Source organism: Calliopsis andreniformis, chromosome 3, assembly GCF_051401765.1.
Source record: "Calliopsis andreniformis isolate RMS-2024a chromosome 3, iyCalAndr_principal, whole genome shotgun sequence".
Classification (NCBI taxonomy): domain Eukaryota; kingdom Metazoa; phylum Arthropoda; class Insecta; order Hymenoptera; family Andrenidae; genus Calliopsis; species Calliopsis andreniformis.
This window is the reverse complement of record NC_135064.1, coordinates 2,577,973-2,866,330: the sequence shown is the minus strand read 5'-3', so window position 1 is coordinate 2,866,330 and position 288,358 is coordinate 2,577,973. Positions and strand designations below refer to the sequence as shown.

Genomic DNA, 288,358 nt, shown 5'->3' with positions numbered 1-288,358 from the left:
AAATATGTAATTATAGATTGCATGAATGCATGTGAGGTTTTAAATTATAATGTGCATAAGCAACGCCAATCTACTGGTTGAGGAATGTAGAGAGAAAAGAAATACGCATGTAGATATGCACACATGTGATTTTTAATGAACCGAGCGCACCTCGTGAGAAAAATCACGACTTGTCGTCAAGGTGGTACAATAATACATCGTAAGCTTTTGGTAGCTGGCCCAGCCTAGGCCGCACTCGAGAGCTTGGGGCTGCGACAGTTTCTGTCGTACAGTCGCGAAGAGCGTGTTGGGATAGTCCGTAAGACTAGCACTCTCGATTCTAACCGCGAGTGTATTTTTTAGTTTTCATTGATTCGCTGTAATATTATTAAGAATTTACTGGAGAATTGTTGAGAAGCTTACTTCAAAAATTTACAATTTAAAAAGTTAAAACCAGTAGAATTGGTGAGTTATTCATTACTACTACTATTATTATTTCCATTATTATTATTATTTTATAAAATTTATATATTATAATTTATTTCATTGTATATAACAATCATGCTCTGTAACAAGGCAAAGAGGTCGTTACCAATCGCGAATGTGTTAGATATGAACTGGGATTTAAAAAAATCCATTGTGTACTAAGGAATGAAATTAGTAATTAAGAGAAGGAATCGAGGCTTGAGGAAAGATACTAGTATCTGTAGAAAACAATTCACAACAAAGGATAGTAGTTGAAAGTAATTGTTCTAGTTTTAGTTTTTTTCCCCTTTTTATTCTTTTTCTGCTTCTCCCTCCATCTAATGCTTATTTCATTAGACCTATCCCTATTAAAGATTAGAAACTAAGGTACAGGGTGATACGAAAGCAAGAAAGAGGAAACAGTAAGTGTTAGAGGCAGAAGTCTATATCTATAACTGTGATTTTATGAAAAAAGATTCATCCCTTGCAGAAACGCAGATGACAACGTCCTTTGAATGCACGTATATCTTTCTGAAATAACAAAATGATATGTAATCGAAGATCGATGGTCCATTGAAATCAGGAAAGCGAAAAGTCCAAGATTTATTTCACGAAAAATAATTACTACACCACTACCGTTTCATTTCACGCTTCAGTCAGGGTAAGTAGTTACTAATCATTATTATTAAACATTGGAATGAAAAGCAATTTGCAATATTTTAACCTTACAATAATTTTTTTGTCTAATCAGACTTTGTTTTCTATATAAAGTTTAATCATTTGTCAAACATTAATGTTAACAATGCATGTTTTGTTATAGTTACCTTGTTGAGAAATATTTGCATTTGCACTGGGCCACTAAGGAAAATAATACTGACAATTTATATGTTATACAATTTAAAATTATTGTATGTATAGTTTTATTTATGTTTATATATAAATTTAAGTTGATAACTTATACAAGTTATATCTCCAAAATTATTAAATTGCCATCTATAAAAATTTGTATAGAATCACCTTACACTGTTAAAATCAATAAGAGACAAATGTTTCTTTTGTAAAAATATAAATAGTTCTTGAATAACTGTTTGGTATATATTATAATATATATTAAAAAAATTCAAAAACGATACAAATCGAATTTTTTAATGTACCTTATAATCCTTAATGTCTAATGAATGCACTTCCTTGAAAAGGTTCCTTAAACTTAAGAAACTAGATACCCAGCTTAGCGTTAAAAATTCAAACATTTGCAATGCCTTAAGGATAATCACGTTTCACATCAATGCAAAAGGAAGGAATTCGTCACAGTCTAAAATTAGTCTACAGTAAGTAAGTTTCAAGGAAAAGCAATGAAATGCTTTCAGGCGAACCATAAACTGAAAGGACATACATCTCTAGAAACCAGCAAAATAAACCAACTTCTTCATAGAAAGAATCCACAAATTCAAAAAGCTGTTACTATACATCTGCATACACAAATTCACTTCTACGTCAGATTGTATAACCTACGCCACTAAAGAAGGCATATATTTTGAAAGATGACAGAAGAAGGAGATGAGTCCTTTATCCGACGACCATTATTCAAAAATCCTTGCAGAGAGCGACTAGCATGATACACATTTCAAGTTTAAGAACCATCGAAAAGTAAAAGGTTCTCGTGTGGGTGCGTGTGGGATTCGATGCGGAACGGAAGCAGCACGATGCAAACGCTGACCGGGGCCGGTTAGCCAGCAGCACGGTCCGGGGGTGAGATAGGGAGGAAAACGCCGGCACGCAGGTAGTGGGGGTGGTGGATGCGCCGTGTATTAAACCGGGCGAGCGTTGCCGCGCAGCGTGGGAGTTAGTTCTGGTGAGGGCGCCAGCCAGCTCACTCGCTAAAGTAACTCACCGTCCCAACCCTTCGATCCTCCAATCCCTCGACCTTCGGCCAACAAAGCAACATCCACGGCCGCAACCTCCTTTCACTGACGCCCGTAGCCGCCGTCTTTCGCGACTTCCTCGTTTGCCACTGTGCTAAAGGATCGTTTGGCTTGTAACCTCTCAACTCTTACCCTTGGTCCGCCTCGTGTCAACCGGAACAGCCAGCCGTTCTCAAGTTAGCATGCAAGAGTACGTGGTCGTCGACAGGGAATGCAGCTCGGCATAAGTGCTCGGCGACGTTCGACGACGATGAAAACCCTCAAACAGAGACGCTGAACAAGCTTGATAGCCAGCACCCTTGTTTCGATACGACAGACGGTCATCAGCCGGATGACGAACTGATCAGCGGCACGAGCAACATGCTAACCGAATGTTCGCACCATTTTGTGTTCGTGTGATCAGGAACACAACCAAAGCTCGCCTACTGGTTCTTAGGTGATGAACGAACTGAGTGGAGGAGACACGTGAAGATTCAGAACGAAGTACCAGAGAACAGATACACCGGTCACATCGACGATCGCCTTGCGTTGTTATCTCGCGTCAGGTTGAGAGGTCTATCCGAGAGACTTTTTGAAGATTCGACGAGCGGAAGAGTAGCATGTGTGTCCCAGGACAGGGTGTTTGAGCGGCAGAGAAGGTTAACTATTGTCGTGTCGCATGAGAAAGGTTCCACAGTGGGAGAGAGGAGGAGAAGGGCGAAGATTTCGCAGCACGCAGACCACAGAAGCAAGTATTTTGCACACACGTATTCTCCCGTGCACACGTAATGTTCCACAATTGCACCTCTTTGTGATAATTTTTCTCTCTCTTTTTCTCTCTCTTTCCCTCTCTCTGTCTCTCTGTCTCTCTTTCTCTCTTTCTCTCTCTATATATACATATACATATACATATATATAGAGAGAGAGAGATATATTATGTATACACACATGCATACTTTTTGTCCTCACGCGCCGCCTGTGTGTGTTGTGTCACACTCTGCCTCTCTTTCTCTGTACTATCGATGTGCACTGTCTTCTCGTTCGCCTGTTCGATTTGACGATGACTCGCACACCTTCACCGACGGCCGACTCTGTCGTCCATCGGCTAATTAACTTGTCCCCTCCCCTGCGGGAGCACAGTTTTGCACATTTTTCGGGCACCTGTTGATCTCTCGTCCTACATAGCCACTTTTCCGTACTCCAAAGTCGTTCTGGAAGTTCGTTGTCACCGTTGCACGCCGTGTCACCGCACGTAGTATGCCTAGCAGACACCACACCAGCTTCGTGTCGACCGGCGGTCAGCCTGAACGGCACTGAAATCTAGAAAGCAGGGCAACTCAGCAAGTAGCAGGTTCTTTAGACGCACGATCCATTGGAACCAACAGGTACCAGACGGAATTTTTGAACCTGGAACATCAAGATCTGGTGTAACTTAAGAATAAACCTCCCTCGAGGACGCAATGGGAACCGACGGATGTCAGAATAGAACCGTGATCGCTTGCAGTGGAAGTGATCGTCATGCCAGATGAGAAGAAAAGGAAAAGGGGTAAGCGACCAAGAGGTCCAGGAGAAAGACGGTCTAATCACGAGTACGTAGCCATGATCGATCGATCCAGTTTCATTGTTGCCCACACTGTCGAGCACCTTAAAAGCATCCACGATGCACCAGCACCGCTCTGACCACATACCTCAAAACACACGCCTATGCGCGGATCCGAGAATACGCATTATTCTTTACTAACGGCCTGATTTCAGGGCGCAGAAATCGTCGAGCTTCTATCACTAAAGAGAACGTAGTCAGACGAGGTCGAAATGCAAGGCTAGCAAGAACTTCAGAGAGAGACAGCTACAACCGTCTAATCGACGTATGTATTTTCTTTAGTCAAAGAGGAGAAAAGTTGCACTGCTGGTGACAAGAAAATAGAATGACAAAGTAGCTGAGCGCGTTCCGAGGAACGTTTCCTGTATGACGGAAGCCCGCACGGTATCGATTGATTGTCGGTCATCGCTCATCGTCCGCGCTTTCTTCCCTTAGTCGTGCCCCCAACGAACTCGTTACCCACTCTTGTTCCTAACCCTCGCCCAGCTCTAACGAAAAGTCGGCCTAAACCCAAGAGTCGTGCCTTTCGACTGGCAGCGAAGCTCGCGTTGGACGCGTAAGATTAGTGAGAGAGTGGAAAGGGAACCCCAAGAAAGGAAAAGGTTCTAGGAGACGAGCTCCAGTCAGTCGATGAACAGTCGTCCAAGATTAAACGAACAGGGACTAATCTAACTGCATACATGATGGCGGTGTGCATGTTTTGGCTCCTGACGTATGTAGGACAGGGCCTGGACTTAGCCGTTGGGAATCGGCCAGTGATCATAATGCAAGGAGCGCAGGAGCAGGACTACCGACACGGCAACACCATTCGAAAAAAGAGCGAGTTGAGCTCGGTAGGCAATAACCTGTTGCACTTCAGGATATATCCTCCCGAGGCCTCTCAGCGGGATGATCTCTCGAACTGGCTGCTGCTCAATGACGAACCGCCGATCTCCTCGTGGACTCCAGCCGGCATATTGATCGATGATATGATCAGGGAGCCCAGGGAGCTGGAGACAGTTTTCTTCGCCTTGTCACCGACCATGCTGAATCTACTTTATTCGGAGTACGCAACGTCTGCTCAGTCCACTGATCAGTTCCCCCACGAGGATCAGCCGAGTCACATCGGCCAGCGAAGTGGCAAGAAACTCAGGATAGACTGCAGACACTCGAAAAGGAACACCCTCAGTTTGCCCATCAAGGTTTGCGATGATCAAGCTGGGAGGAAGGCTCTACACAAAGAAACTAGACAATCGAACTATGACGATCTTTTCGAGCAGAAACTGAACTCTGCTGCGCATCTGAAGACTGATCTTACGCGAAACGAGAAGCCGCGAGAGTATCAGACCCATCCCGGCTACATGCCGAGGCCGATCCCGTTAGAGGCAGGCAAGCTTCCTGCAAAGAGGAACCACATGCCCATCGGACGACGCTCTGTTGTCCTCCCCGGAGAGTCTGCTCCTCATCAAGCACAACCACCATCGTCCCATGGGGCAGGTATCAGCGTCGCTTCTCAACTTATGCTCAGAACCACCAGGGGAAGCATACAGTATGATGTCCCACAAATCGGTAAGTGAAACTTGAATATTGTTATTTAGGAATAGTTAATCAGGCGATTCAGATCGAGTGAAAGTGAGAACTGACACGATCGAGTTTAAGAAGTTATAGTATTAGGTTATGTTGCAAGTTTACACATTTCACTGCAACGGGATAAGATTGAGTGTGGGATTTGAAATTAGGGGGAATGAAGTCTGTTTGAGGTAAATTGAAATTTGTAATACAATCACGCGAAAAAAGCAAGTTATCTATGAATTTAGAATTGTAGAACTGTGGCTGTAATAGATTGGTGCTGAATGTTTATGTACTATTTGTTTAACTAAGATGTTGCAGTTTAAAGGATCGTAGTCTTTTTAAGAATTTATTTTAAATTTGGGATGACTTAATTTGGAATAAAAGATTTCAGTGGCAGTAGTTGATTGCATAAGAATATTGAACATTTTACTAAAAATAAAAATTGACATAAACAACAGTAGATTGATTCTGACTATTTGAATACTACCTGTGTTATTGAAATTTTTCAGTATAAAGAATTGTAATTTTTATAATAATCAAGAAGAAATTGAAAATGTTGCGTTTCTGTGCTATAGTTACATAGTTCACTAGCAAATTCTTATCAAGGATACAGTTTTGAAATAGACTCTTCGACTAATAGATCAGTGTGATCGTATTAAGGATATAAGTGGCAGTACGTGAAAAATAAAAATCTTTCGCTATAAATAGTTTGAAGATATAGTGAATATAATAATGGGAATATAACGAGGGTATACAATACATAAGGGCTTCGGACTTTTCATTGTAAATTAGGATCAATAAAACATCTGAAACTGATTTGAGAATGATGATCTTGGGACGTGACTAAAATAACTGTGATTCGCAAATAGATTTTCAATTGAACTAATTATAAGTTTATTTAGTCTCTTATGAAATTGCGGAAAAGTGTAAAGAATTTAAAAAGCTTGCATAATAATAGTGTTTAATCCTTAAAGACTAATGTCCAGATTCTTTAATATAGAGTCTGTCAAATTCTGACAGCGAGAGAGAGCAGGTATAACATTATTTGTTATATTAAAGAAATGAGATATAACAAGTTTGCAAATTTTTGTTAAACAATATTAATATATATCGGTATTTTCATATTTTCAAATAATACAATTAATGTAACAAATCTTAATATTATCTCGAATATTTTTTACCTTCATTTTAAATAAAATTTAATTCGGTTTGCTGCCTTATAATTCATTTAACTAACACTTGCTGATTAATTATAACTATAATTTTTATGTAACGAACATAAATAACGTCTACAACATGTATTTTTTACCTTACACTTAAATCAAATTCACCCAGGTTTGCTTTAATATAATCTGTTTAGCTAATATTTGCTGATTAATTTCAGTTATAATTTTTGCAATAATTGGAAACCTAAAATATTAGGTGTCAATATTGTGTCTATTAAGAAGCCAATAAAAAGGAATATACATAGATTCAATCTCCTAGAGCAATGATAAATATCCAATTAAATTAAATGGATTCCTCAAAAGGTTGTAGTGTACGTTAAGGGTTATATTAAGGGTTCTTGTGATGCATACTAAAGTTTTTAGGAAATAACATAACGGTTACGTAGGGAATAATAAATGCAAAATGTAGCACAAGTGCTTGATGAATTGCGTCAATTGAACATATTACAGTAGTCCTTGAAAAGTAATATATTCCACAAAACAAAAATATTTATACTTATTTGAAATATAAAATGTTAAGCATCCGTCAAGTGCTTTAGCATTACAAAACTTTTATGACATTCAAAAAGTGAGGTGAATTACTTTGGCTTGTGAATGGTTCATGTATGCAGAGTATCTGATAACTAGAGGAACCAGCTGGCAGAAGCCAATTCTGTATATAAAAATAAATTGAAGGAAACAATAAAGTTCTTTAGTTTGAAATCCTGTTTTCGATAAAATCAAGATTAAAAATTTAGACATACGTTCTCATTTCACTGTAGACTGTCGCTACTCATGTTTGTAAACAATTTTAGTGTTTCTTTACTTACATTAAATAGGCAGAATGATAAAATAATCCGAGGAAATTATTTTCCAGGAATTTATTTAATTTACAAATTCTTGAAAGTGATTTCTTATTAAATGTTTACAAATGTATTATAAGGTGTTAGTTTTTAGACTCAATTTTACCAGAACGTTACAACTGTACAACATCCATCAAAACAATCGAAACGATTCAAGACACTCAAGAAGAAAGATAGTCTACAGTGAAATTCATTGAATTGAAATTTGATTATATTTATATACATATTATATACCCGATAACTGCTCAAACACGATTTATTCGAAAACGAAGTTTTGAATGAAAAAAATTTCTTTTACATTATTTTTACATGTAGAATCACCTCCTGCTCGTTGGTAGCATTTGTTATCAGTTATCTTGTATTGATAAAATAACAATCTTAAAGGGCGGGGTATATTCTCGTCGTATCAATAAACATTAGAATTCTAAAATATAGAGTGATTCTACAACGTGTTCCGCAACAGGTGTCTGAAGTTTTAAGAATTCTAAGTTATTACTTGTTGAGAAAATATCTAGAATACATGTGAAATGTGTCTGACTTGAGAACCCATTTTAGTGACATCGCTACGTCTGATCTGGCTAATGTATACCGACAGTAGAATAAGTTCCAAGTCAATCACAATTTTCGCGTATTTTAGATGTACTTTTCACAATTAATAACTAAAAAACGAATTTTTGAACATAATTTCATCATTTTTCATTTTCGCCTTATTTAGCATATAAAATCGCCCCTCGAATCCTTGGCAGCTATATTGCAAAAACAAACTTTTCTTTCGTCGTTCATTCAACAATATCTCTCAAAACTAATTTCGAAGCTCCCATTACCTGTTCGACGAACACGCTGTTGCGATTATTGTTGCTGTACATCGTTCGTGACTGTCGCGATCCTTGCTTTCTCGTTGCTAGCTCCTTTCCCCTTGAACTGTTTACCTCGATCCTATACGTATACTCGATGCTGAAGGCAAGTCAGGGTAGTTCGTTCGAATTTTCAAAGTTTGCGTTGTGTTTGTTGAACCTTGACAGCTTAATAAATTTTCCATCCTAAGTTTGATTGCATATCCTCGCCGGCGGCGAGCAAGTTGTAAATATATAGCCGATCGAATTGATGTAATGGAACGAGGAAGCATCTGGCCCGACGTCAAATCGCTTTTTACACGATAGAAGACTGGCCTGTTTGAGTAACCCTCGAATTCGATAGGGGAGAATAATTGAATGGACGCATTCATCGCAAACCTGAAACGGGGAAGTTTTCACTTTCGCGAGGAATAAGGTCATAAAATGTGTAGAATGTCAGGAAAATGGAAGATAATTTTGACTAAAATTTACTTCATTAAGTGCCAATTCTTGGAGGACCAATTTCCGGATGCGTTAGTCTGAAAATATCCTCAAATGTTAGGCTTTCGAATACATGTAGCAGATGTTTGTTAAAAAGGTTTAATCTCATTAAATCTTCAACGAGAGGTCCACATCATTAAAATAAGGAACAATCGTTTCTATCTACTTAATAAGAAATTTCATGCAGATTAATACATATTGTATTATGCCATTTAGCATAGTAAATGTTTGAAATGAATATTGGTCATTTTATCTTGCAATTTATCTTATCTGTTCTCAAAGATTGTTATTTCAATCTTTTCTGTTATTTATTAACAATAGTTTTCTATTCATTATCCTTTATCCATTATTCTATTCATTTAATCCTTTTTCTATGTAATCTGATACATTGTATATTACACTTTTTAAATAGTGCCATAAATAAAAATTCAAGGAACCTAAATTTAATGAATGAATGTAATAGTGCAACAGATAAGTTAGATCGATAAATGTTCCATAAAAGTCAGAAGCAAATGATTTTTAGCCATAACTTTAATAATGAATTTTCTTAGTATAACTTCCAAATTATGTAAAGAGATGATCATTTAGTGTTGTGCCGTTAGCAGATGTTCAGAGTGCATTATTCCGCAAAAATGTTATTCTTCGTATACTCGTATTTTCATTAGCATATCTTATTCACGCAAAATTTAACCTGTAAATATTTTTATTTGAATTTTATTTGGAAATTATATAAGATGATTTAGACAAATGCTTTCATTATATGTTTCTTAACACGGTGCGTGTCAAGAGAAATTTCTATAAGTTTATCTCGGATCTGAAGAATTTTTTAAGCCTAGCTTGCTTTTACTTGTTGAATGACATGGCCCCGCGGCGAACATTGGAGTCGTTCATATACGAACAATATTGCACGTAATGTATTAATGTACGGAGTATTTCAGCAATTAATAACCAAGCATTGATTGCACTTTACTCCTCCTAAGGATGACAAAATGATCGTACAAACCTAGATCCAGAGTGTCTATATCAAAATATATTTAAGAAATTTTACGCGTGTGCATATGTTTTCATCTATGCTTGTGGAATGCCATATTGTGAACTATCTATAATGCTACCAAAATCATAAGTAAGATACTATGCATAAATAGTGTATGAACTTTGCTTCCATAAGGTGTATACTCGCTTTTGGCTTTCACTTGTATAAATCTTTTCAATTTACGATAAAATCCTTACTCAAAGAAATTGCTGTTCCTTCTGCAACAATACATACAATATGCAATACTATATATTGATATAAAATGTTGAGACACTGAGACACTTTGTATATTCGGAAAAAGTTACAAATATCTACTGCATAACAACACTTCGCCCTTAAGAGTTTAATGAATACAAGTCACAACAAAATTTTCCTCATTAAAAAATAACGTAAACTTTTCTTCCAATTCATAATAGAAATAATACAAATTACAATAATTGCTATAGAAGTACTCCGTTTGTAAAGAAGTATAAATTACAGTCTCGATTTCAAATTTAATTAACACGAAGAGAAAGAGACAAAGACATAGGGGAAATAAATGTGAAAGAGGGAAAAAAGAGAGTGCGATTATTTAATTGGCAGTACTTCATTTGCCGCGCAGTTGATCAAGCGTTATCTAAGCGGAACTCGATAGACCGATTCTCGCTAACCACCCTGGCCTCTGTAAAAGGTCACGGTAGGAAAATTAATTCTGCACGACCCCGAAACGACGTTCCACGTTCCGCGTTCTTTTTTTCCGTGGAAAAAGTACAGGTGGGTGATGCAACGTTGAAACAGAAGCCGCGATTAAATTGTCGCTTCGCCGTAATCCGTCCAGGCATCGGCCCATGGAGGTGTGCCATCACGATAAAAGCCATTAAACGAGACGGAGATGACTGGGCATCGCGATCCCCGAAGATCGATAGCCGCTAACGTGCGAAAAGGAAAGTTTTCCTAGCTTTACCCTTTTGTTCGAATTGAAATGAGTGGAAACCACGTTTGCTAATTTACTTCAGCTGGAACTCGATTCATTTAGTTCTATTCGTTTGTTTTTTCTCCTTGTAGAAAATTACGTGAACATTTTAATAATTTTTTAATATTTTATACCATTATTTAAATTTAAATGAATATATTTATGGTGATATTTGAAATAAGATTTGAAAATTAAACGACAGCAGAAACGTCATAATGTTACAAAGGGTAACAATATTCCCTGCTGGCTGCCACAATTAAGTAGGAAATCCTCTCAAATAAATTAATCGTACAAATGTGATAAATTACCTATAAAATAATATTGATGATGTTGTTTATTGTCATTGTAATACAAAGTGTGAATAAAAATGTGTGATACTTTAACAGGGTGGGTTATAAACATTAAAGTAAGGAAGAAATTTCATATAGATTTTGTTCTGCATTGGTATGTTAACCCACAAAACGATATTTTTTACTAAAATAATCTACTTTAACAATGTTTTAGCATAATTAATAATATTATTTATTAAAATAATTGTTTAAATATAAAAACAGTAGTTTACAAATAAAATATAGCCTAATTTATTTAAAAAACGATAGTTAATTAATTATTGAATTATCATTAGAATAGATCTGAAAAGAATAGTATACGTATACATGTGTATATTATTAATATCTTCTTATTTGAATTTTTTATTAATACAGAGAATAATATTGAAGAATAAAGAATTTTAGGTTGCACTCAAAATTACACATAGAACACTAATGGAAAATTACAATTATTGAATAAGATAATTTGAAAAAATAATTTGAGCCTTCAAAAATTTCAATAATTTTTATTTATGTATTTATTAATAAAAATATCATTACTTATACTATTTTTAATAATACTTTATTTTTAATTCAAAATTCGATTTTTTATGGGTTAGCGCACCAATGTGGTACTGGGTATGGACCCATATATGGATAAGACCTACATCGCATTTGCAAAAAATTCGAATTAAGGACTTAATTGAGATGCTACCTCAGAATGCGTGCAAAATAACAAAAATGTATATTCTTTTAATGTAGATTTTTGACACAAAAATAATGAAAAGTTCATATGCATATGAAGTTAGGCGTGCTTAGTTCTTAAGTTAAACGTTATTTTATATTTCGTACTTGCTTGTATGCAAGTATCTCTTCTAAGGGTGTGGTAGTATTGTGTATATCTAAAACAGCAATGCGTTATTAGACATGTCTGTTCCTGAACTTTTTTCCTTATTTTGATGTTTACGATCTATCGTATGAAAGTGTCTTTCATTTTTAACATTAAATACAGAGGTGCCAGGTTGTACCTCCATTTGTTAGGTCTAACAATTAACGTGAAACTGCTTGTGAGATCATGAGCAATTCTTTTCTAAGGAATGTGCAGAATAGAAAAATTTCAAAATTGAATATTCCAGAATGTGAAGATTTGAAAATTCAATAATGAGGACATTCGAAAATTTTGTGTTTTCAAAATTTGAATTGAAAAATTATCTAAAGTCTATTATCTAAACTCTTATCTATTTAAACTCTCTGTATTACCTACATTTTTTAAGTTATTTAGTTTGCTTCATGCAAATTGGTTAACGAATTTTCACACTTTTAGTAAAACTGTATTATACAGTACTTATTTGCTATAAAGTTGAAAGTGATTCAGTATACACTATAACTTTAGAAAGTTAGAGAAGGAGGAAGAAAAAAGATTAGTTTAACGAATTCATTACTAATAATTAATATCGAGTGCGTGACAAATGAATACTGTATCGATACAGTAAATTGTAAACATTTACATACAAGTACTCCAAAAATTGTACTATTTTGAATAATGTATAAGCTTCAGTAACGTTACAAACAATGTGAAATACATATAATTCTGGTAAACGAACATACGCAGATACATTTTACATAAATTCAATAAAATTTATGAAATGTAATTTTATAAATATTCAATTCGGAATATTTTAAACGATACAATAGTTTCGGCAGTGGTACAGATATTGTTTATAACTCACTTACAAGAAAACTAATAAACATAGATTACAAAATCATTAAACACAGTCTAGAATTTTCTACATTTGCTATTTCTTCATTTCTACATTTACTAGACGCTTGAATGTTTATCCACATAAAATATGCAAAAAGCGTATGAAATTTATGCACCTGAAAGATGCAAATATTCACGAAAAACATGAGTATATGTATGGAGAATCTGTGTAATTTGTGAGTGATTTGTTCAACATAGACTTATCACATACAACGTTATCTGAATTCATACAAGAGAATATATTATTAATTCCATTATCAGAGTTAATTCTGCAATTAGAGATTGTTATTTATATGTTAATTTTATTTTAATTAAGAATTTATTTATGGTGAAGCAACGTAATTTACATTACAGTCAAATATAAGTAACTTTTTCATACTTGTAACACTCAATATACAACGTTTACCAATTAATATTAATTTATGTACTTTAAAGGTTTGTTCTACATCACTGGATATAATGAGTGCACATTTATCTTTTCTCCAATAGTGTTGTGGTATATAAATTGACTGTTCTATATTTTCATCACTTAATATACTCACGATTTTAACGAAGCGTTGAATAGGGTGTTTATTGCTGTATGAAAAAAGTAAAAATTGAAATAACTCTCAGAGGAATGTGATAGCACAACTTCTTAATATTTATTAGATATTAATTATGTAAATATAATTTATTGAAAGACTGCTTATTACTAAATATTATAGCTATAAAGATTTTTCAAGATTTTCAACGCTTTAGTATATTTTATTTATATTCTTCGTAAACGATCCAATTTCTACCAAGGTGAGGTTCATCAATACCATAATTGTCTCGAGATGTGAAACTAATAAATAGATTGCGGATCTTTATGTTTTTATGAAAAAATCACGTATGCAAAAGAGTATAAAACGATTATGAAAAGATACACACACTTATCAAAAGTAAAGCTCACATTTTAATACTTGGAGGATAAAATAAATATCTACTGAGTTCCATTATTTTAATATTCTTTTTGAAAATTTGAATTTGCATAAAAATCTGTAGTCGAGTAATGATGATTAACGTGATTATTATTATCGATAAGTAATATTCACACCTGTTACGCATATTATTGCACACTCGTATACTGTTACGTGTATTATCGCGCGATAACAATATGTCAAACGTGCTGGTTTGTGATTGATGTCCTATTTCGTTACTCATTCACCACATATTTCTGGGAAATAAGCTGTAGAAACAATATGAAAGCTTAAGATAACTTTCTTCACAAAGAGGATCTCGTTTCAGAGAATGTTACTACTAAAAGTCCACTAGTCAGTTGATAAGGCAAGGTGTCTGACTCGGTACATGGCATTGTCACTTAATCGCAATTAACTCTCGAACGACAGTACAGTTATACTCGTAGAAATACTATGCTAACGAAAATAAAAATTATATTATTATAGAACTTGTGTTATCTAAGTTGAAGTGTTTATGTATATTTTAGAATTATAGGGAAATTAAAACATTAAACAAAATTTTTCTAATGGGAACTCTGCTATGGTTGTATGCATTTAATGGTAATATAGAATCAAATAGAAGTCTCTATGACGTACAGAGAGCGTTACTGAGGATTTAAGAAACTCTAGTTTATTATACGGTTAAGAAAAAGCCATTCAACCTTTCATTTAAATATTACTTCTTTCATCAAAAAACGTATATTTGAGTTCAAATAGTTCTAATGTCAGTACTCAACTGTTACAAGTTCAAATATTCAGCTGCACAATTTTTTATTGCTTTGAAATTCTGCAAAAATGAAAAGAATTCCACATTTTAAGAAACATATACAAGGTATTCCACGACAGATGTCAGAAACCTTAAGGGGGGATTCTACATGCTAAAGTAAAATTGAAATAAAGATAAGCAAAATTACGTTTGGAGCTTGTTGTCCGAGTTATTTATACATGCGCATGGGTAGTTTTCACAATATGCCACTACTGGTGACGGGCAAATTTTCGGAATCTTATGAAAAAGATATGCTTTAGAAAACATGTCACAACTTTCTTACCTGTTAGTATTTGTACTATTAATTTGGGAAACAGACGTAGATTAGCGGTTCTGAACATTTTGTGTTATAAAAGTAAATAATTCAAGGGACAAAAGAAACGTTTATTCAACTTTTTTTGAAACGTAAACAAACATATGAAAAATATATATATATATAAAACATATAAAATAGCTCAAAATATTTATGAAAAATATGCTAAGAAATGAACTCAATACTCCTCTTTTGAATAATATCAATAGAAGCATTCGCCTAGATGAAGAGCAATTTCGCATTGTTTGCACATATAAAAAGTTTCTCTACGTATTTTATAAGATAGGCAAATCTTGCACCCTTTCCGAAGTGCGGAAAATGCGATGCACTTGTAAGCGCGCACGTGTGCGCGCCCCGTCATATAAATGGAGGAACAAAAGCGCGCATCGGCGTTTATTTGTTAATACTTGAGAAGAAGCCTAAAATACACGTTAAATGTGATTTGGCACTTATTTTACTGATTTCTCAGTTTGTGACCTGGTTAATGCATATCGGCAATAGAACGAGTTTCAAGTCAGACACATTTCACGCGTATTGGAATGTTTTTTCAATAATTAATAACTCTAAAACGAAGTCTTAAATGCAAGTTTGACATTCTTGATTTTTGTCCTATTTTGTCATGTACTTGCACTGCTTAATATTTCTAACAGCTTAATCATTGAACACTCTAGAGATTTTTACAAAATCTCTAACGTCAATTAGTTATTCATTTTGATGCTGGGCAGCTTGATTTCACCCAGGAAAAAGTCTGGTTGCTAATTACTTAGGCCTGAAGCGTGTAATATGTGTATCCCGAGACTTAAGTGAAGTGGTCGCTTGCAAAAATGTTTCTGGGATGTGGGAGAATTCTTTCCCATTTCATAGAAGATGTAAAGGCACAAATAGTCACGGCACCAAGGATAACAAAAAAGTTAATCAAAGGAAAGGTTTTCTATTGCACATTTTGATTCTAGCTACACAAGAAGTTGCAAGGAACTGCATTCCTGACGAATGCAATTACTTGCAAAGAGTCCATCACTAAGTAATTCGTAATCATTCTATAACAATCAACTGTACCCATCCTCACATTTCTATAGAAAGTATAAGTTTCGTAAGCACGTGTTATATATCTACTGCTCAAAAAAAATTATGGTAGAAAGAAATATGATATTTCACAAATCATTGTATAATCATGATTTTTCTTTTACATTAAAACTTGAAACCTTGCTTTAAGGTACCTTATCTGGATGTCAAGTTTAGTGCATCCTTACCATTGTAATCCCTTAAATCTAATGCCATGTTTGTCATATTGAAAATTCTAAAGCTTGTTGAACTATACGGACTTGTTAAAATTTTTTCGGGGACGCCGTTTACAACAACGTAAAACTTGAGCTTTCTCCTTTAATTTAACAGAAAAAGCAAATTGCTATGATTATTTTTACGATATTACAGCATTTTAAAGTAACCCTTGCATTTTTGTCATATACCTTCGACATTGGCAATACCCTAAACGCACCACGGGAAGTTTGTTGGTCCGATTTTGCATATGTCTCTCTCTATAGGAGAGAAGGATGTAGATGTAGAATTTTTTATTTTAAGCTGTAATTTAAAAGAAGTCATAATTGTACGATGATTTTTCGCGGAGTTATCATTATTTAAAGGTGGCCAATTTTTACCGAAAATTGTTTCTGTGCCATAATTTTTTTGAGCTGTGTATTTGCTTCTATAGAAATTTCCAATCCTTACCTAGGCGTAGAATAGACACACACAAGAATGTTGTCTGCACACCTATATGACGTTAAAGTTAAACGTACAGACAAAACATAATTTAATGCTGAAAGAAAGAAAAGTTTCAATACCTAAAATTTCAAAGAAATATTTAAACGAGACTCATTTAAAATAGGTTAACTTCGTAATAATGTTACACCTCCATGGTTGTTTTAACTTCCTTGTTTTTATGGTTATTTTTAATCAAGAAAAAGTTAAAGTTACTCCTAACTCGTCAAACTCCAGTTTAATGTACAGAGCTCGCGTGAGCTGAACTCGTCACTGTAACTCTAGAAGTTAAATATACAACTTGGATTATGTGTCTGCTCAGTGCTGGTTATTTCTACTTAGTTGTAACAAACTTTTTGAATGTCGCATCTGATTATTACTACTAATTGGAAATGATTATTTCCAATAACTCCAATGCTAAAAGACATTATTGTACCACAGAATAAAAAAAATGCCAATGTAAAGACGACTTAAGAAAAAATATACATATACCGAAATTAAACTGCACTTTTTTTATTAAAGGACAGAATAATGTGCCTTTTTGCATGAACTCAACGTGATCCAAATAAGGCATGTGCAAGTTCAAACTCGAACAAATTTTGGAAATAAAATAAAAATAAAGGCCGTGCTCTTCTTTCAATTTGAATCATATTTTTTTTTAATACTCATCAAAGAGAACAGTATGTTTCATGGAAATTTAATAACTATTTTTTAAAATCGCTACTTTATAAAATGCTGCATTCTTTCAAATCATATCGATTTTTGGTTCTGCTGTGTTTTTAAAATTCGTTTTACCTTTAACTACATTTTCTGTCGACAACGAGTTTACCATTAGTTATTAATATATTTAAATAAAAATATGAGAAAATTTAGTTAACAAATGTATTAATAGAAAAAAACTCTTTTGATCTATATCTTACTAACTAATAGTAACTAATAACTAATAGTAACTAATAGTAACTAATAGTATTTGCAGACATAAAGCGAAAATTATGAACTTACAACTTCTTATGTTCTAATTTTTTAAGAAGAAAATTTGTTTAACTGAGTTCCCTTCTGTTAAAAGGAGGAAATCTATCTTGTACACTTCAGTTTTAGGTATAAAATCAAATTTCTTAGAAGTATAGTATGTCTTTTCATAGAAACTATGTCACAGTCATTGGTACAAAAAGGAAAAGTATCTAATTGGAAAACACAGGATGAAATTTTCTGGTTCTGGTCATCGCTTTCAAAAAAAAATAGCTTTGACTATTAACTGAGGAAACATATGCATGTACTATAATATAATTTTAGAATATTAGGAGGTACACGCTGTGAAATGTTTCCTCAAAATGAAATCCGATACAGTAGACTTCTGATTACCTGGTCTCGTTGTAACCGGTATCCGCATTAACAGGCCATTTTTTGGCATGAAAATAATTGATTAACAACAAAATTATTAACATGTTCCGCGATCTTCTACTTTCGTTCGAATAATAACTTTGTCAACTTGATCATTATTTTAATACATGATTCTTTTTTTATTAATCCTATTTTCTATAATACTAAATTTTGAGGTGTTGAATTCCATATTATCTTTCGCAGAACATAAATTTCCTGCATTATGAAAAAGCTTATATTACCATGTGATAGATCCTACATGATAATATAAGAAAATGAAAGTGTAGATTCAAATTTTTTAATATCATGCTCTTTTTTCAAAAAAAATTGATGAATTTTAATCGAGGCATTTAGGCATTTTAGAATTAACAGGAAAAGGGGAATGCTTCTACTTAGGTTACTGTAGAGACAGTTAGTAATCAGACCGAGAATGGTCCCCTTTCCCCGTATGCCCTCCAAATATCCAAAACAATACTTTCGTACGGTTGTACACCATCATAATTTAAATTGAATTTTCTCGAAAACGAAGCACGATATCAAAACAATTTATTTATATTTTTGAATTACTTTTTCATGTAGAATCACTGACTTATTGCTTATACTACCAATTTTAAGACATCCTGTACATACGTGTTCTTTTCATTAATAATCTGTAAATGATACCTAGTATATATTATCGGATTAACCGGCCAACTGTTTACCCGGCCAGAGGTCCTATCCCATAGGTAGTCGGTTAAGTGGGAATTTAATTGTATCCAATGTTATTTTAATTGTATCATATGTTATGTTATACGTTTGACTGATTTCTCAATGTATAAGTCCGACCTTTCCACTTGAAGCATAAGTTTTCTAGTATATGCTTAAGAATTTGAATTTGATGGCTGTTTCTTATGTACCATTTCTAGCTATGATCAAGAAGGTCTGCCTATTACTGTCTATTTCTACTTATCACATTTCGCACACGAGCCAAGGACTGATAATACGTATTATAATAGGACCTAAAATAATAGCTTAAGACCAAATCGAAACTATCATATCCTTTTGGTGCCACATTTTTGAAATTTCATTACCTTATCATTAAATTATATGGCAACGAGAAAAGGGTCATAAGTAAAAAGTTTTCAGTTTTCATCTGAATACATGGTTTATTTGTTAACCCATAGATTAACCAACATTAGACTGCAGATGTTTATACAAATTCACATCTTTGCGAACACAGAATCTAGTGATTTGTTTCGACCTTCGTATATCATAAAATGTATTTTATTTAACTTCCGATAGTTTCTACATCTTTACACATTATATGAATTTTGTACTCCTTTGCATATTGAATTGAATTAACGATCTCTTTTAATTTTAAACAAAGATTTTCGAGTAAATACTAACTAATGTAAATTAGAAATATTCTTTCCGTTCTTTTGAAGAATTTCACATTATCAACTTATGACAGTTTTAAGTGTAAAATGATAGTTTCAGTGTTACTCTCAGTTCTAAAATACACATTTAATCCTTTGTGGTCGAAAATCATTATAATGGCAACACTTTGACATATATTTCCAAACATGTGCCATCCGCAAAGAGTTAAGTTTTATCAGAAACTCTATTATATTTCACATTTTACCAAGTTTGCAATTTTAGCATTCAGTCAAACAATGCCATATGCTCCAATTCAAATGTATTGCTACAATGGTAGGATATCTAATCTATGATTCATTCTACGCATTTCCTTGATGCTTGTATTCAACTAAATTATTGGCTAAACATAAGTAACGCGATAATGTTCGATTGTAAAACATTTTCTGGTCGAGTGATTAAAGCCTTTTAATGTTTTGACGTTTAGGAGAATAGTATGGTTTTACACTTCCTCTCTCCAGTTTCGCTACTCTAAACACAACCGCAATTCGAGTGTTATTCCGTAAAGGGCTGAGAGACCCTATCACTACTAATGAAAACCAGTGAAAGTGGGCTTTTCATGTGCGTAAATGTGGCACTACTGATACTTGACTCGTTCTCGGGTCTGGAAACTGACGTGAACAAGCTTTAAAGCTGACTCTTCATAACATGATCAAACGTCGTTGCTAGCATATGTACACATGACCGTGTCACACGTACAGATGTCATACTCCTATTCAAAGCCAATGTTACAATCGATTAGTATTCACCGTCTGTGTGTTTCTTCTGAATACGACAAAGGAAAGCAACATTGTTTCTGCTCTTATTGTGGTCGTATGACACTGCAATTACGCCTTTGTCGTTTCCTATTTCTAGTTATTCGAAATTTCAATATGCAAAAAGTACAAAATCTACATAATATGCAAAAATGGACAACATGTAGAAACTTAAATATATTTTATAATATTTAAAAGATAAAACAAATCTTTAGATTCCACTTCTCTAACTGTGCTTACGAAAATAGCAATTTGCATAAAAATCCGTAGTCTAATAATAATATAATGTCATAGAATTGCTGTCATTCCACTATCATAAATGATTAATAATAAGTAAATATAGAATATTCAGTTCTTGAGTTTATTACTGTGTATGAGTAAATCACTGACAGTGCACACAAGTATTAAAAATGAGGCGGTACAAATGCTGTCACTCCATCATACCAATTGGGGGTTAACTTTCTATATTATCGCCTGCTGTGTTTCTCATCCTCTTTCCCTTTTCTAGATCTTGAATTTCTGCCCTATTTTTCGTCTAGACTTGACTTGATCTTACGGTTAACACAGGCCTGGTCATCGTCAGGCACATTTGGCAACCAACCCTTTGTAGACCTGACACTAATCTTCTTTACTTGTACTTTCCTTGTACCTTTTTTTATTCCTTTGCTTTCCTGTTTATTTCCAATCTTAGATTATCTTTCTCATTTACTGCATTGTATTCTACTTTTTTTTCTACGTATACATATAGCAAAAAAGAGAGAGTTCGTGACGAAAACTCTTAGACCTAAACTATGCAACGTGTCGCAGTGTCACGTGTCTGCATTTACATCGTGGTTATTACTCATTACTGTCATTGTTTTAATAAATTAAGTGTGGAGATAAGCACAGGTGTTTCTTATAAACAGACGTTCATCATCCTATTAGTATCGATGTTACTTTGTTGTTATCCACTTTTGAGTTAGAGTACTCTCTCCTTTATTTCCACATGTAACAAGTTGTAGCAGCTTTAGATTAAAATATAACTGAAAATATTTACTCTATTAGAAAACAAATATTTTCAATATAATAGTACTACACTTTATTCTATGTGAAATTAGGGAGGAGGCATTGTGTCAACACACGATGCATATTTATAACAATGTCGTTTCAATACAGGCTCGCGGCTTAAAATTAGAAGTTTAGAATATGTAAGAAACTTCAATTTATCTGCTTATAAGCTAGAAGGAGGTAAAATCGAAAAATAGTTACAAGGAAACATGAATGTATCATGGAGCTTGTATCGAGACAACGCTGTACACCTGGGTCCACTTTGATTCTAGACATCGTAAGGCAAAGGTTGAATATTGGTCGTATTATATGGATATTCTCCATTCTAATATACTTGAATGTAGCATGTTCGTACCTAATGCAGTAGTTTCTTATTACAGATATATCTACATGTATCTATAGCTGTAAAGCAAAACGACTTTTGTCATATTTTCAAAAAAATTTGAGTTAGGTCTTCATTAAGATCTAAAATATAGAATTAATATCTTCAGAAAGAAAAAAGTCAAGCTACTTGAATACAAGTGACTTGATGTCAAGTTTGTGTTCGCACAAGATAAGTTACTTGAATTCATGTGGTTTGAATTTAAAAGTAACTTGAATCGATGCTGTCATACAAAAGTAAAAAAAAATGACGTCGGAAAAGGTACTGCGTGCTAGTTATTTACGTATTTTTCAAACAAAATGTATACTTCTGACAGATTCCTTGTTCATTCACATGTTTGTCGATTTGTTTGAAATTTGTCCTGTATGGTACAGTACGTGTGAGTCAATACGTATTTCAAGGCAAGGAAAAGTTGTAAGGAAGTCAACTTTACTTAAAGCTTGAAAAGGTATTTAAAGTCAAGTAAAATAACACGTCAAGTAAAATATCACATTGGTCACTTTGCCTCAAATCATTTGCATTCAAGCCGCCTGAATTCAAGTAACTTAACTAATCTGATCAAGGCTTTAAGGTCATATGGCCTTACAATCACAGAGATAAGTCATTAAAGTCACTACCTTTCTCGTTTCTTATAATGATCTTTTTACTTTCTTTCATTTTCATTGAGACGACAAAAATGAAAGTGTACTTGTGGATGAATTGGATCCCCAGTAGCTCTCATCGATTTCGATAATTTTTAAATGTATTAGAGAAACCAACATTTTGAACAACTTTTTTTTATACATGTGATGGGCGGTCGTCCATAGTTTCCGAGATATTAACAAAAAGCTTTCGGTACTATTACGCAGAATTCTGCCCATTCGTCTGAATTCGTAAAATGATCACAGGCACAATCGACACTTTGGCCACTTAATGGATTTAATTACACCAACCAATGATATGAAATTCTATCCATCTAAGTGCTTGGTCAATACTGGGTGGTGTTAATATCTCTTGCAATTCCGATGCTTCAAGCGAAGCTTAAATTAGGGATATTGAGACAATTAATTTCTATCACTGTAATTTCGGTTTCCAAAGGAGTCCTTTAGATTCCATGTATTCTACATTACCCAGTGTGAACAACACATCTAAGAAAATGTAAAAAATTTCAAAAACTACGGTCGATCGTCAATTACGTGTACAGGAAAAAATTGGTTAAAATCTTGATTTCTACAAGATATTTAAAAATCACTGAAATCGGTAAAGGTCCAGCTCATTAACTGGTTGGACCAAGTTGACCCAAGTGAATAATCAATACGTACATAATTTTGAATTGTCCAGTGAATTGTTCTTCAACTACAATTAAAAGCTTATAATGTCAATATAGGATAGAATCGTTATCGATAAATAGCTTATGAGACGTCAGATGCATGTTTCTATGTAAAATCGATTGTCTTGTTGATGCTTAACTTGTTTTCGACTTATCGGAGATGGGAAAACTACCTAGATTATATGCAATTATAGAAATTCACATTTCCATGTTTTTAGAAATCTATACTTTTAGAAACACGACAAAACAAATAAGTAGAATCTAAATAGGAATTTGTTACAGTTTCTAAGTATTACAACAAGGATACTACTTTGAATATGTTCTAACTTTAATATGCATTCTTTCCACACTTTTTTTGCACATTTAAATTGCATAAACAATAATATAAATGTATTATAAATGCATAACTACTGATAGTCCCTTAATAAAAAACCAAGAGAATAGACGAAAGGAATTTAAGAAATGTTGAAAATAACTTAAAACTTAAATCGAGAAAATGTTGCATTATCATAGATACCATCATGCCACACATATGTATATTACAAAAGTGACACAATTTCAAAAGGTATGTTTTTGAGAGGAAGCAAAAAACTATTTATAAGTTTATGAGAAAATTATTTATTAAATACAAGATATTGATATAAACAGTAATTTTACTTAATGAAAGTTATCTTACTTGAATAACTAGTATAATAAAAAATATTAGTATAATTAGTAACTTTTTATACATTTCAAGTTGTCGTAAATGCATAAAAATTCGCAGTCTGCTCATAACTTACACCAAGACGCGAGCACATCGTGATAAAATATTATATCATCATTGGATATACAGTACCTATTACCTCGGAAATTAACCGAAGTTCGGAACCGTACCTGACCAACAATAAAGGATGGTAGATATAGAAAATCTCGAGTATGTTTTTCCTTCTTTGAGTGCAAGTGAGATACAGATTCTTTAAATGGAATAGTGAAGTACTATTCCATAGTAGTTTGTTAAAATAAACATCTTTAGCTCTGGGACAATGAGCCTTAGGTATACTTGCTTATCTGTCGTGAGTACGCAACTCCACAATGCACACTCATTTCCAAGAACTGGTGAGGATAACAGCGGTTAATTTCGATGGCAAAATTCTGGACAATTTCCAAGGCATTACTGAACCATGTCATGAGCACATAACGAACTTACATAGCTTCTACCATGTCTCGTGCATATGCAATATTCTCGAGAAAGTACACAATATTATTGAAATGACACAACAGACCCCCTCAAACTGTTTATCTCCTTCAGAAGCTGTAATGCCTGAAATAATCATTACAAAAACAGTAAATGCTTTCATTGCAGCGCTTTAACCAGCACCCCAGCTGTACCAACATCGACATTTTAGCGCGAGCCTTATCACGGAATGAACGAGGCGTAATGGAGCAGCAGTAATTTAAATAAAAAGTCGGAGTCTCTACTCGACCTAGAAAGTATCAACGTCATCCTTAAAGCCTAATGAATTCCCCTCGCTGACACTCTTTCTCACCTTTCGTTCTCGTTTCTCCCTATTCCAGTTCCTTTGCAGACAAGAGGATTAACAGATTCAATAGTGAATTAATCAGACAGCTGAAAAAGGAGCAGGAAATCGTGAAATAAAGAGCCAAATAAAACTTCACCAACGATGATACTGTTGTCAATTCCTTTCGTTTTAACGCACGCGCGCGTGCTCACATGCACACACGCCACGCACCACATATGCACGCACGCGCGCAGGGTGTGGCGTACTGTTGCGGTGCGTAGACACTCAGGGGCTGTCGGAAATAGCCGACATCATTATTAGCATTGTTGAAGGAACGTTGTCCGGAATTTCCACGGAGAAACATTGAAAACATCGACTAAACAGGGGAAGACGCTCCCTTCCCTTTTTGTTCGACCATTGTCTCACCGTCCAACAAAAGCTTCATTACGAATCGATCGACCGACGGGAATTAATGCAAATCTCATACATGTGCGTTCCATTAGCATACTGATGAAAGCTCGCCCTTTCGCGGAGAGGCATCCACGGGGTTCGAAAATTTTTGAAAGATAGATTGGGTGAAGGGGGATGGAGATTAGCCAGGCAAAAAAGTGATAGAATTAGAATGGTAGTAGGCGGATATGGGAAAATTGTGTCAGAAAGATGCCAAAACAGAGTGTAGCTGAAATAGTATTATCATTTTATTTTGGTGAAAACAGTATCAAAATAAAATAACACCCAAATAGAAAATACTAACTATAGAAATAAGAGATAATGAGTAAGGGGTGTCTAACCAACTGTGAATATTAAAATTGATGAATGATGAATTCGATATGCATTGAAACTGACGGGTATTGAATTTGATAAGAATGAAAACAGAGGTTACTACATGCTAAAATAAGATTTCGATGTGTATCAAGATATACAATTTTAAAATGGACAGCAACTGAAATTGTCAGATGCTCGAATTTTAACACAAAGTGAAATGCTGAATGACTACACAATAACATAGCAGGAACTAAAATTTACAACTGCTGAGGACAATGAATACCGAGTTCGATGCATGCTGCAGTCGAAAATTATAAGAATTGTAAACGAAATCAACAATAACCAAAGTTGACAGTTATACAATTTTTACATGTAATAAAAGAAAAAAAATGTTAAATTTGTTATATAATTTGAAATTTATAACTATTAATGTAACGATAATTGAAATTCATAGCTACGGTTCGGATGATAGTACAAAGCATCTTAATAACGTCATAAAGGCATCCGTGTGTAACATTCAAGACATCCTAACGACGTCGGTAATAACCTCCGAATGTCGTCGACAGGTCATGTGAACATCTGTTGTTACAAAACGTGCCATCCTGAAAACGTCTTCAGAACGTCATACAGATATCTTAAGGACAACTTAAAGACGTTTGTTCTAAACATTCAGGACATTAGAAATACCGGTAGTGTCCCAGACAGCACGTAGACATTTTATGTACGTTTTGAGATTGTTTGAGACGGACATTTGTACATATGATGAATGTATAGGTAAATTTATAAAATAAATCTTTTACTAAAAAAAATTATTAACTTTATAACGGAAAATATCTTTATTGAAAAATCATTATAACATTATTTATAATTTATTTATTTATAATATTATTCACACAAAAAAAACACACACCATGCATGCAATCCACTTTAAACTCAACTATGGAAACAATATATGTGCGCAGTTATATTTTATTTCATGCAGTTGTTATAATTATAATAATAATCGCCACACACTATACTATATATGGAAAATAAATTAATCTTATCGTAAAGATTTTTCCTAACAAAAAATGAGAAACGTCCAAAACACAATGAAGAAAAGAAAGTCTTCTAATTTCCGAAGTATATAGGGGGCGCGCCACAGTGGGGCAAACGTAGAAAAAAATCCAAAATCGAAGGTCCGTGCTTCGAGTTTATTTTTATTGTGATCAATTCTTAAGAACCTAAGAAATAATTACCCACACTTTTGACTTCCCAAAATTTTTTTTAACGCGGGAATTATGAATTTTTCTTGATGTAAAATTATTTCAATTTCTTAAAAATATTATTTCCAACTTATTACAGTAAATTTGCGTAATTATTGTTTTACATCCTTAATGTACCTATATTAACGTCTGACATTACAACAATAACTATTCAGTAAACCCCTCCAATAACCCATAGTATAGCATTCAAAATTATTAAATTGAAATAGATTTGCAGAAACGGCGTTACGCCGCTTTAAGCTGAAAGTTGTTGATCTAGGAGTAGAATGCATCCGAGAATATAATCCTAAAATTTCATTTGCCTATACTTGCCTATTGGGCAGTTATAGTCATTTATGTGAAATAGATATAACAGATTAAAGCAAAGGGCCTAGCCGAATAAGGAGGTCAAAAGTGCCCTCGAACCAAATTCGATTTGGGATGGGCCATTCGATAGCTTATCATAAAAAACTAGTTTGTGCCAATTTTCAACCCTCTATCTCAACCTGGGGGGTAGTAATGGGGTTCAATAGAAAATCACGTTTTTTGGAAATTATTCGTACTCTATTGAATAAAAAATTCGACAAAACATCAGAGATATTTCAGACACCAAGATACATGTTGTAGAATTTTTTGAGATTTTTAAATCGATAATTGAAGCTGTGAAAAATAAAAAACGCAAAAAAATGCCAAAAAACGCGGATTTCGCATTGACGCAATCTCATAACTACAATCCTATTTTTACAGTAAATACATATTATTGTTACTACCATAGTCAAAAAAATCAAAGACCGATATTTTCGTCGTTTCTATCGCGTCAGAGTAACATATACGTAGAATTTTCGTACATTCTTTAAAAGACAAGGGTTTTGTTCAATGTTCAAAGCTTTTACACGCAGGAAAATAACATAACAATTACAGAAAGTAAATAAACTCGTCCGATGAGAACTGCCGAGCTCGGTATGTTTCGAAGTGTTGATACTATGTTTGCAATAGCGTCAGCGGTGCAGCGACAAAGCGTTTACCTGTTCTATTGCGACAATCTGGACTTAATCCAGAACGGTGATAATATTCCAATCATTTATCATTGGCGTCGCAACAGGGCCGACAAAAGAATTGCGTTCTCCCCCAACGGCTTTGTAAAAACCCTTGAAACAAAAAAACATAGTTTTTTGTTGTCTATGTTCTTATGTTTTGACATAAATTCGGTATTAATTCTTTCCCGAAATTTATTTAGGATCAGTCACTGTTCACAGTCGTTCATATTTAGTTCAAGTTTATTTATTTGCAATGAATATGTGTATAAGTTTAAGTCATAGCGATTTGTGTGATTTTTTGATAAATATCGGCCCCAGTAATTATGTTTCTTTTGCTGAAGTTATCAATGAGAAATTCCTCCATATTTCTGAGGATATTGTAGATTTGTTTTCAACTGAATTACATAAAAGGTTTTTGCCTAATTTTATGAAAAAGTGGAAAACGGTCAATCGGGACAAAACGGTTTTTAGAAAAAAATACTGCGACTGGATTGAAAAGGAATTCACATTTTCATATTTCGAAAAAGAAAAAGAAACTTCTCAGCGTTCGTGTGGACGAGGAAGACCCAGCAAAGAATTCGAAGATTGTGGAAGCAGGAGCAAAAAACAGAAAATCAGTGATCTGCAAGGAATGTTTTCCCAAAATTTGATTAACGCTGCAGCTACCTCATCAAAAACAGGTCAGGAGTTTTCTCCTTTCAGCGATGATTTTGCATTGTCAATTTTTATTCAAGCAAAGCTTAGTAAATACCAATATGAGGTCATTCGAAATGCATTAAAAAATGCAGGATGCAACTTATTTCCAAGCTATAAGCGTATTACTGCTACGAAGAAAAATTGCTATCCAAAAAATATTAAAATAAGTGACACTTCTGCAGAGGTCCCGCTACAGGATTTGTTAGACCATACAGCGGAGAGAATTCTTATGACCAAAAATGATGAGTTGGACAAAATAATCGGTCAAGAACTTATATTGACATCGAAGTGGGGCTTTGACGGAGCTTCCGGTCAAAGTCAATATTCCCAGCGCTATTCGACAGAAGACGAAGACGCATCCGATTCCAACTTATTTATGACCTCTATCGTACCATTAAAACTAACAACCAATGATCATCCAAACAACTTAATTTGGGAAAATCCACGGCCCTCATCTACACGTTACTGCAGAGCGTTACGTTTTCGGTTTGAGAAAGAAACCATTGAATTGGATCGTTCAGAAATGGAAAGTGTGGAAAAGGAATATAAAAACTTGAAAAACACAAATTTGCTTTTTGGTGATAGAACAATATTAGTAAAGCATGTACTTATTTTCACCATGTTAGATGGGAAAGTAGCACAAGCAGTAACAGGAACTGCCTCTGCAAGTAACTGCTTTATTTGCAATGCCCGTCCTTCCGAAATGAATAATTTACAAAAGGTTAAGAGCAAGCAATCAAGTGAAAAATCTCTGAAACTTGGATTATCGCCTCTTCATTGTAGAATAAAATGCATGGAGTATATACTTCATATTGCTTACAATTTGAGTTTTCAAAATTGGAGAACGTCAAAAGATACGCTTCCACTGAAAGAGGCTGAAAAAAAACGAATTCAAGAAGAGTTCTTTCGTAAAATGGGGATCCGTGTAGATTTTGTACGGCAAGGATATGGCTCATCGAACACAGGAAATACTTCTAGGAGATTTTTCGCCGACACATCTTTGACATCGGAAATAACACAAATTAATGAAGATTTAATTCGAAAATTTTCCGTAATTTTAGAAGTTATTAACTGTCATCATGCAATTGATCCGGATAAATTTGGTTTGTATGCGCAAGAGACTGCTGAGTTAGCTGTTCAGCTGTATCCATGGTATTATATGCCCTCTACTGTGCACAAATTATTAATTCATGGTGCCGAAGTGATACAAACAGCAGCTCTTCCGATCGGACAGCTTTCTGAAGAAGCGCAAGAAAACAGAAATAAAGATTATAAAACATTTAGATTACACCATGCTAGAAAAATTTCTCGTTTAACAACGAATGAAGATGTATTTCATCGAATATTGGAATCATCCGACCCGTATATATCTCATTTGCGACCAGAAATGAAAAAAAAACATATCCAAGTTAGTGCGGAAGCCTTAAAATTGTTAATTTAAGTAATTATTATTTTTAATCATTTTTTAATTAATTACTTTATATATTAATTATTTATAATAAAATTATCCGTTTTCTAAAAAGTTTAGTGAAATTTAATTGAAAATACTTCAATATCCGAAGGGTCAAATTTTCGATTTTTTTTTGTAAAATATTCAAAGAAGGTTTTAGAAAACATTACACAAAAAAAATTGAAAAAATTTCACTCTAAGGTTAAGTTATTACAACATGTACTTTGACTGACAACTTCCGTAACTTTTTTCTTGGCTCCCTATTGACCGAACGACTTGAAATTTAGCAAATATTTTCTGGTATAAGAGCAGTGATATACCTGAAAATTTCAAGTCGATATAATCATTATTTGCAGAGATATTGATTTTTTTCCACTTTTTTGCCATTTTGCCCCACTGTGCGCGCCAGTCGGGATTTGAACTTGGGTCCTTTGAGGAATGATAGCCAGCCACCACGGCTATCATTTATTATTATTATTACTATTAAGCACGGATCTACTTGACACGAATTTATTTTGCTTATCGTGTATTACTCGATTCTTTAATAATATAACATTTTCAGTAAATACAATATTTTATAACCTATAATATACTAAACTAACATATTTTCGCGTTCGCGTTAATGTATCGCACGCGCAGTGTTGTATAGATATATTAATACATACATAATTATCCATCTTTAAAACTAACCTACAAAATGGATGTTTTCGAGCATCCGAAATTTAAGTCTTGCAAACATTTGACATTCCATACAAAGATGTATGGTGTTGTCTAGAATTCTACAAATGTCCTACTCACACCTTCCGTACGTTCTACGTTACAAAGTAGAAGGTCTTTAAGACGTCTTCAGTACGTCATACAGATATTTTAAAGACATCTTAACACATTGGATCCAAGGTCGACACGTGTACCCAGATAGCATACGACGTCGTGAAGACGTCTTTTTTATGTTCATTTTATGCCTGAACGTCTTACGACATAATTTAGACGTCTAAAAAACAACCAAGAGCATACATCTTAAAGACTTGCAAAGTTTACGTCTATAAAACGTCTTAAAGACACACTACATGGACGTTCTAAAGATTTACGCTTTTGGACGTCCTAAAAAACATCTAATTTTTATTTGAACGTCTTATGTACGTAATTTGGACGTCCTTGAAATGTATTATAAATGTTTCTTAAGACGTCCTAAAGACATACTGATTTGTAACATCGGACGTCTCAGAGACGTTTTTTGGACATTTTTAGGACTTTACTGGATGTTTTTAAGACGTTGGGTACTTGTGACAAATACGCAAATAGCACAGAGACATTTTAAAAACGTCTTAAAAACATCCAGTAAAGTCCTAAAAATGTTCAAAAGACGTCTCTGAGACGTCCGATGTTATAAATCAGTATGTCTTTAGGACGTCTTAAGAAACATTTATAAAACATTTCAAGGACGTCCAAATTACGTACATAAGACGTTCAGATAAAAATTAGATGTTTTTTAGGACGTCCAAAAGTGTAAGTCTTTAAGACGTCCATGTAGTGTGTCTTTAAGACGTTTTATAGACGTAAACTTTGCAAGTCTTTAAGATGTATGCTCTTGGATGTTTTTAAGACGTCTAAATTATGTCGTAAGACGTTCAGGCATAAAATGAACATAAAAAGAACGTCTTCACGACGTCGTATGCTATCTGGGTACATGATGTATGATACGCCGTATAGATGTCTGAAAAACTTAATGACGAAAATTGCAGATGTTGTTAAAACACCCATCTGGTACATCTTTTAGATGTCTTAAGAATGTAAATTTAAGACACCTTTAAGACGTCCATCTTAGGATACATCTTATAAACGTTAATTTCGGACGTTTTTTAAAACATCCATGCAGTATGTCTTATGGTACGTTTCATGAACGATAATTTCAAACGTTTTTAAAACATCCACGCGGTATATCATATGGTACGTCTTAAGGACGTAAATTTCGGACATCTTTAAAACATTCATGTATTGTGTCGTTAAGATGTCGCATGAATGTAAATTTCTGCAGTCTGTAAGACGTATGTTGTCAGATGTTTTTAAGACATCTAAATTATGTCACAGGACATTCAGACATAAAATGGACATAAAATGGATGTATTGAAGACATCGAAGTGTCTTATCTGAGATTTAGTAGATTTTAGTAGGTTCATTAAATGACTATATTCATTGTCAAATATGGAGAGTATATACTGTAAATTATGCTTCACAAATCGATAAAATCGAAACATTGACTAGGACCTTGAATATGGTTCCGATGGCTTTGAATTTCATATGATGCGACTTTAAACTAACACCTTAAAGAGAATTTCACGTAGAGAGACGTTAGTGATCCTTCGGAGTTGTGTCGATTTTGCATAAAAATAGTAGCGATCAATAGCGCGAACAATGTAATAGCAAAATTATACGATACGTGACAGAAATAATACTAAACTGGGAAAAATGTAGTAGGGGAGACCAGGGACAAACGTAAAAATGGGTTTTTGATTCTGCAACTTCTGTTTTATACAATTTTTAAAAAGGTCGAACGGAACAGTAAACCTACATTATTAAACAACGTAAGCAAACAAAAAAGCTAGTAATATATTACATCAATTTTTTTAAATAAACCTTTTTTTAAAGTATGTCATTTATTACTTTTGTTCATATCCCTACGGACGAAAGTAACATGCGATAATTTAAACTAGAGACGATGGTAACATCCTATTCAAGTTTAAAAATTAAATCATGTAATAAAAAAATACTCCTAAAAGGTATTTCTACTTATTTTGAAGGTAAAAATAAATATACAATTCAACATAAACTTAACGTAATTAGACTTTTAAGAAGCCAGGGCCCAATCTCTTTTTCTTTTACGAATGTGGGACGTTCTGTAAATAGTAATTCCGTATTTAAAGATCATATTTAAGAATTTAATAACTCCACTTTTGTCCAATTTCTGTTTTTCATTTATGTCGTATTATAGTCAAAAGGGAATGCTTTTATTGTATAGCAAAGTTGAAAAGCTGAAAATTTTGACAAGTTCGAAAATATGAATAACTGTTTTCATAATGGTTATATACGGAAATAACTTAACAAGCCTATGTGAAACAGAAGAATAATTTGACAAGTTAACAAAAAATTCACAGTTTTTACGTATCTAGTAATTATATTTAACAACGTTAACTACACTGCATCACTCGTTTTTGTTATTTTGTAGTGTTCTGTTTCAAACTTCAAAATCACTACAATTTCCTAAATTTATGTTTCCTAAATTTTATTAAAATACCATATCCGTTAAAACAAAGAGTATAGAAAAAAGTCGCAAGTTATCTCTACTAGCAGTATTTTTCATGAACGTGTTCTACATACTAATCTAACTTATAATCAAAACAATTGTTATACCTACTTATAAGGTCAATATCTAATGAATACAATACAAAAAAAGTCAAAGGATTTTATGAAGCCAGAACAAAAGGATACGTAATTGAAATAGACCCTATAAATTTATTTTACTGTCTGATTTTTTCGAAACCAAATTTCATACCTATCAAACTTTATAATTGACGAGTTTTGTAGTTATTGAACTCTATATTTAGATCAATATCGGGAAGTTCCGAATTCAATACCTACATAATGAAGCAATCAGTTCTTGAATTCTGCTATTATCAAATTCTGCTACTTCTCGATTTCTCAATTACCAACTTTTAAAATTAACATATCTGATAGTTATTGAGTTCCATACTCATAAAATTGATGCATATTGAAATAAAATTCTGAATTAAATTTCATAGTCATCTATTTCTAGATCTACCAATATTTAATTTCACATCTAAATTCCACAAATATTGGATTAAAAAATTCCACCGAGTTCCATTCCATTTCGAATTTCACCCTTAAAGCCGAAGCGTACTAGTACGACGCGCAGAGCAGAGCAACCATAACCAGAGCAACGAAAAATATTATAGCATTGTTTTTATATGAACCAACGTGCACTTACGCGGAACGTAGCGCTGAGCAACGAAGCAAACGTTGACAAATTCTCGAGAAGGTATTTTAATCGCTTCTGTAAGAGTTGCTGCGCTGCGTATCGCATAAGTGCACGTTGGTAACAGAAGCGTTGCGACCGCAAACGCAGTTTTGACAACCGTTCGGCTATCTTTGTACACACAAAGAAGCCCAAAGATTTGATAAACGAATGGTTACATTATATATAAGTAAATACAGTATAGATCAAGGAATACGCATATCATACTGTGGTCGCATACGATCGCAGACGATCGCTACTCTGCGCTGCGTGTCGCGTAGTGTGCTTCGACCTTTCCCATTTTCATAACATCTGAATGTTATAGCTATGTAATTTCATAACTATTGATTCCTATATAAATACAGAAATATCAATCTGGTCAAGTTTCGAATTCGATGTACATTAAATCAATACATTTCATAACTTCTATACGAACTGAACTTTCTAGTTTCGAAGTTAATGGTTACCAATTTGAAATAAGTATTAAACTCGATACACAGGGCGTTTGATGACAGGCAAGAAAATAAAGCAAGGGATGAAATTGTAGTCGAGACTTTGCTTTCCAGTTATTAATGTTATAAAATTCGAAAATCGTATACTTAAAAAATCACGTAGGACCAATGAAGGATTATGTTATTAACGATAGTAGGAGAAGCTTGTCAAATTCCTATTACTGAAATATTTTTTATTCTAGACAGAAGACAAAATATTTCTAATATCTAAAAGGTAGTAGAAAATATGTTACTATTAATGTCTTTAAGATAATGTAACTACTCTTTTCCAAGATATAATACAAAATACATATTGAATAAATAGATTGTTATGCTTATAGCACCAATCCACTAGAAACGACCGGTTTCCTAAGTTGGGCCACTGGTTTTCTAAATTAGGCCACTGAACTGAAGTGTAAAAATGATAAAGTTTTGTTAAGAACAAGTTTAGAAAAAATATCACATAGATAATCAACATATTTAATTTGCCGCAAATCTATGTTTGATTCTTCAGATATTCTGAAGAATACACAGACAAGAGGTGTAGTTAACTCGCTACAAGTAGTGGTAACAGCAGTGATCAATTCGGCTAATAATGAAATACGTGTGCCGTTTGTGTGTTTGTCTGCGGAATCAATTAAACCCAACTAACATCTGAGCTCTCATATATGGTGTATATCCTACACAAGGTATCTAACAACAGGTGTCAGAGATTGTAAATATAGTCCAAGATTTAAAATAGAATTCAAAATCGAAATCGAAACCTAAAATTCGAATTGCGAAATTGCATTTAATGCTTCATTTCAGAGTTATTGTTTGTTGCAAAAACGTGTACAACTCGTGTGGAACTTGTCTAACTTGGAACTTATTCTACAGCCGGCGTGCATTAGTCAAGTCAGACACTGCGAAGCTAGTAGAATATGTCCGAAATCACACATATTTCACCTATATTTAAGACGTTTTCTCAACAGTTAATAACTCAAAAACGAAGTCTGAAATACAATTTCCTCTTATTTTAAAATGTTCATACATGCTAAAGCTCTTAAAATTTTTGACAGTTTTCGTCGAATACCATTTATGTACCTACTACTTTATAATGCTGTATTATACAAGGCGATCGTTGACAAGTGGCAGACATTCTCGGGTGTAATTCTACAAGTAAAAACAGAATGATAATCAAAAATGTCGAAATTCGATTTAAGGCTTTAGTTTTGAGTTATGAATAATTGTTAAAGGCACACCTAAAGTGCGTCTGAAGTATGTCTGACTTGGAAACTTATTCTACTTCTGGAGTGCATTAGCCGGCTTAGACGCAGCAATGTTATTAGAAATACGGTAGTAAAATAAATCTATTCAAACACATTTCACATGTAGTTTAAGCATTTTTTAAATAATTAATATCTCGGAAACGTAGCCTGAAACTCAATTTCATCCTTTTTCATTTTCTTTCTATTTTTACATGTAGATTCGTCCCTTAAAATTTCTGACACTTGTCATCAAACACTTTATATGTACTATTTTATAATACATTATAGCCATTATAGTATATTATAGTCTTTGACGTGCTAGTACGTCATCGGCAAAAACTGCTGGTTCGACTTTAACGCATATCAGTACGTCATCGGCGAAAATGACTAGTTTCACTTTGACGTCCCAGTACGTCACCCGTTGTGAATGGATTAAAGGGAACAATTGATGTAGCAAGTAGTAGTCGACATACCAGTAATTAAAGTATAACTGTAACAGAAGTACAATAATTTTCTGATACATAGATTTATTACCATTTATAATTTTAAACAGTAGGTATTTGATTACATTTTAGATAACGTATAGTGCCTAATACAGTAATTAAGTACTTGTGCAAATAGAAATCTTCTTTTCGGAAATGTTATATTTTCAATTAGTGACAGCTTTTTCACGAAGGCGCGAGTTGTGGGATGACCCAATACAATCGTCAAAAAGTATAGCCTCGAACAAAGTATGTTTCAAGCTTATACGATCCATCATTTCAGGTGCTCAATACTTTTTGACGGTTAAAGGAAGCCTCCGATCTAAATCTACAGAGGAATCATTTCTAGGCTATTTTTATAACAAAATAAATAATTTTCGACACCTTGTTGTATATTGCTGAGCATATTAAAAGTTGTATATTTTTTTGTTTTATCTAAATATTAAGAGCATCCGTACCGCGTACCATAGTAGTCTTCAAAAATTCTCTTTGAAGAATGGGATCTGGGAAGACCGAATGGGGTCCGGCATCTCGACTGTAAATCGGAATCCAAAAAATCCAATACATGTATTCTTAGAGCCTGGTCACGCAAGCATTAGTATAACGGACGTTACGATATCCTTCGTAAATTTTTCTTTAGTTTTCTAGTTGAAAGTAACAAAGACATACAAGACACAAAGACAATCGTTCATCAAATTTGATACCTGTCAACGCTTGGGTGACTGGGCTAAACTACATGAAGTTCACAATGCAGTGAATATACAAAAATGAAACAAAAATCTGACTTTATCATTTTCTGCCACCTTAAACTCAAATATCATATTTTTATCAATCTTTTTTACAATTCTGTGTCCCTTAAAAATTAGTAAATTTGAAAAAACTCAAAATATCGCAGATTCACTGTCTACAAAAAACTATATTCTTTAATTTAGAGAAAGATACATTTAAGTTGGTCTACTAGCTTTTGAGATATTTGTCCCACCAGTTCGAAAAATGATGTTTAAAGGAAAACATGTTTAAAGTTGAGTCACTGATATCAAACTTATGTGTCAGCTGCCACTTCAAAGCTTACAACTTTGATAATTTTTTAGAATTTTGAATTTTTCGTATAACTACGTATTCCCTAAACGTCAAAAGAAACAAAACTTTTTTACAAAATCGAATTTGTGAAAGCTTTAGACCGAAACCTCCCCTCAAACTATCAATTCTCTTTTTTAGAAAAAATGACTATATAATTTTTCCAAATTCTTTTTCAGAATGTCCGATCTCGGAAGACGGGATGGAGAGGTTTGCCTGTCCCACTGCGGATAGAATGGGTAGATACCACTGCATCGACGATCACGCCTTGTGTGACGGTTTCATAGACTGCCCTACAGGCGAGGACGAGGACAGGCAAGCCTGCATGTTTTACAAAACTGTAAGTCTCTAATCAATCACCTTATAACAAACCTCAGTGACGTACAAACAAGTCAATCAACACCCTATAATCTGATGCAATTTTTATGCAATCGTCTATGTATCATGTATGCATCGTGTGTTTGCTTGTACAGTAGTACCGCTAGCTGAAACGCGGCTTTGATTTCAAAGGCACATAAATATTTTCTCATCTCGTTTTGTCTGATTATAGACAGTTTATTTTTACTTAACTGCTCTTTTTACAAATAGCTCATCCATTTTTAACATCTAGCATCTGTATAATAGTTGTCAGTTTTCGTTTTTATTTATTATGGTTCATGAGTTTGCTTTAATGATTTTTCTAATAAGCAGAAGTTGAGAAATACTAATTTTATATTTGGGTAGCGTACAGATATGTTTCTAATAATATTCTTTTTGATAACGACCATTTCGTTTAATTAGATAATGATTTTTTATATAATTGCTGATTTATATTTGATCTAGGGAACATGTCAATTTAACGAATTTCACATTTCATGCTTAAAATTATAAAAATCACAAATATGGTGTAACATTTTATGTTGACTTAGATTAGTGCAATCTAATTCATTCTGCTTAACGACTCTCCAATTTCAAGGTTTTCTAAAGGACTTATATATATTTTTATAGAAATAGTAAATCTAGTATTAAACAGATAAAAAGCATTCCTCGATATAAAATTATTCTTGATATAATTGATTCCTTAGAGAACTCTCATTAATATTACTCAGTGTCGTAAGTAAACAACATCCTTAAGGTGGGTTTAATTCATTTAATGAAAAATCGTTGGTTCTCACATCTTCCACTTATTTTCACATTTCAATTTCAAACTTCTTGTTCAATTAGGAGATTTAATTTCTTTGTTTAACTACTCATCGATTACTAATACGTAGCGAATAACCCTTGCACTATAGCTTCTGTTTCTTTTGCATCATTAAACAACGGCACTTTTCTCACTATTATTAAAAATACAGTAATCAATAAGGTATCCTTTGTTACGCAATACACTTTTTATTCTTCTATCTTCCAGTATTGTTCCATTATTTCATCGTTTTACGCTACATTTTATAAGTGTTCGGACACTTGGTGGAACCTAATTAGAATGTTCACATCTTAACTTTAATACTGTAATGAAATGGCAAAACCTGGTATGTCATAATTTTCTAATTTTTCTGTACAGTGATTTTAAAGTTAGATAGACCGATAGATAAAGATATGTGTTACGAATTGTCACCTTGCTTTTTTCTTAAACTATGTGGTATATGTATAGGTATCATATTTTGCAACCTGATAAATCTAACCTAAATACACGTGTACAAATATATATCACAATTTTGAAAAAAAGTGACACAACAGGTTTTTCCATCAGTCTTCAGACTAAAGGTCTAACTCAGTGCATTACTATCAACGAATATTATTAATGTCTAGAAGTAATACGAGTTATACACACGCGAGGGTAGATATACGAAATACATATTTTATTTTCCGACCTGAGGAATTACTGAATAGATGTATCTAAATGAACAAATCAGGCAAACAACTTAAAGGAGTTTTATGTGAAATTTGCTGTATAAACATAAATGTTGTGGACTTTACTGAACTTCTGAATGTTTTACTAATCTTAAATTGAGGTAAGATCGGATAAGTAGAAATTTGGATAGTAGTATAAGACAGTCCGTATTCCTTTTGAAAGAAATAAGTTATGTAGCTGCGTTAAGGTATTAATAAATAAGTCTTAATAATATACAACTGTTAAAGGTAATAATATTATTACAATTTATTTCGTTTTACCATAATCAGATACATAAATTTTGCTTCAATACCTGCATAATTATTATTGGCCCAAAATCGCTATAACAAGCGACGAATTCAGAGTTCATCCTTAAAATGTCAACTGTATTCCATAATATTATTATATTATTATTCAATATTATACCAAAATATATTATTTATAATATTAAAATATTAGTGTCTCATACCACTGCCAATACGTTATTGTACTTTTTGTCATTTCACTCTTTCAAATACAATATAGCTTAAAATCTCACTGATATTTTGCAACTGCAATTATTATAGAATAAGATACCTCCTTTGTTTTTTTTTCAAAATCAAAAGGTAAATTGCAACAAATTTTACTTCAATATGCATATGCATAACTTACAAATATAAAAGTTTATAAAAAATGAGCAACAATAAATTACAGCTATTGTAGGAGGATATTATAACCTTCATAATACTTAATTTTCGATTATTGTTAAAGATACCAATGTCGTGTATAGATCAAAATCTTGATATCACATATTTCTACCCCATCTCATATTCCTACCTTTTCTACTAAAACTTTTATAAATGCTTCATTTGCCCCTATATCCGTCTCACTGGTTATAAATAATAGCGATGTGAACTATTTAAGGAAATCAAGTAGTTATTTCATTCCACATTTTTCCTTGAATGCCTTTTCAGACATTTTGTAAATAAGTCAACAGTTATCTTTTCGAGTGTTGATAGTTCTTTCATGTTTTACAATTCATTTTATTCTTTAGCATTTGGTTCGAAATAAAATCAACTGATTGTGATAAACATTGCTATAATTAATCATTATTATCCATTTGCTAAGAGGGTTTTGAACATACAACTCGTCTTACTTCCTTTAGGCGTCAATAATATTTATTGAAGACAGCGTTGGACAGTAATTAATGATTCTGTTATTACTTTCGTAATTAATTATTGAATTTAATCATGATAATTGTGATTATTAATTATTTTTTAATTTCCTAATTAAAATAAATCAGTAACCACAAATAATTCTTGTAGATAATCATGAATCAGTAATTTGTAATCACGAAATGGACGATTGATTTATATTATGTTATATATTAGAAGTAAACTATACCTATTTCTATATCAACATCATAGTTTTTGACAACTTTTATGTTCAGTTATGTATATTTGTTCAATTAATTATCCAATAAATACGTATTATTTAACATTTCAATTAATTAGTTACAGTTACAGATATCATAATTATTATTGTGTTACTGATTCAATCATGATTAAAAGATTAATTATTTCATGATTAGTGATTATTGAGGTAATTATATATTTCCATCACAACAGAGTCGATTACTTCTACTGTTCATAAATTATAATTACAGATTATTTAGTCATCAATAGTCAATGATTACAGTTTTGGTTACACGTAAATTATAATCCCTGATCATTAATACATTCGAGTCTAGTGACCCGTGTACTGAGTCACGGGATACCTATTCAAATGGCTGATGGCACAGCCATTTTCATTTTTGAACTGAAAAGACGTTTTGCCGGTTCCTGGGGACAGTCTTGGCAAAATACACAAGTCTGTTAAGCACATTACGTTTTGCCCAACTCTGATTAAAAATAATCCATTTAAAAGGAGTTTCATTAAGATAAAGATACGGGCATTTTAGTACGGTTCCATCAGGTGTTCAAATACATATGAATGGTAGTATACAGGTATTTGAAGGGATTATTCTACATGCTAAAATGAGACGTAAATGAAGGTAAACGAAATTGTATTTGGGTCTTTCTTTGTGAGTTATTAATTATTTTTCAAAAACACCTAAAATTAGTAGAATATGTCCCGAGTCAGACACATTTCACGCATATCGTAGGTATTATCTTAATAATTAATAACTCCAAAATATAGCTTGCAACGCAATTTCGTCTGTGTTTCTTTTAGTTTTATTTTAACATGTAGAGTCATTTCTTAAAATTTCTGACACCTGCCATTAAATACCCTATATAAGATATTCGAATAGAGCAGAGAAGAGTTTAAAACATGATTGTAGATTTAAAAATTAGATGAAAATGACAAATGATGAAATTGCATTTGAACCTTCGTTTGTTCATTATAAACGATTAAAGAAGCGCTCCCTTTAAAGAGTTGTGGTGAAATTCTACAGTGACAGGGATAGTTGGTATAACAGACACTGCACTCCTAAAACTTGATCCTTATGCCTCATTCAGATAGTGAAGTTACTTGCATTTAGATGGCTTAAATTCAAGTAACTTGAAATATTCTTTCAAGTTTCACAAATAAAATTAGAATTCTTTCAAATTTCTTTCACTTAAAATAGCACATCTTAAACAGTATAAATTTGTATAATGTGAACTTCAGAAAAGTTGGCACAAATACATGTTATCTGAAAAGTAATTTTTACCCTGCTTCAATGTTATTTTAGGTATCCACTGTTTTAAGTTCAAAAATAGAAGATATTAGAATAATTGTTGGAAGTATAAACTTTGTGTTAAAAAGTACTTTGCCGTATAATATCATTTTAATGAAAATGACAGTGATTCCAAACTGTTGCTTGATGGTGCATAATTAACAAACGAAGGCTCAACAATTTGATTATTTTTTATTTTCACTTCATTTTCATGTTCATTTTCATAGTCAACCCTTAAATAATTTCCAATTTGTAACAGAATAATATGGGTACTCCAATTTTCTGTATTTCCATTTGTTAATTTATTTTGACTTTCAGTGATATGGTACTAGTTTTGTAACATAATACAAAAGAGTTGCTGCGATTCTATTATTAAAGATAGTTTCTACTCATGTACAAACAGTGCCTAACATACAGGTTTTTACAAATTATTTGTAACAAATTTCAGTGATCTCTTCAGCAACTTCAATAACTTTGAAATATATCGTCAAAGTCAATATTCTGAACAATTTTTTCCTATAAATATAACTTTCGTTGGACTTTAGTTCTAGAAATATACACAAAAATATTTCCAATGTTATGTATCCTATTTTTAAGGTTTACAATAAGATTGAGATAGTTTTCAGGTTGGTTTGGGTAAATAAGTCTGGATCAGATACAAGTCAAGCCTGAATCAGGAGTGGGTCATGTTTATATTAGGCCTGGGTAGATCAGGATTAGGTCTATGTTACTTCTAGGTTAGGTCTGACTATTCGTGTACGCGAAAAAAGAAAGAGAAATCAGTATGAATCTGGTCTAGATCTCTTTCAAAAGGACCCCTCGTCCGGTTGGTTCAACCGCTTGTTCACGTTTCGACCTCTACAACGACTTCCGTGCTGTGACCACTCTGACAGGAATTTTTAATAAATGAATTAGGCATATCATTATAATTTTATATATTTCAGAGTGATTTTCAATCCTTAATACACAGTTCTCGACAGAATGTGGCTGTGGTTGTGAATGTACCTCAAATTAATTTATTAAATATTTCTGTCGGGCAGGTCGGAGCATGGTAGTCGCTGTAGAGACCGAAACGTGAACAAGTGGGTCGAACCAACCGGCCCGACGCCCGATGGGGCGTCCTCTTCAAAAAATCTAGCCCAGACTCACTTTGAGTGTCACCCCGTGAGCACAAACATCCAGACTTAGCCCAAATGTACCGGAAAATTATCGTAGTCTTGTATCAAATTTTAAAAATACGGCATGTAAAATCATTCTGGGTTCGATGGATCATTCCTCTCTAAAGTCGAATTATATCTGCAAATAATAGAACAAATGTAAAGGCTTATGTATTTGGTATAGTACATTTAATGAGCGTATAATAATAAAGCTCAATTTAACAAAAATTATAGTACTGTTTTAATAAACAAAAATATAAAAAATTGCAACATTGGCTCAACTAACCTATGAAGTATTTACACAATAATTAAAACAAAACAATATTTAAGTTTCCTTTTTTATCAAAAATGCATATCTATTATAATACTATGTATTTATATAATAATACCTATTATGATAGTATTTTATTTTCTTTTGTAACTCTATCTTTTTTCGAAGCAATAACTGTTACAATTTCCTAATTTCATGCAGCATTCGTGCAACTATTGTTTTTAAACATTTTACCTCGAATTAATATACCTTTGAGAATATCAAAATTGATTGTAATTCTGTTGATACTCATTTTCCCATTTTCGGTAATAGCTATTGCTGTTTTCAACTGTTTCTCTGTCCACTTGCCTCTATACTACGTTTACATTAGGCAACTTTTGATTAGATGACCGAGTTGATCAACTAAAAGTCGTTCAACTAAAAGACTATATTGAAATTAATCCAACATTTTATCGTTTAACAAGTATCTATGCTGCCAAACTAAAATAACCTCGCTTCATATGTATTCCCAGCTCCACTTCCAGTCTTGCGAAATTTCGTAATTTTATTTAACTCGCAGCGGTAAATTGTTCGCATTTGCTTGACCTTTTTCTTTAAATAATAATAATTACTCCTTTCAAGTACATTTTTTCTGTAATGTCTTTTAAGGCCGTATTCTTCAAATTACAATTTTGTAATTTTCCACAAACACTCGTGTCCTTGATATAATTCTATTAATTTATAAATGTTTCCAGTATTTAAATCGAGTTCGTTCTCCTTTTGACAATATTATAGTCTCCAGTCAACTGACGTTCAAGGGTTTACACACTTTACTCAATCAATTTCAGTTGAATCAGGTCGTTCAACCAAAAATAGTCGAATTGGCAACTTCTGGTTGAACAATTAAAAGTCGTTTCAACTTGATTGAAAATGTGGTCCACTTCAGGTTGAACAACTCGGTTGTACGACCAAAAGTTGCCTAATGTAAACGTAGCATACTAAGGTATCTTTCCCTGTGTGTTCAATTGACTTACTGGAAAAAATTAAAAGCTAGAAATTCTATGTAAAGAAATGTAAGAAACATTTTTGATATGGTGCTTTATTTTCGAACAAATTGTGTTTGAATTACAATCCGGTACATGCGCACGGAAGTATAGTTGTAGGTGCTTGAAAGTTACAGGCAGTAAAGGAAACGTTTATTCTCTAACCATTGACTTCTCCTACTTTAAGTTAGGGACATTTCCGTGTTGCTGTTTGCTCTTCATATTCCTAAAATCGTGCTTCGGTACTCTCGTCTATGGCTAAAATTCAAAGTTAATATTCTTCCTAATGCCATCTTTTCGCTTATCCAATTCGGAGACACATTCTACAATGGTCTAACTATCCCAATTTTAAGGGCTGGATGAACCTGTTTGAAGTTAGTTATACGTATAAGACAGTCCTTAACAATTTTTAAGTCAAGAATCATTGATAATGCTTTCATCTGAAGTAATACACGAGAAAGTTGACAATATACTTGTCCAATTTTACAATACTCAAAGGTGAAGTTGTAAGCTGGAAATTTTCACATGCAACTGAAATTAAAAAGATAAAATATTTATGTGTTCTGTAAATTTGATGCAATTAGATACACTCCTATTTATCAGTACACGTTATAAAAGTAAAGTAAGTAAAAAATTGTGAAAACTGGTAGATATGTTAAAAATTACGTACATAGTCCACCTCAACCACAAGATTCATCTTTCCTGGAATCACCCCAATATCAAAAACATTTTTGATTATATCTGAAATCAGGAAACTACTCGGAACATTCACTTTGAAAACATATTTCATGGCCATTGAAATCGGCGAAATGCACCTTATTTCCTATAATTACTTATTTTTCGTGTTAAACATATAAATTGGAATTAATATAAATAATCTGGCCCTTCTAAATGGTCCAACACCCCAAGAGTTTCGCATTATCACGCACCAACATAAAAAACCAACAGTATTCATTTCGCGTCGCACCACTTTCCCAAACGATTGCTTCTTCTCTACCATTTCTCCTCCCACGCCCTCCAAGAGACCGCGATTACCCAATCCCACCACCGCACGAAGTGGCTCAATTCACCAGGCCAGGTTCCGCGAGAGACCATAAATCTTTTAAAAAAGCCTGGGCGTCTTAATTTCTCCGATGGAAAGGGAAGTATGTATCTACCCTCGTACAAAAATAACTGAATGCAGACGCTGTACGACAAAGGAGGATATAGTGGGAGAAAAACAATTCTTGCTACGGTTTCTGCAAGAATCTCTCTCGCAGGCAAGCATCGAAGGGAGGGAGACGGGCGAGGGACGAGAGTGGATGAAAGAGAGATTAAAGTTGCTTGTGCGCCCCAAGGAGAAAGATGTAGCCGCCTCGTATTTCGAAGCGTGTGCGTGGAATGGTGCCTCGGGGAAGAGGTGGGAATGGAACGTTGTTTCGAGATGACAGAAAACGAGAAGAAAGAATCGACCAGAGGAAAATCGTAGCCCTCCTCCTGCCACCTCCTCGCGCGTTTACCATTCTTCACATTCGGGCGAAGAGTTGACCTTTCCTTCCTGCCCCAACCCCCTTTTGAAATCAATATTCGCTTCATTTCCTTCCGCCTTGCCTATCAGCCACTCGAACACGACCTTCCATGCAGATACTAGAATGATACGCCGCGCTTAAGCTACGTTCTCACATGTGGCTAAGGCTGCGTTCCAGTAAAATTTTTTAGTAAATTGAATTTACGATGTAAGGACAATTTTTTTAGACTATTTTAACTCTTATTATACCAAGTAAATTAGAACTTGAGTATAGACTTCTTAGGAATTGGAACATGTAGGGACATAAAAAGTTTTTAATATTTAGTAGCAAGGTTTTAATACTTAATACTTATCATAAAAATATTTATAAATTCGAAAGCTTGGAATATTTGAAAGTTCCAGTCTAAGAATATTGTAACTTATATTTCAAAATATTTGAAAATCAGATGATTTTGAACATCAGAATATTTGAACGTTAAAAACTTTGCACTTCTGATAATTTCAATTTTGAAAATCTAAAAAATAGAAATGTCATACCTTCTAATCATTCAAGCGGCAATATTTGAAAATTTGTAAAAGTTGATGTTTGTATTCTAAATGATAAAATATGAGAAGATATAGAAATTTGAAAATTATAACTATTTGAAAATTCATAGTTTGAAATATTCAAGAAATTAAAAATTACGAATTCAAGAATTTACAATTGTTTGTCTTGAAAAAATAATACTGGGTTCTTGGAGTTTTAAAGTAACTCCATCTTAGTATGCTAAAACCTCATTAATGTGACAGCATATGTTACTGACTACAAGGGTGATTATATTTAATAGACAAAATAAAAACTAGTACCGTATTTCAAAGAATGTTCAGAATGTTACGTTTTAATCTTTGTATTTATTATTCTTACATTGCACATATTTATGCATTAATGGAAAACAAACATACAAAGAAGTACAGAATATATATATTTAAGTTGTTAAAAAGTTTGCAAAATAACGGAAGTAGGATAACTAAAGTAATCTATTTAGATTTGGGTTTTATTTTTTCGTTATTAATATTGTTATTTATATATTTCTTTCTACATGACAATAGTATTGTAATTTCAAAGTGTATTTCCTCTATTGGAAACCTATTTCTTTTTACCTGGTTAGGTAGAAAATCTATATGACAAATTCTTTAACCTAGCATATAAGTTATTTAAACTTATTAAGAACAATTTAAGGCCATTTAAAATCCATGTTTGCTGAATTATAGTGTTATCTTCTGTAAAGTTATTTTAGTAATGACTCGACAGATACTCATGATAAGAATTCTGATATCATGTCGTGTTGGCTCGTCTCAGTGAACTTTCTTTTAACCCTTTGCGGACAGTGTACCTTCCAGGCGTATAAAATATCTCGCATTTTGGGATATTTAGCGGTTCAGGAAGAAGATATATAAAACATGCGTGTACCTTCTAAATATAGCTTTTATTATTTTTTATCTTAAATCATATTGCTACATATGCACAACTTTACCTCGAACAAAATAGGCTCAATCCATAGGTTATTATTATTACACGCACAATAAAACAGGTTCAATCCATAGCTTATTATTATTATACGCTCCCAGACAAAATATACAAATAGGACACCAAGTTACAATTTCAACTTCAATTTATCAATTGATACAATTAGATTTCACTATACAAAGTACCTATATACATTTAATATATATTTTTTAATATTTTGTTATTATAAGATGAAAATTTTGAACAAAATGAAGAAATCGTTTGATTTACTTCATTCTCCGATAAATGTGCTATCATTTGGTCTTATTAATTGCCTTTAATATTTATGTCTTTGTAGACTCAATTATATTAAATGTAAATATTTAATACACTAGAACATATCTATGAAAACAATCTAAATGGATGTTGTTAGAGTAAATTATATTTGCGTCATCTATTAAATTAAAATTGGTATGATGTGTTATCCTTCTGTCTAAGAGTTATTTTTTTGTTCTCTTTTTATCTGTATTTTAAAAATTGTTTGTTATATAAAACTTCTAAAATAACATTACACATTTTTCCTAATTTGTTGCTTACTGTGTTTCACTAGTTTTCTTAGAGTTACAAATTATAACACGATCTGACCAGCATTATCCACTCATTTTCTTAAATAAGCAAGTACTTTTTTACGTTCTTGCTATCAAACTTTGTACATTCGAGAAGATAGAATTAATTATTATAATTTAGGGATAGAATTTAGTATATACCAAGTAATTATATTAAATATTCGAAAATTGAATAATTTTAAATGGTACATATTTTTAGATAATCATGATGAAAGATCAGAATAGAACACCTTGTATACAGAAAAAAAAATAAAACAAAAATGATTACAAGACTCGTTATTATATGGGATAAATTAAAGATATTTGTTCGGATTGAGTCTCAAAAATTTATATTTTTCTCTCTCTATTTGCTGTTAATGTGTAAGTTCTAAATTAATATTTTGTTGAAAGAATTTTTAACAAATTTCAAATATTAATCAAATTACACAAACCTAAAGCCCAGTGTGTAGAGAGTAAAATAACCTGATGGCAGTGCTGAATGCATATTTACAAGATATATTAAAACTGGTAGTACAAGCGAAAAGATGGCATTTATGCATAAAAAAGTAACTTGCAAATATAGAATAAAATTTTTTCACATTATCCTTCGTTTTTAAACTACGTTTTAACGTTTAATTTTCAAGAAAATTAACTTTGAATTTTAATCAAAGACAAGACCACTGAAATGCGATTGTAAGTATATGGGAAATGAACGGAGACAGAATGTCCTTAACCTGAAGTAGAGAAGTTCTCTTTCATGCGTCTCTTTGACGTGTGTAACTTTCAAGCACCTAAAACTGTACTTCCGTATACGCTTGTAGCCGATTGTACGTCAAACTCACCTTTCTCGAACACAAAGCATGATATCAATAGCGTCTCTCATACGAGATAATTACATGGGTTCAAAAGTGAATTGCATCTGTGCCACTCGTGGTCTGAACTTTTTAATTTGATAAGTGTCGTATGTATTTCTTGTCGTCATTATCAGTGTCATTGAAATTTAGAATTATTTTACTTGTAATTAGGCCATTTTAACATACATATATCCGACCAGTATTTTTTACACAGCCATCACCTTTGGCGCTATTCTTTACTGCGCAAAACAAATGGCAAATATTTGTCATTTGATCGTAGGCGATTGGTGAAATGATAAATTTTCTTCATTTTGTGGGATATTATAATATTGTCATACAAAAGAAATAGTAATGTTAGTGATTTGTGTGCCCTGTCGGACCATTTGGGAGTGCAAAAAATGTCTCCTAATCTTAAATGTTGCCGAATGCTTCATAAATCATCATACGCAACTAAATTACTAATTTCCTTGTATCTAAACTTTTTTTCTGTACATACATAATCACTCTTCTAATAAAGAAATATACAGTCTAATAATGAACTCAATGCCAAATGAAGAAAAATTTATGAAGTTACTTTAATCAATCGAATGAATATTTTTATTACAAACATTTGTGCAAAATAAGTATCTTTTACTACTTCAATAGTACTTTTTTATTTTCCATTATTTTCGATTTATTTAAATGATTTCTGTGGAACACAAATTTATGGGTGCCTTACGTGATTTGTACGATTAATTCTACATCCTAAAATGTACGTTTTTATACTAGTAGGTACATACACACTAAACATTTCACTCTTTTATTTTATTGAAAATTCTTTTCAGTTAATTACTGAAAAATTAAACAGACTTGTTGATTAATACTCGTTAAACGATACCTGTGTCCGAAAACGATATCTGTAAAAATGACAAGGTGAAATTTATATTCTTGATATAAGCAGATTAGATTAAAGGACCATTTTCTTTTAAGAAAGTAAAATATAATAACATGCAAGTCCATAATATAGAATTGAGATTAGAAATTTCGAATGTGGATGTCTCGAATAATAGAAAAATGTCATTTGCTTCGTTATGTCTTATAATCGGATATATATACTGTACATGTTGCATAATGGCTAAAGATATCTTTTTAGATAAAGATATCTTTTAAAGCATTTTTGTACATAACTACGGCACATAATGTATGCATGTATATACAAGAGGGATGGTGGCTTAATCGCTACAACGTGTACGAGAAAACGGTTATTCTCTCTGTTTCAGACAAAAGCTCACCTCGACGTATTGGCAGATGCCATTTTACGATGGGCAAGAGGACGCTAATTCCTTTGTTGACGATGAACCTCTGACGTATGCATAAAATCATAAGTCTGACGAGTTTACTTCTTTATACATTCACCTATATATAATATAATATATATAATATAGTATATATAATATATAATATATACTATAATATAATATATCATATATAATATAATATAATATAATATATATAATATACTATATATTATATAATATATATATAAATATACATATAAATATAATTATAAATATATGATATATTCCCGTGTTTGTGTACGTGTACACACGCTATCGTGTACTCGTACACATACAGAGGGTTTTCGTTTTATTGCCAGCGAGCATTTTTCTTGCAAGCCTTCTTAATGTTTTGACAAATGAAAAATAAGAGGATTTCTTGATTTTCGCGAGAAATATGGCAATAGGAATCACAATACAAAACTTTTTGTTCAAAAATAAAAAAATAATTTTCAAAATAAAAAATAGATAAAATAATTGAAAACTTGGATTCTTTGCTAGCCCTGCTTAATCTAGTAAGACCTACCTTTGATATCTTTAAACGTGAGAGTTGTATTAGATTTTTTAACTTTCAAATTCAAACTTTTCATAAACTTCGGAAAATTCAAATTGGATGAAATCCTTTTAAATATACATATAAGAACGTTAAAATATTTTCAAATATGTAAAAGTTTCGAATAAAAACTTATTTATTGTTTCTCAATTAGAAGGCTTCAAATACCAACAATGACTTCATTTAGAAACCGAATTGATACTGCTACTTCACAATTCTCCCGTATCAAATTCAAATTATTTTAAACAACCAAATTCCTCGCTGACCGAAATATCCTCTAAAAGATGTCAGCTTGCAAGAAGAACATTGACTGATAAGAAGACGAATGCCCTGCTCATACTTCTCCCCGTTCTCCCGCATCATCTATTTTGCAAAAAATTTTCCCTTTTTTCCGCGTAACCGTAAACACACGTAGAAAAATGAGAAGAAACAAAAACAAAAGAAGATAGGAAAATTGAGAGATGTTCATGTTGAAATCAAACTCAGGGGAATGTTATGATGAATCTCTCGAGCAGCGCTCTCAGCCCTATAGTGGCCGATCCGTGCTCGACTTTCCATAATAATGCAGATTGATTCTGATGTGAACTTATCCAACACGTTCCGTGCTAGTAAATCATGTTACATAAAAAAGAAAACAATTATTTGGCATATAATTGCTATCTCTTACAACTTAATTAATTGTAAGTAAAGAATCAATTAAAGAGATGACGTGGATATAAATGTTCAAAATGGAGCGTGATAATGACAAATCAAGAAAAGGAAGAACATTCCTGCGATAGAATCTAAAAGGAAATACTGAGGTATGTGACTTACTTGAAGGAAAAATCAGATTTAGGATATACATATTTACGTAAGTTCTTCTGAAGATTCATATGTAAAAGATTCTTCTACATAGAGTGTCTTATTATAATTTTTCCGTGCCCTCAAAATTTCAAGAAGGCCTTTGTTTTGTAAATGGAAGTACATATTTCCTTCAGCTAAAGACAAAATCACGAACCTGTAGGTTTTCCAAGATCATGCAAGTGACTTAAGAATGTTCAAAGTCTTCTTTGGAAATATTTTAATAGGACACTGTGTATAAATATTCTCTTATAAAAAATATAATATATTTCGGAAATTTGACAATCAGTCAAACCTCTTTGGATTGAATCAAGTATTTGAAGAGTAGGTAATCTTACTGTATCCAAAACTTATCACCAAGACTAGACTCAGTGTAAGGAAAAAGAGTCAAAAATTCAGAATGTTAACCCACAGACTAAACTAAAATCCTCTTCCAAGGCTAACTATTTCAAGATACTAACTTCATAAGCCAAGATATTAAATTCTAAGAAAAAGGAAATTGAGAAAATATAAAATAATCAAGTAAAATATCATCCCGCCGATTATATGTCGAGGTGATTAAATAAGAAATAAGCCTTACAGAATTTTAATACTACTGAAGGTTTTCCTGGTGTAAACACCTTCAGCTAGCACGAAACGTTTTGGACGAGCTCCCCCCACGCAACAACCAGGTATCCTCATGTTAAAGTACAAATTAAGGGTATCCGAGGTTTAAAAAAAAAGAAGAAGGATGTTTAGGGGCAAATGTACTCACGTTCCGTGAGACCTTAACGACCTCAAAGAACAATCGAGCGATTCCCGCTATAAACTCACCTTCGACTACTTTATTTTCATACGACTCAAAAGAACGCGCTATTACAGACTTCGAAGACTGAGAAATCGAGACCCTGTCGTTTCCAAGCCGACCTGTGAGCCGAGCTGGCCCAGGCTACCTTCGGTCTATGGAGGACTCAAAGAGCTGTGAATGTCGGTTCAGCTTGGTTCCCGCGTCGATCTTTAGCTAATTGTACTCGAGCTTTATCCATAAGTGGATCCAGTTTTGGAAAGGTTACCAAGGCGATGGTGGAAGAAGTCTCTGAACTTTAGTGACCCAACAAACGAATGGATCGAACAATCCGAGACGCAACTGGGTTGAATATTCCCCTCTTGGTTACCGTTCCAAGGTTTTCCCTCCCTGCTGGATCGTTGCGTTCTTGATCCCTCGTCTTCTCCGTTTCTTTTTCTCTCTCCATCCCTACGTTTCTTTGTTAAAGTAAATATTAGCTTAGAGGTAAATGTTTGACAGTGTCTCTCAAGCGATACTTCCCTTTTCTGCAAATTGCTCGGAACGAAGTGGAAAGGTGAAGGGTATATGTGTGTAGGTGTACGTGTGTCTGTATCTGGATATCGCCTGTCTGAGTAAGCACTTGTTTATAGGTGAGGGCGTACGTGAGTATGTATACACTTGCCAAATGATTAGCGAAAAGAGGGTTTCTGTGGAATTATGTGGTCCCTTTTTCCTTGGACAGGTTTATGACTACGGGTTTTTGGAATGCTAATCTGGAGTGGACTTGAAATTGAGAAATTTGGACTTGAAGAACTACGAAATGAAATTTCGTAATTAAGAAGTTTTTATTACTTTAAGTAGAATTTTTATTCACAAGGATAGCATACACATTACATACATAGGTACATGTATAATGCTCTTTCGTTCTACCAGATGGCAAAAATTAATAGAAACTTTTTAATTTTTACAATAAGACTTTTTGTTGTTCTTTACCAAATTTTTAAATCTTAATTTTTGTCAGTTTCTGTTAGTATTTTGAAAATATTTGGAGTAACATTTTGTTGTGGGTTATAAATTTTTGTTAATTACATCTGGACTTATATTTCTCACAGTTTTCTTCACGCTCAAAAGCTCTGCTTCTATAATGAAAATTTATGGTAAACGGATCTATTAAAATTGTTGTAATTGACATTATTTTATATTACCTTACTTAGCTTGTTTCAAAAATAATCTTTACAGATTAGTTCCTTTAAGATTTATCAAGTATCACAATGTGCAACAGTAATTGTCGTTGAACTTTTTCTTTATTGTTTTATTATCAACTTCATTTTGTTTGAAACGTAAAGAAGTTAGTATTATTGTTAATATTATACAACAAAATATTCGGGTTGACCTCTAATTTCTACCTGCTTTTGCATCTATTAGCACATGCTCAAAAAATTACAAGATCTTATGATTAAACTATTCTAATATCAAATTACACAGATATATTAAGAAAATAAAATATTAATGAATATTATATCAGTTAATATAATATTATAAAATCTTTACAAGTATTCATAACGTAACGTGGCAAGTTTCCAAAGTATTGGCTTATTCACTCGATTACATAATGGAATTATTTTAAACAGTATAATTAAATAAATAATTGAAGTGACACCTATAATGACCTCCTGAATTGATATTTCACACGTACTGTTTGCACAGGTATCATACATAGGTGAAATAAATTAAATTTAAAGAAAACAATGTCCATTAATAAATGCGATCTGTATAGTTACGCTACGTGTTATGATACTTGTCAATTTAGTTTAGACGTATTAGAAATTACCTTTGAAGTTATCAAATAATTTATAATTATTAAGCAATGAATAACTTTAACTTCAATTATGTAAACACAAGTAGAAATTTGAGGCCGAACATACTAAATCCTCTCTGTGTTAAGAACACCACTTCAAGATCAACAGAAAACTCAAAATCAAAGAAACCCCAGATTAAACGATCGCCCAAGTTGCTATTACAAAAATTATTTTCTCTAGCAAGAAATTCAGCATTCGAAAAGTTCCAAACGAGAGAACCACTTTATTATAAGTTTCAAGCTGTGTCTTTACTGAATTAACAACGAGGAACTTCCTATTACTACATGTTCCTGAGGATATCCAATGAGTACCAACATGTGGAAATATTTGATCCACACTGAAACAACACAATCCAAGGAACATTTAGGTTTTGTTTCGATTTCATGACTATATTTGTTCTTAGCAACAAGTTGCCTGCGCACAAATGTAGCAATCAGTTTGTTCCAAGTTAAGGTTGATGACTGAAGAAACGTTATTCCTAGCAGCTGCAGCTTTATCGCTATCAGTGGTAAAAAAGAATATGAAACAGAAAATGTTTCTGGGTTTGGATTAGGTTCGATCAAGTCCTGAAGATCGTCAGAAATTTGGAGGCATACAACTTGAGAAGAAAAGTCTTAAGTATTTTGAAAATGTTAAACCATTATTTATAAACACGTATTTGACATGTAAACTGCTCAAAATATAAATATTTCTTTCTAGTCGCCAAATAATTTGAGAAAGCAAGAATTGATGGCACCGTATCTATTATACGAAAAGCTGACAGAAACTGTATTTACTTCCTTATCAGAAGAAACCCATAAACACATAATACGCATATCTTATGTATTCTTCAATTAATTTAATAATTAGGCAATTCTTGCACTTCCATGTTCCAAACACTTTAATAATGTGTTGAAAAAGCTGGCATTGACAGCTGCAATGGATTACAAGCCAGACAACAACACTCAAGGACTTCTGCTCCCGTTGGCATAATTTGACGGGTACTTTTTTTATGTACCACTCTAAGCGGACACAGGCAACAAACAGTATCTTCTGTCATTGGCAACAGAAGCATAAAGATTCATGGTAAAACATTCGGCAACTCTTTCGAAAATCTTGTAACATCAACAAAATGTTTCTGGCTATTACTTCAGTAAGGATGCAGCTGAAGCGGTACGCGCAGCCTTCAGACATTCTTGTCGGAATACTCGTTCACGTCGAAATAAACTGTAAAGTTTTATGATTAACGTTAAATAAAGCACTAAAATGTATATTGGAACTTTATCATTAGAATATTACAAAGCGTTTCGCGGCGAAGGAAAGGAAAGGATAAATCAACACGGAGACACCACGAGGCTCAACTACGCAATATACACACAAGAACACCACTTGTGTTCTTGAATACCACGCTTGTGTGTGTATGTATGTGTACATGTATGTGTGCGTATGTGTGCGTATGCGTGTATGCGTACGTGCGTGTGTGGGTGTGTGGGTGTGTGTGTGTGTGCGCGCGCATGCAAGAAGGAGAAGGACCTGCGAGGAACACGTCGAGAGCGAGAATAATCCCTGACCCCATCCCCTTTTTGTAAAGGTCAATTCAGTATTATGGAGCGTCCTAGATCGTGCGCGTTGTGAAATTTTCATTTTCGAGGGCGAGACCTGAGCGATCGGAAGGTCTTCAGAGGGTAACTTGCTAGAAGGCTCATCAGCTACTTCGTTTCTAGCAACTCAAGTGCCAGACCCGTTCGTAGACGCTTATCAGTTAATAGTTGGATGTAATTCCACGAAAGAGGAGCAGGATAGACTTCATTTAATCAAATCATCTGGAAACAGAATTGTAACGTTAGCCCTCCGCGACCCACTCAGTTATTCGCTGTTTCCTTCCACTTTTGATAGCTTGGGGATGGTCAACTTCGATGAAGTACTGATTTGCATCAACAAGTGGCACATTCCACGCGAGACGACTAGCTTTGAGTTACTTATAGCGCTAAATTCAATGTACAGTAGGGCATCCCGTACCTGAATTAATAGATATACATATTCGGATACAAAAATTTTTAATAACAGAATAATCAAATTTTATGGTAATAAACATTATTTATTTAAATAGAGATTAAGAAAATTTGAAATTTGATTATATATTTGCGATACCTAAATCTGTTTGATTGATCAAATTATTTAAACTTTTTAACGTACTGTTAAGAGCTCAAGAAATTCCTGAGCACTGAACAATAATTATGTACATTAAATTGAGTAGAGTTATAGCCCCATCTGAAGAATCTACCTGTTGAATGTAATTTTTAGTGTCGTTTATTTTTGCTAATTTTGTCTACGTTCTTGCGTTTAACTGTTAGACCTTACAGTGTTAGTTCCACATTGGATCATTATGATGAGAATTCATTTAGTCAAAGAGAAGAAAGCATATATTGTACGCAAACATTACATGTTTGTAACAAGAATAAGCATTAGAACACAGTCTGTTCTGGTAAGAGAATATTCGGATAATAAATTTGTTCGGACATGCAAAGCCCGAGTGTAATTCATAATTATTTTCCATGTAGTGAACCCATTGCTAACTACGCGATGTACTTATGAACAGGTTGACTTTCCTTAGTTTGCTTGATATATACACTGCTCTGGTCTCATATGTCTCGCGAGACGCATTAGAGACAATGCTCTCCAGGGAACTTCTCTTCGGACATGACCTGTCTATGACTCCTTAGTGAAATTCACAAGTTTTGGCCAATTAAGATCCTTGAGAGTAATTCTCACTGTGTCACTTGTATCCCCTCCTATCCGTCAGGAATCCTGCAACCTATAAAACTAGTGTTAAAGCAAGCTCAAAGGTTCGAGGCGATTTGTCCTCAACTGTTATTCGCAAAATGACCTTAAGCGGCCGAATCTTGCGAACTCCAATATAGTTTGTGTATTGTTACACACCTGCGACTCGTACAAATAAATTATAATATAAAGAAGACAAAACATCATGAAAATCTCTAGTGAACAATGCTACTGTCGTTAATAGTAGATTTAGACATTTAATGCAAAATGGATTAAAATTATTTTTTTAGCTATAATTGACTTGACTTTTGATTCTAATAATTCGATAATGTCATTAATATTATACTTTCCCCTTTTTGTATGGGATTTCTTCATTCTCTCTCGACATTGTTCGAGAGACTGAGTCACGGAGGGCTAAGTAAATTAAACATATCAGAATCTACATATTTTTCATCAGAACAAAATATTTTTAATAATCGCATTCAGAAACATTTCCTGTTGCTCAACGATTGTTGTGTCTGCGGGAGTTTCCACTCGACACGCATACGATAATTGTTGTTTCTCACTATGCGATGCTTGAGAATTATAATTACCGTGTTTTAATGCTTGGATCGACCACCGGCGCCGATCCCGTTCTACCTGTATCTTTAAAACAAAGAATTGCCTCGAAGAATTTGGAATTTCACGCGAGCGCAAAGAATCGAAAGCGATTTCCAAACGTTTTTTCGTTTTCCTTTTCGGTAAAATCGTAGTTGAAATTGTAACCGTGAACCGTATATTGCCAGTATCTGTCGAATTATATTTCGCTATTGAACAGCACGTTACTTTCGTTTCTCCTTCGGGCTATTCAATGAGAATACGTTCGCAGACAAATGAGTTTGTATATAGATAAGAATTACGTTCTATCAATGCAATGTGGTATTAAGCAAGATGTAACCGTTTATTGGAAGTAAAACACTTTTCTGAAAGAAAAGCAATGTTTTTCAATTTAATATTAACACACAGGTGGAGTGAATTACACTGGAGGATGTTTTGTCACGTAAGCACAAAATAAATGTCGTATGTGTATGTAATTTTGCATGTTGAACTTAAATATGCCATAAAAATGTTTATTATTATTCATAATTTGTTTCTGTTTTCTCTTGTAGTCTGCAAAATTAGGTAGTTAGTAATTGTTTTATGGTTACTTGTGTAATCAATAATTATAATCGAATCGATGAATTGAAGAACAGTTCAGGGTGAACAAAAGTTAAGTAACATGTTAATTCACAATTATTATTTTTAATGAACGAAATACATCAATAAATGAAATAAATTTGTCTTAAGCATTTAAAAGAAAATTAGTTTATCAATTTTTACATTTTTTCATAATTTCATTTCATCATTTTTCATAATACTCTAACAATGAGCTAATTCTTGGCTCACGTTAAAAAGATTTTGGATGTTGTACATGAAGTTACATAACTCCAATAAATATTAATATTTTTTAATAAAATTTTCAATGTATATTTATTGATATGTATATTAATAAATTACCAAAAATGAATAAACTCGCTTCTGTAATTTTTTCAGAATTAATTCTTAAAGTTTCTACTAATTTGGAGGGAGTCATAATTAAAGAAACCTCTTAAATTACGTAGAAAACATGTTAAGTTAATACATTCTGATTCTGGGGTCCAGATACGCAACATACACAAAGCTACATATTGAGATCAAATATCTCAAAATGTGGTTTTTGGACTTGTACGATTCTTCAACTCACTGATTCAATCATAAGTAATTTTTCAGAAAATAAATAAAATTTCGTTTCATAAAATTTCAGTAAGCATAATTCTCTGGAACCCTAAATTATTTTTGCAATGTGTAATTATAGATCAGTAATTTGTAGTCACGAAGTGAATGATTAATTTTTGTTTTACCCAAAGACAAAGCCTCGTCCAAACTAACAGGCAATTGCCATAGACAGTCCGCATACATTATCCAACAATATTGACATCATTGAGACACAAACATTGTTGAATATTTAAATTAAAGTTTCAGTTGCAATGTTAATACTTGTTTGTGCATAAACAATCTTCTAACGATCTGCAGATTGTTTGTGGACAATATATTGTGCGTAGGTCGTCTACAAACATGTTTTTGCAGACGATTGTTTAACCTAGATGATATTCAACTAATAGAATGTTTAAAATGAAAGTTAAGTACAAGTATATTAAAATTAACTAAAACCAAATTATAACTACTTTTATAGCAAAATCATAGTTTTTATTAGCTCTCATTATACAATTATATTATTTGTTTATTTAATTATTTAATAAATACGCATTATTTAACAAGCTGTCACAATATTATTATTATTATTATCATCTTCTTCATTATCATCATCATCATTTTCATTATTATCATCATTATTATTATCATCATCTCCATCATCATCATCATTATTATTATATTACTGACCTAATTATAATCAGAAGTGCAATCACTTCGTGATTACTGATTACTAGTTTTAAATAGTCATGTCGTTTAATTACAATAGATTCGATTACTTCTGTTATTCAAAAATCATGATTACCGATTACTTAGTAATTAGTGCCTAATCAGCAGCCAATGATTACTTACTTAATTTTACGATAGTCACAATTCTTAACAATTAATTAGCTTATGCTTTACTCACTTCTAGTACTATTTACAGGTTCTACTGCTGTTTAATTGTTTTTCATTTTCTTAAAATAGCTCTGACCTGTACTTGAAATAATACCTGTAAGTCAACGTGACCGAAGTCCTTTTTTGTTATTTTTCAGGACAGTCGAAAAACAAATTCAATTACCCATTCCTTAACATAGTATTTGAAGTAGTTGATATTTAGTAGTTGATATTTTTCCTATTATACTAATAAAATGAAAATAAAGCAGTAAGGTGCTGTAAAAAAACTTAATTTTGAAAAAGATGGACATAAGATATTTTGGTTCTCAGGTACAGAATTAATATTAAGATTCAGCATTTTGTTCAGAAATAGTAAGCTAGTTATTGTTGTTGTTATGTTTTTAAATATTTATCTAGGAAATTTTTCAAAAGTTCCACATAGCTTAAGATTTTATTAAAATAGTAAAATAATTCTGGTTAATAAAATAATGGACATATACAAGTTGAACAAAAACTAAAACGTTAACTATGAAAAGGACTGATATTTACATAAAAAGAAACTTTAGTAGTTATGCAGTATATTCAGAATTTTATATTTTAACTTGTGTTATACGTTGTCTTAAATCTCACCAACGCTGAAATTACATATACCAAACAGTAGTAAATTATTTAGAGTAAATAGCTAATCAAACAATAAAGTAAAAAATTAACTACAGTTCTAAATGTAACAGATAATACGAAGTTTAACGACATGAAAACACTAATGATAAAGTCATTAAATCAAATTAACTACGGTTTAAAATTTAAGAGATAATACGAAGTTCAGTGACATAAAAATATCAACCATAAAGGTACTGGTACGTAAATTCTAAACTATATTTACGGAGTAAAAGGTAAGATCGAGAATATTGTTTTTTATAACAATCATAATTGTTAATTAACATGTAAGAATTTATGGTTGAATCATTGTGCACCGAAGTTTCTTTCTCCCAAGAATTCTATCCTAATGATTTGTAATGATTGTAACGTTTAGTTTATGTGTATATTTCTTACGAATAGCGTGTTTGAAAACCACTGCTGAAAATTATGCATGCCTGTCTTATTTGACTCTTGAACAGTGTTCAAATAATTTTTTACTACAAATATAAGCCTATAAATTTCTATTGTACAAAATAGTGTTAATCTTAGTTTCATACAGGTAAGAATGCACAACTAAAATACTATTATTTAAAGTCAATGAATTTTATGTAAATTGAATTCTTAGTAAGAAAGTATGAAATATTAAAATTAAGTTTTGGATTAAATTGACTCGAACAATACAGAAGAATTAAACCTTTTAGCGCAAAATATTTTTGGTTTGGAAATTCTTTGAGGATGAAAAATTGTAAATAAAAATATCGAATACATAGGAGAGCAATCACAAACATTTAGTTTATATAGATTGAGCTTTATACACGCTGCAAAATATTGATGATCATGAATAAAAAGGATGAATCTGCACCTCTGTATCGATGGATATTTGTAAAAAACCGGCAAAATTGTTTATAACATTGAAAATTAATATCAATTTCTTTATTACGTAATTATACTCAGATCATTTAACAGAGAAATTATGTACGAAATACAGGCCACTAAAGTTTACAGTCTTTACAGATTTTTGCAACAATTGCCATCACGTTTGAATTTATATCTCCAAAACGATTAAAGATACAAAATTCAGCTTTTTGTCTATTAATTTTGAAGGATGTACACATCTAAATAAATTTTTTCTGTATTTCGAAAAAGATTTTTATCGATACAAAAAATAAAAATATTATTATATATACTATATACTATATATAATATATAATAGTAAAATTTGCAAAGACAAAAAGCTGTATAATCATTAAAAAACTAATAGTTTGTATATTTAGCTCGCAACAATTATTTACCTACTTAACTGGTTAATTTTGTACATTTTTCTTTATTTAGATTAATCCTAATTCATGCAGCTTAAAAAGAATTGTAAAACAAGAAGTTAACGAACAATGTAATTGTTATGTTGTTCGCTGACCTATTCTTATCTCGTTACAAATTCTCTTTCTATATACACAAAGATTTCTCTTGGAATTGAAACATCGTGTAAGGTTATGAATGTTTAATGAACTGTGAACCCTTTTGCCATTCATCCAGAACGAAAGTGAAATACAAGAATTAATTAGCTCTTGGTGAAAAAATAAACAGAGTAAAATTAAAGTTACGTTTACATTAAAAGCAGCAAAAATGAATTGCATCTCAGCAGCCTTTTCCCTTGCGCCAGCCACGAATGCATTCAACAGGTGATTAAAACATCTCTTCCCCCGTGAATCGAGCATAAATCGTAACTCTTAATATTTTCCCTGAAAACGAACGGCTGAGTGATGATGAATAACAGTTGCCTATGCTACTGTTGACGGCCAAGTTAACACGAAGGCATTGAGAAGTCTTAAAGATTGACTTATACTACTTATTCAGAATTGTTTTCAGATTTCAGAATTATGCATATGTTAACAATTTACACAAGCTACCCTTCTATAGCCCGCCTGTCCTATAACACAGTTTGTGTCTAACATGTGTTACGTACGGAAATACTTCTCGTTACTCTGCCAAACATTCCAGTTTCGCCTGTTAAAAGTAAACGCTCTAACAATTTCCTGATATGGAAATGAAAATGAACTCCAAGATTTTAGCCCTAACGGGTTCAACACAGTACTGTCACGTTGACAGTTAAGTTCATCAGAGGTGGTTGCTATTCAGTTAGATCAGGCTAAAATTTCCTTTCTAGTCTACAGTTTAACCTCATAGAATCCGCAAGTCGACAGGAATTGCATCTGGCAATTTCTACGTCTATTCTGTAAGTCCCAGCATCGTCAGTGCGTTAATACCGAGCATTAGAATCGTACAATTTACGCAACAACACTACATTATACACTTGTACGTAAAGACTGATTTTAGAATATACTAAAGTATTCATTGCAATTTAATTAGATTGTCTTCCTACACTTACCTTAAGCGATTCCATTCAAAGTTGACAGATCCCTCACTATACAGCTTAGCCGCTCAAGTTGTATCAATTAATGATTAACAAGTTACGAGGCTTACTAATATTTCCTGCGGCTAACTCAATTTATTTGATTCGTCTGCATCTTACAGCTACCTCTAATCCCAGATTCGTCTGTACATTATCCAACCTCCTTATACCACCCTGATTTTGCATCAGGTTTGTCTGTTTAAACTTGCCAACCTCCTCAACAGCACCTCAATTTATATTGAGTTCGTCTGTGAAACTGATCCTAGTGAGTTCCTGATTTCGTATCAGGTACGTTCACCAAATTCACACTCCTGCGGCTCACTAATCACAGGTCAGTTTCATCCGCCCGGACATCGATTCTCAGAGGCTCCCTGATTTTACATTAGGTTCGTCCTCGACTACAATAATTCGAACGGCTCACTGATCTCGCATCAGCTTTGTCCATTGTAGCAACACTCCGCGCTGTTCGCGTCTCATCTCGTTAACACATAGTTATGAAATTGGAAAAATAAAAATTTTTTAACAATTAAAAGTAATAACAAAGGAACTGATTACTGGATATTATTGAATATTAGTTATCATAACGTTATCATAAACGTACTTTTGATAAGTTTGAAAACAAAGTAATATTGGTGTGTACAATTTTTGGAATTTATTTCCGCATCTTGTGTGTACGTATGTACATATAGTTTAACAGCTATGTCATATGTGAACATACATACAGTAAATACACGTAGTATATTTCATAAGTTTTCTTCAAACATTTCTTGATAAGTAATTGAAATCCTGAAAATTCTTAGTGTAAAGAACTGTTTTCAACGTTAAGGTCTCCGTAATCGTTTAGAATAATAAAGAAGCATAAATTGTTCATTTAGATTTATATGTTTACTATGAGATTTAAGATAAGAAAAAGTATGTGAAAACGTACCGACTTAATAAAGTGGTACCGTCTTGAAGAACACATGTCCATTTTTTGACAGAAATTTGCAACTTCAACCCTTAAAAAAATACTTAAATAAAAAGTTATATATATATATGCATACATAGTCGTCGTGATTGTCAGGTGGATAAAATTTTTAATTAATTTACCTATTTGTTTTAACAAAATCAGGTCAACCAATTCTAAAAAATGATATTCAGCAAAATGTTTTCTGCTTCTTGCTTTTATTAAAATATAACTTTACATAAACATTGCTTTATACGCACAATGACTCCCATTAATATTCAGACATTAGTATAACTTGAACTCCTAAGTAATATGTACTATATTACACTATACACAACGTATAGATAGCAAAAATGGAAAAATTTGTTGATTTACTACGAACGGTTGTTTAAATTTTAGACGAAAAATTAAGAAAGAGCGAATTCTGATGGTACATGAACATTCGGACAGTTCGCAAACTGAAATCAGGGATGATATTTGATCCCGAAACCGAAATACATTTTGATTTTGGTATACCTTTTCAAATAGGCTCTATTTAATTTGGTCTTTCTTCATGATGCCGTTTTAAAAACCTTATTTACTGGTTTTACAAAGTGCTCACATTTGAAAAACCGAAATGCTTTTCGTTTTTTTAATTGGTCTTATAAAGGATAATCAAATTAAATTTCAGTTTTATAAATGTTCTCGAAATAGATATTATTTGGTCCTGAAACCGAAATTCTTTTCAGGTCCGCGAACTTATTTATTTTGATATCGAATTAAATAAAAGGTATGTAGTAATAAAATACAGTTCTTTACATACTGGGTGTAACATGTATACGTTTCAATATTCTAGGGGGTGGTAGGATACCTCAATTGGATCACAAAATGTCCTATAATTATAATATAATGTCTGATCTACTTTTGGTTTGTAGTAAGATTGTCTTAAAATTAGCACTATGTTCTGAAACAAAGAGTAGCTCGTGCATAACGCTGGAACAAACACATCGAAAGAGTACGTTCATCTAGAAAATTCGGTTGCTTGAGAAGGTTGTTTGTTTTGGAAGACCCTAAACACGTGTTAAAACTCTCACAGATACAAGTCCTTCAATGTGACGCCTATTCTAAGCGATCCTTCGAAAGCGAATATTATCCCTGATAATAATTTTGATCTCACATGGAAACCCAAAATACAGTTTGATATGCATAATGAGATCAGAAATAGAACCAAAAATTCATTTCCGTTCTAATTTAGTTACTTAATATCAAGAACCATATTTTACCCGTACCTTTTATTTAATTCGATGTCAAAATAAATAAGTTCCCGAACTAACAAAAAATTCAGTTTTGAAACCGAATACCATCCCTAATTGAAGTCATTTAACTAAAATAACGATATTTTTACAAAGACAGAATTTAATTGAATAGTATTCTCACGCATTAACACGTTTTAAATGGTTAGGCACGTTAGAAATTACTTTTTATAAATAATCAACGCTGTTTCTCATTCTTCTGTCAGACAATTTTTTTCATTTCTCTATGCTAAGCTTGATATGTAACTGAAGTAAAACATGATATCGGAAATTGTCTGACTGTCAAGTGTAAAGTATTGAAGATTAGGATTCAAGCGTACCTACGTATGAATTAGCAATGCGATAAAAGGCTTATAGTCGTAACACTCGAAATCCAAGAAAAATAAAAAAAATCTAGAACTTCAAAACTTTACCAAAACTTTCTCTAAAATTTCATTCCTGCAGGTCAGTAAACAATTTCTAATCCACAACACAATTCACCAAGGCATAATATTTTTCCCCCTTGAAGATCTTGAAACATTCAGTTCTAATATCCCAAATAAGTCTCCAAAGTACCCCTCGCCTGAGCAATGTACCAAATTTATCTTCAACTTCAGCTCACGGTGGCTATCTTAAAGGTAAACTGTCCACCCCCAAAGGACCTCTAAGAACTTCAACCCTCGAAAGTAAAGTGAAACTGGAATGTCCCTCCAAGGTTACCTCAAGAAGGAGGAAGCATCTACAAAGATTAAAATTAAAGTTTGGTACACTACTCGAGCTTTTCGTGAACTCCTCTGGAAGGAACAATCAGCAACCGCAGATCTATTTCATTTTCAAAGTAGCCTCAACACATTAGAAGAATGTTACCCAAACGACTGGAGGCGTATTTGCTATTATCGATTGTTTGTTTTCGTGTTACGAGTCACTCTGCTCGACGTGCTCGTAGACTCCACAACGACCACTGTTTGAGTCGCGTGAATTAGGGTGAAAAAAGGATAAAAAAGGGCGGAAGGGGGAGTATCGCGCGTTCAGATAGGACGATCGATTGCGTCTGCGCAGCGTGTCGAGTGATAACGATACCTAGGACGCGTATGATAAATTGGCGTCAGGAACGGTAGTGGGAGGTGAGAAGGAGCGTGTTAGAGAGTCTTGCAGCGAGTCTGACGCTTTCTACACGTTAAGGTTAAACATTCTAACCGTTTTGAGAAGCAATTACGTTGGACTTACATCGATCCGAGATTATATTGAAGGAAATAATTATCCCTAGTTTGTTCTGCTATAAGTGGTATAAGAGTAGTAATATTGCAGTTTCTGTAGAAAAATATGTCATAATTAATGGTTTAACAATAATATTTATAAATCATTGTCATTACACGTCTTTTTTGTTTTGTTCCTTTCTTAAATTTTATTTAAGAAATTACATTATAGATTTAGAGAAATTACATTTAGTTAAAGGTGATGATACGAACTAAGAAATTTTGTTACTAAAAGATACAGGTGGAACTCGAAATAACATTTTTCCTCCTTTTTTAAATTAAGACTTAATTTTTTTAATATCATATCATGTGTTTGCGCTGGTTATTATTATCAAAAAAGCTTGTTTTTTGGTATTTTTCTTATGCAATTACTGAAAATTAAGATCGAAACTAAAACAGTAAACATATTATTTAAGTTAGAGAATATCTACTGCCTATAATATCTCCTTTAACTATGAGTATCTTTTAATAAAACATTTAGAAAGATTTGATTTCATTATTATACACTTTTAAAATTTGGTTTTATTTCAGTTTCCATTCTTGATAAAAAAGTTCCTTGTCTCTTTTCATACTTATTTGATAATTCACTTTTTCTATTTCAGTAACAAAAAATCATTAATTCTTTTTTAGTGAACTTTTTTTCGCAATGAATTGGTAGATGAGAATAATGTGACTGTTTAGAACTTATTACAGAGTGAGGAATATTTTAGAAACGAAATAACTTCAAATTCGAGTATTTGCTTACTATTGTTGAGGTTCCTGTCTAGAACTGGTTTCATTTAAAATTTGGCATAAGGTTCTGCATATTCAGGACAGTTCAAAAGGATATGTTCTACTGAAATTTGAAAATTGCAAATATCACAAATTGCATAATCGCTTTCGGAAATTAAATAAGAATGAGTTAATTTTCAATGTTCCATTACAAGTTTGTTGATTACTGCTTCTTGTTTCTGGTCGAAACATGTAATGTATTTAATTGTATTTTTTTTCTTTCTCTACAGAATTGCATACAAATAGAAACATTTTACAACTGACATAATGCTTGATAAAACTGTTAATGCCTAAATACTTAGGCTGCGGCTACAGTGGATTACTTTTTCGTGCGAACTAGCATTCAAAGGAATTTGTCCGAACTGTTCATTGGACAAACGTAATTTTTGATATAACAGTGATTTTCCGTGTATACATATAGGTTATACGTTGATTCAATTAGTAGTTACGAATAGTTTGGCCAATAATACACTAGATCTGAAAGTGTACCGTATAAGTGTACAAATAGGTTTTTTGTTTAAATGTTATGTGTACGAGTATATCTGTGAACAGATGTCTTCTGATAAAAGAAACGCATGCAATGTAACTTAGACCTATATACTACTGGACACAGCACATATATATAGTGCATGTATACAAAATCCACGAGCTCGGCTAAAGAAAGATAACTGCCCAAGTGTGACGTCATACTGGGCAAAAGATAATCATTCAAAATGACTGACACATCAGACGCTGCTGAACACTACCGACCCTCGCAATCCACGTGAAGCTACGAGCAGCTTGTGTGAATCTAGTTTTGAAATAATTATTAATAATTGTGGTAAACTATTTTATTTTGTAATCAGTAATTATAAATAAATAGTTTTTCTCTAGACATCTATGGATTGTTCTTATTACTTCTTTAAAGAAAAATAAATTATAAGAAAATAATTTCAAATTGAACATTGTCAACATCTTAATTAAGTTTTAAATACATTTTGCGAAATTATAATTCTCAAAATATTCATATTTCATACTTAATCGATTCAATATGTTTTCTGAAAGTTCAACGTTTTCACATTCTCATTAATATCAAACAGTAAAACAGTTTAACACGTTCAGAACATCGGTCTGTCACTCTTTTGAAACTGCTGATATGTCATACTAGCATACATATATCTTGACCGTGTGTAACATCACATAGATAATTTTATCTTTACCTAAAGGAAATTATCTGAATCCGTGTCTATAAATACATATGTATACATGGTCTAAGCAGCGTATCCACTCACGTAAGAATTTATGGGAATCATTGTTCTGACGTGTTCGTCAGAACGCTAGTTCTAACGAAAACGCATCCACTATTACCGCAGATTTTGATATTTTACTTGCCACTTTTATATTAACAATATTGCAATAAACATTAGCGGTCTGTGAGACCGCTTTTTATAGGTTACTAAAACATTTGTTTTAATAGGTGTAGTAGTTAAGGGTTAAATCAAAATGTGAAATTACCAGGCGAGCTTAAACTTAGAACAAGTCAACTTTAACAACAAAACTTGCCTTTCCGAGATGAAATCGTACTCATGTCTATTTTTACTTTCAGCTATGTATAATTATATATAATTATTACAACCTGCTTTATTCTTGGCCACAAAACTTCCGTATAAAATCACGCGTCGTGACTAACCCAATATCTTCCAATTTTCTTTCTTAAGATCGTTATTACTACGAAGTGGGACGAACAGCAATCCCCCCATGCCGAGGAATTTTTCTCGGAGGTTCTGACATTTTCGCGATCCGGCTACGTAGACTTCTCGATAAGCCCTGGCGTGCCACAATTTTCCGCACAAAAGTTTGGTCGAGTTATCGCGAGGCACTTGAACGAACTTTCGACACACTACGATCTCCGGCCGTATGCTCCACCTTCGCGTGAAAAATTTCTAACCCTTAACACGGTAAGAGGAATTTAACGCTCGGGTCGTATTATTCATTGGAATTACGAGAGAATATTTTTCTTGGCCCATTTAACACGGTTTCTATCACGTATACGGGCCATTCAAAGCCAACTCGATCACTCAGATATCTTGATGTCAAGAATTTTTATGAAATTGAGATATATTGCAATCTATGTGCAATTAAGGAGGGTTAAATCATCATTTTGATTATTTTGAAACTATTTACGAAATACAAGCTCCCAAAAGTTACAGTTTTTGCTGATTTTTACGACAACTGCTTTCACGTTTGAATTTATATCTCCGAAATTATTAAAGATACAAAATTCAGCTTTCTGTCTATTAATATTGAAGAATGTACATATCTAATTAAATTTTCTTCGTATTTCAAAGAAGATTTTTATCTATACAAAAAAAATAAAAATATTCTTGTCTTGCAAATTTAAACCCCGGTTCAAGTGTCAAAAAATTGAAAAAAACTATGGTCATATTCCTTGTCTTTCCTCTTTCGATTCCAATTTCTTAGTTCGCAGATGCTCAGAAACTGTAATTTTGGCTCGCCGGCAAATGTCGCGATGTGCCTGGATTCAGGTAGGTGACAATTAAGTTACACTATTAAGTTTGTTGGAGTGCCCTAATTACAGTTTTTGAACATCTGCGAATTAAAAGATTGAAATCGAGGAGGGAAAGACCAGAAAATGCGAACATATTTTTTTCAAATCTTTTGTCACTTAAAAAAAGGGTTAAAATTTGCAAAACAAGAATATTCTTATTTTTTGTATTGATAAAAATCTTTTTCGAAATACGGAAAAAATTTATCTAGATATATACATTTTTTACGATTAATAGAAAAAAGCTGAATTTTGTATCTTTAATGTGTAGTTTCGAAGATATAAATTCAAACGTGAAGGCAATTGTCATAAAAGTCGGCAAAAATTGTAAACTTTTAGGGGTTTGTATTCCTTAAATAATTTCAAAATTGTCAAAATGATGACTTAATTGTGCATGGACTACAGTATATTTCCATATCATTAAAATTCCGGACATCGAAGTTAAAAGTGATCCAATTGGTATGGAATGGCCTGTACCGTTTTTGGTACACATTGAATTTTCTATACACGTTGAAAAATTATATTTTTTATGTTAAGAAGTTGAATACATTTATTTCAGTAAATTGAAAACAGGAAATCATAACAGTTTTATTAGTTCCGGTTCTTGAATCTAATGTTGAAATGAAATTGAGCCGAAGTTCAAGACGTAATAGCTACAGTCCTGGAAGTTTGAAGCTTCACAGAGTACATAAGTACCTTTGCTGCAGTGAAAGGAAGCACTTCTTTAAGAATTTATTCAAGAAAAATTATCCCATGAAGTGATTTGACATTTTTTAGTAATTAGGGAAAAGAACCCAAAATTCGTCATTATTTCTAATTTTGTCCTTCAGTCTATCTATGCAGTCTTATGTTAAATATAATTTTTATAAACTCACAGTATAAAAAAAAAGAATCCATCAATTTCACTCCAACTTACAGCAGTGTTTTTTTTATACTATAGTATAAAAAAAATAATAATGCTTGGTCATATCTGAAGTCATGTTTCAGTACCTAATGTAGATAACTCCATCATGTGTTTTTTGCTTAAATGTAACTTATAGTCTCTGTACGTTTTCATATTCTGAAGTGGCAATCTCGTTTTGCCATTTGTTAAATAGAATTGATAAGTACATTTAAAAGTACATTGAAAAGTGATTTTGTGCCTATACTTTGTCCTCTTATATTAGCCCTAACTTCCTTGTGTTCCATGTGGCACATAGCTTTCAAACAACGTAAGAGAAGAAAAATGGATTAGATATACTGGACGTTTCAAATGTTACACCTCAAATAAATAAATTTTTGGACGATATTTGCAGATATGTTTATCTTTTACTTTTTGTTCTATTTGTACTTAGATAATATCTAGTAAGATATATTTCCAAAAAATATAGTAATAAATGTGTTAGTTGGCACACAGATGAAACTGATATGAGATCAGTGAGTCGTTGGGATTATTGTAAACGAGAACAAACCTGATATTTAATCAGGGAATCTCTAAGGATAGATGTGCGTGCAGACAAAACTAACCTATGATCAGTTAGCCGCAGGAGAGTGAGTTTCATGAATACATCTGATGCGAAATCAGGGAGTCACTAGGATAAGTTTTACAAACAAATTCAAAATAAATTGAAGTGTTGTTCAGAAGGTTGGTAAGTTCAAATAGACGAATTATTAAAAATATTGAAATACTACGGTTTAGAACAGAACAAGGTTTTGAACAAATTCGAGAAGCATCAGGAACCATTGAAAGAATAACCAGATTAATGACAAAATGTCTAGAGACTTGTCCGGATCTATAAGGTGGTTATTTATTAAACAGTTGTAACGGTAATTAGATAACATAACATTCCTTATATCTCATAAACCAGGATAAACGGGGCATACGTCTATCTAAGCTTTTTTCATTATTTTTGGGTGTACAACCAACTCCTGAAGTAAATCTTGCAAAAATTTCACTGCTCGTGTAGTTTACGTACGGTACAGTGGTAGCAAAAGAATTCCCTCTTTGTCAAGAAACATAATACAATCAATAAAGGTCATATTTATATTACTACATTGTTGACCGATAACGAGTTAACTCGTGTTTTCATGTCCAAAAGATGTTGACCACTTACAAGTTAACTCGTGTTTGCACTTGCATTAACTATTTGAATTTTTGAAATGCTTCTGCGTAAAACTGCCGGTTAACAATGTGTTAAGAAAAGTTAATTATGCTGGTTAATACTTATTTCGACTATTAATTCAGATTTCCCACAAAAGAACAAATTCTAAACAAAAATTATTATTCTTTTATTTGTGCTTTTTTATTGTTTAAATAATTGATAAATCTTTAACTATTTGGGAGATTTAATTAATGGAGGTTAATTTTAATTTGAAAACGTTCTTTTTATATTCTACATTTTGCAAATTACAAAAAAGAATCGGAAAATAACCAAATTTTCAAGGACTTGTTTCATTCCCTGAGAGTTCGTATAGCCAAAAATTGACGTATTAATTCTGTCCCCGCCCACGTTTTCAGAATAAAAATGTTATGCTCTATACACTACAAAAGACTTATTGAAAACAAATACGAAAACTTATAAAGACATTATCGAAGAATATTCTAGCGAATGGTTAACTTAATACTTATAGTTTAACTATGAATATTAACAAAAGAGTCCAAAAGGACAGAAACATCTGGATGATGTAGCTATACGTGAACATTACTATACACATATAATTGCGTAACTTGTTATTTTCATGACGCCGTCACCTTTGTCCCTGCTCTCTCCTACATATCCTCTACATATCCAAAAAATCTCACATTTTTTTGAATTTCTGGGTTGAGGAACTTTGTAAACAGCTGGTATTGATGGCTTCCACAGTAATTTAGCTTACTACAGATAAAAGTAGTTAAAAGGCTCAGCAGTAAAGAAACTTATAATCAAATGGAAAGGGATCTTTAGTTCAAGAGCCTTGGAATCTAATGGACGAGTACGCGAATCCGAGGTAGCAAGTAGTGGCAAATGATGGGGATGAATTCGATAAAACCAATATAAAACTGATTTAGTACTCCTGCATATTTCTTACATATTTTCTATATATCTTGCATATATACTTAGATGTTTACAAATTAGCTTGAGTAATGGTCAAAACGTACTCAATATCGTCATTGTAGATTAACACGTTCACTGTCGATAGCACAACTGTTAAACTACGGCACACGGGTTCTTACCATATGTCAATGGTTCAATTGTCGACACAAAAGTATACATTGTTTTATATTATTGGCCTCTGGAAATAGTTTTCAAATTCTCATCTACAGTTAATGTGTTAAATAACTATGTCTTTGTTATGCCAACAAAGTTTAACCGTAACGAAGCATCCTGACATCAAAGATGAACAGCAATTTTTTGTGAACACAAGTTAGTACATCTGTGCATATTTTGTAAAATAGTTTATATAATGTACACATAATGTTAAATACAATGATTAAGCACAATTGTACGAATTCTCTAGTCCCTACCAGAACAAATGTGTATTTACCAAATTCATCCTGCATATATTTTGCATACATCTTTCGTATATATACATACTCTGCATATTCCCCGTATATCATAACTGCATAAACTTCCGCAATTTGCATATAACAATGAACCTCAGGGTCATATATAGGAAGAGTTTTTCTAGTACCGGACATTTAAGGTTTTTCTTAAATAAATTAAAGAAATAATATTTTATTCCTTAATCATTAAATGGCACCTATATAATATGCAATTTAGGTGTTGGGACATGCATTTTTAGGTTATCCACTTAGACCCACCCCAATCACGCGTGGATTCACATACGTTGAATTTGACGGACGATTGTAGGTGTGCCTTTGTCATTTCCAACTGAGACCCCAAGGAAAGACTTAAGTTGGATTTATACTATTTAAGAAAACATTGTTATATAACAAATTTGTTTCTAATTTTGTTAAATAATATATTTCTATAATTTACTAAACTGCGTCTACATTACAGGTATACGTTTCATGACATAGTAGAAAACAAAATTATAGTCTATTAACTTTGATGAAGTTTTTTTTTTATTTAATTTTACCCAAACCTCTAAGTAAGGTTTATACAGCTGTACATGATATGCTTATTTACTAGATACATTATTTACTGCCTTTTCTACATCACGTAGCTAGTATTACTATCTTAAAGAATACAGTTAATTAAATTTTAAGTTCACGTTTTTTGAAGTAATTGCAGATCAATTGTAATGTTTGAATGTCGAGAGTGGCGAGAAAGCCTTGATGATTTTATACATATATCCTATTTCTACTTCTGTCTCTAACAAGTTTTTAACATTGCTATAAATATAACAAGTTAACAGTCTTGTGTTACATACTGTAGATATAGCGTAACGGATCTGCAAACTTACATGAATTTTAAAACATTTGTAATTTTATAGTTTTATGTTATATAGTCTTTGATTCATTTTCTTAAATTTGAAATAAATATATAAAAAACGGGGATAAAGTTGAATTTTTATGAATAATTCGGTTTTTCAAAATTTTTTTGAAGCCATCTTATAGGTCTTGAAAAACAGTAAAACTTTTGTATGCAACATTTTTTTGTAGCGCTTATACTTTGTGAGCTGTAAGCACCGAAATGAAAAGGGCGACTTAGATTAAAGGGGTAGTTTCTCCCTTAGAGGTGCGTATGGGTAGCTACTTTGTACGGCAAAATTCTTAGGTAGGATCGTAAAGTAATTGTACAAAGTTTCATTAAAATCAGCGATTAACACTGACCGAACTTTCCTTGTAAGTTGGATACAATTTTCTTTGGAAGCGAGAATATGCAGACGAATCTGACGTGGAATCAGGGAGCCGCAGAAAATATTAGTAAGCCTCGTAACTTATTAATTATTAATTAATACAATTTGAGCAGCTAAGCTGTATTATGGGGGATCTGTCAACTTCGAGTGGGATCGCTTATGATAATTATAGGGTTGAAAGTAATCTAGTCAAATTGCAATGAATACTTTAGTATATTCTAAAATCAGTCTTTACGTACAAGTGTATAGTGTAGTGTTGTCGTGTAAAGTATATGATTCTAAATGTTCGATATTAACGCACTGACAATGCGGGAACTTAGAGAATGGTCGTAGAAATTGCCAGATAGAATTCATGTCGACTCGCGGATTCTATGAGGTTAAACTGTAGACTCGAAAGGAAACTTTAGCCCGACCTAACTGAATAACAACCACTTCTGACGAACTTGGCAGTCAACGTGACGGTACTGTTCTGAACCTGTTAGGGCTAAAATCTCGGGGTTTATGTGAGCCGAAAAGTAAGTAGAGATTCGTTTGAAATTTCCATATAAGAAAATTTTTCATTTTTTAACAAATTTTCAGAAAATTTTCTGTTGGTACAGCGTCGTAATTGCTACCCAGCTGCTTGGAGGTGGGTTCCCGCTAAGATAAATAGAAAAAATGAAAGTGCTAGGACGTTTTCTTTTAACAGGCAGAGACTCAAATATTTGGGAAAGTAACGGTAAATATTATCCGTACGTAACAGCCTATACATAAGTAGGAAAGAGAACGTTTAAGTAGGAAAGAGACTCTTATTCTGTACTGGGGCCGAGCACAGGATAATTAATATCATCAGAACCGAAACTTATTGACGATATTATTGATCGTTTATGATCTGTTGCGCCAGGTACTCCTCCTGTAATGTATGGTTGTGCCTGTGCATTTGGGTGACAGACATCCGGGATATTCAGCCCTAGTAGAAGAAAATCTTGAAAATAAAATGTTGAAAGTGATACTTATCTGGATCACATCACGAGATTTCAGTAACGGATGCACCGATTTTGATGAGACTAGGCTTAATCAAAAGATCGTACGAACATTATATGACGATGATACCATTGAATTTTAGATCTGAGTTTCGAATCCAGTAATGTACACGATTAAAGTTTGTCATGAATCGTAGATAAGAACGTTACTTGGGAATTCCCTTGATACGGTTCTCCTTGAAACGGTACATTCAATTCAATATTTAACGTACTACGTACTCCCTTTCGAATCGAAATCTAATCTCCATGAAGCATGTTCAATCTAAAAGCGAGAAAGTCTTCTTTTCCAACCGTAGATCGGTGTTTACCTCTACAGGGAAATTCTGAAAGAATTTTCAATAGAACGAGCGATAAATCTTTCAAGGCGTTTAAGCTTATACTGATTTGCATGTAGTTCAGAGGAAATAAGAATTTTTGGCAGACATGGCATCGACATGGATCGAGTTTGGAATATTTAAAGATCCTAAAAAATAAGAAGTTTATATTAATACTTTTCAGAAATAAATATTTGCATCACTTTATATATTTGTATGTTTTATTTTATAATAGATACTATTTTTTCATTTTGTTACGTGCAGAACAGAAAATTTTCGACCCTACTTTTATTTTTGGCCTTTACATCGACTGAGTTGTGTCTTGACGGTGCTTTGCATTTTGGACTTACCTAATTATGCATATCCTAGCCCTTTGACGTTCAAAATTCTAAATTAGAAGTATTGTTTTACTCGCTCTCTCCTTAGAATACCAAGCGTGTGTGTGTAGAGTGAGAGTGTATAAACATGTGTGTGTGTGTTCCTCTGAAGTCTCAAGAATATAAACTTTAACATTCTTGTTCAAGCAAAAAGTGTTGTACTTCAATTTTCGAAATTGTGAGTTCTCATGAGCCAGAACTAATGAATCCAAAACGCGTGCGATTTATATCTCCATCGCGAATCGTACATGCCAGTGCCAGTGATACTCGCTAACATCTGTCTGTAAGCCGAGTAAACGCAGGTCACCCGTTGTGAGCAGATTTCTTTTGTTTTGACATATACGCAATTTATGTATTTTTATTTTTTAACATTTCTCTTTTCTTTTGTTTGTAATCGCGTTGTTGCGATCGAGATAGTTGTTATTTTATGCTTTATAAATTCCAAAATTCTAATATTTCTTGTGATTATCAATTATATAAAGTTTTAAGTTATTTGTTTCTCGCTTAAAACAGAGTATTGGCAATTTAATTTAATAATATATTATTTTATTACTTTTCATATACGTGTTATTTATTTTTTTGTATGTATTGTCCAACCACAAATTAATTTAAAACGTTTCGTCCAATTGTTGATCTAATCTATATGAAAAGGCCCGTATGGAACTAGAATATCGACGATCCCAAATTCTACCACTTATCTTCCGATAAAGTTTTCTTTCATTTTTATTTTGTACTGTTACCCGTGTGCTAAGAACATACTTCCACCGCTGGGGCACATTATACACACCCGATACAGTGGCGAGGAGCTAACCCATCCACGTAAGTAACAATTTCTTCCTGTACTTCTATAATTCTTTATTTCTATCTTTTCTTTCGTGAAATATTAGAAATAAGCGTTTCGTGTAAAAAAGATACTGGAAATGTAAAATATAACGGCTATCAATAAGTTTAAAATAAATATTTTCATAGTTTTTAGCAACGATTTCTTAAAATATTTTTAATAGCAAATATATTCGCTAAAGTTGTTTTGTTCAATTCCAACGACATTAAATAATATTATTACTATCATTATTGTCACTTTCTCCAGCACTGTTATTACTTGAATAATATTGAAATACAGATTCCCTCACAGAGATTTACATGAAAACGCACTCTCCAATTTCAAACAGCTTTATCAAATAACGAGAAGGAAAATGCTACTACAGCCAAAAAGGTAGAAAGGACATTAATTGAAGCAACAAGTTACAAAAATATCCAAAGTTTACCAATGGCTGGTGAAATGTCAAACTTAAAAGTTAAATAAACGAACTAGACGCGAAAAATAAACAAATGTACAAAACAGTGAAGCAAAGTCAATTCACTAAAACAAATAAATACAATAGATGCATGATTTTACAAATTATCGATGTTGCTTATTTGTAGGAATGTTTACTTAATTTCAGAGGATTTTAGTGCACTGTATCGCGAATTTTTATTTTGAGTATTACACAGACTATAACTAACACTGTATGTTAAATTGGAGGTGGAGAACAAAAGTGGCCACCACGTTTTCTAGTCTTGATGTCAGTTAATTACTTCTTATGGGAGCATTTAAAAAACAAAGTCTATCGCGAAATACCAAAAGAATGAAACATTGTATCATTACAGTATATAGATAATGCTATAAATCAAGGAACACTTATTGATTGATTACGCACGTGTAGTAATCATAATGGACATTATTTTGAGCATCGTTTAAATTAATCCTTATGTTAATAACTGTGTATGTGGGTATCCGTTTTCCCATTTTCTTTAAAGAGCGATAATTTTAATTATTGACATGACGGTTAAAAATCATATCAAGAATAATCTCAGTAGTTATTTGTTTTTGAATCCATTCACCGTAACACTTTTTACTCAGCATTTAATATTCTTTTCAATTACAGAGTTCAATTCTACGCGGTACAACTAAAAAACTCTACCCTGATGTGCAGGTGACCTTCGATAAAGAAAGTTTATTTTCGTATGCCCCTTTTCATAATCTACAATTTTTGTTTAAAACATTTTTTCATATAAGAAACATTCGGGTGACAAGTCTTGGTGAATTACCTTATACATGTAACAGTTTCAGGCCTTTTGATAGGAGTAAAAAATTAATTTTTTTTTATTGCATTTTCCTGAAATGTAAGATTTGTAAAATGTATTTCTAAAATTTTACACCTACATTCAATGAAATGCTAAAGTTACAGAGATTTTAAGAAACTGATACAATGCTGGTAACGCTAAGTGTATGTTGCATTTGCATTCTTACAATTGAATATTCAAAATATGCAAATTTTTTTGTATTGTTTACCGATTTTTTTCTGGAAGAAGGGGGACCCCTTATTTCAGCAGGAATAGCAGATTAAAAGTAAATACTCTAAATAAATTGCTTGCAAAACTTTAAACGCGATTCTCTTAATACAGTGTTTTAAAAATTGACTTCCATGATATCTCAATAGTAGGTTAAATAAATCTCTTCCATGTATGCCATACATATGTATAAAGCAGATGCGTCTCTATGTCAATATTTGCAATAGTTTTTTTATTTCTTGTAGAAGTTGCCATTTTGTTAAAAAACTTTTCCTTGTTTCACTCTGGTTCAAAAAACTATATTTCTGATTTTTCTGTTTTAAATGAATACAACACTATGAATCATGGAAATCACATAACATGATACATGGCAGAAAATATGTAATAGCATAAGTGATAATAAAGGTAATTACATACAAATTACACTGTATCTTTTTGAAATATACTCAAACACGTTTGCAATGTATTAAGTTCCTTGGTCTATAATTACGTGATAATTTTTTATTCCAAAAATCGATTACAACTGATGCCATTAAAGAAGAATCTCCGATGGAGAGAAGAGAATAGAACACACCTTTAAGGGAAGGTTCCATGCTAGGCACCTACAAAATGGTCATTTTTAGGATTTTTTAAAACAAAATAAACTAAATAACAATCTGCAGTTTTCATTGTTTCATTGGGTAATATCTCTCGGACATGTAAAAAATTGTATAGTTTTTTATTTCAAATATCGAGTGTCCATGTCGCATACCATAGTATATAGTCCTTGAAAAATTATTTTTGAACAATGGGGCGTCTAGTATTTCGACCGTAAATCGGATCTTAAAAAATCAAATATATTCTGAAACTGTATCAGACAGTGAACCTATGAAAGTGAAAAAATAATTTTGTCTTATCATTTTCTAGCATCTTAAAATCAAGCATCATTTCTTACAAATTTTTAACAATCTACGTCCCTGAAGAGAAACTCAAAACATCACAGGCCACTAACAGCGAAAAGTATATTCTTTAATTTGAAGAAAGAATCATCTAAAATGATGAATTCCGTGTTAAGCTATTTGCCCCGCCATTTCAAACAATGATGTTTAAAGAAAACATGTTTAATCTTTTTACTGTGAACCGGCAACTCATCACTGCGTCCTAACATCGATAGATCGGCATCTCGATACAAACAGGATTAAGGTTAAGCCGTTAATATTAAACTCATGCACCAACTGTTACATGAAAGCTTATAACTTTGGTAATTTTGAGACTTTTGACATTTCCTCGTAACTGCATATTCTTCAAACATCAAAGATGTGAAAAATGTTTTAAAAATCTAGTTTTCGAAAGCTTTAAACCGTAACATCCTGTTCAAATAGTATAGTTTAGGCGATGCACCTTGTATAAAGCAATGCTGTATCCAAGTCTCAGTGAGGCAGCCTGAAGCAAGGCAATTTTATTCTTCTGATTTATTAGTGCCCACGATTTCTGCCCGTGGGCGTAGCCATCGCCCAGAACACTTTCGTTTCCGGTGCAGCCCTGCAAAACCAAATTACCGTTTCGCCGTGAATCGATACAGTCGCCAGATAAACCGGGTGGTTGGATCGCACGTTCGTGAACACGAGCTGCCTGGGAAAACCGTCGCGTATCGTTTTCCTATCTGACGCTTAATTACAGAGCTGCGAACTGTTATTTCGTTCGCCCAAAGTCGGCTGAATTAACGTTCGGCTGTCGGAGACAAAGAGGAAACCCCGAACAGTATTTTTAGATGGTGAACTGGTATATCGAGATTGAGGGTTGTTTGGGAAAATGTAATTTCGAATAATACAGTACAGAACAAAAACATGAGGCCACCCGATGTTTTATTACATTTTATGCTGTTTACTAATGTGAACTAATCCTATAACAATTTGATTCTTATCTATATTTAATAAGGTTGCTTTTGTATTAGAGTGTTCTCTTTTGTTATTGCGTATAAAGTGTTTAATAAACAGTTTTTGTACTTTTACTGAGGTGTAATTCCATACTTTTGGCCGACAGTGTATTTAAGTGATTCGCACCCTGGCTTGCTCCGAAAGTGACACAGCTTCCGAATATTGACTTTATCGGGAAATATAAATATAGTTCTTTTTGCCTTTATTTTGCTAAAAATGACAATTTGATCATTTTCTTAGTTTACATATACGTTGATGAACAATGTCCATCAACGTTGAAAAATGTAATATGTTATTTGCATACGTTATTGCATTATTTAATATGTTTTCTGAATTTACGGAAACTAAGAAATATGATTTTAAGAAGTGAAAGGCGTAAAATTTAGGAATATTTTAAAAATTGTTAAAGGCAAAAGGAATATTTGTTGCCAATATGTATGAAAAGTTTTATGTACTATTATATGAACAAAGGTTTACTTATTAAATGTCACCAGTTCACTAAAAGGTTACTAAATTAAATAATGTTAATTTTATTTTATGTATTTCTCATTTATACAAGATTCTAGGCCCAAACATATTCCTATTACTATATACAATACATTAATCTTAAAATTAACCTTATCATAATTACTATTATTACTATCATAATTACTATCACCTACCACTAATGCACGTAAATTAAGATTTTTCCCAATATCGTAAATCTCAACTAAAATAGAGTCTCGGTGATACAAGAACTCATGAAGGACATAAGTAATTTATAAAAGACGTCGATCTAAATTTGAATAAAAAGACAAAAAGGAATTTAATTGAGCGAAAAATACTAATTAGTCTATTAAATAATCATGATTTTCTTTTTTCTAAGGAACAACATATTCTAGAAAGAATGTAGCTGTAGTGCATTTATTTATTCAAGTCACCGTTGAATTTTACAAACAAATCAGACGTTACGAATTGTCCACTTAACTCACTATTGTCCTATGTTTAATCGTTTAAATTGTTTTGAAAGTCTTGATAGATTATTAAAGAACATTTACATAGATATAAAACATCCTTTAAAGCTTTCAAGACTGTCGATAGTCTCCACCTACGACAACCCATCATCGACGAGTTTTTCCCCATATAAAAATTCCTAGCTCTATGTTTCGACATTATCGGTGGGTCTAGCCAAAGTGAAATCTAGGATTTCGTCAGAGGTTAGAAATCGAACGTCGCTATCTTCGGAAAGTGCTGATCCATTCACACCCCTTTTGTAAGTTTTTCTTCTTCTTAATATAATAATGGCGACCATCAGCGTAATGGACACCCCTGTTAGAATTCCCACGGCTATGCCAATGATCCCAGATAAACTTAATTTTTCTTTCTCGGGATCGTGCCTCCTTACATTCGGATCTGCAAAAATATATTCTTCAATTCACTTATTGTCACTATCAATGTCATACAGAAGTATCCAAACCTTCCAATTCCTTCAGTATTTTTCAATTTAAAATTTCTAAAATCTCACAATTATTTTTTTCTTCTAAAAATCAATACGTGATACGAAAACATAAATTAATTTTTGCGTAAAATTGACAAATGATCAAGTGTAGTTTTTTACTTTACGAGTTCATATGGTAGGTAGATAAGCAAAGACATTTCAATCAAATTAAACAGATGTACTTTTCTTCAAGTATCATAGAAATATTATAATGTTGAATTTCTCAATAAATACATTTTCGGAGTAAACAACATAATAAATTTACATTATATAACATAAAATTGAAATACTTACAATACATTCTGAGCGTACCTATTCCTTGTTTCTTCAGTAAAATAATCTAGTTTTTGTTTCAAATATTTCAAACTTGTAAAAAACTAAATTACTAAGGAAAGTTTTAAACGCTACTAAATTAATTTGTTCTCAATGATCACCTTTATTAAGGTGAAATATATTTTTTCACAGCCAGATAGGCGTTTTAGAAATTTAGAACATTGTGCAACCTACTAAAGAACTTCAACAATCGAGCTTGAACATCAGTATAAGGAATTCATGTTACCAGGTTGTTCTTCAGTTTGGACGTGTCTCCTGGTGACAGTAGTTGGTTGCATAAATGGCGTCTCCTGTGTCTGAACAGTTCTCGTGGTCGCAATAGACGTGGTGGTGCGTCTGGTAGTTCTAAACTGTTTCTCGGTTCTCGGCCTCGTTACTTTCGTGATAGGTTTGAGAGTAGTCGTTGTCGACAGTTTCACTGTGACGGGATCGATGTCATCCTTAGAATTAATAGAAATTCCTCTGTCATAGAGTTCTGTAGGAAGAATTGTTCCCTCAACGGTTGTGTGATTTTTTGGCGGCGGTAATGAGGCTGTCCTGTCGTGATTCGTAATGGTTACTGTGGTGAAATTTTCTGTAACTGCTGTAAACGCTTCCTCGGTATAACCTGAAGATTTAAAAACAAGGGTAAATATAAATATTAACTATGTACCTGAGAACCAACCTGATCTAAGTTCTTTTTTGTTATTTTTCAGGAGACTTGTAAATCATTCATCTAATCCATCAGTAAATCCATCAGTAAACTATATTTTTTAGCATAGTATTCGAAGTAGTTTATACTATTAACTTTCTTTAATTTATAACGCAATTTAAGTAGGTACCTATTATAGCTCGCATATACATCATTGTGCATAGGTGTTACATTTTTGCACGCATATTAATTTTAATGAAATGCATGTATGAAACAGTTGACAGTTTCTGTTTTAAATTTACAATAGAGAAACGCGTATCAAGAAAACACTTGTGTCATACATAAATATCCCTATCATTACGCATAATACACTTCAAATATTCGAAACCGACGTATTGTTGTCAAAGCTTTTTCAAGTATTTTAAAAACTAATGAGATAACTACTTAGTTATATAAAAATTAATTTATGTAATATTTTTAACAGGATGAAAAAACATATATGTAATCTGAAAACCAAATAAAGACACTTTTAACATTATGGGTTCGGTTTAGAACGTTCCGAATCTGAAAATCACTTTTCTGTAAAATTTGGAAAGTGTGACTTATCAAGTTCTTCTCTCGTGATCTTTAATTGTAATTTTATTGGTTTTGATTTCTGTCCTACTTGATCTTTCAATATTATCTTTTAAATTTTGTAAGTGATAGGTCCTAATCCTAAAATGCTAAATCTAATCTAGGCTTAACCCAGGCCTAAGAGCTACAGTAAACCAAGTCTACTTTTTTCAAAATTAAGTTTCGTACAGCATCTTTTCATTTGATTAATATATATTATTAATATAACACATTTTTATTAATATATTATTAATATAACATATTTTTATTAATATATGTTATTAATATAACATGTTTTTCCTTTATTTTCAAACATATTCCAGAGGGGAAAAAATGATTTTATTTCAAAACGAAAAATTGCATTTTGTAGGCTTTAACCGGATAAAATAAAAGAAGCCCAGAAAACATAAACTGATATTATGTTTTCTAAATAAAGAATAATTAAAGACAAAAAATACTCACCAAGGATACAGTATTCAGCATAATCCGGACAACACATGGAGTGTTCAGCGCAATCGAGGGTGCAAAGACAAGCCTCTGATAGCGTGGGCGTCATTGCAGTTGTAAAATAATACGTTACGCTATTCTTACATCTACCTCGACAGCTTAGCTGCGCGTTCACTTGCTCGACTTGATCTAGAATAGAGAAAGGAACATTCGTTGAATAAAAGACCGATAAAATGAAAAACAAAAAAACACAATCTTGATTTTCTATGTTCAAATAATAATTAGGGATGAAGTGGTAATATGAATTATTTTTCTCGTTAACAAAAAATAAGGAATATTAAGTGTACTTGTTACACGAAGAATCATTAAAAGTGTTATCCTAGAAACCGCATCTGTTTATTAATCCTTAGACTATGTACGACATGAAACTGTTGAGAAAATAAAGCAATTTGCTCTAAGTCAGTATAAAATGTAAGTTTTATACATTAGACAATGTTTGTTTTTTCTTAATGTAGGAGAAAATGAACTTGAGAATGAAAATATACTTTATAAGTGAGAAAAAAAAATTCGTATCAAATTTATTACACTGTGAGCAAGGCACTCACTTAAACGAAAACAAAAAATTGTTTACAATTTTGTAAATATTAATTTTTCGATCCAAGTTTATTAGGAATTTTCTACTCCAGTTGACGAGTACCCTAAAAGTTATGAACCCTTTTTTTGTATATCTCGATTCTTTATACGATAGGTATGTTTCCTTTGTTTGGACAATTTATTTATAACTTTTTTTTCAATTTAAATTTGAATTAATATATTTTTATACTTTGTTTTAATGCAATTTTGTGTTAAGTTTATTTGATTAAAATGTGTTATTATGGAAATGTCGATTTCTATTTTCGATAAACTTAAAAAGAAATTTACAGGAATTTAATTAACTGAAATAGACTTATTCTTTTGAGACCCCATAATAATATTGCGCCTAGGGGCTCCAAAAGTATAAATGCGACTCTGATTATAATTAGTATTGTTATTTAAATAGATATCTAACACAATTTTATATTATCAAACATAATAATCTTATTTCATATTACTACTCCTTCCCCTACATAATTATCGTGCATCGTTTTTCAATTTTACAAACACGCTCGACGGAAGTGTTAAATTGAATGTATTTTGCTCATCAGGACAAAGATTGTAACGAGAAAGTTTAATTAAATGATTTTCTCGTTACATGGAACTTTCATCTCGAGCGCTGATTTCCATTGTTTTCAGCGTTTTAATTAAAAGATAAATGGAAAACGAACAAACAACGAATTAATGCGACCGCGACGTATTTAACCCCTCACGTGGACGATTCATCAAATTACCATCGTAGCCCTCGGTCACACCCTCGTTTTCAGTTTTGTTCTCGTTCTGACACTTGTCACCTTGTAAGATGGCTACGTCATCAATCGCTATGTCACTCACATATCCGCTACCTCTTACACCTTCGATTATAATCTGGAAGTAGAACAAAAAATTAACATTACGACTTTCCCTTTCTGGTAAATTTGCTAAATTTAATTTCGTGCAACTAGAATTTTACATTGGTTGATTTAACGTTTGAAACTAAAATCAAAATTTAAGTATACTGTCTAGGTACAAGCTTTCCATGGCGTTTCACAATATTACTTTAAATATAAATCATTTTTTAAAAACGGAATTTTAAAGTTGATATCGGAATAAGGGGCATAGGAACAAAATGGTATCTACACTATTAATTTACATATGATTTATGAAATGTCATTTCAAGAAATCTTAATGTTTTATTCTAGTAAATCTATTATATAAGATTACCATTCTTTGTTTTAGGGTAAGTTTTGCTAAAAAATGCAAACTATTGAATAGAACGTATAGCATTATGATACTACGAATTTTTTGATTGATTTAATGTAGTGTTGTTAAAATAAGCTTCGAGTCTTCAGTTTTGAGAGGTTAAGTTGCGGCTCAAGTCCTGAAAGCTAGAACCAAGAACCCTCAGGTTTCGAACTTTGAGCTGTAAAAGCTAAAATCGTCAACGCTTGAGCCTTGAAACTTAAAGACTCGTGTCGTCTAAATTGCTACATTTAAAAAAAAATTGAAAATAAAATTAATAAGGTATCCAAACCCCTACACTTTATCGCTTTTTTTTATAAAAAGAAAACAAATATTTGAAGACTTGCATTAGATCAAATGTCAACCATTTTAGCTATTATTAATGATTCGCGTACTACATTGTCACTTAGTACTAATTCGTTGGGGTGCAATACTTATAACATACTACATATGTGCTATTCATATGAACGAAGTTCTAAATCGTTTGTGCGAGGAAAGAAAAGAATATGTATATTGACATCATTGGCATATTCTTTCCCAATTTAAAAACGAATGTCTTTGAACATTTTGTCAGTTTAATGTTAATTTAAGTAGACTCTAAAAAACGACTATACTTAGCTAACCAACAACATAAACTTCTATATCATTAAATTCATGGTTATCCGTTTTAAAAAATAAATAAGAGCGTACTGAATGTTTGTTAGTTTCTTATAATTGAAATCATTAATATCATCAAATTGTTATCCATTTACTTTACTTTTAGTTTGACCTCATAAGCTTCAAGATCTGAGCCTTGAACCTTCAGGCTCTTAGTTTCGAAAGCTCGAGCTTCATACAATATTAATCTCAAAGATACAGTCGAGCTTTATACAACACTAATTTAATGTGCAGACTTAAACATAAAAAATTTGAATACCCGTTTAAGTTAGAAAACTATGTGTTTTTTTAAATTATACTATTATGATGTTTTGAAAATTTGTAAAACAAAGATCTCGGTGTTTTTATGGTTATAATATCTTAGACAAGAGACATTTTCTACCTAGTCTTATGTACATTTCAGACTCAACATTTTACGTACATTTCTATAAAAACTGAGCTACCGCCTCTGATCATCTATTTAAAACCACATATAAAAGTTGCGTTTAAGTGTCTAATTGCGACTCTTTATCGTAACTGATAAATTGTACTTGACTATGCAAATTATTATTGACTCGTAAATGATCACGTTTACATAGCAATTAATTTATTCCTGCTTTGAAACAGTCAGTACTTGGTAGTTATTATTTACCATAAAGGTAACTTTTAAATGCTATCTTTTCTTATCATTGCAATCATTCACACGATAATTTTCAAACAAATTACAATAGAGGTAAGTAAAAATATTACAAATTAACTTAAATAAATTCTGTTTCATTTGATATTTGAATATTTTATTCTGTGTATTAGGATTTCAGTTGTGAAAAAACTTAATTAATCAAAAAGTAATTTAGGAAATGAGAGGATATATTAAATGAGAAGGAAATTTATATTTCCGATCTTGTTAATAATCTATATCAATGTTAAATTGTAAGAAATGAATAACGAGAATCGCCAATTCTGTGAAAGGAAAATGCTTCATTAATGTAAACATTTTTAGTGACTCTAATTCGATAGCTAAAAATGGTGTTTTGTAATATTTAGAATCAATTGTGAAGTATAAAGAAACTTCAATAATTTTTTCATAAAAATTCTGTCATTTTGTGAAACTTTAATACTATTTTTAATATTTTTAAGAAAATATTGTTAACAAAAAAATTCTTCAAATAACAAAATTCAAATAACAAAATTATAGTACTGTTAAACAGTACTATAAAGCTAGATGATCTATGTATTTGAATCTACAGAAAATGTGACTAAATACTAAAAAATGTGACTAAATTAATTCATTATCATATTCAATCCCATCACCTGAAACCCTTTATCAGCTTTGGGAAGATTAAAAATACCATGTAACCATTGATTCCCTTGATTTCCCTCTTTCTTGAACATCAGTCGGGGTGTACTTTCTGTTTCTTGCTTGAAATACACGTTCAACGCCCCTATTGTGGCCCCGAACATATGGTACCTAGGATTATATAAACACAACTTAATTAAAAAACACATTAAGAATACTCAGAAATGGAAATATTAAAAAAAGGTGCAAAACTCGTAGAATTATGTAATATTATATAATATCAACTTTATGCAGGTATAATTGTGAATCATTAATCACTTTTTGCTAGAAACTACGGTTTTTTACCAATATGCAAAACAATACGCATGTAGATAACTACCTATCGTCGTTATCTTTAAATGAACTTCCACAAATCAATTCGTAATTGTGTAACCTATGATACTAATTAAAGCAGAAATTGTTTGAAAGAGTACACGTGTTGGCGCAGCAGATTATACTGAATATTTATTAGCCATTAGCGTCCCATTTGCAGAAATGTTTTTGCCATATTTGTTCGCGCAGAAATTGAAAGTAATAATCACAATTATTTTTTTAAAATAATAAAAAATTTTTTTAAACATCTTTTTTAAACGAAGTTTTGCAGGACTGTCAGACGATTAATGTGTAATAGAATTTATAGACTTCATTTTAAAGTAGAATGGAAATATGCAAGTGAACTTACCAAAATGAAAAGCAACCTGATTCTGTGTACGACGCATTATAGATAGGAGAAACGATTCGTGCTGTGTCGTTCACCAATCGACCAGATGCTTCGATATACAAATAAAATCCTGAAATAAGGATTAAATGATAGGATTGTTAGAATAAGAGGAAGTAAGTAGTAGCAAGAGGAAACTTATTATTTTTAAGAGGAACATAATTTGAGATTTAGATATATGTAGAGTAGATATAGAGATATAGATGAAGGTAAATTTCGTGGTTTTTAAATGAAATCATAGATATACATATTTTTCAAAACATCAATCGATACAAGTTGTTATTTTCTACAAACAAGGGTAAAAAACCTACTAATTACTCTTGCTGACCGAGTACTGTAATCCTCCTGTTATTTTCATATACAGTCTGTTTCGAAACAGGGACCACATTTTTGGGGAATTGACAATTCTAGATACAAAGCAATGAAAAAAGTTCGTATGCACATATGTATGTCCGGAAACATTTAGTTTTCTTATTGTTTACAGGATTTGAGCCGACGTTTTACGCAACACAAAGTAGCGTATAACTAAAGGACTATTTCCGAACATACATACGTTCATGTAACCTTTTTTGGTTGCTATGTATGCAGAACCTACCTTCCAAAATGTTCCCCATCTTTGGAAACACCCTGTGTAGTTCTGCTAAACTGAGAATTATATGTGAAATAAAAGGTGGAGCATATTAAAACGACTATTATTTTAGAAAAACAAAAAACATTGCGAAATGATACTGGTATACCAATCTACATGTATGATTCTTTGTGAAACACAATAGTATTTTCTTCTAAAAAATAATAGACAATAGTAATATTTTCGTTATCAATTGATTATACGTGGTGTCATACTTGTTTTGAATTTATTTACTACATTTATAATTCTTTATTTAAATTTTTATCTCTGGACCTGGTTAACGAATCCATCAATAACCAAGATTTTGATAACTAACACAATTTTCAAGACATGCTATTATTTTTGCAGTAAAAACTTTTTTACTTCATTTTAATAACAATTTATAAATTCCAAATGTTGTTCCATTGCTTGTACAACAGCCTTTGCACGTTCAACCATTAAATTTTCTCTTTGATTAAAAGCATCGACTTTAACTTCTTTTTATAAAATATGTTATAAATCCTAGTTTTGGAATAGGTAAAACTGTTAAAAATAATGTTATTTGTAATTGTTCTGTGCAATTAAAATTACAATTACAATTACAATAGTAATTGCATACCTGAGGCAATTACGATTGTCATTATTACTGTAATCATCCCGCAATTATATTTAGAAATTACAGTCATAATTGCGCGAATTAATTAGAATTGTAATCGTCAGTGTAATCGCAATTACATTTGGCATTTGCAATCGTAAGTGCAATCCATGGCAATTAACGATTACACAGTAATCTATAACTGAATTCGCAATTACATTGTAACTGCAATTAAACGTAGATGCAATTACTTTGTAATTGGGATTACTTCGTAATTGCAATTATTATAATTGATTACATAATCAACTACATTTTTAATCGATTACGCCGAACTCTGATCCACAATATCCTTGCACGTACAAAAACAGAAGACAATTTCAAAGGCTGATTCGACATATTCTACAATAAGACCAAAATAAAGACGAAATTGCTTTCCAGGTTTCGTTTCCAAGTTATTAACTGTTGAGAAAACACCTAAAATAAACTTGAAATGAAAGCTATTGACTTCGCTGTGACTGGCTAATGTACGTCAGTAGCAGAATAAGCACCCAGCCAAGCACATTTCACACGAATTTTAGATGTTTCTACAGCAGTTACTAGCTCTGAAACGATATCTGAAACGCAATTTCATTATTTTTGATTTTTGTTCTACTTTAACATATTTTCTTTTTTTATCTCCATGATACTTTACAATTTGTCTAGTAAGGACATTGGGTAAGTTGTAGCGGTTTGAATCAATAGCACATAGATGCTACCTCACTAGTAAGCATATGTACAGGGTGTAAAAAAAGTAATGGTCACGGCTTCTAGGGGTGAAAGTAGCCTTCTGGAGAAAAGAAGTTGTCGCAAAATTGTTAACCTTTTTTTGCATAAGTGTGTTTTATGTGTCGAGTAGAAAAAAAATTGTAAAGGAACCGTGGTCAGGAAACGTACCGTTTAGGCACGATAAAGTTATTAATATATACATAGGTATGAAAGTGTGCGGCACCTCTCACACAGATAACGGGTGTGTGCAATACAAGTTATGAATAGTTCCAGTTATTAATGCAGTATTATTAAAAAGAACGTAATTAATGATATATTTACTAATACATACTTACTTAAGAATTTTTTAAATTTCTGAAGCTCAAAATTACTTTTAAGAGTTATCTTATTGAGCAACTGTTATTAAACAACTGTTTTGCTTTTATGTTCTATTTTGTAATTTTCAGTGTAATTACAATCTTTAATTATTTTATGCTATTTTTTGAATTATTAACAATTGCAAACAAATAAATAATAATATACGTATATTATATGATATATCTAGTATATACATATGTATATACCATGGTGCATTAACGACGGTTTTAAGAATAATGATTCTAATGCTTCTGATTTAGCCATGTGACTTTAACATGGCTTTAACTTTAACTGCTATATCCCATAATTCAATACCGTATGTCCAGATTAGCTTGACGATTACTTTATAGATTAGTAATTTGTTGTCTCTACTAAGCTTCGAGTTCTTGCTGGTGAGCCAATACGTTTCTTTTCTGTTAATGCGAATTTAATTAAGTTTAGCTCATACGTGATGCTTCCACGTAAATCTTGAATCTAGGTGCATGCCCAGGTACTTAATTCCCTTAGTCTGGGGAATGGTTGCGTTGTTTAAAATGATAAGCGGGATAATTTCTTTGCTTAAAGCGAACGTAATGTGCTTGCATTTATCTAGATTAACTTTTATTTTCCATGTATTTAGCCATTCTTCAGTTTGGAATGAATGTTGCTGCAGCATAGAATGAGTTGTTTTAGAATCTTCATGAGTAATTAGGATGGCCGTATCATCAGCAAAAGTATATAGTATGGTTTTTTGCATGGTAGGAATATTTGCGGTATACATTTATACAATATAGGCCCTAGAACACTGCCTTCTGGTACTCCAGCTTCAATTTTGTAAATTTTTCAGCAAGTATTCTGAATCTTTACGAAGAATATTCTATCTTCACGGTATGATTTTAAGAATTAATAATAAGGTGCAGGAAACTGCATTTGGATTTTGAATAGAAGGCTCTCGTGTCATACTTTATCAAAATCTTCTTTGATGTCAAGAAAGAGAGCAGTGCAATATTTCTTTTGTTCTAGGGCTAGAGTAGTTTCTGTCGTCAATCTGTAGATTTGTTCGATGGTGACTTTCTTTCGAAAACCGGAGGGATCAGGTTTCTTTCATTAATTATTTTCTTGATTTTTTCTAATAATTTCGATATTGCATGATGGTGGCAAATGGAGATTTTTATTGGGTTTATGTAGCATCACTACTTGAGCATTTTCCAATTTACAGGAAAATGTTTGATCCTTAGGACGGCATTGAAGATAATAATAAGCAGCCTTCTTGCCTTAGATGGTAAATGTTTTAGGATTAAACCAATGATTAGGTCAACACTAAGAGCTTTGCTGTTAGTTCGAGTTTCAACAGTGAGTTTTTTAACTTCTTTTATCGTACATCTTGGAATGTCTTGAGCGATGACATCGGCTGAATTTTCCGAAAGTTCGTTTAAAATATCTGTAGCGATGCACATGTTGTTGGGCTTGAAATTATTTACTAGATGGTCACCAAAGGCAGTGACTTTCTTGTACTTTTTGCCTAGCTTGAGTCTGCTTTCTTTATTGCAAGTAAAGAAGCAATCGGTCTTTTCAGTTTTTTTAGTGGTTTTCCAGAGTGAATGATTAGTATTCTCGTCGGGCGTAAGGTTAGATAGATAACAGATAAATTCTTCGCTGTAGTAATTTCTGATGAGTTGCTTTACCTCCTTAATTTTCTTATATTGGTTTGTGTCCTTTGCTTCTGTCAAGTATACTTCAACATACATTTCAACTTTATCTTTTGTAAGATGTATTGATGATAAGAATAAGAATACCTTTTCGCTTCGACATATTCAGTAACTATCTTCTCTCCATTTTGAATTACGTTGGTAAGGTTTATTCCTGCTGTTTCAATCTGTTCTGGTGTCTTTAGGGTGATATTACAATTTATGTTTTTCTCTAAGTACTTTTTTATATTTATTCCAACTTGTACTATTATTGTACAAAAAAGGAGTTGTTTTATTAAATACTGGTTTGTGCAGGTAATAAGTCAGTATCGAAGAATGATCAGATTATAGATCGTAGTAAGATTGTATATCAAAATCAGTTTTGTGTAGACCTTTGTCTATCATGAAATCCAATAGATCGGGTGTTTTCTCCTGTGCTGACAGTTACTATATAGGTTCGCCAGTTTTTACTGTATCTAAGGATGATTTTCTTATTGCTTGTTCTAAGATTTGTCCGCATGGTGAGTTAGTTTGGAACTCCATAAATAGTGCTTAACATTATAGTCTCCACAAGCGATGAATTTATTCCCTAATGAGTTAAAGAAGTCTGTGTATTGTCGTATAGATATTTTATGTTTCGGAGGACAGTAAACCGCGGTTATGGTGATGTTGCCGTGTACATATTGTGTGGATAGCCATAGCAGTAAGTTGTACGTGAATGTCTGCGATTGAGTGGTGTACATTATGTTTTATATCTTGTTTGATAATAACAGCTGATTTGCCGCGTGCTCTACCAGATGAATGCTTGGTGTCACAAACATTGTACGAGGGAATTTTAATATAATTTTTATCAGTAAAGTATGTTTCTACGATGAACATTACATCGATTTTGTTATCGTGCAGAAAAGCTTTCAATCCCAGTATTCTCTGTTGTAACCCGTTTGTATTCCAGATTGTGATCTTTAGTGGCTCCATTTTTGCTTATTATTAAGCATGCGTGTAAGGAGTTCTATCATTTCGTTCATTTGCTATAATTGCTGGCTTAACAACATCGTTTGTTTGATGAACATGTTAGTTATTAGTTCAGTGTTTTTGATTGATGTTATTAATAAGTTTTTATTTCTTGATTTTCTCTTGTTGATTCAATTACTGGGTTAGTATTTCGTGTTGAGAGGAGTGTTTCTTCTTGTGTGTTTTGGGACGCAGCAACTTGGGTACAGATTTTGGTATTACTATCGTGTTGTTGCTTCGTGGAAGTCTTTCTGTTTTCGTTTACGGTAACAATTTGATGTTGACGCTTTGAATTTTCTGTAACTGCTTTCTATCCGAGTCTAGGAAACAGCTTTTGTTGTAATTCTTTTCTAACTATACAGCCCTTATAGTTAGTCGAATGGGCTCCCTAGCAATTAAAACATTTTACATTGTCTATTTTTCCTTCAAACAGACAGTTCGTAGTTAACTGCTTACCAGCACATTTAACACATGTGGGTGTTTTGTTACAATAGTTTCTGGTGTGTCCATAGGTTTGGCAGCGTAAGCATTGAAGAATGTCTCTTTTAGTTCTGGACAGTTCAAAAGAAACTATCATATTAAGCAATCTGTCTATTTTGTGTATTTCTTTATTATTTTCATCAGGTTCAAGTTATCTGTCTCACCTAATGGTTGAGCTCTTTCAAATAGTTGATTATTGAGTTGATGTTCGTTTTGGAATGTACACCTTTTAGTACTACCTTATAGCTTTTGTCTTTTTTTCAGTTGGTATGAGTAGAAGTTTGCATTTTTTTCTTTTACGGCTAGAACTATTTCAGTATAGATTTCAGTGGCGCTAACTTGAACTTTGACTTGACCACCTTTTAATTGTTTTAGTGTGAATTTCTTGTCTGTGATTTCGTTCAGTAGTTGGATATGGGGCTCAATAATTTGGGCTTCTATATAAATTGGTGGAGGTTTTGGTTTTGATTTACTACCGAATTCTACTACAGGGTTTTCTGGTAGACTTTCTGACAATTCATCAATGACTTCTAGTATGCTGCAGTATACTGAAAGGATTCTCGTTAATCATATTAGTTAACCATTTTATTTGGTCACCATCCAATATATCTGCAGTTAGTTGAATAGTTGGGTTTAATTTGCGTTTCATAGTTGCGACATGTTTTTCTTCGTTGTAGCTTCTTTCCAATCGCTGTCTGCCTGCATATTAATTTCCATTGGATTTGAGCAGCTTTGGTTAGTTTTAAATGCATATTTCCTGTTAGTGCTATTTGGGAATACTCTTGTTTCTCTGACTATAAACACACTCACACATGCAAATAACTCAAGAATCCGCTTGCCTCGCGTAAACATGTAGAATCATCCCTGAAAATTTCTGACATCCATTGTCGAATACTGCAGACTCCTATATAACGTGAGTTCCTACAACACGAATTCCTATAACGCGCCAAAAATATTGAGACTATTATTATTAGAACGCGATTCCTCGTACAACACGCTATAGTTATTCGTATCATATTCATATGATATTCGTATTCGTATGGTATGAGGAAATTTCTCATAATAACGTGAATTCGTACAACGCGTAATGTATTAATCGTGTTAAGGTCCATTTATGTAACCAACGAGCTGAGCACGAGCCAATCCGAACGATTACACCGATGAGATATGTATTGATAGTGTTTTATCATTCGTAATTATGTATTTATGATTTTTCGCTAGTATGTATGTATAATATTTGCTTGGCTTATGCTCGGTTTGTCGATTGCATAAATGAACCTTTATACGGGAGTCTATTGTACCTGAAAAACAAATTGGAACTTGTGACTTTGAATAATCATAGTTTCAAATTGAATGCATAAAATGTAACAACCCATAAGATATGACAAATTAACGTAAGGTGTTAAAATTACCTCAACCAATATTTTACCAAAGAAATATCATCCGAAGCGGAAGAGCACGAAATATAACAAAAATTCTTCATGTTTAATACATTCCATTGTCTTTCAAAAAATAAGTCATAGTATAAATAGAAACAGATTTTATGGAATATTTACATCTAATACCATAATGCATATGGAAGTATAATACAATTAAAGTAAGACATTCATTTGTCGTATTTTATGGTTAGTAATTAACCATAAAGTTAAAAAAAAAAGAAACCATAAAAAGTTCTTTTTTATATATTATGTATAACGTAAAGGCTCCAAAGTTCGTCCCCCAGTTTATCTATGGTATTAAATATTACAACTTGATGAGGATAGTGTAATTTTATATTATATATGATTCTTATAAGCTAGCAGTATAAACAAAGGGTCCATCAATTTCACTACGACACAGCAGTTTTTTGTTTCATACAGTATAATGCTTAGTCATATTTGAAATCATGTTTCAGTAACTAATATAGATAATTCCACCATTTTTTAGTTGTTTCCTTTTTGCTTAAATGCAGCTCATAATGTAATTTTCCTATTTCGAAGTAATAATTTCGTTTTGCCATTTGTTAAATAGAATTGATGATTATATTGGAAAGTGACTTTGTCCTTAATTTCGTTCCCTTTTATTGATCCTAATTTCCTTATGCTCCACGTGGCACACAGTTTTAAGACAAATGGATCAGACACACGGTACGTTTCAAATGTTACATCTTAAATAAATCAGTTTTTGTACGATTTTAGCACATAACTTTATCGTTTACTTCTTGTTTTATTTCTACTCAACAGGAACATTATGTTTACGGTTTTATCAATCAAACATTTTCTAAATATACAAAAGTTAGCCATAACATTTTGTCAATCTACTAACAATTTCTTTTTTGTTTTTATTATTGAAACTAAGGGAAACGAAATTAGGTATACTTTTTTCACTAAATGAAAAATACATATTTTCAGTTTTTAATTTTCTACCTATAAAGTTTTAAAAAAACATGATAACAAGGCTGCGTAACTAAGGCTTTAAGGTGATTATACAATTTTTTTCAGATTAAAATATAAATTTGATTTTGTTGACGAATCAGAAAACCGATGAGTGAAAATTTGGACCCTTTATCCTATAAATATTTTTTCATTTCATACATTAATTTCAGAGTTATGATCATTTAAAGTTAGAAATCTCTAATTCGGATTACTTACATCAATTTTTTATTAAAAAGTCTAATATCACACAGCACAGTGGGTAGCCTTCGTCCAGAAAACTAAGGCCATCAAATATTTCAAGGAAAACTTACTGTATCTGTTTCTGCGTGGGTCACAGAGAGATTTTCATTTTCATTAAACTTTTACTAAGAAACATGGTACGGTGAAACATATCGTAGAAAACTTTTTCTTACGTTCAGTTTTCCTTCAAATTGATTCTCTTTACTATTAGATAGTCCGTCATCATGAAATATTTCGAGGGAAATTTTTTATTATCTTCCCTCCTACATGAATCGTTAAAGTAGAGGGAAATTTTTTATTCAGATTAAATTTTTATTTAATATTCATCCGTAAATATACAAGATGTTCGACGACAAGTATCAGAAAGAACCCTACACTAAATAGAGGGAAAATTAAATCCCGCTTAAAAAAAGGTGATTTTATACGCTAAAATAAGACCAAAATGAGGATAAACTAAATTGTGTTTCAAATTTCATTTTCAAATTATTAACTATTGAGAAGAAACCTAAAATATGCTTAAAATATGTTTAACTCGAGACTTTTTTCTACTAACTTTGGTGTATACGAAATATCTTATTCTTAAGCAGAGTTTCAAATTCATGTAACTAAATTTTGTTAAAAAACCATATATTTAATCAAACTAATTCCTACATGACTTTATACACTCTTCCCAATAAGTCATTAATTTATTATTCCAAGTTCACAAAAATCTCGAGTACAAATTCGAAAAATTCTATAAAAGTTACTTGAAAGTTCCTTCGGTTCGATATAATTTATTTGTTAAAAAATTGATTATTTTTTATTTTCTTTGGCAAATTGTTTAACAAAAGAGATGTTACGAAATTTCATAGTTTAATTCATTAAATATGGTTGTTTTCGATTGTACTATCTTCAATCACCTATAAGTTCTACATATCACTAGACTTGTGCAAAACTCATTTATCAAATTTATTTATAAATATTCTTATTTGAACTAAGTGATGAAAAGGAATCAAATGCCTTACTATCATTTGAACTCTTTGAAGTATTGAAAATAACATTATTAGATATCGATAATATTACTATGCATAACTTTTTCACCTCTATCCTTGGTTAATTTTTATTAAAAAATCACCTGTCTTGAATTTTAAGCTACACATATCTTCACTGAAGCAACGAGAAATATCGTATCGCTTCTTGTTAGTATATATGCTAAAATGTTTCTAGTAAACACCAATTTAGAGTTGTATACTATAAAATCAATTTCGTTAAAAAATCATTAAAAATTAATATCACATTTCAAGACAAATTCGTCTGTAGAATACATAAATACAAAAATATTATTAGTGATAAAACAAATACCATCATTTCCTGGTCCCAATGTGTGATCGTGCGTGGGTCCCGTTCCTATATGGTAACTCGGTGTCTCAAAGTTGTGTCGCTGCCAATCGAAGTCATGCTGAGGATCCTGCTCCCACCAACAAAGATCCGGTTTCTCAAAATCGCATTGCGTTGGAGCTGCCGCACTCGTATCTGATTAAACATTTAACGTGCAGTAACAAACAACAACTTTTACAAATTCTACGTGAATTACTACCCTCGCAAAGCTCCTCATGTCTATTAATATTAGAAACCAAAAACGAGAAATGGGATTTTCATTTGAATCATGATCTTCTTTTCTGAATAGTTTATAAGATAAAATATTTAGCTAGAACGATCAAAAAGTTCAAGTGCTTCCGAGATTACCATACAATCGACAAACAAGTGATTTTCGACGTATCAATAGGTTGCATGTATAAAATAAAATTTGTTCACGTGAGTAAATTTTAATTAAAGCCTTAACTCGATTTTTTTTTAAAATGTAATACAGATCGTTTTGACTTACAGTCACAAAAATAACAATCTGCTTCGTTTACTCAATCTGACTAACGGTCTTCGTACTTTAAGAAGTCTCATTTTGTCATATACTAAAATAAATTTCTGCAAGTACTTAAGATAAAAATTATTTACAATTTATTAATGTTTTTCTTTAAAAGTAACATTTAATTGAAAAGATTTTTTACAAAAAAATAGGGAACATCATACTATAGTATCACCTCCCCCCCCCCCCCCCCCCCCCTCATTTGAATATCAATCGTTACTCAGCGCTCCTGAATCTCACGAAACCTTAATTCAATTCTGCTAACCATTGTTATTCATATTTCTATTTCTATTATAAACAGTATCACTCAGAATTTGGTATAACTTTAATGAATAACAGACACTTTCTTTATTTTAACAGTTTAATATTAATCCTTGGTATCATCAAAACTCACTCCCTTAGATTTCTATTTGTGGAGTCACATAAGGGGAATAATGTATTCTAGAAATAACTATATTCTCATGAATCAAAGAATGAAATCATGCAGATGCTAGACGTTTCAAGAAGAGAAATTAAATTTAAATATGTTATCATCAGGCCACGCTTTTGTAATACACCTAGCTAGACTATGTTTGCTATAACATAAACGGTATTTTCAGCAGTTTGTAAACCGAAATAAATAAATTAAATCGATGCGTTGAAGAACGGTACAAGTCCAAAATCAATCGTTTTCGAATAATCTCAGGACTATATCCGGATCCTAGAGCTAATGTGTATTAAGTCTTACAGAAAATAAGAAACTTAATATTTTCATACACTGTTGCTCTGTTATCCAAATAGGTATACAAAATACATACATCAAATACACGTTGAGATCAAATATCTCAAAATGTAAACTTGTACTTCAATTCACAGATTCAATTATTGAAATTTGCTGTTTATTATTCTTTAAAATTATACCAAATCTTTACTAACATTTTTTACAAACATAAATAGAAGCAGCGGTGACTAACCAAATTAGACATGCGAAAACGAAGCAATTTCGTTATGTGACACAATTTTATATCGTATTTCATCAGAAATCATCTGCTTTCCAGTTAAAGAGAAAATTCCCCTCGATGTTGTATTAAGAATATCGCGTCTCCCAAATTTTCTGAATTAAGGTCACGAGAAACGCGAGTATTACAATGACAAATCAAAAGGTTTGAAACTGCACAGTTACCTCCCTGGGGTGAATATAAATAACAAAAATCACCTCGACAATGGGGCGTTGTCCCATTCCACTGTCTTCCGTCGCAATAAATTTCAGCCGGGCCAATCAATGCGTAACCAAGCTCGCAAAAATACATTAATATGGCTCCATTATATTTAGGAGCCATCAGAGCGTGTTCAGGTACCACGGGAGTAGGGCATTCAGCATCTATCGGAAAAGCATTATAATTAAAACTGATATTAAAGGCATCGTTCGATATTTGAGAATCACGGATTGAAGTTTTGGAGATTTAACCCTTTCAAAGTAATATTGTGAGGACCGCTTTGTAATATATAGGGGAAAGTTGGCTAAAGCGGGATACATAAAGCTATAAATTAGAAACATGCCGCCTGCATGTATACTGCACATGGAGGTCTGTGCGTAAAGAAGTGTGTTGAAATTTTCTACGATGAATTTTTAATGATTTTTACTAATATTTTCTGAGATTAAGACAGACAAAAATAAAATTTATATCTCAATTAGTTTTTATTTACCTTTTTAAATCTATAGTATTTTTTTAATTTTTTACAGTTTGCTTGCTCAAAAGGCAAGATATCCTGATTTGTCCAACTGTTACCAATGTTACTGTTACATTATTTACATACAATAAAATAATACTATTTCTGTTTCATATCATATATCATATTATTTATATTTATATCAGATTAATCAAATTTTTATAAAGGACCTAATTAATTAATTAGTTCTGATTATATAGGCCTTCTCAAAGTAAGTAAAAAATTTCATGTCCCACAGACGATGGGACAAATATTTGCAATTTCTAGTAGTTAGAAATAAGAGAAAAAGTAAAAAGTTCAATAATTACGAGCACCTTTTATGTTTAAAGTACTAACCATATAATGCAACTTATTTACTTATTTAATTTTCCCTATTTTAATAATTATAATTTGCATTATATATCCTGTACTTTATGCACATTGTATTCCAAAATAAAAGTCAAGCCTTTCTACGTTCATTTTACAATAATTAATATCGATTTTTATAGATTTATTTGACTATTTAGCTTTGTCCTACCAATTGGACACAACGGAACGACTTGACTTTTTTTTACATAAACGCTCTTTTGCAAAATATAACTAATAAATAAATAAAACTATTATATGTGTTTATATGTGTAAGTACACATTGTATTATAACTATGTTTGCATAGAGAAAATAAATTTAATGTATTTATCTAACCTAGAACAAGCCATCAAATCCTAGAGCTTAGCTTCCGAAATATTCTAAAAAGCTTTGTTGGATGCATGGTTAATACTCATAATGAGTAGTATATGTAGGATATTAGATGCGCGATTAACATTAGGTGACGTGTGAGGATACGTTAGAAATGCTCGTTTCACGAACAAAATACACGAAATTAAACTACCCGTATTTGAATCCGTGTAATATTTAATATACGAGTACATGTGTATCGAAGTACACGGACTGTTCTACATGGATAATTGGATCCATATCTACGCAGGTACACTGAAATACACGGGTACACGAATCCTGAAGTACACGGGTACACGGATCCCAAAATAGACGGTTATATGGATCTGGGACTATGACACAGGTAGGTATACGTGAACCGAATCGAAATTTTAAATACATGGATACACGTATATCGCAATATTCATTACTTAATATGTATTAAGATTTTGATACTCCATTCTGTGTAATTATTAATGTATAACAAAATACTCGAAACTGGATTATTTGTTTAAAAAAAGAAGAAAACTGAATACAACTATTTTTGTTCGTCTGCGTGTAGAATGAATTATACTTGAAAATTTGTATTTCGGAAACTGTTTAGCGTGTTTATGTGCTTCAAGTTTTATTTTAATCGAGTACGATTGATCTTAAATAAATTTTCATGTGACTGGAAAGTTATTTTAACAACGTTAGAAATTAAGTGGAAATTATTATTTTTGAAATAGTACCGTATTTATTGAAATGTTTTCCATAAAAGAGTTAAAGATGGTTCATAAAGGATGACATGGAAAGGATCATGTTCAATGAGGGAGTCAAGGGTTGCAAAGAGGATAAAAAATATTTGTCTTAATAAAAAAAATAATACAAAAGGAATTACTTCTTTTTTTATAAGACAATAGCAGTTACTTTCTCAAGATACAATAAAAATTTCAGGACAATCAATCGATTATTTTCTTTTTAATCATTCCAAACGACAAAAAAAGATATGGCGACCGAAAAGGAGTACAGGCGAAATGTGTAATAGATTTTTACATAAGGAAATATTATAAATACCATATATTTTGTTTAATAAAATTTTAATAAAAACAGATTTTTTATGAAGATAAGAAAAATTTCTCACTTAGAATGCGTTGCACGGACTTACGAATAGGCTTATTTTATGGAAAAGATTATAAAATATATACGGTACACGTATACCTACCCGTGTACATGGTTCCGGTTCCGTATAACCGTGTATTTCGAGATTCGTGTACTTACATAAATTCGGATCGAAGTGTTCGTGTAGTATAGTTGACGGCGGGATATAGCGATTCGAATAAAACTTCAGGGTATGGGTCCTTTATACTTCTAACAATCGACGTTGCGGTGACAAACCGAGGACCTAGGTACGCACCAACGTATTTTAGTCTGAATCCTTCCAATTCGAAGGTCCAGAAGTTGTATAAGGAACGTTATCATCAGTACAGTATTGTCAATTAATTACGTAGTATCTAGTTATGTAAAAATTGCTAAAACCTATCATTTAACGTCTACTTTACTGACATGTCATACTTTCTTTCTGCGTTACGTTCTTTACTACTTGTAATATTTGATTAATTATTAATACTATACTGATGCTAATAAATTGTTGAATAATGTATCCTTTAGGAGTAAGACTTGTTTACCCCATTTGCTAACTGTGGAAAAAAGTAGGAAAAAATACATTGGTTCGTATCTGGGTCTTCAGTTAGCCACTGCAACATCAATTGTTAAAAGTGTGAAGGACCGATACCCTGCTGTTTTATTACAATCGCTATATCCCACTGTCGACTATACAGTCCGTGTATTTCGGTACACGTGTACCCGTGTACTAAACACTACACGAATCCGAAAACGGATATTTGAATTTCACGTGTACACGTGTATCTTGAATACACGTACAGAATCGGGATCTTTAGGATACGTTGGGTGCGTGGAATAAGAAAATGAAATTACAATGTCAGAAATTAATTATCTGGGTCTGAATCTCCCTTATTTAAACTTCACTTAAACCACCGAAATTACAAGAGGTATTAACACCATCCAATGTTAACCGCGTGCCCCACGCTGGCTAGTGACAGCGGTAATTGCGCGTTACTGTGATGTGTTTATATAAACAGGGCATAAATGGAGGTTGCATACTTGACGCATACGCTACCACAGATCCACATCTGTAGATAGACAGAATCCCAATGTAATAGTAGCAACAGTTTTTTGTGAATATCTCGGAATTTATTTTATAATATGTATAAAAAAAAGTTGTTCGAAATATTGTTCTTTATAACATATTTCTAGTCCATCAAAATCCATGACCACCCTTTTAAAAAGTTCACCATAATAAATATATGAATATTACAATAAGACTTGTTCTAGGTTCGCTTGTAATATATAATTATGAAAACTGTATATACAAATACTTACTCACAAATTATCCATATTCTTAAATTATTATTTTATTATATTATTATAACATTGAATATTTTAAATCAGAACATCATCATCTTTTGTCTTATTTTAAATTTTCATTCACTTACAGCCGAACATCCTGTGTATAAAATAACAATTTTAAGTTTTTCGTATGAATACCTAATAGTCTAGTTAATCCATTCTCTGACACACAGAATTTGAATACTATAATAGGACCTGGAGTCTGGCAGAGTCTAATTCAAACGTTGTAAATTGTTGTAAAAGTAAGACCACATATGTATCAGTGTCACAAATTTTTGTTAGGAAATATCTCGCAGTTAAGTAAAGAAGACAATTTCTCTTAGATAAATAATAAACGTATCATGTAGAGTCTGTGAAACTCCAAGTCAGTAGCTAACGAGCTTTGAATTTTTTTTAAACTACATTGTGAAAGGGTTAAAAATATGGAATTTCGATTTGCTTTACAATTATTGTTGTGGAAATCATCCTACTTTTTCCATAAATCATATATAAATACGTCTCTATGCATAATATGTGTTCATATAGTTAAATTACTGAAATTTTCACTATATCCATACCATAACGTACTCCACATGAATTTTGTCGTAAAATAATACACATTTATACTATTCTAACTGAATAGTTCCACTATACAGATATATGAAATTTTATTGTAATAGAGAAAAGAAAATTTCAAATATGTATTTCGAAAACTGTCAATTGCTTCATCTATATTTTTACATGGTTTGTATAAAGAAACTTTAATTTAAGTGCACAAAAAATGAGAAAACTCCACTTAAATTGCATGTCAAAGTAAAGGATTCGAAATTCCACCAAAAACTACAATGACCGCAATCCGTAGATATTTTAATTGACGTCCACTGTCACAGTGTTATCCAGTCTGATTAGAAGACAGTACTTACTGACACATACAGGCGTAGGTGTATCCCACTGGCCTCGAATACAAGTGGAATACTTGTTACCCACGAGCGTAAAACCCTCGTAACAACTGAATCTAATGATTCTTCCTCTAGCTCGACCTCGAACCCTCCCATTTGCTAGTCTTATCACGGGACACCTGCCTTTCAAATAATATATGCAAATTAAAATCAATCTTATTGTCATCTAGATATATTATTTGTGTATAATAAATACAGTTTTTACAATAGAAGTAAAGCACATCTTATATTGTCTAGAAGAGGAACGACTGTTAATGAAATATTTTATGTTAAACAAATAGATAAGACCAAGATAACTACAGATTCGTTCTTAAATTGTCAGTTTGGAAACAAAATTTGTACTTCGCAGCAAAGAAGAACTGAAAAAAATTCAATAAGTAAATCAAATCAATTAGATTACATAAATTATTATACAATTATAATCTGCTTTACTATTACATCTCTTATTAAATAAAATATTTTCTAAAGCTAGTAGGAGAAAAAATTTAATAAGAATCGATTATTATTAATCAAACTGCAATGAAAAAATAAACGTAATTTGAATGTCATGAACTGGTGAGAATAAGAATACTAAGAATAAAAATTAAAAAAAATGGGAATCGAATTTTTTAGCTATTACATCAATATTCGACAATACTCAGAATATTACGTTTTCATATTTATACTCCAATAAAGAAAGAATTTATTATTATTATATTTTATTCATCAAGGAGTTTCGATGCCATTTCTAGATGTCATTTCTGGATATATGATTCGATTACAAAAGTATTGGGATACCTGTAGCTATAATTTTCACTTGAGAGCTGTATATCGATTTTTAAGAAATATAAATTATAATATAACATACAGATGCAAAACACTAATATATTATGTACAATAGTACAATTATATAACTATCAAAAGAAAAGTAAAACAATATCAATTTTGATTATACAAAAATATTCGGATATTTGTTGTTAAAAACGTACTTTTTTTGCATCACTTTTGAAATACATATGCAATATCTATTATTTTACTACAAACAAAAAAATGAAAATGAAACTAGCTATAAGTCTCATTGGCTGTATACAGCCAATACAATAATATTGTATATAGATAATCTATTTATCTCTTATATTAAATAATCATTTTCATAAATAGTTTGTAGCTGGAGAAAATCAAAGATTTACCCATGTGGTAAATTTTAAAGTTTTTCAAATTTTTGTAAATAATTTTGTTTGTTACTTTGTCATCTTCCTTATTCTACTATTTATTAATAAGAGAGGAAATATAATTAGACTAACATTGCGTTTCAAATTCCTTGAGAATCTGAAGAAAACTCGCTTTTCCTTCTTGCATTAAAAATTTATTTTCCACATTCATTCCTTACTAAACTTTGACATTTAAAGAGTGACAATAAAAGAACCAAAATCTTTTCTTTACTTATAAAAAAGACTTTAACTCGAATGTTTATACTTCAAAAACTCCTCTAAGACTACAAGTTCATGTATTACACTTCATTTCGCTGTGAAAACATCTGAAAATTGAAATACAAACTTACTTCAATTCCAATTATTTGCCATATGTTGAAATGGATTGGTTTGTCTCTATAATTTGAATTTAGAAAGCACCAAACTTTGCAAATCAAAGTTTTCGTGTTTAAATCTAAATTTTATTATCATTATTTCTACTATTGCGCATACGTGATAGGTATTGAATGTACATGTACAGGGTGCTTTAAATAAAGCGATACAACTTGTTTTTTCAAACTGATAAAGATACTGACCTGCTCTTTTTTTTTTAAGTAAATGGTTTGATTGAACTAATCTGTGAGGGTGTAACAAATTTTTTTAGGTAACTGTTAGAAAGAAAAATGCTCTATATCTTTTTTTATATGAAAAATGATAATAATTTGTTTACAGAGTTATGGCAACAAAATGTTTCTTCAAACCTTTGAAAAATGTTTATGCCTGCTTTCTTATGTCTGCTAGACATAAGAAAGAAAATGTGTAGAAAGAAATAATGGTAGATGTTCCTAAAACAGGAGAAGGCATGAAAACAAATAAATTACATGCTGCTCATGTGCTGATTTCTCCATTGATCTTACCAAATGTTCGAAATAGTATTTATAAAAGACAATCTGTAAAAGACTTTAATGGTGTAGTTGGGTTGGCGGGGGGAATTTTTCACTTTTTGAAGAACTTTAAACTTTGAAAATTTTCAGAACTTATTTTATTCATATTAACTGAGTAATTTTTATTACTTAATTAGTAATTATTTTTTTAGCAATTTCATTAAAACATAATTAAAACTGAAATAAATAAAATATAAATATAACAATTAAATTAAAGGTTTATTCTTCAAAAATAAATATAGTGTTCTAATTTATTTTCCTATACGTCATTTTGACTTTTTGTAGTGTTTTTGGTGCGTATTGAGGAAGGCGACAAACTCAGGGACAAAACTTAGGGATTGACTATTTCATAGAATGACACTATTCTGATACTTTTTGTTTTCTTCATCTTCTTTCCGCTTCCTCAACGATTTTCTTTAAAAACAATTTTTTGCAATAACTCTGTAACTATGCAGAATAAAAGAACGATTTGAATGCTACTTAATTAAATAAAAGTTATCTAAATAATAAAAAATTGGTAAACCTGCAGATTAGTCACACCACTGCCGATTTCGCTGATCTTTAGATATATTATAGACAACGAGATTTTGAATAACTTTTTCTTATACATATAATAGGCGGTGGGCCTTAGTTTTAATGTTATAGCAAAAATCGAAATTGGTAACGATGTGAATAAGGTGACTCAATGAACAAGTCCAAAAAAAAAAGTTCCCAAACGATCCAATACCTTATAAGGACCCAGTGAATTTAAGTTGACCCAGTGGAAAAAGGTAATGCATGCTGTACTATTCTCGACACATAGAATGCAAGGTAATTTGATTTAGGTTACCTTTGCCCACTGGATCAGCTTAGACCCACTGGATCCTTATAGTGTATTGAGTCGCTTAGAGGAGTCTTTTTTTTTGGACTTGTCCAGTGGGTCAACTTATCCCACTAATAAGTAAAGATTTCGAAAACAATGGCTGAGTTCGATAGTTAAAACAAAATACTTCACTCCTTATAATATTAATTGTCGGGCCGAGCTATATTTGCAGAAACAGTAGAAAAGGGGCCGTCGCATTGCATAGTGACGCGTATGCTGTCACTGACACGTGCGTATAATCAGTATTCAATGTAGTAGTAGCAACAATTTTTTGCAAATATTTCGGAAACTAAGCCCAACCACCTATTACATGTACAGGAGAAAGTTGTGCAGAAGAATGAATTTAACAATATATCTAAAGATCATCGAAATCGGTGGTAATATGACTAATTTGCAGGTTCACCAAAAGAATTAATACCACTTTCCATTTAAAACTTCTATAGAACACCCTTTTTCCCACAACAATCGTCTCAAAAAGAATTGGTTATACCCTGAAGAATTAAACCTTCTGAACTATTTAACTAAAACAAAATTAAATCGACGTGCTCATTAGTTACTGAGAAAACAAGTTTGTGACGTATTATATTCTATAGACCATCATGTATTTACACCTTGCAGTGAAAAGCACTTATTACATTGCTACAAACTAGAATTACAATTTTCTTAAATAATAGCACATTGTACCCTAGATATCAATGACTTCAAGTTGTCATTTATTTTTTGTTCAACCCTTAATTATGGACACGTACAATTTTAGGGTACGAAGACTTCGACTAAAACTTATTAGTATGAAATATTTATCAAATTAATATGACGTTAATTATTATCTAAAACGTAGGACTGATATTATACTACCAAGTTTTATTATAAAGTTTTGCATATTTAAATGGGAATAACAATGAAAATCTACTGACCTATTTGTCTAATGATTATGTTTACGCATATTGTACGTCTGTGTGCAGATATACAATAAATGATTGTATCGATGACTATGAAAGTGGCCTAAGCCAAGATTCTAAGAAAACGAATTTTGTACTTATGTAGTATTATATTTATTGAGCTTTAAAAGTTGAATTTGTCCTTTTTTGAGTCACTACAATCCGAAAAATATCAACCCTACAAAACCTCTGTAAGTATAATTTTCAATTGTTGAACCCCTCCTACTCAAGAACTTGGTGATACTAAAACCTCCATAACCAACAGTTTATACCCTTTCCTTAAAATTCAAACTACCGAAGTGCGATTAGGATAAGAGTGTCAATTACCGTGTGCTGGCTAGTTATTATGTCCCCCTAAAAATATTAAACTGCAAATATTTATATCTTTTTACATAAAACCAAGTATTTTCAATTGAATAGTACTCCATTTTGTTACATGTGAAACTAAAAGGGGTGGCGATGGGGCACAGCACATAATCGTCAACACACAGTAATTGACATTCTTGCCCACAATAATCGATACAGATAAACCCATACTTACAGCTTATGCATCGATTCCTTTCCCGGAATTGTCAATGAAACATTACTTACTTTGCGTGGATAAGGAACATATGCTGCATTGCGCCAAGAAGACCAACAGAAGAAGAGGCGTCAAGGAAGATATCTTCATCCTGAGAATATTTGCGTGCCAAAGAAACTATACACTATGCACATAACTCATAAACCAAGTTTAGGGATTTTATATTCTTCCCTCACGAGTGTCTTCGTCGATTAAATTCCTACGATCACGTTACCAGAGACACTTTCAGAAAATGGGAGGATAACGGTACGACAACTATGAAACGTATAAGATCAAGGAAGAAACGTACAACAGAATGGCACAACAGACTGAATGAGGAATAAAAAGTCAAATCAACGGTCGGATCGTTCAGCATCTATGAATGGGACCGGGATGCGTGTTTTCGGGATTATTCCACTCCAAATGAAGGCGGGAACATCACTTCCGTCGACGCACTGCCGCGATAGCCTTCTATCTGCTTCCGGTCACCACTTTATCGTCGTCGAACATTGTCAGGCCTTGAAGAGAATTCCTACAAATTGCATTTTGCGGCGAAGATAAATGAATTCCAAGAGATATACCCCCGTCCAGGCGCCAGGATTCTTTTACCCTCTTCAACGTAAACGTTTCCTTTAACGTGATACCTTCTCAAGCCTTTTAATGTTTTCTCAAAGAAGGCTTGGAAAATGAAAATAAAAAGACTATAAGTGCCATTCCTAAAGAATTTTTTTCTATAAAATGAATGCTTAGGTACGTGAAGATCAATATCTATTAAAGATAAGGATAAATAAGGATAAAAGAATTATTACAATAAATCATATTCATAGTTTATTAGCATTTCCGGTAAACCATATTGGATGTACAAAATAGCTTGGTGATGAACAAAGGATAGTTTAAAATTATAATTTGTTTACGTATTGTTACATATGCAAGCATAGGAAACAAGAACACTTCGTAACTCGATTATACATTCATTATCTTACATAATTTTTGTTTATTTTTTTAGTGAATTTTAACGTTGCATCGACTGCACTTTGTCTAATGCTATTAGTACTGTAAAACAGTTTAGGATTCTAGAGGCTTAATTATTATAAATATTTTAACAGAACATTATAAATATGAATTAAAAGCCGGGGTCATCGATGACCATTAATAGTAGCGAACTTGTACTGCATGCAGTGTTCAAAGACTATTTTCAGTAAATTTATTTACATTTACTACAAGAAATTGTTACTAATTATTCACTCATTTAAACATTTTAAACTGAAGTTATCAACTATTAACTTTGTTCCAAATTGTTTTTTAATCGCAAATTTCAAGCGGTAGTGAGAAAACATTTTTGAGAATAAAATGAAATTCACGAAAAAAAAATTACTAGAATCTTACAAACTTAGTGGAAATGTTTCACATCAAAATGTTTAAAGGAAAGACTTTAAATGTTTTACAGGAAAGGCCTTAAAGTAATTTTTATTTCAAAGTAATTATCTAGAAACTGACTGTATGTATTAAATTTGATTACTTTAAAGAATTTTAAAAATGACAGAAAGTTCTTATCTCAAAGTGTGTTTCCAAGTAAATATTATTAAGAATATTTCCCTAAATTAGGAAAAGATTTATATTAAAAAATTAGAAGGTGCTTTATTTATATCATAAATTGTTAATTATGTTTAATAAAATTGTTTAATAAAAATGTTTACTTCATTACAAAATATAGTATGTACAAAAAATACAACATTGGAGTTCAAATACTTTCAGATTACGAAATAATTTATGTTACAATAGAATATCAAACAACAAATTTGTACGATGTTTCGCTAAATTTGATTTATGGAGATTTTTAATAATTAAAAAAGACCTATCGATTATTGTATAGCGACTTAATCGTGGTTAGGAATTTATTGTGATTTTCGTTCTTTTTGGAGCTTGCTGAGGCAGGTTCAACGAATCTCTTTTGAAAATTCGTTAATATGTCCAATTGCCTCATATTATTGGTTCTCTCGAATGATCCCACTTGTGATTGTGATGTTTTATCGAAAATAAAAGTTTGTTTTATTCGATTCATAGCCTCTTCTACAAAAGAAAAAGAAAAATTTCTAATTACTTATTTAATTTACGAATCTACAACATAAATCTGAAGCTGATTGATGACGCAGTCGACCAAGAAACTAAGCGGAAATATAAAAATTCCCGTGGTCCGATAAATTGAGACAAAATTAAAACGGTACGTATCACAGAATGAGAATAAAAAACATGAGCTTATCAGTCGAAAGTGTCGAAATTAGCACGACCCTGCTGTTTATAGAACAAAAGAATAAATGTACACACTTACGTTCGTTTTCATGAAGGGTGAAATTATCAAAACTATTTATATTCCTCATAAACAAGTGAAATGAATCCTCGATATCTGACAATCGAATAACAAAATCAGGATCACATATCGCCAGATGGGATAAAAATCTTATTCCATCTTTCAATATCTTCAACTGTCTTCTCTTCACAGTTGCCCAAGAATTCTGATCTGAAAACTTATCTCGATATATCTCGCGTATGCATTTAGTACTTGTTATCGCGCAAGACATAGAATGTTTGGGACAAATGCCCTCTAGATTACAAAAATCATTCTGTACTAGAGGAAAATAATCCAAATCGTAATCTTTGATGGCACTCAGATTTACATTGCTGCATTTAGAAAGTGTTTTGATTGTAAATCGCAGTAATTTCATGCAACAATTGCAAGACTCCAGTGTCTCCGACCTCAGTGGAATGATGTCTGTTTGTAATATATATTGCACAAACTGCAATAATGTATCTGTAATATCTATTGCGAGTATCATGTCGAAATGATGATTTTCCACCTGGGCCAAGAAAATTTGTAATGGGCAGGCGTCTGAAATTATTTAAAATGAAAAAATGTGTGTAGTGTCAAAAAGTAAAATTCTTTTCATAAATTGAAATTCTAAAGTACCTGGAGTGAAGTGTAGAGAACCTTTCCAATTGTTCACTGCCATCGACTCTACAAAAATAATAACAATTTTAAAAAAATATACTTAATATCTCTTGAAATTTGCAATTCAAAAACAACCAGATGTAAAATGTGTAAATTACATACGTGAATTAACACAAAGTTTTCGCAAGTGCGTTGGCGACTTAATAAAAATCATCATTACATTACTGAGCAGCACATAACTGTAAGGCAGAGGCCTTGAAAACACTACTTCCTTAAATATCTGATAAATATATTCCATTCTAAAATAAAACACATTAGATAAGTAAATTTTTTTAATTATTAAATAGTACAAAAAAATATTCACATACCCCTGTGAACAATATTCAACTTTTTTATGCACATTGCATATAACCATCATGATTGCGCATATGAGACCACTAAATTGATGAGATCTTCTCTAAAAATATTGAAATATAAATGTTAAAATTACTCAAATACATGAAAGTTTTCATACATCACTGTAAATAAATCAAAAAGTATAAAAATAAGTAAATAAATATTACAATTTTAGTAAAAAATAGTTATATCAATTATTCAATTTTTATTCTTTATACTTATTCATTATACTCATTCTCTTTAGCTACTTTAGAACATTACAAGAAAAGATTGATAAATGAAACTTACTGTCGATCCAACCAGAATGACGAATTGCAAGATCATCTTAAACATCTCAAAATCTTGATTCTTTTCAGACCATGTGTCATAGCGCACCATTTGACGCGAGTAATATTTATAAGATTCATCCTTTTCTGTGAGTAATCGCGTCTTCCCTGCAATATATTTACTGAGGTATGTCGATTCCAAAGTTACATATGATAACACGCCGAACGCTCTTCTAGCTTCGATACTACGTTCACATTCGTGCCATGCGTTGACATCGCAAACAGACTTTCCATTAAAGTCGAGATTTAAATATAAATTCGAAAAGTAAATGTCGTTCATATCTCGAATATCGTCATTTTTCATAGCTTGAAAAATTGTCTGAAGAACAATTATTACGTTCAGTAGTAACTCCCTTGTACTAGAAACTAACTAAAACATAATGATTAGTTCTATCATTAATTATATTTGGTTAGTAATATAAGTTGATCTGTAAAAAGTGAAATAGCTCACTTTGTTCATTATTGGTATAGAATTTTCTGACTCGAGCTCTAACCTCGTCTTTCGCTGAAGAGCAGCTATTTCCGGTAAAATAAATTCTACAGTTAGTCTCTTATCATCTATCATGGTTGTTACAGGTTTTACTAACTCTGGGTTTTCTGGAACACAAAATTTGTAATTTCAGCTCAATTTCTTTTAGAGACAATTCTTTTATAAACCACACTTAAGTATATTTTACCAAATATTCTAAACGTATCCTCTTCTTGCAAAATAGGTAGGTTTCGTCGACCTGTTTTTTCTGTTACTTGAATATCAATTATAGGTTTCTCTGGCTGTGGTATATCATATATTAAATTAGGAATATTTGCGAGAGGATAATCTGAAATTACCTTATTGATAAAAATATTTACCAATTTCACGACTAAATGTTCTTTAAATTAGAGGTCACTTACATGGTGTCCAAGTCTTAAGAAAGCAATTACTTTTATTATGGATATTTGTTTGAACGCTGGATTCTTTTACTTTTACTGATTTTACATTTGAAATCAGTAACCTGCATATTACAATTTTATAGCATATAAATATAACAATCTTATTTCTATAACAATTTTTGAAAAGTTTACCTATTCACTGGTGAACTGAGTCTACTTTTATTCATAGAAACATTTAAATTTGCAGTATGTGGTTCTTTTAGTTTAACATTTCCACTTTCCAACAGTTTACAACGTTCCATTAAATTTCCTACTTCAAAGGTCTAGAAAATGGAAGCAATCCAGTTATTACAACATACTATTATATGAAACCTGAAAAATGAATTACATTTGTTGAAAGTCACTAACTTGCAATTCAAGTTGCGTTTTCAGATGCTCTTTTTCTTTACATAAGGCATTAATTTCCGTTCTATGACGATTTGCCTGTTCTTCAATAAAACGTGTCTTTTCTAATCTCTCATTCTCTGCACGTAATTGAGTCTGCTGCAATTGATTACGAAGAAAAACTGCCTCACCTTCTTTAGTTATGAAATCATTCAACAACTTTTTATGTTCAAGTTTTAATTTCTCTAATTCCTTTATATATTCTGATTCTGAAATCATAAGATACAAAAGTTAATGACACACAAAAGGTATAATAAGAAACAAGAATTTTGCATAAAGAGTATCTCATGAAATTACCAGATGTAACAATATTGTCATCTAATTTGAACGTTGAATTATATACTTCTCTATTTATTAATCTGTCTTTAAATTCTTTGTAATCAATAGAAACTATAGTACTTATATCTCTTGAAGTCTCAACTTGCATGCTTTGAGTATTACATTGAGATGTATATATAGAAGATCCTTTTTTACGAACACTATTCACATTAGAAACAACTTTACTTGTAGATGGTATACTATTAAACCTTTGCACAGAAGATATTTTTTGTTCTACAATTGGTTGTGTCAAGATAGTGTCATCCTATGAAAAACGTAACTATGATTAATATGGTGAAGAAGACATTAAATTTATAGTACAGAACGATTCTCTCACCAGTGGAAATGTACTGCTCATTTGTCAAATCGATTAAATCCACAAAACAAAAATATTTATATTTATCTTAAATATAAAAAGTCAAACATCAATCAAGTACTTTGATATTAAAATTGAAAAAAATTCAAAAAGTGGAGCTAATCACTTTGACCTATGAATAGATCATGTGTAATTTGTCAAGAAACTCATTTTCACTTTACATGTACATGCGCACAACCATTTTCACAGAGACCAAATTAGTTACTTTTGTAGATGTGAAAAATCTCTCGACAGATCATATGTATGGACTTAGAATTATCACTCCAGTGCTTAGATCATGCTACTGAGTTTGAGTCTTCCTGGTCAGAGAATTACTTTGTATGTCTTTTATAATGGTAGCATGCAAAGATTTATATGTAGTAATAGAACCTGCAAACAAGCTTGAGATGCCACAAAATCCATTTCTTCTATATCCTCTTCTGCAAAATCATCGCCCCATATATCATCCAATTTTCCACGCTTTTTCTCTATTAATTCTCTCTTGTTTGCAGAAGAAACACCTTCCAAAGGTCCTTTCTTTGTATCGTACTTTGGTCGTTTGGCGGGTAGAGAATAATCATTTTCTCTGTTAGTTTCTACTCGTTTAAACATATTGGTTGATTTATATTTAACTGTACAACATAAACATTAAAATCACATTATTGCTTATGCAGTTTTATTAGGTATGTATACTCAGTTAAGTATTGTAATTATTTTTATTAATATGATTCAGAAAGCTTGTAACAATATTGAGTGCTCAACAGTAGAACTGTCATCATATGTAGCAAAGTTTATAAACATTTATACATGATTATCTCAAAACATCACTTCTTTTAGGATACAAATTCATTCTAACCCAAGGGTTTCTTTACAATCTCTTATTTTAGATTTAACAAGAAAACAATTGTGTTGCTGTTCATGTTACATATAAATTTACCATTTAGATTTGTCAATACAATTAACATGTAAAAAATTCATTTTCAATCAATTGCATTGACAGAAAAGTTCTTTCAAAACGTGATGAACTGAACTTGCTGTATGTTGAGCTTAGAATATGTAATGCCAACATATAGAATCTAGAAAATGTAATCTAGTGACTTAGTGTATCGCGTGAAGATAGCTTTAGTACGACGCTTGTTTGTTAATATCGATACTTAAATTTTAAATCAAATTTTTAATTTTTGATACTTATCTAAATAACACGAATATGAGTCTCGAGCTGAACACAAATAGATCCATGACACAAATTTCATCTAATGTAGCAAATCCAAAACTCCATTTTACTATACAGGCTACAATCCAAAATTCACCTAAAACTGCTAATATTGCTGAAGTCTATACACCATGTTATATGGTATTTAGCAGCTTTAACAGACTCAGCTAATTCTAGATTTCAGCCACAATAAGTTGAAGTTTCTATATATATATACGGTTTGATACCTTTATCACTTTTGATACCATACAGCTTTTATCTGAAACATTTTTTCTCATTTTTAATATTTACGGAAATAACCACCTGTATACATTTAAACCGGATATACTATATGTACCGTAAATAAGACGTCGTAGTATAAAGATTACAGTCATAAAATTTTAATCATAGATATATTCACGAAATATATTACTTTCAAGTTGAAGGTTCCTTCGTAAGAATTCACAACATTCGCGCTTTCCTCGTAAAATTCACGATTTCCAAACTTTCTTCGTATGTAGATAGGCCATGGATTTTTATGCATTTGTGGGAAATTTCGGATTGCAAAGAAATCTACAAAGTCTGGCATGTCAGAATTTGGTCCAAACTATGAATACAGACTGAGGTCAGATTGATATTAGGTTCTGGTGGAGTGTCAGAACCTCATGTGAATCTGATGTCCGCCTGATTCCCAATTACTTCGTCAAAGTCTGACGTCAGGCTGACCCCTGATTGTGGAACTATTTAGATGAAAGCAAAATCCACATCAGATTCTGCAACAGACCTTCGGGATCTGTTATCAATCTGATGTCAATCTGTCATTTAAAATTTCAAGTACTTCAAATTGTGTATGGACGCAATCAGAACCATGGACTTAAAGGACGGAGTATGCAATAAATTTTTTGGCGAGAAGGTACTTCTTTCAACGGTAAAATCTAAAATCTGTTGGCCACCTTTTGAAGGGCAACCAGAAGTGCACTCTGTATCTAAGTTTAAATATTAAACATAGATCTAAAGGATGAAACATTAAGTGGACTTTTAAATGAGGGGGTGAAGCCGACCTGTTACAGGGGGGAGTAACATCCGCCATATGCATGTGGGCAATACGCAATGTACACTACAGCCGAATTTAAGTACTAATATTAGTCACGTGATTTGAAATTTGAAATCGCTTGGTAGCGCGTTCCGCCATTATTGTATATTGGTCTCATAAAATGATATTGTAATATACACTGCTTTAGTCTGTCTTCTTTTAATATTATTCAATTATTGTTTTGGGGCACGTAATTGTAGTGTTAGAAATCAAGTATTTTACAATAGAAAAATAAGTGCTATCCCTATAAAAAACACAGTGCAGTATAATCCCAGTTAATTTAATACCTCTGTGCATTCAATATTAGTTTCTTCTCTTGTATTTTATGGAAAGTGGTATCTCTAAAGCTTGAATAATGAGAAATCAAATTTATGTATATCTAATTTTATTGGTTTTTCTATTACGCTTGGATTAAAAGGAGTAAACGTTCGAATTTTTAACTTCGTTTCATTTGGCCCTTGTGAATGTAGCCGTCAACACCTGTTATAACTATAAGTACGCTCACGAAGATACAAAAGACCCAACAAAGACGCGCACTATTCGTGTTCTACGAGAAGTCTCGTGGAATACGAAAAATAATAAATAGAAATAAGAAACAGAAATAATAAATCATCCTGTATTTATTAATTTTGAGTGTTCCTGAACAAAATAAGCTCTGAAAAGAGCTGATTTGTAATTTCTGTCGATCTTTAAGGATCTGCTGTAGTAGTTCTGAAAAGAGCTGATTTGTAATTTCTGTTGATCTTTAAAAATCTGTAGTAGTAGACGTGAAAAGTTTTGTGACCGTTACTGTTCCATGTTTGTAACATTTGGTAGCTTTTAGGGATACTGTATTTTTTGAAAACCTAATTAAAAGAAATAAAGGGTATGCAACAGGTAGTAATTCACTTTTCGAGTAAGCCACAGGTAAAAATAATCTGAATATGCAGATACCATTATTAATTGAATCTTCGTTAATAAAGAGTTTCTTCATACGATATATTATTTCGTTTTACAGTTACTGTTACTTTAAATTGTATATGTAGTAGATCGGTTGTTTTTTTTTCATATAAAACAAAATTCATGGATTATAAATAATTGAAATTCATATGCAGAGAATATAATTTAATGTTTAATATTATTTAATAAATTAAATATCATTTGTCGTTATACTTTGTCTGAAAAAATATAATTCCTACTGAGAAATCGAAAATTAATGCTTTTAATTCGGATGAAAAAAGAATTGTGTGGAAAGGACGACTGTGGATTATGTTTTTAATAAACAATCAATTTGGCGGTGGTTATCAAATAGTTTGTACCGGTATGGTTAGCATTATTGTGACCGAACAGGTTGCATCTTCATATTTAACTACAATGTTGGACTTCGAATACAAGCGCACCGCGCATACTATTTCGACGCTCCCCACTCTGCTGCTGGAGTCAGCCTTGAAACTACCGCGACACTGGAGCATCACTGCTCTACAGGGTGTAACAAAAATGTCGCAGTTCCTTAAAAGGGGTGATTCAGGGGGTGATTTGAAATAACTTTTTCCTTAGCGAAAATGTAAGATGAGGCTTCGTTAACGAGTTATTAATGAAAAACACTGGCCAATGAGAGCGCGAGTTTGCCGTCCGAGCGACTGCGGTAGCGTTGGGTACACGCTGGGCGCTACGGTTGTACTCCGAACAAGAAAGTCGGCATCCGTCGAAGGAAATAGCATTAATATGAAAATATTTGCATAACGTATAAACGAAAAAGCAATGCAACAAGAGAAATGATTTGTAGTTTGTAAATCTGTGTCACTGGGTCACTGTACCGATTCTGGTCATCGACCGTCGAAATGGTTTATGGTAGAGTAGAATTTTTCCAAAGAAGCTCCTTGTAGCCCCCACGTAGTTTAAGCACCTCAGACCTTCCTTGTTCGGACACTCCGAGATCATGTCTCCTTCGAAACCAAAGCAATAAAGCCATAAATTACCTAAACGCGTGCATATGTATAGATTCGTGGTATTAAAAGTACACTATTGCGCAGGCGCAGCGGACTGCATGAATTTGAAACATTTATTAGTTGCACGTTATTGAGTAACTGCGAATTGTGAGCATAATTTCCTGCGAGTTTTATTGTATCTTGTCATAGCCTTGTTATATTTTCATATTTTTACATATTTATATTTAGGATTTTTACATTTTGGAAATAACATAAGTAATGTTAAATTTAAAATGAAAGTACTACATTTGAGTGTTCAACAAAATTGTTATACAAATAGAAATTGGATAAGCAAATTGTTATAGAAATATAAGTTGTTGATAGGTCCGAAATTCCAATAAACATGTCCACGTGTATTGTTAAGAGCTATAAAAACTGCATGTTGACGAAGTTCAATGCGTAGGAAACTTTCGAAAAAGATGTATCGCCATTTCTGCTTTGTCAAAACCGCATGTTTCTCGTACCATAGGATACCGAATCGGTTGTCATGAATTTTATCTATTAAAGACTGTGTAATAAAAGATGTTACTGCTTAAATCTTAACGAACTTGCTTGAGCACGTTAGCTCCTTACCATTGGAGAGGTTATGAGGACAACACGCGCTTAATTGAAGCGCGTAAATCCCATAATTCAAAATATGGCTGACGAATGTTTACTCTCACCGGGAAGGCTCTATCTTTTAGATTGTGATCAGAACTATATCTGCTACATAATTTACTATATATTTACTATATATTTTTGTTGAGAAGAAAAAGAAGTATAATTCAAACATTCCGCCACTCTGCCATTCTGCCATGAAGATGGCGCAGGATGAGCACGGCGGAAGTAGCGTGTGCAGCGTGCGCGAATGAAGGAAGGTGCTGTACGGTCTCGAGCCCGAGTACCACGTTTTTGTGTATGAGTCAATGTAAAAGAATAAATTATATTCTTTCGTTCAGTAAGTGGTGTAAGTTTAATACAACAACAGGTTATGGGCCCAGTGTTGCATAAAAAAATCTGTTCAGCTACAGAAAATAAAAAGAACTGCGTAAATAACCTAAAATAATCATACGTGCACGTGTTAGCAAAAAAAAAAAAAAAAAAAAAATGGCAAAAGCAGCTTCGACAGAAGAATTGCAACAGGTGGAAAAGTTAACTAACAGCGAGAACTATCAAGTGTGGAAATTTCAGGTGAGCATATTGTTAAAAGCAAGTCAAAACTATGATATAACAATAAATGAGACAGATGTAGCGAACAGAAATGAACAATGGGCAACCAAAGATGCAATTGCGCAAAAGATATTAGTTATGACGGTGAATAAAGAGATTGTAATGCATCTAATGACCTGTACAACAGCACACGAGATGTGGGAAAAACTGAGTTCAATATATGAAAGTATAATTCAAACATTCCGCTACTCTGCCATTCTGCCATGAAGATGGCGCAGGATGAGCACGGCGGAAGTAGCGTGTGCAGCGTGCGCGAATGAAGGAAAGTGCTGTACGGTCTCGAGCCCGAATACCACGTTTTTGTGTATGAGTAATTGTAAAAGAATAAATTATATTCTTTCGTTCAGTAAGTGGTGTAAGTTTAATACAACAACAATTTTTATATCATTATGAACAAAATTCACTTAGTAACATCGATTTCAAGATTCTTGAATAAAAGGATTTTAAAAATCCCCTGAAAAAGTGTTTTAAAGTTAAAAGAATACGAAAGGAAGATACATTTTTATAGAAAAGCTAGAATAAAAATTTATAAACAAATATCTGTAACTAATAATGAAAATCATAATAAATTATGAATGAAACTTGTACTTTTTTAATATTCCTTTATTTTACTGTACAATATTATTGTATTTTGTTTTATGGGTCATATATATACAATTATATGATGGTTGCCTTTGAAAAAGATTCTATACGTTACATCAAGCTTTGTAATTTTTCATTTATGTACAATCTTCATAAAATGACAGTTATTAATAAATGATAATCAAATGAATATGATTCCTAACTTTTAATGAAAAGTCACACAAACTATTCAATTGAATATTCTGAATACAATGTAATATTTCTGACTTTATAAACATTATTTATTTAATTTTTTTATAGTATTATGCCTCTTGTTGGCAGATATATCATATGTTGATTAATTTTTAATCTTGCACAAATTAAATTTCGTAAAAGGAGGTACTATTACATGTTTGTTTCATTAATAATGTCACAATCTTAGAATTACTTTTCTTATAAATATCATGAAATTATACAGAAAGTTATATATTTTATATGGTTACTAATTTAAACTTTGTTTAACTAATTGTAAATAAATAAAATTCATTATTTAAAGTCATCTGTTATTGTTGGTGGGATATAATAATTACCAAAAACAGATAAATGAACTGATTAAAATTATATCTGACCTCAACATTATGAAGGACTCGTACAAAGTATAAAACAAACTAAAATGCAATGTTTTCCTGTTCAGTCTAGAATAATCACAATTATCCACGTCTAAAATAATATTTCTTGGTTTGCTTTTTTAAAAAAATATAATGGTGAAATATACAATAATCCATTTAGGAAAAATAATCGACGCACAATGCTTCATTTTTCTTAAACAAAAATTAAGTAAATCATTGTGCGTGTATTTCATTATGTACCTTCATTGGCAATATACAGTAACGTAATTATTCAACAATAAAATTTTCAATAGAAACACCGGAGTTTAGTAAAATGTTAATAAAAATAAATCAACAAAGTTTCTGCTTACCCTCCCTTATGTTAACACATTGTTTTTCTATCAAATTTTGGTGAATAAAACATTGAATATTACTCTGCATTCAACAATAAGCCATATAAATGGTTTATGTTCTATGAATTAAAGGAATAAAGTTTAAAGTAGATAGAAACTACTATAAACACTAAAATTAAAATAGAGTATTTTATGTTGCTCGTACAAAATGAGCTGGAGTACATTGTTGATAAATGAACAATGTATCGATAGAAATTTAAGTTGAAATTTTATATCGAGACACGGATTTTCGCGATTCGAGATGAAATATTTGGTATGAATACAATGAATACATACAATGGACACGTGTGAACACTTCATTAATAAAAGTGATCAAAAGCTAAACTAACATAAATGACGAATCTAATCATTCAATTTGATAGAAGTATTATTCACACGTATCTTACAAAGAAAGAGGGATAATACAAGAATCGAAGTTACGACGATAGAACGATTTCTATTTTATGGAACGCCTCATTAAGTGTTTGTAAAATGCTAGCGGTAAAATTGTAGTCTGACAAGCTACTATTTTAGAACATTAGTAGTATTATCGGTCTACTTCAATCACGAAGTACATTAAAACTTTGAAAAAGACAATCAGTACCACTATCTTGTAGATTAAAATCTGACTGTAATGCCTTGAATCATGTAGTAAATGATTTGAGTTTTTTGGTCCATTTTTTTTAGTGTATGCATGAGTATTTCTCGAAATGCGTTTCAGTGTTTCAATTTTAATTTAAACTATAGTACATCAGTTAGACTTTTAAAACTATACAAAAATTCTACACTGTAGACACCGCATTAATTATGCAGAGCTAGCTGTAGTTTTCATCTACACAGAAAATTCAAAGCTTCGTGTATTGTTTATAGCTTCCACTTATATGTGAATGCTAAGTTAAACGAACGTTTTTTACAACCTGTATTGTACGTTACATTTTGCTAGTCGAAATATAAATTATGTATTTCAAAAAACAGAATATAAAAGAATATAACATAATTGCGTTTTACAAATTTTAATATAAAAATGTTACGTTTTATTTATTTAATGATGCGAAAGTATTTCTCATATAACCAATGCTGTTGCAGCAAGAAAAAATATTTTAAACCGAAAAATGTATAATTTGATTTTAGAAGCGTTCAGCGTTTTACAGTATACAATTGGAGAAGTCTCTCAATCAAAGTGATAAATGAACATTAGGAAAGGTTCCAGTAAATACAAGTGTATAAATACTTAAAAGTGAAAGTAGTAACTTAATATATTTATCTTTATGTGCATATTAATTGCATAATCGCGAAGTAGTAGACTATAGAAATTGAAGAAAGCGTAACGTACAGCACACAGCGTAAAAAAACGCCCTTCTAATGGAACGCTAAAACTTAAAGTTATCATTACGTATACTCTAACTATCAAAAATAAAAACCCCAGATTATTATGTACAATTTTGTAAAAAAGGAGTATTACGCAACGATGTAGTATTTGTCCGCAGAAGTGTGAGTAAACAACGTATAGAAGCTAAAAATAAGAAAGACTAAACAATCATTCAATCATTACTTACATTCAATATAATGTATGAAATTACTCATAATTTAAGGTGAAGCATTCTCTGTAAGAAAAATATTATTTTTTCAAATTCCCTGATCAAATAATACAGTTGACAATAAAATATGTGAAAACAATATTTGTTTCACCTAAGACCTAAATAATTATTGCGATTACACGTTGTTTTTCACGCTTCTTATTTGTTTATTTATAACAAAGATTGTTAAAAAAAAGTAAATCTTTAGTGACAATGACGATATTAATAATACTAATAGTAATAACTAATAGGATCACATCTTTGGTACACGATTCGTCAGTTTCAACAAACTTTGCTTACTATTAATATCTACGGCAAGATGGGCAAAATTAAATATATCTTTGCTTTGGACTCTCGTTATCATTAATATTATAAGCTTTTCGAACAGGACAAGATCTATGTTTCCATTATCACTCATGTATCAACTTTTCGTCAAACAATTTGTCATCTAAAAACGACTATTTTACAGTTCCAGTAACAGTCTTCATTTGAATTATTAAATTCCTCTGAGTTTCTTAATAGTAGGTTTTAGAAAGTTCATTTCTTCAATATAACGCTTTTTTCCCTTTGTATCATTTAGAATTTGGTAAATTGTGCTGCTTCAAGGAAACATATCCTATGAACAGAAGACATCAAGAAGTTATTTTTAAATTGTTTAAATAAAAAATTATTCTGAACATTATGAATCACTTGTAAAGAATATATTCCATATAACTTGATATTTAAAAATATTAGTAATATTTAAACACATCTTACCTAAATAAGCAAAAGGTTTTTAGTAAACTAACATATACTTGATATTCCGTGAGTCAAACTCTTTTCAAGGACAATGTGAAACTCGCTCAATGGTTCAAGAATGTGTATGAGGAAATTTAATAATGTAGAATTTCTTAAGAATGAATTTTCTTCGTACATTTCTGCAGTGGAACGTGCTTCACTCATTGGTCGCAACATCGAATGAAGAAGCTGCTCCCTGAAACATAAATTAACAACTAGGTCAATAGAAATGCGGCTAACAAATGTTTAACATAAAATTACAAATTTACCTTGCTGCCAAGCAGACGAATAACTGAAACTTCCCATCTTTACCAAGCGTTTGACTGAACATGTTTATTTGATCAATAAGATGACAGTAACATCTTAAAGTTGCAAACCTTTTCAGATTATTTTCAGTTCGAGCTCTCCTATCCCTGTTTAATCTCTGTGAATATTCGTTCATTTGTTCCAATAAAGACATTTCAAAATTTTCTTTTACGCGTACTAGAAAAATTTTAAAATAGCATTACCATTTTGAATAGTATTATTATTCATATATTTTATTAATATAAGAATAATCTTTGAAGTAGAGATTTTATAATTATCAATAGTAACTTACACAGATAATCCCAAACGTAAAAGTTCTTTCCAAATATCCTCTGATTTTTGAATCCGAATAGAAATATTTGTTCTAACGATGGCACAAGACCACCTTCTCCGCAAAGTAAAGCTGTTAGAGAGCCGTCTTGGCATTCCCTTCTATAGTGAAATTTCACAATTGCGTTTACAGATTCACCTATGAAAAGCAATATAATTTTAATTACATTATAAATATTTTTCATCTTCAATTATCGAAACTTTACAGACTTATAACATACTGCATATAAGTTAAAAAGAAGTTTTGATAATTATTTAAAAATTAAAAATGGTTTGTTAATAGTTACCCAACATATGCTGCAGCTCAACCTGAGATAATATTGGACGTCTAGGTATACTAGGGGATCTACATCTTGGTGGTGTTGAACATGATTCAACCAGTTCTTCGCTATCGATACTACGAGGTACTAAAGCACCAACTAATAATCTTTCAGTGGATCCATCATCGATACCTCTACCAAGCCATCTTCCACAAGGAAATTTGAATGTATGTCCTGTAACTTCATTTCTCACCACAACATGTTCTACCATCCATTTGGGTGAAAGACCTGTATTATCGTGTCCTATGCGTAGTGTAGAGAGCACACCTAAATTGTTGTGCTATAATAAAAATATTTTTACAAATAAACAAATATCCATTCAAGCAAAAAGTAGGTTCCTACTTTTAACACGAATTGAATAATGACGTACAAGAAATACAAATTCTAGCGCTCCTTTGGGTATGGGAACTGGATTTGTTTCACATAAAGTACCAGAAATAGCGATCCAGCTATTCGCTGACGTAGTAGCTGCACTTGCTTTTCGACTAGGAAAGATGACGACCCTATACGGTAATTTCGTCGTCGGGTAATTATTAGTGAAGCAGAAATAATCAACTGCGTTCAGTGTCAAAAGATGATACAAGAACTGTTCCTTCTCTTCTTCGCAACGTAAAAATGCTGATCGCTTATACTGACTCCTAAAAAGTTACAAAGTTATTATCTTTCCGTCTCCTACTTTAATTTACAGTTGAATCGAAACATTTAAATAATTATAAAATTAGATAAAAGAAGGGAATATGCTTTAAATGAATTGATAGTATTGAATAATGTCTTTTAAATTACCTTAATAATGCGGTGTGTGACAACAATGTTTTTAAATGACGAGAAAGAAGTTTTTTTTCTAGTGCCAATCGAACCCAAGCTCTGGCATATCCAATATGCGTTTTAATATCAGTCATGGCTTGCACATTGCGAATATCAAAAATTAACGAGTCAGGTAAAGGCCTTAGATGTTCTGGTCCAATCTTTCTATCTCCAGGAGATTTATGTTTGTCTGTCCCTCGTGTGGGTGAAACATCAGTCTCCAATGCCAGGTTTGATAAATCTGTCATTGTTTGTCAAAAGAGACACAAATTAGAGTAGAATAGAATATTAGAAATAAAATAGTTTCCTAGTTTTCACACAGTACAAAAATATCTTTGGATATTCATGCAAATTGCAGTCATGCTTTAGACAAAGACAAAATAAATGCATTCCATATATGAAATATGTATTTTTTTCATAACATATTACAATTCCATGCTCATTATACACACTTTAAAATTGTTTCCGTTGACGCATATATGTATATATCTTACAAAAAAAAACAATATTAGAAACAAAATGTCAAACTTCGAATGTATTGTACAATATAGTATAAATAATATAAAATATTCTTCAAATAAAGAATATGGTCATGCAATTGAATTATGATTACCAAAGTAAAAAAGCAATTCAATTACAAAAATAATACTAAGACGAAAGTTAAATTAATATCAATCGTGGCAAGCCAATATTAAGGCTTACCATTAAAATTTTCCTTGATATAAGAAGCAATTTCAAAAATATTTCTGCTCTTTAAGGACGAAATTAAACGGTCTGGGAATCCAAACAACTTATTTGGCGATTTCTTATCTATTTGCGAAAAGAAAATGAAATACAAATAAAAAATAACTGAAAAAAATATGATTCAGTAATCAAAACGAAAATGCAACTTAACAAACGATTTTACATTAAACGTTATAGTATTATTTCGTAGTCTTCCTGAAAAGGATAATTAAACTTCCAGTTGTTGGTCAAGATGTTAATTCAACACAAATTATTATTTTTTTATAACAATTTTTTTCTGCTTTTTAATAGTTTTGTTAAGTTACATCATCGTTGCTTATAAACAATATTATTAAAAAATGTGGAATGGGAGAAAATATAATGAAAAGTGAAATGATAGTAATGATGAAATCAAATTGAAGAAATAAATTTTAACAAAAGAAAACATTTTTCACTGTATCACTCTCATACGAAATATTTTATAGAACGTATTTCATCAAAGAAAATAGTGCATTGAAATAACTATAATTTTGTTTTAAGATAGGGATTAAATATATCTGTTAATATACGATGTGCAGCTTCAGCAAAAAACATGTAAAGTGGTTAAATAATTTTTTATAAATAATAGATCACTTACAACTAATACAGTGCAGAGTATCTACGTATGAGAAACTAATCTCTACTTTTAACACTCTATCTTAAATAAAATAAGACACGTACAATCGAGTCGTTTCCGCAGCACACACCACGCTAGCGCTGCATTTCCAAACGTGGTAGAATTGAATGATTATCACGATGATGTCGAAAATGATATTAATGTGAAAAGCATGAAAATACAGAAATACATTTTAACTTACCAGGAGAGAGAAAATCGGAATCAATGGATTTAGTTGCGTCGTTACACTCTTCTAATTCTTGATACATGGTAAGATGAGACCAAAGAGCACTTTTCCCTTGCTTGTTTTGCAATCCATGACTCCAAACTCGTTCCAAAAGATCGCATAAACTGGCAACCAGCGTATTCTCTTCAACGTCTGATAACGATTCACCTCCATGACCTAACGCAACTGCTTCAGAACCCATTTTTTCAACTAACATCCTTTTTGTCTTTGACTTGCAATCCTTAACGAACGAAAATGAAAATTCAATATTCTTTGTTAAGTAACTTCCCCTTCACTCATTTTTTTATTTTACAATAATACCTTGAGCAATTTTTCAACGAAGGTCCAATTAGCTTGCGCTATTAACGCTGGACTCATGTCTGCAGATAGCTTAGTTTGAGGTCGAGGCGATTGAGTTTCTTGAGGTGCTGGTGGTTTTCCATTTGCCTCCATGGATTTCATTTTGTACTTCCACTGAGTTTGTCCTCTCCGACTGCTGTTGCAAATAAATGATCAAATCACACTCTGTTTTGAGGAAAATTAGTTATACACAATTAATTATTTATACATACATAAATAAACTTAATTCTACAAAAATAATTATAAATCAATACAGTTGAGAATACTTCATTAAACAAAATGCAATATATAAATTGTACATGTTAAATAAACTATTTTTTAAAATATAACAAAAATGTTTTTCGGTATTATTTGGATCTATTAATTTTTCAAGCAAATAGAAGAACCTTAATTCATTAGACTAAACTTAAGTTACATCTAAAATACTCTAAAAATACTAAACAAAAAGACAAATAAGTGCAAATAGACAAATTTTTACTCGTGATATTTTTATTACAATGCAAAATATCTGTACATGCATAGATATTGTACAACTTTAGAAATTCTTACCGAAGTATGCTACACGTAAAGCAGGAAATGAGACAATAAATGTTAATATAGTATCAATTTAATGTGTAAAAAATTAATTTTTGTATAATATAATATGTACTGTACTATATACCTTTGAGCTGGCTCCTTATTTAACGCCACGGTATCTAACAGAGGAAAACTTCGGAAATATGCTGCTCTGTGTGGAAGAATCTCAGTAGGTGGATTCGTTTCAAAGTCCACGTTTGTTAATCTTTGTTCCAACACCTTTTGTGAGTCTTCTACATTTGTACAAGGTTCGTAGCGCGTTGAACGCACAATAGCTTCACCGACCTTTTTTCTATAATAAACGAAAATGAACGATTGCATTATAAATAATGTAACAGAAATCGAAATAATGGATCTTCTGTCTTATTGCACTTACTTTAACAGAGAAATTCTTTGATCGAAAACACGTATATTAAAATCGAGTTCACTCCATGTTGACATAACTTTGCTGTCGACTAAAGAGGCAAACATTTGCGTTTCTAAAAATCTCGACAGAAATGGCAAATGTTGTGTGGGTTGATCAGATAAAAATGTAGCTTTATCAAAAACATGCATGCTATCCCTGTTACTCAACCACTCATCTTTCTCCTAAAATACACACAATATTTCTATGAATTTAATCTAATTATATTGCAGAAATTATATAATACAAATCTTGTACCTTACCTGACTTGGCTGTATAACAAAATGTTCATAACTAGAAAAGATCTGTACAAAACGATTCAGAAAAATCTCCCTAATGGCATTATTAAACATAAGCGTTTCTTGATACTCTTCTTGCGGTGCGAGTATTCGTTCCTTCATATTATTATCTTCTATTGAATCAATATCATCTACATTTACTCCTGTAACAAAATAATCAATGTATAAACATTTAAATTATTTTAAAATCTACTTATGTTACATACATTTTCGTATAATACTTATACTATATTAAATTTGTCTTACCTGTTCTTTTGACAATATCTACTATTCTCTGTAAATTATCAGACTGGGGAGTCGGTTCTGGTCGATCCCAATCAAGAATATCATGTAACGAATGTTTTCTACGAGGAAGGTGAAACCCAGAACCAGGAAGTGTCAAACTACTAGTCATGATGTCACCATTGTAATGATTTATGATCATGTTATCAGTCCTGTAAAATATTTCAATTTGAAATATTACTTTAGAATATTAAATGAGAAGAATTGATATAAAAAAGGACATAATTCAGGACAAGTAATTTCCAACTTACTTTCCCGTATGCGGTACTTTGTACTTATTTAGGAGAGCTTTAATTTCAGCAATAAATTGCATTTTATGAGGAAACACGGGTAACTCTTCTGGAAATTGGCTACTTTGTTTATCTATATCTACATAACAAAGATTCGCCTGAAAATTAAAACCAGAACATAAACATTTGATTCATCACCTTACAGTCCATTAATTACACTTCAACAGTATAATAATTACATTTCTTTGGAAACATAATACTGTTTTACCAAATTGATATTAGAAGGAATTATTTTAGAATATTTGCTTACAAATCCTAATTTTCTTAATAGGTTCCTCATGTATTTTTTACATAAAAAAATCAATCTCTATCTATCTCAATGATTCTATTTTAATTTACGTGTAATCATCTTTTAAATCTCAAATATCATTAAAACTTAAATTTGTCATTGTAAGAAAGTGAGAATGTGATGAATTTTCATCTTATTTTCATAATTCGCATACAAAAACTTATAACCAGATGCTACTATATTTGGTAAACTAACGTCAATTAGGAACATAAAATAACAATAATATAATTAAACGCCATAAAAATTCCAATATCATGAATAAATGCGAGTACTCACTTCACTAGCAATTTTCAGTACACCGCCTTCGTTCTGAGCATGTAAACCCATTATGAACGGAACCGGCGCGTCCAAGAAGTGATGTAAACTGGCGGGCAATATTGGAACATATACGTGTTGCCAGGAAAATGGAAACAAAAGAGCCGTTATACATTCGGATACCACCATCAATTTGTGGAAGTCCGAACTTCTAAGCAACACTTGGTTTTCTAGTAACACACACGTGAATAATTGAATCACACAATCAGCACCGAGCCATGTGAACATGTCCTTTAGAGGATAATCTAACATCGGTAGTTCCTGCGATGATGTCGGCTGATGTATGACCAGTTCCAATGGTGACTTAGCTGGCTCATCGTTGGGAACGAAGAACTTCAATGATTTCCCGGGTAATGGTACCGGTACGTTGTAAAGAAGATTGTACACGTAAGACTCTAAGCTAAGACCAGGTCCTGGATGTCTAGGAACACACCTGAAAAAAAGGAATTTGACATTTATTGCTTATTGCAAGAAGTATCATGATATATGTAAACTATTAAAGCATAAGAGGTGGAATCATTAGTGGAAATCTTATTAGGAAGAAATTCAAATGTAAAGTCAATTGTAAGTTCAGGATCAGTATCAAAGCATAAGATTTGAAATTACTATACGTAACTTACTATATACTATACTATTAACACATTGTTGACCGGTTACGAGTTAACTCGTGATGCGCTTTATTGATTAATTTATTAAATTTATTAAAGTTTATTTATATTGTTTTATTTCCACATCCAATTACGAAATAACAGCCGGTGACATAAGATAAATTTTCAGTAAAATTGCCGGTCAACAATGTATTAAAAAACAATGTTTCTGAAAATCACAACATTACTATAATTATTACTAACTTTGTGTTTCTTATACCTGCATTTATATTTCTAGTATTATTCGCGTCCCACGAGAAGTCCCCTGAAATGCATTGTCCCTAATGTTTTCCAGGGTACTTCTCGTGAGAAAACATGAATAGTAAATGGAGATGTCTTCAGAAACTATATTTAGTCAGAAATTAAAAGTAAAAAGAAATTTAAGGTAAATTTGAACACAAACACTAATTTTGTTTAATTTTAAGCTTAAATTTTAATCAAATTAAAAAGAAGAAATAGTACCATAAAGAAATATATGCAGCTACTGGGACATTATAATTCAGGTATCGGTACCTACATACATTCTTAGATTGCACACTTACTAGGATATTTAACAAACTCTTTTACACGGCAATTCGTGAATCGCGATTCACGTACGATGTATACCGACCATATACGTAATTCAATGAAAACATTCACACGACGATTTTCGTGAAAAACAGAATCGCGATACGAATGTTGTCTATCCTCGATCAGTTTACCCGCTAGCAGCAGTTTTCTTCAAAAATCGATACGAATGACGAAATAAAGGAAAAAATATTAGTGTAGATTTGAAAAAACTGGCAAAGTTCATTTTTTCAATATATGTGTGCGAAAAAATCAGATGTAGAAAGAATTAAATACATTACTGTTGTTCTTATTTATTATTTTACCTATATACCATATATTTTACCATAATAATATCTATTTCTTGACCCATAAAAATTCTATGTCAGAGCATGTCTATTACTTGAGAATGTTATAATTACTTGAACATGTTTATTAACTGTTAAAATTATGGCATATTTGTAGAGTAGGCAGAAATATAAATACGTACATACATACATTTTGATCGACTACTTCATATTTGTATCTCAATGTTATCAATAATCTCTCTCCTGGTGATATACTGGCACGCATACAATTTGTTACGTTCTTTATTATTGAATGTTATATGTTATTAAGATATTCTTCAAATAATGCACTAGGTATGCGGAAATAATTAAGGAATTTATTAAAATCTCTTTGAAGTTTTTCAAATAATACATGGAAAGTTCCCTTTTATTTTCTTATGCTATTAATCGGATGAATTCAATATTTTCTGTTCCCTTTCGTCAAGTTCAATTTTGTCCATTTTCTCAGAAAAGTCTCTGGTCAATAAAGCTGTGCATTATGAACAAGAGTCAACAAGTATATTACAAGCGAAAAACAAATCCACGATTCCTTTATCAGGAATTCCTTTACTACGAAATTATACATACAGGATATGTAATTTGAATCCAAGGTCACAACAGTTACAACCATATAAAATCAAAAGTACATGATCCCATTTAAAAAAATGTTTAACCCGGTGCGTTAATTCCCCCACATTGAGCGGTTAACTTACTGTCAGAAAATTGTTTTTATTTGTGGCTGGGTGGAGAGTTTGAGAAGAATCTTTTTGCTGAATATTTTCGTACAAAATATCTTTTTGCTGGAATTGTAGTTTAACTAAAGGAGCAATAGCATATAAAACTATGATATAATATTTTCTATAGTATCCCTTATTGCAAAAAGAAAAATCTATTGCATTAAAATTATTTATTCATAAAAATTTGTGACAAACACACACATGTTCAGGTAAACTTCTACATCGCATTGATCAAATCTTGTGCAACTCTAATGACATCAATGGCTCATATACAAAAAATAGCACAATAAATTTTATAAAATTCCCATCATCCAGTTCAGAGATATACAGCGAAATAGACGCCAGCAAAACACACGTGATTTGGTAAACCCCTCCATGACCAAATTTTTTGCAATTTTAATGGCATCAATGTTTCATATACAGAAACCACCATACCGAATTTAGTAAAATTCCGAGAACCTAGTTCAGAGATATACAGTCAAATATACGCCAACATACATACACACGCACGCACGCGTGATATTTTTAATATCGTAATTTGTAGACCATTCAAAACTAACTTTTGGTCGAAACATTTTTTTTTTAAGTTATCAGAAAAGCTTGGAAAATGCGCGATCATGTTGAAATCATGTAACTGTCTTCGTAATTTGCAATTGGGAAAATAAACAAAACCATAGACGTGAATCGCGATCTAGGAATCAGTATATGAAAGAATCGTCAGACGTGAATCGCATACATTATACATGAACCGCGATTTCTGAAACACCGTGTTAAAGAGGTCTAAGTGTCAGGATATTGGGACATTTACCTTAACAGAAATAAGGATAAAAGTATTGAATTTAGTTCATAAAAAAGTTTACAAAGTCAATTCTTGTGCAACTGAATAAGAAATTGATGACACTGATAATACATAATAGAATATTAACTTAAAACAAAAAAACCAAGTAACTTAAATTAGTACACTTTGAAAATTAAATAAGGTAGGTGACCCCAATTTCGTCATGCTAATGTTTAAAACATTGTGTAATATTTCTAAATACATAATATAGTAAAATTATTGAATGTTTAATAAAGTTAGGGTCTTATCTGACACCTACAATAAATTATTATCTATAAAAAGGATTTTTAATTATAATTTAGAAAATTATAATAATAAATTAGTAAAAAGCTGCAACTGGTGGAATTGCCATACTTAGGGTACGCAATTTTGTCATATCATAGCGAAAATGGTTGTCAAGTTGGTCGAAAGAATTGTCTGCCCTAGTACTAAATTTACATACAAGACTCGACAAGTCTTACTAAATAGAGAGCTTTTATACAAGCGTTAATTTGTGATTATAATTATGAATTAATGAATTTTTCATGGGTGGCGAATTTGAGAGCACTGGCGAAAATGATGCCACTTACCTTATTACAACATGCACTAAAATTATTGTAAATTATTTAAAATACAATTTACTATTTCATATATCACAACATCTTAATTAGTTATTTTAACTTTATTAAAAGTTCTAAGTCTTTTAGAACGTTAACTTTGCACTTGGAAGCTACTTTTACTGTATGTTATAAGGCAGTCTCGTTTTAAAACTAAATTAAAATACAGTAAAATTTTGAATATTCAAAGATCTTAAGACCTAAAATGTCAGAAAAGTGACTCCTTTTAACATGTAATAGAAAGTTTAACACAACTGACACTCTCCATTTATCTTAAGATAGGTAGAAGTTCTTCTGCAAGAAAACCTTCCTGGAGAAACTTCGATTTTCCCAAACTAAATGACGACGCGTCAACACGTCGTTGAGATGAGAATCTAGAATCTAGAACTTCACTTACTTGTAGAGATTAGTGAGGAACGTTCTCGCCGCATGAAGGTAAGGCTGCTGGCACAGCAAGGATATCGATTTAGTCACTAGCAACTTGTCTTTGGTAGAGTCGTAGTAGCGTAATGCTGCACCTGGTGAATGTGCTGATAGTTTGAAATGCCGAGGCAACGATCGCGTGTTGTGTCCATCTTGGCCTTTCCTTCCCCTGAAAATGTATTGTCTACTAAACTTTTAAACTCAAAAGACATTTTCTATGTACAGTTCTTCTACATGACTTAAAAGTATAATTGAATACAAGTACTGTAATCTTAACATTGCTACTTATCAAACTTCTATTTATATAGTATGATCTTCGTTAAATCGCTGAAACATTCTATAAGTAGATTCTTTCACCTGGCATCTCCTCCGAAATATTTGCATTAATAAATTAGAATAGAGCACCTCGCATAATGTCGCATATAGGGCATTATTTATAAAAAAAAGTTTGATTAGATCTATAGCTTGAGTTTAACTCACCCACCTTTTTCAGCATGTTAATACTAATTGCCAGTTAATTTTTAATTCTTTTACAGACTGATTAATTCTTAAAAGTACTTGATTTTCAAAGAAGTAGTATTCAGGATATTTTCAACAAATGGATCATGATGTTGTAGGCTTGTAGACTTCTTACTCTAAAATTCTCTCAGACTAAACATGGATTTCCTATTTCAATGGCATCAGTTATTGGTTTACTATTACTTATTGTTTGTAACAAGAACTAGAAAATTATTAGAAAATAGATGAAATTATATGATCACATTATTAAAATCTAGAGAAATTTTAAGATGATCCCGGGACAAACTTACTACATTTTATTTTCTGTTTATAAAGTTTTAAATAAAAATGAATGAAAATATAGTCATGTATAGTTTATATAATTACTTAGATAAATCTCTTTAACAAAATATAGCATTAAATTATAAAACCTTCATTTTGATATTATAATATGCTTTTTAAAAACGTTCAAAAACATTCATCTCGCCCTAAGGTTCGGGGTTAGCTGCACGAATGTATCCTTATTTATTTCGTATCTTCTTCTCCCTATTTCTATTCTTCTTTTTCGCTACTACACATAGTATATAACAAAGAATACGTGATATATGTTTCATAGAGCCATTTTAGACAATCTAGGTAAGAAATTTAATCTACTATACACCTGGTTAAATTACAATTTTTTAAACATTTAATAGAATAATCATTAAAATTTTCATAATTCTTGGTTGACATTTTCTTAGATTTTTCTCTATTAGTCTCAGCCTTACGATTAATTGGAATCATCTTAAAAAGGTAGAGTAGTCACTTGACTTTTCGAGATTGCCAGGTCGGTATCTGCTGTTACAGTGTTCGTTATAGAAATAGTATTATTATTCACAGGGTAATAAAGGCGTCTAATAAAGGTGTCTAATAAAGGCGAGATGGAGACACTCTATAATTCCGAGTTGGGAACGCGACTTAGAAAATTTCCTCCTCCACTATACATACTGTTGCATGAGCCACGTATACGTGAGCTCGGGGCATCGGAGAGCTGAGAAAAGTCGAGAGAGAAGGCAGATGTGACCCTAACTCTCTCGCTCTTGAAACGCTGAGATTCAACTGTTCAAGTTGCCGGCAAGCGGCAGAAGCCACGCACGATCTTTTCAATTACCCGAATATTTTCCTTTTTCGATTTGTTAAAAGGGGACAGTGGCAGACCTACTCTTCAAGAGGTGCAAGATCTCACAAATTTTAAGAGTCGCATTATAATAAATAAATTATGGGCAATATATATTGTTTTATTTTTATACAAAATTAAATACAAATAAAAATAAGCATATTTGGATAAAGTATTTGAAAAAACATCTGTTTCACACTTATCACAATAATAATGTAACTATATAATTCATACTCTAGGTGTTAAAATAAAATATTTTTATTATTGTACGAAGACCTCTGTCATTATTTTATACATATGAGCCGTTATTTGTGAAAGTGGTACAAGTCCACTTTTGGAAAAAAATAAGTTAATAGTAATTCTAGTAAGATATAGATATCCTCCTTTTATATTCATAATCATACATTCAATGGAGCATGATTTCTTGATAAAGTAATGAAAAGAAGTTTAGCTATAAAATGTTATCCAAAAAATGTTTTTTTTTTAAATGGAATAAGACTATTTCTAATAATCATAGTTAAAACAACTTTCTAATTGCAATTATTATTGATTATTACGACTTCAGTATGCACTGCCCTTTAGCAGATATTAGCTAGTGCCTTAAAAACAACATCATAAACAAGATAACGGTATTATTGCCATGATGATGAAGTGAGAAGTAATTTCACTGATTTTGTTTAGTTATTCTTTCGCAAATCCTACTGTTTGGTTTGTCTTTCTTATACTAATCGATTGCAGCATGAGTATTATTTAAATATAATTGTTATCAATGCAGATAATCAAAGTTTTAGATAAATAATATTTCATACAGTTATTACAATGAGTTCACGTACCTATCAAAAAGGCGATATCTTAATTTTGTCTGATAGTGATGTTGGTAAGTAAGAGTCATCAATTTTTTCGCGGAAATATTGGAGTTTTTTTTATTATGGAAATAAGACCCATGAATATTAGAAAAAGAAGACGAAAACTAAGAAGAGGATTAGAATTTTGGAATTAACAGATTCAACCACTGATGAAGACGACGTTACTAAATTTCCATCACATTATGAAAATAATGATCAGAAGACTAAGAAAGCCAAAAGAAATAGAGGCGAAAAATATTATACAAAAACTGAAAATATTACTCCTGCAAAGAAATTCGAAAATAAGGATTGCAAATGTGTGAAAGTGTGCAAGAATCGTATTACAGAGGAAGATCGGATATCCCTATTTAATTTTTTTGGGAAATGGAGGATTTTGAAAAACAAAATACATTCTTATTAATTCTTAATGAACTTGATTATTCGTGTATTTACATGTCTTCATTTTAATTATTATTTTTTACGTTAAAAAATCCATTTCAGTAAAGCCACTCTCTATAAAAATATAAACTTATATTTCCTCTTGTTTTTATTTCTTATAATATGTTATTATTGAAAGTGGTATAAGTACATTTCAAGCTAAAAACTCATTTATTCTCTTTAACAATTTTAATAATTATTATTGTATAATAAAATTTAACAGGTTTATAGTGTTAAAAACACCACCCGAATTGATTAACGTTTGCCAATATTTTTAAATTAATTCAAACGCAAACCCTTAAATATCTCGAAGTATGAAAAAATTAACTTGTACTACTTTCAAAAGTAACGACTTATATATACTGTTACGCGCCGAGCGGGTTGAGACGCCCGAGCGCGAACATTTATATGATTCTTGTTTCTAATGTACGTAAGAGAGGATGAGAAGGGTTTGAATTTAAAAGTAAATAAAACTTGAGATATTATTTCGAGTAGTTAAAGGGATCGGTGGTGCTACAGTCCCATACGGGTCCTTGATCAGCTGTATTTCAAATCCGAACAGGATAAAGGCCGAAAAAAATTAAAAATAAAGAATATAAAATACGTAAATTGTATTTATTGATGAATCTAATTAAAGATCGAATAATAAAATGTTTCAATAAGAACGTGTATAAAAATGAATATATATATATATATATATATAAAAATATGTGAATAGATAATATAAAAATATATATACGTATAAGAGTATAGGAACAGAAATATCTAAATTAGTACGTGCAAACGGACATTCATTCTCCCGTTTATAGTGGAACAATTCAGACCAGAGAAATTCCCACAGTCTTTAGACTATCTGAACTATTGCCACTCGTTCTAAAATGATTAATTTTAAAATTTCAAAACGAAAGAAGGAAACAATATTAATTTAAAAGACTCACCAGTAGAATTTCTTTTCCTTTTAAAAGAAAAAAAATAGAGAAATCTCCTCAAAAATAATTTTGACGTCTCACTTTGGATTTTTTTAGATACTGCTTAACCCTGTACGGAAGAAAGAATTAGACACTTATTCGCACATACACACACTATGAATTTAATTCTTAATTAATCAGCTATTTTATATGGAACAGATTGAAAATAATATATATATATATATGTATATATAAACCAAATTATAACAACAGAACAAACAAACAAATTTTGAATTCACACGAACTTCCTAAGTCCTTTTCTTCCTACTTAGTGATTTTAAGAATTAGAAGAAAACTCTATCTTTAGAAGATCGCGGACTTACGACACGCACCTCGCGATTGTACGTCGACAAGTGAAGCGGCATCACGCCTTCGGAAGGATCCAGGATCAATCATTCCGATTATGGAAGGGTTATGCCGCTGCTTCATTAGCTAATGAGAGCGTGCTTTTGGCCATACCGAGCCCGTGATTGGTCAAGTTCTAAGGTTAAAGAAGCTGAGTAATGTGTATGTGTGAACATTCCAATTCTCTCTTTCACATCATAAATTTTCTCACGCGACGCCCCACCCAACTCATGACAATCTTTTGTATATATCCGGTGTATCGCTTTACAATAACCAATTAGCCGAAAGAGTTTAAACATCATCCACAGAGATTCGAGGAAGCTGACCCTCAGTGGTCTAACGGGTGTTCTTTAAATTTAAATATTCATTTGACAAGGTTTCCCACAACGCTTATGCGTTGCCAAATTTTCAATAACCAAGACTAGTAAAAGTATGACCTTAACTAAGAGTGTCAAATTCCGAATCTCATTTATACATATTTGACGAATGAAAAATTATATTCAGAACGTGTCACCGCGTATACAATATGATCCCTAATTTCATACTACGCATTTGTAAGATTACGCTTTGGTGAGACTATACGCTGCGCAATAGGACCACGTTGATTTCAAGGAAGGAATGCGTTACGTTAACAAGTCGATCGCGCCGCCGAAAGGGATATTTAATTTCGTAAACTCAAAGGCCAAGATTACGCTCGATTAGGGAAGTTCCCACAATGCTTTGCATTATCGAGACGCAATTCAACCGAGTTATATATAAAAAAAGAAAAAGAAATTTAAATTTTTTATGTTCGGTACGTAACAATACCTTCTCGGCTGTAACATACATCCTGCTACAGTTCATGTATGGATCTGTTTCAATTGTTACTAAGAAATACGTATTAACACGAAATATTTCACAAAATGTCATCGTTTAATTTCTAGATTCATCCCTCAGAATTTTACACAACTCTCTGAGGATTACACCGAAGTCTCCTTTTAATTGTAAGTTGGAAAGTAAAAATATTTGGACAATTGAAAAGATCCCGCGTGGCTCGTGCCGTTGGCCTGCGATTTGAATAACGTTTGAGCTTCAAGAGCGAGAGAGTAAGCTTCACTTTACATTCGCCTTCTTTTTTGATTTCCCAAAGCTGTCCGACGTGGTCCAAACGCCGAGCTCACGTAGACGTAGGTGGTTCGTTAGTGTGTGTAATGGAGAAGAGAATTTTTAGTAAAGTACGTCGCCAATTTGGGTATCACAAATTCCGGCTCCACATCGGTAGCCTTTCTAATTAGGCATCTCCTGATTCGCACAAGCCCAACTAAATTTGTCATGTATTTTATTCTGTTTTATCGATATTCCAGCAAAAAGCAATACTGAGGCATGGGTTTCCGACCTAACACTTTTTGTCGCTATATGAGAAAATTTTGAGCTGGAAAAGGGTTCATTCGAAAGAATAAACTTCAATGCAGTGCAGTCATAATTTCGTTTAAAACATTCTGTAAATTACATAAAAATGCTTAAAGTCCGCGACTGTGAATAGTTAATTTTTGTTCTATTTTGTAACGTTCGTATTAATAAATATCAGCATAATTTCGTTAAATCATGTCTAGACCGTGCTGTATTGTATCTTTTGCTTTCGAATGTACCATTTTCCAGCTTAAAATCTTCTCATGTAATGACGGAAAGTGTCAGGACGTAAACCTCTGTTTTTCACTAATTTCGTCGGTAATTTCACTGCCCTGACATAGCCAGATCTAACCGCTTCAAATTCTGCTTGTTTGTTAAAAGTTAAATTGATAGTGCGCCTCTCTCTCAAATTAAGGAAAATATGCACCTGTAAAAAACAAAAACTAGTACAAAAAATCTTGTCAAAACGCCATAAAAACATGAGGAAGAAACTATTGCTAATACCTAAACCTGAAATAACAAAATTGAGGCCTATTCAATAAAACGCTCGGACACGTGTCGATTTATTTTTCACGTAGATACACTATATTCAATTTCATCGAAATCGGTTATTGACTCATGATGTATTATCCTTGTTAAAATTATTGTTTTGAGTGATGTCATTATTGCAGCAAATAAGCGACATGTGACTTTCAGATATATTGCACAAAATTTCTTCAAAATCTGAGAGGACTGTATCGTGGATTCTCTTTGTAAACTAACAATAAATAAAAATGTTTAGTCAGTATGGGTACAAACGCACGCGTTAAACTAATAACTAGTCTATTTTATAAAATTTCATTAAAGTTCAAGGACCTCATTATACAATCTCGTCAGCGAGTATTACCAGTCTACAACATTCTGAACCAGCTTTTAAAAACACCCTTGCACACATACAGCCTTTGATCCATCAACTGATTGTTTGATGTTCGTAATATCGCTTTAAATCAATTGTACCATCGGATAAAATAAACAGCACATAAAGAGGACTCACGTTGGTGGTGTACCGTTTTGGCCGCTGCTCAGTTCTGTGATATGCATCGCTTGCAAGGTTTGCATAGCCGCGCATATCTTGCGATTCCGACACTCCTCGTAGAAGACGAGACTGAACCCGTACGTTCTGTGCCCGTCCTCCTTGGTGAGCACGAACGAATGGAACGTTGGCTCCACCGAGTGTTTCTGCGTTCGAAATCTCAGTCCGCTCGGAAGGCAAAGCTGAAAGATTGAATACCTAATGAGAAACGCTCTACACACCTTTTCATACCTAGCCGGCTCTTTTTCGCCAGCAACTGGGACACGGTGTATACGCGGCTCCCCTATATCGTTTACAATAAAGACCTACAGTGTATCGTTGAATCCCTACTAGCAGTTTTTGGAACCTGGCATAAAAATGCAAATAGTTACAGTGAACCAGAAAAGTGTTCACACACCTACTTTTCGTATAATAACATTACATAGAATAGCAGAGACTATTTTATTTAGGGGACTAGATATGTATCTGTACCTAGGCCGCTCAAAAAGATCAATTTTTTAGGGACATTTCCTGAAAATTTTATTCAGAAACTCTCAATACTAACAAAGTTACAACCTTCGATAGCTGAGCGGTCAAACATCGTTCAGTTGGCTTTTTTATTTAAAAAACAGTTAAAACAAGAATTCAAGGAGGTTTTAACAACGCTGAAAGGTACTAGGAATGTGGACTAGGAACTGATGGTTTTACGTAAGTTTAAATAAATGTAGTATTTTCTCTATTTAATCTGTAACTAAAACTTTAAACACGCCCTCAAAATTGTTTTTTAAATCGATGCCAATAATATCTTTGACGCCACTAAACTGATTTTGAAGAAATTTTCCAGAATAATTGGCTATATAATCCTCCTTATTCTTTATCATAGAATTGTTTGTTTTATGAACCGTTTCGAACTTTATTTTTATATATTCAAAACAATTGAAGTTTATCCTCAAAACAATAGATTTACAATTTTTTCAAAAACTAAAATGTAAAAAATCGGTTACGATAAAGACTACTTTTATTCATCTAATTTAGAGGAGCATACATTTTTTCTCAGATAAACCTAGCGTAAGATATTTTGGAACCGCAAATCGTGTCTAGGAAAAGCTTGTCTAACATACGAATTAATAACAAACTACGAAGAGATATTTTTTAAAGTTTTTGTAGAAAATATACATAAAGTTAAGACTTTTCAAATACATGTAAAAATAATCTTTGTATGAAAAAGAATTCTTGAGAATGGCCCCCTTCTGCCCGCTTAGGTACATGTAGGATAGATGTCTCAATTACTGCCACGTTAAGCTCATCATGTCCCTATTATTATCAGTTAAAAAATCGTCGTGTCCGTATACCTGCCACCCAATAACTGTCAGTCCCACTGACTATGACCTGATGACTGACAGTCCCTACTATTGACAGAAACCCGATTATAAACAATCCCTATTAAACAACGAAAACAATTAATACATTTAAAAAACTTACGAGTATAAGAACTAGGTAATTATAAAATGCTACTTACAAGATAAAAAAATTATGAAATGAAACATTAAGTAAAGGCAGATAAAGGTTAGAATTGCACGTGGCAGTTATGCGTACACGACCATGCACGACACATATGTTGTACCAACTACTGATGGTAGTGATATGGATAATCGAAAAACTATCGTCCTCATTCTATCATCGCTAATTATTATAAGTTAAGAGATAAAAATCACTCTTTTCTTCGTTGTATTGTTTAAATCATTCTTACATATATTACGAATTCATTTTGTGAAATAGATATAAGATGAATAGTAAAATTACCGCCCTTTTTGCATTATGACTTTCCCCTTACTTTCTACTTAAGTCAGTCGTGTTTTTGATACTCAAACAACACATTCGCCTTCTAAAATTTCTTTTAAATGCAAACATAAATAGATATACAATATTTTTGTGTTGTTACTTCAAATTTTGCATTAAAATTTTGTTTAAGTGTAATTCTCTATATATTACTTCACTATTAAGTAAAGCAATTGAAGTGGCAGTTCTAGGGGCACTGACAAGTAATTGGGTCATCTACCCTATGTAACTTCGTAATAGGATATTTCAATTTAAGGTCCGCTACAGACGAGCGTTTTTATGCTGCCACGGCGATTTGCTGCAATGCTTTGTTGCAACAAGGACAATGCCCAATTTTCAATTGTGGAAAACAAGAAAAGACATACGAATGTGACAACTTACCACCGTGTTTGCGACAAGTTGGTTGTAGCGACTAATTTACGCAAAGCGCCGAAACAGAATCTGCGTTCTTTTGAAAACACGCAAACGTGTTGCCAAGTTGCCGCGTTCGTATCTTTCCTTGTTTTCCACGACTGAAAATTGGGAATTATGTTTGTTGCTCCAACGCGTTGCGGTAAATCGCCATAGCAGTAAAAAGACGCTCGTCTGTAGCGGGCTTGAAACACTCAGTATGGTATAATAAGACAATGATGGAAGACTATAAGGAGACTTCCCACAGTTCGTGATTCGGCGAGTTTGGCTCGGTGAGTGATTCGGCGAACCTGCCTCGGCAAGCCTGATTTAGATCGTGGAAAGTATGAATCTGAATCTGTGAACTGGTATCTTTCCCCAGCTAGTGTCGAATTTCGTATGGCTTGTAAATGTTGAATTTATACAAGCTTCCACGCGTCGAACCAAGAAGGCTTGTCAGGGCAGGTTCGCCGAATCACTTGTCGAGCCAGACTCGATGAATTACGCGCCGTGGGAAGCCTCCTTTAGGTTGTTTCATGTGAAGACCCCAGAAAGAACCTGATAAATAACATTATATAAATTTTATAGAAGAGCAATTATTATAACATAAAGTCCGAAACGTTCTACATCAATCCAATATAATGTAGGGACGGCGTTGGGCAAGACGGCCGTGCACGCCTATCCTTGTTTTTTAAGGAAAAAGTCGAGCACGATGACAAAAACCGACCATTACGTTGCGGATCGACGAGACGGAAAAAGGCGACGTTACGTTGTGAACCGTTAACCAAATAAATACGTTACCTGATTTATGAGTTTTCAATTCGTCCCGACTACAATAAATAAAACTATTTCTTTTTTAATTTTCAATATCGTTTTCTTTAAACTCTTTTAATTATCAAACGAAGACTTAAAAACAATTTTGTTTTCCTTGACATTAATTTTATGTCAACATCTAGAATGACTACTTAAGTTTTTCTTCACCTGTAACCGAACACGCTGTACATTTTATTAACCGTTTTATTATAACACAGCAGATTATGAACCAAAACCATTGACATGTAACAAGTACGTGCTATTTCTGTGTATGAGTTCAAACCTGCCCATAATGCAATGGAAACCATTCACAATATTAGCATGGTACTTGGAGCAGATGCAGTAAGAGAACACTTCGCCGTTGGTTTGAAATATTTAGGTCAGGAAATAGAGCTCTTAAAAATGAACTTTATGATTAACCAGAAAAAATTATTAGCAATAACGAATTAAAAGCAAAACTTTAATTGTGTCTGATACACGTCAGGGTGTAAGAGAAATTGCTCAGAAGTTGGATGTGCATTATGTAACAGTTTTCCTGCACCTATGCAGTTTAGAGGAAAAAAAGACTTAGATAAGTAAGTCCTGCATGATTTGATAGAAACCCAGAAACAATCTCGAATAAAGGTACGTAGTGCACAATATGGAGATTATATTTTCCCGATTTGTCACCCACAAACTACATTTTTTCCAAATACCAAGATAGCTTAGAAGCTATCCAAGTTAGAACTTGGAAAGCACAGTAACTTTGCAATGGAAGAGTATTAAAATCGATGAAAATTATGAAACATGTATTAAGTGAACTAAAACGATAATTTTTTCTATAAATTAATAAATTTTTTTTTATTCCATTTCATTTCAAATTTGTCTAAGTATTTCCGTATATCTTTATCATGCAAAAAGATAATTTCACTAGGCAAACTTGGGCAAAACGTAATCTAATTAATGACTGAAAATTATGATGAATATAAAATAATACTAATAATCAAGATTACTGATTACAAAATCGATTATTGAAAGCGACTTAACATGTGGGTTTTATTACTATAATATACTACAAGTACGTCGTAATCATTCAACTGATTGCAGATTCATGGTTAGTGATTACACATCACAAATGCTGTATAAGATTACTATATTATTCTTTGTGACGCTTACATGATAAATAATTATGATTACTATGATTACTTTTAGTAATGAATTATATTAATCACCAAAATGTAGTTGATTACTGCCCAAGTCTGTCACTAGATTTGACACTTATACGATTTCGTTATTACATTTTAGATAAACTATTTTACACATGAATATTAATTTAATTGCATCATAAACAGCAATAAAAAATAATACAATTTTGACAAGAACTTATAATTACAAGTTCTTCTATTAGAAATTTAAATTACATTTCATCAAAAGTAAGCAAGTACGCGCATACTTTGCCTGGCCAGCAATGAGTATACATAAGATATTTTTCTTTCAGGATGGAATGGTTTACATTCTACATTGTAGACATTACACACTGTATCAAAAATATTACGAGACGGGACGCGAGAGGCTGGTTAGGATAGACATATTTCCAAAGAATATAGTAGTTGAAGTGTTAATTTGTACAACCGTCGAAACTGATGCTAGATCAGTGAGTCGTTGGGATTATTGCAGATGAAGACGAACCTGATGCAAAATCAACTTGGTGCTACAAGTAGCTGTAGGATGCAGATGAATCTGATGTAAAATCAGGTACTTGCTAGATAAGTTAGCTTTCGTGGACAAACTCGAATAAATCAAGAAGTCACTAGGTTGGATACAGTTTTCTTTGGAAGTAAGGCCATGTGGACGAATCTGACGTGGAGTCAGAGAGCCGCAGGAAATGCTAGTAAGCCTCGTAACTTGTTAATTATTAATTGATACAATTTGAGCGACTAAGTTGTATCGTGAGAGATCTGTCAACTTCGAATAGGATCGCTTAAGGTAATTGTAGAATGGAAAACAATCTAATTAAATTGCAATGAATATTTTAGTATATTCTAAAATCAGTCTTTACATACAAATGTATAGTATAGTGTTGTCGCATAAAATGTATGATTCTAAATGTTCGATGTTAACACACTAGCGATGCGGGCATTTACGAAGTCATAGAAATTGCCAAATAGAATTTATGCCAAATCGCGGATTCTATGAAGTTAAACTGTAGACTCGAAAGGGAACTTCAACCCGATCTAACTGAATAGCAACGAACTCTGACGAACTGGGCTGTCAACGTGACGGTACTGTTCTGGACTCGTTAGGGCTAAAATCTCGGGGTTTATATAGGCCGAAAAATGAGTGGGGTTCGTTAGAAATTTCTTTACATGGAAATATCTCACGGTTGGTACAGCATCGTGGTTGCTACTCAGTTGCTTGGAGTTGCGTTCCCATTAAGATAAACGGAAAAAACGAAAGTGTTAGGGTGCTTTCTTTTAACAGGCAGAGACTCGAATATTTGGGAGTATAACGGAAAATATTCTTTATACGTAACAAGAAAATGAAAAGGGTTCGTACCATGCACACAGCGTGTTCGTCGAACGGATTCCATGGTACAGAGTCCGGATAGTGTCCTAGTACTTTGCTCTTGTATGCGCGGTCCAGAGGCGTGCATTGCAAGGAATCGCCTGAAAAAATATAATATTGGTTTTATTCAAGTTATCTTTACCTTATATCCACATATAAACAAATTGAGTTCAATTCGCCTTCTGTATTTATTTCAGAATTTGTTTTCACGGCACCATGTTAATATAAAGTATTATACAAATACGTAATGGTATCAGACAAATTTTAATAGTTAACCGATACTAATAGATAAATATTTTAGAAAGTTTAATTGATCACTACAAATTATTTTTATTTTCCTGTATTTTTGACGCAAAACTTATTGAGTACAGAATAGTACAGATACATCCAATTATAAAATACCTAGGTGATACACAGATAAACTATCATTAAAATCATTCACTTAAACTAACCACTTAGTTTAACTACTATTCTAATAGAAAATAAAATTAAATGCCCATAAATTACAAAAAAAAAAATGTATTTTCAGTCAAAGAAAAGCAAATTTAATTTACATGTAACAATAAATATTATCTAATAGTATTCTTAACCATACATTTGAATTTAAGCAGAAAAAGTAGACTGTCTCTTTAGTATTTAATATGCAGTAAGTCGACAAAATATTTGAACACCCGCAATTGAAGGTTTTTGGGCGTGAGACATGTTTTTTAGGAACTTATATCAAATATTTCCCCTTAGTAACTCTCCTCCGACTTAACTCCGACTAATATTGTAGCTAACTTCGCCAAAAAACCTTGGACCCCCTGACAAGTATTAGTATGCTCTCTTTAATGTTGGTGTTTTCAAGTTACCCGTGTTCATGTCACGGTTAACTGATCATCAATTATTTTAATTGATTAGCTGATCAGTTGATCAGCACAGTTCACATCGAAAGCCTTAAATAGCAGCAACACGGGTAATGATTAGTCAAATATACTATTTGAGGATTACATCTTGGCAGAGCCGAACGAAATTTATAGCTCGTTCCTGTTCTTCGCTGTACCGTGCCGAGGATGAAAGGTAAAAAGAATAGTATACCAGTCCCGTGAAATAGCCGCGGACAGTCCCGATGTGCGGTTCTTTTGCGGGACAACACTCAATAAAAAATGAAAACTGAGCGTTAAAATGTAAAAGCACTGAGTGTTTTAGACAAATATAGTATGTTTTAGTAAAACAATAATGTCTTCACTAGTATACTAATTACTATACGCCAATGAGTATTCAAATAATATTATTTTGATTCATTGCAGATGTTTTAATTATCACATCGTCCATGTGTAGGTAATATGAAATTTCAGTTACACGATTATGAATAGTAGTATTAACTTCTATTCAGTGTGGTATGTGTATTATAATAACAAATGACGCTAGAAAGAAATGCTACAGCGAACAAGTGTTATTATTAAAGCCAGGATGCTACATCGAATGCGGGGAAATATAAGCACTCGTTTTCCCGGCTCTTTCGCTCCAATTTTGTTGCCATGATAAAGAGTCAACTGACGATACAAATCTATTAACCCATTTAAAATTGATAACACATTATGTGTGTTATGATGTATCAGCGGTTCCTTATATCACAAATTTACTAAAGAGCCACTGGCACACATCTTATGTTATCATCTGGTTTGAACAAACAATGTCTACAGTATTTATTTTTCACTGTTTAAACTTTTTTTTTTTTAGTTTATTTCTCAATAGACATCAAAAAATTTTCCGGCTCCTAGGAATTGTTTTATGATGAAACCCACATCTTGAATGGATTAATAGCAGTCATGAATAGAGAATTAGAGATTTAGAACGTCAGTCATCCTCTTTTGCTACTATTTGTGGAACTAGCTATTAGTTTAATTAACTATTAACTAACTATTTATAGAACCAATTAATTCGTTGTAACATACTCTGCTGTATCTATGGACAATATTTTCTTTGTGTGTTAAAGTTCAGATTTACCAAACGTGCACTGAGCGAAAGTGTTGTAACTAACCTGCTGATTTTTATGTCACTTCACACGATTAAAGAAGTAGAACCACAGTAGAAATTTGCTTCACCTTTCACGTACTATAATTTGCAATTTACTTTTCATATTTTGCATATTTTTTAACATATGCAATAGATAAATGTATAAATGTAATATATAAATGTATAAATGCAATATATAAATATTTAATATATTTTTAATTTCTGATATACTATATCAGTACAATAAAAATTATCAACAAAGATTATTAGAAGAATAGAAGCATTACAAAGTGAATGAAAAGTAAATGAGAAAAAACTTCACATCCTGTGATGCAATCTCTAACAAATACAGTATGATATCCGAAGTGTGAATAAGCTATCAGAGTTATTCAAAGTTTTTTAAATTTAAACATTATTCCGGGTGGATACACATGGTCTGTCTGCTTGTATATTTGTGTCTACGTACATCGTGACAATTATAATTGCTAACGATGAGAAGTGATGCTTGTTAACGATAAGTGGAGACCGTGACCTTTTTGGCGAATGTGTACTTCCATAGACGTTTCCTGCAGAGATCTGTCTTTTGAATTCGTCTTCGTGTCTTATCTTAGAACTAAAACAACTGCAACATTCTAACCAATTCAGATTACCTTTAAGAATATATATAATTCTAGCAAAAAATTCAAAATTTAAGCATAAAGTGCTTGCTAATCAGTGAATTTCAAAAATATATTAACCCCCTCAGTATTTGAACACTCTCACTTTTGAATGTAAACTTATAGTGTATTGTTATCTTATATTATTAGATATAGACATATGTACAATGCCAAGAAAGTAAGTTAGAAAAAAATTACAGTAAATTTCTATATATGCTAATTTCTAATTAATGAGGATCAATTATTTGGGCTTGCATTTTAGAACATGGAAAATTATTAATTGCTTTGGTTTCGAATAAAATGATAAGAATAGAATAGACTAGAACATTATTTATTCTTATTTTCGACTAGATGTAATGAGGGAAATCCTATTTTTATGTTTACACAAAATAACGAATAAGTACAAACCAGTGCTTAAAGCTATCATTGCACAACATAGCACAAAACTTTTAAAATAGCTTGCACATACCCGAGATTTGAATTCTATTGAAAAATGACATTTTAGTGTGTCGAATTCTTTCTAATAATTACAATTTTCAAACCATAGATACAAGAACTGAAAGCAGTAATTATCATAATTGTCAAACCCTGGTTAATACATATAAATAATCCGAATATAATAAGTTTTAATCTGAGTTGGTACGTTCATGAAACACTATTGAAACATTTTCACACTTACACCTATCGTTTTTGTTAAATTATCATCACTATTTCCGTAAGATTGCTTTTCTAAGGCCGAATTTTTCTACAAAATAAAGTTATATACTAAAATTTGTTTGTGGGAACCTCATATCTTGCATCCGTTCAGTTTTGAAGAATTGGTATATTTTCGAAACGTACTGTAAATATTTACATGTATTTTAACTTTCAATAATTCCAATTGTCTGTGTTTGTTACAGAAAATATGGAGAAACATGTTTCACAGGTTTACATAAAAATTACCTATATAATTTCCTTTTACAATTATTATATGCTTTGTCTTTATGTCGGTTTAAGGTCAGTTAAAATTAAAGCTACGCAATGTCAAACCTATTTGCTTCCGATAAATTGTGCGCTATATTGTTTCATTATTTTTTACTTCTGGTAAAATAAAAACAAATCATCAATTAAGTTGAGAATTTTTTGTCTCTCGCACTATGCAAGCTCGCTGCTCTGCAAAGCTCTGTAGCAGCATGAATTTCAGCGCTACGTATATGTACGGGATTTTATTCTCAAAATCTAGAAACTTGAACAAGTATTTTAAGAATAAATAGAACGTACCATTAGGTTACTCCATGACCGTAATCACCACTGCGAAAACACCGAATTTGACTTAATTAGTATTTAGGAAATTTGGATCTTTTTTTTAGATAAAGTGTAATGAAAAGCGTGCTGCATTTAATCCTGAGCAATCACTTCAATTACTTGTTCCTGAATTCCCAATCTTAATTATGTAGAGTGTAAACAATATACGTGTTAATATTTTAAAGGGTGGTACGGGAGCTGAAATAGAACGCAAAATGTCCTATGACATTTATCATATATGACAACCTTATGTCCGATCTGCCTCCATTTTGCAATAACAATGCCTTAAAGTTAATATACCTATCGACAAAACTAACAAGGGAACATCCATAAGTGTAAATGTCGAATTTTGATGAAACTTGGCATGCTTGTAGATTAGCCAAAAATATTAGACACGTATGTTTTTTCTGCTACTATCCATGTTAAAAGGGTGAAAACCACCCATAAGATTGGGGAGGAAAATACATTTGGCTTAATATCTCGAAAACTATTGCGTCTAGCAAAATGGTGTATATGGGACGTTTACATACTTTTCAACGACGAATCAACCTATATAAACAGTTTTTGAAGATATCACTTTGTTTAAAAAATATATTAAAAAGTAGCATATTTTTGTTAATTTCCTTGACTAAATGTTGATTAATCTTTTTACAAATTTGTATAGGACTACTAGGAATCAAAACACGAAATACGGATCAAAAAGTTTTGAATGTTTACACTATAAACAAAATCGGATGATTTTGTAATTTTACAGATATATTGAAGAGCAACAATAGAGCCAAAAAGTTGTAATACATTTTGTTCTATCACTCGTGGTTAACCTTTTATGATGCTTTAAAAATCCGCCATACATATCTTACGAATAGCTAAGTTTTTTAAAGATTTATAAAAGTTAAACCGTCAGAGATACAGCAAAATGTATTAATACGTTTTTGTTCTATTCTTGCCCTTCACTGGATCTGCAAAATTACAGAATTCTATATTTGTTAAGTAAGCATATAGATATACTAACTTCTATAGAAGACATCTAGACCCTAGAACTAGAATGTATTAATTTCATTATTTTTCTATGTAACTTAATACGCTTTGGCTTTGGAGTCCAGATATCCATTTGTTTTTAGTAGAGTTGTATTTGTGTAAGGCAGACCATACGCAATGAAACATGTTATGATACTTGGAATCGTTTCGAACCTCTACTCTGTATCGTATCTAAGTCAATAGTCTTCACTCTCGAACCCATCAGTTGTTGCGATGTATAGATCGTAACATGTTTCATCCTTATAGTCATATTTCATCCATATAGCCTCCTTAACGTCGATTCTACAATATGTAGTCCTGAAATTAAAGACCTAGACCTGTATATGAAGTTTATTTAGACTTTTAATATTAATAAATAGCAAAAGAAAATTTCTTTCGCAGTTTAAAAGGATTAACCCCTTGATTTATAATAACGAGTCAGATTCCTGCACTTTTTACAGTATCTTCGCTGCTGACTACGCGATAACGCGTGATGAGAATGTTTTGCAAGTAACCGATCACGCACAATCGCATGAGGAGTCTATATTCGCTTAATGGGTGCTTTACGCTTGGCTGTTTAGGATAGATACCCATTTCAGATCGGCAATGAAGGTGATAAAACTACGAAAGAAAATCGTAGGTCAAGGAGTTAATATAACCTCATTTTCTGACTTCTAACGCAAGTCATTAACGCATTATTCAACCCCCAAAAAAGTGTACTTCGCACTCTGCCCTTCTGAAACCATTCTACCCTTCTGAAAGCACGAGAATCCTAAACCAGTTCCATTTACCTACAACATTGCAAGAATCTCCTTTTGCCACCGACGCGAAGAGTTCACAAAGTAACAAAAACTCAAGTCGGTCAAACGTCCCGAAAGAAAAACGGAGCAGCAGGAATATCCGAGGCCAGCGAGAGGGAAAAATTCCAAGTTTGAAAAGACGCCGTTCCAGCAGGCCCGCATGCATTCACAACAGTTTGCGCATTGTTCTCGGTGCAGGCTGGCCTAAGTGCATCTCGGAACCTACAGTTCCTAACGTAGAGGAGGTCTTCCGTTCCTTTCCTGGGAAAAATTAGAATCTCTATCCCTCTCTCCGCGGCAACGTCGGCAACTTGTTATTGAACGCAGTACACATACCGGAACAGCTCGACCTGAATGAGACTGTTGAAGTGTTGGCGAAGTTCCAGCTGCCTGGCGCACACTGAACACAAAAGCACCCTTGTGCTCGGGTTAATCGTTCATGATCGAACAGCCACCCAAGGAGAGACGGCGAATGTATACGATGTGAGCCCCTCGTCAGGCGGGAATTTGATTACAGCGGAAGCTTCATTATTCAAATACTGTGCAATCTGAACGATCTGATGCTGTTAGGAATAGATAAATCTTAAACTTTGATTATTATTGACGATATACAGGATGTTTAGCTGCAAGTGGGCAAAATTTTAAGGGGGATTCTACATATCAAATAAGATGAAAATGAAGAATAACGAAATTGTGTTTGAGGTTTCGTTTCTTAACTATAAGGGTTTAAAGAGAGCAGTGGCTATAGCAGTGGTTATAGTCATTGACCTAAGGCGATACTTGTCTCACTCAACTATGGTTGGATTACATATGGCTCTCGACCTAGACAGTGGTTATGATTATCATAACTACTCTCTATGGTCTGGATTAGGCTCTGTCACGAACCTCACACCTACATTGATGCTATTTGATTTGTCGAGTTTCAGACGGATTTTGCTAATACTTATTAAGTGCTTGTAAGTAACAAATGAAGGATAAATCGTAATTTCGATATTCTTGATTTTCATTTTATTTTGATATCTGGAATTACTCTTTGATTTCTTTTCCCACACAAGTCATCCGTTAAAAGTTGTTAAATATTTTACTAATCTCCATATATGATTTAAAATATGTTAGTGAATAAATATTATATGTATTCAATAGAATTCTAAATCCAACAGATGTTGCACAGATTCAAATCGTTTCTTCCGTGAGTCGACAAACAACAATGTACTATTAACATTGTCTTTTTATGGATGATTTTGAGGAGAACACGGATAATATAACAATTATAATCTTGAATTTAACACGCTAAAGGCCAAGAATGTGCTCGACTAAGAATTTCCAAAATGCAAAGCATTGTCGAGACACATCTCAGCCGACATAATGGTAAAAAATAAGAATAATTCCAAAAGTTTCTGTTCCGCACGTAACGGTAACAATTATGCAACTCGAAATTTTGTCAGTTTTAAATTATGTATTAGTCTAGAAAGAATGGCTTCTGCATTAAAAAGTTATATCGTTTCGTTTTCCGGAAAATCAGGATTTTTTAAATTATATTGCTACTATTATATAAAAAAATTCTACGAAAATCTGAATTTACATTAAATATCACATATTCGTTGAGTTATAGAAATTACACCTAATATTTAAGTTCTGCTATTTAGTAATTAGAAATGTCAAAAATAACCTTCCTTCCCTAAAATGATAATTTAAAAATACAAAATCTTCTTTCATAATTATATTCAGCATTAAATCGCCTTAAATTTTAAAAAAAATTGTTTAGTTAGAAGTTCAGTATTTTGACTACGTATTTATAACACGTGTCTACTCAAAGTAGCTAAATCCTACCATGTTCTCTACACGCGGGATTTCCCATAAAAACAAATTTTGAAATGCGTAGCAAAAAAATGTAACATTTTTTATACTACAATAAAAACTTTGTTAAGTACGTTCTCATTTGAAGCTGTAGGTGTTTAAATTAAAACGTTCCGCAAACTTTCTGCTTCTTACCTTAAATATTACCGAACAAACATTTACCTAAGATTATTCATTAACAAAATAAACTTCCCTTCGCTGTGCCTTATTTAATTATCATCGCTAAAAACAAACGCGAGAGATACTTCACTCTTACTCAAGTAAAATAGTATTAATGAAAGCTTTTTTTTACAGAAAAGAAAGGGAGGAATATCACGCCGAGAAATCATCCTCTTGTAAAATTTGAAGGAGTTAAGAAGAGAGGGAAGGAAAAAAATGGAAGTTGGAAAGTGTGAGTGCTCTGCAGTCCAAGTGACTTTTAGAGGTTGCTGGAGGTAGTCACCTAGATTTAAAGTGGTTCTCTTCTATTTCATGTCGCTTTTTTAATTTTTCAGCTCTCTTTAAACATCGTTACTTGCGATATGACTTTCCGCTTGACATTATTTTCCGGCTTAAATTAATCAAACGTGCCCCATTCTGGGCTGCGAGTTATTGAACAGATGCTCTTAACACCGTAATGTATTATATTCTTTTTCTACCTTCCATACATTTTATACAGGATGTTTCTAGACAGCACGGCATAATTTTAAGAGCTGATTCTACAGGGTGATCTACAGTTTAATTGGAAACCCTCTAATGAGTGTTAACAACACTTACAGTAGTAACAGCATTTACAGAAATTCTGTCAACACTCAATAGATTTCCACTTAAACTTATTGCTCTGTAGATATCAAAATAAAACGAAAATCAGGAATAACGATTGTGCGTTTGAGGCTTCGTTTGTTAGTTACAAGTGTCTAAAAATCTGGTGTAAATCACCAGAAATGAGCCTACACGGAGACCCTAAGCAGTGGTTGTCCACATGGTAGTGTAGGTTACTCACAGTTGAATAGCTGTTCTGTCCCCTAGCTTGCGTCAGGGCTACATTGCCGTGCGACAATCAATGCTCGAGACCTTCGCGCGAGCACATTTTTGGTGATTTTTAGACACTTATAACAAACAAACGAAGCCTCAAACGCGAAATTATTATTCTTAATTTTCGACTTACTTTGGTGTCTATAATCACCCCTTAAAGTTATGCTGTGCTGTTCATAAACACCCTGTGTAAGTAAAATTATAAAAAAAGCATAACAGTAGATAGTACTTAAATCATGATAGAGAAAATTATTTGACCATCTACGGATTACTGACTAGAGATTCAAATACAATGTTAAAATTAGAAGTATATACAATGTGTATCGATATAATTTCAGATTTATGTAACGTACATGAATATTTGATCTATAGGCCAAAAGTTTGGAATCACTTGTTAATTCTCATTAATATTACTTATAATACTGTATGGTAAAGTAATTTTTATTCAACGTTTTAGAAAATGATTCCCAACTTTTCACTGATAGTATAGGGGTCATTCCACGCGAAATCGGGCACGTTTCGGAGCAAGTTCTTGTAATTTGCTCAAATTTGAATATGTTGTAGTCTTTAACGATATTTAAACGTGCCCTAAAGGATTTTTCAAAATTTTGAAAATTGTCGATTTTACAGCTGTTTGAAGTTAAGTGCTACCTTTTTTTTAAAAAATTATAGCTATTGAACTAGTAAGCGGATGGAGATGAGCTTTACGGTGCTTATAGAGAAAACATTGAAATTTGTAAAAAAAATTATTTCATTTAAAAAAACTTGTTTTTTAATCATCTTTTTTGCAATTATTTTATTATTTTGAATGACCCATAGGTATATGAAAACACAAATAAAATAAATAAAGTAAAACATAAATAAAAATTTGTTCGTATGGCAATAACGTACGTTATTTGTAAAATATAAGTGTTACGTCCCAGTAAATTTCGATACGATTTGCAATATTCCATTGCAAACGTTGCTTTAAATCCGAGTGACCCTGTAACTTGGAATTTTTCAGAGTCAGCAGGTTATTCACCAGCAGGTGCCAAATATGTGTTGATGATTGACCAAGTATACATCTCGCGTTTATAGAATAGATAGAACACAAGACTAGATTGTGCCCTAGTTGGTACTTTACTTAAGGACAATCGTTTTCCAAATTAACCAAAATAATAGATGATAATTTCGCGATTATAGAACACGCGCTGTAAATATCGCAAATTCCAATCGAATCGTTTATAACCTGTTGTAACTTTTGCCTTTGGCGTTGTTTTATCCAGACTCAAGTATCGAATACTAAAGCCGTCGAGTGAACAGTTGTTAGTTAGTACCCCACACGACGTGAAAACTGTGGAACAAGAAGAAGAAACATCTTGTATGTCTCCTAACGCCCAGCCATTAGGGTCCTTCCTCCCTCGTTAGCTAGTAAAAGGTAACTAAGGTAACTAGTTAAGGTAACCAAACATTGTCAACTTTTGTAAACTACATTTTGTATCTCCGAAACGAGATATAATTGTAATAACATATCTACACTATCTTCGAAACGAAATATAATGAAATAAACTACCTGTACCCTTATACGCATGTATTTAAATGACGACCAGTCCAACTAATTCCTAATCACGAATACTCCGACGATCCCGAGGAAGGCAATAGTAGTCTAAATCTCATATAGTATACCGTTATTTATCCCTGCCAGCGTAGCCGACATGTAACAATAAATTCTTATCTTTCTTAAAAATGAGTTTTATAATTTAAAATAGCAGTCTTGCATACAATGGTATGCTTTTGTATCTACTTACATGGTATAATAATGTAAACGGTTTCAGTCTTTTCTAGATTTGTAATTAGAGTTTAAAATAAAATTCTTATTCATAATTCTCATTTCTATTTTACTCGCGTGTCCATTCACGTTACCTTACTAATTACAAAATATCGAAATGATAGCAGTTAGAATATTATGTAAGCACAGCAACTATAAAAGATAACAATTTCGCTTATTTTATATCAGTTAAATATACTGAAATAATAAAAAATATAAGTTGGGTTATTATATTCTGCAAATTATTTTGCATTAAGCATACAATAACCATAAAAATAAATATACATACATAGAACATTGTACAGATCTATCCAGGTATCTAAAACGGATTTTCGAAATAAATACGAGAAGATACAATTTATAAAAAAAGTTAATGAATTGATTGAAATATTAATTTAAAATTTTCCCTCTCTCGGAAAAATCAAGTTGAATCAAAATCGTAAAAACATGTTACTTCTTACTACAGATTATCACGAAAATTGCATCCTGAACTACGAAACATTACATTTTCCTAACTTTCACAATCCTGCAGTGAATTCTAACTTGTAACAATTTACGTTTTCTTAATTTAATACCACATCCCCTTTTGAAAATAAGTTCCCTGGTCTTCAGGATTTTTAAAAACATTGAATAAATGGAACCGTTAAAAACTGTACTAAAAGTAGCAAAAACTAGAAAATAAAGAGGTTGACAAACAACCCCGAAAATTTGTTGTAACCACGAAACGTGAAATCCTACCGAGAGGAACATGCGACATTTACATAATTCTTCCTGTCCAGACGACTTTTTCCAAGGTGGTGCGTCTTATCATGGCATCTTGCTCTCACCGACGAAATATTGCACCCTCGTCCGTATACTTTTGGCATTCTTCCCTTCCAAAATTACCGAGGGGGTTGCTGCACCGTCCATGACGATTATCACCGTAGATGCAACGTCGTAAAAACTTTTATTTCTTTTGGTTGGATCAGCTAAGCGACAGGTACGTGACGAGCGATTCGTTCCTTCTCTGCTTTTATTCATTCCTCTCCTACGGAAAATACCACGTTTTTTGTACATAACAGCGATTCGTGTCCTTCGTTTCACAAAAGGCTTTCAAGAATCAAACTTTGCAACTTCTTCATTGTATCTTGTGTCTCAATTTGTTTGGGTTCTTCATTGTATTTAGTGTTTCAATTTTTTATTGCTGATTTACATTAATGTATACTTAAATTAGAATTGTTAAAATTGAATTTTTCGTTAAAACGATAAATTAATACGAATTTTTCTTTCTTTCATTATGTGCCACATGAGATGCAAAGTCAATAGGTATTTCTATGAAAACTATCAAATACACTTCCTATAGTATTAAAATATTGATTTCATATTACCGTTTTCGTATACGAAATAATTATATATAATAATTAGAAACACATAATAAGGGCATACAACAAATTGTACACTGATAACACGAAAAGAAAGAAGACAATTACATTCATACAAATATATGTATATGTATAACGTGTAGGTATATGTATATTTATAGCAGGTTTGGTTACTATTAAAATTAAAATAATAGATTATCTTATTTTACTACATACTATTTGCATTATATTATGCTATTTTGCACTGTCACTGAATAATGGAGATAGAAGTGATATGTTGTTCTATTATAGGACAATTTGTATTCTATTTGAACTTTAAAATATTGCTACTTATATTGTTTACTTCCTGTGTAAAGGTTTCAACTAAAATATTTATGGAAAACTGAAGTGATGCCACAATTACTATGCATGAAAAACGTTCTGGCCAATAGCAATCTCAATGAGAGTTTCTCAATTTGTTATTATCGATTCTAAAAACGGTCTTCTGTCAGTCCTGTACGGTTTGAACTATTTTTCTGGTTAAAACAAACTATAACAGCAAATGTTTTAAAAATATAATTTGCTTCAATTTGCCAAATTTTTGTCTTCATTAACAAGTATCCTCGTTTTCACAACTACTAAATACAATCTAATGTTTAAGTGGGGTAAGTCATTAGTTTCCGTTGTATTTATCTCTAATTATGGTAATAATTTAGAACGCAAAATTTGAAATTTGAAACATGATAAAGTAGCACAGGTTGCACTATTCGAGGCAATCAGCCAGTCATATTTACCGCGTTCGAGTCGGCGACCCAACGGAAGATTAAGTTCGTTCCGTGACTCTAATTGCCACTATCAACTGCTCTAGGGGCTAATCTCCGCTTGGAAATTCAGTGAACGAAGAAACGACGATAATCCAATGGACTGTGCAATTTGGCAATCCTCGAAAACTGTTCTACAGTTTCAATTAATCTCCCAATTCCTTTTTCCTTGTTTTTGCTCAAAAGTGACTATATCAACGTGGAAAATTATTGTTATTGTCAATAATAACTCATAACCCGTAAAAATTTTAGAGAAAAGAAACGGGTGAAAATAAGTGAAGGAGTTTGTGTTGTAAAATTGTTTAAAAATATTTTAATTGCAAGGATCATTTTACAGCTAAATCCCAAAGTTAGAATGTATTACTTGTTTTCTATGTGATTTAACCTTAGGCCCCAGAACGACATTCTGAGCGATCCCATGCCGGTGACCTCACTAAATTTTGAACTTGAAGATCTATTTAGCATGCACTTCGAAGTTGTTTAAAAATTTTGCTTTCTTTTTTATAAACAGGAATCAGGCCGTGCAAGTATCTTTTTTTTTTAAGATGCCCAAAGAAGAATGGAAAAAGAATTTTTCTAAAGTAATAAATATTATTTCAAATATTAAGATTTTTAGGGATCGCTCGCAACCCCACATAGAAGGGTGTCGTACTAAGATTAATACACTTTGGCTCTGGAGACCAGACACACAATACTTTTTATTCTTTGTGTTTTTATTAGACGTAACCATTTATGTTTGGGAGAGTAACCTGTCATACAGTATAATTCTAATTCTGACAAGCGATTCGAAACTTTTGATCAACAGTATACATCAAGTAACATGCAATTTATTAATTTCTTTAGAATTTATATCAATAGATCAAAAGTTGACTAATTTTTGCTACATTTAAAGTCTCTTTCTTCACAGACCTTATAAGAAGTGAAATCAAGTGCTCGTAATCTATCAAAGTGGAAGAGAGGATGCTCTGACAGCGCTGAAGAGGTGTTACATTATTGCGCCATCGCTCAGATTGTCGTTAATAAAGTCTCACTCAGCTGGAGAAAGCACCTACACGCGCGTCCTATGTACGCTGTACATTATGTGCTTCTGTTGTCAATGAGCTTAAGTGACCGGAGAAAATTGTATGGCGATTTCTCAGTTAAACGACGGGTGCTGCCGGTGTCCTTAAACGCGCACGAAATGTAACAATGTTACTTAATTCTGTGTCAGATCTCTATTCATGAGGTACAGTGCCACATTGTTTTGAGCCCGTGAATCTTTCAACATTAGATAATTTTGAACGATTAAAATTCATTTTAATTTTTTTTTTTATGATATGTCTAATTAAATTAGAAAACTCGAAAACGAAAAATACAAAAATGAAATCATAGAGATTATGGTTATTCTGACTGTTACTTGAAAATTTAATTAATTTTTCCTGCGAAACATTCAGATAAAAATATCAAATAATATGTTATATTTGTAGATTTGCTTATGAAAATATATGTATAGCTACATTAACTGTATCTAAAAGAGGGTAGGAACATGACACTACTGATATCTGATATCTGTAACAATAATTAGACACTATGTATTATAATATGTATTATAAATCTTATAACTCCCTACAGCCATTGTTGTTTGTTGTTGTTCTTTTGTATAATGTATGTGTTTTATTTAAGCCACAATAGAAAAGTTTTGCGTGTACATATTACTTATACAAGTGAACTAATTCTATCGTAAATATAATTTCAAACTATCTATCAGTGAGAGTTTAAAATACATATATCTTGTTTTGAGGTAGGTATAATACAATGACAAAAATTAAAATAGCGAGTTGTTAGTAAGACGAAACAATAATATTTTAGTATAATAATATTATGAGAATGATATTACAAGATACACTTCATATTCTACAAATGAAATGTAGATTTAATGCACATTATAGCAATTGTCTACGAATAATAATTATGCAGATCCAGAAAGTGAAATGTATACCTACATACTTACTTATAATTTACTTTTCTAGAAAGTAATATTATCTCATATTACTAACCAAATTTCTACTTGCCCATTAATGTATTAATTTAGAAAAAGTAAAAAATTAAAAAGTCTTATGTTCATGCAACACACTTTATATAAAATTTTCTAAAGCTATTTAAGTGCTTTATTGCAGCTATTCTGAGATTGTCTAGGTTAAAAAATAAGATCAGTATTTCATATTCCTATACTCACAAATTTTCGAATTAGATTTTCTCAGACAAACTATTTTTATACAAAATTATATTCTATATTTTCAACTTATTTCTTGTATAACTAATTCGCTAACACACTTTACAATCTAATTTCAGTAAAAGCTCGTTATGTAGAATCAGATAGTATATAGGAATATAGAGTTAATGTTCTAAGAACTTAAATTTGTCTTCTCGGGAGCAAGTACGAATTAAAATGAAAGAATAGTTCTAAAAAAACGGAAATGTGCCACTAAGCTATATACAAAATATTATGCAACATTCTAGGCCAAAGTAAAATTATAAAATTTTACATAATCCTATTGAACGGAATTTGGAAAGTTCTATCGAATAATTACTTACTTTCGATCATTTCCGGAGAAAGTTGATTATACTCAAGATTGTGTCTGACGTAAATGTAAAAGTGACAACAATTTCACATAAAATTTGATTAAACTGAAGAAAAAAATAAGAGATAAAAGATAATTCCTAGCTGTAAAAAAGACTACAAATTACGTACAAAATATTTATAAGCAAGGAAGGAACGGTGAAGGGATTTCGCTCAAGTTTCTAGCACAATAGTCACGGATGAAGTCGTATAACTTAATCCACGTCGGGGAAAAAGTTTATTTGAAATAATGTTCTTGCTTTTACCTTCGAATTTAACCCCAATCTCCAAACAATTTCACAAAACACATTTTGAATTTTTTTTCCTGAGTAGGATGCGCATTTTGAAGTGTTTTCTTTTTCCAATCTATCTACATTCAACTAGACCATCCAACCTAAAAGATTTCACAAATTCTATAGAGGCCATCGTAGGAGACAAATATGAAATCAAATGCCAAGGTAAACTAAAGAAAATTCAATTACACGACATAAACACCTACCAAAACTTATTACAATTAGCCAAATACAACCTAATTGAATTTCATATATTCTCGCTTCCTGAAAAAACGCTACCATGAGGAAAAAAACCCTACCAGGAACTTCAAAGTAACGGTCTTCCACCAGTGAGCTGCATCAACGTTATGAAGAACTCGCAACATCAAAATCAACTATTTCGTATTTTTTTCACTCCGCGCATAACAACGCAACAAATACTCAAAATCAATCACCTATTCCAGACAAGAATATACAGGGAGAATTATAACTCCAGAAAAACATACATACAGTGTTATAGATGTCAAGCTTATGGACACCTAGCCAAAAACTCCAACAAATCTCCCAACTGCTTAAAATGCGCTTTAAACCACTTCACAAAAGACTGATTTGGTTAAAAACATCTGGCACGTCTGCTAATGTTTTAAGTGCAAAGGAAATCACCAATTAGCTGAAGAAAAAAGACAGACTAATAGAAGAACTACAGACCACTTCTAAAAATCCAAATCCAACGCTAACGCAAACCCACCAATTTCCTCACCTGCCTAAAAAAACAATCTATAAACAAAAACACATACACACCTACAACTCGAACACCATTCAACACATATGCTCAAACAACAGCACAAAAAACTATAAATTACAATCAAAGCAACACAATCAATCAATTGATAACATTGACACATGAAATCAAGAAACTAAATTCAATTTGTGATCTAAAACAAATTCTACCTTTAGCCAAAGAACTTAACAATAAACTCAAAAATACTAACTCAGTTCTAGAACAAACCATTATAATTGTAAAACTTCTAAGAAATCACAACAGCTAATTTAAATTAAACTAAAATAACCAAAATATATGTTTGGAACGCCACAAATATAAATAACAAGATGCATGAACTAACATTGGTTTTAGAAAAATAAAAATACAATGTTAGTAAAAAATAAAAAAATAAAAATAATCAAATAGAAGCAATATTAATATCTGAAACCTGGCTCAAAACAAATATTTGTAAAATTAAAAACTATCAAATCATAGGAAAAAACAGAACAAATCAAACCGGAGGAGGAGTTGCAATAGTCCTATACAAAAGCTTTAAATACGAACACATCCCATAATCCAACACAGGTTCAATAGAATCCATATTTATCAAACTTCACATCAAACCATCAATCACAATAGGAGTAATATACTGTCCACCCAAAACAACATCATCCACTGAACATCTAGACAAAGAAATCACAATATCTCATATGTATAATAGGCGGAGATTTCAACTTTCAACACACCCACTAGAACAGTAGAACCATCAACAGATTAGGCAAAACAATCTACAACCATATGGAAAACAACTACCATATTCTGCACAGTGACACTTACGCACCAGGCCCCAAAAAAAAATACCAACTGACATTGACTTCACCATCACCAACCTTTCGTCCTCAACAAACAGCAGAACAATCAACGAACTATCCTTAAATCACCTACTAGTACATAATCATCGAAATTTCAAACAACAATACTACGTTCACAAATTATACCATCAAAAACACAAATTGGAAGCAATATAAAGCATTCTGCTTAAAACACAGAATCAACAGCAAGATAATCTCAAAACTACAAATTAATCGAGAAATAAATGGACTAACAAAAACACTAAACTCAGCAGCACAAAAAACAACAACCACCACCACCAAAGCCTACATCAAAACAATAACCCCAGACATGGAGCTCATCAATCTCTGCAAATCTAGAAACAGATTCAGATGATGTTAGAATCGATGAAGGTGATCGTCGAATCGATAACGTCGATCCGGATTAGGGAAAAAGAAGGATTTAACTAAAGAAACGTACAAAAGCAATTCTCTTTGTCTGTCTTGAAAAGGACAGAGGTTTATTTAAAAATTGAAGACCCCAAAGGAGGCTGAAGGGGGTTTTTTATTCTGCGCCTCCCCTGGGGGATGCAGGTTCTCTCTAAGTAAGTCAGTGTCGTTGACGTCTAGTAAAACTAACAAAATTCATGTCACTAGAAATGAACAAAAAGAGAGTGGCAGCAGCAGCATCTATACACCTAAACAAAGCATTTGACTCACAAGGGAAGTTCGGTGAGTGTTAATCGCCGATTTTAATGAAACTTAGTACAATTATTCTATGGTTCTACCTAAGAATTTTGCCGTACAAAGTAGCTGCTCATACGCACCTTTAAGGGAGAAACTACCACTTTTATAGCTCACAAAGTATAAGCGCTATAAAAAAATGTTGCATACAAAAGTTTTATTGTTTTTCAAGACCTATAAGATGGCTTTAAAAAATTTTTGACAAAACGGAGGTAAAATTGAATTTTTATAAACAATTCGTTTTTTCCAAATTTTAAAGCCATCTTATAGGTTTTGAAAAACAGTAAAACTTTTGTATGCGACACTTTTTTCTAGCGCTTACATTTTGTGAGCTATAAGCACTGAAATGAAAAGGGCAACTTGGATTAAAGGGGTAGTTTCTCCCTTAAAAGTGCGTATGGGCAGTTACTTTGTACGGCAAAATTCTTATGCAGAACCATAGAATAATTGTACAAAGTTTCATTAAAATCGGCGATTAACCCTCACCGAACTTTCCTTGTCGGTCTAGCATAAAGGACTGATACTCAAAATGCACAAACTAAAATTTCCAACATACATAACAAAAATAATCAGAAACTACCTCACCAACAGAACATTTGTTGTCTCAATCGACCAACAAGACTCAAACAAACAGCATGTATCTGCAGGAGTTCCACAAGAATCAGTGCTAGGACCCACACTATTTAACATATATATCAACAATATACCTAACAACTAACAAATAAATCTCGCGTAATTTGCTGATGATACCACCACATATACATCGTCATCGAAGCTAGATCAAGTCTCAACGTATCTCACCATACGCCTACAAGAACTAGTAAAATTCTTCAAAGACCGGAAACTAACACTAAACACCACAAATATGTTTGTGGTTTTCACAAAATTGATAAAATAGTAATAACATACTGTACCATCAAAAGAATCAAACTACCCCCACCAATAATTGTATACAACCAACAGATCATATGGACAAAAGAAGCCAAATATCTAGGCATTTGGCTAAACTTCAGACTTATCTGGAACCATACAGTAAAGGACACGGTAAACAAGGCCTACGAAGCTCTACGAAACTTAAGAGCATTAATGGAACTAAATAGCCCACTTACATCAATCACCAAATTACTACTATACAAAACCTGCGCTTTACCCATATTAATGTATACCATACAGATCTGATCCACAGAAGCATCAACACATATTAAAACAATACAAAAAATACAAAATAAATTCCTTTCAAGAAGCTAAAAGAGGTACAATCTAAAGGTCGCTTCCCATTGCTGTAAGTTCGAGCTGCGAGCGCGTAACACCAGACATCATGAAACAAGATAACGGGTTTTTTGAAAGTTGTCTCCGCAAATGTACAAAGTAAAAATAAAAAATATTTCAGAAGCAAACCAAATAACTAAAAAAGCGGGTAATAGGTAAAACTACCAGGTACTGCAAAAACAAACCCATAGTTAAAGACCAGAAAAAAACCAAAAACGGGAGAACTATGGTCTCAGCGACCACGGTACTCTAACGTAGCAACCATATTCGGTACATGTTGGTTTTAAGGCCAGGGAGATAGATTGGTGCTAGCTAGTCGAGACTGAAGGAATCCGAGCCTATGAGGAAGTCAGTTCCTTCAGCATAGATTGAATAAAAGGAACCCGTACTCTAGCGGAATGGTACCTTTTTCGCCAGCCTGACGGTACCACAATCCCCTAAACCTTCGCGAGTGCGATTCATAGTCAAGTAAAATCTGCTTGTTACAGTAGTAAATTAAGAGTAAATTACTATAATCTTGTAACATCAAAATAAGCTGATTTCATCGTTTGTTTTTTCGTTTGCACTTTTTCTGTATTCATATATCTATGTATTTTGTACGTCTATGATCCATTTCTGTTCCAAAATTCACGCTTTGTTTATCATCTACAATTTAAGAGCGCAGTTGGCTACTTTAATTGACTTTTATGGAAACTTTAATATTTCACTACGTAATAAATTTAGGAGAACTGAGAAAGAATGTTTGTGTCATTTGTAACTACAGACAAGTTCTACTATTTAAACCCACTCTTGGCCAATGACACCTTTTATTGTAATTAAATCTGTACACAGGTACAAATTGTTTCTTAAGTATACATGAGAAAGGTAAGTATATATGAAAATTTCAATCTAAAATATTCATTCTTCTCAATTAAAGTGAAAGAAATGATTTCAATCGACACGTTTTTACGGAAAAAGGCAGAAATGTCATGTTTTAGTGTCCTATGTGCAGTAAATAAATTCAAAATAAGCTAAACGGCGTCTTTAATTACCTTGCAATTTTATTTAGATCCATTTAAAATTGCGTCCTGATCTAAATCTCTTGCATTTGTCGAAAAAATAAATATTTGATTTGGTACGGCCGTTATTGCTTGGAGTTACCTACAGATAAAGAAATCTGCTTTAGCGAGTATATGAGAAAGACGAATTTTCTCTTAAGGTTAGAAAGAGAGATCCCATCTACTGCACAATTTGGCAACGTTGCGGAAAATACACTTCTGGCATTGGTCCCTCTCAAAGTCAAGCGCTGGTCGCCTGGCACGTTCAGGGCTTAGTTTTAAGAAATTAGACAGTAGTTGTATTTCCCAACAACTAACAAATTTTATTATTCAAAATGCATAAAAATAATAAATTTTAAAATTAAAAGAATCTATGTATGTCGGTTTGCAGCTTCTTTATTCTAATACAATTTATTCGAGAAAAAATTCTTTACCTATATAAAAAAAATAATCAATAAGCCTAAGATCATACGAACAGGAGACATATTGCAAAATTTTCTATTTTAATTCATCGAGGTTGTAAATGATTATTTTCATTATTGCTATCTCCTATCGCCTATTCTTATGTAGCCTGACTCATGCGAAAACTATTTATGTATTTACTTCACTTTTGTATTTAATCAAGTGATAATAAAATCCTTTATTATCATGTAAAATGTATCGTTATCATTTGATGCGTATTATTTTCTAAAATCTTTCTTATTGTTAGAACATTACTGTCGATAGCATTTTTCAACCTTGCCTTTAGTTCACTTTCCAATAAAACATCATTTTTGAATTTTAGAAAGCAACAATAAACTCCATTGTCATTTACGTGAACTTTTACACATGCTAAATTTATATAACAACAACTTTTACGACATTCTTTCCAAGTTCAAACTCACAAACACTCAAATATTCCTACTATTTTTTGTCAAATAAGAAACTCCTTTATATCGTAAATTTTATTAATATTTAACACATGTATCTACATTAACAAATAGCTATTATTTAATATTATAACTTTAAAAAATTGACAATCGGACAAAAGTTAATGCATGTTATTTATGATGAACTTTGATTTATGAAACAATGATTTGTGTGTTATGATAAACTTTGAAGAAACGACGCTTCATATGCACCGATCATAGAATACTTCAAAAATGCTCCATCGTTCACTCCGGTTATAATAATAATATAAGAATACATATAATATCTTGTTCTAAACTAGAATTTTCTGGAATTTTTCGTTTTATTGGTCGACGAGTCTCGATGATACATAATATTGTAGGAATCTCTCTTGTCGAGCATGTTGAAGTTTAAGAAAGAATATCTAAAGTTAAACAAGATAAACCAGTTCCTTTTGAATCGTCGTCATCGAGATGATGCACAGCCAAAATTGTTGCTGTTGTGAGAGTATTATTTCACAAAATAAAATGCTGTTACGAGTCGTAGCCGAATGTAACGCTTGAGGCCGGCGAGTGTACGTGTATATTTTCCACACAGGAATACGAAGTTAGTTTGTTAGTAGGTACGAAAACGAACCTAACGAGAAGTCAGGGAGCTGCTAGGATTATTGACGGCATGGACGAACCTGATGCGAAATCAGGGAGCCGCAAGGAGTTGAATCTTCGTAAACGAACCCAATGCAAAATCGGGGAGTTGAAATTTGCAGACAAACTCAACGCGAAGTTGAAGAGCTGCTAGGAAGTTGGTAAAAGCGCAGACGAACCTGATGCGAAATCAGGGAGCTGTTAACATGCGGACACATCTCATGCGAAATTAGGGAGCCGCATGATAGGTGAGTTTTTGTTGACGAACCTGATACGAAATCAGGGAGCCACCAGGCAGTAAGACTACTTTGGATATTTGGTGATGCGGACGAACCTAATGCGAAATTAGGGAGCTGCATGATTGTTAATTTGGCTTCGTAACTTTTAAACAATAATAAAATAGAAATATAACTTGAGCAATAAAGATATATTTCGTGTGGGAACTTTTTATTATTACTAAGAAGGATTGTGGAGTTAGATAGTGGATTCAAACTTTGACTAAAAATTTAAAAGGTAAACTCTAAAATATATTGTAAGCTTAGTCTTTTGGTTACAGATGTGTTGTGTAATGCTTGTAATGTATGAGAATATTTATAGGTTACCAAATAGTCAATACTCGGTTTTAACGCACTGGCAATACGGGGGTAGAATGATTGTAAAAGAATGCCAGAATAGAATTTATGCCGACTCGTGGATTTTATAAGGTTTGCTCCGATTCGAAAAGGAACTTTTCGAGAATGTGACTATATGATTCTGATCCCCTGAGGGTGAAATCAACGGATTTCTATAGGCCCAAAAATGAGTGAGGATGCCTAGAATTTATCAAATAAGGAAAGTTGTAGGAGGTTCGAAAGTTGCGTCATACTCTCCAGAATTTCAGTTGAAGTGCGGCTGCTATGCGAGATAAGCGAGTAAAAGAGATTAAAAGGGTTTTTTTCCCGCCAGGTAAAAGCTTGAAAAATCGTGAGAGTGGGAAATAACGCGTATGAGATGCACCCGCAATAGTGCATTGCGAATTCCTTCACGTGAAAATGTTGTTCGATGACGCATTGCGTATGGAAACATTGATTGGAATGTATTGTTGATCTGTAATTGTTAATTGTTGCTCATCAGTCAGTTCCTATAATTTTGTAATATTGGAAACATGAATGTGACTGAATACTTAGTGACAGTGGTAAGATTGTAATGGACGAATGTTTTCCATAAGAATTCTAAAGAACTACCTATAAGGTAATATGTTTGGTAAATTAGTGTCGTAGAAATCTTTATGGAAATTGCGCATTTTAATTGAAAATTGTTGTGTAGTATATGAGAATGTCCTTCATCTCGGTATCTTTTCTTAGAATCTCTGCTGACAAATACGCGTGTCATTTTCGGCTTATCGGTAACCGTAAACGACGCATTTGATGCGCAAAATCATGGGACCACGGCGTACTTTAAAATTACCAAATTGTTCTTAATTAGAAATTCACGTTCAACCAAAAATTGTATCAAATAATGCAATATTGTAAAATGTTGAATCAACGTAATAGTATGAAAACATATCATCGCACAGCTCAAGTGTATAAAGGTTTGATGTATGTGTGTATGGTTGAGTGTAACTTTACATTCATGATTTTTCTAAAATGTATTCTAAAACGTGTGAATTCTGAATTTTATTGTTCGTAATAACCTGCGAGTCTTTATGTGAAGTTTTGATGGCTGGGTGCAAGAGAACGTACCGTGTATGCATACATTTCTTTCTCATAGACGTAACCATAGTGACCAATCGTGACTGACCGCACGCTGAAATCGCGCTGTCATTAGCTAATGAGATAAAACAAAGCGATCCTGCTTTTTCGGAGCAGACTCTGAATCTCTCTGAGGGTACGAAATTATATCACTCTTCGATGAATAATCACGAGGTGCATGTCGTCGAATCCACGAAGTATTTTAAAGCAATAGTGTTCAAATTGTGAACAAGGGCTTTACTTCGTGTTATTCATTTCTTTCTCGATATATATATATAAATTGTAATATATAATTTTAGTTATTGTCCTTATTCAATTACATATTTTTCCCATTTCTTTTATTTTTATATATTTATATTCGTATATAAATGTTAGTTTATTCTGAATCAAATGTATTCAAAATTCTAAATCTGTGCATAATTAGTGTTTTCTTCTCTGGAGCAGGACTATTCAACCTTGAAAATTTGAGCAACCAAAGAGCAAATTATTATCATTAAGAGCGAGTTAATAATGTGAGATTTGATTTTGTAGGGTGAGTCCTTCATTGTCATCTTCTTGATTAATTAATTCTTTTTGAATTTCTATACGATTTTTATTTGATAATAATAATCTCTAGTAGTCTATTAGACTGTGGTAATTCGCTTGCTGGAGATTCATTTTGTGAATTGTTCAATTCGTTTAATTCGTTTGTAACTTGTTCTTTGATTTTAACAATTCATTTGTTTGTTCTTACTTATTTTGTAACCATGATTTATCTTTGTTTTATTCAAACAATAATTGATTAATCTTTGAAATTGCTAATATTTTTCCTTTCTATTGAATATACGTAGTAAAAGATGTTTAAGTTTTTTTTATTTTACTGTATTCCTAATTCCAACAGTTTAAGGATCTCAATGAAAAGACCTATACAGGCTTAATATGTCGACAGACTCGAATTTCAATTTACCACTGGTAAGGTGGGATTCACTAAAAACAATGTTACGCCCTGACTGATCTTATATCATTTCTGCAGCCACCACTTGGGGCTATATAAAGTACTATTTAATTGTTTAGGTTTAATCGTAAAATCAATTCGTGACAAATTTTACGCCTCCTAAATAGTCAACCAGGTCTGCGGAACGCTCATAACAATCTCTACTAGTGTTCTCGTTTCTTGAGTTCTTAATATAAGAATTCACTGTCTTTTTCATAAATTTCTAATGTAATTTCATACATCTACGACAAACGTAACTGTGAAACGACATCTCTGTAAAAGCAGCTTAAAGAAATCAGAATGTACTATTTGATAACAAAAACTAACAGTTATAATGAATTTTTCATATTTTCAACCTTTTTTCGTTCCATGTATTTTCGATTTTAAATTGTGAAATACATTTATGTGTGGCATGAAAGTCACGCTTTTAATAAAAAATATCGTAGCCAACTGATGGGAAATATAACATGCTACAACAATCAATACGGACATGCCTTTCTGTAGTAACAATTTTTATTTTGGATTATAGTAATATATCCACTACATTTTTTAGTAGTAAAATATATAAATAATCACATATTTAAATATGCAAATATTCAAATATGCCAACAGGCGAAGTACTCAAACATTCAAATATAAAACTACTTAAATATTAAGATACCTGAATTTTCCAATATTCAAATACTGTCATTAGGAAGATTCACATTTTCAGAATCTTTTAATATAAAACTTTGTTTATTCACTTTAATTTCTTAATCTCAACTAGTGGAACAGAATCACTTATTTCCTTACAAATGTGCACTTTTACATTTGAATTAAAAAACTATACCTAAGTGGAGCACCTCCATATGTAAATATACCCAAAAACCGTTGTCTTCTTTAGAGAAAAATATTTCCATAAAACCAGTTATAACACGTATTACAAATATTTAAACGATAGTGCATGTGAAGACGATGAAGTAATGCATGGAGTTTCACCAATAGACGCGAACAAAATCTGAAAGAGCAAAGCTTCTTCTCAAGATCCGTGCACGCGATAGGTCGGTAGAGATAAAAGACAGGCGGAAAAGAAGATTGCACTCATAGAGGGTAACGAAAAACGAGCATTAAACGTTAGATGTGCCTCTATAGCACGGAAAGTATTGATTGGGGAGCATGTTGCACGCATGGGAGACAGAATAACAAGTTTCTTCTATGAACCCAATGAAGGGGACAACCATGGTGTCTATATGTGATTTCAAATTTCTTCGGACAAAAGTAGAATACGATACAATAGTGTTATGATCTCAGTAACGGTTAATTTTGTATTAGTTTTCAAAGTTAACCCAATAAATTACATTACCTATATCTCTATCGTGACGAGAACTTATAATTTTATACGTGTAATAACATATTTTTGTAAACAACAATAAATATTTTAGTATCCAGAAAATGTCCGAAAGCCTCAACAATAAGAAATGTATACATACATGTATCGTAGAAATCAAAATTCTTTAGAACTATTTTTAGTGTAACAATAATGTCACAAATACACAAAGGAAAATTCGAAATTTATTGATTTCAGCAAATTCACGACACTAAATATTTTTTTTTAAGAATTTTCTATTTTACTTGTACATTAGAACCTCGCAATTTCTATTATTCAAAAGTCAAATTGTAAATATTCGATGTAATTGCAATAAGAGTTTAGTAGAATATTGATTGACACTTAAACAATTATTTAACAATAATCTATGAAAGATTTTCTATTGCCTACGTTGTTACATTTTACTACAGATACTTATTAAAAACGGTTAATAATTTAATATTTTTTATTAAAAGTAGATACACTTTTATATTTGTATTGTACAGTGTATTTATATAAAAGACCTAAAATTCCATATTTATAAGAATAAATTAAAAATTTGTATACCTTTGTGACTTTTAAATATGAAAAATTATTTTCTAAGCTGTGGTAAAAATATCGGAAAGTTTAAAGAAAAAGATTGCTGCAACTCTCAATTTAGTAGGTACTACAAAGAATCAGTCATACGTCCTTTTCAATTCATTTCCATTGTCTTGTTGCACTAAACTGATCCACCATTCTTTCGTATTTACTTCACGTACACTCATACAATAAACGAGTACCTCTCTTTGACAATCGATAAACCGATAAAAATAATCCCTTTGTTAACGATATTGCTTTTTGTTCAAAGTTATTAAACATGTTTTTCGAACCGGGACACTGTTTATTTAAATTTTTACAGAATACTTTTATAATATTCTATAATACTATACATATACTATGTCGTAGGGTAATCGAAAATATATGTTTATTAGGACCAAAGAATATGAAAAATTAAGAAAATTAAGAGAATACTTTTATTATACGTATATCTATCTAATTTTATAGTAAATCTATTTTAATAAATTTATTAAACGTTATCACTTGCTATTAATGTTTCTTGGTTAATTTAGTCTCAAAATTAAGGAATGTAAAAATTTCAGCTTAGATTAATTGTAATTTCCAACATCTGTAATTTTTAAATTTTTAGATTTTGGAAATTCAGAAATTTGAGAAACTGAAACTGGTAAAGAATTTTGATTTTCACAATCTTCAAAATTTTCAATGTTTAAAAATTATAATACTTTTTAAATATTCTAATTCCGAAATTTAACTAGCTCATAAGTTTACTATATAATTTTACAATCTCAAAATATGTTTCCAAGAATAATTTAGAATTTGTAGAATTATAATTCGAGTTTACTACATTATCAAGTCCCAGCAAGCAGTACTGTTTCTAATTGTTACCGAATTGCTTACGTGTCGTGTTCTATTCCCTTGCGCCGAAACACTCCACCCTCCTTAAACTACAGAAGGGTTGCTCTACCATGAGAGTGTGAAATGTTATTTTTAGACATGAAAGTTTCACCACTACGAAATTCTAGTTTTAAGCTACTTTACGAGCACTGTCTCACTTTCAGGGTCACCCCTCCTTAAACTTCGAGCTGAACAAGACTACCCTTCTATTTTCCAATCAACTATTTAACTGGATTAGATCGTTGAACGACAATTAAAGCAGCAGTTGTTAAATCCGGATTTAACTTTTTGATAAGAAGTTTATCGGATAACATTAAATCTAGTATTTTTTATACTGTATTAGGAATAATTAATATAAAAGAGATACCTACATGTATGTCTTTTAGAAAGGGAAACCTGTGTGTCGGATTGAAAAAGATAAAGAATTTTTTTATCTCTAAATGTTTGTAGTTTCAAAAATGATTCCATAAAATGTTAAAGTAAAATTCGTACAAATAAGAAAGCTACAGAAGTTTTATTAGATGTAGCATAAGGCCCGAAATTTACAGTTTTAAACTTTAAACGCGTTTTTCTCGAAATCGTATTTTTCAAACTGAGTGCATCACACTTTACAAATGTCACGTGAAATCACGTAGTAGCATGTGATATCGATGTTCTAGGTTTTTACCTTTAATAATCTCACGAATACTTAAATTCTCTCTCTATGTCCACGTAAGGAGTTCTATTACGATTTTAAAAGTATTATAGTCAATGCCTAACAGTAATTAAACGTATTATATATTTGTAATATGTGGAACCCTGAAACCTGATCTCATTATGTTGGCTTCAGAGACAACATACATGCGCCTAGGTAGTATTCAATAACTGTGCCCACGAGAGCTACACGTGTGCCCTTTTTATACTATTTGACCCTAAAAAGTGGTGAAAATACAGATGTTACTTAACCTTTTCAGTACTACCAACCATCTACCGATGGATATATTCGTCAATATATATTACTACTTAGTACCGAAAAGGTTAACCAAAGATTAGTTTTCCCAGAAAATCCTTACATCACATCCCCGCAGAAACTATAGCCTTATCTTTATCTATCGGTTTAGTACACTTCAACTTTCAATAGGGGTTAAAAGATCACGGAGGAAGTCTTCATACGTAACAAGATATATAAGGTGTCCCAGAACTAGTATCCCAGAATTGTATGAAAATATAGAATAAATTTTTTAATATCGTGCTTCGTTTTCGAGAAAATTGAATTTAAATTATGATCGGGTACAAGCGTACCAAAGTACAGTTTTAGGTGCTTAAAAGGTAGACGAAGTAAGGAAGATACTATTTAATAAATCTCTATGGTCCTTATTGTTAGAAGCATTTCCCTTTCCCCATTTACCTCTCAAGTGTCTAAAACTATGCTTGAGTGCACTTGTACTCGATTAAAATTCAAAATCAATTTTCTCGAAAACAAATCATAATATCAAAAAATTTTATTTTACATTTTTGTCTTATTTTTTCACGAAGAATCACCTTCTGCCCGCTTGTACCACCAATTCTGGGACACCCTGTATAAATATAGTTATATCAAAACATACTTTTTTGAAAAAAATAGGCTTATCAAAATTGTATTCTAATCATCTAATATTAACACTACCATGAGAACCATAAAGCAGTAGTGAGAGTTTAGGTCTAGACTCTACACGCACCGTGGTTTGGAGTCCTTTAGTATAATTTATGAATTCCAGAAATAGAGGAATTCAAAAAATGATATTTTAGAGGAATTACTTTTGAAACATAAATTATTACTGGATTATAATAGGAAATTATTATAGGAATCTTTGAAATCAATAAAAGCAGTTCGAAACTGGAAAACTGATCGTAATCGTGTCAGCAAACACACCATTTCCAATAGTTTGCATCTTGTAATGATACATGTACACGATACATGTATGATAATGATACATGTCAGATACATGTACACGACAAATTACATTTGCAATTCGTTTCAGATACCGAATATATTAAATATGAGATTAAATCAGATTAAATATCATAAGTTAAATATCAGATTTCCACTTTATTTCAATTTTATAATTTGAGATATGGAAATTTAATACATTATTTTAACTAAGTATCTGTTATGTAATAATGTATAATTATTGTTCTCTGATATTCTGTAATAAAATATTAAAAAATAAATTGAAAAAGAAAAATTTATTCTCGTAATAATTTAACAATATATAATCACATCTCGTAAAAAGAATGGCACGAATGACTCAAGATGTAAAAAGAATAATTTCTTACAATATTCTTCATGTTTCTTAGACGCACGATTTACTTCAATTTCCGTGTGGAGGCAATGAAAATTGCCTCTAACATTATTATGTGAGTTACCATCGATGATAACCTATGAAATAGGCTATCCTTAACACATATCGCAACTCAAAAAATTACAGGAAGTATTGGAAAACTAAAGCAATAACATTCTTATTTTATTTTGAAAACAGTTCTACACGGAAAAAAATGATCATACAAATTTTTCCAAAAGTCTCCTACGTAAACTTAGGCCGAGTAGACCTTTGTAAGATCTGTTATAGACATTTGTAAAATTAACAAAAGTGTTTAACTATAGCAAGAGTGGCTTTATTAAATGTATCAAGTGAACTCTTCCTGGTTCTATTAATCTCAGAACTGTTAGAATACTGTTATAATATTATATTTCAATTGCATTTTTCAAATAGTATTTCAAATTATTCAATGAATTAAGCTAAACAACACCGAAAATAGTAAACAATTTTATTTTCTAATATTTGCTACACTTTTAATTGGTTTGTAAATAAAATACGTTTGCTTCGATAATCAAAAATACAAAGTGAAATATTTTCAACTGGTGCTTTAAATATGTATACCTATAGACCTATGTATATACCAAATATAGTCTGATAGTAGAATTTATTATTTTTCGATAAATACATGAAACAAGACTGTTTTGTATCTACCTAAACAGTATGTTATAAACAGTTCATTTTAAAGTTAAAAATAAGTTGATTTTGTGAAATTTTATAGATACTTATGTTATGGTAGCAGTTCATTCATTACCATATTTTTCCTATATAAGTATACAACAATATTCAAAGTACATATTTAAAATATGAACTTGAAATATTTTATTTCATAGTTTAGTTTACTGAAAGATAAAACTGTTATTTATCGAAATTGTGCTTTCTTCTAAATATAAAAATTTATTCCTCTTCTCTATAACATCTCCTGTTTAAACCCGAATTTCAAATATTTCTCAACGCCACAAATAATTTAAGAGAACAAAAGGAGCAGTGGCCTGAAAAAGTTTGAGAGCCATTGAAACGAACCGATATTTCAACTCAAATACTTGTCACAGAATTATATTCAATAGGAAAATCCCTTCACGAATGAAGATAAATAGTGAGTAGAACCCACTTTACCATACAAAAAGTTACAGTCTATTCTCGATATCAAGAGGCAATAGGACATATACGTCTAGTAAAAAAAAGGAAAGTAACAAATAAATGATTTACAATCACAGAAATTAACGAAAAGAAAATAAACAGTGATAAAAACAGTTAAACGAACTGTAAATTGTAAGTATGACAGGATACTATAAGAAAGTCGGTCAGATAGAACTTAATATTAAAAGCAAACAGGCAAAAACATCGGAGAACCATTAGAACATATACATACAATATTAAGATAGTAACGTCTGTGAAAATATTCTTGTCAGACGAAGAATTAATTTATTCAAAACTTCAGAAGGAATGGAACAAAGATTGCATGAAGACAGAAAAGTAAGGTATCGTAATATGCTCGTGATAGAGGAAAACAGTTGAGGTCGTTTACAGTCTATTTCCCACAAAATAAGGACTCTAACTAAGGTGTACTACATCCTATGCAATTATTAAAAATTGTGGTTCAAAATTGCAAGCCAGTTAACCCATTCACTGCCAGACGGCAGTTTTGGTACATACGCTTACTACGAGATATCTCGTAGTCGGCAGTGAATGGGTTAAGAAAGAAATAATAGAGGCAATAAAAGAAGCATTATTTGTTTAATAAGCATATCTCAATCTCACCGTATCGTAATAGTCATAAACACAACTTGCCATTCACGTGTAAGAGTTTAACAAAATTAAAAGTAACACATTCAAGGACTCACAACAAGAATCTCCCCTTCTTCCTTATATGCATACGTAAAATAATACGGAGAATTGATTTAAATAAAAAAATCGTAGAATTCCATTTAAAACAAAAAATGCAATTGCTTTTTGCAACTGCACTCTCTAAAACATTCCTTTCTAGTTTCACTATAAATATGTTCATTTGGAACATATAAATATGTATATAAATATGTTCATTTGGAACATATTTATAGCCTATTACAGTTCTGGATATACTTTGCACATCTGAACAGTTTGATCGCCACATTAGCCACCTCTGGGTGAGAGTCTCTACATGATTAATATTAATTCATTTAACTATGATATTAACTATTAGTATATACTTATACTAATTTACTTCGAAAGTAATTAGAGAAAAAAATCCACTAGTTAATGTGGGTTTTAAAAAAAAATCACTGTGATAGGATTTGTGATGAACAGTGCTCGGTCGGAAAAGTGTCAATGTACTGTTACGTTCCGCTTAATTATGACATCACAATGTCGCATAACATTTCGACACAAGCGTTGCTACAAATCTGAGTGTCCCCTTAACCTGGTATTTTAGCAGAATCAGCAGTTCACTCGCTGGGTAGATATCAAATGTGTGTTGATGACTGACTTAGTACATATTTCGCGTTTTATAGAATAGATAGTTTACAAAGAAGTAGGAAAACTAAACGATGCCTTTGCTGGTACTTTACTCGAGGACATCAAAACTATCGTTTTCCAAATTAATCAAAATTATAGATGATAGCTTCGCGATTACAGAATACACGCTGTAAATATCACAGAGGTAAGCATCAACTGCGACAGGACATTTGGCTCCACCATTCAGACAAATTCTAATCAAATCCTTTATAAACTGTTGTAACTTTTGCCTTTAGCTGTTTTTTGAACTCAAGTATAGAATACTAAGCCCGTCGAGTGCACGGTTATTAATTAGTGCCCCACGCGACATGAAAATTATGAAATGAGAAGAAGAGACATCTTTGTAGGTCTCCTAACGCCAAGACATTAGGATCTTTCTCCCTCGTAAGCTAGTTTTAAGGTAACCGAACATTGTCAACTTTTGAAAATTATATTTTGTATGTGCGAAAAGAGATATCGTGTAACTTAAATTATATTTGTTATCTCCGAAAAGAGGTAAAATTGTAATAACATATATACACTGTCTTCAAAAAGAAATATAATTAAATAAACTACATGTACTCATACGCATGTATTTAAATAATGGCTAGTCCAACTAATTCCTAATCACGAATACTCCGACGATCCTGAGAAAGATAATAGTTGTTTAAGCCTCATATATTATACTGTTATTTATACGCAACAGTGTGGCCGAGACGTAATAGTACTAAAAATAGAAACATTTTAAGGAGTGTAATAATCATTGCTCGCGTGGCTCATACACATACTGCACGCTTTCGTTCTGTAACCACACTTCCGCCCTTTAAACATGTATACTTAAGTGACGGAGACCCCCTTTGCACACAATGACCCCTGTGCGATGACATCATCCACGTTCGCAAGGAACCAGAAGGAGCCATTCAGAAAGTACAAATTGATAAATGTTTTTTATTATGTTTGTCTAGTCAAATAATGCTGGTACAATAATAACTAATTAGGAACATATCTGACACCTTCCTTCTCGCTCAAATCATTGATAAAAGCACACTACTAACAAAATGAGTTGTAATATTGTATATTCGAATAATATAAATACGAAGTACACATTTTAAAAAATGTTTATAATTATAACTGCAACCAAATAGAGGATGAGAATATTCTTTAAATTTTCTTGGCAAAAACCGCAGTATTATATATTTGTAGTCTTATAAGTAACTGTGATTCCATAGTTTTCTCTGTAACTGAAAACAATAAATTTGGAGCGTTCGAAATAAATACAATAACAAAATCAATGTATTACGATGTCCTTGTATTTCTAAATATTTATAAAACTTTTATATTAATTAACATTTATAAACATATAAAAATATGTTACAGCATTATATACTCGTGAGTGTTTTCTCGCGAAAGTATGGTATGGGTATACTTCTTTTCTTATTCTCCTGTCAACCTAGTCCACGAAAATATCCCTCATTTTTGTTAATACCCTATATTGAAGGAGATGTCTCTAGACCAGTGATGCTCAGGAAACGGACATTTGACAGTGCCCAAAATTGTCCGCCGACTTTTTGAGGATCGGCCGTAGAGTACGAAACCTTATAAATGTACATATCAACGCCTGTTACAACTACAAGTACGCTTACGATGGACGTAAAAGACCCAGTAAAGACGCGCCCTATTCGTGTTCCACGAAAAGTCTCGTGGAATACCTTTGATGCAATGCGTTTCACAAGACTTCGCATGAAAGAGAAGTAATAAGTCATCTTGTATTTTTTAATCCTGAACAAAATAAGTTCTGAAAGAGATGATTTCTAATTTCCGTCGATCTTTAAAGATCTGCCGCAGTAGTTCTGAAATCGATTGATTTTTTTCATATAAAAGAAAATTCATGAATTCTACATGATTTAAATTTATATACAGAGAATATAATTTAATGTTTAATACTATTTAATTTATTAAATAACATTTGTTGCTATACTTTGTCTAGAAAAATATAATTCTTATAGAGAAATCGAAAATTAATGCCTTTAATTCGGATGGAAAAAGAGTTGTGTGGAAAGAACGACGATTGTGGATTATGTCTTTTAATAAACAATCAATTTTGCGATGGATACCAAATACTTTGTGCTGGAATCGTAAGCATTATTGTGACCTGACAGGTCACATCTTCCCACTTAGCTACAGTGTTGGGCTGCGCACACAAGCACATACTATTTCGACGGCTCCCCACTCTGCTGCCGGAGTCGGACTTGAAACTGCTCGCGGGCAATCCCGAGCATTTTAGGCGGCCGTGCCCACCTCGGGGCCACTTGAGCATCGCTGCTGTAGACTATACTAGAGCAATACTGTCATTGTTATTTACGATTAACTTACAAGGGAAGTTCGGTGAGTGTTAATCGCCGATTTTAATGAAACTTTGTACAATTATTCTATGGCCCTACGTAAGAATTTTGCCGTGCAAAGTAGCTGCCCATAAACACCTTTAAAGAAGAAACTACCCCTTTAATCCAATTCGCCCTTTTCATTTCGGTAACATAAGCGCTATACAAAAATGTTGCATATAAAAGTCTTACTGTTTTTCAAAACCTATAAGATGGTTTTAAAAAAATGTTGAAAAAACGAATTATTTATCAAAATTCAATCCCCCGTCCCCCCTGTTTCTAACAAAAAATGTTTTTATTTCAGATAAATAAAGAGCTTCTTGTTACGAATTCAGCGTTTTATAGCAATATACAATTATTCTATTTCTTGTATACGAAAACGTTGCATCATTTCTGCGTAGTGTAATATTCACCATTATTGATCTTGTTTCTTTAAAATCCAAGGTGTCAGCTCCTTCTGCCGTAAATGATTCATCCTCCATACTTCGATTTATAATTTCCTCTAATATTTCCGATAAGATGATCTCCTTATAGTTCACAGGAGTAAGGGAATACCTCGAAAAGTATGCTGTTCTCAAGAGCAAATTAATTACATTTGCCGGATTTATGAATACCATTTTCAATAAATGAAGCACTAACTGGCGAATGTTATAGCCTCCACTCTTTAAACTCATTTAATCAGTTATGCGTTTGCTTGCTTCTTACATACTTATATACAACTATCAGCAGCACACAGAGGCCAGAAAAACAAAACGGAAGAATTTCGTAGAAACTTTATCTGATCACATTGTGTTGCATAATTACGACGTTAATTTGCACCAAAGAAATAACATTATAAAGTTACAATCTCTTACTCACAATCAGCTGTCTTCGCCTAGATTTCATAATAAGTTTAAACATTCGTTCATTAAGATCGCCCAGATCGTTACGAGAATCCGGTTGATTATTGTTTCGGGAAACAAGATATCGAAATTCATAGGTGTCACATAGGGTAAGAGACCCTATTACTGTGCCTGAACCTATTACTGTGCTTTACATAGATTTTATATGGAAAACACAGTAATAGGTTCAGGCACAGTAATAGGGTCTCTTACCCTATGCGGAGAAATTGCGGAGAAGTAAAATATACTTCTGCTTTAAACATTTCTACGAGGAGTATCATTATTGTGAAAATTCCGTACAATAAATACATAAATAAATTAACAGAATATAATCTCGGATTGTATTGTGGAATCCTATTCCGTAATTATAGACGGTGAGATCTAAATACTACATTACTGTTACTCCCTGATTGCATGGTTTTTAATTTTGAAATAAATAAAAATTATAAAAAATCATGGGTAAAATTAACTGATATTGCTATTTTTTCTCCCCTTTTAATTCTTTCTCCTTCGTCCAGAGCTGCCAATTACAATACAAGTTGTGCCATTCCATACACAAGTCATATATATACAAAAACTATATTGCATTGTCAGTAGCATACAAAGATCAGAAAATGAGGTTTGTTATTATTACCGGGGCATTGTAACGAACAACGATAACAATAACACCCGAAAATCAGATCGAAAAATGTAATAATTGGATATTTACTTCAATTCACCGTACCAATAATCGCGAATATTACGCTACGCTACTCTTTATTTATCTGAAGTAGAAACTTTTTTTGTTAGAAACAGGGGGTGGGAGGGATTGAATTTTTATAAACAATTCGTTTTTTCAACATTTTGTTAAAACCATCTTATAGATCTTGAAAAACAGTAAAACTTTTATATGCAACAGTTTTTTATAGCGCTTATACTTTGCGAGCTATAAACACCGAAATGAAAAGGGCAACTTGGATTAAAGGGGTTGTTTCTCCCTTAAAGTGTGTATGGGTAGCTACTTTGTACGGCAAAATTCTTAGGTAGGACCATAGAATAATTGTACAAAGTTTCATTAAAATCGGCGAGTAACACTCACCGAACTTCCCTTGTTAGATCATATGTACTTATAGACACGGCCTATGTATAGTGTGAGTATAGGAAATTCAAAAATCGAGTAAATTAGTCAAACACCTTTTACAGAATATTATCGATATCGAATTCAAATAAATTTTGCAAAATTATAATCTCCAAAATATGTTATAATGAACATCATTTAAAATTGTAAAAGTAAAGTAAAACTTAATGAGTATAATATATGCTTATAAAAGATATTGTCTTGTATACTTTAAAAAGAAAAATTAAAAATATATTGAAGTCGAACATTAACATAGTTTTACATGTTTGAAACAATGGTATATCGCTTTTTTGAAACTGCATAGATAGTATACATCGTACTAGCATAGTTTATACATTTTGCTCACGTGTGACGTCATATAGATATTTTATTTTTGCTTCAGGGAAACTATCTGACGTCGTGTCTATAAATATACAGGGTGTCCCGCAAAGTGTAGTACTATCAAGGAGAGGATGTAATTCTACATGAAAAAATAAATTGAAAATAAAGCATAAAATGTTTTTAAATAACGCTTAGTTTTCAAGAAAATCGATTTTGAAGATGAGCCACGTGTGCTTACATTTAATTCTTGCATAATGATTTGGTGAGATTTAGTGTACTAAAAGAAATTATAATATTAATTACAAACCAGTAGAATGGTAGCTAGTAAATTATAACATTAACCATGTTTATAAACACAAACACGAACGAAAGGAGAGATAAACGATAACAACCACGAAAGAATCATCTTGGAATTATGTGTACACATATGTAACGTCCCTAAAGCGATGCTACGTTGTCCATGGAAGAGCGGCTTTCCGATGGACGAAAAGTGGGGTTCGTGTGGCGTGCGGTTAAGGAGTTAAAATCCAAAGCTTAGATCTTTCTTGACATTAATTTATTCAGTAAAACCCTATTCTAATTCTAACGTAAATACAATACTAATGCCTATTCTAATTCGTTAAATATTTATAAGAACAAATAAGGTTAATTATTATGTACAGACGAGGTTATGTTGATCGTAATCGTTATGCGATATACTTCGCGAGAGTTAGGTTATGTGTCTATGATTCGTGAATAGAAATTAGGTTATTAATTATTAATCTGTATTAATTGCGGTAGAGGATCCTCTGTATTAGACGATACGCAGTGTAAGTGTGTGTGTGTGTGCAATAGATCTTGTCTCGTATGCCCTGGTCGCTGTCGAAGTTATAGATGGCTATAACCTAAGAGCGGTCTCAAGGTTTCATGAAACATATAATCTTTGCTTGATTGCCTAAGCATCCGTAAGCCCTTCGTTATCTTTTCTACATCAGTCGCTACCTTGGAGAAAAGACTCTTCAGGAGCGGTCTTAGAAATGCGTCCGACTTAGAATGGCTTCTAGCGCTTGTTGGCAAGCGATTCGTCTGCCTACGACAAGCACGAACTCTATATTAAAGGAGCATCAATTACTATTTGGTAGAACGGTCGCTACCCCTAAAGGAGCGGTCTCGATCTTTAGTATCTCAGCTACCTCCAAGATGTTGCCCGTACTGCACTTGCTTAGAATCGTCGTAGTGCACCTGTCATAAAGCTACTCAAGATTGAACCTGTAAAGGAGCATCGAATACTCTTGATCTCTGGAAAACGGTCGCTACCCCTAAAGGAGCGGTCTCGATCTCACTGGACGAGTATCTCAGCTGCCTCCCAGATCTTCGTCTATTCGCAACTTGATGCCAGAGAGAAGTGTGTTCCTGCTGCTTTCGCAGCTCCTTTTATACTCGCCAGTCGGAGTTCGCACATGCGCAGTTGTTCTAATTCTAATGGCGCTCTTATTCTAATAGTGGCTGTTTTAACATGAAAACGTACGAAATATGCTATACTTATATGAAAATGTAATTAAAATCTATAATATATAATGTGTGTCGTAATACAAAAATGTTTATTAGTAATTGGATAACAGAATACGCGCTATTATACAGTTATAAGATAGAAATAGAAAAAGATAGATATGTTTACAATAAGATGGAGAGAGACAGCGATAGTAGAGAGAGATAGAGTGAAATAGGAAGAGACAGAGACAGAGATAGAGACAGAGACAGAGTCGTGGGGCGTTACACATACCAGTCACAACTTCAAAATCGATTTCCTCGAAAACGAAGCGTTATTTTAGAAAATTTAATTCTTCATTTTTTGTTTGTTTTTTCATGTAGAATCACTCTCTGCTCAATAGTACTACACTTTGTGGGACACCCTGTATGTGGTCTAAGGCGAGTAACATACATATATAGTTTTTCCTATTATACTTTGAGAACACTACTGCTACAAATGAATATAAATCATACCTTCTCCTTTTCTATTTTTTGATTTTTTATAAATAAACTACCTAATGTATATCAATATCCTCATTATTATACTAGTTTTTACATACTCTATAAATGGTAGTCATTTTTGTCCCGGCATTTTTTAAAGGCAGCATATCTCCTAAACGAATGAATATGCAACCTTTGACAAACAAATTATTGCATAAATTTTTCCTTCTTTACAGAGTGAGATAACCGAAAAAACGTTTACAAAGTAGGGTTAGGTATGTATAAGATATTGTAATGTTTATTTTAATTGTTTTTGAATCTCTTACTACTTGAGCGAATGGTTCCAATTTCTATAATTATCTACTTACGTGATACATCGACTTTAAACCCATTGTGGAATTAAATTCTTTGCAGCCAGAAAGAACAAATGAAGTTCTTTGGACCCTCCCCAATGATTCCTATGTATTGTATATATGAATATGTACTTTGATGAAAGTTAATACGTCCTTGTTCAGTAATTGGCTGCTGCGTAGCAGATTCTACTTGGTTAGGGAATATGACAGAAACATCGGGGTGTCCCCGAGGTCTTCGGACCGGAACAATACTCAATGATAGGTATATATTTTCCATGGTAAAGTACCATGGATACCCAGCAAGGTATCAGTCCAAAGTTTCGATTTTATAATATGTATTGTCTGTTGCAGTGCGCTGTATAATTGCTGGATATACGGGTGAACACTTTATTCGGATCTTTTAAATTACACAATTTTGCAGGCCTCAGTGTGGGATTTTTGAAAAATTTTAAAAATGTAGAAATAGTAGCAGATTGGATAGAAAAAATCGTTTCTTCGCTAAACAAAGTCACCTTTAAAAATTTATAATCCAATACATATATGCTATATCAAAAAAATCCTACACTCTCACTGTAGATAATACATTTTAGTTTACAAATCAAAAAGAACGTTTCAGTTCTTGCCGGCAATAGCGGTAAACTCTTCACTTTATAATAATTGAAAGATAAAACTAGAAGATTAAAAATGGAATTTTTCACTAACATGAGTTAATTACCCATGAAAATAATTCGTAAACATTACCTATATTTAAACGTGGTTAAAGTGGTCTATTCCCTCGTGAATGTAAACAGTTAAGCATCAATCAAGTGCTTCAGCACTAGAATTTTTAAAAAATTCAAAAAGTGGAGTTAATCACTTTGACCTGCAAACATTCATATAAAGCTGTTTGAAACACTTTCTGCAGTAATAAGATCTTTTTAAATTAATTCCCAATGAGGTCGACGATCGACATTTTGGAACGATCCCACGTCACTACCAAAATCGAACAACTTGAATTCCAGGATGGAGACTAACACCGACAAAAATAAACGTATCCCACGTGCAATTCCATTTAGACCGTGCAAAAACTACACGCACATGTGTGTCGGATGCTGCTTTCTTCAGCGAAAGGGAAAATAAACACGGCTGAGTAAGAAACGTTGTACGACTCGTGATCTGCAATTTCTGGAAAGCTTTGTAAATCGGAACGAGTTCTCTCAGTTGAGCGATCACACACGTTCAAATGATTTAATCCCAACAAATTAAGGTGCATTGAGGTCTGTTGCATTTTAATGCCACATTTTTTCCCATTATGCTATGCCTCGATCGAGTTATGCTCAGCTGACGATCCGCTTGTTTAATGCCTACACTGCACTGACGCGCCAGAATTTCGCATTCTTCGAAGAAATTAATCGCAATTACACTGTAGTACATGGATACATTTAGCACTTCTGCTATTTTTAAAAGTTCTGTTATTTTAAAACGCGATCTCAAGATATTAAGAGATATGTCTTATTGTAGCGAAGATTTCAATAAAGAACTATTATCTACCTACTCTTTTTATGTGCATTGTAGTATAATTATACCACCAATGCAGTATCAATGTTACATTATAATGGAACGACTAAGTTATTAACACTGTATAATGGGTAAATCTTTTTGTTTGTTACGAACAAACTGCAAAATATGTTTGGACATACTTTTATAATATTAATAATTTGTATTTATAAAAACTATTATACAGATTTAGTTTTAAACTTTGATAATGATTTGTTTTACAATTAGTTTAAAGGTGTTCATAAATTACAATTTTGATCATCTGATATACATATGTACGTATACTAAAAAGGGAATACTTTTATTAACATTCTCCTAAATGCTCCTTTTCGAATTTTTCCATAGTAATTAATTAAATTAATTGAAAAAGTTGAAACGGCTTTATGATCAATAAAGGTTACATACTAAAACTGCATTTTGTTGTTTCTTACTAGGTATGTAATCGTAAAATATTTACGTTTACCACATAGCATTATGAAAATTGAATAAACAATTTTAAGAATTGTAATCATTTTATAGTGGGAATGATCACGGAATGAAGTTGGTGTTAAAATCTTGCAATGCAAGTATAAATCATTTTTTTGACTGAATTCCATTATCACAGATATGTAGATAAATGTAGCGCGCGTTTTCCACTTGAAAATGCTTGTTTGCAATAATCTTTACAATATGAATAATACAATCTACAGTATCAGTTATATAAATGATTCTTTTAGAGCTCAAAATTTTGTTTAACTTACACTGGTACAGTTATGTACTGCAGTGTAGATTTTATGCGGTACTGAAAATCAATTTAAAATAATCTTCAACAGTGTATGAACATAATAAGTCACTGCTTTATTTTCAAATCTTCTTTAAAAAATGTTCCAATAAATCTAATGTTCCAATTGCGGGTACATTTAACTAAATTTTCCTTTTCATAAAATACAAGTATTTGATATAAAGAAGGTTTGTATTTTTGAAAGTTTGAGATCATTTTCATTATATTATGATAAGGGTAATAAAATTATTCACCATAATATTGAACTTTAGATACGTTTTTTAGGTCGATCCATTATTATACAAATACTTTTGAAAAACGAGACATTTTAAAGAGAAAACGGTTGATAGTAACATTGCATCCACTGTACTTTCTCTTGTGTATACATATTATTTTCTTCTATTTCCGACGTTATATCCCCGTATTAAAGAAAACGAAATAATTACCGTCGAGCATATAATTTAACTTTCCAGGCGTAATAATAATAAAAAGAAAAAAATTTTAAAGCGCTGAATCAAAAGATTTCTTTACCTAATTAGTAGAAAACACGCGGAAATATGGTTTACCATGAACAAAATATGGAAGTAACATTTCCCAAGCGTGTCAAAGAAGGAAAAGTATATTCAGCGAACTAAAAATTTTCCTTTATAAAGATAATTACGCTTTTCGAAAATAGTCACTTAATGAAATACAATTAAAACAAATCTAATGAAAGGAAATAATTAATACTAACAGATATTGTGATTTATTAATTAATAAAAAATTTTGAAATTATTAATAAGTATTATTAACTACAGATGTCCATTAAAATGGAATACTTAATATGAACTTTTTTCCATTATCTTGTCCTCTTACTGATAATAATATTATAATTTACCCAAATTTAAAAATGCCCTTTAAAAAATAGTAATTAACAAATAAAGTCGTAACTATAATTTATACAGTTTATAGGCAAACTAGTAATAAAACTTACGTTAATATACTATCTATATGTATAAGTATACACATTTATATTTATGTATACACATACATATATAAAATATCTGTTTTGTAGAGATTATTTTTGAGCTTGGTTTTATTCTTAGTAATAGTCATTCAACTAAACTTGCTCGCAATGCGTTCAAATTTATCACTACTAGAATGAAATGTAACAGGAATTCTTAAAAATCAATTGATTTAGTATGTAAAGTTTTCACCGTTACAATCTAATGAAACTTAATTGAATAAAAATATTTGTGATAACTGTAAATCTGCCACTGTTGAAATGTGTCTTAAACTTCAAGAATATGCAACATTTATCAAAATTAACAGAATTTGCGACTTAAATAATATGGATCTAAACATAGTTTTTGCCTCTTCTTAATTATCAAACCTTTTTTTATCAAACAACTAAAAGCAAAGTATTATAAATTAATAACAAAGACGGATTATAGTCTGATGTATAGTCAGTCATATTCGCAAGCAAGTCTTACTTTTTTCTTTAGCGTTATTTAAAAAATGCAGTACTTATTGAACATTTGCTACAAAAGGGGATGTAATATCTGAGTAAAGAAAATCTACTATAATTTACAAATAAGTAGTTGTGGATCTACGTTTGACACACATTATTCCTTTCTTCCTTTTATACACTCTATATGTATATCCAAGTTATTAATTAATATTTGAAGTTCATTTTGCTAACTAATCTAATAACATTGACTCGTACAAAAATACTCCCGATGTGTTTAAACCTACTGCTACTTTCACTGAATCGTGTCCAACTATGAAACAGTAGGGGTTTGTTTCATTAAAAGAACTATAAAACGTCTGCCAAGTCGATTCTTTCTTCCGCCCTATAATAGCTGTTCAAAGTTACTTCGATCGCCATGAATCACGTCAAATACTTTTACTTTTGCAACAGACAAAGATGAAGAACGTATATTGGCAGATTTGCAAGAAAAGGAAGCAGAACGATGGGCTGTAAGGTTGTAACCCCTAAGTAGCCTCGAGCGACCAATTGACTTTGTTCCGCCTGTATAATCGGCCAGACGCGTTTAATAGATCAACTTTGCGCGCGACTGGATCGATCAAATTGTCTCACTATGCCAACATATTACACTGATGAATGGGCAAGCCTGAGCATGCCAATAGCTTCTGTTTGGAAAGTCTGAAAGATTACTTTATCGGAAGATACATAGGTTTTCAAGTACTCCAAGAAAATTCATTAGCATAAGTAACACTGTATTTTATCTGAATAGGTGTCGAATAATTATTTCTAGTAATAGTTATGAATGTGACGTAAGACAAAAACCTAAACAAATTAGTTTTTCATTTATTTTGTGTAACATTAAAGAATTTTTGCAAAATACCATGAATTTGTACAATTTTATGTTTCTTTTTCTAACAGTTTAAAAGTTATTTATTCTGTTCTTTCTAGGAATATCTTCAATTACTTTCATTATATCCAACTACAGGATTAGTAACAAAGGAAAGATACAATGATATACTACATATTGGATTTAATATGTACTTTATATTCATGAATTCGTCATAAATAATACACAGTGTAGCCATTAAAGCATTATAGTAAACAATTTTTGTTAAAGCAACAATATATTAACATTCGTCGTTGCAAATATTTGCAAACAAGTACCGTTTTCCTTTTTTCTGTACATATTATTAACTCCCTCGCATGTGCACTTGGATGCATTAGATGTAATTTTATTTTCAATATACTTATATCAGTTCGCGCTGTCATTAACATAATAAAATGAGATAAAACTTTCAATCTATAAATGATAAAATAAAATCATTTTTATTTAATATTTAATCCTTTGAATAGCTGCTCAAATAAAAGTGCTACGAAACGAGAGTTTGCTTTTTGTATTATTTGTATGACCTTTATTTATTATAAATAATATAAAAAATGTATATATATATATATTACGCTTTCCTATTTCATTTTCAAAAAGCAGTTGATTTATGTATTTATTTATTGTTTGAAAATATGACATATGAACTAACGAGTTAACTGAAAATATCTACTGAAAATATTCATAAGCACTGTATTAAGTAGATATGAAGGGATTACAATTTTGTTGTAAGAATATCTTATCACAAGCTAAGCTGTCTGTTTGACGAGCAAACAAAGGTGAAATATAACACGCTGTCATTCATTGTATGATAATTAAGGTATTTATCAAACGTCTATTAAAACAAATATACGTTCTCTTTATCTATATTTCTATATATCTATTATTATATCTATGTATATCTATATGTACATCTATTATATCTATTAAATCTGATTTAAAATAACAATCATAAATTCTAGAGAACACAAAACAATAATACGAATTAATAGATCAATCATTCTGCAAGATTAACTAAATAAAAGGATATAATAAAAATTCTTTATTTTATGAAATAACAGTGTGGCAACTACTGTGTACTTAAAAAAGAACGAGGAAAATCTAATTAAGGTGTCATAACTTGAATTTAATGATTTGGCACAACATTTATATAAAAGAAAATTAATAAATTATAAACGAATGTTTCAAAAAGTTAAACACTTAAAATGACTCGTTCTAAAAATAAGTGTAATGTTCACAATTATTTTTTGAAAAAAGCAATGAAAATAATTTACTTAATTATCTCGGAAATAGTTAATTTTAACTCCTTTGCTCGTGCTAGAGTCAACAAATAAATGAATTTCATTTCGGTAGGTAGTCTTGCTTCGATTAAATTTCGTCACCCTTGAGAGCCCTCTCACGGTGCATCGCCTCTGCATCTGTTGCAGCTGCTCTCAGCGTGCAGTATCTTTAGAATTCTCCCTGGTTTCTTTGACATGCACCATGCTTTATTCAAAAACGACCTTTTCCAGAAAAACTCACGGAAACCACTACAGCAATAACCACTATACGAAAACCACTTATTTTTCTTTTGCTAACTTTTGCTCTTTTTACCCTTTTTCATTTTTTTCTGTGTACCTTACTTTCACAAATGTAAAAGCGTCTTTGACAGCATGTTTGACTTTTCCTAAGTCGCAAAATATTATGAAGACGTCGGTACTATTAGAAAAATTGGACTGCATGGATGGCTAAAAATAAGCGATTTTTAATTTCAAATACTATGAATTTTTTCATATTTATTCAATATCTATGTGCTCCATATTCAGTGTAATAATTTTTTATGTATATTAGCAGATATGATCTTTACACCCAATGATTTTCAGTGTTCTGATGTACGTGTATGTATATATACATACGTTTCTGAATGAATAAATAAATAAATACTTCTGTAAAGAGAATACTATCTTTACATAGGTACTATCTTTATCAAATTCTTGCATTGTTATGTTCTCTTCGTATTGAGAAAATATCACACTTCACGGAAAATATATGAAATGTGTTATGATTAAGTACTGTGTATATATTTGCATACTTTGTATTTATAAATGTTTTTCGTAATTAAATTCAATGAAATATTACCGTTTTCTCAAAATATGTTTACCCTTCTCTGTCAAGCAGTTTAATGTCGATACAATCGTTAAAAGAATAGTTCGTTCTTTTAAATATTAGAATTATGTAAAATACATACAAATTTGTTCGATTATCTTTACATTTATAGATTTATACCAGAAAAACTGTATGAAATGTTTAACATTTTGCAAGGCTAATTCAGACACAATCTGACAATTTTTTGTCGTAGTCTTGTGTCAGTTCTCAAACAGTATACAGATATTATGTAATTAGACCAGAAGAGGAGCTCAATAACAAATAATTGAACACTAAAATGTTAATGCAGTTATATAATATATATTTTTAATTTGTATTACGTTACTTATAAGTACTTATGTACTACACAAAACTAAAATGAAAATATTATCAAAACGGAACACTGACTGCATGTGCCAATGGATTAAAGTCAAGTTTAATAAGTATCATTATTCTTTCGAAATACTTTCCAATACTGTGAAGTTGAATTTTCACTGGGTTCTATTCATCGGAACAATATCCTATATTACCTAGTATCACGTACAGAGCTTATAATAACAAACCTGAAATGTATTCTCCTCATCCAATGGTATTTATATTCTTATATCCAACTCTTCGAACTAAAACTCGTCTGCTTCCAACTTTAACTTTATTCATTAATAAATTAATTTTATAAACCATAAATCGAAATTTTGTTATTTCTAAATCACAATACATAGGAGATACTATATCTAGTGCTGTGCGTAAAAAAAAAGATATCTTTCTGACTGACTGTTTTTATACAACATGAAATGAATTTGAAAGCAATTTCATTAAGTCTACTTCAATTTAAACTTCAAGTACATAATCTCGCTATCAAGTAATCTTGTGTGCAATTTTAAGACCGATACAGATTGGGATACGATCGCTGGAAACACATGACGACAATGACAATCTTTCTTTTTCTATCTAATGGATAAGAAGACAATCGACATATAAACTTTTCAACGATTGTGTTTTGTAAGTGTTTTGTTACCAAATAATTCACGATAAAACGATCATTTCATTTCGATGGAAATCTGGAAGTACACTATTATATTATTTGTGTCTGTGTATCTAACAACACACTGTGGACCTGCTTCTGGAGGACTGCTCATTTTACATGACACGGCTAAACACGTAGGATAAACGAGGTCGAAGGTCATCATTCAACGAAAGCGGGAATTATCTTCTTGTTGCCATTGTTCACATTTAGCCTTTGTTGGGGCAGCAGAATGCACAGGGTGTCTCGAAACTAATGATATATTCAGGAGAAAAAAAGTATATAACTCCTCCTCATTTAAACGTTCTCTTTCCATTTCCTTTGTTTATTCTGTACCTTTACGTATACGTTTCTGACACTCTGGTTTATGATACTGTTGTACAGGACATTCCAAAATTAAACAATCAAAGAGTGCTAATACATTTTATAAGTAAAAATAAGGAAAATTATTATTACTTATAAAAATTATTATAAATATATTTAACATTGTTACGAGAGGGGACGCGAGCAGCGTGAGAAGTCGGTGAGGATAGATATACATATTTCCAAAGAATGTAGTATAGTATTGAGGTGTGAGCTGGTACAATGAATGAAACTGATGCGAGATCAGTGAGCCATTGCAATTATTGTAGATGAGGACAAACCTGACGTTAAATCAGGGAGCCTCTGAGGATGGATGTGCTAGCGGACGAAGGTGAGTTTCGTGAATGTACTTAATGCGAAATCAAGGAGTCACTAGGATGAGTTTTACAGACGAACTCAAAACAAATTGAGGTGCTGTTGAGGAAGTTGTCGAGTTCCATTAGACGAACCTCAAAATCAGGGTGCTGTAAGGTGATTAAATAATGCAAAGGCGAACCTGGTGTTACAGGCAGCTGTAGGGTGCAGACGAATCTAATGTAAAATTAGATAGCTGCTGGATAGGTTAACTTTCGTGGACGAACTCGAATAAATCGAAGAACTACTAGACTGAATATAGTTTCCTATGAAAGTACGGGCGTAAGGACGATTCTGATGTGGTATCAGAGAACCGCAGAAAATGTTAGTAAGCCTCGTAACTTGTTTATTAATTGATACAATTCGAGCGGCTAAGCTGTATCGTCGAGTATCTATCAATTTAGAATGGGATCGATTAAGGTAATTGTGGGTTTAAAAACAATCAAATTGCAATGAATACTAGTATATTCTAAAATCATTCTTTACGTACAAGTATATAGTGTAGTGTTGTCGCGTGAAGTGTATGATTCTAATGCTCGGTGTTAACGCACTGGCGATGCAGAGACTTACAGAGTGGTCATACAAATTGGCAGATAGGATTTAGGCCGACTCATGCACGCTACGAGGTTTTCTCTTGCTAACTTGCGAACTCTGACAAACTTGACTGTCAACGTGATGGTACTGTTCTGAACCCGTTAGGGCTAAAATCTCGGGGTTTACATAGACCAAGAAATGAGTAGGGATTCAATAGAAATTTTCATATAAGGAAATTTCTCACAATTGGTACAACGTTGTAGTTGCTAGCTGCTAGCCCGCTGCTCGGAGTCACGCTCCCATTAAAATAAGCGAAGAAAACGACATTTTTCTCTATTCGTGTTATTGTTAATTTAATTACACTCCTACGCTCTTTGACGGTGAGCGATCTGGCCGATCTCTCCGTGGCGTATTCTCTGTACTTTTCGTTATCTCATACTTTTTAACAAATGTTGCACTGTTATAAAACATAAAAGCGTTTTACCAATTTTTCTATAACTTTCCCCATGTCTTCGAAGAAAAATAACTTGATCTCGCACAGATACTGATGTTTTCTCTATGGAGTTCGCAGACGCAAGTACTATCGCCACAGAACAGACCAAGGCTACAATGTAAACGAACAATTGTTCGTGTTTTGGTCAGTTATTGTGACAATTTATAAGGTAAATGACCCAATAGCTAACTATGCAATAATATCTGACTAAAGATAGGAATACTAATTATTATTAAACTACAAACGCAAAATACGCACAAGATTTTAATTAATTTACATTATTTGATCATCATTTCAGTTCATGTCTTAAAAATTATGTCAATGAATATTTTGTTTGAGATACTGAAAAAGATATTTCAATTCTTGCACTTTGTAGTAGACGTGATTCTCACAAAAATTTCAAAATTTCTTATGACTTTAATACAAACGACTAAGTTTTAGAATCTTAAGGATATTTAAAATAGTATAAATAAGAAACCTAAAATTATACAATTAAATTATGCTTTATATAAAAATTTATGAGGTTACATATTGGTACCAGATTATTCCTTTTATTACAAAATTAATATTGCGGAAATGGACGGAAGTTATTATTTTAATATTTTATAAGGTATATACATTCACTTAGTTTTATGCGTTTCTTCACCACATTAGAATGTATTAACCTCAAAGTTGGCTTGGAAATATTTTAAGTGTAAAAAAGAAACCCAAGGCAAAGACAAAGCTTCCTTCTGTGTTAACTTGAGATGAATGACAGCAAAAAAAAGTAGAAATGGAAAAAGGTAAAATTAAAAAGCAAATGGAAAGAGAAAATTCATTCTAATAAATTATCATTTTTTGTAACCGATTTCTTTTCCTATCTGTTCATTTATTGTAGTATTTTAAAATATTTTTAGAATATTTAAAAAAAAAAAACACTTATTTTCTGAAGCTTTTTATTCAATACTTTTTATATATTTGTTACAAATAACAATTATTGTGTTAATAAAAACATTTGTAATGAAATACAACAGTTGTAGCTAGTTACGGGGACATAAAAATTGGACTATTTATTGGTATAGTTAGTTTTTGTTGGTCATTTTTTGGTACATTTCATGTCTATTGGAATTAGTAATTTTTCTAAATGTAAGACTGCAAAACTTAACAAATTTTTACATATATCAGAATAAGGGTAATTCATGAATCAATTTATATGCAAAAACTATTATAGTAACATCATCTTTAAACGTATATTCATAATATACCATTCTTCTATCCTTAGCTGGTTAGTTATTAGTATATTTACTTTACCTACTTTCAAGATTTAGCAGTAGAATCATGAATGTACGAATACTTTTTTGGCTCTCAAATGTTTGTATGTATTGCATTTTTTGGTTACGCATTCTTAAAAGTTTTTCACTTACACATTATCTCTATATAGGGTATTTTACGCAACTGGGCCAGACTATAGCCCGTAAACAGTAAGAGATAGAAAAAACTGTTATTAGACAAACTTAAACAGTATCGGATGATGCGTGTTTCAGTGTATATGTTTACTCCAAAAATGGAAGCGTTCCAAAAATTCCAAGGACGTCTTTATTTTTTTCTACGAAACTATACATTTCTTGTACACCATCGGATGCCTATTTTTATCCTCTACAAAAAAGGATTAGGGCATTTGGATCAAAAATTAATTCGTTCAGACCATATTTTAACTTTATTGTTCTCAGTTCACGTTCGATAATTGCCGTCTACAATATACTCGTGAACGTCATGATCCCTTGCACATTCGGAGTAAACATATACGCCGAAACATGCATCACCCAATGCTGTTTAAGTTTGTTTAATGAAACTTTGTTCCATCTCTTGCCGTTCAAAAGCTATAGCCTGGCCCAGTTGCGTGAAACACCCTGTACGTGTATAGTAGACTGTTACTTGAAATAGTTTTTATTTATGCATCACTAGTTTATATAAGGTTATTACAAGAGAACTAGGCGTACGAATACTTTTTTGATCCACTGTATTTGTAGCATTATAGTGAACCTTTATATCTTACGGTCGGGTAAGTTATGTTCATGCAAATAACAGGTTCTTGCATAGCACGCAATTAATTTTCATAAGACCAGTTGGTTTGATTAACAATCTTTCGCTTCGGTCTGTTTGATATACTGCCAAACCTAAATTTATTAAGTATAAAGGAAAAATGCAATAAATACGGAAGATTAATTTCTTAATATTAACATTGTTAACTTGATATTACAAAGATAAATTTTTATTATGTATGTACGTATTATCTGTTTATTTTGAATTCCTTAATACCTTTGTTATTTTTTGTCGATATAAAAACTTGTGTTAGGACCAACATTACTAGGTCTAATTTTCCAATTTATAATTTCTTTCTTCAAAGACATGTTTTTTTCAGTTTTCAAGATTATCGCCTCTTTCCTTGGTAATAGGAACGAAAGTGGGTAAATAAACATACCACAGTAAATAAACATGCATTTTTTAAATACAATTTTTGGTATTTGAAACATAATTTTCAATTAACAATGTCACTTGGTAATAAACTACTAAATAAATATCTAATAATTGCTTATTATGATAATACCCTTTAAATATTATCAACTTTTTTGTTATTCACCCAGTGTCTGTTCTATACCTATCAAATATAGGTACTTATACTATATGGTACGATTTCAATTATTTGAAATATCATCAGATTTAAACTTGAAGCGTCCTCTCGATAACTAGTTTTATTATCTTAGCGCGAGGTATTTCTTCACGGTTAACTCATGCACATGGTATCCCACTTTGGTCTTATCAAAAATAGTGAGTAACAGTACCCACAAATAAAACTTTTTTGCTGCAAATAATTTCAAACTATAGCAAATGTAACAACGAGACTATAACGCAGAAATACTTCATATACTGTTAAATAATTTTTTAAGTCTAATTGTTAATCGATATTCTACTATAGATATCCAGTCTTATTGTTAGTACATCGTATATCAGTAGTTCTGAACAACAGAAATTATATATATGTATATACAGTACATTATATAATAATCGAGGATCCAAGATTGTACGTGACCCGGGGCTAGGCAACAACTGATGATACTCTTGATATGAAAAGTGGTGGCGTGTTTGCTACTGTACCAGAATATTTCTCCTTTTTGAGATTCTGTAATTAACAGCTGTTTTCAATCCTTGGTTCAAAGTAAGCTGAACTTTGTAAAATATGTTTTCAGTTGAATGTGATTTTTGAAGAAATACATTAATAAATCGAAAATAACTTTTTCTTGAATATTTGCAGAAATTTATTTTAACATATTAAAAAATGAGACTCTTAAAGGGTGAGAGCCAGAGCTATGCTCTGCTTCCTTAATTCTGGTCAGGGTTTCACTATATTTTTAAAGAATCAGACTACTACTACTACAAAGTTCGGAGACAAGAAAGGTCGAAGATTGGGATAATAAGTAAGTATGTAGTAGTTTTGCCTCCTGTAGAATTACGACACATTTGTTTCGCTACGAGTTTCTACGGTTGTTAATTGCAACACGTACACTTAAACGTTTGCAGTACGGTATACACACGCGACTGCATCCGCATGCCCGTCACCGTAACAGCGCAATAAGTTATCACTGACTTCTGATACTTTTCTGCTCCATATTTTCAACGCAGTTATCTATCGTATCTGTGTTTCACAACTTGAATGATATCTCTAATTTTTGTTATTACAAAATACTATATCGACTAATAAATGATCGAATATTCATCTTTGATCCCTTAATGCACACGTACAAGGACACATTGAAATATACAAATTGAAAACTGTATTGAAAAATACAGTACTATAAGTTAAGAAAACGTAGTAAAATATGTATAACTTTAATACAAAAAGTGTAATAATTTATTTAATAATTATATTATACAAGAATGGTAATTATTTTCGGGGTAACTATCTGTTGCAAGGGCTCCATTTCCAAATTTGATGATTTTCAAATATATTATAAAGGGCGTTATATTGAACAACTTTTTCTTTTGAAAACATTTGCAGACGGCTTAACTTTACTGTCTTCAAGAAATTTTTTTTTTACCTGCAATTTTCTTGCGGAAGTACCTACGACATATATTTGAAAATCTTTTTTGTACAACTAGTATGTTTAATAAACACTATTATCGAAAGCCTCGAAATCTAAGAAAGTTTCCAATTATTAAAATTCGAAATTTGCACTTTTGATTTGAATTCTTTGAATCCAGAAAAAAAGTCTTCTTGAAAGAAAAATAAATCAGGATTTTTGCATATTATTATATTTTTGTCAGTATTTTATTACAGGAGTTGTTGTTTAACAAATTTTTAAATAACCAATAAAGATTTATGCAAAAATTTTATTGAAACTTTAGTTCTTAAAATAGTTCCCTGAGTTTCGAATGTTTTGAGAGTTTCGAAATCTTAAAAAGTTTCGGATTCGAGTTTCATGAATTTAAAAATTAGGTTCGAACCCACACTTAAACCATGATATTACATCAAAATGAGAAGTAATGGCTACCGAAAACGAAACATGACCGTGAAGCTGCTAATCTGAAACAAGTGTCACGTGAATTCCGCGCAAACGAGACGAACAAACTGTAACCAACAGTTTGACGAGACAAGTAAACGCATCAAGCGACAGTTGCATCTTGCAGCGCGGAATTTTCCCGAGACACGGTGGTCTGTAAAACGATCCCCATCTGAGACATTCTTGGAAAAACGGTTGAAACGAGAGAAGCAGTACTTCTCAGGAAGATCCGTTGCTTCCTGTGGCTCTCATTGTGCCACCTCTCGAGTAGCTTCGCGCGGCTAGGGCAGCCAACCACTAACCACCAAAGAATCGAATATTCATCAGAACTTTTGAAAATATTAATTCGTTCGATGTCTATCTTACAGGCAAATAAATACTATAATATATTTATAGTATCTCACGAAATTGATCAAATACTGGGACAGAGCATTGTTAATTTTTAATTACTGACAGTTCGTAAAGAAAAATCGTACATTAACCTTCCTGATAACCTAGTGAAAATTTCACTAAAAAATTGTAAAAATTCAAACAACTCTAATTTAAAAAAAAAATATTTTTCGCGCTGCAAGTCACCATATATTTAAAGATTGACTTTGCATTTAGAAAATATTCTGTATTTTGTACGTTAACATCTTTTTTTTCATAGAATAGGATATCAAGATGAATTCTATAATATAATGATATTCACTTGACCTTGAATTGATTAACCAAACTAGTTTCAAAAAAATTGGAAACTGAACGATCTTTAGGCCAGCTACATATTGATAGTCAGATAACGCGACACAAGAAATGTAGCATAAAAAATGCAGGCTGTTGTAAGGAAAGAGAGTACGCATAAATAGAAGAAAGGTTAGCATAGTGCAAACAAAAATCTGTGCTGCTTTACGCTGCATCTTGGACTCAATGTACGTCCGGCCTTATTTTCAGTACAAAATGTTTCTATATATGTTCATTTTTACGCTACGGTTAACCCCATTGTGAAACTATAACAGTTGCATGTTGCAAGTATGAACAGCTGAACTTCGACCATACTATTTCGTTTTCTGAAAAATCAAGATCTTTTAGTTATGTCGCTGTTGCAATAATGGATATTATTAGTATATATTGCAATCGAGTTTTTCATGACTTTAACTGTGTACATATATCGTTATATCTATATTATATCATTACAAACTAATTGCTGAATAAGTTATAGTATTCTTATTTGTTATTATCCAAAAACATCATTCAACGTTTCGTCCTAAAAGATCATCTGATTGGAAGACTCCATAAAAATGAATATATTACGAATAAAAATTTAAAATCTATAGAGTTAATGTGCAAGTATATACATATCGAAAACCTTAAAAACTCAGAAAAAATATTCGTGAGGGAAAAAGTTCTAAATCATAATATTTCTTACTGTGAATCAAACAACTTCGCCTTGACACAATTTCTTTACAACGGAAAATACATAAAGATCCTAAAATAAATGAAACACCTTGTACATGTAGATACGTACACCCAGCTCACTGCATTCTGGTCGCTCCGACGCATATGCACGTAGGAGAGTTCCTCCACCGTGGAATTTGGCAATCAGCACTATCTGGCGACGTTTAAAGTAACTAATGTCAGTCTCCTATGTCATTCCCTAGTGATAGGTACTATGGGACGACGTAACTCCGTCAAAATCCGGCTACGTTGACAGAGGGATATTTTTGTCGCATTAATATGAACATGCTAATATTCATCATTTATGAGAAGTTCCTCTTTGATACATTTCTCATTTAAGTGTCAAACTAAATTTACTAATTTATGTACCAATATAAAAAATAATAAAAAATTTCAGAATCGTTTATTCATAGAGTAAGAAGCACAATATCTCTTATATGCGATAAAAGTAACACAACTCAGGAAACATTGTTTACAAATTACATGACCATAACGCAGTTTAACATAAGGTATATTTTCGTAAACATATTCTTCTGAGTTTTTCCACTTGTATCATTTTTATCGCATATGAGCGATGTGTAATATTTGCTATATTATCTAAATCATATGTCATTTCAGTAATATTGTTATTGCTATTGTGCTATTATTATTATTTATCTTCGCCCTTTACTAAAATAATGTAAAAAACAATAAAAGGTTACACTGACAGGCATAACCTGAGAATATCTAGTAATATTGTACGGTTACAATGATCCGTCTATAGCCTTGCCATAGGTATCGTGTAACCTAGAGTTCTAATCATACATTATACAATTATACAAATTTTAAATACATTATACAATTTTTTTCTCACGTAGAGACGTCATTAATTTCTATTTATTCAGTTTCAGTTACAATATTCTATTTGAATTTTCTTCTTAATCTGTTTAAATCTACCTTTTGTATATACAAATTTGTTAATTAAGTATTAAATTTATTATATGCAATATAAGTATTGCTTATTTGCTGCAGGCGTAACATAACATAGAAATCATAATTTTCTGTGAAGTAAAATAATATTTGTCTTAATGCAAAATACTTTTATTGCTTTTTATATTATTTTAGCAAAGGATGAAGATAAACAAAATAATAATAACTTAATAGCAATAACAATATTACTGAAATGACCTATGATTTCGATCATACGGCAAATATTACATATCGTTCATATAGGATAAAAGTAACACAATTAGAGAAAACTCAGAAGAATATGTTTACCAAAATATACCTTATGTTAAACTGCGTTATGGTCATAATTTGTAAACCACGTTTCCTGAGTTGTGTTACTTTTATCGCATATAAAAGATATTGTACTTCTTACTCTATGAATAAATGATTCTGAAATTTTTTATTATTTTTTATATTGGTACATAAATTAGTAAATTTAGTTTGACACTTAAATGAGAAATGTATCAAAGGAGAACTTCTCATAAATGATGAATATTAGCATGTTCATATTAATGCGACAAAAATATCCCTCTGTCAACGTAGCCGGATTTTGGCGGAGTTACGTCGTCCCATAGTACCTATCACTAGGGAATGACATAGGAGACTGACATTAGTTACTTTAAACGTCGCCAGATAGTGCTGATTGCCAAATTCCACGGTGGAGGAACTCTCCTACCTGGTAGGAGTAGGAGAATTCTGTTCGATGGCCAGAATGCAGTGAGCTAGGTGTACAGTGTACATATTGATATAACCAAAGATAAGTAATACGGCAGTAACAATGTCAAGATCGATTATTCACATTTCTCGCGATTCCACTCTAAATTTTTTAATAAATTTACATTTGCCAATATCCCAAATAAAACAAAGTGAATTCTTGATCGAATCGACTGCTTTTGCGGTAACTAATTGCGTGCAATGCAAAAGTCTATTATTCGCATGTGGATAACCCGCCCGCCCGTGAGATATGAAGATATGATATGATAGTACAGCAAACTAACAACCAAGTACATTCTAGCAAAACACGCGTTTGTTTATGTATTAAGAATTTATGCAATATGCAAGTCGGGATTTGGAGAGGTAGGGCTGTAGTCCTGGACTCCATCCTTTAGTTTTAAAGAGGCTAATTTTTTCATATACTAAAATAAATTTCTGCAAATACTTAAGAAATAAATTATTTTTAATTTTTTAATATTTTTCTTCGAAGATCACATTTAACTGAAAACTTGTTTTACCATAAATATTTATTTTACATTGCTTATAATTAACCTTTACATCCATTATAAATATATATGTATTTATAAACGCATACGTAATCCTCCTACGAGACTCGTATAACAAAAATTCATATAGAGCAGCGCGCTGCAGCGTTGTCTAAGCGATGGCTCTCGAGCTCTCGGGAATTCTCCCACTCCAGTTCCCATCGTCAGGGAAACTAGGCGACGGTGTAAAAGTTGCCATATTATATTAGCGTCGTATATTTCTCAGAAAACTTAAATACTATGCACGATGTATGTATAAGTGGATTAACCCTCCTAATATTATGCCGGACTCATTGGGACTCGCCGCTCTAAGTCAAAAGTGACTCCAACAGCAGTCAGTACTGCGAGGGTTAAAAGAACGTTTGAAAGGGAAAGTAGGTGAGCGAGGAACCACTACTATACACTATTGTTCTATTACTGTTATCTAATGTGATGTAGTGAGGTCGTATATTGCACCCCTAACTGAGTTTCAGTAGTCTTAAGTGGTCCAGTAGAAGTCAACATCGTCTTGATTCACAACTGTAGATTCCATAATAGGTTAAATTCATTGAACTTCATGAAAACTTCAGATAGTATATACGTACTGTTACAAATAAGAAAATGCTCTGTCCGTGTGGTTTTACTAGCAGCGAATCTCTAATCTCATACGTACATATACACATACTCGAATATCAAAAGAACATGCGCCGACGTATCCGATGTCAGAAATAGGAAAATTTGTATATTGTACACCAACCAAATTCGCATTCCTTTACCTATGTTTTCATCGCTGAATACCAGGACCCTGAGTAGACTGAAGTGCTTATGTCGTAAAAAAATGTGTTAATCCTCTTGTTCTAAAATCTCAGTGTTTAAAAATTTGCCACTATCACTGCCTTCATGACTTCACTATGCACATCCAGCTCAGATGAATCTAGCCGCACCGACACTCTGTATCTCTTTCTTACACGGCAGTCATTGAATAAGACAGCGGAACAGAGAGAGAGCGTCGATGTGACCAGAATCATTGGAATTGTCCGTACTTACACATTAAGCTGTACTACAAGTTGATATAAACGCAGATCCTAGGTTTCACTACAAACAAATTTCTATTCCTACTACTATTCAGAATTAGGAAAATGTCCCGCGTAAACACAGGAGTAAGAACTGTACATATGTACATGCTTTGCTGACTGTGATCTAGCCTGTGCTTTTTCACTATAGTTACTGGCAAATGTCTTATCTTGCAATTTTTGTATAGAGCTAGAAACAAATTTCGCGGAAGTAATGCAAATTTAATTGGTCCTAGTATAATATCCTCGCTATGATTATTTTCTCGAATCGAATATATATGCCAGCGTATGTGTATATTTACGAGGTAAGATTCATTGCTAATTCGAAGGTAAAGCTACACAGACAAAGCTATGCACAGACAGCGAAATGTATACTCCCCTTACCCCTATGCCATCCTAAGTGATTTCCAGCTCTGCACAAAAAAGTAGACTATAGGAAGAAAATTATATTAAGACCAATCAGACTTGCATTCCTTACAACCATCAACTTTCCAACTCTGAATAATTGGACAGAGACCAAGGAATCGATTGATGTTACTTGTGCAAAAATTCATTTGCAAATAAGAAACTTCAATTTTTCCTATTCTTAATCCCTAATACTATGCTTGTTTTTATGAAGTCATTGATTTCGTGTATCGAGCTCGAGCATCGACGATCGAGCGAGACCCTTTCTTTTTGCTTCTGCTGTCGTGTACTAATTACATATCTCCGCGGCCGAAAGCAAAGGAGGCTGAATCGACTATCAGTTACGATAGAGGTTCGCGCCTAGACCCAAACGCGGCTCTCAATCGTGCAACTATTGCATACTATGTTTTGTTTTTATTAAGTAAGATAAACGATTCAATACTTGAACGTTTAACGTACGGAGGAAATTTTATAGAATTATTTTGCAACTATATGATAATCTGTGTTTATGTTATTATTTAAAAAAATAAAAGTACTTGGGTAGCTCAGTCCGTGGTGCTCAGTATTATCACGATTCTGCTGTCTCATTACATAGACACGTAATAAAATATAAGCAATTTGAATGTTTCTTGGGAAAGTAAGTTAAGAAAACAAAATATTCCTCTTCTGAAACACTAAAGAAGTTTTTCTTTTCAATATATATGCCAGTCACTAAAAAGATTAATAAAAAGGAATTTATTATTGAGTCACTATTTTAAGGTTATATTTGCACGTACTTTTATAAATAATGAATTTTACGTATTAATTCAAAATTATTCACTGTACCTATACATGCACATGTGAATAAAAAGAGTACGAATCTTAATTATGCTTGCTCGTTCAAAAAAATAATATTATAGTATTCTATCTTTCTAAAAATATTGTCATTACAGCAAACTGCGATATACATCGTATGTATTATTAATAGTATTGACTTAAAAATAAGTTGAGATTTCTTAACGAATAAGGTAAGAGTACTACTGAAAGTAGTATGAATCGATAAGTGTCAAAAGTTTGCTCACAAGAAAGTATATAAATATATTTTGTAAAATATTTAAGTAACTAAATATAATAATTTTTCAACGAATTAAGCGAACATTCAATGTAATAATTAATATTAGTAAGGGAGATGTGTATAGTGACTGAATGGACACAATCTTTCCCTCAATTATTACAAACCCTTTTATTTAAAGTATCGTGTCACAAGAAACAGTTCTCTACGGATCGCAAAAAAAACTGGCCGTCGACTCCTCGTTGCCAAACGCGTAAACCCTTAAAACTAACTAAAAGGGAAAAGAAAAGAGATAGACAGTCGAGGGTGTAGAAGACGAAAAGCAGACTCGAGGAAGAAGTTGGAAACGGCGAAAGAGGATAATAAAAGAGAAAATTGAATGGCCCGCTCGGGCCTGGCGCAGAATAGGCAACTAAGCCCCAGCAAGGGCTTGGAAAACAGCAATAAACCTTGCAAAACGCAGAGAAAACTAAAAAAAGAATATCCGCTAAATTTCGTACGAGTCAGGTCATCAAATGTTCATCAAAATAATCAGGCTCGCTTGTAACCATGAGAAATTCTCGAAAACGCTTGCAAAGACACTAGTAAACATCTCGCATTTCAACATTGACAAAGGCGTAGTGGCAGTATCATAGCTGTCACAATTACTATATATACTAATATTCAAATACTGGAACTTATCCAGTTATTGGATCTTTCACCTTACATTAAAATTTAAACTTAAGATTGAATAAGTGTCAGTGTTCAGTTATCCGGACATGGTCGACTGTTTACCTTATACCATTTAGTTGCAAACACAGTTTGTCCCCATATTCTGCTTATAAGGAGGCAAAACTATAACATGAAGCACATCGTATTATACGAAGGTCTATTGTACAATGAAGTTCACAAGTTTTGGCCGATCAAGGCCATTGAGGGATAACTCCTACTATATGTTCCACATAACTACCTCCTCGTGCTCCTCAGTCACGCAACTCACGCGGTTGATCTTGACGCATGCGTGAGTTCAGAAAGTAGGAGTTGATTTCCCCTCGATTGCTGCTCGTAGAACGACCCTAAGGGCCAAAACTCATGAACTTTGGTATAAATTTGCGATATGCATAGCAAAGTACTTGTGCGTATTTTTCTTATCACGCGCAAACACAACTTATTATCATATTACTATCATCAAGTTATAGTTCACTTCGCATGATTAGCACTTTGAAGACCAGATATTTTCACCTGCAAAAGCACTATGCAAATGAAAATGATATCATTAGAGAGCTTGTGTTTTCAAAGTTAACTAATGTAAATGTGTTTAAATTATTGAACGTATTGAAACAAATTTTCTTAAATAAAATTGTTGCATGATGCATATCATCTGAATTTGACGTTTACATGTGTAAAAATAAAAGTCATTACAGTACTGTGCAGAGCTGGTAAGGTTGCACCCGAGATACATTTTGACATAGTAGTAATTTTCTTTACATAGAGGATACCTCGATTCAGTTAGTAGTTATGATTAGTTTGGCCAATAATACGCTATATTTAAAAGTGCGTGTTTAATCAGGCGATTCTCTCTATCTTTAACCATGTGAATCCACATTTTTTCTACATGCAACCTTACCAGCTCTGTACAGTACAGTGCACAGATGTCTTTCTCGAAGAGTTAACCATTATTCCACCACTACATACTATACGTTCCGCTCGCAGGCACTTAGGTTCTCAACAGCGAATATTTAGTCGGCGTGTAATGTGTTAAATAAAAATTGAAAGGTAGATATCTATATCAGAAAAGACAATAAAAGCTTTATTCAATAAATTCAATAATACACTCATATTTCTTTTGGGTTATTATAATTATTTTGTACGCTCCAGATTCCAATTTTTCAGCTTCTATCGAGATAAAATTATACGTCTGATATCCCTTACAGTTGATTAGAGAATGATAATTACAAAAATATTCGGAAATGTAGCATATAAAAAACCTAAATTGTAAATTGTCTAGTAATTTGAACGAATTAAAATCTAAATAACTAAAATGAGTGCAATGATAACATAATCCACAAAATATTTAAAAAAACTGGGCTAAACAGAACCTTGAGGAGAATTTTGGGGCACCAAAAAGCTAATTTAATCAATTAAAATGTGAATTTTGATAATTCACAATAATATGTATAATAATTAGAATAATAATAAGTCAAATAAATTTTAAATACTAAACTAGGAATAATATCATCCGTAATGTGTAAACGTGATAACAAAATTTACAGTGATTATTTAATTATTCAGAACACCTTCGCGTGTAATGTTTATTTAATCGTGTTTTGTTATGAAACTCGACGAAGGTACTTACTTGATGTAAAAGGGGATTAAAAATAAGGTATCGATTTAAATGGCTTTAAAACTAAAACAGTATTACAAAACTAAAAATACATACACAAGCGTATGCTAATCGACCGCTTTTCAAGCAAACGCAGCTTCTTCCTTTTACACCATCCACTCAATACGACCACATGAATCATTCGATATCGACGCCTATTTATATTCGAAAAATATATCACCACCGAAACGTTCGGCGTCTACATTTATCATTATACAACTACTTATTTTGCGAACCTGAACGCACGAACGCTCAATATTTAACGTTGTCGCCCCATGTATCGAGAGGAAACAGAATAATACATTCGGGTGAAGTGTCAAGTACTTCAACGACGGAGACAAATTTTCCATCGATCAACACTAGGCATCGTCTGAAATTCACGTGCCCCTCACGTGCAAATAAACAAGAAAGTACACATCACCCGTAGAGCCCATAATCCTATTACCGACAACAAAACTCTTCTCAGTGTTCGTGAGCATTGATTTCTAAATAAAATCTCTCCAAAACTCAACATGAAATGATATCATATTAATGTAAATACAATCTACTACTTAATCAACACACGGCGGAATCACCGATCCGAGATACATTATCTATTCAACATTGCGCAACGGAGCAATTTCGAAAATTGCAACAGTGGCACAGACTCGCTCCCAGCCCGCAAAAAAGGACGGTCGTACTCGAGATTGAACTAGTTTAAGAGTAAAGGGAGAATTATTTACGAATTGAACCCGTAGTTTGGAGATGTGTCGTGTTAAAAAGGGAAAATGGAATGATTTAATGGACTCACCGAAATACTTGTCTGGCTCCAAGCCCGAATCTTTATCCAGCCCACATATGACAAAATAATCCGCGAACCGCTGTGGATGTTGCTCGGGTCCGCGCATTATTCCCAGGCTCCCGTTCATCTTTTCCAAAGGAAAGTTGAAGATCCGACTCACCACCAGGACCCACGAAACACCCTCACGAAAACAATTTCCACATCGCGAACCTCCACGATACTGTCATTTCACGCGACCAGCGAAACAACAGCTGATGTTGACGCGTACCAAACGCAACGCACGACTCTCTGCGGAGTGCGGACCTCTCGCCGCGAATAATTGATCTTTACTCGGTCGGGTGAAGTTGGCCGTGAGTCCGCGCGCGCGCACAGCGCGCTAGCGCATGGCGCCAAATACGAATCTTCAAGCATGCAAATGCACGTGTTTACCCGTTTGCGTGTTAAACAAATTTTATGGATATATATAAAATGAATTAATAAGAAGTTATCTAATTAGATCACAAATATTGTATTATTACAAAAGAAAATATCAAAAAATAACATTTATTCAAATAAATTTACTTTCATTTATTTCTTGAAAAACATAGTAAGAAAATTATAATTCACTTAATATTTTTTGCAATAATGGTTTGCTGTACAAAGCGCGTGAAGTTCTTTTTTGCAAATAGAGCAAATTAAGTTCGATCGTCTAACTCCATTACCATGTTTGTTACTGTACTCCACATACCATCGCAAATTCCGTCCAGATAACTTTTCAAAAGCAAATTTGTTACTTGAAGTGGGTATTATAGGTGATCTATGTGTATCATTTTTCTTTGTTAACCATTCCTTTTCGCTTTAACCTGTTAACTGGGTATGGCGAAATATTTCGTCATATACAAACTGCTACTGCAATGGGCATGACGACATTTTTTGTCATAATATAACTATGAAAAAAAAGTCCCCATTGTGAAACGAGTTGAACAAAAATTTATTTCCCGGTTAACAGGTTAAGAAACGCAAAATTGATACTGATAAACAGAAGCGCTATCGCGTTCCCCGCAATTTTGGCACAACACAAGAAGAGCGCTATAGCGCTCTTAGCATTCAAACGATTAATTCAAGTGGCAGGCTCCATACATCGTACGGTTTTCTAATTTCTCAAAATCGTCATGAAATGTATACAGTATGAAATGCGTTATGATTTTCTTTAGAAGCTTATATATGTACTATCTAACTTAAAATAAGTAAGCTTTCTAATTATTATAGCTATAATACTGCTCGTATTGTTAGTACAATACTCTTTCCGATGAAAATGTTATGTTCATGCTCCTTAGGAGCACTGACACATATGTATGCATTTACACTCTTTTCCAGATTCAAGTATTGTCAATAAAAAGTTATAATAAATTAAACATTTAGCACGAAATTATATAATTACGTGATATACTAAATACACTTGAACTAGACTTGAAATAGTCAGTTACGTCATTTCTTCTATAATTTTGATAAATTGATGCTTGAAGAGGCTTTCTCTAAGCCTTCAGAGTCTGTCATCTTAAAACTGAGGTTTTCAGAGTTGAATTTACTTAAATTCGAGAAAAATATCAGTTTACTATATTTTTGCTAACAATATTTAGACCAACAAAAATATTAAACGTAGGCGCGTGGGATAACCCTAAACAAGATACATATTACATACATTAAAATTCAAACCATCTAGTAAGCGAAATTATATGACTTTTAAAGAGTATTCTGTCTATATTTAAAAAATTTTGAACACTATGTACTACATCTATCGCAATCACTTCATGATAGCTTTACATATCTATTTATTTGTTGAAATTTCTTATTATTCCTTTCAACTAGGAATATCTATGATTAGTCTATAAAAAATGGCAAATTTTCCTTTCCTTGAATTTTTATTATGAATTAAAAGATATTTTTCCAAGTTTTTTACATAATACAGGATGTCTCGTAAGAAGTGGGCATTACTTTAGGAATTGATTCAGAACCTAACAATAATGAAAAACGTTCATATAAACATGCATATGTCCTATTCGACCTTGTTTACGAGATATGCCAGGATACTTGAAATTTCTAAAAAGTGTTGATCTCTTAAAAGTGTTGAAATACTCTGATACAGAATTGAACAAGGTTTCGAACAAATTCGGAGAACATTAAGAAGTATTGGAAGTGTAGTCACATCGATGACGAGCGTCTCCAAATATACGTTAAAATGCAAGGTACACATGTAGCTATTTTGGGCATCTTCTATGAAGGTTATTAAATACTAAATAATTCTACAGATCTTGCTATATCGTCGCTAAGGTCATCGCTATTACCCTCATTTCCTAGAATTACTCTCTCACTTCCTTTTACTCTTACCTTTGATAAAGTAAAAGTAAATATAATTCATCTCTGAAAGATCTTTCCCAGTTCCCATAAGTTCATTGCTTCCACCGAGTTACGAATTCATAACGAACAAATACTGTACTATTTTGCTTCTTCAATTCTGACTTTTCAAAAGATACGTGAAATAACTAACTATCGAAATATCCTGCGTCTTTATTTTATAAAATATGATTTTGAATTTTGTAAAATTCCACAATTCATATTTTTGTTCCAACATATATTTTTGTCCGCACATAAGATCCGCACATAATATGTATAAAAAATTTGACTTCTCCAATTGATTTATATGGTTACAATTTTCACATGATTACAAATAATCGAATATTATAAATAAATATTCCTATAATTTTTATAGAAAAATTAAGTTCGAAAAGTTTGATTAGTTTTGTAGTTTTTCTAAGAAAAAAGAACTTACCAATATTGTATTTAGATTTTAAAATCAAGAAAAACTCTTGTGAAACTTAAAGCATATTAAATAACTATAGAAAAGTGAAAATAGAAAATTAATTTCTAACTTTAAATAAAAATTATTTATTTCTCAATTTTAAATGTATTTTAAATTTGAACCAGCGTTTGTTGTTTTATTCTTAGTTTCTGTCATTTTTGTCCTTCTATGTATTTTTATATTATCTTCTTAATTTTAAGAAAAGTACCGAACTCAAATACTAAAGTCTGCATATCATTTATTAATAAAATAAAGGAACGAAAGTATACATATTTTTTACAAAAGCCAAAGTTAAAAATAGTCACCGATCATGTTACATACACTAATTAAGTAGAAAAAATGATTTGATTTTCCATTTTCCAAATGGAATTTTCATTCACACTACAAACACAAACATAACATGACAGTATTTGAATACTTTCATATATAATTATTCAAAATTTTGTAATCGATGAACCGACAAAATCACTTTTTATATATAGTTGAAAATATTTTTACCTACTTGTAAAATCCATTTTTACTTACCTAATTTGTATACCTATTTTTGAGGAATTTTTACGTAAACTTAAAATGAAAGAATTATCAATGAAAATACCTAAACTATTACAAGTTGGTAAAACTGAATGCTTCTGGCGCCATCTGCATAATTGCAGGGTGCACAAATGTTTGTTCACTCATGGAGAGGTTAGATTTCTGCGGTTCAACTTGAATTTCTTTAAGATAGAATAATATAGTAGAGGATTTTAGAATTTTCACATTTTTACGGATGATGGAGGAAGTTGACAATATAATTATTCACTCGTTACGTCAAATAGGCTGGTAAGTTGCATTTAATATTATTTCGGTGCACATTCAATTCATTTGACACTTAACGTCGGCTACGATTTACGTGAGAGAAAATGGGTGGTAATGTTTATTTACAGCATATTTTGTACTTTCAAAAGATATCATTTAAAGAAAAACTGTAATGCTTTGTAACCAAATAAAATAAATAAAAACATTGAAAGTTCAAATATTATTAAAAACGAAATGAATTTTACCGGTTGACATTAATTTTAATATCACTTTGCATATGCAGTACCATATCATTCCATTACTATACAATGAAACTTATAAAAATTAAATTCCTGTTCCTTTTGTTTAATATTCATTATAATATATTTTTGATACAGAAGTATTTTTATATACATGTTTATAACTGTGTAGTTAATGAACATCTTTTAGTGACATAGAAGAGAATGTAACAAATCTTGGTGGCTTCAATACTGAATTAGTAGTAGAGGCAGCAGTAAAATGCTTAGATATAATAAAACCAGGTCTTGGTTTATCCACTGTATTACCTATGAACATGGCAGCTCGTTTTCGACTGGGTGCTACACTTGCTCAAGCATGTTCAGTAAGATTTAAAAAAAAAAGCATAACATTTACTATTTTCACAAGCATATTATTTTATTTTTACTAACATGTAGTTTATCAATTTAGGAATTAGGATACAAAGGTGACATTGGTTATCAAACGTTCTTGTATAATTCAGAGGCTGATCTACGAAGAGTTTTTATATTTCTCATTGAAAAGCTACCAAAAGAAAGTGATAAAACCTTAAATGAACCTATTACTAATGTTGGATTATTGGAAAAATCAATAGCAACTGCAATGTTGCAAGGCCTTTCAGCTTCCTGGCTACCACATTATTGTCATACAAAGGGATTTAGAAACAGAGGCAGAGCAAATGTTCCTTATACGTCTGTGAATTTAGAAGTACCAACAACAAATAGTGGAGACGGTAATAATGTCTATCTTGAATATTATTTTATCATTATTTGATAATATTAAAATGCTTTTGTATTTTTAGATTATCAAGATTATTGTATACATTATCTGCAATCTGTGCCTAAACAAGTGCAAAATCAACAATCCAGTTTACCTTCTATAATATCATATAACACAAAAGCTCTACATTCACATTCAATGACTATTGTAGATCGAATAAATTGGTTAAATAAAGAATACTCTAATAAAGTTACTTGTGTTAATGCATCAGTTGACAATAATGTTTTGAAAAAGGTTTCACCAACAGATACAATGTTAATTTCCAAAGTAAGCCTTTCAAAGTCGACGTTAATAGATACGTGTCTACTGTGTAAAAGAATAAAATTATATTTTAACTTAAGATTCTTATTTTATCTTTAGGAAGTTGAAGTTCAAAGTGAGAACATTGTGACATCTATACAGTCAAAACAAGAAGTAGATAAAAAAGAAAGGCAGGAAATAGAAGTTGAAGAAATGAAGACAGAATGTGAAAGTCTCAGAAATGCTATAGAAGAATTACAAGATGAGATTAAAAAATTAAGTACTAGCGTAACGCAAGTAACAATAAATTATCAAATAGAAGAAAAAGAATTAACCATTAATGAGGAGCAGAAAAAGATTAAAGCAAGAATTTATGATTTACTTCAAGATGGCGAAGAAAATATTAAGAAATTAGAAACAGCAATTGAAACTACTACAAATAAATTAATTAATTTAGGTAATCAATGGGAAAAACATAGGGTTCCACTAATTCAAAAATATCGACAAGAAAAAGAAAAGCATTCAACAAAAGCTGTAAGTATTGTCACATTAACGAAAAATGAAATTCAAATGACATACCTAAAGTCAAACTTCATATATGTATGTGTATAGAGCGCAAGTCAAAAGAAGCTGGATGAAATTAGATCGTTCAAAGAAAAAGAAAAGGAACTTCAAGAAGAATGTCGTAACAAAGATCAACAGTACTCACAGTTAGTAACAGAAGTTCAAAAACTTCCTAAAGAAGTGAACAGATCTGCATATACTCAACGAATTATAGAAATAATTAATAACGTTAGAAAACAGAAAGACGAAATTGATAAAGTTTTAGCTGATACGCGAGAAATTCAGAAAGAAATAAATACACTTACTGGCAGAGTGGAAAGATCATTCACAGTGGTTGATGAATTAATATTTCGAGATGCAAGGACAAATGAAGCATCCAGAAAGGCATATAAATTATTAGCCACTCTTCATTCTGACTGCAATGAACTAGTAAGTTTAGTAGAAGAAACAGGTGCCACTGTACGAGAAATAAGAGATCTAGAAGAACAGGTGAACTCCTTGAATATATTCGGAACAATAAGTTTACTTCATTTTTATTTATTTTTTATTTTTTCCGTTTTATTTTAGATTGATTCTGAATCCACGAAAAACGTTGGAGCGAATTTAGAGAGGATAACTGCTGATTTGAAGCAAATGAAACAAGAAACAGCAGCATTAACTGCACAATTACAAAGTAAATCTTCGTGATTGTTATGTAATGTATGGTACAGTACAAGTTGTATACACTATAACAACGACCAGGTATGAATTCAATTAAATATTATGTTTAATTATTTTCTCCTAAAGTAATACATTTCCTTTTTTAAGTAATTAGTTGTTTCTTCTTATTAACCCTAAAAGAATGCTCCGTTCATTTATAGGACATTCCTTACAAACGAATACAATTACAAATGTGAAGACCAATTTTATAGTTGGAATGCTGTGAATCTTAATGGAAGACACTATTTGAGTACTGCCCATAAAAAAATCTTTGTGAAGACTCATTGAGACTTGTTGCTAAATATGTGCCTTGGTCCGAATTTATGTAATACTAAATATACTTAAAATTGGGCCAAGAGTATGATTCATTTAATACCAACGCTCAAAAGTTATTTGTTACAGAGCCTAATTTTTTAGTATAAAGTTGAATTGTATAATTAACTTACGTATTTTTAAGAAATAAGTGGATTTGGAAAAATCCACTGCAAACTCATGTAATAAAATATTTCAGAAAAAGAAAAACTTTTAAACGATTATGTACAGAACATGAAAGATAAATAATGTGTAATATATTTTTATTGCCTCTTACCATTATCATCCTTTACAAAACTTTGTTGAAATATAGTTTATTAAATAATTTTTAACTACAAATTGTTATCCATTAATTATGATTTTATTAGAAATTTGTTATCTCTGGCTTCAAATTTTTGGTGGCACGTATTCTTGTGCTTTTTCTAGTTTTTTAAGTTTCTTTTCACCCTTGGGCATTTGAAGAACACGTTCTAGTTCAAACTTTTCTGTTTTCTCTATTTTCTCTATTTCTAATTCTATGTCCTCTTCATGTTCAAAGAATGTTAATAGCTTTTCTTGTTGACGTAAGTCTTCTTTTATTTTATTTATATTTTCTATTCTCTTTTGATTGTCTATTTCTTTTAACTGTTTGTTTAATGCTACCTCTCTTTGTTTTTCCCACTCAGTATATTTCTGAAACATTCAAAAACATTTGATTATATAAATTATTAACCCTTATTGAATATCAGATTCTCAGGGAGATGACATACATCTGATAAGGGTTAATATCTATATTTTAATACTTTTAAAAAGAAATTTATTAATATTGCTTACTTTTAATTGTTCAGATATATCTGCATCAGATTGTTTATTAACTGCAGATTTAACTTCATTCTCCAATGCTTTGGTTAAGTTATCTTTGCACAGACCTGCTGTTTTTAACTTTTCAAGTTGTGACATTACAGCCTTAAATTCGTCTGTTATTTGCTCCTCTGGTATGTGTTCGTTATCTTTTTGTATTAAATCAAAAACCTCTTCATAAACAATACTTTCTTTTACTTTGTCTGACCATTGTTCTATTAGTTTTAATACATCTTTATATTTTTTATACAATATTAAGCCTCTCAATTGGCAAGTTCTTCCTAATGTATTATTCATAAACTTTCCATAAAAAGCCAATGTTTTTCCTACTAAATCACGTGGATCTGTAAGGTCAAAGTGATCATCGAAGAAAGGATTTCTAAGATAACCAACACGTACTTTAATTTCCTCTGTGGTATCTTCTTCTTCAGGTACGGGTTTTGGCCAGTTGTTAGGATTTTCTAAATATTTGTGACAAGAATATACAGATAAAGCATTAGTTATCGAATTCGCAGTGTCTTCTTGTAACATTGGTAAAACAGCAATTTTGGCTGCATTAGCATAATCTTTCTTCTTTATGTATGTGTCCATAAGTATGTTATAGCATACATAGTCAGGAAAAATTCCATAATTGAGTCTGTCATGCAATACATTCATAATTTCCTCGGTACAGTCGTGATCTAATAGATATCTTACTACGGCATGATGAGTGGATTCTAAAGTATTCGATGTTTCAGCACTTAACCTTAAATTGTAAATCAACGTTAACAATTCTTCCATCTGAAATTTGTCTACAACTGTATTTGCGAATATGTCGATGTCGATTGCGCTTATTTTTCCTTGCATATTTAGCTTGTGTTCCAAGTCTAAAAATAAGTTCTCTGGCTGAACTTTTTGCAGTAATGGAATTTCAAATCGTCCTTTCCACGCTTCTTCGCACCGGTATGCTTCGGATAAGAACGATCGTCTTTGTACCAGCACTTTTTGAAATCCATGGTAAGTTTTTCTTCCGCATTTCAAAGTTTTCAACATTTTGCATTATATTCTGTATCAGTGCCTCATAACTTCTTGGAAACAAGTTTGAATATTTTTCACTTACTAACAGGAAGTAAACATACTGGATGTCATGAAGTTGGCTACTTATCGTACAATAACAATTTCTCGAATATATCGTTTAAATTACTTTAAATATAAAGTGTTCGAATGAGAAGTTACAAAAATTGTAAAACATTCTTTTTAAATATCAAAATCGAAGGACAGATTTCAAAGACAAAGTACAAGACCAATTGTAGATTTTGTCTAATGAATTTTATTAGTTAGATTAGTGATATGTGTCGTAAAGCTATATTATCTTACAATTTTAGTATGTATAAAGGATGTCCCATACATATGAAATCCCAAAATTCAAGAATTGATATTACTCTTGAAAATAACTTTTTAATAAAGCGTTAAACAACCTATGTTCATATAACATCTTTTCTTATCTAAACCCATAGACTGTACTAACAAAGTTTGGCATTTTAAATCTGAAATACCTTCTATATTTAAGTAATAATAATACTAACAGTTAAAGTTTTCAATAGACGTTACGAATAGAACCGATTTTTAGTATTCTTACATGTAAAACTCCAATGAATTCAAATCCGAAGAACGAGTATACCATATATTGAGACCTTCGCGTTCAATCCACTTATTTCAAAAGTTTTTATTTAAAAATTGTTTAGTTACACAGTCAAAATGCACGGAATACCATTGTACATATGTATATAAATCACAAGTTAAAAATAAAAGAAAAACCAATTTCGTTTATTGAGATGAATGTTACGACACAAACCCGCTATCTATATCTTGTAAAGGATGACAAATAGAGCTTTTTCAAGAAAATCGAATTCGAAAATCCGATCAAATACGCCTATATTTAGTATTTAGTCACAACTGCTTTGTTCACGCAATCTGCGTTTGTATTTCAAGCACATTTATTAAAGATTTAAACAAATTTTTTATTAAATAGTAACCAAATATTACAACATATACAAACTTTATTGCAAAATGGATCTCGATCTCTTCGTATTATATTTTTAATAATTAGTAATTTTTCAAACAATAAAAAAATAAAAAGTTGTTTGTGGTTTGGATATTCGTTGGTTAATTCAATGTATAATATTTTGGCGGTATTAGGGTGAATGTCTTTGCTTATTTTAAAAAATTTATCAATTATAAGAGGAGTTTCTACCGTCCACGGTGGGAGTTTGTATTGTTTTCCTAGTGCAACGAGTGGTGTATTAGGTTGTTTAGCGTGTTTAGTGTAAGTTGGTGTTGGTCTAAGGGCAATTTCAGTTGTTGGTTTTGATTTGTTCTTTCGTTTGACAAGATGGTGACGGTTGTTTTACTCTTGGAGAATTTGAAGCCAGTTTGTAGGGCAAGGTTTTGAAATTTATCTAGACAGACTTGAAGGATTTGTTGGCTGGTGTTTATGTTTTTCTAGTAATAAGGAAGGTGCAATCATCAGCAAATATGGTATATTTTACTGGTTTGGGAAAAGCTTCTGTGATGTCATTTACGGCCGCTAGGAATAAGGTTACACTCAATACCGACTCTTGTGATACCCCATTTGAGATTTCAGTTCTTTTGGATAGCTTACTGTTGACTCGGACATAGACGGCTCTATTTTTTAGAAAGTTTGTTATGAATTTAAGCATATTTCCGTTTAGGTTCCACTATTTAAGTCGTTGTATAATTCGATGCTTCCAAAGCATGTCGTAGGCCTTTTCAATGTTTAGACAAACTGCTATTAAGTGCTGTTTATTTAGGAAGGCTTCGCAGATATTTGAGTCCAACATGGTGAGGCTGTTAATTATAGAATGATATTGTCTGAACCCATTTTGATTCTTTCCTAGTAGATTGTTAATTTTTAGGTACCATTGCAGTCTTTTGATTACTATCTTTTCTAGAACTTTGCATAGACAGCATGTGAGAGCGATGGGTCTATAGCTGTCGGGGTGAAGTTTATTTTTCTCAGGTTTTGGTATGGGTACAACAATCGTTTCTTGCCACTTGGCGGGGAAAACACCGTTTATCCAAATGTAGTTATACATTTCTAACAGATCCTCTAGTCCTTCTTTTGTAGCTATTTAATGAAGATATTCGGTATACTGTCGGGTCCTGGGCTAGAGTTCAGAACAGATTTTAATGCAGATTGCAATTCAGTCATCAGAAGTTCCGTATTTAGAAGGTGAGTGTTTCCTGGGGATGAGGTAGTTTCGTGTCTCGAAGTTTCAATGTTTGTTTTGATTTTAAGAAATCTTGGATCGAAATTCTCCTTATTTGAATTTTTTGCAAATCTGTTGGCTAATAGGTTCGAAATTTCTTTGAGATCTGTGATAAGTGAGTTATCGAAACTTTTAATTGAGGTGATTAAAGAGTTCAGTTTCTATCCGTTAATTTTCTTTAATTTGTTCCACATGTTGTTTGAGGGTTTTCCTAACATTGGCTCTTGCCCGTTTAAATTCATTTAAGTTTATATTAGTGAAGGCATGTTTCTTTTCCTTTATCGTATTTTGACAGTCATCGTTCCACCATGGGAAATTGTTTTTCTCTATGTTGTCTGACGTTTTAGGTACAGATTTTGTTGCAGCTTGAATGAGTAATTCCTCAAATTTTTCCAGTATTTGGTTTATTTTTTTACAATTTGGGAAATTAGGGATTTGTAGTAATGAGAGATTTTGAGTTATTTCGTGACGATATAGTGACCAATCAGTTTTTTTAAATTTCATGCTAGGTTGGTATATGTATAAGGTCATTGGACTTTGATTCTATTAGCTCCACAAAAATGGGAGAATGGTCACTGTTATATAAGTCGTTAGAGTTTGTGTGGTATTTCCGTATAGATTATGTTTTTCTTGCCATTTGCAATCAAAGCGTTTCTTCTGTTTTCTTGAACTATGTTAAAGTCTTTAATGTTGATAGCTTCGTTCTCTTTAAATTTGGTTTCCTGTACCCATGGTCGGTAATCCAGGAGTAATTTTTGTCGGAATTTGAACCGTGCTTTAAGACTATTTACGTTCCATTGTAAAATTTTGTGTATCATTTGGGTAATCAAGGTGGTATTTAGTCGGTATGTTTGTCTTCGGAGCAATAGGGAGTGTCAGAGTATTCCGAAGGGGATGGGGAGTATGTTTGAAAATCAGTCTTAATCAATTTAATTAATTTTTTGGTAATTCTCGTGAATCGAGTTTTAATGCAACGATCAACAAGGTAAGGGTAGAGTTCTGTCATGAGGGTTGCCAAAGCCTCTACATCTTCTGCGTATTCTGTTGCAATCTCTTTGGTATTGAAGGATCCCATCGTTCTCTCAATAAGACTTTGATTAAAATTTACCATTTTCCTGGGTGTTTCAAGTATGCGTTTAACTGGTTGTAGTTTATCTCCCGTGCTTTTTTCACTGGTTGTTATAGTATTTGCTTTTTTCTTTGGTGATTTTTGTTTTCGTTCCTTGTCTAGAATTTCCAGAAGGCTGACTGGTTTTCCTATCGCGGGGCTTGAGTCGATCGTTTTCTCTGCGGAGTGGTTTGAGTCGTCCATTATTTCAGATCTGGTGCGTTTTAATGATTTGATTGGTGTATCTATGTCCATAATTTCCATTTCTTTGCTGCGGTTGATATCTTCTGAGTTTTTGATTTCAATGTTTGTGCTGGGTGTGATTACAGCTGTTTCAGTTCCTTGGGAGTTTGTGGCACCAGTTGTTTGTGGAGTGTTATGAGCTAAAAAATCTGTATTTACCACAAATATTATTATTGACGAATGAAATTTTTTTCACACGTCGACGAATCTTTTTAGAGTACACCAACTAAAGAAAATCCCAAATCCGTTTTCTGGAAATATTTCGGATTTTTAAAGCAAATTAAACTATAAAGGACAGAACAAAATGTATTATGACCTTTTTGCTCTATTTCTACCCTTTAATGTATCTGTAAAATTACAAAATCCTCTGATAGTTAGTTTAACACGTATATACATATACATAAGTATTGTATAAATATGTTGTCTTTAAGGCATTATTATTGTAAAATAGACACAAATCGGGTATTATGTCATAGGACATTTTGTTCGGAGTAATGTGCCGTGTTTTGAATTTTCGAGTAAAAGTGTAGCAGATGAAATTGTCAATAAAAAAGAATCGAGTAAAAGTGTAGCAGATGAAATTGTCAATAAGAAAGATCTAAAACGTATTGTGGAATGTATGATAACGATGGTGATGACGATATCATGCCATTTGTGTAGCAGGAATATAAGAATGTTATTAGAAAATCCCCATCCAGTATGTTGTACGGCCAACTTAAACGATTCTAGCCGTATCGACATTTTCTCTCTCTTTCTTTCTCTCTCTTATTCAATAGCTCACATGTAAGAACGAGATAGAGAGTATCGACCAGATTCGTCTGAGTTAAGTGTACATACGTAACTTCAAACCGTTCACTGAATGGTAGCGGTGGTAACACTGGCACTGGATGCACGATGTACCCATTATTGTGTCAAAACTGGTGAAGTGCAGACGTGTATTTTTTTAATATACAATACACAAGGAGTATTTATGTTTCTAAAGGGCAACAAATGTGTTATTTAAATGAAAAATGGATGTTGAAACCGAAAATATTATAAACCTTATATTTCCAAATGGTATACAAGGTAACTTATTTTTTCATATTCGAATATTGATAAATTTTTCAGCATTATAGGATTAAATTATTTAAAAATAGTTACCTTATTGTATGTATTTTTCTTTTACAGAATCGTGGAAAGAAAATCCTGATTTTTACCAATATCTGTCAAAACTTGGTGGTTATGATGTTGATCAACTTAGTGGGTTATTTGCAATATATGGAATTCTTAATGTCGGAACAATATTTTAAATATTTACATATTTTAGGTAAAGAACCTGATCATCTAGATGATGAAAAAAATTCAGTATTACAAACAACACAAGAGCTAGTGTTTGCAAATTATAAAACATTTATTCAAACAGCAGAAAGTTCTAGGGAGATATTTAGACAAGTAATAATAAAACAATTCTTAATCAGTTTTATAATATTAGCAATAATTTGGTTAATAAAGAATTATTATTGAATTTCAAGTTTAATGAAACAGAAAGTCGACTGGATGAGCTTGTACAAAACATTCCAAAGTTTGTAGAGAAGTGTCAATTATTTTGTGACACTTCAAAAGATATAAATGCACATAGAAGGGTAAACAGTTTAACATTGACTAGAAATGCAGAACTACTTGAAGTATTAGAAATGCCTCAATTAATGGAATCTTGTTTAAGAAGTAATCAGTATAATGAGGCATTAGAATTATCTCAATACGCACGTCAATTAGGAACTAAACATGGGGACATTCCAATTATATCGGTATGATTTGAAGTTAAGGAAACATCTAATATAAAATATTTCATTTTGTTCATTAATAATGTAGTCCATAGTGGCAGAAATTGAAAGTAGTTGGTCAGGAATGGTAGGGCAAGTAGTCGGATCATTAAGAGGAGACCTACCACTTCCAAGATGTTTACAACTTGTTGGATTATTACGGTCAATGGATGCTTTTACAGAACCTGAATTACGTATCAAATTTCTTCAAGCTAGAGACAGCTGGCTTCAAAGTCTTTTGAATGCTATACCTAAGGATGACCGTAAGACGCTTATCATTACTAATTTTAAACTTCATGATAAATTACGATTATTTCATTTTAGCTAATCTGCATATAACAAAGACAATAGAATTATCAAGGATACATTTATTTAACATAATAACACAATATAGAGCTATGTTCAATGATGATGAACTCATAACACCAGGAAGAGATCCAACTATAAACGAATGTGCCATATTTTATCACTGGCTAGAAGAAAAGGTATATTAAGTACGTACATTTCAATTTGTGCTATGCTATTGATATAATTTAACTACTGTGTTTTTAGATATCTCAATTTTTATTGACATTAGAACAAGATTTGCCTGGCGTAACATCTATAGATTCTATTTTGGGTCAATGTACATATTTTGGTTTATCATTTGGTAGAGTAGGTGCTGATTTTACTGGTCGAATGTCCGATATATTTGTTCGTGTGATTGGTGAAAAATTTGAATCCAGTGTTTTTAAAACAACAAAGAAGTTTGAAAAAGATATGGAGTCATTTACATTAATTAATAAAACACATAGAACTAATATTAAAATGAACGTCACTATCAATTCGGTAAATACATTTTTGTTATTTATTTTTATTTATTAAATTGCCTTATTATTATATTTGAATATGTAAAGTATCTATATTATGAAAATCTTTATTGATATAAATTTTTCTTATGTAGGAGAACCCACCAGAACAGTTGGTGGAATTTTTTCCTTTAGCTGAGTATTGTAATGGTATCATACATGCTTTTAACGAAATAAGACTTTGCCCACCAGTAGCAGTTGCTATTTTTTGTGTAAATATTTTACATGAGTCTTTACATAATGTGGCAAAATCCATATTGATTTTTTACAAGCAAGAACAACAAGTAAGTTAATATGTTTATTTTATACCACTATGTTTAATTTACTACTACAAAATTATGTGCATTAATTTTATTTATAGGCTTTTGCAGCTGCTGAAAGAGAAAACATGCTTAAATTTATGGACTGTTTGAGTGAACAATTAATTCCTTATGTACAATACTGTATTCATGCTATTTTTCCACCAAGTCAAATTGCAACGCATTTAGGTATTTCAGAAAATTTATTGCAAACAGAGGTATGTACAGATAATGAGTAAAATATACTAAATTATCCTAATAAGTGCACAGGTTTTCTTTAGAAACTTTTGTAATAAAATACAAACATTATTTTATTTATATATATAGTATATAAATACAAAAAATATTAAATGTATTTTTTACAGAAAATCACGTATCTCAATAGAGATAGTATACTAGAACCTTTGGCTCCTCTGTTGCCAATACCAAAAAATGTAAAAGATTCTATTCCGTCTTCGTTATCTACATCTAATGTACAGCCATTACTATTGCAAAAAGCTTCTAATGAAACAGCCTCGTCATCTAAAAATACTATAATAGATACTGCAGTTATACAACTAGAAAACATGAAAATGGCAGACTCTGATGAATTTACAAAAAATATCACTACATCTATCGATTCTGAAGAAAAAAATGAAGTATCAAATGTAGCTACTAAAATTAATGCAATTACTTCAAATGACAGTGCAAATTAAGACAAATACTTGTACATTTTTATCTATTTCATTATGTATTATTATATACAAAATACTGTAAATAAAAAAAATAATTTTTTAAACTAATTATACTTACGAAAATAATATTCTTTTTTTTAATTCCATTGTAGTATTATATTACAATATAAAAAATTTTGTTAACATTATGATTACTTATTAAAAGTAATATGTACTAGTACTATACATGGTATTGGTTTTATAATTTACATTAAATTACATAAAATAGTATTTTCCTTTTTAACACTTGTAAAGAATAAACAAATACACAAGAATTTTCTTCCTTCCATCTTTGTTTTGTACAATAATTTCATGTAACATTAAACATATATTGTAGTTATACATGGTATTGAAAATAATGTATAATATTCACAACTGATTCTAAATAATCTTTGTTCAGTTTAATATAGAAATTTGATTCTTTATACAAATTGCAATTTTCTTAGTTTTTCCTTATTTGTATGACATTCACATTGCTTTGTCAATTATGTTTTTAACATAATGTAATACATTTATTTCTCCTAATTTATTGTTTGAGATCAATATAGAATACTTAGGATCCAGTATGTCTTCCCTCAGTTTTCTAACTTTCTTAAGTAATTCTTCATATTCATCTTCTTCCTCTGATATTTTTCTTTTTGTACATTCTTTTAATATTTCATTGAAAGATTCCTTTGTTATACCTTTATAAGTTTCAGCTAAATATCTTTGTAACCTATGTACTTCTTCTTTTTCTTGTTTATGCCTTTCTTTTAAAGCTTTTAAACGAATTTTTAATATGTCACAGTCTCTTTGCGCTTTTGTATACAAATATCGTATTCTCTCTGCTGCTGTTTGACGACTGGAAACATTTTATATGTTTTGATAATGCATTCAATTTTACCCAAATGTATTAGTAGATAAAATATATAATTCTTAAAATACTTAAACCTCTAAGTTATAAATAATCATTAATTATGAAAATACGTACGAATGATCTCTTGACAAATCACCTTTCCTGACATAAATTGCTTTAGGTGTGCAAATATTCTTGATATCTACCATTGCATTTTCAATTTTATTAGGTTTTTCAAATACAATTGGTACTAAGTTGAATATCATCGATTTTGAGGAGGTAGCTGCTGTGTGTATATCATCTTTTAATTCAGATTTTATTTCATTATTATTCTGATTTTTTTCTGCTTTATGAACATTAATGTTATTAGTAACATTTAGTGTGTGTTTATTTATATTTATATTTGATGCACATATTTTATTATATTTTTTATTGATAGTTATTTTTAAAACTGGAACTTTTTTAACAACATTATCATTTGTACTTGCGTTTATATTGTTAATCTTCCGAACTATTATTTTAGACTTTGAATTTATAGATTTACTTATATCTTGTTTTGGTGAAACCATATTTAATTGTTTTTGATTAATTGATGTAGATATTACTGTTGGTGACTGCATCATCAAGTCATTATTTTCTTCATTCCCGTTTGTTTCAATATTAAATTACCAACTATCTGCGCGCACCTCAAAATTATTTGCAGAATAGTTCAGGGCAATATTATTGGAATTGCTAATAATTCTAATTATTGTAATTTATATATTCTTTTTATTGGGCATTGCATATATCATCTCATTAATCCCAATCAATCGTAAAATAAATTTCTAAATATTTAATTTTTATAACTAAATATGATTTTATTTAGTTATTTGTGTTTACATTCTATAATATACAACATTTAAGTTAATATTATTAAAGACATTACAAAATTTTCTTTAATTAAAACCACAGACCGTAGTTGGTATGAATTCAATCTATCATATGTTAGAATTAAGCAGTAGTATCAGAATTTTAACATTCGTATTTCCATACTATTTTGTTTTCATTGCACTTTCACACATTTTACGATAGAATTTCTATTCTGTAAAAAACATAGTTTAAATCATATTTAATGTTTATATGTATGAAAGTACATAGAATATTTGTGTGTAATCATTGTACACCCAGCTCACTGCATTCTGGCCGCACTGACACATATGCACGTAGGATAGTTTACCAGTTTACCCCCACCGCGGAATTTGGCAATCAGCGCCAGTGATGCCAAAATCGTGGGACGTGGAACATGGGACTGTGGGACGTGGGACAAACGCTTACCCCCACTATGGCTTATCGTCATCCCACACTTCACACTTCACACTTTATTGGCATCATTCTCCACACTCCACACTAGCGTGCTAAGTCTTTAACCGTGCGCGCTGCTGCTCGACGCGTTACGTTGTGAAGTCACACTATATCTTTTTTTTTTAAATTATTCGCGTTATAGAAAAGCGTGACAAGTAGATTTGTGTTTTTTATCTTTCTATATATAAAAATAAATAAACAGTTAATTAAAATCATAATTATAACTGTATAGTACAGAATTCAACAAATAGTATTATATACTTATTTTTTTCTGTATTTTCTTAGTAGAAGTTTCGCGTTGATGTTGCCCTGCCATCTTAAGCATAAAAATAAATAAAGAGTTAATTGAAATCGTAATTATAATTATAAAAGTAAAGATAAGTATATAATAATATTTATGCTTCATTCTTTGACTAACTGACTTCACATGAGTAGGTAATTCTTAATATTTGCGTCCTCAGTTTGGCAGCACAGCATAGTTCTCATCAACTTTCACGTATGTTATGTTCACGACCACGTGGGTTCTGTCTGATTTTCTACTGAGTGTATAAGGTTATGTATATTCACGCTGAATTGTAGTAATCTCTGTGAATTATTATTTATTGATTGTAACGTACAGTGTTATTATAATAAACAAACATGCCCAAAGTAAAACAAAATAACTCAAAAGTATGGAAACCTCTGACACTGGAAGGATCTGTGTTTTCTAATGGTGTTGAAGGTTTAATTGGTATAGAAGAATTAACCGATTACAAATTAGAAAAGGAGAATAATAAGGAAAAAACTGTGATTTGTGAAAAGCAAAATAAAAATGAGAAAAATAGGGTGAGTAAGAAAACGTTTTTCTTCTATATTTGTAATTGAAGCATTGCAAAGAATGTTTGTTTCTTAGATACCATCAAAGCGTAGTTCAAATCTATGGCAAGAAAGTAAAATGGTTGATGATGAACCAGTAGCCAAAAAAGTAAAGCTTCAAATATCTAATGAAAGAAACAAAAGGACAAAGAATAAGACGAAATTAACAAATCAATCTTCTACAGATGATTTAGACAATAATTCTGATAATAAAAATAGCGACAATGAAAGTAAAGATTATGATATTGATATTCAGGCATGGAGTACATTAGGTGTACCTAGTCTTATAATAAAAGCATTGAAAGATCAACAATTTCATTTACCTACTACTATACAATCATTAACTTTACCGCCAGCAATACTAGGTCGAAGAGACATATTAGGAGCTGCTGAAACTGGTAGTGGAAAAACATTAGCTTTTGGAATACCTATCATAAATGGTATTTTAGAATTAAAGAATGAAGAATTTGATAAATCTAACAAGCAAATAATACAAGAAACAAATAATAACATTGAAAATAAAGGTTGGATTTGTTCCGAAAATAAGGATCCAGAAAATAATAGTTTGCTTGACTTTGATTCTGATGAGGATATTTATAGTAATAATGAAAATAGCATTGGTTGTGTTCGTGCTATTAATAATATACAAATTGATAAATCACAAAATTATGTGCAGAAGCCACTGTATGCATTAATCTTAACGCCAACTCGTGAATTAGCTGTTCAAATAAAAGATCATCTCACAAAGGCTGCAAAATATACTGATATAAAAGTGAGTATTCTTAAGTAAGAAATAAATGAATTTTTTAAAAAATTTCGAAGTGTTAATTACTAAATATCATTTAGATAGCAGTAGTATTTGGTGGAATGGCAGCAGTTAAACAAGAAAGAATATTAAGCAAAGGCCCTGAAATTGTAATCGCTACTCCTGGTAGATTATGGGAGTTAATACAGCAAGGTAACGCACATCTTAGTCAGGTGGATTCTATCAAGTAAGTTTTATTAAATTTATAATTATGAAAATTAATTATATTTAAAAGAATTAATAAGTAATATCTGTTATAATTCAGGTATCTAGCTATTGATGAGACTGATAGAATGTTAGAAAAAGGACATTTTCAAGAATTACAGCAATTATTAGAAAAAATAAATATAAGTAAGAAGAAATTACAGGAAAGACAGACGTTTGTGTTTTCTGCTACATTAACTATGGTGCATGATCTCCCGGTATATTTAAAACAAAAGAAAAAGAAGTATGTTAAAAGCAAAATACATAAGCTTACTCCTAGCCAAAAATTACAACAAATTATAAATCTGGTAGGAATAAAAAATCCAAAAATTGTTGATATTACCAAAGAATCAGGTTGCGTACATTATTTTTATATTGAATAATTCGATATATTATAAATAATAGTATAATTTCAAAACATGAAAACATTTTCTTCTTAGGTACCACCAGTAATTTAACAGAATGCAGAATAGTATGTACAATAGATTATAAAGACTATTATCTTTATTACTTTTTGAAAAGGCATACTGGTAGAACACTAATATTTTGTAACAGTATTGGATGTGTGAAACGTTTAGCTACACTTTTTGGTATACTTGATTGTAAACCCTTACCTTTACATGCCAGCATGCAACAAAGACAACGGCTAAAAAATCTTGAGAGGTAAATATTCTTCAATAAATGTGCACTTCTCAAATAACAACGTGTGATAGATTTCAGGAGGATAAGAATGGATTATTAATAGCTACAGATGTAGCTGCAAGAGGTTTAGATATTCCAAATGTTGAGCATGTTATACATTATCAAGTTCCTAGAACGAGTGAGGTATATGTCAATGAATACAGTAATATAGTAAAAGATAGAAATTCTTTAGTTTTTTATTTATAATTACTTTTAGAGTTATGTACATAGAAGTGGAAGAACTGCCAGGGCACAAAACGAGGGTATAACAGTTCTTATGATGGAACCATCTGAAAAACAATATTACACTAAATTATGTAAAACTCTTGGTCGAAGTACGTAAATAAATTTGATAATTAATGTTCGCTGATTATTCAGAAGGAAATATTAATATAAATGTTTTATTTTTAGCACAAGATCTGCCGGTATTTCCAGTAGAAGATAGATTATTAATCGCGATTAAAGCAAGAGTAGAGATTGCTCGTGAAATCGATAAATTAGAATTAAAACTTCGTAGAAATAATTCACAAAAGGGTTGGTTACGCAAAGCAGTCGAAGACATGGATCTGGTTTTAGAGGAAGATGAAGAGTAAGACTGAATACTTTAGTATGTTAAACTAACATCTTCCGATCATAATTGAAACTAATACTGCTTTTAGGGAGGTAGAACTAGAAACAAAAGAAATGGCAGATTTAAAGCATCAATTAAAGATAAAAAGGCACCAGTTGGCGTCTCTCATATCGAAACCACTATTTCCCAAACAATTTTCTGGAAAATATCTTGACACGAATATCCAATTGGAATTAACTGAAGATAACGAGAAGGCTGTCGATGTTATGAAGAAAATAATAGAAGAAATTCCAGAGAAAAAGAAGGAGAGAAATAAAAAATCTAGAAGCAAAAGAGCCTTCATTCAAAATAAAATTTTAAAAAAGTTGAAAACGAAAAAAAAGACACGTGTTTCTTCAGATAAAAGGAAATGAGCAAAAATAAATATTTTGTTATTTTTATGTATCTATTTTATTGTCTACATTACACGTTCCCTGTGTAATTATTAATGTTTCGTACCGCAACAGTTAAAATAAATTTAGTGAAATATTTTATTTTTATTTCACAAATTATCATATCAATTCCGTCTTTTTAAAAATCAAAATTCAGCCTTTCATTTTTAAAAAAGAATTCAAATTCATTTTAATTGTTAGTACCTATGGCAGAGGTATATATGTACATGCGATATTTAAGCTATTTTAAACAATATAATACAGATTCACTATGTAATTGCACAGACAACACTCAATAGAGTTTCGATCATCAAACACAACTGATTACCAATAGTAACAAAATAATTAATATTCAAAATATTGTGTTGTAAATAACTTCATCCTCCGAGTTGATAATCGAATCGATTCGTTCATTTGTTACTATCGAATTTACGTATTTGTCGTTCACGATATTATTTGGAAATGGCGTGGGTGAATCGCGCCCTTTTACTACGATTTTTATCCTTGCCATCACGTGACTTCCAGGACATTTCTTGACTTGTGCAGTTGTTGCATTCTCGCAAATTTCAGTGTAAAGATCATCAGCTTTGGTCATAGTTAATTTGGGAAGGGATGGCACTGGTGTTACGCTATCTCTGACTCGAGAATAATTAGGCTGTAATTCGACATTCGTCGGTATTTCCAAAACGCTAGTAGAGACGGATCTTTTTACAGGTTGCTTGAAAAAGTCCGACTGACTCGAATGAGAGGTAGCTTCTGGTTCTAAACTAGCGTAACGCTCCTGGTATCTCATCGCAATTTCTGGTTTTACTGCAAATGTAAACGAAGCTGATTTTTTTGCAGGATTTCTGCTACGACCACCTTGTGCAAACTTCGAAATTCGATTCAGTAGTCCATTTCGACAGTTTTGCCTAGTCTGATTCTTCTCTCGAACAGTACTCTTCTTTAGTTGCTCTAATCCATTCTTTAAACTCTGCAGAATTGGCTTTGTTTCCGTTTTTGACTTGATTTTTTTTAAATACATTTCTTTCTGATTTTCATTTATTGGATGCAGTTTTAGAGGTGCCACTCTTGGTTCCGTTGCACGATCTCCGACAGCCCGGCTGGAAGTGGAAGAACAGGTTAGGCTACAAACAATATATATGTATGTATATTTGTAACTGTTTTGTATCTTTTGAATATCGCTACAATATGGGATGTGATACGGTATATTATCTTCTATTGATACTCGTAACACATTCCTATTTTATAGGTACATACGCTCGCGTATGATTCGACGATTTTTATTTATTTTTAAACCCTCGATTTATTGTACATATACTCATGTAATATACAGGGTATATCAGGAAATGTGAGACATTTTTGGAGAGTAGATTCTAAGCATGAAGACAATGAAAAAAAGTTGGTATTCACATGTGCTTAGAGACGCTTAGTCTTTTAGTTATACGCAATTTATAGTATGTAGAACACTGATCTAGCATACGTAACAAATAAAAAAAAACAATACAATATACAAAATACCGTATGAGAAAAAAACTAAACGTTTCTGACGATATATTGATTTAAATTTCCTTCATTGCTTTCGTATCGAGAACCTTCCCGTCAAAACTGTTCCACATTTTCTGATACTCCTTCTACATAGAGAGTATAATCTAGCTGACTATACTGAGGCAACAACGAGGAACATTTTGTTGTCTCTTGCGTGCTGCATGTTCCAAAATGTTTCCAAGGAACACCAACTTATACAAACATTTTGTCCACACTGAAGTACATATCTATCATACACACATAATCCAAGGAATAGATGTTGTTGCTTCGAATGGAAACAGGCAACAAGCGGCAAAATTTGCTGCCGGCAACAGAAATACGAAGAAACTAGCGAAACAATCGGCAGAAATCAACGACCTTTTAGGCTACATAGAACAGCAATAAAAAGTTCGTGTATGTTGTCTCAGTGTCGACATAGCTTAAAACTATGGCTTCGCCGCTTCTTGCCCAATGTTTTTCCAGTTTCGTATTTCTGTTGCCAGCAACAAATGTCGCCGCTTGTTGTCTGTTTTCATTCGAAGCAACAGTATCTGTTCTTCGGATTATGTTGCTCCAGTGTGAATAAAATGTCCCTATAAGTTGGTGATCCTTGGAATCATTTTAGGATATGCAGCAAGAAAATGTTTCTCGTTGTAGACCTTAAACTATATATACTTATACATACGGCTTCAGATAACTTCCGTTAGGCAAAGATAAAATCATCTACATGACGTCACATACGGGCAAGACGTATAAGCTATGCTATATGTATAGTATGACATACCGAATGACACACCGATGTTCCAAATGTGTGAATGTGTAACTGTCAGAAAACATTAAATATAAAATATGTTTGGCGATTCTAAATAAGCATACATGGGGCCCGCAGTCAAGAAGGGACGAACTCTCTATAGTTCGGTCATATGAATGTCGCCACAGTAGTGCTTTTGTAAGAGTAAAATTGAAATTCCAAGTATTCAGTTGAAATCAATCAAGAGGTTAATGTAATACGAATGCGGGAAGCCAGGAATCACTTTAAGAATCTTGTTGAATTAATACTGCTATTATTTGTCAATAAACGAGAATTATGATCAAGAAGTAAAAATAAAGAAAGGGAATGCTTAAGGAGAATGAGAAACGGCCGATTCTGTTGAATTTATGTATTTAAGTAAAATGAAATATTGATAAGACACGTATTGTCGCTCCAACCTAAAGATCTCTGGGACACCTTGACCACAATAGTCACATTTCTGTAATTGAGCATTGTTATCAATTCCAAAGCAGCCAGTGTTGTCAAGCGTCCAAGTATGTCATTGTAATGAGATGTGATGTTATTGGAAATCATTGGAATGAGTTCAAAGAACTTCACTCGACTGTCTTGGATACCAGAAATTTTGCTTTGGGCTGAACTTAAATGGCATGGATGATACCTAACTCACCCTAATGAGACTCAACTCGAAATTCATAGGATATCAGTTGTATACAGAAGACCTGAGGCCCCATTTTGATCGAAGCTTTCAGTTATGCTAAAAGCTACGAATAAAATCCACCGCCCCTGCCGGCCTATACGAACATGATGAAGATCGAGATATGCTCGATCAATGTATTGCGTGGTGAATTACTAGTCACAGTTACCGATTCGATGTTAATGATACGACTTGTACGTCGCAGCACATATTGTCTGTATTTCGAAAGAAGATCCCCGAGACATGCCATGCGGCCGGTACTCGGCTAGAAAGAGACGCAACGCTAGATGTGTATTTCAAGCAATGTTGTCAGATTGTTTATTCATTAATTAAGTTACCATTACTAGCAAAGTCAAAAGTCTAAACTCATTTGCGGGCAGATCGGGGAGTGCTCAAAAACCCGTAACGTTGTGTCACCTCGACTAGCCTGGAGGAGGTACGCAGAACCGGGTTCCTTATCCTGCGCTCTTGCTCCCCTGAGTTTGGTAATAACCTCGGCCTCATTGTCAATCAAGCCTACGCAAAGACATGCAAGGATGCCGTGTTCCTTCGTGCTAAAATTATACTATTACGTACGTTCATCATTTAGACTGATACCGGCGGATCAGTTTGGGTAACCCCAAGATCGCCAATTCCTGATTTCTCAAGTGAAAATGAGGCACTGAGCCTAAATTCATAGGATAGATATAATTACCTTTATGAGGGTAACACGTTAAACAGTGCAATTATGTCAAAAGAAGCTGGAGTTGCGAATTTAGCAATAGATAACTAACAAATTTTAAGGAAAGCTCTCATAGTATTAAGTATTTTCCGAAAATTGTACGGCGAAAGTACTAAAACTAGATTTGTTAGGGTTGTTAGAATATTATGTAATACCGTATTTAATGCGAATGAAACTGTGTTGTTCTATAAATGACTTCTCAACAGGACCATTAGAATTAAGAACGAGAAATGTCACGGAGGCAAGGATAACAAAAAAAAAGTAACAATTTTATTAGTGATCAATATGTCAGGGACAGAAAAACTTAAAGTTCTAAATGAAATACGAAAACACTAAGGTGGCATGTAGAACTAAATGGTACTTCCGTATGGAAGTAATGGAAGACACTGGTTGCAACGTACGATATTTATTAGATATACTTTGAGCTCTTGCATACGATTTACTATGGCGGCCACACACAATGTAGACTGAGAGATCCCTTTGTCCCTGTCTCGTCCCGGGGATCATCTAGTCAGCGAAACACAGTACGTTCTTTTCCACAAACATTTTCGATATTTAAAGGTTTATAAAAATTAAACCGTAAGATATACAACAAAATGTATTAAGACTTCCCTCTTTTATTGCTCTTTCTCAATGTATCTGCAAAATTGTAAAATCCTCGAACTATTAGTTTACCATATAGACAGGTTAACTTTAAAGCATTATTATTGCAAAACGAAGGCAGACTGGACACTATGTTATAGGACATTTGTGATCAAATTGGGAATATCCTACCACCCTTTAAACTATTGAAACGTATACTTGGTACAACCTTGTATAAATAATAATAAAGTAAAATATTGAATACAGTAGAGAAATAATAGACGAACTCATTTAAAAAAAAAAAAAACGCAAAAGAAGAAAATGCTTTACCTGCAAATAGAGAGTAATCGTTGCATTTTTGGCGACGCTAGCAATCTAGTTTCCGATGGATAACCTAATCGCGCTCTTGTTACTCTAGGAGCACCATTTCCGGTCACTACAAGCTCGAGCATTTCAAGACTGTGCACAGGCTTTTCCGGTACTATGCATCCCAATACGATTGGTCCTCGTGTTGAACTTTCGAGTTGCATCAATCCACCGAATTCTCTAGGCAGAGGTATAGGAAGTGGACCGGCTATCAAACGAACCTGAGAAACGTAAGTTTTTATGCAATTATTATTTTTAATAATTTCGAAAAATCAGATATTTTAAATTTTACGAGTAAGAGTTTGTCTATTTTAGGTTATTTACAAAGGAACTACTGGAAGTGATAATTTTCAATTCTGAAGAAATTTGGCAAAGTAGAGTATCCGAAATATGTGCCACGTATGTTTTCTTATTGGCTTCTAATAATGTTGAAAAGATAAAAGGGCTTTCTTAAGATGAGAGGTAAAAAAGAATTTGGTTGAATATTTTGGAATCTATTGGTTGTAAAAAAATGCTGAAATTCGGTAATTGTGTATTTTTGAACAAATCAATCTGTGTAAATACTTTTTAAAAATATAAAAGTTCTTGAACGTTTTATGTTGAATGTCTTTCCCCGAATATTGAATCTCTAAAAACCAATATCTTAAATAATTTTAATTATAAGATAATGTTAATTTGCAGTGTAAAATTAAACAAATAAGATTTATTTCGTATAAAAAACAAAAATAATTAAAGAAGAATATGGGGGGATCAAAAAAGTTTGCGAACGAAAAGTCTCGCGAGCGAGGGATGCAATGCAATTTGACGCGACGGCGAAACGCGTCCAAAAAGTGCAAGCATACCGCAATATGTGTAGTACTTGCGTTGTTCGTAAAACGATACGTATAGCAATGGCGTTATATCGATTTTGGTGATTGAAGCGAATTTTAGTGACAATGTCTTTGTTTCTTTCTGTACCTATTGTCTTATTAAACCATTATAAAACCCTTCAATACTACATTTACACTCTGTTTCTACAAGAATTAAACGTTTTTTGTTTTTAAGCTAATTGCAATGTTCACTAGGTGAAATTATTCGTACATACTTCTGCGAATACAGTACCTATGTAATTATTATTATATTACAGTAGAGGCTTTTATTATTTATTGTACAAATAATCGACGGCAATATAAAATACTATATAAATTGTTATTACGTACTGCAATAATCGATTCCGGGATAATTTGCATTTTGGTTCTGTCTCACGCTTTACAATAAAAACATAATTATATCGATCATATTTAGTCCTACTATCATGCAATACCATTTTACACGAAACACAAAAATTCAAAATTCTAAAATATTAATATTTTATGTTCTAGACTGTAGTCTAAACTATAGTATTCATATGCAAATTTATGAAAAAACTAATTAACATTTTATCCGAAATATAATCAAGAATATGCCATTTTTCGCTTTATTTTTTAAACAAAACTGTTTGCACAGTTAAAATTGTCAAAAATTAGTTAAAACTTCCGTTTACGTTTTACAACCAATAGTTTTCAAAATATTAAACCAAATATATTTTCCATTATCAACTTTGGCGGGTTTTCATCTCTTTAACATGGATAAGAACTAATAGCACAACATACGTATTATATATTATATGCATTTCAGGTACTCTACGACTTTACCAAGTTTTATCATCACATCAGGTTAGTGGGTTATTCCCCGATACATAAATTGAATATTTTTTGGGTTACCATTTCAAAAGTTGAAATTTAGATATATTCCACTTTTTAACAATATAGAATTTTATGCGAAAGAATAGTTGTAAATTGTTGATTTTATAGTTAAAGTATTATACAAGTTTTTTAAAAGAAAGCGAAACTCCTGAAATAGCAAACTCATGAGAATGAGCTTTCAGATACTTACATATAGTGCAAACATAAGAGTATATTACTTCAATTTAGAAAAAGTTTTTATTAAGCACTTTTTTGCAATTGTTTCAAACAAATAGGAGTTTACACTAGCAGACACGAACTGAAAAATTTGAAAAAATTAGGATATAGTCATGCTTACCCATTTGCTGTATAAATTTTCAAAAGTATGCGAGACATTGGCATGAAATATGGATTGTATAATATAGGAATGTTAAATTACAGTTAGGTTCAAAATTTAAGTTTGACTTGCTGACAATGAATTAATAAATTGTCACGTATAATTAGTTGTATGAACACTGAATGTGCGATGAAGGTGCGAACATAAACTTGTAGTTTTTTCGTAAACTGAAGTAATTAAAAATTAAATAAAAATTAGACTAATACTCTGTTATAAAAAAATACTTACTCTAAGAGGTAATTGTCTTTTTGCAAGATGGTGAACTTTGTACAGAATTGCGTTATTTCCGGTATCGATACTTCCGTTCTGATGAACTGCATAAAATTCGCCTCTCGCTGATAAAGGCGCAAATACTTCGCGACCATGAGGATCCAGGCATTGTGCGTATTGGTCCTTTTCGAAAGAATTGCTGGAAATCCCAAATGAGACTGTATTGCACTTCTTCGTGTCTTGGAAAACCGCTATTAATCGTAGAATGTCTCCAGCTCTAATGGTGGTCTTCGTGTAATGAGCTCGTAAATTACCATTTTCTGTAAAAACATAATTGTAGTATGTTTAAAAATTGTTTACTACATCTGAGTTAAGTACTTAACTCTTCGTGGGCATACTGGATCCATTTTGTCTGCAGTGAGTTTTGACTTTTTTATACATTTTTTCCGAATTTTTATTTTTCTTAATTAATCCTGTAAATATTTGACTCAAGTAGTAATAGTACATTAAAATAGGGACTTCAATAAATATCTCAGAATTTTTCCAGATTTTTTGAAAGTTTAAAATAGTAAAAAAATAGTAGCGGACAAAATGAGCCCAGAGTGCCTACGAAAAGTGCGAAGATCAAGTGTGCCCACGGAGGGTTAAATGTTTCAATAATCATACTAATAAATTTTACTGTCTTTAAAACTTAAAAACCTGTAATATTGAAGCAATTTTAAGTGATATTATATATTAGAATTATTTACACAGAAATCGGGCAAATTAAATTAAATACGATTTGATTAAAGAAACTTAGATTCAAAATTGTCATCTAATGTTCTACAATTCTTAGAAAGTTAATTTAAATAAAGTTACAGCCTTTTCATATTATTTATGCACATCTTAGATTATATTTCTTCAGCTCTACGAAACTTGATCAAAAGATACTTTGTCGAAAGAACATTTAAAGATCTAACCCAGGCCCAACTCAGGTCTAACCCATATTTAGACAAACAAATGATCTTACAATTAGATTTCGATTTAGATCTAGATCTAGACCTCAATTTAAACCTAATCTTAAACCTAAATCTAAACCGAAACCTGAACTTGAACTTGAACCTGAATCTGAACTTAAATCCAAACGACCAAATATGAATTCGATGAACTGTCTTTTCCACGAAATGTCCTTTGGATGATGTCCTTCGACAAAATTATCGGATACCTCTTCAAGTTACTTTTTTAAATAACAATTAAAGCAATGAGAACTACAATCATAAGTACTCGTGTCTATATAGCAGTCAAATTTTTAACATTTATGGTTTACAGATACTGATTATTTTCTTCATGATTTGTTCTTCTAAGAGTAGTTAACTGAATTGTCCGTAAGTTCGAGATTCGAAAATGTACATGCGTACCTAGTAAACATTAAAAATCAATGTTACATGACACAGAAGTCACAAGTTATGTAACTTTTGTTAAAGAAGTTTGAAGTAAAAATAACATAACTCTCGTGACATGTTACGACAAAACGTAAATGTTCCGTAACATAGATGTAACATGTCAGTAACTTTTTAAATGTGCGTGACAGAATAATAACATAAGATAAAAATAATTCATGTGACATGTTACAGCAAAATAAGTAACTATGATTATTAACTTGAATATTTGTCACAGACCACATCCAGTGAGCACTACGCACAGCTCAGATGAATCTAGCCGCACCGACACTCTCTATTTCTTTCTTATCTGAGAGCCATTGAATAAGAGGGAGAGAGATAGAGATTGTCGATGCAGGCAGAATCGTTTGAGTTTTGAGTTAGCCATCGCTGTACATATGGTGTGGAAGCAAAAGTAAACCCGTGATTTTCAGTCTTAGATTATTAATAGAAGTAACTAGAGGTACTGATATATTCAATTTATGACCCGTTCATTGTAAGATCGATTGCTAAGAAAAAGATTAGTTTTTCAGAAAAAATGGTCAGGCAATATCAAGGCTAGAAAAGTAAATTTTGATCGTACAGTCAGTGAATGATTTAGGTTAGAGATACAGACTGGAACGAAAATTAAATATAAATCCTTAACAATCCTTAAGGGGGTACGGTAGTCACGTGACTTTTCGAGATTGCCAGGTCGGTATCTGCTATTACAGTTTTCGTTACAGAAATAGTATTACCCACAGACACGTGGCTGCCTGATGAACGCAAGATGGAGCCTTTCTATGATTTCGATTTCGGGAGGTAGCTTAGAAAATTTTCCCCTCTACTGCACACACCACTATACGAGTTATGTGTACGTGAACTCGACGCTTCGCGACCGACTTCGGACATTTGCGGAAAGTAGAGAGAGTGCGAATATGAGTCTTACTCTCTCACTCTTGAAACGCCATATTCAACTGTTCAAATCCTTGCAAGCGGCACGAGCCACGCGCGATGTTTCCGATTGCTGAGATATTTTCAGTGATTCAATACAGCACTGAATCGTGTGAATATAGTGGTATTTAGCAAACGACACATGTTATTTGTATGTGTATAACTTTTACACGTGTCACATTCTAAATGCCACTACATTCATATTATTCATTGTTCGCCCACATCGATACGATCTATCACAACGATAATTTCACAATACATTTAGTTTGAAATAACTAAACATTACATGTCTTAAAATTTTTTATTTAAAAATAAAACTTGATATTTTGGTGCCCGTCTCTCCCGCCTCTGTAGCTGCTGTCACGACCCCGGTCAAAGGATGAAAATCATAAAAAATTACATTTTTGTTACGCATCGCCAATTTGGGTATCACAGATTCCGATTCTAGATCGGCAGCCTTTCAAATTAGGCGCCGCCTGGTTCGCAAAAGGCCAACTAAATTTGTCATATTTTTTGCTCTGTTTTATCGATAACCCAGCCAAAAGCAATACTGTGGTATGGTTTTACGGCCTGACACTTTTCGTCCTTATATGAGAACATTTTGAACTGGGAAAGGGTTCATTCGATAGAAAAAAGTACAACGCAGCGCAGTCAACTCGCAATTTCGTTCAAAACACTCTCTAAATTACATAAAAATGCATAAATTTCTATAGCTGTCAATGGTAGATTTTTGCTCTACTTTATAACACTCGTATTACTAAATATCAGTAGAATTTCGTTAAATCGCGAGTTGACTGCGCTGCATTGAACTTTTTTCTTTCGAATGAACCCATTCCCAGCTTAAAATCATCTCATATAAGGACGAAAAGTGTCAGGCCGTGAACCCCTGTTTTTGCCTAGTTTTGTCGGTAATGTCGCCACCCTGACATATCTGATCGTACCCCCTTAACAGTCGATGATCGAAAGGGAACGATTGCGGTGACAGCTGTCAAGCTGTCAGTCGAGACCGCAAACGCTCACGAATTAGATGTACGCAAAAGTGTCGGACGAGAAGCTGTACAAATTTGTAAATAAAACGTGTATAAAGTGTAAATGCCTCGTGGTGTTCCTCGAGCGACGGTGGGCCGACCGCCGGCGGCCCGCCACCGCAACATTGGTGTCAGAAGTAGGATCCAACCCGGGATGGATCCCGCTTCCGCCGATCCTCACCGTATGTTTTACAGAGAGTTGAACGAGTCTCTGGTGTACCAACTGGAGGAACAACGGAGATTGATTGAGGAGCAGCGGAGCGCCGATCGGGCTATGCAGGAGGAGACCGCGGCTTCGTTACAAGCTCGCGTCGAGGCCCTGCTAGTCGCTAATCGGGCCGTCTAGGAGGAAACCGCAGCCGCTATGCGTGCTCACATCGAGGCCCTAGAACGGCGAATGCAGGTGATGTGTACGCCTGCGGGTGTAAATAGCGCGATATCTGGTGCGTGAGCGCGGGATTCGGATCGGTCGGATCGGGGGCCGTTGGAAATAATGTAAATAGTAGCGATGTAGTTGCGCCTCCTTCGGTCGCTCCGGGTCCCCTGAGCTTACGATACGCGGTCAAGCCGGTGAGGTATGACGGAAGAACGTCGTGAGAAGAGTACCTCATTCAGTTCGAGGCAGTGGCGTGGGCAAATGGTTGGGACAAAGCAGCCAAGGCTACAGCTTTGATCGTTTCGTTGGACGGGACGGCAAGGGGCATCTTGACGTCTTCCTCTGCTGCCCAGTTATTAAATTACCCTTCCCTTATTTCGGCCCTGGAGCTCCGTTTTGGAGCTAGAAATTTAGCGAATCTTAATTACGTTTTGTTTCAAAACTGCCGGCAGCGAGGGAGAGAGTCGATTTCGTCGCTGGCGGCCAAGGTGGAGAGATTGACCAGGGCTGCTTTTGCAGATTGTCCTACTGAGGTGCAAGACAAGCTGGCCGCCTCTCAATTCATTTCGGCGCTACGCAGCGACGAAAAGCGAGGTGGAGGCTGTGGAGGTGCTATCGCGTGCCCCGACGCGGCGAGAAGAGCAATCAACTAATTCTGTATGTTCCGAATTCCGAGGACCTAGTTTGACCAGGCGCAAGAGGAGGATGCCCCCACTCTCTGGGCGAGGCAGAGGGTGCTGGACCTGCGGCGAGAGCGGCTGCTCCCTGACGGCAGCAGTCCGGGGAAGAAAAGGAAGTTGCAGGGAAATGCGAAGAGGACTACATAGCGGGGGAGCGTTGGTCCTCAGCGTTTCTGCCCCCGCCGACGAGGGACCACGAGGCTCGTATTCGACAAGCGAAGAGGATTCAAGAACAACGTGGGATAGAAGACCACGAGGCTCGTATCCGACGAGCGAAGAGGACATAGGAACAGCGTGGGATGGAAGACGATGCAGTTCAGCATTGGACAGAAGACGCGGCGGTCCATGGGCGAATCCGGAACGTCGACTGTGAAATGATCCTCGACACGGGCTCACCGGTAAATTTATTAAATAAGGACTTGTGTCCGCCAGGTGGCCTACGAAAAGCCCCATTGAAGATTCGCTCCAGCGTGGAAGAAGAAATGCCAGTGCTTGGTACGAAACTCCTGAAGCTACAGATCCAGGAGTTCGTTACCGAAGAAGAATTCTACGTCGTCGAGATGTTGGAACCGTGCATCCTCGGGATGATCTTCCTGCGGAAATATCGCTGCCAAATTGACCTTCTGCGGAATCTGGTTCGCTTGCCCGGTAATCAGTTGGTACCGTTAAGAAGAATGGCAGAAGAGGAGGTACGAGGAAGAGAAGAAGACACAAGAAGGAAAGACGACGACGCGCCGGACCAAGCGGTACCAAAACACTTGGCAGGGCTATACGAGCGATTCTGCACGGAGCTGTCTAGGAGTCAGCGACTGCAATTCGTAAAAATGCTGAACGAATATCAGGACGTGTTCGCTAGCGATTCAGATGATATGGGCAGGTGCGGAATTGTCAAACACCGCATTGACACCGACGACCATGCCCCGATTAAACAGGCGTCGAGGAGACTAAGAAGATGAAAGCTCAAGGCGTAATAGAAGAGTCGCTGAGCCCATGGTCGTCACCAATCGTCCTCGTGAAAAAAAAGGTCGTGTCCACGAGATTCTGCGTGGACTACCGCCGGCTGAACGATGTGACTAAGAAGGACTCCTATCCCCTGTCCAGGATCGAGAACACGTTGGACGTCCTAGTCGATTCAATCTGGTTCTCCATCTTGGATCTGCAAAGCGGATATTGGCAGATCCTGGTAGATAAAAGAGACCACGAGAAGACGGCTTTTTGTGTTGGCGCAGGGCTATAGCAGTTCAAAGTCATGCCCTTTGGTTTGTGCAACGCGCCGACTACGTTCGAGCGGTTGATGGAGAACGTGCTACAGGGGCTGAATTGGCGGATCTGTCTGGTCTACCTCGACGACGTCATCGTACACGGAAGAAGCTTCGAAGAAGAGCTAGATAACCTACGGCTGGTGTTCTCCCGATTACGAAAAGCGAAGCTCCTGATGTCACCGAAGAAGTGTTCATTCTTTACAAAGGAGGTGAAGTATTTGGGGCACGTTGTGACGGAGATGGGAGTGAAGACGGATCCCGAGAAAAGGATAGCTTTCTCCGGCCATGCGCACGTCCAAGGTCACCGCCGAAGAAGCGAGATTAACAACAGTACCAACGAGGTCGAAGGAGGGACCTGGAGATAACCGAGGAACAACGGGAGTTCACGAACCATCGGACCGTCGTCACCCAAGAAGAAGATGCGCCATCGAAGAAGACTAGGGTGAGTTCCCCTTCTCTACCCTTCGTACTACTCCGCCGTCCAGGGGCACAACGGCTACCATCGTGTGCCGCCTGGGATCCGTAGTGCGGGCCGGGTGACAGCGGGTGGGGGACTTAACCGTACGCGGGTCTGCTTCTCCACACCGGAGAGGTCTTGCTTTTCCGGGAAGGCGGGCCTCCGGGGCCGGTCCCTAGATCTGTGGCGCACTTATGGATCTATATAGAGATCCCCTTGCCATACGAGGAATGATGATTCCTCGGTGGGAAACAAGGAGGTGCGTCCGGCGGGGTTACTTTGTCGGGAGAGACCGTAGGGGACAGGACCCAAGAAGACGTCAAGAGAGAAGGACGCAAGTCGCAAGAAGCAAGAGGAGGGGTGAGGAATCAAAGAAGAAAACTCCCGTGGAAACAGGACTAGGTCCCAGAGAACCACCACCTTGCGCAAGGTTTTTGCGTGGTTTTCCTTGGGACAAAGGGCGAATGCCAAGGTGGCATCTGTCTGGAAAGGCTACGCAGGTATTAGTCTTGTATACCTCTTTTTCCAGGCAGGAGTTTCCGAGTGCCGACCGTTCCAGAGGACTGACTTGAAGCCGTCGGGACGCCCGCTCTTGAAGGAGGGGAGTAATGTTGCGAGCACCCGGTACACAGCCACAGGCCACAGCCAGCTGGTGCTCGCGAGAAGAAGACGGTCGATGATCGAAAGGGATCGATTGCGGTGACAGCTGTCAAGCTGTCAGTCGAGACCGCAAACGCTCACGAATTAGATGTACGCAAAAGTGTCGGACGAGAAGCTGTACAAATTTATAAGTAAAACGTGTATAAAGTGTAAATGCCTCGTGGTGTTCCTCGAGCAACGGTTGGCCGACCGCCAGCAGCCCGCCGCCGCAACAATATATTTTTTAATTTATTTTATTCATTTTCCATGTTTTTACTAAAACTTTTAGAAATATACAAATACTTGTTCTTGATACTCATGCTTAGTCAACTAACTAACTTATTTCTTAGCTTACATTTATTTTCTATCTTATTCTCACTCGTATTCTTTGGTCTCGGTCCGGTTTTGTTCACTTCTAAACTATTTTTGCCTATCCAGTTACTCTATCTATTACTACTCTATTTATTACTACATTAGTTCATCCTTTCATTCCAATTTTTTTACTCCTACCTACCTTGTCTTTTCTATACAATACTAGGAACTATTATTTATTTGTTTATCTTTACACTCGGTCTTTCTTTTTATATTAATACTATGTTTGTTAATAATACTTTCTTCCTTAATTTACTTCTTTGGTACCTTTTATATGTTATTTTGCTATTCTAATTTCATGGTCTTTGTCTTCTTACCCCTATTATTTACTTTTATCATTCTTTTTCTTATTCATTGCTCGCCTTTCAAATTTTAAAGCTTCCTTTGTAGCATTTTCTCTATTTTATATCCTAAGTTGCCTTTTTTCCTTAAATTATTTACCCATTTATTCATCCTGTCATTCTACTTTACATTCATATCTTTACACTTCCAGATATGGTAAACTCTTTTCTCTGCTATCTCACATAGCCTACATACTTTGTATTCCTTGTCCTCATTGCCTTCATATCATTTACTACCGATGTTTCCACACCGGAGCCTTGCCCATTGCTCTTTATATTGTCCAACCACTCACTCTTGTTTCTCTCCAGTATCTTTCTTGGCCAGCTTCTGTCTTCCTGCCCTTGTATTTTCCGCAGTAACTCGACTTTTCAATCCTGCTCCAGTCTTCCTGTATACTTTGGTCTATTTTTATTTTTAGATCCCACTCTAGTAGATCCACTATTTTCTCACTATTCTTGCCCTCTTCTAATACTCTCAATAACGTTCCATCCCTAACTTTCAGCAGTGCTTTCTACAGAGCTTTACTCCAAACAGTCGGATTCTCAGTGTTCCTTATTTCCTCTTTCAGGCATATTTTGGGCTATCTGTCGTCTCATTTTCATTATATCTATCAGGTATATGCTTGCTTTTCCTAGTTTGTGTTGCTACTTTCTGTCTTCCCAATTCTGTTCTCCAAACGTAGGCAGGCGTGTTTCTGTCAAGTCTCAGTACCATTTTCATGAATTTAGTTACAATAGTGCTGATCTCACTAGCATATCTAGGAGACATATTCTTTTATTTAGATTTCTTGTTCTCGCTCTATTCAGTATCCCTCACGCAGCGTTGACTGCCTTTTGGACTTTTTCCGCCTGTCTTATAACATGTTTCTTCAATGAATTTTTTGTTGTGAACCAGCACCCAAAATATTTGTATCTGCTCACTACTTCCAACTTTTTATCTTTAAGGTTCTACTTTTCATCTTTTGTTCTCCTACCTCCTTTTTTGAATACCATAATTTTTGTTTCTCCTGCGTTCACTTCCAGATCTTTTTTGCAGTGTATTTTTCGAGCCAGTACAGCACCTCTTTCAGGCCTTCTTTGTTGTGCGCTATGAAATGTTCTCGTTCATTATTACACTGTTTCTAGTCTTTCCGTATATCACCCTTATCATTGTCATCATTCTGTCCTTGAGTTCCACTTTCCCCAACTTCTTAAACAATTTTTCTCTGTTTATACTATTAAAAGCTGCTCTAAAGTCAATGAGCGCTGCGTAGAATTTTCCCTTTTTTCTTTTTAACTTTTTATTTATGATCGTATTGGATACAAAACAGTCGTCCTTCATCGCTCCTCCTGCTCTAAATCCCGCTTGGCTCTCTGAGAGTATTTCTTTCTTCTCTATCCATGTGTTTAGTCTTTCTGTCATTATCGATGCTAATTAAATTAATTAAAAATTAATTAAAAAAAGTAATTAAAAGTAATTAAAAAAGATATATAAATTAGATGTCACTGGATTCGTCTTGAAACACACTATCAACTGATCTATAAAAAAATATATAGTTCCATTTAAAAAACCAAACTTGACCATCGTATCTCATTAAATAATAATGTTACAAAAAATTTGCTTTCGCTAATATATTGGCCTCTACGAACCATGCAATCCTATATAAACAATTTTTTTTTATCTCTAATACTTTAGGAAATAACGTACTGTATAGTGCTCGCTGGGACACCCTGTATATCCGTCACTAGCAAAATATGTAACGAACAAACATGTAACTAAAATTCTTAATAGGCACAGGGATGGCTCTATTCCTCACAATGGATCACATTCAAATCCCTTCAAGAATATTATTTCCCTTTCATTCGCAATAGCGATGTTAGAAACTACCAAAATCAGTGGTACCTTGAACGTTTTCAAGGAAATTAACCAGATTTTTGTTTAGTTCCTCCTCACTTTGTAAATCAATAAATTGCGAGACAAATGACGAGCGACTTAAAGCATTAGTACCTGTAGCTCGAAGCATTCATATCACCAGTGATTTTATTTCACTGTGAAAAGGTTAAACAATAACATTTATTTTGTACGTATAATTTCAAATTCCTGATTTCTTGATATTGCTACATACCCATTTTCGAATGCGTTAAAATGTACGCCCTTAGAGGCACAGCCAAAAGAAACGCGGACACTCCTGCTCGTACTAGGGAGTCCACTTTTTTGTAGACTCGCGCACCACCCGTTGAATTTGTGTCAGATATCACAGAAAACCATCCTGAAATAAAAGAAAATAAAATTAATTTTGAAGGCTAAGAGGTACTGTTGAGTAACAATTAACTCTCCGCAAATTGCAGTTAAGTTTGTGACCACGTTCGGCATGGTCACTGGAGGGCGTGGAAGAAGGTGCCGACTCAGTTGGTACGCCACACAGTGGGACCAATGTGGAAAAAACCCTAAAATCTGATACTTCTATTTTAGTGTATCGATCACTATATTTTGATAAGCAATGGTTCAAAGTATCTAATTGTGGAGATAGATATGCCTTTTGTACATTAGTTATGAAATAAAATTGAGTAGAAGTTACTCTTTTGTATTTGTGGGAAAGGAGGTGTAAATGAAGTCGCTTTCACACATATAGGTTTTTGTCGATCGAGGATTTTATTGATGCGCGTCTTTACTCGCTGGCGTTCTGGAACCGACTCCTCGAACCTTTTTGATTTTCCATAGCCCCTGCCGCGTATCCTCTCTTTCTAACACTCGAGGACTACCCGACAGTTAGGCGGCGACTTATCGCGCTGGGGCAGAACGGCGCCGCGAAATATATACAATCTTAATCTAATTACCGTTCTGCCCGGGCGTGAAAGGCAGCGATTGATATGTCGCCGAATTCCGAAAATGTGACGCCATGCGCGTGCATGGGTCGCCACATCACCCCCCTTGGTGAAATTAGGGGTGCGGTCGCACTTAAAAATTACTATGTACAAAAGATTAATATGCGTATTATGCTATATACAGCTTATAAACTATTATGCTCTTAAACTACGGTTCGCTCTTGATTTCGCTTAAACTACTATTTACAATGCGACGTAGCGGTCAGGGAATTGTACGCGTCTTCCCGATCTCGTTGTGCGCTCGGGCACATTGACTGTCGCAGGGGCCTCCTGCGGTGAGGGTCTGCTGGGCTCGGCCAGCTCCTCGTCCCGCAGCAGGTACGCCGGTTTTAAGCGATCCAGCGACACCGGGATCGTTCGCTCTTTAACGCGAATGTTAAAGTGTTTCGGGTGCCGTTCGATCACCTCGTAAGGTCCGTCATAGGACGGTTGCAAGGCGCCTTTAAGTGCGCCGTGCCGCACGAATACGTGTGACGTCGTCGTCAAATTCTTGAAAATGAATGTTCGTTTGTCTCCGTGGCGTGAACCGGGAGAAGGTCGCAACTTTCGTAAGTGATCGCGAAGCTGGGCAACGAACGTTTCGCAGCCAGTGTCGGTCGTTCGCGGGTTCTCTAATAATTCGCCAGGTAGACGGATCGGTTCACCGTACACCATCTCGGCGGTCGTTGCTTTAATGTCGTCCTTCCAGGCCGCTCGAATGCCTAACAGGACAACCGGTAACGACTCCGCCCAGCCTGTGTCGGCATGACAAACGATAGCAGATTTTAACTGCCGGTGGAAACGTTCCACCATACCATTCGCAGCCGGGTGGTACGCGGTCGTACGCAGATGTTGTGTACCGATAAGACGCGACAATTCCTTAAACAACGTAGATTCGAACTGTCGGCCCTGATCGGTCGTGAGACGACGCGGTACCCCGAATCTCGCAATCCACCCGAAAAGCAGCACGTACGCTACGGATTCCGCGGTGATATTCTCGACGGGGAACGCTTCCGGCCATCGCGTATAACGGTCAACGCACGTCACGCAATATCGATATCCTCTCGACATCGGCAATGGACCAACGATATCCACGTGGACGTGTTCGAAACGTGCCGAGGGTGCGTCGAAACTACCAACCGGAGTAGACACGTGTCTGCTAGTTTTTGCGCGCTGACACGGCACGCATGCTTGTGCCCAGGTCGTACAATCCTTTCGGATACCTGGCCACACAAACTTTTCCGAAACTAGCCTCGCAGTCGCTTTCGCACCGGGATGCGCGAGGTCATGCAATGACGCAAATGCTTGTTTCCGTAAACTCTTCGTAATGAACGGTCGTACAGTCGGTGTCGTAGTATCACAGTACAGTTCGACGTTCGAACCCGGTAACGCGATCTTTTTTAAAACGAGAGACGAGTCCGAACGCAGGAGCGCGCGCAACTCCTCATCCTCGCGTTGCAATTCCGCGAGTTTCACATAGTCGAGCGCCTGAGAAATTCCTGCGATCCGCGACAACGCATCGGCGACCACGTTCTCTTTACCGGACACGTGTCGAATGTCGGTCGTGAATTGTCCGATTAAGTCAAGATATCGAAACTGTCGCGGGGTATGTTTCTCAGGTTTTTGTCGGAATGCGAAAGTTAACGGTTTGTGATCGGTAAAAATCACGAACGTACGACCTTCGACCATATGTCGGAAGTATCTGACGGCTTTATATATCGCCAGAAGTTCCCGATCATATGGGCTGTATTTTCGCTCGGCCGGCGTTAGCTTCTTGGTAAAGAAAGCCAGCGGTTTCCACCCGTCGCAGGATCGCTGTTGCAATGCGGCGCCTACCGTGTAATCGGATGCGTCCGTGAAAATCGCCAACGGCAGCGTGACGTCGGGATGTGCCAGGAGGGTCGCGCGTGCGAGGCTTTCCTTGCACAACTCGAATGCCTCGATCCGGTCCGACGTCCACTCGACGGGGGTTCGACCCTTGGCGTTTCCCTGCAGGGCCGTGTTTAGAGGTGCCTGGATCTGGGCAGCGGCCGGCACGAACCGACGGTAAAAGTTCACCATGCCGAGAAACTGTCGCAGTTCCTTCACTGTTGCAGGGCGCGGAAAAGTTCGAATTGCTTCGACTTTTTGAGGCAGCGGTCGCGTGCCGTGCGCGGTTACGGCATATCCCAAAAACGTCACTTCCGGCGCACCGAAAACACTCTTCGCGCAATTCACCAACACCCCATAGTCGTTCAGACGGCCAAATAATTCGCGTAGGTGACACTCATGTTCCTCGATTGAGCTGGACGCCACGAGGATATCGTCTATATAGACGTAGCACCAATCGAGACCACGCAACACCTCGTCCATGAATCGCTGGAACGTCTGCGCTGCGTTCCGAAGTCCGAACGACATCCACGGAAATTCGAATAAGCCGAAGGGGGTCGTGATCGCCGTTTTCGGTATATCGTCCGGGTTCACCGGGATTTGATTGTACGCGCGCACTAAATCCACGGTAGAGAATATAGTCTTACCAGATAAGCGCTGTGCAAAGTCCTCGATGTGAGGCACAGGATACTTATCTGGAATTGTCCTCGCGTTCAACGCACGGTAATCACCACACGGTCTCCATCCGTCGCCTTTTTTCGCGACCAGGTGTAAGGCCGATGACCAACAGCTCTCAGAACGTCGCGCTGTTCCGTCCCTCACCATGGCCTCGAATTCGGCCTTCGCAATCCTCAGCTTGTCGGGGGCGAGGCGTCGTGGCTTGCAGGATACAGGTGGACCTGGCGTGGTCCGAATGTGGTGACGAGTGGCGTGCTTCGGCATGCGATGTCCTCCCGACGGGCGCGTGACATCCGGGAACTCGGCGAGAATCGCGTGATATCTCGTTTCTCCAGATATCGCCCTCACGCTTTCCGCGGCACTCCTGACGACTCGACCAATCGTCGTTAAGGTGGTTACACCGTCGCTCAGCCTTTTCGCTCGCAGATCGACGAGGAGACCGTAGAAACTGAGGAAGTCAGCGCCGATAATCGGGGTCGTGACGTCCGCGACGACGAATTTCCACGTGAAATCTCTCCGCAAACCCAAGTTAAGGCGGAGGGTAACGTAGCCGTACGTGAAAATTGTCGAACCGTTAGCCGCGTACAGTTCGTACGTAGTCTTGTTACGCGGTCCACTCACTCGCGAACGCGGAAACACGCACAGGTCGGATCCCGTATCAACCATATACATCGTCTTGGTGACGCGGTCCGTAACGAATAGACGGCTCGTCGCGGGCTCGGAATCGCTAGCCGCCATTAACGATCGGCCCGTGAGTTTTCCGACGCGAAGTTACATGGGTCTCGGCACTTTTTCGCCGCGGCCCCATGTTTCCTGTGATACCAACACTTGCCATCGGTTGCCATGTCCTCATCACCGCGGTTTCGTGATCGCGAAGAACCACGTCGTCCGTTTCGCGACTTGGACCGCGAGCGGCGAAAATTGCTCGCTCCCATACGGAGGGCTGCGATTTCGCGGCGGAGTTCGGCCAACTCTGCTCGGAGGTCGTTCTGTCCCGACGACGCGACGGCGATCTGCGGACGCGGTGACACTTCCACAACCGCGTCGGCAAGAGCGGCCAGATCGGAGAGCGAATCCTTCTGACGCGTTATGAGGATGGCCTGCACGCTTGTTGGGAGGCGTCCCAACCACAGAGTCTTTAAGAAATCATCAGACACCGTATCACCCGCGAGATTTTGCAGCCGTCGCAGGAAAATCGACGGTTTGCGGTCGCCGATCTCCTCGTGCTCCAGCAGATGCCGAATATTCTGCTCCTTGGAGTCCGATAACCGCCGGATGAGCTCTGCCTTTAACGTCTCATACATATTGGACACCGGGGGATTGTTGATGATGTCGATCACTACGTCGGCGTACTTGTTTTCAAGGTTCGCACTGACATAGTGATATTTGGTTGCGTCTCGGGTGATTCCAGAAAGGACAAACTGGGATTCCAGCTGTCGGAACCAGGTCGCTGGGTTCTTCTCCCAGAACGGTGGAACGCGGATGGCTACTGGTGCTACCGCTGGTGCTAAGGTCGCGTCCGACCCGGCGGGGCTCGTCATTCCCGAAACGACCGCAGGTTCCATCGCGACGAGTTCGGCACGCACTTTTCACAAACCACTTCGAGACGTTCGCGCTCAATTCGCCCTTGCGCAGCGAATCACGTCGGGGTCACCAATTATGTGGGAAAGGAGGTGTAAATGAAGTCGCTTTCACACATATAGGTTTTTGTCGATCGAGGATTTTATTGATGCGCGTCTTTACTCGCTGGCGTTCTGGAACCGACTCCTCGAACCTTTTTGATTTTCCATAGCCCCTGCCGCGTATCCTCTCTTTCTAACACTCGAGGACTACCCGACAGTTAGGCGGCGACTTATCGCGCTGGGGCAGAACGGCGCCGCGAAATATATACAATCTTAATCTAATTACCGTTCTGCCCGGGCGTGAAAGGCAGCGATTGATATGTCGCCGAATTCCGAAAATGTGACGCCATGCGCGTGCATGGGTCGCCACATATTATAACAAGAATCGCACGATATGCTTTCTTAAAATGATCATTATTAGTTGAGTGTTTGTAGATATTTACGATTTTGCATCTGGTATATTTCAAATATACATGGTCTCCGTTTATGCAGAACATAAATGGTTTTCAAAAATATGTGGTCGAAATTATATCATTCAGCTTGAAATAGGGATAATCTAAAATTTCAAGTTGTCCCAAATTGTCTTAGGAATACAAATAAGAGCTCCATATTCCTACAAGTTCTTGATGCTGCTGTTTGAAAGCATATGCTATCTATACATCAGACAAAAGAACTATACTTCGTTCACTGGGAGAATGCAGTTGTCGGTTGACGAGTTTTCGTACCCTTTGCGCAGTTCACGCCTACGCTCATTAGTTATTGGCTCTGTCACTCCCGAGCACATCCCTACCCATGAACCCCTTGTTGGGCCCTTGGAGGTCCTACCATTTCTAAAGAAAGTCACTTCTTCAAGTGTTAGCGCATAAACGGTGTGAAAGAAATTTTGAGCAAGCAAACGATATTCTTTTAGATTTTAGTTTTCTCCGAAAGTATTAATGCGGCTCTGTTAGCAAATAAAAATCTTCTTGAATATCGTCTCTGTCGACCGAAAACGTACTGGTACTAGTCAGAATTCTTACTGCGTTGCAATACCATAAACGACCCTAGATTTCCCGTGTCATAAACTACCTGGTCGCATCGAACATTTTGTAGGAAATCCAGGAAACAGTTCTACCGTTGCTGTTTCTTTATAATGAAATAAGCTGTGGATTCTTATACATTGATATCTCAATAAATATTGTTTCTTAATAGATAGAAACATTTGTTTCATTTGGACACTAGGTATACAGAGTAGAAAGAAGCAAGGCGTGTCCTTTTAGGCTCTTGAATCCTTCACCAATCTCAGTGGAAAAGTCAGTCGGGGCAATGGAAGCCATCTGCGTGAAACGACTGCGTTCTCTCAGTGAACGCAGTATACTAATAGAGGTGCGCTATGCATACAAGTTTGAATAAACTTCGATCGGGGCGTTTACATAGGAATTGTGGAGAAAACTTCATAATTCGATGTTTCTCAATATTTTTGAGCACTTCTGTTTCATATTACTTGTTAATATTTCGATGTTATACGGATTGTAATACAGTAAATACAAAATTAAAAAATTTTTATTTATCAAAAAAACAGCAATAAATGTCATAAACGTTGTTTAACTACTAAACGGTGTATAAGTACTTAATATTACATAAACCACTAATTTTGTTGTCTGTGTATATTAAAACACTTCCTGATAATGGTTTTCATGATGATAAGTGTCATTTGCAGTACTGAGGTCATTCATTCCATCACGTTCCACATACATTATTTACAATAATCTAATATTTTTAATTCGAATAAAACAATACTTTCTTAATGTCACTAGTAATATATGCAAAGTGTTTTAATAATAATTTTATCTTTTATCTAAGTAGCAACGATTTTTGTTTTAGTTTTGACGTTCAGTGAATAAAATAATTATATATTCAGAGAGATAAACATTAGATAAAACATATTTTTATTTGTGGCCAAATGAGAGCACTTTCTGTTGTGATGAATTGGATATTAGTTTATAATCCTTATTACTTAATTGTTGATCCTTCTTCAATTTTTATGATTTTGGCTGTAATCGTGGTATTGGCATAAAATTTCAGAATGAATTTCCATCATTTGTTGACCTCCCCTCTTGCTTATGAAAATCAGCGTGAAAATTGAACGCATCTTGTAGCTTTGTCTCTAATAGTTTTCATCGCCAGTGTTTTCCTTCATGATTTTAGACTTAAACTATAGCTCAGGTGTAATATATGAGGCATTTAGAACCAAAGAGATGCAAGTGATATTTTTGGAATTTTTCAGTTAAGAACAGAAATGATTCAATTTTATTTATATGTACGCAATAGAGACATGTCCAATTTTAATACCTCCTTGTTTATGGAGTTTGATCTAGTTAAAATGTTTGACATGTAGTTCACTTCGAAAGGCTTTGCACCACATATGATGCAATTACTTGACAATGGTGTATTCATTATACATAAATTTCGCAACTTTTTCATCCATCATCATGAAATATAAATTGTGACTAACTGATAACATGTGGTTATGTAAAGTGATTTTGTTTTGACTTTTATTATATATCATAAATATATAATAAATATATAATACAAAACTTACGTCAAAATTTTTAAACAAATTATATAAATCTTCTTCAACGCGATTTGTTTTTATTCTTATTGTAACCAATTTCTTTTGTAAATTCGAATTTCAACATTCTGGAGTATTTTGTTGGAGACGATCATATATCATTCCAAAGATGCTGTAAACCATTTCGTGTTATTGTTATTTTCAGTGGATGTCCATGAAATGTGTCCCGGAACTACTCAAATCTGAGCTCGAAAATATTTGTATAAATTCGTTTTGTCTCGAATTCGTTATAAACAGTCTCAATTGGTATACAGAATTACATTTTGCTAATTCATATTTCTTATTTCGTCTCTGTTTTGGTTTTAACAATCTTTTTACGGTACTACAAATAAAGTCCTGTAAACCGAGTTTTGCCGTTGTTTCATTAATAATAATGTTCGGCTTTTCTGTTGCGTGAAAATGATTTTCTTTTATTGTTAAATAAGATCATGTTAGTTACTTAGCGACCGAATAAACAAGATTTTCTCGGTTTACAAATAACAGTTCTTGAAATTCTTTGAGTGCTTCATAATGAGTAATTTAGAAATTCTATTTGAACTTTTATGTGAAGTTTTCTTCCATGACAGCTAGTCATTGGAACGTGTTTCACATGAAAGATTCCCTATTTTAGATGATGACCAAATGGATCAAGTGCTGACCAAAGTCAGCAAAAGATTCTTACTTCAATTTAATTACAGACTCAAATCAGTGTGTCGCATTAAATGAAAATTTATGTAAAAGTGCAGTGATTGGTTAAAGCAGATATTTGTCGTGAATACAATAAGAAGGAGCGTGCAAACTTCGATCTCATCAGGCAAAGGCGGCGAAGAACTCATCAATGCTGCTGCTTCCTCTACGTGTAATGTTTAAAAAGTTTTTGATACTGATACTGTATTGGCATTGGTTACGCAAACTAAATTATCTAAATACCAGTATGAAATTCTTCGAAAAGCAGCGAAGGACATTGAGCATAACATATTCCCTTTCTATAAAATGTTAATGGATACAAAACAAAAATGTTATCCTTCTAACATTGTTGTTAGCGAAACAATGGCAATAGTCGGTTTACAAGGTTTACTGGACCATACAACCAACAAATTTTTGAAAACCAAAGCAGAAGAAGAGATTAAAGATCTAGAACAGCGAAATTTCGCACTCCATACAAAGTGAGGCTGCGGTGAATCAGCGGGTCACAACGATTTCATGCAAAAATTTTCGGACATAAATGCCTCCAACTCAAGTTTATTTATGACTTCAATAATGCCACTAAAAATGACAATAACATAAGCTGAGCTACAACATGTACGGAAAAATACACCTTCATCGACAAGATTCTGCAGAGCATTAAAATTTGAATTCATATAGTAAACATCGGATGTTATAAGGATTGAAACAAATCGCGTGAAAGAAGAAATTCAAAATTTACGACCGAGCGAAATATCTTTATACGGTCTAACTTTTACAGTCGATCACAAATTATATGTTACGATGACTGACGGAAAAATTGTCCAAATCGTAACAAATATTTCATGAACTAGTAATTGTACAATGCGTGTTGAGTAGCAGAGTATTGGGAATTTTCAACGACTATGTAACGCCGAGGGGGGCTGACGTCACGGGAGATGGGCGGGGGTGACGTCATCCGGGCGCTGACGTCATGGGGCAGAGGAGACAGGTTGTCGTGGCAACGGGTTGACGTCACAAGGGAGAGGGAGGGAACCCCCCACTAGGGTCTTCATCCAAACCTTACCAACAGATGCTAAAATAGGTAATCTTAATAACTGAACCGTCGATAATTTGACATTTCTACATTATCCACTTTGATTAAAATAATAATGGATTTTGACAAACTTGAACCACCGACTAGATAATAATAGACTTAACATCCTATGTATTTTTCTGTCCATGATTTTTGGAGTGCCAGCACCCCATTATCATTTTAGTGTCACTGCCAATATTACCGGCGAAGTCTCAAAGCAGATTACAATACTACGAGTTTTCAGAATTACAATTAAAATGGAGTAGGCAGGTTATATTAAGCTCGCAATTTTTGAATGTTTATGTAAGAGTAGTAATTAATAACTACATTGCGGATTTCATTCATTTATGCCAAAATATACAAAATATGAAGAATATAAATCAAGTTGCACTATGTAGAAAATAAAACATACGGTTATTTAAGTTTCATTCCTTTATTAAGTTTCTTAAAAATTTTAATTCAAATAAAAATTCACAGTCTGATATTAACTTTATAATTGTATTATAAATATATCTGACACAATAACGCAGAAGAAAGGAATACAATAAAACAATGCAAAATGCAAAGTACATACAGCTAATTCCGAAACAGATGTTTCGACATCGCAAGTTATTATTGGGGCATATTATTAAGTATACTCTCAATTAAATATTCATATGATATTTCGTAATGTGATAGTTTAATATCTTAGAAAACTTCATAGTTTAATAGTTCAATATTTAAAAAATTGTCTAAGTTTCATAATTCAATACGTTAAACAATGTAATAATTTAACAATGCTTCTTTGTATGGTAAATAAGAACAGTGCTTGTTGTATCAAAATACATTAAGTGTTCTACAACTCTTTTTTTCTCTGCACAAAAGTCATCGTTTAAATATTGATTTAGAACTCGAGGCCAGACCAAATTCTGTAACGATGGAACCATGACTGTCTTCAAAACACGGAACACTATTTAAGAATACCCATTCCTGAATAAATTTTTATATTTTGGTCACAGTTGAAACTGGTGTCGTGTAACAGTCACGTTGTATGTTGTTCTTTCTTAAGTCATATCATATGTACAATTTTGACATGAAGTCATGTGATTTTTATCACGCACGGATTTTAAATTAAAATCGATATGTCACGTAATTCAATTGTGACTTTGAGGATTCAAATTACACAGAGACTAAATCATGTGATATATTACAAATACATTCTTAGATATTATTTAAGCAAATGCATTTTTGGAAATTATTTAACAGTTATTACATGAGTATAAATACGATACATACATTTTTTTATATTTAATGGTTATACATACAGTACAAATAGATGACTAATCAGCTCTGATATTGAATGACATTTATTTATACAATTTGTTTTTTTACAATCTATACATTTTTTAAATATATTTTATTGTAAGAGTATAAAAACTGAACATACACTTTTTCGTATATTACGCTATGAGATTGCAAATGATATGTAGATGCGTTGCTTTGCTAATTGGTTACGACGAAATATTAGATATCTTTATATGTATATTTTTATATATTAGACGAAATATTAGCTTTACAGAGGTAGATAGCGGGAAATTGATAAAAATAAAAGAAAAGTAAAAGGGAGAAGGAAGCTGAATTCAATGGTTACGGTGGGGAATGGTTCACATGACACGCGATGAAAAAAATAAGAGTAGGCCATACTTGCCCCAATTGATGTGACTAGCCGTTCACATTGGCTCATAGCGATGAAGAAATAAAAGTGGAAGAGGAAAAGCATGCATATTCACAATGGTGGGAAGTCATTCTAGATTAAAAACATTTCTTACAGGAATTGCGTCAGTCATTCATTAGTTTCAGTACTAAGATAAAGTTTAATCAGCAAATTTGTTCCGCAACTGTTAGTTAACCGTATTTGAAATATTTCATAAAAAGGAAATTGTATTGGTTACTGCTAATTGTCTTCTAAAACAAAGTTTTCATAAACACAATTGAATCAAAATAAGTTTTCAATATTCTGAAGAAAATGGTGAATTTGTGTCTTATACTCTAATCAATGAGCCAATCGATGATGCGTTTGCACCCTCCTAAGAAAATTAAATATGAGAAGTAAGTATTAATCTTAATCTTAATTTTAATCTAAATAACAGTTTATGCATTTTTGTCAATTTATATGTATTTTATGTGTATCTTATATATAAAATTGATTTCTTCTAGTATTAATACTACTTTCAAACTACCACGTCCTGTTCGTATCTTGGGAGTACCCGCTAACATCAATATCCTATAAATATTTAGAAATTGGAATCACAGTTGAATCAATATCGACTATGGAACATATTTTTGGTGACAATTGAAGCACTCAACTTCTACTGCCAACATCAATATGGGATGCACTCACTGAGAAGCGTGCAGAAATTCAAGAACGTGTTCTATCTATGAGTTTACATTCCCTACCAATATAAATTGAGGAATTTGTAATAGAATTTACCAGAATTCGTGAGATTAAACTTATAAAACTTAGTCTAGCTAATATTTCCATATATTACACTCTAGAAATATTAAATAATTTATTCAATTATGAAAAATGTATTCATCTTATGAGATCATAATTATATGAAAATACGCATTATATTAATGTTCAGTTTATAAATTTTGTAAATGGTCTAAAACAAAATGGTGTCACACCAAAAACAGACCAAACAGTAAATATTTCGACCATGATTCTCTGATTGATTGTGAACTACAGGCATGTGCTCTAGATGTTCTTGTCTATACTACTAATATTTAATATTATATAAATTACAAAACGTAATATATAATATTCTATACTGATTTATACATTTTAAATAATATTGAAAACATTTAAATAAAAAAATTAATATTAAATTTTAATTTCATGCACTTATCACTCTTTACCTTCCCACTCCATATTTGCATTTTATCTGTTAATTTGTACTAAATGCGACTAATATATGTAATTTACGTTTTGTCAGTAAATCTCATCAATGTGTATTAGCACAATCAAATGGATAATGTACAGCTTCAAATTGTCAACTATATTTGAATAAGAAAGTATTAAATTTTATATGATGAAAATATATTTCAGATAATTATTCATAATGAGATGTGGGGGGGGGGGGGGGGGGGGTGTAATAATTTTTGTACTAAATGTTTTATTTATGTAAGAAAACTTTAATTTTATGTAACATTTAATTTGAATAATTTTTATATTCACATTTAGATTATCATCCACTTAATTTTATATAGCAATAAATTTTTGAATAATTTTTATACATACATTTACACTGTCACTATCTCTATCGTTCTTATTCCCAATCGATGTAATAATAATCGATCCCAAATAATCTTCTAAGCTCCTAAACGTTATTATCTTCCGCCTCAATTCACAACTGATGTAGTTAAATCTCGTTGCCATCTCCATTGATAGCTGCTAATAGTCCTTCGATAAGCCAAATTTATGTAACCATTAATTGGTGGATACTGCTTCTTCTGTAAGATTAAAAGAAAAAAGACTATGAAACATCTCAGCATATAAATTCTCTCAGAATTAAAGAAATGCAAATACTTATACGTACCAAGTATGCAAAGTGTTCAAACTTGTCAAAATCCATCATTACTTTATCTTTTTTCTACGGATACTATAAAATGGTAAAAACAATAAAATTAGTATTATATGAAAAATAAAAAAATTTGATTGATTATTTGAAACTAGAATGAGAAATTTATTTTTATCTATACTTATGTTTTTACTTTCTTTTCAATGGATACATATATGTATGTTCTCGGAAAATAATCTTTATGATCAACTGAATCAAAACCTGACTGCAGAATGACACGATGCAGCATAGGAAATGCTAAGTATTATAAAGAAGGTGGGTGTGAATAAAGAGAAGAAAAGCTGACATAATGTTATCAGTATTATTCATCAATGTGTATTGGTATAATCAAGATGGATAATGTAGAAGTTTCAAATTATCGAAGGTTTGGTTATTAAAATTATCCACATCAAGATGGACAATGTAAAAATGTCAAATTATCGACGGATCGTTTATTAAGATTACCTACTTTACCATCTGTTGGTAAGGTCTGAATGAAAACCTAGTGGGAGGTCTCCTCCCTCTCCCCTGTGACGTCAACCCCATGCCGTGATGACCCCTCCCATCTTCCCCGTGACGTTAGCCACACCCTGGCGTCATATAGTCGTTGAAGATCCCCAATACTCTGCTACCAATGTCCACATTACATGCATTTATAAAGTTGATGGAGTATAACTTAAATTTTAAAGCATGGAGGACAAGACAGGCAACAAAAGCTATAAAAGATAAAGCTAAAAGGCATATTTAAAATGCACTTAAGGGAAAAATAGGTATTCTTGTTGACACGGTCAATCAAGGGGTGGGTACAACGAATGATGGGAATATATTCCGAAGATCTTTTGCAAATACAACGGTAACGACTGAAATTACCAAAATTGACGAAGAGTTAGTAAGGCGTTCTGGCATTATATTGGAAGTCACTTGTTGCAATTTTCGAATTGATGCTCACAAATTTGAAACATACACACAGGAAACTAGCCGATCTAGACATTTCATTGTAACCGTGGTACAATACGCCAGCCACTGTCCACAAAATTTTTATTCACGGCAGGGACATAATAGAGTCTGCTGCTTTGCCAATTGGTTTGCTTTCAGAAGAGGCACAAGAAAGCAGAAATAAGGACTATAATCGTTACAGGATATACCACAGTAGAAAGTGCTATCAAATGGCCACAAATGAAGATATATTTTATCAGATTGTTATATCTTCGGATCCAAACATTAGCCAGCTACGACCGGAACAGAACGTAAGTCACTTCCATTTGCAAGGAAGGGTTTTCAGGTGTCGGTCTTCGATTGTTTTGGTTTTCAGATGTGTTATAGAGGACCAAAAAGTAAGAGATACGTGTTTTTTTATATTGGACCGCTTTCATATTTAGGGGGTGAAACTACCATTCGAAGTTGATAAGATGAAATACGGGAAATAGCTTAAATTAGTTAAAAAATTGTTATCAGACTTGATATCAATTTAATTTGTGGCATATCTGGGTGGGTGAACAAAGTCCTTGTTGTCAGTCACTCTTAGCACGGGGTAAACCAACCCTAATCATTTAAATACATTTAAAATTTGAAACCTGCAAGAGGATTCTTAAAATCTTTAAGAAACCTTGGACCTTATACTAATAAATTATTGCATGATAACAAATTATTGGTTCTATTACCTTTGATCCTTGCTGAAGGGTACACCATCCCTGACTGGTGAACTACATTTATTTGTAGCCTTACTAGGAGCTTTACTAATCTTACTAGGAACCGATCAAATTCAGGTAAAGATTATTTCTTGAAAATTGAATTCCAAATGATAAGATTGTTAGATGCAGTCTTGCTTAACGAGAAAATAACCCTCAAGAGTATAATTACATAACTGTAAACAAACACCAATAAATATTCTATTATATTGTTGTGCCCCGCGTGCTGGCTTCGCAGGACGAGGGACGCGATATGGCTTTTGGGTCTATTGAGCAAATTTATTGAGCAAAGAATTGAACAGTTCAGAAGGTTACAGTGGTTGCATCAACCTGTCCTTGGTCGTGGTTTGCTTGGAACTCCTTCCTGTCTCGAATTCTGCTCGGCGTTTTTCTGACGAGGTCGCACATTACCATGTACAGTTTTGTTAGCAACAACGTTAAGATGTCGATGCTGATTTAGCGGAACGTGTTAATTCTACGTTCTTGGCCAAGTGGCCATACTTAAACCACTTAAAAAACCCAAAAATACCTTTTCCGCCTGATACGGTCAAGCCGAAGGTGGTTTTTCCCCTTCTTGGAGAAAAACACCAAGAGCAAACCTTATGTTTGCTGCCTCGGATTTCGGTCGACACCTCTTTAATATATTCAGGGGACCTGAAAACCTCCAGATATACACCCCGGGCTCAATCAGATCACTTATAGAAAAGGCCCCCCCTACCCTAACTCTGTAGGGAGTGGCGACCCCCACTCAAAATTGGTTTCAATCGACTGTGCGTAGTCGAAAACCTGTGTTATATCTGGTCCTCTGTAACATATCTGAAAACGAAAACAGTCGGAGGCGGACGCCTGCAAAGTTGGGGGAGGAAAATATATTTCGTTTAATAACGAATCGAATACTATTGCGTGTAGCAAAATGGTGTAAATAGGGCGAATGTGTATTTTCCAAAGACGAATTCACCTATGTAAACAGTTTTTGAAAATATCAATTTCCGTAAAAAATTTATTAAGAAATAGTATATTTTCGTTGTTTTCACTGACTTCACTGATCGATCGTTTTGCAAATTTGTGTGCAAATACAATGGACTAAAGCATAAAATACGAATAAAGTAAAATTTTGGATTTTTACACTATAAATAAAATAATAGCAATCCTAGTTAGATTATATTTTGTGCGAAATTGAGCCCTAAAACATGTGGCTTTATGAATAACATATATTTTTATAATGCTTCCATCATTATATTATGTTATATATTGTTTATTGTTCACTAAATGTATAAGTAATAATACCGCTAGTAAATACTCGCAACATCTGGCACTAGTTGCAAACAGTTTGATGGATTTAGTGTCGGTGACTTTCACATAGATGAAAATGTAGCAAATGAAGATGGTTTATAAATCATTTCTCATAAATTATTTACCATATTCAAACAATTAGAGTTTCGCCATTAATCATTGTGTAATTGAACGAATTTACAAGAAATGACGCATGTTTAGAAAGGTTTAAAATAATATACCATACAGGGTTTTAAAACAAAAATTAAACAAAAAATTTTACTAAGAAAAACGAAATTTCTTAAGTCAATTGTTAAATTTATGCCGTTACATTATGATTTAATGGAATTCAACGATTGTTGAACACATGTTAAACACATTATCACTCAAAGTCAGCACATACACATTTCCCTTATTGGCCACACCTATTACTTTTATTTGTAGCGTGCTAAGAACTCCTCTTTCACCCCTTTAACTTTCCGCCGACATCTCCTGAGCTCCCAATACTACGAGTATAACTCTTCTCCCGAGGTAGCAATAATCTTCAATTGATTATGGAACGCAAATCAATTATATCAAGTGTAAAAAGTTTGCATGTATGAACGGTTTAACTACTTAATGTGAAGACGACAAATTGTACAGCCACATTTAATTCTGGAAAGAATTTATTGGTTGGATCTGGATTGCTGTGCTGCCTCTTAAAAGCAATAGGTACTGCAGGATAGGTAGGAACGAAATCCTCGAGGTATAGTATCGTTTATCGTTTGACCAAATAAATAAATACGATCTTCTCGAATTATCAATACCATGAAAGTACAGAAAATATTAGTGAAAGACCCACCAAGCGTCGAGTGACAAAGTCAGGGCACCCTGGCGTTAAAGGGTCTCCAGGGGACCTTTATACTTGTAAGTATCATGAACAGCACGAATTGGCATTCTTAGCCCAATCGTGGTTCAAGTGTTCAAAAGCGGACTCAGGCAGGCTTGCGAGCGACTCTGCTTGTGAGCAGGCAAATAATGTAGAACACGAAGATTCGAAGACCGCGAGCATCACGAGTGGACTACGAATGCTCAATATAATATTAGTATACGGGTCATTCCATACAAACTTGACCAAATTTATATCTCGATATCAGGGATTTCGATGATATTAAAATATATTGTAGTCCATGTGCAATTAAGGCATGGTAAAGTCATCATTTTGATAATTTCGAAATTATTTAAGAAACATAAGCCTCCAAGGTTCACAGTTTTTGCCGATTTTTACTATAACTGCCTTCAGGTTTGAATTTATATCTCCAAACTATATACAAAAAACGATTAAATCGTTTTCTTTTAATCCGCGACCACCACTGTCTAACAACTATTTCTGACCGAAGAATGCTCTTCAATATCCGTGGGCAACGGCTGGAGTGATCGTAGCCATAGCAGCAATAAAAGATTGGAGGTCATGGTAGAGTTTGATTGGGTATGACTATTAGGTACAGTCTACATTTACAGGTACCTTCATTTTTTTGCTCTTTGGCATTGCAACACAAGTCTTACTTGGAGAGTAACGGTAGACATTCCGTTGTCCGTACGAGCATAGTTCTGAACAGGTCTGAGTTAAGACATACCTATAGCTATAGGGCTTGGAATCTCGACTGCTGCAAGGACTCTGGACACTGATTATAATGCCGCGGGATCTCAGTCCTGATCGAACAGTCACCTAAGAGTGGATATGCTAAGAAATCACTGTTGGAAATAATTGATTTAAAATGGATTTTTGTCAAACCAATACTTCGGTGTTTATGCGATCTCATAGCCTCTAGCACACTGATTATATGCGATTGGACTGACTTAGCACTCGTGCACTGCATCCGTCAGTGACGAAAAACCGTCACACGATTTTAATATATTTTCTTATATTTCTTACAGTTTTTATTTTTAGATAAAATCTAAAAAATCGAAAGCTTGTTTAATTTGCAGTCACCATACTACAGAGATAACACTTATAAAAGAAAAATTTGGGACGCGACAGGAAAATTTCTGAACTATGATGGTAACTACAGTAGAATTTCACTAAATTCAATTTTATTGTACTGTTACGACACAGAATTTACTGATGAATTAAAATAACTTTAAAGATCTTTCTTATAAGAAAAGTTTCGGTCTGGAAATTTTCACTCCGTCATTGTGAATCCTGAACATTATCTAGGTATATGTATATCATCTTTTTGCTATGGTATCAGAAATTATATTATACTGTAATAAACTGTAAAAGTTTGGGATAAAACACATATTCACCTAATCTTCGTGCTCTACATAAATGATAATTAAAAATGCGTTTTCTATATCTTGAACGCTTTGTGAATCCGGAAATGATTTAATAAACAATTTCTTTAATGAAACTGTTTCGCTCCCAGTATAACGTACGATATAATAATATTTGTATAATATTATACTTATGCACACAGGTATGCATTGATAGTTCACGCCTGCGAGAGCTAACACTATGATGGAAATAGATAGTTTATAATTATAATGGAGCGATCCACCGTTTGCTGGAGTATCTACTATATGATATGATTCTCTTCGGTGGCACCAAGGCGATGCGGAAAATTTTACACAGTCCATATATTCATCGTAATTTTTATTCAATATCTTTTGTGTAAGATTGGAATAAATTGTGCCAATAATTTGTCATTAATTACTTGATATACTTCTAGAACAATTGCTTATACGGTAGTATGCCTAACATGATAGCTGAATGTTATTGTTTGGAACGAATATCCTGTTGGTAAAAATCTATAATAAATGAATCTATTTATTATACATACTTTACTTACAACTGTATATAAAGATATATGGGGTATAATATCGTTTGCCTCTTTCATTTGTGGGTGCAAAAGTATTTTAGGCATTAAGAAGATTCCAATGTTGAAAGCATTTAAGTAAGCAAAAACCACAACGCCGACAAATAGCTACAAAAATAGTGAAGTGGAAGTTTCAAATAAAAGATGTATTTAGTTTAATAATGTTGGTTACATTTTCTTGCAGGTAATATTTGAACAATATTTGAATAATTATAATTATCCACATTTGTAAGCATTGTTCATGTAATGTTGCACTGTAAGAAATTTGAAATAAGAAATTCATTGAATATATTGTATCATAAGTCAGAAATTTAAATAGAATGTGGTCAATATCTTCCAGAATTATCATATCCAGAATATATATTTTTTTTATTTATATAATTTTTATATATTATAGAATATAAATTTTATATATAATTTATGACAGAGATACTATTAATTTTTTCTGTCTCTAGTCTATCACGATACAGTATAAAAACATTTTTCTATGATGATCGGAGATCATCATTCCGATCTAGGAGTTGACCGCAAACACCTCAATGAAGAAATGAAGTATCAATCTCGTTCTTAGTATTACCACGCTTTACGCTATTATTTGTGTTTTGTTTCATTTTCTACTCGCTTGACAGAAAAACGAAATTGCCGTTATGTTATTCGTAACCGGCTTTCATACCGCGTCTTTGGGAATAAGCATCAGTTGATGTGCAACGTACCAACGATGGGCGTGTATCTTCGTGTATAATTTACTGCCAAACGACAATTTTACGCTCTACGCTTTTCACATTTTTCGTTTCGTTTTGTGAATCATAAGCAATGTACGCAATACAGTATTCTATTATTTTCGCTAATCTGAGTATTTACTATTTAACTTACCATTTACTTACTTACTATTTACTTATGGGGGCATGTCGTAGACGAAGTGTACAGAGAAAATATTCAGATATTGGACAGCTAAAGAAAAAAATTCTCCAAGTGTTTGAAAAACTAATAATAGGTTACAATCCCTTTAGTTATCTTTAATTCGTTGAGCACTGCTATGTATGCAGCAATGAGGAGGATATTTCTAACAGTATTTGGAAAAAAAAAAAACTAAAATGGAAATAATGAACTTCAAATTCAATTATGTCGAAAATAAAGCCTCGGATGAAAAAATTGAATACCAAATTTAAAAAATTTTTTTAGGTAGAATTACGCCCTAGTCGGTTGTACTATGATTTTCCACCCACCCTGTATAACCAAGAGAGAGATTATCGGTAAGATTGCGGTAAAGATATAAAAGATATAACAATCAAAATGTAAATATCAAACAAACATTTTACTTAAACATCAAATAAATATAAAATTTATAAATTAAGTTAGAAACTTGTATCGAACCTTGAGTTTATATCGGATTGGGAGCTATTGAAACTCCGCAGAGTATTTGCGTGCGATATAAAAGTACTATTGGTTCTGTGGGGAGGACGTGGAGAAACAGTGGAATATATCTATGTATTTTGTTGGCTATTTTATGGCATGTTTGGCAAGTAATGAGTGACTAAAGTAAAATGAGTAGGAAGAGGAGGATGATGAGAATATAATCCATTTGAAATGGCGTTAATTATCGCTATTTTCACGCTAGGCTTGCTTGATGTCGGGATCATTTTGAAGTCTTGGAGAAGTAATAACGAAAAAGCCTGTTGAAAAAAAGAATTTTGCCAGTTTTTTCAAATCTACGCCATCACAATGCGTTGAGTACTTGGGCGTTTGGGACAAAATTCATAACTTCTAAAGTACTCAATTTTTGACTTAAGACCACTAATACTTTTTTAAAGTAATAAAAAAATGGATTAACTGATGCAGAAAAATATATAATTTCACAGAAAAAAATTATAGTGACTTAAATTTTTTCCTGTATAAAAAGTTTTGTGATCATTTTTACTATCGTAAATTGTCCCAGAATTATTTTTATTGAAAACATTTTCTTATAATATTAGTTGAAATGCCTGAAAAATCATTATGAATGTTTTGTATGTGTGGGTTTCGGGGATAAAAATCAAAATTTCAACTTTATATTAATTGTTTAATCTTTTATTTAACATATTCTTGAATTAAACTTTAGCATACATATTTATATAAAGAAATAACAGAAAATAAAGTTTTTAAATGTGTATAAAAATATTTATAGAAAAAGAACATCAAAATAATGAATAAATAACACTTTTTTGTATGAATACATATCTGCCAATTAATATGCGTAGTTTGTACGAAACATTATTTGCTAATTAATATAAAAATTAACTGAAATAATTCTGTCTGAATCTTCAGTAGTATCGGAATTATCTATCAATAAATCTAAATTATTCAACATATTGTTGTTACCATTATTCGAACAGGATATCTATTTTTTTGTCTTTTGGAGCAAAATAAAATCACTTCTCCAAAAGTGACTTAGTTCGTCTTTGTTAGACGTGTTTTTAAAATAATTGATTAGACTTAAAGGTAGACTTAAAGGTAGACTTAAGCAAACAAATTTTCTATAGTAATACTGGGAAATGTTCTAGGGATAGTTTCGTACATAAATCTCAAGACATGTTTTACCTTCTTCGGGAAAAGACAGGTAAAAATTGGAGAAACGTACAATGTAGGAATTTAATGGATGTATATCTTCGAGATAATAGAACTGAATTTACAGTAAGTAAAAAAACCGTTTCGCAATCAAGATAAAGAGTATTTATTACCTTAAATTGAATAATCCATAGAAAGATATTTTTATTTATGCCAAATCTCAATAATTTAACGGTTGCAACGTTTAGATATAATGGGAATAAACAAACAGCAAATAAATTTGCTGAATAGATTCTGCCTATAGTGACATGTTTTTTGAGTATTGAAGGTTATTTTTTTTTTTTTTTTTTCAAGTATTCATATACAAATAAAGAGTGTAGATTACAATTGTGTTATAAATCATCGCAAAAGAGAATATTAGTTTTTAGTTTTTTTCTATTAAGCGATGCAGTAATTTGTTTCTATGCTTCGTTATTCGCATCGATTTGAAGAAAGTCGCTGGTCGTCGACTGATCGAGGATACACAAAATTCGTATCGTCGTCTGAACACTCTCACTGAATTACATATACGGTCGGTATCCATCATACGTGAATCGCAATTCACGAATCACTATGTGTAAGAGGTCTTGCGTTATTTATTTTAACCAAAGACTGCCACTAACCTACAATATTTTTTAAATTTGTAGTTTTCCTAACGTTAGAAAGTATTGGGTAATTCTGTCAACTATTTACTTTTTGCGTCTGCGGAGTGGAAACCGCTATAAATCCGCTAAAAATCTATTAAGGGGGTAGACCTGGATATAGAAGAGAGGTGACGTTAACAACAAAATTTGGAAAAAATATGAGTTTATGGGAGCTGACTTTTCGTTCTTATATGAGAAGATTTTAAGCTTGGAAAGGGTTCATTCGAAAAAAGAAAGTTTCATGGAGCGTGGTCTCGTCATGACTTCGTTCACAATACTGTCTCTATCTTCTTCCGAATGAACCCTTTCCCAGTTCAAAACCTTCTGTTGTATAGAGAGATTGATTGACTCAATATACTTTGATAAAAACAGTTTAATATATTACTTACATTCTACATGGCGATTCCACATGACGATATAAAAGAAGAAAACAGAGGTCGCAAAAAGAAACGGTAGTGTATATATATATATATGTGTGTGTCTAAGAAATATATATATATATTTCCCGATTTAGTAAGTACATAACTTGAACGAGATTAAACGAAACGTTGTAAGATGATGCGTTAATATTAAACCATAAACTAAATCAGTCTTTTGCCCCATCTCTAGTAGGACCTTTAAAATTAAGCTCAAGACGATTCAAATAAACGATGTTTACACAATTGTCTACGTCTTCTAATATAAAAACGAAAAGTTACAGTCTGATTTTCTAGAGTTGAGCTCTGGTGGCCGGATGGTCTATCTTGCGAAGTTGTCGCTTCTCTAACTCCTGAATGGTGCTTCTTCTACGCGACGCGTGCCCTACTCATTAGGCCTTAACTAATTATCTACGAATACTTAGTCGTGTGTCCTCACAAGTCCTTGCTCATTCCCTATCTTTGTCTGGCTTCTGTTATCTTTTCTTTTCAGCGGGGCTACCTAGTGCTATTTCAATGGCGGTTGGCAAGGGTCCTATTGGCAATTTGGGGAGACTCTCGTCCCACAGAAAAAATAGCGGACAACTCGGTTTCGTTTAACTTGCAGGAGAATTCTTGTGCTCGCAGAGGAGCACACGAGGCTGGGAATTATGAGTGAACGAGTCCACAAAATGTATCACTGGGTTGAACAGATCTAGTTTAATTACGTAATTACTCGTTCGCGAAGTGTTATTACAAGTTTTGAGAAATACTTTCGCGGGGTTTAATAATCGCAGCTTTTCGATATTAATTGGATTTTGCGACTGACGATCGTTCTCATTGACGTGAATCGCAATGGGAACCGCGGTTATCCCCTCCTCTTTTCCACCTAATTTGGGGGACTCGACCTAGATGACTTACAAAGTCAAATTAAAAACTAATTAAACAGTGTCATAAATTACCTCGTAAATTCTTACAGATCCATATAATATTCAATTGGTATCAGAATTTCTTAGATTGATAAGAGAATACGAAATTCGAATAGCTCCGGAAAGTTAAGAGAGAAGGTGAATGTAATGTGAACCTTACTTTTTCGCTCCTGAAACTGAAATCATTGACTAACAAGGGAACATCGTGTAATATAAATCTCCGATTTTCATGAAACTTTGCAGGATTGTAGAGTAGTTGAAAATATTAGACACGTATTTTTTTATCGGCTCTAAATCATGTTAAAGGGCTGAAAACCACTCTAAAAGATCGGGGCGGAAAACATATTTTGCTTAATATCTCGAAAACTATTGCGTGTAGCAAAATGGTGTTAATAAGGCGATTATATATTTTTGAACGATGAATCCACCTATGTAAACAGTTTTTGAAAATATCACTTGCTTTAAAAAATATATTAAAAAATAGTATATTTTCATTGCTTTCAGACTAAATGTTGATCGATCATTTCGCAAACTTATGTGCAAATACAATAGACCAAAACACAAAATACAGACAAAATAGAATTTTAAATTTTTACACTATAAACAAAATAATAACATTCCTATTTAAGACTACATTTTGTACAAAATTGGGCCCTGAAACGAGTGGCGATGTTATTATTTATACATTTATACATTTAATACATTTTGTATACAATTATGCATTTAACACAATTTGGGTATTCGCGTTGCATTGTCATACTTAGAAACAGTAATAACGTTAACTCTCTAAGATTAAATATTGCCTTAAAAGTCTGCGAGATCTACCAATATCTCCCTCTGCAGGTATACTTTGAAATGTTATTCGAGACTCTCGTGGAAAGATAGTAGTCTAGAAATTTCAAATAAATCGAAAGGCTGCGTTCCGTCGTGTTCGCGGTTGGTGGTCTTCCTTAGAAGGGCAAAGGATGTAGCCATTTAGTAGGAAGGAAATACACGTCGGCATACTTCGATTCGGTGACAAAAAGCGTTCCAAAGTTCGAGACGATAGTAGGCGCGCGCGTTCCGCGGCAGTAATGGCAACGAACTCCAACAACGGGGACACGATAGCCGAGTGGCTGGCTGACCGAAGGTCGGCTGGTTCTTTTGGTTGTCGCTAATTGATTTAAGAATACCGCCTCGATGCGAATGCAGGCATGCTGCGCCTCGAATACGGCCTTTAAGGACCACGATTGCGTGTGCGAGCTCGTCGTTCGACCCGAAATACCATCACGATTCTCTCAGACGATTTTAACCGTCCAAAGACCTAAACCTTTGGTTAGATTTTCCTTATTTTCTTCTCTCCGATCTCCATGCTTTTATTACGAACGTTATAGAATTCATTTTCGGAAGCGCTCGCGGAGAGAGCATTTCAGTCACTAAAGACGTATCTTTTTATAATAACTTTTATAGATATTGAATTTTTATAGAATATATATTGTTTGATGATCAAAGAAACCTACCTCACGAATGTATTTTCAGTTTAAAATGGATTTCTTTAAATGAAATTTGAGCAATTTGCCGAATGTCAAGGTACATTTTTCTTTAAAGTAAAGTAGGTAAATATTCTAGTAAATAGCCGACCATGTTTCGATGCTCGAATACTAACGCTGATTGTATTTAATTTTAAGCTTAAATGCTAGTATATGTAATTAAAAGCAAAAAAATATATTAGAAAATAGTATAAACAGCTAGTGGGACACTTTGAGGTGTCAGGATGTGCATTTCTAGGTTCACTTACTGGAACATTTGATAGGTTATGTATTTAGCTTCTGAGACATTTACCTTGTTCGAAACGTAAAATAATTTCCCGTTAAGGGGGATCACTTTTCCCAATTCGAAGTAATTACATACTTACATGTATCTTATCAAACGAAAGTATTGTAACATCATGCAATTAAGTTACGTATAAAAGCCAATACGATGTCAAGGTAACTTGTCAAGTAAGCTAAAAACGTTAAGATTTGCAACTTTCTAACGGATGAATTCCTAAAGTTAAGAGTAATATTTTTCGATTCCACTTGTCGAATATTACTAGATGACGAAAAAGGTCAACAATTTTGGGTGCTCGAAAGTAAAATTTACCCTAGTATAATTTTAATTCGTTTAATACATTCAATCCTTTGTCTTACCCCGTGTATTATACTCAACGTAAGATAGGTGTACTTACATGGGAGCGTGTACTCCGGAAAAGAAACGTTGCAAACACATACTTCTTGTAACCAGCAAACAATTACACAAGTATTCTTCCTCCACTTTCCATTTTTACGCGGGTATACGACATACTTAACAGGGCTTGTTCGTTCCATTCAGATTGTAATCGACGAAATTGTCGTATCCGTTGGAAAAGTCTATTGAAAAGCCGAGGTGAACGAGAGAAAAGCAAGCCACGTGAACCCGGTAGTAACTTTATCCTTTAGATCAACTTCCTCGACACTTAATTAGAATGTATTATCACAAAATTACCCCATTAATGACGTAATTATACGGCTTCCCGATTAATTATATAAAGAATGATGCACCCCTTGAGAAAGAGCCTTGGATGCGTGCATTAGAAATATTATCAGGGAAGGAGACGACGTGATTTCGCTTTTCTTCTTTAACCCTTTCTTCCCCACGTAGTTATATGACTATGTATTAAACTTCTAAGAAATAAGGATAAATGAAATGCGAATTTGAAAATATTTTGAGAATGTTTTTATGAAGTACATATGTGACAGCCAAAGTGCTCAAAATATAAATATTTCTTTGCAGTCGTTAAATGTTGGGAAAGACAGGGTTAAATGGTTTTCTGTATTTTTCATCTTGAGAGAAGTTTTCGAAACATTTTTGACGAGTTATTGATTATTTATTAATATAACAGATGTGTTAGAATTTCTCGACAGCATTATTCCCGATATAGTATGTATGCACGTAGTTGATTCATCGGTAATTCCTTTGCTTTTGCTATTAAGCAGTAAAAACGAGTTAACTCATAATTTGAATATGTTTCGACAATCGCCGAGATAAATCGATTCGTTGCAAAGATTTTATAATTGCAGTTACATAGGCAGTTATAAAGCATCTAATAGGTAGACTGGGACATGTAATTTGAGATGAATGTTATCTAGTACTGCGGGGCCATATAATGCACTTTTCAAATTTTTTGTCACCTTTACTTTCTGAAGTTGTTAGCAATTAATATTGGAGAATTCTTTTCGTTAATTTCTATTATATTTACCTTCACCTAACAATAACGTTGAATTCTACGATTAAAATATAATAGAAAAACGCTAAAGAATTATTCTTTACACAAATTTTATTGATTCTGGGTTTGTGAATATATCTGTTTCTGAATCTTTGAAATACTTCAAACTTTTTGAGGTAGATATACATAAAAATCTTTGCGATATTTATATCATAATTTACTATTATCTTTAAAGGAAAATGCATTGCAAACAGCAGACTCTGGGATGGTTAGGATAGCTACCAATAATTTTATCCTCTAGGATTATTTCAGTTTGTTCTTATAGTGATAAATTTTGTAATGAGAAGAACTTGTTTGGAGTTATTCGTTCATGTTTCCATATGTGTGGTTATAAGGCAAAACGACCTATGTCATATTTTTAAATAATTCGAATTAAAGTCTTATTTGTCAATTATTTCGATCGGCACTAAAAGGGTTAATACTATACTATTAGTAAACATTTTCAGTCGATGTACTGATTATTACAAATATGATATTAGAAATATTCGAATATAAATGATCATCCTAAACATAAAATGTTGATTCCGATGTTTTGATAGAAAATAGTAAGGTAAGTGTCACGGTGTTCAACCATGTCTCGGCAACTCAACACTAACATTAACTTTATTTAATTTTAGATTTCATTAGATTACTTTTGTAGATTTTAAGATCATCGCAATTTTTTTAAATGGAACGATATATTTTTATTATAATCATGGGTCGTAACGAAGAGAAAACTGAAATGCTTTTAATTTACGGTGAATGTAAGTGTAATACTGTAAAGGCGCAGCAGTTATACGCTGAACGATTCCCAGATAAAAGACATCCACCGCGTCACATATTTGGACGGCTACAATGAATAACAATGTACATTCATTTGAGTAAACTAGGCATTCACTTAGAGCACGTATCCAAAGTGTATTGAAAATGAGGGACAGCATCTTGAACACATTTTATAATTATGTAAGTCGTTATTTCTTGACTCACAAAACGTTTTTGAATTTTTCGCGTTCATTGTCATGTGAAGGTTATAGTACTCTAGGTCATTGGATTGATCTTGATTTGAGCTATCATGTAATGATGATAAAAATATGTTCCATTTCAAAAAAATTGCGATGATCCTAAAATCTAAAAAAGTATAATTTTGAGACAAATTTTTTGCGTACCTTAATATTTATCTCAAAATCAAGCAACTTTTTCCTCTGTCACTTCTTCCTATTACAAAATCTAAGAAATATATTCGAGGTGATCAAGATATTTTGTTCATCCTGTATACTGAGGACTCCAAGTTTGTTACCGTTTATGAAAGACTGGTCGCTTGACATAGTGATTGTTATTTAAAAACTAAAAGTGAGCAGTCGTCACCGAGAGACGCATGGTGGAACATTCTGGACTGTGCAAACCATCAAGATGAATCACGAACGAATAATGTACTGGGTGTAGTCCATTAGCTCAGAATGAGACTTTTTTAATCAGTTTTCAATAAATTCACATTCAATAGTCACTTGTGTGATTGTAATACCTTGTTTTCTTTGTTTTGAGACCCGTTTAGTAAATATATAATTTTTGCCTTCTGTATTTCCTTATTTTGAAAGCTATTTTTTATATGCTCTTTCATTCATTATTTTCCCATAAATTTAAGGTTTATTGTATTTAGCGAGTCATTTCAGTATATTATTTTCTGTTTCTACTATTGCAAGTACTTTTTGCATATAGTACATACTTAATATGTTGATAGAACTATTATGGATTGCTGTTTTTTAAAAAATGAAGTTCTAAGTAAATTCGTGATTAAGTATTGCATTGATTTTTTTATTGAAAACTGAATCGCCTTTTGAGATTATTTTTTTGAGTAGTCACAATTACTTAAAATAATTTTAAGTGCTTTACGTTTTCCTACATAATTTAACTATTAGTCGTATTGTCAAATTTTTTACATTTATATTCTACAATATGTGGGTAATATAATATTTCACTACATATAATCTTACGTATACATACAATATTTCGCTGTATATGTTCTAAAATAATATTCCATATTTATATATTTGTATCTGCCAATAATGAAAAATTCTTTATTCTCATTTATGACATAAGATTTTTACACTCAAGTTCATCCATTCTAGTCTGATTAGTAGACAAGTCGTAGTTAAAATAAATTTATTGGTATATATTATTTCCAGATAAGCACGTGAAATATTAAACTTGAAGATTGCAGACGCCACTCAGGCTTGGACAAAGCAGACTTTACAGGCCAGCAGTGTTTGCGGTGAACGGGTTAAATTAGCGTGACTTGCTGGCATAGAACTTTCCTTTATACGTTATCTTGATTTAGATCTAACAAAAACACAAATCAAATGTACTGTATATATTTAATTACACGGTTTTGAAGTTTTTAAAAGCAAAATGTTCGTCAACAATGATTGTAAACTTTGTTTAAATTAAATAAACACTTTAGCTGGCAGTGCCTTAATGATGAAATCTGTGTTGTTTGCGGACAAACTATTTCTCTTTATTTAGCGATGGAAAAATGTGATGCTGCCAATCATCAGTGTTAATATCTAAGTGGTTTATACATTATAGGCTTGAAAACTGAAAATTAGAAACATTCTTTTTGATATTTTTATGAAACATTACCAAAAATGTTAAAAAATTTGGTAAATCTAATAATTTGTATACCTTTAAATGTACTTAAGCTTTCGAGTGTTAATATTTCAACACGGAAAACCTAGTACTTGTTAAAGAGATTTCAACAGTATTGTAGAACCATAAAAAATGCAAGGGGCCAAAGATCTCTTGATGAGAGAGACGAGGTCATTGACCTTAAAAAAAGTTGGAAGCTTACACGCTTAATAAATTACTGTAAACTGGAGCCTGTTGTCGCAGTTGAGGGTTTGCACGAATAGTAGTTAAGCGAGTCGGTGATTTGTGCGATATCGTCCATCGTCGCTATCAGTGCCTGGAATCGAATGCACAGCTGAATCTTCTCCTAGTAATTTTATCCCGGTTAAAGGTTCAAATTCTCTCGACGAAGATTCCGTTTTCCCCTTGCTACATATTTGAAAAATAAACTTTAAAGCTAGTTCGCCTAGACCTGTTTACATGTTACATAGCAGTTTTCTTCTGCTACTGGAATTAAAATCAATAGACTTTACTCTATGATTAATGTTCAGTTACTTATCATTATATTTTTATAACTAGCTTCCAGTGGTAACTATCTTATTTCATGGTATTTTTCGATCGTGGGTTCTGCTACACTTTCGTGCGAGATATGTTGGATGATTTCAGTTGACTTCAGTCCTTGTTCGTTTCTAGAATTTCTTTGTTTCATTCCTCTGATTACTATGAGACTGTAAGTCTACAAGAAACCATTGATCAATAGAAAAAATCTATGGAATGTTTTACTCTTTGTCGCAAGCTATTTACAAAGATTTATAGTAACCGAGAATACGTCTAGTAAATATTTTGTTACGTTTTATACCTTCTTGTGTTCCTGCATTATTATTTTTGTTATCTTACTTCAGCTGTTTTATAATAAATATTTTTCGTAATATTCTTCGGCTTACACATTTTGTGAAATTTATTAAAATTGTATGAAAATAATATAAGAACTATGCGATATCAAAACATCATATTATTATAGAGTAGGTTTCACTATTGCAACCGCGCCGTACAGATGAATTTTTGGGGTGCATGGCTAGTTCTGCGCAAAACTTACGTTACCGCTGCTGTAGTTGAACGCAGGGCATTGTTCTTAGGATTATTTGAAAGTGTCGAAACAGGGTCAAAATTTACGACGCTCCTTCCTGCAGTATATAGGGGACGGTGGGCAAGATAGAGAAGTAGAGTAAAATAGATAACAGCTCGTACAACCTTATTTGAAAAGTGAGCGATAAAAGTAAAGAAGTATGTAGTGTTTGACGCTGTTTTAGTTATTTTTTGTCAGTCGTAGCGATTTTCACGACATACTATTGGGTGTGTAATGATCGAAAATTTCTTTTGAGAAGAAAAAACAGAAAATCGCAGTAAATACTTTGGTGTAATCTTGCTTTTGTGTAGATATTGTTCATTTACAAGGAAAGGCGTAATATTGTTCATAATAACGACCCCAAACCGTGTTTTTTCACATCTTGAATAAATTTAGTTTATAATTTAGTTTGTAAAAATGTTTGGTTAGTGTCAACAGGTATATGTTAGACAAAACGGAATTGGATAGAATGGATAGTATTCTTTTTGAAAAAAAGTTTTAGATAACCTGGACCATGTAATATAAATAAGAAGAAACAATATGCCAAGAATTGCAAGAGAGTCAAAGAAAATAGTAAGCGTGATTACTTTTACCATGTGTGCAAAGAAAAATATGAAGCCTTTCGCATTGTCGATTGGATTCAACGTTGAGGTATGGAGAAATGGAGATCAACTTCATTTACTTAAATAAAATTATATTTTTTTAATATTATCAATTGAGCCAACTAATCTGTACAACAAATTAAAATATTTCGTAAAGTAGTAGTTCGTCACTTGGTTTAAGTACCTTTCTGTAGAAACTAACTGCATCAATTGAAGTATTCAAAAATATGTAACTTCATTCAAAATAAGAAGTTGACTTTTGTATCTCATCTATACCTTTATCTATAAAACAAATTATTGATATCTGGTTATGCTTCTTTCGAAATCAAGCAAGTTTTGGCTGAAAAATTTCTCGTTAACAGTACTCGAATTATTAAGGAAGCCTGATTTAGTTGTCCTTGTATAACAATCTAATTACATATTCTAGACGTACACTATTCTAGAACTATCCTAAATAGTTATTTATATTTCCTCCATTTTCTAAGCGCAAAACGATCTAACAAGTAAATATTAATCAATGTATATTGTTCAAACAAATTATTATCTTCCTTCTAACATTTCATTTCGAGTATATCAAAAGAAATCGCAGAGGCAAGTAGCGTGCGGTTCGCCATAACCCAAACCACATCGATCGCGTATTTCATGCACGTGCACCGAACAAATGGGATTAGTCGAGTGACGAAAGTGTCCGCTTGAAACGGAACCTATCGTGCCGCTTGAAATTCCACGATGACGCAGAAGGAAAAGTAGCCGGTGGAACAGTTAGCCAGGATCGAGAGCTGCGCTACTGTTGTATCTATTCGCTGCGCCACCTGAGAATTTCTTGTCGACGTAAATCGTACAGAATCCTTGCCTCGATGATTAACCCGACACAAGATTGTTCCGTTTAATGAAACCACCTGGGTACAAGAAAATGCGAACCCACGTGTTCTGTTTACAATAATATGGTGAAAGAAAACGGCATTATCTACAAAATATGGAGAAGTTTATTTCATTGAAGTAAATAACTCAGCCAGACTACAAATTTTGTATTTCCCCTATCTCAGTTCGCAGGAAATGCCATGCGATCTGGTAAAAACGAATATACTACCTAAGTAAGAACTGAGAAGCTGACAAGCGGAATGGTACAGGTTACTTCGTTGACTCCACATAGTTGTGTCTTTGACGTTTTATCTAGAAATTATAACGAATCCCTAATCTCATGCGTACTGTACATGGTCGGTAAGCTGACACATGGAAGGAACATGGATCTAATTGATCCTAGCAAACTAAGTCAACCTAATTGGACACAATTATAGAGTCGGGCTACACGAACTTTCGTTATTGGTCGAATCGGTCACACCTACTAATTTATGCCTGAAAAGTCGCGTGATAAAAGTAGACATAAGTGAAGGAAATGACCTACTCCTCTTGTCCCTGCATCGTACTGACTGCCAACTTACAGGCCATGTATAGTGCTCACCTGTGCTGTGATTATTACAAAAAAACATTGATATATCCGCTATCACAAAAGGGTCATAAGAAGGAGACTATTCTACAACAAGTCACACCTGCATTCTTTTCGCTCGTTATCTTTTTCGCTACACGGTACTTAGCGTTGTCAGGGTCTGACTTGTATCATACTAAGTTCACCGTGAACTGTATCTGGGTTTATGGCAAATTCGGAGGCGTTAAATAATGATTCCTCGGCCAATTTACTGTTAGTGCCTGTACGATACAAGCCGGTCTGGTCGAGCATATTTATGGAGCGAGTTGCACTCGCCCGTGCGTTTGCGTTGCCGCTATTCTCTGCGATAAATTGGATCATGCCAACTTGTCGCTAGTTTTACAAAACGATCGTTCTTATTGTTGCTTATTATTGATCGTTCTTATCTTGTTGAAGTTATTTACGGTGTTGAAGCGGGAGTATTTCGGAATTACAGTGAATTCTTTTAGGTCAACGTACGTACAGAAAGATAAAGGACTGCATAATAAGTTTGTTACCGTGTTTTCCATATAGAATGTGGAAAAGTTTAAATATAACACGAAATAATGAAAAACGTTTCGAGAAGTTTTCTAAGCTGAATAGTACTTAGTGAGAACATTATAATTGAAAAAAGTATAAGATTTATATCCAATTTACATTCGATTTTGACAACGCATACATTTGTGTATTCCTCTTTTCGTTCTTATTGTGGAGTAAAACGTTTATCTATTTATTTTTAGTATTCTGAAGTTTCATACATAAAAATTGATTGTATGTATGTACTTTATATATATACCTATTTTTGCTTCAAATTTGAATACTTTCAGAAAATTTCTACCTTGTTCTTTAGTATATATTTCTCATTTGTAAGAAAATTTATTATTTATAAATACATTATTAAGGAATAATAATTATTATGTAAATATAGAAATTAATCTTGAGAATAAGTAAGATAAACAGAAATTTTTATATTTCTAATTAAAACAATTTGGTGTTTTTTCTTAAAAATGCTTTCAATCATAATAATACAGCATTTATAAACTCTGAAATATACCTACTGTCTTTAATATTATATTTTAAATCACGAATCAAATTTGAAGAGTTATTTTAAACAAATTAAAATTGTTATTTGAAAAACTTCTTTGCGCGCTCAAACAGCATATTACTCAAACAATTTCAGTAAGAAAAGACAGTATCGAAAGAATGAAAAAGTGATGAAACAAAAGCAAAAAATGTGCTTTTTTAAGTTTGAGAATTTCAAGCTGTCTGTGAAAGATCACGATGAGTCTTATAAAGGAAAACCCATATAATGGGTAAAAAAATCGAATTTGTTTTTTTACATAACTGAATAGTTTCGCATATCTAGAATACGTCCCTTAAGGTGGAGAACGAAATCCGGAAAGATAGCGTAGTTACAGCAAGTACTGTACAGCACATAAAGTAATAGTGTAAAAGTACAAGTCAATTTTAACAAAAACTTTGTAGAACTTTGTTTATTACACGAAAATGCCAACAAAAAATCAGTTATAAGTTTCCAAAAATTTTTAGTTACTTGTACCCAAAACTTTAGACGTTTTTATCTTAAAACTCTATTTTCCAAATTGGCGTGCAAGATAACTCTACAGCTATTTATTCGATTTATTTGTCACTTTGCATGTGTCCATATAAATACTTTCCTCATAAATTGAATCACTATTTATAATGATATTTCGACAAAGATTTTTGACCAAAATTGTTACTTTTTCTTCGAAGTACCGCCTTTTTGTCAGTTTTGAATTATTTCTTTCAAAATTAGGTTCAATTAATACGTATACTCATAAAGAAGATAAATCACTTTGAAGTTTTTGTTTCGAATAAATACAAACGGCACCGACGCTACATTGAACGTCGGCACAAAATCTCAATTCCGACACACTGGAACCATATTCAATAGTCTATGTAAGAGGGCATCCTTAAACATTCTTAGACATTATATTAGACTCTACTACACTGTACTCTCACTCTCATTGCCTTATTGCATTTGTGCACTCTAGTTACACTTAATTGTCACATCGATTAGCTTAATATTTAGTTATAACCGGTGTTGTAAGTAGAAACGTTACCGAAATATATTATATTGTAAAGTATAATTAATCAATCTACAGCGTTTCTCACCCAGGAATCTAATACTTGTTCTGTCGTACATCTCATACTAACCTCATTTATAAAATATGCGTGACGGAAAGGTCAGTGTAGGCCCAATGCTATTCTTTCATCACTTCACTATCTGAAAATTATTCATTCGTGATTCATTCACGGATTGCTCCCACAAACGCCAAACGTGGGTTGATTGCCTGACACCAATAGTAAATGTTGTAACCGACGTAGGATTTTTTCTCGATGAATCAATGATATTCACGCAATGTCCGTGGAAACTAAATTCGGAACAGGTTTCTTTGACGTCAACGATTACAGCTTCTCATCTTTCCTTTACACAAGTGGGAGGCAATCACATTAACTACCATTTCGATTTTAACTTTGTAACATACAAACGTTGAAGTAATCCGAAGACGTATGTATGTAAATTTTGTTGCATGAAACACGGTTATGCCTGCAACACTGTTCGTGCTTCCTTCGAGCACGACATCGTGCAGCGTGCAACACGCTGAAAAATCTGCCGATAATTTTTTCGAGAAACTGGATGTCGTTATGTGACGGCCGTTCGTAGTTACTTCGATCTTAAAGTTTCTATGCTATATTCTCACCCGTTCCAACTAATAGGTCTGCATTACCCCACTTTATTGCCTCGTAATTTCAGTCTCAAATGTCAGAAAACCAATATAGACGGTACACGAGGACGTATCGTCTGGCGGAGGTCGGCTACTCGAGCCCACTTTAGCAACTTACTGCCACAAAGTGGTTTACGATTCAAAAGCAGAGAGAGACAGTACTTGATAGTGCAGGGAAGTTCTCGCCCTGCGGAGCATTAGTGCTCACTTCTTGAAGCAGCATCAACGCTCTCGTATAGACTGCACCGCATAACCTGTTCCAGTGATCTAAGCTGGTTATCACAACCGTTCCCGTTTGTTTTGCCAAGCATAATTTACGTTTTTCTGAAAATCTATACCGGATACCAGGCCCATTAAAAGTTAACCGCTGGTTGTCGACCGATTATGGTTTACTGACAATTATAAGTAACCCTGTACTCGTTTTTTGGTCTGTTTATCAAGCAACAGGTTTCATGTCTTTTGATATAATGTATTTGACGAAAAATTAAGAAGACGATCTCACTCTTGTCCACTTTTTTGGCTGTTTCGTTTTGTAATATCCAGTGACAAACAGGATAATCTCAAAGGAATGAAATGAAGAGATTCGTGAATTTGATTAGCAAAAGTTTTTTAATGTATTTAATAATTTTGGTCGATTAGTAAAAATGATCAAACCCATGATGTGACAAGTGAATTAAGCTAATAATGTCAAAGATGTTATCAATTTTTGTATTAAAATTGAGTAGGTATAATATAAAACTTACTTTGGTTTGGAACATTTGTTTTAAACATCATTTTATTTGTTATTGTTACAGAATTAATACGGACCGTATTCACAGAATGCAGGGAGAATTTCTTCAGTACCGGACACTTAAAGTTTCTCGGAAATAAATTAAAAAGAATAATATTTTATGTTTTCTATTCTATTTTATTTATAAGTTAACAATATCATCATTTAAGATAAAACAACAGAATAACCAGTACTATTGTAATAGTTAACTTAAACCTTTGCTACAGAATTCTGAGGTATCATTAAGTAGTATCTAGAACCGGACACAGTAGAATGTTGCAACATGACTCAAATCAGATTCAATATAATTTGCAGCAGTCTCAAATGTAGTTATCAGAACATTCGAGGCTATCGGCGCAAGACTCGTGTACTCATTTTTCACAGCTTGAATCCTGAATCCAGTTTTCTTCATCGATTTCTATACAAACTGTGCACAGTCTTCGCATTTGTCACTTTCAGTTTTAGTATTCTCGTCTTCTTAAGCTTACTTTCTAAAGTCTTTTCTGTTTTTAATTCTTTTTTATTCCCTTTTTCTTCAGTTAATAATTTATGGAGAGATGCAGTCAGAATTTCATTTTTCTCAAATCATTTTGTCCTTGCTTCAATTCACTTCCTTTTAGTATCAGGTAACGAGGACAATTAGAAAATATTTTGGTAAATATTAGTGGTAGGACTAGTACATAGCTGTACATTTAATGTATTTAAAAATATATTTCTTCGAGAATAGTAGGCACTGAATGTGTCTCGTAGAATTCATTTTATACATTTATTATATTCATTCCATGAACCTTTTTTCTGACAATTCGTGTTACTTAGGTATATCTTTTAACTACTGAAACCAAAATAATAAAGACTAATACAAATAGGACCATACAAGATTGAAGTTTATACTGTCCAGCAATAAGGAGAAACATTCTGTCTAATAACGAGGGATTGTGAACCCATACAAAAAAATTTTGTTGTGAAAATCAATACACTGACATACACAAAATACAAAGGTAATTAAAAAAGTACATACTAACAGATATACTAACGCAACGCACAGGTCTTCTGTTCACAAAGATTGGTAGATATAATAGTTTATAATTTCTACGATGCACCAGCTTTCTGTCAAGCATAGCAATCAATCGGTTTGTTTAGTTGTATACACGCAACTAGAACAAGTTGAAACACACACTTTTTGCATAATCCCCCCTATCACTTTTGTTGTTTAACGCTTTGTCACGTTCCACTTTTTAAAGATACAGTTAGTGTTTGGTTTTAAAGAAACTCCTATTAAATCAGATAGAGTTAATCGCATACATTAATTGTGTATGATTGATGAGAAAAATTATGTTTTTAGATTTATTGTTGGCATCCTAATATCTTTCAAACTTCTTTATCACCGATACATTACATAGCAGAAGATATTATTTTACATTATAATTTAGCATACAATTCCCGCCGTTTTATTGAAAAATTTATTAAAATTTATTGAACTTAATTAAAAATTTATTTTGACCAGAAATTAATTGCGTTAGCAAATCGAAAAATGGAATGACAGCGAAAGGTCAAGTTGAAAATATGCTTTTGAGATTATTTTCAGATGACGAATTTAAATGTCCATGAATTACATTTGTAATAGCTATCCATAAAAATAAAATCCATTGTTTTTAATGGCAGTACAAATATAAATTGTGTAGGTTCGTTATCTTGTATGCATATATTCGTTTAAAGTGATTATCAAATCGAAAATACAAAAATCAATTAAAATTAAACAAATTTCAATGTTAGAGCAATGAAAGAGTGTATATAATTGTCAAAAACAAAGGTCATACACAGACGTTTTTTATATAATATAGGATATTCGATAACAGATGCTATAACTGCTAATATAAGAAAAATTTACATATAAATCTAATTATCATAGAGAGAGTTTGATAACAGATGTCGAAACTTTTAAGAAGTGATTCTATATGGTAAAATAAACGGAAAATTAAGAACGTCAAAACTGCGTTTGAGTTGAGTTTCGTACTTCTTAATTTTCCGTTTATTTTACCATGTAGAATCACTTCTTAAAAGTTTCGACATCTGTTATCAAACTCTCTGTATGATGATAGATTTATATGCAAATGCAGGTATGTAAAAGTCTAACATGAAAATAAGGCCAGTTGGAAATACCTTTTTATTCGGTTACATATTCAATGTATACAATAATAATGGTTGTAAAATTGAAAGATACTCTTTCAAAACCTGAAGAGAATATGGAAAGTTTATTACTTATTTTGCAGAAGAAAAAAGAAATATCCTTCACTCTTAGAATATCATCATAAAACTTTACAAGCAAATAAATACACTTAATGTGTAATTTTTCAAGTTGTACCTCAAGTATAGATTCTTTATTTTTATGAGAAATGAATCTTGTTTGTAGTTAGCTGTTTTTTGCATCTGCTTCTTTTAAAATTGACACAATTTGAAGTCCCAACACGACATATCTGTATGACACTTACCTGGATAACCTTCTGGGATGACTATTTCCGGTCCCACTTTGACATCATGCCGGTATCGATGTATTAATAAAGTTGCAGTAACTCGAAGTGATCTCTGTTGTTGTTTGTACAGCAGCACTGGTCTACCGCCTGTGCCCTCGAGTCTGACAACTCTTGGTAATGAGAATCTATCTAAGAATTCTCGAAGGGGCATGTAACCACCGCTAGAGCCGGAACTACCCTCGGCCGTCGCTTCTCTCGAGCTCGGCAGAGATTTGGGAAGTGAAAGCACTTCCTCACTAGACATCGTCGAAAATTCACCATTTGACCACATTGTTTTGCACATTTTATGTCACGCGTTCTTAATTCCAATCGAAAACGAGATCTTTCGTTTTTTCTGCGACCATTCGACGACAGGATCGTACATCGTTAAACACAGTCATAAAACAATTTCACTAGCGATTGGTAGAAGAGCTGCGGAAATGTCTTTAGAATGTTCCATTAAAATTTTTAAGAATGATACACTGTTTAATTTTATCTGTGCAAGAATGAATGTTCTATACACTTTTGACCACATTTTTATTTTCATGACATTTAGTTACTACTATCGTACTGGCACTGACAACCAATTAGTAATGAGTTGTTTAGTCACTTTCTTCGATTATGTCATTGATGTCTGGTAACTGCTATCGCTTTTCACTTCATGTTACAGAATATGATTACGATTAGCGTTGAAGAAATCGTTACCAATGCGAAACAAGATTGTTATCGGTCTCGTTTAAATTGAAAGATTCTTGCAGCTCTCTAGCGTGACCGAGAATTTGTTCACTATGCACTAACTGTTACTGCAAGTAACAGTACGCAGTGAGATCAATGATAATACTTCGACGATTATCTTTGCAAAAGTCGCGTAAGCCACTCAATCGTCCGCATCACAAGTCATTCCATCTAGTACCATGGAAATTCTCTCCTTAAATGTTTTCCTGTCCTTCGCAAGCAGTCCATCTTGGAAGTTATACTGGTCATCCTTATGCTTTCTTCTTCTTGCACAATGATTCACAGAAGGGAAAAACGTTGTGTCATTTTTCCGAACAGTTGATGATTCACTCATCCGATCATGATCAGTTTCACAATGTCACCGAAACTTAAGCCATTACATTCATAGAATCAAATATCGTTCCATCTTATCGAGGAAAGATTTGATTAAGGACTAGTCCATTTGGATAAGACAGAATCTGCAATGAATCAATCAATTCTTCTACCGTCGCAACAATACTTGTTTATTCTTTTTCTCAACATACAAAGTCATTTCACTGTAATTTAATTTCGATGGTACTTTCCAATACACAATATTTCACTTGACCTTCAAAATGTATCTCACTCACTAGTTTTACCGTTCTGTATTTGAATTTTGTTTTCAGGCTTTTTGACAAGTGGTCTTAAATTATATTTTAACAATCGTTAAGAAAACCTCATATTAAAGAGAAGTATAAAATACAAGATTAGTCAGGAGTAGGTATTTCCTGGCTATTTACACTGGTGTAATCTTTAAAAATTAAGCGTATAAAATTCAGATTTCAAGGAAATCCATTTTATTATAGATACAGAAGACTGTTTCTTGCTATAGAAATCTTTGATTTTTGTAGGTAAATGCTGATCAGGTTTGCAATTTTCCGTTGTGTTTTTTATAATGTACGATGCACAGTTCGCGAGATGCTTCGTGATCCCCGCAGAACTGATCGAACCGGTAGACGCGAAGTCACTGACGCCCGGCGTGACTGAGCTGAGCGTAAGAGGCCCACTGACACTAACACGCTTGCATATAGTTGTATCGCATAGTCTCCACTACACACGCCCTTGCCAGTGGTTGTACTACCAGTAGTGCAGGCAAAGTTGGCTTGGAGTTCTTCATAGGCTAACGAAATACGTGCCGATACTTGGTCGAGCTGCGGGAGATGTGGGCTTATTTAATACGGGTCCTATTTTGTTCGAAGAGCTGTTCAGCTTCGACAGAAGCGAATCGCCCCTAACAGATTTTTCTAGAAACGTAATCGAATGAGGTAAGCAGCGTTTCGTGTATGTGTTTCGAGTTACAAATATCAATAGTTTGACAACATACCATGGCATTTGCTAGCGGCGAAGTAGCGACCTGAAACTAAAGTGGATTTCGTGCGTGTTTCAGTTCATTTATGTACATGTCTGTTATCTCACTTGGTAGATTAGTATTTTAATTTTGATCTCGATAATGCAACAATTGAGTAGAGACGATGATTTTTGAATCTTGGATATTGCAATAAATTAAATGGTGGTAAAGTTTTTGTGATGTGCTGGATCGTAATTATGATATTGGTATTTGAGCGAGCTATAATAATTATACTTTTTCTGTATAATACATATATCAAGACGCTTTAGAGGTACAGGAGGAGCATACGTTTATTAACCGGCGTCTGATTACTGTGATCGTATAATCGGGGACGTATAATTTTAAAGGCTTAGTGTTATCACTTTGAAAATGGCATGTGATGATTGAAACGAATTATTTATATGTATATGAAACTACAGTAGCTATAATTTAGTTCGTGTTTGAGATTAACGAGTTGACAATAATTAATATCTCCCTTTTTTGTGTTTTAATTGTTTTCTTAAAACGTTACTAGAATTTTTGTTGATCTTATTTTGGTTCATAAAAAATATACTTTGAAAAAATGATGTAAAAATGGATAAATAGAAGTAAATGTATCTCAATGATAACATTATACACTGAAAACTATACTGCGTGTGTTTACTCTAAAATCTGTAGTGATTCAAACATTTTTGAAGTATCTTAGAATAAAATTTATAAAATTGATCAATGTTGTATTTTTAATCTGTTGTGTTTTGAGTTGATTAATTTTCAATCTTTTGTTTTATTGGACCTAATTTTAAATAACTATAATTACCTTAACACATAAGGACACAAGTCTCTTATATCATAAATGAATTTCCTTAAATTTTCGAAAAACTCATTTTAGTTTTAAATATAATTGAACATATTTGTATAATGTTATTTCCTCTGTTTCGGAAAATATTAAGAGGCTATAATGCATAAAATGGTTTCTTGTTTTGATTTCATTATGGTTGATTAGCCTTTAAATAACAATACACTAAAACTAAATTCGAAAAATGCCCTCTAAAATAACATTGCAGAAAGTACTTACAAATGTGAACTATTAATATGATATGTGGTGTTTTTAATGTTATAACTGTAATATCGTCAAAAGCAGTTTGACGAATAAGTACGCGGAAACGTAGGATTTCCATTCGTATAAAATATCGTCTAAACTAATACGTTACGCTCGTTGTAAAGTTTTACCCGCAATACCTTTTCTTATCAGTTGTCTCCGACATTAAAAGTGAATAGTACATGGTCCTTTTCGGAAAATGTATATTTCATTATATTATTTTATTCAGCTCTCTTCTATTCGACGATTCATTCGCGAGATAATAAAAATCACGAAAAAGAACAGTAATGGTTCCTTGGGAAGCTTGGAAAGTGGAACGACCTTGAGCTTCAGTGCCGAACAAATTCTAGCGTGAACACATACGTGATCATTACGTCATAGTTGCAGGGAGTAATACCACAGTTCGCACGATTCTTTCGTGAAACCCTTTCTTCCACGAGAACCGCACTCTTTTGTTCACCAATTGCGTACAGTGCGATGCGTAACAATGATGTACTCTACATCAAGTCTGTTGCTACATTGGAAAACGAAATATCGTGTTGTTACTGTGCGCGATTATCTTGATGGAAAGGGAGGAAATTGTAGTAGGAGATAAGAGCAGTTGTGTAATGTTACGCGCTTTCAAGTCTGCTGTCACATCCAGCCATTTGAATTCGTATATTGTCCAATTGAGTTTGCACGCTGTGAGCTATTACGCAGATCTTAGGTAACGTCAATTGTGTTACGTTTCGGTAAATTTCTACAT

At 32.9% G+C, this 288,358-nt stretch overlaps 10 protein-coding genes across 20 annotated transcripts; 4 read left to right on the top strand and 6 right to left on the bottom strand.

Annotated features, from left to right (window-relative positions):
- The first annotated feature begins 2,351 nt into the window (after window positions 1–2,351).
- On the top strand, window positions 2,352–53,084 carry Jeb (low-density lipoprotein receptor domain-containing jelly belly protein). 3 transcript variants are annotated; one of them, XM_076375292.1, is made up of 5 exons: window positions 2,352–3,093; window positions 4,101–5,493; window positions 37,248–37,408; window positions 49,795–49,881; window positions 52,106–53,084. In XM_076375292.1, the coding sequence occupies exons 2-4, from the start codon at window positions 4,626–4,628 to the stop codon at window positions 49,852–49,854; spliced, it is 1,089 nt and encodes a 362-aa protein (XP_076231407.1). In that variant the 5' UTR covers window positions 2,352–3,093; window positions 4,101–4,625; the 3' UTR covers window positions 49,855–49,881; window positions 52,106–53,084. The 3 variants fall into 3 exon arrangements, with proteins under 3 accessions (XP_076231407.1, XP_076231404.1, XP_076231406.1); XM_076375289.1 differs by lacking the exon at window positions 52,106–53,084 and having other exon boundaries at window positions 49,795–49,931; XM_076375291.1 differs by lacking the exons at window positions 2,352–3,093; window positions 52,106–53,084 and adding an exon at window positions 3,407–3,891 and having other exon boundaries at window positions 49,795–49,931.
- Window positions 53,085–80,644: 27,560 nt separating this feature from the next.
- Window positions 80,645–108,329, bottom strand: LOC143177013 (uncharacterized). Its single transcript, XM_076374736.1, has 11 exons — window positions 108,251–108,329; window positions 103,711–103,869; window positions 99,131–99,295; window positions 97,377–97,547; window positions 87,864–87,972; window positions 87,157–87,313; window positions 84,723–84,855; window positions 83,371–83,544; window positions 82,017–82,272; window positions 81,892–81,971; window positions 80,645–81,247 (listed from the first exon to the last, which is right to left on the bottom strand). The coding sequence occupies exons 1-11, from the start codon at window positions 108,327–108,329 to the stop codon at window positions 80,994–80,996; spliced, it is 1,737 nt and encodes a 578-aa protein (XP_076230851.1). The 3' UTR covers window positions 80,645–80,993.
- Window positions 108,330–109,889: 1,560 nt separating this feature from the next.
- On the bottom strand, window positions 109,890–114,878 carry Mus304 (mutagen-sensitive 304). Of its 3 annotated transcripts, none has more exons than XM_076393641.1 (14): window positions 114,812–114,878; window positions 114,265–114,506; window positions 113,499–113,784; window positions 113,166–113,410; window positions 112,950–113,080; window positions 112,779–112,879; window positions 112,565–112,705; window positions 112,339–112,484; window positions 111,850–112,257; window positions 111,534–111,622; window positions 111,328–111,464; window positions 111,184–111,231; window positions 110,548–111,105; window positions 109,890–110,288 (listed from the first exon to the last, which is right to left on the bottom strand). In XM_076393641.1, the coding sequence occupies exons 1-14, from the start codon at window positions 114,837–114,839 to the stop codon at window positions 110,074–110,076; spliced, it is 2,775 nt and encodes a 924-aa protein (XP_076249756.1). In that variant the 5' UTR covers window positions 114,840–114,878; the 3' UTR covers window positions 109,890–110,073. The 3 variants fall into 3 exon arrangements, with proteins under 3 accessions (XP_076249756.1, XP_076249757.1, XP_076249758.1); XM_076393643.1 differs by lacking the exon at window positions 109,890–110,288 and having other exon boundaries at window positions 110,564–110,736; window positions 110,894–111,105; XM_076393642.1 differs by lacking the exons at window positions 114,265–114,506; window positions 114,812–114,878 and adding an exon at window positions 113,857–113,899.
- Window positions 114,879–120,248: 5,370 nt separating this feature from the next.
- On the bottom strand, window positions 120,249–208,454 carry Pns (DENN domain containing pinstripe). Of its 4 annotated transcripts, none has more exons than XM_076393756.1 (20): window positions 208,186–208,454; window positions 145,809–145,918; window positions 140,214–140,434; window positions 133,516–133,710; window positions 129,390–129,861; window positions 128,786–128,922; window positions 128,499–128,686; window positions 128,217–128,395; window positions 127,927–128,138; window positions 127,636–127,842; window positions 126,936–127,110; window positions 126,591–126,855; window positions 125,713–125,820; window positions 124,990–125,251; window positions 124,577–124,844; window positions 124,174–124,486; window positions 123,849–124,025; window positions 123,520–123,733; window positions 123,230–123,446; window positions 120,249–123,089 (listed from the first exon to the last, which is right to left on the bottom strand). In XM_076393756.1, the coding sequence occupies exons 1-19, from the start codon at window positions 208,301–208,303 to the stop codon at window positions 123,257–123,259; spliced, it is 4,011 nt and encodes a 1,336-aa protein (XP_076249871.1). In that variant the 5' UTR covers window positions 208,304–208,454; the 3' UTR covers window positions 120,249–123,089; window positions 123,230–123,256. The 4 variants fall into 4 exon arrangements, with proteins under 4 accessions (XP_076249871.1, XP_076249873.1, XP_076249872.1 ...); XM_076393758.1 differs by lacking the exon at window positions 208,186–208,454 and adding an exon at window positions 156,989–157,058; XM_076393757.1 differs by lacking the exon at window positions 125,713–125,820 and adding an exon at window positions 126,454–126,489 and having other exon boundaries at window positions 120,250–123,089.
- A 3,245-nt stretch (window positions 208,455–211,699) lies between these two features.
- LOC143177101 (coiled-coil domain-containing protein 22 homolog) lies at window positions 211,700–214,809 on the top strand. 2 transcript variants are annotated; one of them, XM_076374886.1, is made up of 8 exons: window positions 211,700–211,834; window positions 212,240–212,411; window positions 212,498–212,798; window positions 212,868–213,112; window positions 213,206–213,619; window positions 213,698–214,138; window positions 214,217–214,390; window positions 214,510–214,809. In XM_076374886.1, exons 1-7 carry the CDS (start codon window positions 211,782–211,784, stop codon window positions 214,334–214,336), a joined length of 1,746 nt encoding a protein of 581 aa, XP_076231001.1. In that variant the 5' UTR covers window positions 211,700–211,781; the 3' UTR covers window positions 214,337–214,390; window positions 214,510–214,809. The 2 variants fall into 2 exon arrangements, with proteins under 2 accessions (XP_076231001.1, XP_076231002.1); XM_076374887.1 differs by having other exon boundaries at window positions 212,222–212,411; window positions 214,510–214,807.
- Window positions 214,810–214,906: 97 nt separating this feature from the next.
- Window positions 214,907–216,607, bottom strand: LOC143177102 (uncharacterized). Its single transcript, XM_076374888.1, has 2 exons — window positions 215,474–216,607; window positions 214,907–215,332 (listed from the first exon to the last, which is right to left on the bottom strand). Exons 1-2 carry the CDS (start codon window positions 216,530–216,532, stop codon window positions 215,048–215,050), a joined length of 1,344 nt encoding a protein of 447 aa, XP_076231003.1. The 5' UTR covers window positions 216,533–216,607; the 3' UTR covers window positions 214,907–215,047.
- A 4,410-nt stretch (window positions 216,608–221,017) lies between these two features.
- Cog8 (conserved oligomeric Golgi complex subunit 8) lies at window positions 221,018–223,885 on the top strand. The gene is made up of 10 exons (XM_076393305.1): window positions 221,018–221,185; window positions 221,288–221,359; window positions 221,427–221,551; window positions 221,632–221,907; window positions 221,972–222,185; window positions 222,247–222,407; window positions 222,475–222,750; window positions 222,866–223,054; window positions 223,132–223,287; window positions 223,435–223,885. The coding sequence occupies exons 1-10, from the start codon at window positions 221,131–221,133 to the stop codon at window positions 223,762–223,764; spliced, it is 1,854 nt and encodes a 617-aa protein (XP_076249420.1). The 5' UTR covers window positions 221,018–221,130; the 3' UTR covers window positions 223,765–223,885.
- A 199-nt stretch (window positions 223,886–224,084) lies between these two features.
- LOC143177080 (uncharacterized) lies at window positions 224,085–225,449 on the bottom strand. The gene is made up of 2 exons (XM_076374854.1): window positions 224,753–225,449; window positions 224,085–224,623 (listed from the first exon to the last, which is right to left on the bottom strand). The coding sequence occupies exons 1-2, from the start codon at window positions 225,238–225,240 to the stop codon at window positions 224,251–224,253; spliced, it is 861 nt and encodes a 286-aa protein (XP_076230969.1). The 5' UTR covers window positions 225,241–225,449; the 3' UTR covers window positions 224,085–224,250.
- Window positions 225,450–225,938: 489 nt separating this feature from the next.
- On the top strand, window positions 225,939–229,589 carry LOC143177081 (ATP-dependent RNA helicase DDX24). Of its 2 annotated transcripts, XM_076374857.1 has the most exons (10): window positions 225,939–226,454; window positions 226,578–226,783; window positions 226,851–227,585; window positions 227,660–227,805; window positions 227,884–228,176; window positions 228,263–228,485; window positions 228,536–228,647; window positions 228,721–228,838; window positions 228,915–229,092; window positions 229,163–229,589. In XM_076374857.1, exons 2-10 carry the CDS (start codon window positions 226,598–226,600, stop codon window positions 229,485–229,487), a joined length of 2,316 nt encoding a protein of 771 aa, XP_076230972.1. In that variant the 5' UTR covers window positions 225,939–226,454; window positions 226,578–226,597; the 3' UTR covers window positions 229,488–229,589. The 2 variants fall into 2 exon arrangements, with proteins under 2 accessions (XP_076230972.1, XP_076230971.1); XM_076374856.1 differs by lacking the exon at window positions 225,939–226,454 and having other exon boundaries at window positions 226,488–226,783.
- Window positions 229,590–229,856: 267 nt separating this feature from the next.
- LOC143177082 (uncharacterized) lies at window positions 229,857–285,558 on the bottom strand. Of its 2 annotated transcripts, none has more exons than XM_076374858.1 (5): window positions 284,414–285,558; window positions 246,089–246,232; window positions 236,496–236,797; window positions 234,132–234,388; window positions 229,857–230,632 (listed from the first exon to the last, which is right to left on the bottom strand). In XM_076374858.1, exons 1-5 carry the CDS (start codon window positions 284,736–284,738, stop codon window positions 229,858–229,860), a joined length of 1,803 nt encoding a protein of 600 aa, XP_076230973.1. In that variant the 5' UTR covers window positions 284,739–285,558; the 3' UTR covers window position 229,857. The 2 variants fall into 2 exon arrangements, with proteins under 2 accessions (XP_076230973.1, XP_076230974.1); XM_076374859.1 differs by having other exon boundaries at window positions 229,857–230,608.
- Between the last annotated feature and the right edge of the window lie 2,800 nt (window positions 285,559–288,358).

Bases quoted from the DNA above. Each gene is read 5' to 3' on its own strand.
- LOC143177013 (XM_076374736.1), bottom strand. From the start codon at position 108,329: ATGAAGATATCTTCCTTGACGCCTCTTCTTCTGTTGGTCTTCTTGGCG. The intron at 99,296-103,710 runs GTAAGTACTGTC...CTTTTCCGATAG, and splicing joins ACCTACGCCTGTATGTGTCA to ATGCTGAATGCCCTACTCCC. The intron at 81,248-81,891 runs GTAACATGAATT...ATATTTTTGCAG, and splicing joins CCAAACTGAAGAACAACCTG to ATCCGAATGTAAGGAGGCAC.
- Cog8 (XM_076393305.1), top strand. From the start codon at position 221,131: ATGGATGTTGAAACCGAAAATATTATAAACCTTATATTTCCAAATGGT. The intron at 221,908-221,971 runs GTATGATTTGAA...TTAATAATGTAG, and splicing joins GGGACATTCCAATTATATCG to TCCATAGTGGCAGAAATTGA. The intron at 223,288-223,434 runs GTATGTACAGAT...TATTTTTTACAG, and splicing joins AAAATTTATTGCAAACAGAG to AAAATCACGTATCTCAATAG.
- LOC143177101 (XM_076374886.1), top strand. From the start codon at position 211,782: ATGATGGAGGAAGTTGACAATATAATTATTCACTCGTTACGTCAAATA. The intron at 211,835-212,239 runs GTAAGTTGCATT...AACATCTTTTAG, and splicing joins TCGTTACGTCAAATAGGCTG to TGACATAGAAGAGAATGTAA. The intron at 213,113-213,205 runs GTAAGCCTTTCA...TTTTATCTTTAG, and splicing joins ATACAATGTTAATTTCCAAA to GAAGTTGAAGTTCAAAGTGA.
- LOC143177082 (XM_076374858.1), bottom strand. From the start codon at position 284,738: ATGTGCAAAACAATGTGGTCAAATGGTGAATTTTCGACGATGTCTAGT. The intron at 246,233-284,413 runs GTAAGTGTCATA...CTTTTATTTCAG, and splicing joins CATCCCAGAAGGTTATCCAG to GATGGTTTTCTGTGATATCT. The intron at 230,633-234,131 runs GTAAAGCATTTT...TATTGTTTGTAG, and splicing joins CGATTACTCTCTATTTGCAG to CCTAACCTGTTCTTCCACTT.
- Mus304 (XM_076393641.1), bottom strand. From the start codon at position 114,839: ATGTTAATTGTATTGACAAATCTAAATG. The intron at 112,880-112,949 runs GTAAACTTTTCA...TGTAATATGCAG, and splicing joins CTCAGTTCACCAGTGAATAG to GTTACTGATTTCAAATGTAA. The intron at 112,706-112,778 runs GTAAGTGACCTC...AGGTAATTTCAG, and splicing joins TCTTAAGACTTGGACACCAT to ATTATCCTCTCGCAAATATT.
- LOC143177081 (XM_076374857.1), top strand. From the start codon at position 226,598: ATGCCCAAAGTAAAACAAAATAACTCAAAAGTATGGAAACCTCTGACA. The intron at 226,784-226,850 runs GTGAGTAAGAAA...TTTGTTTCTTAG, and splicing joins ATAAAAATGAGAAAAATAGG to ATACCATCAAAGCGTAGTTC. The intron at 228,177-228,262 runs GTTGCGTACATT...TTTTCTTCTTAG, and splicing joins TGATATTACCAAAGAATCAG to GTACCACCAGTAATTTAACA.
- Pns (XM_076393756.1), bottom strand. From the start codon at position 208,303: ATGAACGGGAGCCTGGGAATAATGCGCGGACCCGAGCAACATCCACAG. The intron at 129,862-133,515 runs GTAAGTGAAGTT...CCTTTTTTTCAG, and splicing joins TTCCTCACTAATCTCTACAA to GTGTGTTCCTAGACATCCAG. The intron at 127,111-127,635 runs GTATATAGTACA...TATTTGCAACAG, and splicing joins AATAAGGAGCCAGCTCAAAG to CAGTCGGAGAGGACAAACTC.
- LOC143177080 (XM_076374854.1), bottom strand. From the start codon at position 225,240: ATGATGCAGTCACCAACAGTAATATCTACATCAATTAATCAAAAACAA. The intron at 224,624-224,752 runs GTACGTATTTTC...AAATGTTTCCAG, and splicing joins GATTTGTCAAGAGATCATTC to TCGTCAAACAGCAGCAGAGA.
- Jeb (XM_076375292.1), top strand. From the start codon at position 4,626: ATGATGGCGGTGTGCATGTTTTGGCTCCTGACGTATGTAGGACAGGGC. The intron at 5,494-37,247 runs GTAAGTGAAACT...ATTCTTTTTCAG, and splicing joins GTATGATGTCCCACAAATCG to AATGTCCGATCTCGGAAGAC. The intron at 37,409-49,794 runs GTAAGTCTCTAA...TCTCTGTTTCAG, and splicing joins CCTGCATGTTTTACAAAACT to ACAAAAGCTCACCTCGACGT.
- LOC143177102 (XM_076374888.1), bottom strand. From the start codon at position 216,532: ATGTTGAAAACTTTGAAATGCGGAAGAAAAACTTACCATGGATTTCAA. The intron at 215,333-215,473 runs GTAAGCAATATT...TGAATGTTTCAG, and splicing joins ATATATCTGAACAATTAAAA to AAATATACTGAGTGGGAAAA.